Below are 273,042 nucleotides of genomic sequence, written 5' to 3' on the forward strand. Positions count from 1 at the left end.
CAAGAGTTGGGGTGGTGGTTTTTGGTCATTTGGTGGGTTGTGGATGTTTGTCATTGTTTAGGGGGTTTGGTGGTTACAAGTTGTTATTGGCCATGGTCAGGGAGAAAGCTAAACAAAGGAGATCAGATTCAGGGATCTCTTTCTGAAGGGAAAAAGGGGGATATATTATAGAAATGATGGGATAAAAGAGTGGATTGTTGAGTCTACTTTTGAACAACCACTAGTGTCAAATATTTTACATTGGTATGGATTTTTGTATATTGATACAAATTTAAGGTTATTTTTGTTATGTGCTTCTATTCATGTTTAAGATATTGTACCTAGCTGGGCAGTGGTGGTACATGCCTTTAATCCCAGCACTTGGGAGGCAGAGGCAGGCATATCTGTAGATGTAACCAACAGTCTTATTAAATAAGAAACACAGAACCAATGTAAAAGAGAAAGCCGAGAGGTCAGAGCTCAGAGCTAAAATCTCACCCTTCCTCCTGCGGTGTCCCAGCTTCCCGAAAGGAGCTATATACTGTCTGTCCGTCTTTTTATAGTATTTTGTTCTGCCTTCTCATTGGTTGTAAACCCAAACACGTGACTGCCTCGTCACTGTCTGTATGTACAGCCCCCCAGGTCTTAAAGGCATGTCTCCAATGCTGGCTGTATCCCTGAACACACAGAAATCTATGGGATTAAAGGCGTGTGCCACCACCGCCACAATCTTGCTATGTCTCTAATAGCTCTGACCCCCGGGTAACTTTATTTATTAACATACAATCAAAATCACATTTCAGTACAATTAGAATACCACCACACATATCTCTGTGAGTTCGAGGCTAGCCTGGTCTACAAAGTGAGTTCCAGGAAAGGCTCCAAAGCTACATAGAAAACCCTGTCTTGAAAAACCAAAAAAAAAAAAAAAAAAAAAAGATATTGTACCTATGGAGCTCATTTTAAAGTGTAATGTAACTTTTTAGTTCTTGAAAGCTATTTAGGATAATAAAGAAATACAGGTTAATAGTCATCTATAACAATCAAACTTACAGTCACATTAGGTATGTTTTCAAGGTCAAACAGAGGTACATTTTAAATAGATAAGTGATCTTCAAATACTTCAAAGACCTAAAGAATATGGCACTTAAAATGTTTCAATAATATAAGGCTTTTTATGACAGTGATACACATTTGCTCCTGAAAGTACCAATTTACTTCATAAAAGGATGATGGGCAACAAAGAATCTTCAATTAGAGTTTACTTTCTTTGTGGCAAAAGCTAGCCATTTGGGCAAAAAGCTGCCCTTGCTTTGACTGTTGACAGTATACTGTTCAAACTGGACAAGCAGGACACAAAAGAATGATTGCCAAACTTTGCCAAGACAGGATAGGACAGTCCTTCAAAAATTTATGCTTCACAGAAAAGTCTGCCAGATATTCTAGGCCTGTAGGTCAAAGGTGGATGCCCCAACATTACAGAGGAAACGAGTGACTGTCCAGGCAGCCAATTGTTTCTGTCATTTCCTATAGTTTTGGAAATTGCTTGCTCTGCACTTCCTTCAGGTAATATTATATCCTTCTTGGGTCTTTGATGAGGTTTAAGACTAGAGAGTTATACTTAATTTTCCTTAGTAATGATAAAATGTAAATTAGGTACAAAACTATGGACTCATCAAGAGATGATAGTTAGTGGAGTATTTTCTCTGAATTTTCTAAATGTAAATGGACTGGACATTATGACTATAACTCTTGATAATTATTCTTATTGTATATAGATTCATTTGTTAAAGTGAATACCTTTCCTTTCTATTTAGACAATACCTGATAATTGTTCTTTTTTTTTTTTTTTTTTTTTTTTTTGGTTTTTCGAGACAGGGTTTCTCTGTGTAGCTTTGCGCCTTTCCTGGAACTCACTTGGTAGCCCAGGCTGGCCTCGAACTCACAGAGATCCGCCTGCCTCTGCCTCCCGAGTGCTGGGATTAAAGGCGTGCGCCACCACCGCCCGGCTCTGATAATTGTTCTTATTGTTTATAGTTTTACTATGTTAGAGTTAAAATGTTTCCTTTTTATTTAAACAAAAAGGGAGAAATGTTGTGGAATAATCTTTTTGTACACTGTGATGATGTGTCATTCTGATTGGTTTAATAAAGAGCTGAAGGGCCAATAGCTAGATAGGATTTTGGGGCAGAGAAGATGCTGGGAAGAAGAAAGCAGAGACACCAGAAAACATAAAAAAAAAAAGTATCAAAAATTTCCCAGGGGACTGCCCTGAGAAGATTTCTCCCAGAGTCCTGGGGAAGATGCTATAGCCATCATGGAGTAATCTGAGGGGGAAGAATCTAAGTGCACCATGCTCTTATGTCCATTTGCCTTATTTCTCTAAGACAAAATTTTATCTACACAGCTTCAGTTCCATCCTCACACTCAGCTCCTCTCTGTCCTCTCGTAGCCCTGACTAAGCTCTTCTGCTATTGATCTCATCTTCATCCTCCATTCCTCCATCTCCCATCTTTCCTTCCTCTCCTACTCTCTTGGCCTGATTCAAATCCACCTACAATCTGCAGAAACTTTTCCTTGCTGCTTTTCCTCACCCTAACCCAGACTCAGGAATTCTGCCCTGTCTTCACTCCACCTGGTTATGCAAAAAAAACCAAAAACCAAAAACAAAAAAAACCCTTTGTTCTGAGTCAATAGCTCTGGGATGCCACTAGGTCTGTGAAAGAAAGGATGCTCTGAGTTTCACTTGCACAAGAAATAAAGCTATGCATTTACACATGTGCCTAGGCCTAGAAAGACAGCCATTGTCTCCATAGGGGTGTTACCTAGTACAGATCAGCAGTAAGTCTGAGAGGCTTATACTGTTTGCCATAATGACCTAGGAGTTATGGGCTCACCAGAAATTGATAGTAGGAAACAGCTGATATGTTAAAAGCCGAATAACATCAAATATTCCTTGATATTTGACTTCTTCTCTAGAAGGATTCCTTGATCCTTCAAGGCACAGCTTTATCATATCTCTATTTCATATTCCTGCAGCCTGAAGCAACAGAGCAAGCAGGATGGGCAATACAGAGATGAGGTAATGAAACCATGAGGCAGAAAGTAAATTAATAGAAATGGGTTAAGTTATAAGAGCTAGCTAGAAACAAGCCTAAGCTATCAGCTGAGCTTCCATAATTAATAGTAAGTCCCAATGTAGGTATTTGGGAGATGGCTGGTGGGACAGAGGAAGACTCACTACATTTAGTGGGCCTATCTGGATTCTGGAGACAGCACATTCTCCACTTGAGTATATTACTCCAGTCCATATACCAAGTGACTCAGAAAGTTGCTAGCTTTGTGTGGGGCCTGGAACAGGAGAAGGCTCTCCAACAGGTCCAGGCTGCTTTGCAGGCTGCTCCACCACTTGGACCATATGATCCAGCAGATCTTATGGTACCTGAGGTGTCAGTGGCTGATAGCAGGTTGCTGTTTGGTTGCTCTTTGGCAGTCCCTTGTAGGTAAACCACAGAATGGACCATTAGGATTTTGGATCAATGCTCTACCATCATCCTCAGACTACTGTTCTCCCTTTGAGAAACAGCTATTAGCCTGCTATTGGGCCTTAGTGGAAACTGAACATTTGTTGACAATGGGCCACCAAGTTACCATAAGATCTGAGCTGCCTATTATGAGCTGGGTGTTATCTGATCCACCAAGCCACAAAGTAGGATGTGCACAGCAGTAATCTATTATCAAATGGAAGTGGTTTAGACGTGATTGGGCCCGAACAAGTCCAGAATGCACAAGCAAGTTACATGAAGAATTTGCCCAAATGCCTAGGGTTTCTACTCCTGTTACAATGTCATCTGCTACCCAACATGCACCGATAGCCTCATGGGGTGTGCCTTGTGATTGATTGACTGAGGAAGAGATGATTAGGTCCTGGTTTACTGATGGCTCTGCACTATATGCAGGCAACACCCAGAAGTGGTCAGCTGCAGCATTACAACCTCTTTCTGGGACAACCCTGAAAGACAATGGCAAAGGGAAATCTTCACTGTGGGCAGAACTTCAGGCAGTACACATGGTCATAAATTTGTTTGGGAAGAGAAATGGCCAGATGTGCAATTGTTCCCTGACTCATAGGCTGTAGCCAATGGATTGGCTGGATGGTCAGGGATTTGGACAGAGAATGATTGGAAAGTTGGTGAGAAAGACATCTGGGGAAGAGGTATGTGACTAGGTCTTTCCAAATGGGCAAAGGATATGAAGATATTTGTGCCTCATGTAAATGCATATCAAAAGGTGACTTCAGCAGAAGAGTTCAGTAATCAAGTAGATAGGTTGAGCTATTGTGTGGACAGTCAGCCTCTTTTCCCAGCCATCCCTGTCATTGCCCAGTGGCCCATGAACAAAGTGGCCATGGTGGCAGAAACGGAGGTTATGCATGGGCTAGACAACATGGACTTCCAGTTACCAAGGCTGACCTGGCTACAGCTGCTGCTGAGTGCCAGATCTGCCAATAGCAGAGATCAATGCTGAGTCCCAGATACAGCACCATTCCCTTGGGTGGCCATTCAGTAATCTGGTGGCAGATTGACTACATTGGACTACTTTCCCTATGGAAAGGACAATGCTTTGTCCTTACTGGAATAGATACTTACTCTAGTTATGGATTTGCCTTTCCTGCACATAAGGCTTCTGCCAAATCCACTATCCATGGACTTACAGAATGCCTTATCCACTGCCATGGTATTCCACACAGTATTGCTTCTGACCAAGGAACTCACTTCACCCAGAGAAGTACAATAGTGGGCCCATGATCTTTGGAATCCTGGTCTTACACGTTCCCGACCATCCCAAAGCAGCTTGTCTGATAAAATGATGGAATGGCCTTTTGAAGACACAGTTACAAGTGCCAATTAGGCAATGGCCTGGAGGGCTGGGGCAGAGTTCTCCAGAAGGAGGCACATGCTTTGAATATATCTGGTATTTAGAAATAAATCTAATATATGGTGTCTTAGTTAGGGTTCCTATTGCTGTGAAGAGACACCATGACCATGGCAACTCTTATAAAGGAAAACATTTAATGGAGACTCACTTACAGTTCAGAGGTTTAGTCCATTATCCTCATGGCAGAAAGTAAGGCAGCATGCAAACATGGTTCCAGAGAAGCTGAGAGTTCTACATCTTGATCTGCAGGCAACAGGAAGGAGTCTGACTGTCACACTGAGTGACACACTACTACAACAAAGCCATACCTCCTAATAATGCCACTCCCTATGAGCTTATGAGGGCCAATTACATTCAAACTACCACATTCCACTCCCTGGCCCCCATAAGCTTATAACAATATCATAATACAAAATGCATTTAGTCCAACTTCAAAAGTCCCCATAGTCTATCACAGCCTCAACAATGTTTAAAAGTCCAAAGTCTCTCCTGAGACTCACGCAATCTCTTAACTGTAATCCTCTGTAAAATCAAAATCAAAAAGCAGATCACATACTTCCAACATATAATGGCACAGGATATACATTACCATTCCAAAACATAGGGAAGGGAACACAGTGAGGAAATATTGAACCAAAGCAAGACCGAAAACCAGCTAGGCAAACTCCAAACTCTGCATCTCCATGTCTGATGTCAAAACACTCTTCACATCTCCAACTCCTTTCTGCTTTGTTGACTGCAACACACTTCTTTCTCTTGGGCTGGTTTCACTCCCTGTTAGTAGCTCTCCTGGGCAGATATCCCATGACTCTGGCATCTCTAACATCTTGGGGTCTCCAAGGCAATCCAGGCTTCTCCTTCACAGCTTCACACAATGGCCTCTCTGGGCCTCCATTCAGGAACACCCTTGACACATGCCTGGCCTCAGCAGCTTTCCTTAGTCATGGAGAAATATTCCATAACTCCTTTCTCATATCCTTGACTCTAAAGCCAGAATCATGTGACCAAAACTGTCAAGACCTGCTGCTTGTTGGGGCTGGAACATGGCTCCCTCATTCAATTACATCTTGATCAGTTTTCTGTTTTCAATGGTTTCCTTCACTGCCTAAGTTTGGCTGTCCTGAAACTGGATCTGGAGACCAGGTTGGCCTCAAACTAAGAGATCCACCTGCCTCTGCCTCTGGAGTGCTGGGATTAAAGGTATGCACCACCATACCTGGCACTAAACTGTTCTTTAATTCCTTTTCAAGTTGGAAACTTAGCTGGGTGGGATCTTGCCAGAGGTCACCACTCCCTTTATTCCATTTCTTAATCTGTTTATCTCCTTGAACACAAGACTTATTAGCTTCATTCCACTTCCTGGTGCTTCTTTTCTCCTCAAATTGTTCACTTTGTATTTCTTCTTGTTCAGCTTGCTTCTATATATCTTCATTAGAGTTAACACTAATAACCACATGACGGAGTCTATGCTAGGCTGTGTTGAGATTTCCTCTGCCAGTGGAGTTAATCCAAAATCTCTTCACTTTAGCCTTAGGCATACTCTTCAGACAAGGTCAAAAAGCAACCACATTCTTCACCAAAATATTACAAGAATGATCTCTAGGCCACATACTAAAATTCTTCCCCTCTGAAACCTCTTGAGCCAGGTCCCCACAGTTCACATCTTCCATGCTTCTACTAGTGTGGCCTATTATGCAGTGCTTAAAGCATTTCACTGATTTTCTAACCCAAAGCACCAAAGTCCACATTCCTCCAAACAAAAACATGGTCAGGCCTATCACAGCAATACCCCATTTCTGGCACCAACTTCTGTCTTAGGGTTTCTATTGCTGCAAAGAGACACCATGATTGTGGCAATTCTTATAAAGGAAAACATTTAATGGAGACTCACTTACAGTTCAGAGGTTTAGTCCATTATCCTCATGGCAAAAAGCAGCATGCAGGCAGACATGGTGCTGAAAAAGCTGAGAGTTCTACATCTTGATCTGCAGGCAACAGGAAGGAGTCTAACTGTCACACTGAGCATAGCTTGAACAAAGAAGACCTTAAAGCTCACCTTCACAATGACACACTTCCTCCAACAAGGTCACACCTACTCCAACAAAGCCACACCTCCTAATAGTTTTACTTCTTATAAGATTATGAGGGCCAATTACATTTAAACTGCCACATATGGTATGGTTTCTTCCATAGCCAGGATCCATGGGTTCAGGAATCAAGGGATGGAAAAGAGAATAATTTCACTCACTATCACACTTAGTGACTACTAGGAAAATTTTCTTTCTGTTCCCATGACTTTAAGTTCTGCTAGCCTAGAAATTTTGATCTCACAGGAGGAAGTGCTCCTACCAGGAGCCACAACAAACATTATTGAACTGGAAGCTCAGACTTCCCCCTGGACACTTTGGGCTTCTGATACCATTAAGCTAAGAGGCTAAGAAAGGAATAAAAGTGTTAGGAGGGATGATTGATCCAGATTACCAAAGAGAAATTTGATTGCTTCAAGAAAGATTATGTCTGCAATATAGGGGATCCTTTAGAGCACTTCTTAGTGCTACCATGTCTGGTGATTAAAGTCAATTGGAAACTACAACCTAATCCAGGCAGGATGACAAAGGACACAGACCCTTCAGGAATGAAGGTATGAGTCACTCCAGGAAAAGAGCCAAGTGTGGGTTGATTTTTCTGTCCTGCCTAGCCAGCTCCCAAATAACCACACAGAGACTTATTATTAATTATAAATGATTGGCCAATAGCTTAGGCTTGTTAAAAACTAGATTTTACAATTTAAATTAACCCATATTTCTTATCTATATTTTACCATGTGGCTTGGTACCTTTCCTCAGTATGGCATGTTCATCTTGCTTCTCCCTGTGTTTCCTGGTACTCTGCCTTTCTTTATCCCAGAGCTCTCTCTGTGTCTACAAGTCCTGCCTAACCTCTTCTGCCTAGCTATTGACCATTTAGCTCTTTATTAAACCAATGAGAGCAACACATCTTCACAGTGTACAAAAAGACTATTCCACAACAGCCAACATCTGCTGAGGTGCTTGCTGAGGGTGGAGGAAATACAGAATAGGTAGTAGAGGAAGGTTATAAATACTAACTAAAGCCATGTGACCAGTTGCAGAAACAAGGATCATAATTGACATGAATGTTTCTGTCATATTTTGTTAAGCATGTGTTTGTACATATATCTGTGTTTTCTTTCCTTAATTTCTTTATAATGTGATATAACATCAATTAAGAGAGTATCAGAAGTTATTGTATTTAAGTTTGAGATTCTAAAAGACTGTTCCTCAAGGGACAATGCCATCTATTCTAAATGTTTGCAGTTGTATAAGGGATAGTTATATCATGTTAGGTGTAATTATGATCTGACTTAAATATATAATGCATTTGCAAGTGTACATGGGACAGTTTTATCATGTTAGATGTAATTATGACCTGGTTATTGTTTTCACTTAGAAATTAAGCGTGACTTAAGGAGATATGATTGTGTGTCAAGTTGATAAGGAGTGGACTGTAATGGCTATTCTTGGTTATCAACTTGACTAGATCTGGAATTAACTAAAACCCAAGCTGCTGGGTACATCTGTGAGGGAAATTTTCTTAATTAAATCATTTGAATGGGGATACCCACTTTTAATCTGGATCTTTTGAGGTGGAAGATCCACCTTTGATCTGGGCCACATCTTCCAGTGGCAGCCTATATAAAGGACATGGAAGAAGGAAGCTTGCTCTCTGTGTCTACTTGTTCTTGTTCTGTAAGTCCATTCCTTCACTAGCATTAGAGCTTACTTCTTCAGGATCCTGGCATATGCTGGAGACCAGCTGAGACATCCAGCCTCATAGACTGAACGGATACTGGATTCTTGTCTTGGACTTTCCATTGGTAGACAGCTATTGATGGACTAGCTGGACTACAGCCTGTAAGCCAGTCTAATAAATCCATTATATACATACATATATATGTACATATATATATATCTATACACACACACACACATATATATGTGTATATATATATATATATATATATATATATTCATTCTTTAAGTTCTGTTCCTCTAGAGAACCCTAATACACCGGCATACCCAGCACTTGGGAAACTGAAGTAAGTGACTGCTCAGAGACTGAGCCCAGCCTGAGATTTTATATTAATAAAATGCTGATTGGCCAGTAGCCAGGCAGGAAGTATAGGCAGGATAAGCAGAAAAGGAGAATTCTGAGAAGGGAAGGCTAAGTCAGGAGACGCCAGCCTGCCATCCAAGGAGCAGCATGTAATGGCACACAGGTAAAGCCACAGAATACATGGCAACATATAGATTAACAGAAATGGGCTGAGTTTAAGTGTAAGAGCTAGTCAGTAGTAAGCCTGAGCTAACGGCCAAGCAGTTTTAATTAATATAAGCCTCTGTGTGTTTACTTGGGTCTGAGTGGCTTCGGACCAGGTAGAACACAGGAAAACATTTAGCTACAGATACTCAGTGAAAACACTATCTCAAAACAAAACAAAACAAAACAAAACAAAATAAAAGATCTAGAGATATGGCCTACTTGGTAAAAAGTGCCTTATAAGCACAAGAACCTGAGTTCAATACCATTATGTGACAGACTTGTTCTGGAAAGGGACCGACAACAGACCACAGTACAGATCTGACCGAAGTCCAACGTGGAGAGCCAGTGAGTTCTATTAGGGTTGCTTACAGGAATATGGGTAGGGACTTTCTTATAGGCATAGAAATGACTTAAACACAGCTGTACCATCAAATCCCATCACAGCATGGGTGACAGACAGCTCACAAAAGCTCGAAACCTGGGGCACCGCACACGCTCTGCAGCAGCTCACCAGGTTGTAGTGTCCTTTCCAGGTTGGTAGCTTAGTGCGCCTGACCCTCTTCCAGGCTGCTTGGTTGGTCTTAGAGTGCTGGACTGTCTGATAGTCTTCTTTGTACCTTGGCTTGTCTGAGAATGACCCTAAGTGGTTCTTATTGCTTATATATGCTTGGAGAGGGAGGAGCCTAGTGAATCTGGTCAGTTTCAGGGACTTTCTGAAGCTATTTTGAGTTGTCCACTTCCTGTCTTAAGGAGCTTCTCTGTAGAATAGAATGTCTTCCCTTCCCTTTGAACATCCTGCCCTAAAACATCCTTTTTCACCTCCATTTCATATCTTACGTTTTAAAGAGGAAGGTTTTAACTTGAGAGGAAACTGCTATACATCAAACCGCTAGATGTAGCATGATCCTAATTGGTCTTAATACTAAAAATCCGGAGTCAGATATTGGGGTAAGTGCTGAAAGATCAGAGAAGTAAAGGAGCAGCCACAGTCAATTCTTATCTCCACAACTCCTCAGACGGAAAAGGGCTGAGCTCCTGTCTGTCTCCTGTCTGTACAGACCTCCAGACCTCTATGGTTACCTAATGGCTAGCTCCACCCTCCGATCTTGAGGCAAGCTTTATTTGTTAGAGCACAGAAAGCATCACCACACCTAGAACTCACACACAAAGGCCGAGTTTTGGTGGTGTGAACTCGGAATCACATTTCTGAGAAGGGGGGCAGGGTGGTGGTGCTTGCCCACCAGCCATTCTCGGCCTGCTCAGCACGCCAAGGCTGTTCAGAGACCCCCGTCTTCACAAAGGGGATGAGGTTGTTTGGCACTTGAGGCAGGAGGCTACCCACAGTTATCCCCTGGTCTCCACAAGCACACCGTGCAAGAGCACACTAGCTGTTAAGATTCAGAAGGTAAGCACTCAGAAATTTCAAGTCGTTTCTAAAACAAACAAGATTCACAAATACCCTCCCCAAGGTTAAAGAAGCAATAACATCTCCAACTGGCCCAACGACGCTGGTCAATAGTCCACTGTCCTCACCCACGCCTGGGTGTGTGTGTGTGTGTGTGTGTGTGTGTGTGTGTGTGTGTGTGTGTGGTACAGCTGCCTTTAACTGCTCATGGTCCTAAGAAGTAACCCCAGTAAATTCACTGGCTCACTAGGATAAGCTTCCGTAAAATTGTTGGTGTTCTATCTGATGCTGGTGTTCTATCTGATGTTCCATCTGATCTGTCTCCCCAGGAAGTCACACCTTACATGCGCACGCGCACGCGCACACACACACACACACACACACACACACACACACACACACACACACACACACACTATAGCAAAGTTCATTCATCAGCCTGTGCAGGAAAAATAGGGAAATCTGATTTTAGTAGGTCCTAAATAGATGCTTAATCAGTTTCTTTTCCCTTTTGCTAACGGAGGTGGCGAGGTAGGAACTTGGAACGGGCTCAGGTAGGCCAAGACCAAGGCAGGCAAAGGGAAAGTAGTACAGGGAAGAAAAAAAAAGCCTGCAGAGCTTCCCCAGGCAAAAAAGACAATTCCTCCTCTCCTCAGTCTCAATGCTCCTTTTTACTTCAGTCTTGGGACCTCCTGATCAGCGACAGTTACTTGAAGGGATTTAGAAACCGTGATTTCACGAAGGGGGTGTGTGTGTCATGAAAATAACATGGCCCTGGAAAGGCTTTTTGCATTGAAGGAAAAAGCAGCGCCAAACCAGACACCCAAGCTAATCCGAGGGAAGCGGAGAGGGCAGGGCCGGCCGGTGGGCGTTCGGAGGGGCGAGGGCACAGCTTAGAGAGCGCCTGGGAGCTTGGAAGGGGCCGCGACAAACGAGTGAAAAACGAGCCGGCCGAGGAGCACCGGGCAGCGGCGAGCGCGGCCGACAGAGGCGCGGCCGGCGGACACTGCGGAAACAAAGGTCGAACCTCGAGGACGGCAGCACCGGGAGCAGCTAGGCCGCGACGCGCGGGCCGGGGGCGCGCGGGGCCGCCAGAGGTTGGGCGGCGCCAGGGAGGGGCGAGCGGCCAGCCCGGGCGAGCGGAGTCCGCTGGCGGGGGCGGGGCTGGGCTGGGCGGGGCGGGGCTGGGCTGGGCGGGGCGGGGCGGGCGGCAGCGGGCCTGGCCTGAGCGAGCGCGCGCGGGGGCGGGGCCGGAAGCGCAGCGGCCGCGACGCGGACGCCGGGAGCGGCCGAGCGGGGAGGCTGTGGCTGGCGGGCGGGCGGGCGGGCACGGAGGCCGAGGCCGCGGCCCGGGCTCTCCGCGCCGCTGTGGAGGGCGCCCTGGCCCTTGCCGAGCCGCAACAATAGTGGGAGCGGGCCGCCGGACGCGATCGGCCGGCGAGGGGAGACGGGAACGACGGTCCCGGGCGCTGCGGCGTGAGAGACTTTGGGAGCCTGGACGTGCAGGAGCACACAAGCGCTGCCTGAGGAAATTGTCTCAGAAAAAGGCCGATCTGAGGCTGGGGCTGAGCACGGGACTGGGCTAGGTGGAGGAACCTGCAGGTCGAAAGGGAAAAGGGCATTTAAGATATCCTGGGGTTTTGGCCAATGCTACCATTTTGAAGGTAAAAAGCATTGCGCTTCAGGTGTTTTGTGATTTTTTTTTTTGTGTGTGTGTGTGTGTGTCTGCACAATTGGCTCATTTCAGAATTCAAAACCTTTAATGTAAAAGATCGGTGTCTTGTTTTGATTTTTAAAAAATCCACAAATTTTGCTTCCCAGAGCTCCACTGGACTTCGTGTTGTGTACATACTGCTGTATGGTTTTATTTATTTTAACTGTGCAAATCATCTGGAAGATTTTTTTTTTTTCTTTCCCCGAGTGCCATTTCGGATTTGTTCAGCCCTTTTTTGTTTTGTTTTGTTTTCCTTCCCTGGCATTTTAAGCATTTGGGAACGAGAGGTTTTTCAACCTTTGGAGCTTCAGGGTTCCCTTGTCAACAGAAGGACAGCTGGGAAAACTGGATTGAAAGGATGGTTTTTATCTGGCTACAGTTAAGACTGATATTTTGAAGTCACATTCTTTCTGTGGTTCGTTTTTTTAGCCCAGAGTGCTACCCTTAAAGAGATTTGTGGTTGACGTTTTGGTTTCTAAGAAGGTCATAGTTTTTCCTCTTTCGTTTCTTTATTTTTTATTTTTATTTTTCCATTTTCTTCTTTATTTTCTAAGACAAGGGAAGGGGAGGGTAAGGGTCCAGAAAGGAGGAGACCATGTTAAGTGGTCGAAGTAGAACCGGTCTGCAGTTACCAGGCTCCTGACAGCTGGAGGAAAAAGGATTCAGTCTTCAACTTGGGAGGCCTTCCTCCCACCTTCCTTAAAAATTGCAAGGGATTCAGGCCTGATCAAGACGCCCAAAAGAAGCTACAGGATTCCGGAACTGTGGAGACACCAAGAAACCATGAGCATAAGATTACCCCATAGTATAGACAGGTAAGTTTGCAGATAATTTGGGGTTTTTCCAACACTTAACTAAAAGGACTGGGAGGAGGTGTTGTGGTTTGACTGACTGAGCTGTGGGATACGTAAGGTAGGGACCGTGGTCTATGGGTATGTCAGTATCCGTGTTTATAGTCTCTCTGGGTGTCCATGTCCAAAACCTACCTCCTAATTCTGAGTCATTTATAACCAGTAAGCAGTGCAGTGGAGAGCAGGGGAAGTGCCCTCAGTAGCCTTTGCCTTAGACCAGGTGTAAGGCTGGCTACACCTGAGTCCCCCACTGGCCAGCCTAGGGATTCCAAGCTTGGACCCAGCCTGGTCATGGGATGACCACGGGGTGAATGGGGGCTAGCTTTAGATATTTGAGGAGGGTAGGGGTGACTGGCGGGGTTGTGGGCCTCCATCCGGCTGACTGTTGTGGATGGTGGGACACAGTGGTAGGGGTGGTTCCCATTTCAAATGAGGAAGATGCTGCTCTTGGCCTGAAATGCTGGGACAGAAATATATCCCGTATCCATATAATCAGAATTTTCACCCGTGGTTGAAAGAGCTCCAAAATGTTTAGGCCACATTAGAATTTCTTCCTCCTCAAGTTTAGAGTTTACATTGAGACCCTACCCACAGTCTGGTGCTTGAGGTTTAATTTTCCAAGCTGTTCTTAATAAGCTTGACTCTGCAAAACAGGCCTTCCCCCTGCTTGAAGCCGGAAGGAGTTGTTTTGGCTCTTGGGCCCTTGAAATCAGCTGGAGGCACATGATGCCCCTTCCCCCATGAGCCCGATCTGCTTTCCCCGTTTGCTGGTAACATTGCAGCTCGATCAGTCTGCCCTCCACAGGGCTGGTACGACTTCGGCAGGTGTCTGCCTTGTCAGTTCTTCCTTCTGCCCTTCAGCTCTTCACAATCCTCCGAGGGGGTGTGTTTGGTGGACATTCCACACACCCTGCCTGAACAGAGAGGGAGGTGGCTGGAAGAGAACAGTCAAATGAAAACATAGTTTTAGGAGGTAGGGAAGAAAACCTGTAAGTCAGCAGCTGCCCTCTCTGTCCGTTAACCTTTGGTTATACATGCTAATAGTAATTTCCTTTGGACTGCGGAACGCGGCCTAAAATGCATAATGATCTCCCCAACACTGCTGCTGTGTTTCCTCAGGGTCCCAGTCAGATCCGTTTAGTCGGTTTCGGGGAGGGAAACTGCCTTGCAGTAGGGAAAAGGAGGCAACCACGAAGGCAGTGTGGCCAGTTGGCATCTCCCTTCCCCTTCCCGTTGTGGTCTTCTGTAATTTGCCCCTGGGAAAGAATAACTGAAACTGTCAGAGCAAGGAGGTGAAGGTGATTGCATGTCTGCCCTTTTCGTCCTTTTGAAGTTGGGGGATTAGTACACCCAAATTAAGATTTGGGTGTCGAACAGTTTCTATTAATTCAGGGGTGTGAGCAGATGGCAGCCAGGTATGAAGTGGTGAGGAGGCAGTGGGGGCTTTTGGGTTAGTGTGAGATGCTCCTCTAGGAGCTTGCGTAACTTCACAGATCCAGATCCCAGGGTCCCAAGCGCTTTCATTGGAACACTTCTGTGAGGCAGGCAAGCCAGATACTATTCACGTTTTGCAGATGAGACCGAGTGGACTTGTGGTTGGTCCGGTGCCATTTAGCATTGTCTGAGGAGTGTCAGGATCTAGTCTCAAACCTCAGTCTTCTGATTCTGGATCCCTGGGCCTTTTTGTTGCCCCCCTGTCTACAGGGGTCTAGAGACTCACCATCTAAATGAGTCAGACTCCATTTTGCTCTCTCTCTTAGGCAGTTGGGTTAGGTGCTTGTCAAGTGTTCCCCTGTACTTTGGACCTATAATCTCTGGAGTTAAACACCATGTTCTTCCATGGGATAGTGCAGTTTGTAGGTGAGACTTCTTGCCTTTATCTTGCCTGATTCTCTGCCTCAGTCACAGGGTCAGTCCTGGAACTGAGATCCCCTTCTGGCTTCCTCTAGCTGACTTCTCTGATCTTGCCGCCGTACCTATGGGGTTACAGTGTTGAACTTGTTGATGTCCTAGGCGCTGTACCTTACAAATGTAAATAAGTCACAATCTTTTCTTTTTGTCACTAAAGCTGGCTTCTCAACTTGCTATGTATCTGGGATTCACAATCCTCCTGCTTCCACCTCCTACGGGAAAATTTAGTCTTCTGCTGTGCTTGTAGGGATGGATTAGATGGAAACATTCATTGCAAATTATCACGTCAGGGCTTCTGTTCTCGTCTACTTTATCAATTTATTGTGTAAGGTTACGGTATGAGTGTTTTAGAAAAGTATTATTTCTTATTGAAAACAGTCAACCTAATTGGGAAGTCGGCGTGGTGGCACATGCTTATAACCACAACCCCAGTACTCGGGAAGCTGAAGCAGGAGGAGTTACAGGATTGAAGTCATGGGCCACGGTGGATTTAAGGCCAGCCTGAGTTACACACCGAGACCCTGTCTCAAAAACACAACTCTCCCAAAGGCCACGTGGAGGTGCCACTGGTCCGAGCTCTGGAAGCAGGGGCTGTGTTGGTTTACTTGGTTTTGACCTGTCTGCTCAGGTTAGCGCCTGGCATGTAGTCAGTGCTCCATAAATACTCAACAAATGCATGTTCCGAGACGTGAACATACCAACAAGTCATGTCAGTGACTTCATCACGTAGTTAACCTAGGGTACATTAGAGAACATTTCCTTGGCGATATGTATTCTCTAGAAGATAAAGGGACAGGATGGAGGCCCTTATATTTAGAGACAATGTGGCTTCAGTAAAGAAGACTGGGCTACCTACTTGGCAGTCTTTACATCAGTTTTCTCCTAGGGCCATAGAAGGCATCAAGTGTCTTTAGATAACTTTTCTCTTCATGATCTCCAGTTGTTAATGAAGGGTGAGAAAAATTGTGGCTGCCCTGTTCTTTGCAGTTTTTGTTCATAACATCTTTTTGGCCCTTCATCTGAATTGCGTTTGTATTGCAGATAGAGAGTATGTCTGATTCCTCGGGGTAAATGGTTTCGGGGGCTGGGTAGGTTAGGAGTTTGCATCCACAGAACAGCTTTTCTCTGCACAATGGTAGCTCATTTGAAGACCAAACCAGGAAAGTATCGTTATGCCAAGAATTCTTGCTCTTCTCCATTTCCTCTTGTATAAAGCAGAAGTGCCACACTAACGTCATCTCTAGTTTACACGTTTACGATTGTGCCATTTGAAAATTGCTTATTATATCTCCCTTACAGGGCTGTTGAAAGACACAAATCAAATGAGATAAGATATTCCAAATTGCTTTTATAAATTGTGAAACATATAAATTCATGGATTTGATTTAACTTTATGTACTACTTTATGAATTAAATAACCCCAAACAAATGAAAACTGGTGTGGTGGCACACCTTTAATCCTAGCACTTGGGGGAGAGAGGCAAGTGGATCTCTGATTTCAAAGCCAACAAGGTCTACAAATCAAGCCCGAGGCCAGCCAGGGCTACATATTGAGACCCCTGTCTCAAGACAATAATAACAGTAATTTTTACAACTTAAGGAGTATCAGAAAGTTTTACTATTTTGAGAAATTTAAGAATGAATACATTTTTTGTTGCAGAAATGTACAAGGTACATGAAGTGTACAAATAATACTGATTAGGGAGTATAGCTTAGTTGGTAGCATGCTTGCTAGAATGCAGGAAGATCTGGGTTTAATCACCACTAATGCATGCCTATAATCTCAGCACTCTTGAAGTGGAGGTAGGAGGATCAAAAATCCAAGGTCATTCTTGGCTTCATAGGGAATTTGAGGCCATCCTGAGCTACAGACCCTGTCTCAAAAAGAAAAAAAGCAATACGGATAGGTGTGGTGGCCCACCCTATAATCCCAGCAGTTGGGAAATTGAGACAGGAAGATTATGAGTTCAAGGTCAGCCTGAACTACATAAAAGGTTAAGGTCAGTCCACTGAAGCCTTCTCTCAAAAGACCAAAAAGGAAGTTTTCCAGTGGATACGAGAGTATATTTGTGCTCGTGTGTGTGTGTGTGTGTGTGTGTGTGTGTGTGTGTGTGTGTGTGTACATGGTTGTGTGCACACATGTATGTGGAGTTCAGAGGTTGACATTAAGTATCTTCCTCACTCACATTCCATCTTACTTTTTAAGACAAGGTCCTCACTGAACCTGGAGCTTGCTGATTTAATGAGGTGAGGCTGGCCGGCCAGGGAGCTCCAGGAATCCAAACTCAGGTCCTCATGCATGTAGGGCTAGTACTTTCCCTACTGACAGTCTCCCCAGCTCCTCCCGAGGCGGCGTTCTGATGAATGGAAGAGACTTCTGCTTTGCCTGATTAGATGTCTCTTTGTGTGATACAGTTCAAATTTGTGGCTTTTGTTTTTTCCTCTTCTTTTTTTTCTTTCTTTTTGCATTCTAGGCAAGTACTCTACCACTAAGTTTCACTAGCAATCCCAGGAAATGTTTGATTGGTGATCCCATGCCATTGTAGAAGAATCTTTCAATAGAAATGCGGACCTTCAAACTGTTACCATCAGGGACCTCTTCCACCTGAGATTCCTGTCTCTATAGAACGCAAAAATCCCCGGATATTTAATTTAGTGTATATTCTTATTTAAAGTACTTTAGAAGACTGGTTTCCCAGCACAGCAATCCTGATCTAGAACAGCAGAGTAAGTGCCCTGAATTGCTATGGATTTTCCACACATGGAAACCCATGTTTCCATCTAGAATATGAGATAGGAGCTGACAGTGGATTTGCAGAAGAAATATTTGGTGATTAATCAGCATTATGAGCCAGCAGCAGGCTAAGCTTAATTTTGATACCCAAAATGTCCTAATAGAGCAAGCTAATACTTTTTTTCCTGGTCAGAATACTGTCCGGCAAAGAAACTGCCCTCCAGTTTAGGAGTATAAACAAAACATAAAGGTGATTGCATCCGTCAGAAGCCAAAAACCGATCTTGGTGGAGACTGTATAAGTAGCCCCTAAATGAACACATAGATAAGGGGGTTCTAGAAGCCTACAGCCTCTATGGAACAGGGTGTGGAAACTGGAGTCTGTGTCCCTGACTGCTTTAAAGATCCAGGACTTGTGTGTGTTTGAAATAGGTTGCTAGCTCTAAAATTCAGTAATTTATACTGAGTCTGCTTCACATTATCATAGTGGCATTACTATTAAAAATATTTTACTGGGAGTGGTGGTACACATCTTTAATCCCAGCACTCAGAAGGCAGAGGCAGGTGGATCTCTGATTTCAAGGCCACCCTGATCTACAGAAAAACCAAAATATAAATTAGATTTATATTTATAAATTATTTATATTATATATTAGATTTATATTTCAAAATTTAAATTAGAAATTAAAATAAATATCCAGTGAATTAAAAAAAAGAAAAAAATGGAAGACATACAGCACCCAGGGATAAGTTTCTAAGCCATATGATAAATCTTCCAATTAAAATTTTAAAATAATAAACTAGTAAAATATATTCTGGGTTTTTTTTTTTTTTTTTTTTTTTTCCCCCGAGACAGGGTTTCTCTGTGTAGCTTTGCGCTTTTCCTGGAACTCACTTGGTAGTCCAGGCTGGCCTCGAACTCACAATGATCCACCTGGCTCTGCCTCCCGAGTGCTGGGACTAAAGGCGTGCGCCACCACTGCCCGGCTGTTGTTGTTGTTTTACCAGACAGGGTTTCTCTGTGTCCTTGAACTCACAGAGATCTGCCTGCCTCTGCCTCCTGGGTGCTGGGATTAAAGGTGTGTGCCACTACCACCTGGTTGATCACTTCCCCTTTTTATAATGTATTTCTTTTTATCTTATGTATATGTGGGTTTGGTCTGCATGTATGTCTCTTTGAATCCTCTGGAACTGGAGTGACAGATGGTTGTGAGCCAGCATATGGGTGCTGGGAATGGAACTCAGGTCCTCCTCAAATCAGCAAGTACTTACTTCTAACCATGGAGCCATCTCTCCAGCCCCTTCCTTTTTATCTTAATCACTGTGTTGGGGAAAAACCCAAGCTTAGACCTGTAAATGTCTTCCATGGCCACTCCTTCACCCCATTGGTCAAACAAGATAAAAGAAGTTGCTGATTCTAGTCTCAAAAAATTAAAGACCATAAATCATATTGGAGTTTGTAGGGAAAATACCAGCTTCTTGAGTTAATAGATATGGATGCTGGAGTCAGCTTTGCTTCTAGGTACATGGAAAAAATGCTTACCTGCTCTGGATCTTCATTTCCTTAACCAAAAAAAATTAGTCCATTGGACTAGTCGGCCTCGAAAAATTTTTCCTTGAAATTATAATGATTTTAGAGCCTCTGGAAATGATGCCATGCTTTCAGTGAGCCAGGACTTTTTTGTTTAGCAATTATTATCTTGTCTCCCTGAAAAGTCATGAAAAAAAGGAGAGAAAGAGTGCCTAATGAAAAGGGAAAGAAAAATAGAAATATGGGAGTGTGGGAATGTGAAGAGGAACTGTTGTCCTTAATACAATTGGAGGCAATAGATTTAGAAGGTGTTTGAAGACACCCAGGTTAGATGGATTTGAAGGGAGAAAATCACAAAAATGAAAGAATGATATTGATAAAAAATGGTAGAGGATGGGCTGGAAAGATGACTCAATGGTTATGAGCTCTTGTTGCAGAGGACCCTGGTTCGATTACCAGCACCCACTTGGTAGCTCACAACCATCTGTAACTCCAGTTCCAAGTGATTTAACACTCTCTTCTGACTTCTGTGGGTACCAGGCATGTACATGGTGCACAAATATGCTTGCAAGTAAAATACTCATATGCATAAATAAATCTGAAGAAAAAAATTTAAATAGGCAGGAGAGGAGTAGTTAAATTTTTTTTTAGGTGAAAGGGAGAAGCCATTTTGGGCAAAGGGAACATGAACAAAGCTAGAATGGGTGTGGACTGAAATGGTATGCTTGAGTCTCTGGAGCAGAGAAAAATTAAGTTGATAATGTGTACAAGGTGGATGATAGTTCAGACTTTATGGAGGATTCTGCTGAGATTTATTATAGAATGGTTTTTAAAACAATATTTAAGGTCAGTTCAATGTTTCCGTGGGTTAAGGTGCTTGCCATCAAGTCAAGCAACCTGAGTTCAACCCCTGGAACCCACATGGTTAAAGGAACCACTTCCTGACAATTGTTCTGGCCCCCACATCATGTGTGCTATGGCAGTTATGAGTGCACATACACACAATTAATTGTAATACAAGACTTTAAAAAGTGGTGAGTAAAGTTGCAAATCCTGGTGTTGATATTTGAATTAGAAGAGTTCAAATTTGAGAAGTCTAGCTAGAAGTTTTTATAGCAGTCTCTGCAAGAGATGAGTTTCTTCTGCGTCCGAATAGATGGTGACAGTGAAAAGAAAGAAGAGGCTGGGTGCAGATGGCATTTTGGAAGCAGAATCAATGAGGTATGTTCGGGCTGAATCTAATGTGACTCCCGACTGTGAGACCAGTTGACTAGGGAAGGGACAGTGCTATTGATAGACTAGCAGCTTCATTAACAGTCACTTGTCTCCCACTGGTACCCAGCAGTTCACTGAGTACAGAGTATTGAACAAATTTGTCTTGCTAAGACTCTTGGGTTAGGCCATTTCTAACGAATAGTTTCTGAGTCCTTCAGTGCAGCCTTTCAGAGAGATGAGGAAAGGACAGTTGGTTTTGGGGTAAGCTCTTAGGAAATTGGGTCATGCTTTGAGAAGATTGGCATATATTTAATGGATCCTGATTAATCATACTCTATTCGTAAATATCAAACCATATTCAAGGGATTTAGAAACCATACTAGTAGATGGGTACAGAAAACAGAGGACTTTAAGGGCGAAGGTTGTTGTGTGAGCCCCACTCAGCCACTGACTAGCTACGATCAGGATAATATTTGTAAAGCCTTTTGTGAACTCTATAGTATAGTGGTAAGCGTTGTCAAAGAAATTGGTTGCCAAGGACCCAGATTGGCCTAAATTTAACCTCACTTATCACGGGAAGACCCATGCTTGGGTTATCCATTCTTCTGTTGAGTCAACTGAGAATTGACAGGTATGGCTCTGGGATCATGGTGAACAAAAGCAGGAGTGGCTGAAAATCAGGTAGCTAACTGGCATGGTGGCACACGCCCTTAAACCCAGCTCTCAGTAGGCAGAAGTAGGCAGATCTTTGAGAGTTTGATGCCAGACTTGTCTGTACACTGAGTTCCATGTCTCAAGATAAGGAAGGAAGGAGGATTGCTTAGTTGTCTGAGATCTCAATCCAAGGCAAGTTCTATTTTGCTTGAAACCTACTTGTTTTTCTTTTCTAGGCTTAGCTGTCTAGCTTGGAACTCATGGCTTCCTTCTTTCTTCCTTTCAGCCTACAGCTTGCTAATTGTGGTCATATTGCCATTTCCTACCATCAGGTAGACCAACCTATTTCTGAGCCCACTGCATTCATTTTAACCCTTTTGTAACAAATGTTCTGTCTCCTCCAACCCCATTAGCCTTTTATTTCCTTAGTAATTAATACCACCAAACTCTACCATACATTTCTGTTACTCCACATACATATAGCAGTTTGATTCTATTATTCTTTATTTGTGCAAAAGAAATGGTATAAAAGTTCATTTTAAAATAAACTTTAAAAAACTTGCAAATAAATAAAAACATAACACATCAAAATTAACCAGACTCAGAACCTATGAAGCTGCACATTAAATTTATGCACCATCAAAACAACAAAAAACCTACAACAGAATTAGAACTAGAAAAGCAGTTACCTGTGTGTCCTCTTTCACAACTTGGATTACTTGTGTTTCTTATCCCCTTATATTAGCTTTTCTTGTTCTCTTTTCTTAAGTTATACTGCACTCATCAGGTATTTTTGTTTATATATATTTTATTGTCTAGATCCCACATATAAGAGAGAAAAATGTGATTTTTTTTGAGATTATGTGACCTCACTTAATAGTATACTTTCTAAGTCCATCCATTTTTCTGTAATTTTTTAACTTCATTTTTTTCTCAGAGCCAAGTAGTATTCATACACACACACACCCCAAATTTTCATTATCCGTTTTTCTGTTATTGAACAACTAGGTTGATTCTAATTCTTTGCTATAGTGAATAAAGCAGCAGTAAAATAAAATCGGAATTTATGTAAAAGCTCATGCATAGCACCTAGCACATAGAAGACTTTGATTATCTTCACATGTTTTATGTCGATTGTCACATCTTGTCCTGGCAGTAAAGGTTCAAGAACAGTGTGTCTTTTTTGCATTTCTGGGTGACCTTTAGTTCCTGGTTCTTGTTATATTAGGTGTTCTTTATACATAACAAATACTATTTCTAGACTTGAACTGTAGCTCACTTTTGACATTGCTGATTTCCTAAGAAAATGGCTCTAAACACTGTGCCAGATGGGCTGGAGAGATGGCTCAGCAGCTAAGAGCACTCACTGACTGCTCTTCCAGAGGACCTAGGTTCAGTTCCCAAAAACTAACAACTGCCTGCAACTCCAGTTCCAGAGTATCCAATGCCCTCTCCTGGCCTCTCTGGCACCAGTCATGTATGTGGTGCATAGACATACGTGCAGGCAAAACACTCACGTGCACAAACACTGCCACCAGGAGCTGAGGTCAGGAATCCTTGTTCATAGCTGGGCGGTGGTGGTGCACGCTTTTAATCCCAGCACTAGGGAGACAGAGGCTGGAGGATCTCTGTGAGTTCGAGGCCAGCCTGGTACAGAGTGAGTTCCAGGACAGCCAAGGCTACACAGAGAAACCCTGTCTCAAAAAAAACCAAAGAAAGAAAGAATTCTTGTTCATGTTGGATAGTAGGCCTTGGGTACTTGGTAGTTATTGTGGGGACAGGCCAATCTTGTTGGAATTCTTGCCTTCAGCTTATCAAAGCTTTAGGGGGTTCCCCATCGGCAGCTTAGTTTCTAGGCTGCCTCTCCTCGACAGGAGTCTGAAGGCAGGATCGACCCTGCTGTTGTCTGTGCTGCCTACCCAGCGCTGGCTCAATTCATTCCACAGAGTAGAGCCCTTAGAAGCTTCTCTCCAAGAGACTGCGGCAGCAGAGAAAGGCCACTGTTGTTCTGGGAGGTGGTAACTGAAGAGAGTCTAGTGAATAGCTGTGTGAAAGGGACCTTGTGTTTGTTAGGCAAGAACTGCAGACCCTCTTTTCAGAGCCCCAGAGACAAAGGAAAACACCACTTAGGTTTCAGTGTCTTCACAGGAACAGGGGTTCAGTATTAGGAGAATTCATTCATGTTGTCCCTCACATAAGGTTAATATAACAATCCTCACATGCCATGGTGCCAAACACATGGATTCAACGTGAATAAGATGCCTACTGTCCTGTCGAGGACCGGATGGTTTTGTGGAGAGAAGATAGATGTGAGGGAGTACCTAAACTTACTTCTCTGATAACATTTGGAATAGATGGGAAGGAAACCTTGAGGTTTACAGACTTCCTGGAGGAAGAGACCTTCAACCTTCAGATTGGGACACAGAATGATAGCCAGGAAGGAGAGAGGAAAAGAAAATTAGGCAAAGAACATCTTCCTCTGAAGAGCAGTCTGAGCTTACTAGGTGGGTATTGTGGCCTTGGGGGTTGCTGGGCAGTGGTGAGGCAGGAACCACTTCATTGTGGGTTCAGGGAGAGGAGAGGATATGGGAATGGTGATAGACAGCCAGAGTTTAGTGAGAAAAGGAGACGTCTAGCTCCCTCTTTCTGACGAGAGGACTATTTTTCAAGATAGCACCGTGTGCCCAGGCCAGAGGTTGTTCATCTCCAGTGCACATCAGAATCGGCTGGAAATCGGCCTGCTTAAAATATACACTGTTGGGCCCAGGTCCCTAATTCTGGCTCAGTAAGTCTGGGGCGAAGTTCCAGTCTCGTGAGAATTTGCATTTTTAACAGCTCAGGTGATACTGATATCTGTGTTCCATGCTTTGAGAGTGTCAACAGTGCCTAGTGACATCTGGGCTGTTAATTAGCTCTTCATTTTGTGGGTGTGGGATGTGTGGGTTTCTGAAGCAGGGTCTTACTGTGTCAGCAGCCTCGGATGGCGTAGAACTCACTTTGTAGCTCAGGCTGGCCTCAGACTCAGTGCTGTTCCTGTGTCGGCTCGGAGTGTTGCCCCCGCTGCTGTTAGCTCTTGCGTTCTTACGGCAGCGCCTTCTTATTATCATCAACTGTCTGTGTCTAAACTTACACCGACATGCCTCTGCTCTCTCCTGTGAATTCCTTCAGTGGATGGTGAACACTGTGTCCTTCCATCTACCACGCTGTTAGAATCCTGTAAATACTGCTTCAATGGGTTGAACTGAACCACATACATCCCCTTCATCTGTGAAACCTTCCTCAGCCCTTTTCCTAGGGTTGTTTATAATTCCAAATTCTGCTTTAGCCCTGCGGAAGTAGAAAAAAAAAATTCTCAGAGAAATGTCAAAGCTGACTGCCTAAATCAAATACATCTAATTTCAGTTTGGGACTAAATCAAGAGAGTAAATTTCCTGACGTGATTCCCTAAACTGATGTGAGGTTCTGGCTCATTCAATAGGAAGGACCTTTGGAATATCATTGATTTCTCTTAAAATGTTGGTACAAGTTCTCAGAATATTCATTCCTCCTGACCATGCCTCCTACGCTGTTGTTCTCGACCCTCGTAGTAGCCCACACCATGACCAGGCTTCTCTTCTCAAGGCTTTGAGGTTCTGTACTAGAGCCTTGGGCACTTCTCTTGAAATGGGGCCCACAGACCACACAGTAAGGTTACCAGAGCACCCAACCTTTAGTCTCTCATTGTGTCACGGGCAAACTCCATGATAATGGGTTGTTTCTCATTATTTCTAGGTTCTCCATACCAGTGGCTCTGAGCCTGAGATGTAGGTCTAGATCAGGGTGATGGGAGATATACAAGACCTGGCAGTTCCTGGGTCAGGGGTTTTTCTAACACTTCAAACCTTAAGGTCATTTAATTAAGAAATTAGAAGCCAGAAATCCTAGTCTGTGTATGACGGCATATTCCGCCCTCCCCTGCCCCCAGCCTTAGGATAATAGCTGCTCTTCTGTGTTCCTGGAGACACACTCATAAAGTAGACCTGAACTTTAGGCCCAGCACATTGATTAAGGAATAAGCAAGACATGGCTTATATATTAAGTGTTAGGTAGTCTTCTAGGCTCCGAGAACACATAGGACATTCTGTGGAAGCAAGACCTTCCACAAGCAATTAAAGAATTACTAGTTGTAATGCAAAGACCTGGATTCATAACTCTTAGGGGAAAGGCAGGAGGAAAGATGTGACAGGATTAAAGGAAATATGAGACAAAACTTGACGTGGTTTTTTTTTTTTTTGTGTGTGTGTGTGTGTGTGTAAGTGGGTAGGACAGTAATCACCAGGGAGAAAAGGACTCAAAGGATGGGGATTTTAAACCGAACCCTCTCATGCCGCTCTGTTTCCTGTCAGTGTGCTGCTAGCTAGCCTTGGACATTGCAGAGTCCCAGGTCCTTTTAGTTTATGTTTTACGTTTATTTATTTTTCTTGTGTGTGTGTGTGGGGGGGGGCAGGGGATGCCATGGAACAAGACTGGAGATCAGAGAACCTTAATGACAGTCCATTCTCTCTTCTTACCACATGGGTCCTGGGGGTCAAACCCTTGTCATCAGGCCTGTCAGCAAGGACCTTTAGCTGCTGAGCCATCTCACCCCGCCCCCATCAGTCCCACCTTATGGATAGAGAAACAGGCTTAGAAAGCCTTGGTAACTTGCCAAATGTCCATGAGCTGAAAAGTGATGGAGCTGGGGATTTCTTGTTTCCTTTTTAATTCGGTGCTTAGCAAGTCCTGGGATGACTAGTACTGTTCCTGTTTTCCTACACTCTTGGCGAGGCTTAGGTGGCAAATAACTGCAAATCTTGTGAGGGAGCCAGACCTCACTGTTGCTGGACAGTGGTGAAGATGACCTCTAGGAATCAAGGCTCCTGAGTTGCTCCATATCTTCCAGCTAAAATGTCCTTGCCTTACAAGCTGAGGTTTGTATTTGCCATCCAGGAAGAGGGTGACTCCGCTTTTGTCTTCTGGTTGGTTAATGATGGGGAATGAGGAGTACCCTGGGGCTTATCTTCATATGTAATACACTTTAGTAGCTAAAACTGTGTAGTAAGTAAATGGTAAAATATACCGAAAAATGTATAGCGTTTTAAAATATCTTTTACTTAGTCTTTGGCAGTTTCATAAGTGTATACAGTGTGTCTTGATCCTACCCACCTCTAGGACCCCTTCCCATTCCCTCTGGACACCTCTCCCAACGTGTTCTCCTCCCCAGTGTTTTATTTTTATTTTTATTTTTATTTATTTGGTTTTTATTTTTTTTTTTGGTTTTTTGAGACAGGGTTTCTCTGTGCAGTTTTGTGCCTTTCCTGGACTCACTTGGTAGACCAGGCTGGCCTCGAACTCACAAGAGATCCGCCTGCCTCTGCCTCCCGAGTGCTGGGACTAAAGGCGTGTGCCACCACCGCCCAGCTTATTTTTATTTTTTATAACCCACGATGTCCAGTTAATACTACAGGTGGAGTGTTGACTGCTCTTAGGCAGACTCTGTGCAGGTAAATGAAGTTAGTTTCTGAGTGCAACAGCCACGTTATATCCAGAAGACAGCACTTCACATCACTCCTCCCCATCCTCAGGCTCTTAGGTTCTTTGTGCCACATCTTCTGCAATATTTCCTGAGCTTCGGGGTGAGGAGGGATGATACAGATGCCAAGTTTGGGGAGCTCCCAACAGTCAGTTATTCTCAGCACTTTGGCTAGGCATAAGTCTCTGTGTTAATTGTTGCTGCCTGCTAAAAGAAGCTTCTCTGACCAAGATTGAAAGCAGCGTTATCTAAAACATAAATATTTAGAAGGCAGATAGACAACATGTCCATTTGTAAAAATATTGGTGGGTTCTACTGGAGGGTCTATGACTTCCCAAGCCATGGGCTTTTTTTTTTTTTTTTTTTTTTTGGTTTTTTTGAGACAGGGTTTCTCTGTGTAGCTTTGCGCCTTTCCTGGAACTCACTTGGTAGCCCAGGCTGGCCTCGAACTCACAGAGATCCGCCTGGCTCTGCCTCCCGAGTGCTGGGATTAAAGGCGTGCACCACCACCGCCCGGCAAGCCATGGGCTTTTGACCAGGTTCATGTAGCAGACATGAATTCCCTCCTATGGAGTAAGCCTTACATCCGTTCACAAAACAGTTGGTTATCCCCATAACCTTCCTGTCACTGTTGCGCTAGTGGGTACCTCTTGCCTGGCAAATTGGTATTTTGGCATTTAAGATCCACTTCTGAGTAATACCACTGATGGCACTTCTCCCTGCACCAGCCTGGCTGCACCTTCGCACACTAGGAGAGTCAGTCAGCGGGGAAGAAGTTGTCAGATCGATCCCAGCTTGACTTCTCTGTCTTGTAACCAAAGTGTCTTCAGCTGTAGGGTCTTTCCACTTAGCTGTAATAGTCAAGCAAGGACAGTGACAATGGACTGTGCTGCTCACAAGGGAGAAGGGTGGCCTCCAGCTGTCCCACAGCTGGCACTGAGATTTTCATTCAGTAACCCATGTCTCCTGGGAAAAGCATTATCCACACATGCAGTATGTTCATATTCCTTTTTTTTTAATTACACTTTTAATTAGCGTACAAAGTAGTAGATTTCCATGACGTTTTTAGACATCTTTAGTTTTGATTAACCAGTCACACATCCTTTCCCTCCTTTTTCCTCACTCCAGTTCCTTCTTAAACCTTTAATCTCCAATATTTCCCCTCCTCCTAATTTTATATCGTGTGTACTTCTGTCCCCTCCCAACTAACCTAGGTCTTTTCTAGCTCTCCACCTCCACCGACACTGCCAATTAAACACAAATCTAAACAATTTGAAGCTAGGACCTACGTATGAGAAAACATGTGACAGTTGCCTTGCTGGGCCTAGTTTACCTGATTTAGTGTAATGTTTTCCAGTTCCATCCACTTTCCTGAAAACAGTTCATAATTTCATTTTTATTTACAGCTGAGTACAGTTCTACTGCATATATGTAGTGTGCTTTCATTATCCGTCAGCAGTTACTGGACCTCCAGACTGATTGCATTTTCCAGCTCTTGTGGTTAGAGCAGTATGTGCATGGATGTCCATGTCTCTGTAAAACAGGGTGGAGTCCCTGGGTGTTTGCTGAGGAATGATACAGCTAGGTTGTAGGGGTTCTGTTCTTAGAAGTTTTGGGATATCTCCCCACTGACTTCATAGTGGTTATACCAGTCTACATTCTCACTGACCGTGGTTTCCCTGTCCTCACATCCCTGGCAGCATTTGCTGTCATTGGTTTCTTGATGCTGGCCATTCTGAACGGAGTTAAGAAGAAATCTCAAAGTAGTTTTAAATTGCATTTCCCTGATGGCTAAGGATATTGGGCAGTGTTAGAAAAATGTTTATGAGCCATTTGTATGTCTTTGAGAACTCTGTTCAATTCCATGTCCCCCCCCCCTTTTTTTTAAATTGGGCTGTTGTTTTCTTGATGTTTAATTTCTTGAAATTTTCCATATATTCTAGACATGAATCCTCTCAACAATTTTTAGCTAATGACTTTATTGAGGTACAGTTTACATGCCATAAAATTTGCCATGTTAGAGTGTACAGTTCAGTAGTTTTTAGTATATTCCAAATTGTGCAATGGTCACCATTGTCTAATTCCAGAACATTTTCGTTACACACACCCTAAATCTTGGGCCTGCTAGCAGTTGCTTCCCATTACACTGTCTCCCTAATCTAAAAACCACGAATCTGCTTTCTGTCACTGTGGACTTGCCTACTGTGGATATTTCATATAGGTAGAATCATGCAATGTGTGGCTTATTGTGGCTGGCTTCCTTCACTTGGCGTGTTTTAAAGCATATTATAAAATGTAGGTTTTTATGGCCCAGTAATGTTCTATTGGATGGATAATATCATTCTTAGTTTATCCATTTGTCAACCTGTGGATATTTGGAGTTTTTCCAGTTTCAGGCTATTAGGAATAATGTAGCTACGAACATTTATGTACAAGTTATTTTTAACTTTATTTTTAGATTTATTTATTTTATTTTTGTATTTATGAGTATTTTGCATGTATGTGTATCATGTGTACCGTGTGTGTGTTTGATACCTGAGGAGGTCGGAAGAGGTCATCAAATCCCCTGGAACTGGAATTATGGATGGTTGTGAGCCACCATATACATGCTGGGAATTGAACCCTGGTCTTCTGTGAGAATAACAGTACCCTTAACCACTGAGCCAACCAACGTGTTCAAGTTTTTGTAGAGACATATTTGCATTTCTCCTGAGTATATAGTAAGAGGGGAATGGCTGATGATACAGAAATCCAAACTGATTTCTAAAGTGGTTTCACCATTTTATATTTCTACCAGCAAACTATGAGAGTGTGGTTCTGAAGAGCACACTAGTGTCTGTTATTGCCTGCCTGCCTGCCTTGCTTCCCTTTTTCTTCTCAAATTTTTTTATGTATGTTGAATGAATTTATTATTTTTATTTGTGTGTGTGTGTGTGTGTGTGTGTGTGTGTGTGTGTGTGTGTGTGTCACGTCTGTGGCACCAGATTCACTGGAGCTGGAGACAGGTGTGAGCTCTCTGAGCTGGGTGCTGGAGTCTAAGCTCAGGTTGGCTGGAGGTGCAGCAAGTACCCTCAGCTGCCATCTTTCCAGCCCGCTTTTGTTTTGTTTTGTTGGTCATTCGGTTGGTTGGTTGATTTAGTTGATTTAGACAGGGCATTGAATGTAGTGAGGGTTGCCTAAAACCCCGGCTGTCTGTCCTCCCTTAGTCTCCTGAGTGTGGGAATTACAAGCACACTCTATCCATCTCTCTTGTTTCTTTCTTTTTTCTTTTCCCTACCCCTTCCATTGTTTTTGTTTGTTTGGTTTTGGTTTTTTTTGGTTTGGTTGTTTGTTTGGTTGGTTTTGGGTTTTTGTTTTTTGTTTGTTTGTTTTTTGAGACAGGGTTTTTCCGTGTAGTTTTGGTGCCTGTCCTGGACCTCGCTCTGTAGACCAGGCTGGCCTCGAACTCACAGAGATCTGCCTACCTCTGCCTCCCGAGTGCTGGGATTAAAGGCATGCATGCCACCGCCCGGCTCCCTTCCATTGTTTTTTAAATTGAGATCTTATGGGACTAGAGAGATGTTTCAAAGATTAAGAGCACTTGCTGCTCTTCCATAAGATCTCAGCTTGATTCCTGGCACCCACATTGTGGCTCACAACTGCCTAACTTCAGTTCCGAGAGGAATCTGGCACCCCTTCCTATTTCCCCTAAACCCCTTCTTCTAAACAAGTGTCCTCCTACTTTCATATCTTTGTTGTTGTTTTAGTTTATTGTGACCTCTGGGTTTAATTAAGGTTGCTTTGTGTGAGCTTTGGAGGGCAGAGGGGCAGATACACTGGAGTGTGGGCAACTACCAGTGGCTACACTGCTGGAGAAAATGACTTGTCTCCCCCAGCAGCTTTTATCACCTGCTCAAGGAGGGCTAGGCTTCCTGATCCCTCCTCCATCCATAACGGAATGATGCTCCTAATCTTGTGTCGGTCTTATTCGGGTGGCAAGCTGCAGCTGCTGTGAGTTCATGAGTCCAGAAGTGTTTTACATTGCTCCTCCACAGCATCCCGCTCTGACATTCTTTCCTTCCCTTCTTCCCCATGTTCCTTGGAGGGGTGATATAGGTGTCACTTTAAGTCCAGAGCTCAGCTTCTTGCTGAGGAGTGGCAAGACTCTGGACAGACAGTTCACTCTTTCATCATTATTTTGTTTGTTCCTCTTCTCCTTTAAATACATGTTCAAAGTTAAAAGACTCACTCATGAAATCTTACTGGATTAATCACCTCTCCTGAATTTGGGTTTCTTCTTTCTTACGGATCTCTCCCACATAGGTCCCTGTTGATTCTTATATGACATCTGATTATTTATTTTTGTGCCTATTATTTGTAAATACTTCCAAAATATCTGCAACTGGACCCTATATTATTTTTTCCTTTTTTAAGATTTATCATTTTAATTATATATATATATGATGTTTGGCCTGTGTGTCTGTCTGTACACCACTTATGTTCCTAGTGCCAGCAGAGGCCAGAAGAGGGTGTTGGATCCTCTGGAACTGGCCGTTGTTACAGGCAGTTGTTAGTGGCCATGCGGGTGCTTTGACTCCAACCCCAGGTCCTCTGTAACAACAATTAGTGCTCTTAACCACTGAGCCACCTTCCTAGTCCGGGCTTTGTATTTTTTAAGAGGTAACAGACAGCTGCCTGAAATAAGTTACTAAAATTTCTAGTCAGGTTTTTTTCAGTAACTTCAATGGTAACTACTTTGCTCCTGGCTAAAAGTTTTCCTAGATCTTCAGATGGATCCCTTATGCTAATACAGTTGATCCTACACATTGGTGAGTCTATCTATCACAGCCTTTGTTCTCCCAGATAGATCCTCCCATTAAGACACATGAAAGGGCAGGCAGAGGGAGATCCATTTGCCTAGTACTTGCTCATTTTGGAAAGTGCTTTAACAATCTTTCTGATATATGTCTGTGACAGTTTGGTTTGTTTGATTTGTTGGTTGTTTTTCTGAAATGAGTCTCACTGTATAGCACAAGGTATCTTAAAACTCACTATGTGCCGGGCGGTGGTGGCGCACGCCTTTAATCCCAGCACTCGGGAGGCAGAGCCAGGCGGATCTCTGTGAGTTCGAGGCCAGCCTGGGCTACCAAGTGAGCTCCAGGAAAGGCGCAAAGCTACACAGAGAAACCCTGTCTCGAAAAAACCAAAAAAAAAAAAAAAAAAAAAAACTCACTATGTAGCGTAGGCTGACTTTGACCTTTAAGCAGTCCTCCCTCCTCAGACCTGAGCACTGTGATTACAGGAATGAGCCTCTGTTCTTAATGAACTGGGGTGTGGGTGTGCAGGGATTAAAGCTCAAAACTACATACAGTGAGTTTAGTGCTCAGACTGAGGAGTCAGAGCAAGTCATCTTTCCCTTCCAGGTTGGTGATCTTACCCAGAACTCCAAAGAGCCCCCAAAGGACTGACGTCAGGAATCTCTCCTACCTTCCAGTCTTTTTATTTTTAAAGATTTATTTATTTATTTGTTTGTTTGTTTGTTTGTTTGTTTATTTGTTTATTATGTATACAGAAGAGGGCGCCAGATCTCATTAGAGATGGTTGTGAGCCACCATGTGGGTTCTGGGAATTGAACTCAGGTCCTCTGGAAGAGCAGTCGGTGCTCTTAACCTCTGAGCCATCTCTCCAGCCCCTGCCTTCCAGTCTTGAAGAGCCTCTTTCCTCCACTGTAGCTAGAGTTTTCCTGCCTGGCCCACAGTCAGGACAAATCTTTGTCACCTGCCAGTCCCACAGCCACTCAGACCCAACCAAGTAAACACAGAGACTTATATTGCTTACAAACTGTATGGCCGTGGCAGGCTTCTTGCTAACTGTTCTTACAGCTTATATTAATCCATTTCCATAAATCTATACCTTGCCACGTGGCTGGTGGCTTACCGGCGTCTTTACATGCTGCTTGTCATGGTGGCGGCTGGCAGTGACTCCTTCCGCCTTCCTGTTCTTTCTTTTCTCCTCTCTGTTAGTCCCACCTATACATCCTGCCTAGCCACTGGCCAATCAGTGTTTTATTTATTGACCAATCAGAGCAGTTTGACATACAGACCATCCCCCAGCACTCCACAGTGTAGCACTCACTCCTCTAATGACCTGGGACTCTGGCCTTTGTTTCCTCCCATGTCTTGTCTTTGCTACTCTGAGATTTCTAACAAGGAGTGTGTGGCTTAGAGCCCTATCAGCCCTATCACTGCCCTGGGTTGAGTGGAATACCAAGTACAAAGCGGGCATCTCTGCCCGTGATAGCCCTGCCTCTAGACTGGCACTCCCAGCGGTGCAGTTTCATCATTGAGGGTCTGGTGCATGCCGTTTCCTGTCCTAGTGATTGGACACCTGGTATGTTTTATTAGGGTAGATACTTGGTACTTTTTATTAGGGTGCTGTTGACAGAACTAGGATGTAACCCAGGCAACGAGTAAGACCCCACTTAATAATCATTGCAGTACCACTTACCATGGGGCACTTTTATTCAAAGCAGTCTCCATCTCCTGCTGTACTTTATTCTCACCATCTATCTGCTTGTGAGGGAGAGCTTAGGGATACAGAGGAAGGATTACTTTCCAGGTAACTTTAGTTCCTGTTTTCTCCTCTCCTTGGCTACCCAGGGCACTGCTTTTGACAGCTCTTTTAGAGTTGCCTCCTTTTTGATCCAGCCTGCCCTCCCTTGAATGGAGTACCTTCCCTCCCTCTTAGTGATTAACTGGGGAGCTACTTATCTGTGTGGTCACCCAGTTTGTCCCCCAGCTCTTGGAGAGCCTTTCCTGTGCAAGCTGTAAGATTAGAAAGTGAATTAACTAGGGCAGGAGGATTACCAACTCTAAGGCTAGGAACTCTTGTCGGAAAGATGCAGGGAAGGGGTGCTGAGGAGGAAAGATGAGGTAACAGCCTACTGGCGGCATGAGCCCTGCCGGGGGGAGTCTGTGGTCCTTTTCCCTGTACCAGCCTTCTATACTGTCTTGTGTAACAACTCTCGCCTCTCCCTGGCACCTTCTCTGGCCCTGTGTTGTGTGTTCCTTGCTCTTCCACCTGCCTTGGAGAAGGTAATGAAAGCAAGTGATCTCAGCCTTTGACTAACCTAAAGGCTAACTGGGAGGCAGAAGGCCTTAGAATCTAGAAGCGATGCAGTGCTTTCTAAGAGGGCAGGTTGAAGGCCCTGGCCCTCACCAGGAATGCTCACAGTGGGGTTTGGTAAAGATAAAGAGCCTACTCTCCTTTTTTATTTTACTTTGAAGTCATAGTGGGCAGTTAATGGCTTCAAATAGAGATGTTTGTTGATCCCACGCTGATGTGCTGGCTTGGCACTTGAGGTTGTAGGGATTTAATATTGATAAGCACACGCTTAAGCTACAGTATGTGGTCAAAATATGAAAGGAATAGTCATACAGGATGCCAGGGCAGTGACATCTGACACATCTTTTCTTTTTTTTTTTTTTTTTTTTTTTGTGTGGTGAATTGTTTTTATTGAATAAATGAAGCAGTCAAACAGAAGCTGAGCCCATGCTGAGGAGCCACCAAGTCTAAGCTGTTCATATCTCTTGACCTACAACCAGAACAAATGAATCAGCTTTGTGCATTATTGACGCCTCTTTTGCATTGCATGTGTTTTGATGTGGTAGTGTGGAGCAGCCTACCTGCATTTGCCCTCCTTCTTTTTAGATGCCATCTGTGAGGGACTGTTGGGTGCAGGCTTGAAACAGCAAGCCCCTGGGTCTGGTTCCGAGTCTGTGGAGTATTGGATTCACCTCCTTTCCAGTCCTCATTTGCTTAGCTCGTATTACTTCCTTTTTCTGATTGTGCTGACACATCTTTCCAAGGGTCAGTGGGCCTAATTGCTGAATTAATGACCTCTATTTATTTAACTGTGGCACACACGGATTTCCTACACTGTGGAGAGGAATCGGTTTTTGTTTCCTTCCCCTGTGCATTTAATCTTCAGTGTTGTTGGTCAGAGATGGACTGCAAGTGAAGTAAATGTAAAACACTTAGCAGGCTGGGCACCTCCCTATCTACAGACACATTTTTCTGAGGATTAGTAAATTGGCTAGTTTAATTGCTACTTCATCTAACTTTCATGACTTCACAGTCCACAGCCACTTATTTTGAGTTATAATAGTCCCTTACATTTGTGCAACACTTTGCAGTTTTAGAGTTTTTTTTTTTTAAACATATGTTCTTTTTATAAAACAGCTTTATTGAGATATCATCACATGATGAAGTTTACCCTTCAGGGTATGCAGTTATCATTGTAACCTAATTCCAGACATTTTCATCATCCCCAAAAGAAATCTGTTAGCTATTAGCACTCACCCCCACCATACACTTACACAGACCCAACCAATAATCTACCTTTTGTTTCTATGATTTACCTATTTAGGCATTTTATATAGTATGTCATTTAGCATGGTATTTTGAAGGTTCATTGTTTTATAGCATGCTTAATTCTTTGTATCGCCAATTAATAAACTATTGTATAGTTAGTACTACCTTTTGTTTTTATCCATTCATTGGTTGGTATGTATTTGGGATTTTTTTTTCTGTTGTAATATTGCTGTAAATATTTAGGCACAGTTTTTTGGAGTCGTGTTTTTCTCTCTCTTGGGTATGTACCTTTGACAGAAATCGCTGTATCATCATATGGTAGCTCTATAGTTAGCATTTTGAGGTACTGTCAGAATGCTTTTCAGGATTGGAGAGATAGCTCAACAGGTAGAATACCTACTGTGCAAGTGAGGACTGGAGCTCAGATCCCCAGAACCCATGTAAAGGGTGGGAGAGTGTGGTGGCTGCTGGTAAACCGGTGTGAAAAGTGGAGATTGAAAATCTCTGGAGAAAACTGGCTTGTCAGAGCTATAGGTTCACTGAGAGACTCTGCCTCAACACATAAGGTAGTGTGCAATCAAGGAAGACACCGTAATCAACCTCAGGACTTCATCCACATGTGCTCTCACATACATAGCACATACATACGCCCCTCCTCCAAAAAATGTTTTCAAAGGTAGTTGTACCAATTTACATTCTATCAACAGTTTATGGGGGCTCCAGTTTCTTCAATGTGAGGGCTTCCAGTTCCCCAGAGCTTATCAGAGGTCTTTTTCCGAAGTCATCCTGTGTGTATACTGGGATTTCTGTGGTTTGGGTTTGTATTTTTGTTAATGGTGTTGGACATCTTTTCATGTGCTTAGTGGTCCTTTGTACGTTTCCTATTCAAATCCTTTGCCTTTTGTTTTTGTTTTGAGACCAAATATCACTGTGAGGCTCTGGCTGGCTTGAACTTGCTATATAGACCAAGCTAACCTCAAACTTGTGGTGATTTTTCTGCCTCTGCCTTCAGAGTGCTGGGATTCCAAGCATGGCTCATCATACTTGGCTCTTTGCCCGTTTTTAATTTGAGTTGTTTCTCCTTTCATTGTTAGTGGTAAGAGTTTTGTTTTGTTGCTGTGCTTTTGGTGTCGGATCTAAAGCCATTGCCCAACCCGAGGTCTCCCAGTATTTCTTCTAGACGTTTTACTGTTTTAGCTCTGTTCTGGTTTTGTTTCCATTGCTGTAGTAAAGACCATGACCAAGAGAAAGTTGGGGAAGGAACAGTTTATTTAATCTTACATTTCCAGGTAACATTCCATCACTGAGGGGAGTCAGAGCGGGAACTGAAGCAGAGACCATAGAGGAACACTGCCTACTTGCTTGCTCCTCATGGCTTGTTCAGGCTGTTTTCTCCTATACCACAGGACCACCCGCCCAGGGGTGACATCACTCACAGAGGGCTGAGGCCCTCCCACATCAGTTATTAATCAAGAAATAACTTATCTACAGACTTATCTACAGGCCAGTGTGATGCAGGCATTTTCTCAATTGAAGTTTCATCTTCACAGATTAAAAAAAAAATCTAGTCTATGGATCACTTGAAATAAGTTGTGTACATAGTAGAAGATAGGACTTTAATCTCATACTTCTATATGTGGCTATCTGGTTGTTCAAGGATTTTTTGTTGAAAATAATATTCTTTTTCCACGGAATTGTCTTAGTAGCCTTGTTGAAAATCAGTTAGCCCTTGGGGCTAGACAGATGGCTCAGTAGTTAAGAGTGTATACTGCTCTTCCAGAGGGCTTAAATTCAGTTCCCAGTACCACATCAGGTGACAAACAACTGCCTGTAACTCCAGCTCCAGGGCCTTCACTCACACCGCACATACCCATACACATGTACACATAAGTTAGAAAATAGTATGTCTTTTAAAAAAAAAATTACTGGAACTGGCCATGATGGTCCACACCCTTAATCCCAATACTTGGGAGGCAGAGGCCAGTGGGTCTCTGAGTTCGAGATTAGCTAGGTCTACATAGTAAGATCCTGTTTGGGGGTAGGTTATTGAACCCATAAATGTGAGTTTATTTCTAAGTCTTAATTTTAATCTGTTGGTTTATGTATGTCTGTCATTTTTGCCAGTATCACATTTGTAGCATAATGAATTTTGAAGTAAGTATATGTGTTCCAGATTTAAGTATTTTTAAGATTGTCTTGGTTATTCATTTGCATTTACATGAGAATTTTAGAATGAGCTTGTATATAAAGTTGTGGATTACTATCTTAACAATATTGAACCTCCTGATATCTTTCTACTTACTCAGGCTTCACCTGATAGGATCCCTAGTGAGTTGTAGTCTTCAGGGTACAAGTCTTAAGTCTTGGACAAATCTTTCAAATATTTTTGCTAGTCTTCCTTTTGTCTTTATAGAAAAATGTTTTCTTCATTTTTTGATATAGATAGAGTGATAGGGAAAGATTGGTAGAGTGACAGAGGTGTAGGTACAATGTCAGTGTTAACTGGATATTGATATTGTATCCTGCAACTTTGCTGAGCTTAGTAGTTTATAGATTTGTTTCTTTTCTTTCTTTTTTCCTTTCTTCTCTCTCTCTCTCTCTCTCTTTCTTTCTTTCTTTCTTTCTTTCTATTGTTGTTCTTCTTCTTTGTAGAATGCTTGGGTTTTCTAAGTCAAGATTATGTCATCTGTGAAGAGTTAAATCTTCTTTTCCAGGGCTGGAGAGATAGCTCAGCAGTTATGAGCACTGGCTGCTCTTCCAGTGGTCCTGAGTTCAATTCCCAGCAACCACATGGTGACTCACAACTACCTGTAATGGGATCAAATTCCTTCTGGTGTGCGTATAGACAGAGCATTCATATACATGAAATATATGAATAAATAAATCTTTTTAAAAAATCTTTTCCTCCTCCCTAATCTGGATGGTTTTCATTATATCTTCTTGCCTTATTGCCCTGACTAGATCCTTTACTAAAATGTTGACTAGACATGGTGATAGTTATCATTCTTTATTTTTATTCCTAATCTTAGAGTCTCCATCTTTTTAACCATTACAGATGATGCTACCTTGAAATTTTTTAGACCATCCTCATTAGGAAGAGGAAAATTTCTTCTAGCCCCACTACTATGTTACTCTGACAGCAATTGATTGTCATACATCAAACCAGCCTTGCATTCTTGAGATAAATCTATCTCACTTGGGCTGGCATCTCATCCATTTTCCATGTTGCTAGATTCAATTTGCTAATGTTTTAATGAAGAGTTTTGCATTTATTTGAGCCTTACAACAATCTGTGATTATAGTCCTCCAGAAAAACTGAAGCATAAATTAAATAGTTTGCTTGTGACTACATAATGTCAAGACTGAAACAGGAACGAAAACTTTGCCCTTGTAGCATAAATAACTCACTATTGGTTTCATTTCTTTGGACTGTTTGTTTGAGACAGGGTCTCACTATGTAGCCCAGGCTTTCCTTGAACTCACAGAAATTCATCTGTCTCTATCTTCCAAGTGCTAGGATCGAAATCCTGTGCTACCACATGCAGCCTGCTTACTTAAAAACAACTATCAATACCATCCTGGACTGGAAACTCCCAAAGAGGGCCTTTGTAATGCTCTCATCATGGCCATACATTAGGATATCACATTGATTGCATTTTGGTTGTTATTCCTGTGCTTTTCAATGTGCTCATTATGTCTCATGAGCACTAATGGGCAAAGTATGTGTATGATTCCACTTTCTTTTTTGGTACTCAGGACTAGTGATGCCTGACCAATCCCCTTGCCTCAAATCTCTTAAACAACTCTTTACCTGGTATTGTGTACTTATCCCCTTCCCCCACCTCTGTCACCATAGCAACTGCTTTACCAAAGACTATAATTGCAGAGAATTTACTGAAAGAATCTAAAGATTAAATCTTTTCTTTGTCCACCTTTTCTGTTGTGTATACAGTCAGACTGTTACACATTTCACATTGAATCTAACCACTTAGATATCTGGAAAGTTTTTTATGGCAGCTTGCAAGAGAGAGTAGAGAATACAGGGCAAACATTTGCCCATGTCCATGTTGGTGGGAGACACATGGCTCTTTTGAATTCTCAAAGTCTACATGTAACACAATTGCTTCATCAATTTCAGCATTGTAATTTATCCCTGCCACTTAGGAATTCCTGCCACTCCTTTCTAGCATACAGGTTTTTAACATTTTTTAATGTGTATGTGTGTTTTGCTTGATATATGTCTATGCAACACTTGTGTGTGTCAGATCCCCTGGAAATGGAGTTATAGATGGTTGTGAGCTGCTATGTGGGTGCTGGGAATCAAACTCAGGTTTTCTGGAAGAGTAGCCAGTGTTCTTAATTGCTGAGCCATCTCTCCAGCCCCTAGTATGCAGCTTTGAAAAGACACTTCATGGACCAGTCATGTAGCTAAGTGAGTAAAGGCACCTGCTGCCATCCTGATGGTGGAAGGAGAGCACCAACTCCCAAAAGTTGTCCTCTGCCCTCCTCTTCCAAGACACACGTACATCCACAACACACACACACACACACACACACACACACACACACACACGCATATTAAATTTCAAAACAATTGTCTTAGTATTAAATCCTTGAGAGCATATCTTCTGCAAGCCATATACTAATGTATTAGAAAGGCAATAAAATGCATTTTAAAAATTATCTGTCCTGATTATTTGTGTTGCCTCTCCACTGATTTGTGTATTTGGAACTTGCCTATGTATTAACCAATTAAATAACCATATGCATGTTTAAACATAAAATGCAAGAGTATATGTACTTACTAATTTTCTCCCATTTTAAATTCAAACAGCATTGCCTCATTTTATAATTTAATAGCATTCTGAAAAGGACTGACTTTTATTGCCAGCACAAAGAATGTGTTTCTACATCTCTGTATTTGAGGAGTACAATTTATAGTCTCTAATACAGATCCAGTGCTGTAGTGCTGTTTTTTCTTTTAATAGCTTTGTTAAGATATATTTGTTTGGCTGGGCGGTGGTGGCGCACGCCTTTAATCCCAGCACTCGGGAGGCAGAAGCAGGCGGATCTCTGTGAGTTCGAGGCCAGACTGGTCTCCAAAGCGAGTTCCAGGAAAGGCACCAAAGCTACACAGAGAAACCCTGTCTCGAAAAAACAAACAAAAAAAGATATATTTGTTTATATACATGCATAGATTTATTGAATTTAATTTGATGCATTTTGACATGTGTGTGCATATATGACACCATCTCCAAATCAGGATAAAGAACATAACCAACATTGCTCTCAAAAGTTTCCTCATGCCTCTTCTAGAATCATAATTATGTACCTTCTTATTGTTTGACTTCTTTCACTTAACACAGTTGGTTTAAAGTTAGTCTGTATTGTCATGTATATCAATAGTGTGTTCCTTTACATTGCTTAGTATTCTATTTTGTAGATAAACCTTTTATGAACACCCACTCATGTGCAGGTCTTTGTGCAGGCATGTATTTTACTTTTTGAGTTTTTTCCTTGTGTAAATATTAGAAAGATGGCTAGGTCATGTGCTAGGTATGTGTATAATGCGTTGGTCTGGGCAGTCATACTTTATTGTTATGAGTGACATAGATAAACATCTGTATGTGCCTATTTGCTATTGTCTTAGTTTTCTTTGTGTTGCTGTGATAAAACACTGACCAAAACCAACTTAAGGAGGAAAGGGAATTGTGCATCATTAAGGGAAGCCAAGGCAGGAATTGAAGTAGAAACCACAGAGCAATGCTGCTTACTGGCTTATTTCTTCTGCTCAGCCAGCTTTCTTATGCAGTCCAGGCCACCTGCCTAGAGATGGTACAGCTCCACGCACACAGTGCACTAGACCCTCCTCCAGGGTCAATTAGCAAACAAGAAGATGCCCACAGACAGGCTCATGGGCCAATCTGATGGAGGCTACTCCTCAGTTGAGGCTTCCTCTTCCCAGGTATGTCAAGTTGACAGCCAAGATCAGCCATCACAGCAATGTATATGTTCTTTGTCCTTCTTTCATGTGTTTAAGGTTTTTTTATCCGTCTTAAAGAATTTTATTTATTTATTTACTTGTGAGAAAAGGTCCTGACTGTCCTAGAACTCTGTAGACCACACTGGCCTCAAACACACAGAAATCTACCTGCCTCTGTCTCCAAATGCTGGGTAAACGGTGTGCACCACCACTCCTGGCCTAAAGAAACTTTCTTTAACACTTATTTTGTGTGTGGTTGAGGGAGGGTGATGGACATCAGAGAATGTGGTGGTTTGAATAGGTATGGCCCATAGACTCATGTGTTTGAATGCTTGGCCCATAGGGAGCACTATTAAGAGCAATAGAAACTCTAAGACAGGGAACAACTTAAGAGTTTGTCCTTTTTCACCATGTTGGCTCAAGGGATCCAACTCAGGTCGTCAGGTTTAATGACAAGTGCCTTTACTTAGCCATCTTGTCCATTTTTAAAATTGGATATATTGCAGTATTGGCCCAGTTATTACATTGTGAGAGCTCTGTGTGTTCTGGACAGCTTCTGTGTTGGATGCCCTTGCTTTGTCTCTCCTGGACTGTGGCTTGCTGTCTATATCTTTCCTCTGATCTCCCTTGGACTGTGGCTTGCTATATTTTTGCCACTGTTCTCTCATATTCTCGCTTCATTTTGTCTTAGAAAGATGTCATTAAATTTGCACACAGTGAAGTACATTGATGTTTGAAGAGCAAATGTTCTTAATTCGGATGAAATCTAGCATCAGTTTTTTTCCTAAAGTTTGTACTTTATGTGATTAATCTCTGCAACTTCAAAGTCTTAAGGTTTTCTTCTAGATTTTTTTGCTTCTGTCTTTTAACTGTGTTATGGTTTTGGTAACTTTGTACCATGTGTGACAGAGCAGTGAGGTATGTTATGCACTTATTGGAAGGTTATTCTTTGTCATTGAGTTACACTGGCCCCAATGCAGAAAACTAGTCATCAGATGTACTTAGTCTACTCTGTCATTGACATGTGCCAGTCACAAGCTTTTATGATTGTTGTAGCTTTAAACTACACCTAGAAGACAAATAACACAATTTTTCCAACATTGTTCTGCCTTCAGAATTATTTTGAGTTTTTCTGTATTGTTTTCCTTTTCATATAAATTTTAGAACCAGCTTGTCAGTTTCTACACAAAAAAAGTAAATTAAAAAATGTTGAAGCTATAACATTTGACAATCACTTTTGAGAAAATTCCATTTTAGCAATATTCAGTCTTTTGACCTATGGACATGGTATATTTCTCCAAATATTTATGTCTGTTTTTGTGATGCTGGGGTTGAACACAGGCAGTAGGTTTTTCGCCATTTCACAAGCACTTTGCACATAGTAGCTCCTTCTGTCCTAGCAACCCTAAAAGGAACTATACAGCCCAGGGTAATTAAACATGAGAGTTATGACCTTCCCCAAGGTTATGAAGCTGGTAAGTAGTAGAACTTGGTTTCAGATCCTGCCAGTTTGGCCAGCTTTCTGTTGCTGTGATAAAACTCCATAACCCAAAGGAACTTGGGGGAAGGAAGGGGTTTATTTCATTCTACATTTCCACATCACTGCTCATCAATGAAAGAAGTCAGGGAAGGAACTCAAGGCAGAAACCTGGAGGCAGGAACTGATGCAGAAGCCATGGAGGAGGACTGCTTACTGGCTTGGTCTCTGTGGCTTGCTCAACCTGCTTTCTTATACAACTCAGGACCACCGCCTGGGGAGGCACCACCCACATCAATCATTAATTAAGAAAATGCACAACGGACTTACCTATAGGTGAATATGATGGAGGCATTCTGTCCATTGAGGTTCCTCTTCCCAGATAACTAGCTTATGTCAAGTTAAGAGCCAACCAAGAAAGAGCTTTGGAATCTTGGCTCTTGATCACTATCCCGTACAGTCTCTGGAATTCCCAGAGCAGATGCAAAAATGAGAAGTAGAAACATCTTTATCGTATTGGCAGAATTATTACTTAGCTGACTGGCCATAAGAAAGATGTAAGTGGGAGACAGAGTGGAGAATGGGAAATGAAGTTTTCAGTGTATTGGACTTGAGTATCTATAGGATATCCCCCAGGAAGTTTCAGAGAGGAGTCTGAAACTTGAGAGAGTCTTAGCACTGAGAAGTATTATAAGGTTGGCTAAGGCAGGAACAGCCTGAAAAACATGAGAAACCCCAGGTAAAAGACATCAGCATTGTCGAATGAAGTGAGACATCCATCTCAGTGAGATCTGATAAATAAAACCCTTCAGATTTTTCAGTTGATGGGCTGGCTATTAATAATATTATTGAAAATAATTTCATCAAAGTTCTGGCAGAAGCCAAATTGAAATTCCTTTGAGCAGTCAGTAGAAGGTGGAGACATAGAGATGGTAAATGTGCACCACACTCTCGACGTCCAGATGAGAGGCAGGCCAGGAGACTGCTTGGTAATAGCTAGAGGGAGGGGCTGACTGTCAGGAAAATATATTTTCCTCAGGACCAAAAGGATGTGGTTGTGGTCTCAGTAGGTAGAGCCCAGAGAGAGTGATAGGGTCAGAGTCATGAGTGAGATATGAACTTGTACTAGAAGTAGAAGAGACTAGGTGAGTATTGGTGTAGTGTGAGAGGTTGAGGGAGAGGTAGAAAGTTGAAAAAAATGTATAAAGGCTCCAATTATGTTGGTACTATAAGAGTATCTTTATATTTATTATAGCCTTAAAAATGGTAGTTGAGGAGAGCCGTCAAGTTTTGGAGTAGTGGAAGAACTGGCCAAGACTAATAAAGCTGGACCATGGCCTTGAAAGCCTGACCATGGCTGCTGGCCTTGAAAGTGCTTGCTATAATGCACAGTGGTATGATTTTCCCCTAGCTGAGTGTAACTATCTAGAAGTCAGAGCAGAGCCCACAGGTGGGCTCTTTGGTTGGTCAGATCCAATGAGAAAATTGGACATGCAAAAGAATCAGGATTCCTGCAAACAAGAAATCAAGAAGCTGCTGTCACCTGAGAAAAAGCGAGACGGGTGTAGTGAGGTCTCTAGAAAGCCAGTATGCTAAGATTAAATATGTGTGGAAGAGGGGATTGAATCTGTGCATGTGTGTGTGTTTGTTTGTTTGATTGATTGATTGATTGATTGATCGAGGATATGTTTATTGGGATGTTTCCTACTCATCTTGATTCAGATACTTCCACTACCACTTCCTCCTAGAGGAACATCCTCCTGTCAGCCTTGCTTTTATGTGTGTAGGTGGACAGGACAGTGGAGCAGTCAAGTCTCAAGACAGCATTTGGGTGTGACCAAAGACCATGAGGATTTAAAGAATCTTGGGCATTTCACATCCATAGCATAGGAATTGGGGCTCTGCATCAGGCACTGCTTCTTCTGTTTTCTCTTCTGTTGGGGAAGGACGAAGGTGATCCTTTGTGAGAGGCATGTTAGGGAAGTCACCGTAGGAAGGCAAATCTGTGTTTTTGAAAGTGGTCATGTTGTGAGTAATGTCAGGATCCAAAGTGTAGTTACACAGTAAGTACTAGAAGTGAAACCATAGGAATTAAAGGAAAGTATATTTAATGAATTCAAAATGGATTGTGAGACCCCCCAGGTTTTTTGTTTTTTGTTTGTTTGTTTGTTTTTTCTTTGCTACACAGAATGAGCGGAGAGGGAAATATAAACATTTGTATCATTGATAGTATAATATTTTTATTTTGAAATAGCCCCACCCACTAGAAAAGGCTTTTGTTATGTGGGATATGGAGAGGGAAGGTTAGGAATAGACCCCAGTACAGTAACAAGATGGTAATGGAATTCAGCCCTGCAAAAAGACAGGTCTCCATAATATGGAGCAGCCTTGACCGACCTCAGTCCAAGTAGGTAGTCTGTAATTGATGTCCAGGCCCAGATGACTCCATGCCCATCCCCACCACCATGTGCCTACCCAGTAGCTCCCAAGAGCAGCACCCTTACCTAAAGACTGGAGACAGTACCAAGGAAGGGGAGTCTGACTTCTCTCTTGTCCGTTTATCCCTCAGTCTTGTAGCACTTCTTCATGTAAACTGTTAATATATGACCTAAAAACGTGAAAATGGTGATGAATGATTACTCTGTGCCAGGCATTGATCCAAATGTTATTTAGTACTTAACAATGCTGTGGGGTAGGTTCTCTTTTTATCTAGAGTCAACATAGATGACCCATTAATACCTAGACAGAGCACTAGGCATCCAGCTAGCCTGTGTGTGAAATGTGAGGAAGTTGTATGAGAGTAAGTGCCAGGAAAGACCTTTTTGACATAGCCTTACTGAGATACATTTCACACATCAAAACCTTCACTCATTTGACACTTGAGGGGTCTCTTAGAATGCCCACAGTTTTGCCATTACCACTGCTAAGTTTCAGGATTCTTTTAAGGCCACAGATGGGAATGTCATAGTCTTTCCCTTTGCTGCTGTTTTCAGCTTGGCCCTAGCTAGCCATTCTTTGTGAATTTGCCTATTCTGAATATTTCACAGACATGAAATCATGCAACATAAAGTCTTTGTGGCTGTCTTTTGCTTGGCCTGATGTTCTGAAAGCTCATCTATGTTGTAGCTCCTATCACTTCTTTGTGGTTGTTTTTACCTGCCAATTAAGATGGCATTACTTGTTCATTTGTTAACAGACATTTGGGTTGCTTCTTCATTGGGGTTTTATAAATTCTCTTGTTGGAAACATTCGTGTATATTTCAGGTGAATGTAGGTTTTGGACCTTGGGAGTTGACTGCTGAGCCATACAATGCCTGTTTATCTTTTTGAAAAGCTGCCTGTTTTCTGAAAGTGGCCACACTGGTTTGCATTCCTACCAGCAACTTGTGAGTGTTCAGCTTTCTCCATGTCTTAATCTACATTATATATTTTTGCTCTGGGCATCCTAGTGGATGTAAGGTAGTTTCTCATTATTGATTTGGCTGGAAAGTCATAGGGAACTAATAACAAATTTTACCTTTTAAGGTATTTATAGGCATGAGTGTGCACATGCATGTACATGTGGAGAGAAAGGTATATTCAAATATTTGCCTATTTCTAATCATATTTTTATTGTTGATGTCCAAGAGTTTTTACATATTTAGGTTATAAGTTCTTTATACATATGTGATTTGAAAATATTTTCTCCCATTATGTGTGTTGTTTTTTTCAATCTCTTGATGGTATGATTTGAAGCACAAAAGTTATTAATTTTGGTGAAGTTCAGTTTTTCTTTTTTCTGTGACTTACACTTTTGATCTCATATCTAAGACACCGTTGCATAACTCAAGGACACAAAGACACAGTAGATTTTTGACGTCAGGAAGTGTGAATCCTCCAGTGTTGTCCTTTACTCAATATTGTGTTACTCTTCATTCTCACATGGGTTTTATGGGTAACACTCTGTGCCAAAACAAGTCATGAAAATCTGAGGTTCCAGTAAAGCTTCATTGAATTGTAGCTTCATATTCCAAAATCTCCTTCCCTTTGAGATGCCTTGCTGCTTGATTTTTTTCAATATTTTATGAATTTCGGGGTACAGATTTTTGTATATATCTTGTCAATTTATTCTTATTGCTTTAGTCTTCTTGCTGTTCACATGGGATTGTTTTGTATGTTTGTTTGTTTGTTTGTTTGAGATAGGGTTTTACTAGGTAGCCCTGGCTGGCCTGAAACTCTTTATGTAGACCAGGCTGCCTTTAAGCTCATAGAGATTTGCCTGTCCCTTTCTTCTAGGTGCTGGGATTAAAGGCATATGCCAATATTACTTTCTTAATTTCACTTTTATATTGTTCATTGTTATATATAAAAATATACTTTTTGTTTGGCAATCTTTTGTCTTTAAATTGTTTTTGTTGTTTAATGCTTTACTTTTGGATGACTGGTGTTCAGCATATCCTGTGTATAATTGTGGATTTGGATGTAACTTTTTGCATTTGTACATTGCACAGAGTTAAGTTTGTTTTGTCTGTCTCCAGGCTTCTCAAGAACTTAAGTCTCCCAAGGACATTTTATACCTTAAGATATGTCCCAGATATCGAAATCATTTCTTTGTACCAGTCAGTACTTGTTAGCCATTGACAAAGGTGAACATGTAAAGGTGAGCCAGGCATTGTGACAGACACCTAGAATCCCAGCATTCAGGATGCTGAGGCAGAAGGATGGGGAGTTCAAGATCAACCTTGGGTGCAGAGTAAATTCTAGGCTATCTGAACTACAAAGACAAACTGGCTCAAAAATGTGATTTTAAAAAAACACAAAAGTCTAAGTTACTTAGGAAGCATATAAGTATAAATTTGTTTCATATGTGATAGCAGATTTTTCATAAAGATGAAGAAGGTCATTTGACAGTTTTGATTTTAAAGGTCTAATGGTATACAGAAATCTTGGAATTAAACTGCCTCCAGGATTTCATTAAGTCCAGTCTTATTATTTACAGGTAATTTTTTACTAGGCAGTCTGACTTTCAACTTCCAGTAGACTTAATACCAATTTGTAACTTTTTTTGTTGTTTTGTTTTGTTTTTCGAAACAGGGTTTCTCTGTGTAGCTTTGGAGCCTGTCCTGGAACTCACTCTGTAGACCAGGCTGGCCTCGAACTCACAGAGATCCACCTGGCTCTCTCTGCCTTTCGAGTGCTGAGATTAAAGTCATTCTCCACCACTGCTGGCCCAATTTGTAACTCTTAATCCTAACTGCAGCCTTGAGGCTCAGTAGTAACTAAGAAAGGGCTGTCGAGGTAGCTCTGCGGGTGAAACTCTTGCCATGGCAACCTGAGTTGATCCCTGGGGCTCATGTAGAGGTGGATGGTGAGAACAATTACACACGTGTGCTGAATGAAACACATACACATCATGTTCACGCACAATAATAATAGATTTTTTAAAATAGCTAAGTGGAAAAGCCTTTGAAGGCAAAACCATGCCTTAGTTTTTGTTCCTCTCCTTATCCTGTGAAAGAACAAGAAATGAAGCAGAGCTCGGGAGAAGCAGGTGAGAAGTTCTGGGAAGCTGAACAGAGGGAGATCTAGGATAAGCTACCCATTTTTCCAGCTTCTCTTTATGTCATCATCTTCACGATCTGGATGAGCCAACTGGCTACCCAGGGTAGACTCCTGCATTCCAGTGCTCTCTCTGTCTTGGTTACTTTTCCTGTTGCTGTGACAAAAGCAACTTCAGGGAGCAAGGGCTTGCTCTGGCTCCCAGTGTGAGGATGCAGTCCATCAGGTGGGAAGTCGTGGTGGCAGGAGCTCATCCAGTCAGGAAGGAGCACTCAGCTAGCTTTCCACCTCAGTCAACGTAATCTACATAAAGCTCAACAGACGTTCCCAGGGGCTAACCTTACCTATGCCCGAGGCTTGTCTGCCAAGTCGACAGTCAGTACTACCATAGGCTCCTATAGAATATCGAAGACTCGCAAGCTTAAATAATAGACATTTACTTTTCTCAACTCGGAAGGCTGGAGTCTGAGATCAGAGTGAGAGTGGGGTTGAATTCTGATAAGACATCACTGGCATGCAGTTGGTCGGCTTCTCACCCGTGCTGATATGGCCTTTCCCCACACTGTGCTTGTGAAAAGAAACAGCAGTCTCCCTGGTACCTGTTTTTTCAATGAGTGCTAATCCCACCATAAGTGCCACACTCTCATGACCTCATCTGACCCTAATCACCTCCTAAAGGCCTGTTGTATGACCAGACTTTTCCTGGGGAGATACAACACATGTCTACCACCCCAGATAGGGAGCCCATGACAGATACCAACTTGGTGAACCAAGAGTTTTGTTGGGGTTACTTACAGTAATATGGGTGAGGGATCACTTACAAGAGCAGAAATGACTCAAAGACAGCTGCATTACCAAAACCCACCCAGCATGGGTAACAGCTCACAAAGCTGGGAACCTGGAGCGCAGCCTACTCAGGTCAGTGGGTTGCAGAGGGACTTTTCCAGATGCCTCAGGAGAAAGCATCTTCCAGGCAGCTGGTCTAGTCTGAAAATCTTTGCAGCTTTTCTCCTCACAGAGTCTTCTTTGCAGCTCAGTTTGTCTGAGAGTCTTTGTCGCTCGACGTCCCTCTAAAGGGACTCCCTGCTTTTATTGCTTACTCTGGCAGGGAGGGACCTAGTGAATCTGGTCATTTTCAGGGACTTTCTGCAGCTGTTTTTGAGTTGTTTACCTTCCTGCTTAAGGAGCTTCCTATAGGATGAAATGTAAGCTATTACACTACAAGGCCCTGTCTCCAGATGCCATCACATTGGGGCTCAGGCCTTCAGCATATGAATTGGCTGGGTCCAGGTGATTGTGTAGGCACAATCACTCAGTACATAGCAAAGATTCATTCTGCTCCAGTTTCTCAGATGTGAAATTCTCTCTAGCTCTTAGCTTTTATATGTGTAAAGTGTTTTTGCATTGTTTTGTAGTTTGAGATGTAGGAAGTATTTTCCCCCTACATTCCCTGAAATAACAGAACTTCATAAGATTGGATTCAAATATCGATAGTCTTATCTTGTTCTTTCTTTCATTAGGTACTTTTTGAGTGCTTCTGCTGTGTTCCAGGAACTATTGCTGACAGTGAGACATTAATAGTGGACAAAATAACAAAACTTCTTGTCCACTTTGAACTTAACATTTTTAAAATTAAATTAGAGATGAATTAAAATATATGAGGTAATAATGACTAAGGAGGTAAAATGGGAAATATTAGCAATGTGGAGCTTACAATTTTAGAAAAGGTGATCAGAGAGGAGGTCACTTCAGGTAATAATTTAGTTAAAGGATAGGAACAAGTGTTGACTTCTTTATGGCCAGATTGGAAGCTGAGATGCTCCTAGGGAAAGAGCCTTAATTCAGAATCTTACACGAGCCAAACCTGCTTCTTGTTCTTAGATGCCGTCTACTCACTTCTGCCTGCACTCTGCTCTCCTCAGCACCCCTCCTGTGTTGTGTCAGACACTCTGCTCTGATGAACAGTTTTACAGCCTCTTGGTAAAACAGTCTGTAATAGGATGTCCCATTCTTACCCCAGCGCCGCCAGAGCCGAGCGCGTCTGGCTTGGCGTCTGCAGCAGCGCCTGTGGAGTGTGACATGGGACAGTTCTCTGTGCTCCTCTCCCCGCTCGGTGCTCAGTCGCGCTTGCCCTCCTCTCTGCTTTCCCCACATCTTCCTGTGTCACCCTCCGTCCAGGTCTTGACTCCCATTCCCTCACTCTAAGTCTGTCTTTGGGGCTTTCCATTTTCCTCTCGCTGTGTTTCACCACTCATCTGTGTTTCATCTCTAACCCCTACCTTCTCCCTGTCTTTTTGTTCTTTCTTGTACCTTGTGATGCGTGTGAGAACAGAGATAACCCGGGAGAGGAGTTCTGTCCATTTCTTCAGAGTAAGTCACGTGTTGGTGTCAGTAGCCTCCCCTGACTCAGCTGTCTGCACATTCAGACCTGCAGGGGAAAGAGTCCGACCTTCAGCCTGTAGTCAGTTAGGATAGAAACAGCTGCTAATCTTGGCCAGCCTGGCCTTGCAAGAGTCTGTCCTCCGACCCACGCCCGTGGCACATTCACACTTAATAAATTATGGGGATGACATTCCACATTAGTCAAGTCCTTAAAGGTTGAGTGTGATCCAGGGAAGGCGGTAGCAGCAGGTGAGGAAACCTGGGTGTCACTGTTGCTGCTGTCTTCACACTACCTCTCTGACATGAGCCTGCTGTTCCCAGGAACAGTCCTAGGTCCTCTCTATGGCAGTCTTTTGTCCATAGAATCATTCTCAGTACCTTTTCCCCCAAGTCCTGGAGAGACCCAGAGACGCAAGATTCTGCCCAGGTCTGCCCTGTTACTGCAGTGCTTTTGGTTGAATGCATCCTAGCTCCTCCCTTACCTCCTCAGTCTTCAGACCAGAGCTAGAAGGACCCTTATAATTGTCTAATTAACCAACCCTCAGATGCCTGGTCCATAAGATTGTGTGGTTCCATTGTGAATATCCCCAGTTTCTCTTTAGCCATCTGATCCCTTAGATTTGTGGCCATCCCAGTTACCCATTGTCATCTGGTTTGCCAAACAGATGGATTGAACAATGCAGAATGTGTGAGTTCTGCATCTTGTGGTAGGTGCTCTGTGTGTGCGCGCGTGTGCGTGCACTAAACTACCACTTCCTCATCCAGCTGGCCAGCAGAAAAGGGGGGAATACAGAGACCCTTGAAAAGTGGAAAGGTGTCCTCTTCCTTCGAAGAGCTGATCCCCTCCTGGGGAAGTGAGAGGTGCGGAAGTACACTGAGAACCCTTCGGCACAGGGCAGAACTTTTGAGAACCAGCTCCAGGATGAAGTGTTGGTATGTTGGTCATGCTAGATATGTCAAATGTAACTACAGTGGTGGATGGAGTGCCTGTGTATTGTGTGTTTTTCCTCTTGATCTTGGTGTAAGAAACTAAGTGATGACGTGTTTATGACAACTAAGATAAGCTAGCCTACGGGGAAGATCAGTCAAGAGGCACTAAATCAGAGAACGCTTCCTGGAGTTAACTGTTTCAGGTCAGGTTTGGATGAAATTGGGTCTGTGCTCGATTGCTCTGGAACTTTTCTCCTTCACTTGTGTCACCACAGTTCTGGGGGCTCTAGAAACTGCCCTGACAACCTTCAGCTCCAGAAACCCTTCAGCATTTTTAACACCATTGCATCCTTATTTTCTGTACCGTCACCTTTGACATCACCTCCTGAGAGTCCCTGGAGGTGATCCAGTGTTAGGTGACTTCCTAAAGGCTTTCAGCATTATCAAGCAGGGCTCAGTGGAAACCTTAGCGCCCTGAAAATTCAAGGAGCTGTAAAGGGAAGCATACACTTTCTAAATGATTTGTTTGACGCAGTCCTAGAACTAAACTAAGCAAATCTGAGAAAGAGGCGGCACTGCGGAGCGGAGAAAGGCGGCGCTGTGCAAAGTGCTGCTGTGCTGGGGTGTGAGTAAGGGGAGCATCAGTCCTGCCATTGGGGGGAAGAGCACACGTTTAGAAATGAGGGCACTGCTGCTCTTCCTTCCTGAAGCAGGCTAGGAGCAGGTTAGGAGCAGTGGTGACCCTCCAGGACCCTCTGCTAGCTGACGATCAAAGTTAGAATCCTAGACGCCTTTGACCTTCAGTATGTCATATTCCACATCCTGTTTTCAGGACTGATCCCATTCTGGAGAGTTGGAGGTTGCTTTCTTCCTTCCTTTCTTCCCCACCCCCTTCAGGTTTATTTTTATTTCTTTTGTATGTATGAGGGGTGGGGAGAGAATGTCATATGTGTGGAGGCCAGAAGAGGACGTCTGATCCCCTGGAGCTGGAGTTACAGGCAGTTGTGAGCCGCCGTGTGGGCGCTGGGAACCAAACAGTTCTCTGCAAGCAGCCGGTGCTCTTAACTGCTGAGCAGTCTCCAGCCTCAAGGTGTCCCTTTCTTGTTTCACAGATCCCCTTCCACATTTGGGAGAATAGAGGACTCTCCTCCAGGAGGCTCCTTTCCAGTGTTCTTTGTGAGGGAGAGGAGGAAGATGAAGGGGAAAGAATGTTTCTCTTTGTGTGAATGTTATTACCGTTCAGCATTATTTATATCTGAGAGTTGGGTTCTTTATTTTCTCTCTCTACTTCTTCAGTTTCCTGGAAGTGAGGTAAGGGTAGGAAGAGAGGACAAATGGAAATTTCCGTTGCATCTCTCCACTGTGCAGTGGTTGAGATGGGGTTGGGGTGAGTTGGGGGTGGGGTAGAGAGAGATGGAGTCAGCCCTGGAGGGAGAACTGCTGAGCTGATGGTATGGGTCTAATTATTCCTCTGCTTTGAGCTTGCCTGTAATTGTGGTTTCTGGGAGCCAGCACGTCCTGGAAATCTGCTGGAACAGCAGAGATTTGGGGTTTCCGCCTGGGATGGAGTTGAATTTTCCACTTGGAATAGCTTGCCCAGCACCCATTTCTGACTGGTAGCAGGATGAAGTCCTAAAGTTCAGAAGGGACAATAATCAGTATAGTTGTGTGACATAGAGCTTCCTTTGGAACTGAGTAAGAGTTATATACTCTGAAATTCTAGACATTGTTGAACATTCAGGGAGGCCGTAGATAGCTGGATCTGGTGAAGGGCAGATGCTGAAAAGTTAGATCAAACTCTGTTCCTTATCTCAGGCAGGGGATTTACATGTCAGTTCCTCCTTTTTATAGGGCTGTCCCTAAACAATAATAGGTGGGGAAATATTATACTAAGTCATCAACTTAAGTTCTCATTTCTCGTGGTAATAAGGTGTGGTAAGAGCTGGCATATTCTGAATATATATTATGTACCCTGTACCAAACACCTTAGTGAATTCCACCATTTAACTTCCTAATAATGCAGTGTCATAGTTATCTCAACATCAGATGAAGCTGAGAGGTTAAATATCTTGCCTGAGTCAAATGAGGATGCACTTCTGGGTTCACACCTGAGACCTGAGTTCAAGTGCCACCTTCAGGTCTCATGAACCCCGGAGTCTCAGCCAAGTACTTTATCTTCTACAGATGTTTTCAGAGCTGCTCTGAGTATCAAATACAATACTTTCTACTCAGCCTATGTGCCACCCAGTATTTAGTAAATGATAAAGAGTTTTTAAAAATTTCTGTAGTACTGGGTATGGGATTTAGGACCTTGTGCATGCTAGCAAGCTTTCTATCACTGATCCCTATTCACCCATCCCTCAGTTTTTTCAGACAGGATTTCACTATGTATTTCAGGCTGCTTCAAACTCAAGATCTTCCTGTCTCCACTTCCTGCATGCTGAGATCACAGGTATGTACTCTGTATGGCCATAATTTGAATGTGAATACAGAGAAAACAAGCAGCCAACATTTGCTTTCCTGAGTTTGAGATCTGAGGTTTCAAAACACTGAAGTAAGTTAGGACAGATCTGTGCTAAAGTAAAGTAGATGTTGAGAACTCCATGTTTCTCTCTAGCCAAAGAACAAAGCATTGGTGAGACATTTCCCCTGTGGTACTGGGATTTAAACCCAGGTTCTCATGCATGCTAGGCTAGTGCATTTTTACTAAGCTACGTCCCTAGCCTTTGAAAGCAGCGTTTATAGTAGATGTGCTCTTACACTGAACTGCTTGGGTTCAAATACCAGCTCTATCTTACTGGAAGGTTGTAATCAAGCCTGCCTTTCCATAGTCCTGCTTCCTCGTCTGTAAAGTAGCAAAGTTGTGTCTGCTCAGGGGAGTTGTTGCTGAATGCCAGGACCTGGCTTGAACATTTTAAAGATATGTTTTTAAATAATCCAGTCCTAGAAATCCTGTGAAGTAGTGGGTACTATGATTATCTCTGTTTTATGAATAAGGAAGCTCAGGCAAGAAATTAAGTAAACTTCTTAAGGTGACGTTGCTAATAAGAGTCTGGGGCATTAAAGACTGTAGAAGAGGCTCAGGAGCCTGTGCTTGTAAGTGTGCTTTATTTCAGTAAGTGCTTGAAAGCAGTCTGCCTCTTGCTTTTATCATTACTCTGTAAGAGCGTGCTAAGCATATGCTCAGCACTGTAGGATTGGTCAACACAGGAGATGGCAGGCAGGATTTGGACTCTTAAGTTGTTTATTATACAGTTGGAAGGAGACATGACCAGTACTGATGAAGTAATTTGAAGTAAAGTAATGCAGTATGAACTCAAAACACACTAAAAGGTAATTTCATTCTGTAAAGGTTCTTGGGGAAGTTGGACCAGTTAAGAGAACTTATTGGAGATTGTTGTATTTAAATTCAGTTGTAGGAAACTGTGCTGAAGGGCAACAGTGAACCATTTGGAGTCCTGGGGTTTGGAAAAAGTTTGAATTTCAAAGTTAGTCATTCATCATTCAACACATTTTCATTGAGTATATATTTAGACACCACACATTGAGGCTTTAATCATCCTTAGACCACATTTCTGATGATGGTTCTGTAAGATGTTATCACCCATTGATGTCATAGCCATCTTCGTTTGTCTAAGTACACTATGATGTTCAAATAGCAATTAAATCACCTAACACCCTTCTTGGGATATGTCCCTGCATTAGGCAATGCTCAGTGGAGACTGAGATCTAAGTGGATTGCTCAACTGCAATTGCTTCTCCCCATCCATCCAGATTTATCTTCTAGAGATAACATTTGCAGATTGGCATTTTTCAAGTTGAAGTACTGTTATTTCCATACTGTGGGTGGGCTCTTGTTGTCATAATAAAAAATCATTATAATGTGGCTTGTGCCTGGATAAAATCAATGTATGTCCCTGGTCCCCGGGAAAGAAGTAGAGTGTATCTGGGTCATTCATTTCTTCTATCCATTACTCCCCAGCACACCACACTTTAGAACTAAGACTGTACTCTAAATTCTCAGACCCATAGTGTACCTTATTTAAACCTCTCTGCTACCTGATAATAAACTTAGTCAAATTGCATGCTCTGAAGCAGATGTTTGTCATTTACGTTAATCTATAGAAAGTACTATAAGGCCACTTTCCTGAACCAGTAATTTTTGTCTTAATACTCTTTTTATTGTCCCCCTCAAAATAAAATTTGATTCAATAGAAGAGAGTGTGTGTGCATGTGTGTGTCACAGCAACATTGGCTGGATGTAGCAGAAGCTGTCCTACAAACCCCTTGTCTTCCACAAAATGGCCTTGGACCTCCCCCAGTAGGAGACAGCAGCTGATTTCCTCTTTGTGTGAACAGACTGGCCCTGCAGACTTGAAAGACCTGGATGGGCAAGACGACTGGAGCATTCTCTTGGTTTGTAGCCTCCCTGTTCCACCTACAGTGAGGCAGACACAATCTGAGTTTGTTGCTGTGGATTATCTTAGGCTAGTGTGGCAGACTGAATGTTATTGGCCCCTATAATCTCGTAGGCAGTGGTGCTATTAGGAGGTGTGGCTTTGTTGGAAAAAGTGTATCACTGGGGAAAGGCTTTGAGGTTCTCTGTGCTCAGGACACCTCCCAGTGTCTCAGCTGACTTCCTGTTGCCTGCACAATGTAGCATTCTCAGCTCCAGCACCACATTTGCCTGCACAGCGCCATGATGACAATGGACTGAACCTCTGAAACTGTAAGTGAGCCACCCCAATTCAATGTTTTCTTTGTAAGAGTTGCCGTGGCCATGGTGTTTCTTCACAGCAATAAAAACCTTAACTAAGACAGAAGTTGGGCCGGGCGGTGGTGGTGCATGTCTTTAATCCCAGCACTTGGGAGGCAGAGGCAGGCGGATCTCTGTGAGTTCAAGGCCAGCCTGGTCTACAGAGTGAGTTCCAGGAAAGGTGTAAAGCTACACAGAAAAACCCTGTCTCGGAAAAAAAAAAAAAGACACAAGTTGGTACCAGTAACTGGGATATTGCTGTGATAGGCCTGACCATGTTTTTGTTTGGAGTGATAAGGACCTTGGGACTGTGGATTAGAAAAGCAGTTAAGTGTTGCTTAATGGGCCATACTGGTAGTAGCATTGAAGACAGTGGTGTTGAATTGATTTGATGAACTGTGGGGGACTTGCTGAAGAAGTTACAGAGGAGAAGAATTTTAGTATGTTGCCTAGAGATCATTCTTGTGATATTTGGTGAAGAAAGTGGCTGTTTTTTGCTGTTGTTCGAAGAGTCTGCCTGAGGCTAAATTGAAGAATTTTGGATTCATTCCATTAGCAGAGGAAATCTCAAAACAGCCTAGTATAGACTGTTTTGTGGTTACTAGTGAATGAAGATATATAATGAAAAGAAGCAAGCTGATCAAGGAACAATATTTGCCATGTGGGTGCTAGGAATTGAACCCAGGTCCTCTGGAAGAGCAGCCAGTGCTCTTAACTGCTGAGCCATCTCTTCAGCCCCAACTATGGGGAGACTTTTGAAGTTGGACTAAATGCATTTTGCATTATGATATTGTTACAAGCTTCTGGGGCCAGGGAATGGAATGTGGTAGTTTGAATGTAATTGGCCCCCATAAGGTCATAGGGAGTGGCACTATTAGGAGACTGGCTTTGTTGGAGTAGGTGTGGCCTTGTTGGAGGAAGTGTGTCACTGTGGGAGGCAGGCTTTGAGGTTTCCTGTGCTCAGGATACTACCCAGTGTCTCAGCTGACTTCCTGTTGCCTATAAGATGTAGCACTCTCAGCTCCAGCACCACCTCTGCCTGCACACCGCCATGTTCTCTGTCATGACAATAATGAACTGAACCTCTGAAACTGTAAGCAGGCCACCCCAATGAAATGTCTTCCTTATAAGAGCTGCTGTGGTCCTGGTGTCTCTTCACGCAGTGAAGTCCCTAACTGAGACAGCTGGGTAGGTTTGTGCTGCAGACAGTGCCTTGTTTCTGTCTCACCAGCTCGTTCGTCAGCCTGAAGGCATGGTGAGGATCAGAAAGAACCAGAAAGATCTCTTGCTGATGGAACTGTAATGAGAGCTGCAGAATCTGGCTACAAGAGAAATTGATTCAATTTTCCCTGGTTGGCCTTCTGTCAATATCCTAACCAAATATGTGTTAAATTGGAAAATCCATGAGGGACAAAGAATTATGCAGTATTAGAACAAGAAAGGACCCATAATAATTTGTCTCAGCCTCTCACTGAAGGGAAGACAAACCAAGGAACAGAGAAGAAAGGGTGGATTGAGTTCCTACCCTATCAATTAATAGTTTTTCTCAATCTCATTACTTCCTCTGTAGAAGAAAGTAGCAGTGTTACCTCACCGTGTTATTGTCAGGATTATGTGAGTTCCTCATTCATATTAATGCTTGTTATTTACCATTTCTTCTGATTTTTCATGGGCATGCAAAAAGACAGAGTTGGTTTAGAACCCAAGTATCTCACTGAACCCTACCCGCTTGCTTCCAGGGTTTGTTCCTTCTCTCCTGTGGCAGCCTCGGTGATTTTCTTCTCTTGGGCTTTGTCTGCCTTAACCGCTCTCAGACAGATCTTAGATCTTCTGAGACTTGGTTTGCTTGTGATGTCAACTTGTACAGCTTGTAAGTGGTAGAATTGGTACCAGTGTCCCAGTCTCCTTATCTTCAGATGCTATCTTAGATACTGTTCTTTTCATCAAAGGTGATCATTTGCTGGAGGACACACAACAAAAACAAGTCAATGTTGATTAAACATGGTGGACAGTAGTGAATCATCTACATTAGAGATCTCTAAGATGGGCATATCTATGTTGGATAACTCAATTCAAGTATTTTGTTTTGCATGACAGGTTGTAATTGTTTTGGCAGCAGCAAACTAATTATATTTGTCTTCAGGCCCTATAACAAGAATAGCAGCCTTTTATAAAGTATTACTATATGCTGTGCATCCGCTAGATACTTATTAATTATGCCAGTCTTGTTTGTTTTTGAGGTGTCTCACTATGTAGCCCTGGCTGGTCTAGAACACACTGTGTAGACAAGTCGGGCATCAGAATCTCAAAGATCTACCTGTCTCTGCCTCCTGAATTCTGGGATTAAAAATATGCACCACCACACCTGGATGTGCCAGTTTTTAAATAGTGCAGTATGATGGTTAGTTAGTATTATAGTTTTGTAGATAAGAAAACTAAAGTATGCAGAAAGTAAATTATTTGCCTTAAGTCACAGATATCAAAGGTAAAACCAGGGTGCAAACCCATTCTGTTTAATTCCACAAGCCACCACACTGCTCCTTGATAATAATTTGAATTACCAGACATAGCTCAGTGACACTATGTCAGACATAGCTTTATATGAAGAATATGTAACAAATGAAGTAGAGCCCATTGGAGGAGCTAGGGAGATAGTTCAATGGTAAAGCATTTACCACACAAGGATGAAGACTGGAGTTCAGATTCCCCAGCCCCCACATGAATGTCGGCTAGGTGTAGCTCTGAAAGCCCAGAGCTCACGAGACAGAAAACAGCGAATCCTTGGACCAAGATGGCTAACTAGACTTGCCAAATCAGCAAGTTCTGGGTTCTAGTGAGAGGCCCTATCTCAATGTATATTAGGTAGGGAACAATTGAGGAAGACAATTTGACATCAACCTCTGGCCTCCACCCCCACCCCCCCCACACACACGTACTGGAGATCACACACATGAACATTCATGCATAAGCACACATAACAAACATACATACACACACAAAAGAAACCCCATAATGATACCTTGTGTGCTAGTTTTACTTTTTAAAGACTTGTTTATTTTTATTTTATATTTATTAGTGTTTTGTCTGTATGGATGTCTGTGCAGTGTGTGTGCAGTGTGTGCAGTGTGTGTGTGTGTGTGTGTGTGTGTGTGTGTGTGTGTGTGTCGTGCCCATAGAAGCCAGAAGAGGGTGTCAGATCCCCTAGAACTGGAGTTATAAACAGTTATGAGCTGGTAGGTACTAAAAATCAAACCTGGGTCCTCTAGAAAAGCAGCCAGTTCTCTTAACTGCTGAGCCATCTCTCCAGTCCCCTGTGTGCTAATTTAAAAAATTAGGAAAAAATAGTAACTGTGAGTCTGTTCTAATAAAAGCTGGTAGGGGCCAGTGTAGGGTTGGATAAAGTGTGAAGAGACGATGCACAGCCCAGAGCTATCATGATTGTTTGTTTGTTTCTTTAGATGATATTTTTCCTTTGTTTATTCATCTGTTGACAGTCATCTAGGCTGCATCCATAAATTGAATATTCTGAATAATTCTTTGGTAAACATGAATAAGCAAGTAACTCTAAGCTTTGCTGACTTACACACCTTTATAATGTTCCACAAGAGGTACAGATGGCCCAGAGGACAGTTCAAGTTTTATCAACTGAAGCAGCCATATTTGGCCCCTCACAGTGGCTGCTTTAGTTTCAACTCATACTAGAAATGTGTATAGGCTCTCTCTTCCCTCTGTACATGCTCACTGATTTTTCTTTTTTTCTCAGTTATATTGCAGCTTTTACTTTTTTTCTTTAAGAATCTATACAATGCATTTTAATCATATTTACCTCCTCCCAACCCCTCCCAGATCCATCTTCATTCCATACCCATCCAACTATATGCATTCTTTTTTTACCCCCATGATTTGAAAAGAACAGGGTTTTAAGAGATAACAACCAAACATGACAAAATAAAACATAGTAAGATCAAATAAAAACCATTACATTGAGGCTGGACAAGACAACCCAACAGAAGGAAACGAGCCCCAGGAGCAGGCACAAGAATCAGAGACCCACTTATTCACCTACTCAGGAGTTCCATAAAAATACTAAGCTGAAAGCTGTAATATATACACAGAGGTCCTGGTGCAGACCGTGTGCTTGCAGCTTCAATCTCTGATTTCATATGAGCCTTGCTCAGTTGATTTAGAGGGTCTTGTTCTCCTGGTGTTCTCCATCCCCTCTGGTTTTTACACTCTTTCCACCTCCTTTCCTCTGGGTTCTCTGAGCTCTTAGGAGAGGGATTTAATGGAGACATCCTATTTAGAGCTCTGTGTTCCATAGAGTCTCTCTCAGCATGGTGTCTAGCTGTGAGTCTCTGCATCTGTTCCCATCTCCTATAAGAGGAAGCTTCTCGGATGATGACTGAATAAGGCAGTGATCTGAGGAGAGCAGAATATCATTGGGAGTCATTGTATTGATCCCCTTTTTGTTCTTTCTTTCTTTCTTTCTTTTTTTGACCAGTAGTGTTCGGCTTTTCCCCAGGTCCCTGGGCTATCTAGTCTCTGGTTCTTGGTCACCCAAGCGGTGTCAGATATGGGTTCTATCTCAAGGTGTAGGCCTTAAGTCAAATTAGACATTGGTTCATTATTCCCACAAGTTCTGTGCCACCATTGCGCTACCTTGCAGGCAGGGCAGATTGAAAGTCAAAGGTTTTATGGCTAGGTTGGTGTTTACGTTTCTCTTTTTCTCTTTTGGTAGCCTAACCGAGTACCTTCCCCCACCAAAGACTCTAGAACATAGGGATGAAGGCTCCATGTAGGCACCAGCTCTACTTCTCCATGTTGAATGAGTTGTGTGAGGGGTGTTCTCAGCGATGGGGTCCTGCTGTCCATTTGCAGAAACAACCTATTGTCTTAGCAATGGCCTGGGTTGTTTGAGGCAGCTACTTTTGCTTCTACAACTGCAAAAAAAATAAAATAAAAACTGTAGAAGTTCAGCTGTAGAAATTCCCTGGGGTTGTTTATGTTTACTATCATATCGTCTGCAAATAAAGATACGTTGACTTCTTCCCTTCCTATTTATATCCCTTGATTTCCTTCAGTTGTCTTAATGCTCTAGCTAAGACTTCAAGTACTATATTGAATAGATATGAAGAGACAGACAGCCTTGTCTCATTCCTGATTTTAGTGGAATTGCTTTGAGTTTCTCTGCATTTAATTTTATGTTGGCTATAGGCTTGCTGTGAACTGCCTTTATTATGTTTAAGTATGTTCCTTATATCCCTAATCTCTCCAGGATTTTTATCATGAAGGGATGGTGGATTTTGTCAAAGGCCTTATCTGCATATAATGAGATGACCATGTAGGACTAAGTTTGTAGATGGATATTGTTTAAATTTGGCTTTTGCTTGGTATAGTAATCTGGGCTGGTATCTGTGGTCTTTGAGTCTGCAACACATCCATCTGTCCAGGCCCTTCTGGCTTTTAGAGTCTCCATTGAGAAGTCAGGAGATATTCTACTAGGTCTGCCTTTATATGGTACTTGGTCTTTTTCCTTTGCGGCTTTTAATATTATTTCTTTGTTTCTGTGTTTAGTGTTTTGATTATTATGTGCTGAGGGAACTTTTCTGGTCCAATCTATTTGGTTCTGTATGCTTCTTGAACCTTTATAAACATCTTCTTTAGGTTAGGAAAATTTTCTTTTATGACTTTTTTGAAAATATCCCTTGGCTGCTGGGCAGTGGTGGCGCACGCCTTCAATCCCAGCACTTGGGAGGCAGAGGCAGACGGATCTCTGTGAGTTTGAGGACCAGCCTGGGCTATAGAGTGAGATCCAGGACAGCCAGGGCTACACATGAAACCTTGTCTCAAAAAACAAAACAAACAAAAATTCCTGGGCCTTTGAGCTGTGATTCTTCTTCCTCTATTCTTAGTATTCTTAGGTTTGGTCTTTTCATCGTGTCCCAGATTTCCTGGATGTTTGTGTTGAGATTTTTTTTTTTAATTTAACATTTTCTTTGACCATTTCTTCTATCATATCTTAAGTGTCTGAAATTCTCTCTTCCATCTCTTGTATTCTCTTGGTGAAGCTTGTCTTTGTAGTTCCTATTCACATTCCTAAATTTTTCATTTCCAGAATTCCCTCAGTTTGGGTTTCCTTTATTGATTCTATTTCCATTTTTAGGTCTTGAAAAGTTTTATTCATTTCCTTTCACCGTTTGTGTTTTCCTGGATTTCTTTAAGAGGTTTATTAATTCCCTCTTTAAGGACCTCTATCTTCTCCAAACAGGCGGTGTTTCGGTGGTTTTCTTGTGCTTCAGCTGTGTTGGAATACTCAAGGCCTAACTGGGCTCTAATGGAGACATAATGCCCTGCTGTTGTGTTCTTACACTGGCATCTAGGCATCAGGGATGAGATGATTATAGGTCTAGGTGCTGGTCTCTAGGTTTCTCTTGGTTGGGTGGGTTATTTTGTTCCTTGTTTTCTGTTTCTTCCCTGGATTTTCCGAGTATGATGGCTGTATGTTGCCTGGTAGGAAATTTTCTTTGAACTTGGTAGTTGTTGTCACTGAGGGTTCCAGGTAAAATGTGTTTCTGCGTATTGAGAGCTGACACTTAGGAGTGGGGATAGGCTAGGATTCTAGGGGTTCCAGGAAGGAGGAGAGCAGAGTGTACAAACAGGGTCTGCTTATTTTGTCCCCTTAGAATTGGGGGAGACGGTGAAGAAAGGTCACCCAGAGGGTCGGCTATGGCACTGGGGATGAGACTGATACATTGGCTCTAGAGGGACAGAAGGAGAGGGCAAGATCTACAGCCTACCTGCTTTTTTGGCCGGGTGGTTTTGGTTTAGCAGCGAGTGCCTACCGGAGTCGGGGGGGGGGGGGGGGGGGGGGGCTGGGATGAAGCAACACACGAGGAGAGGAAGCTTAGGCAGGGAAGGTCTGTGGGCTCCACAGGAGATGGGGACAGAGGGGAGGGAGCTGCAGCTGGTGTTCTGTTGCAGAACTAGGGATAGGACTGGTGGGCTGGGTTTGGAGGAGAGCAGGGAGGGGGAAGGTCTTCGTTTAGCTTGTCTGTTTCCCAGTCTGGTCAGCTAGGGTTGGAGGCTGGAATACTAGAACGAGTTGAGGGAAGGGAGGTTGAGGAGGAGATCTTTGGGATCCATCCATTGGGGATGGGGTCAGAGAGGATTGGGAGACCAAAGCAAATTGTCTGCTACAGAGCTGGCCATGAGACTGGGGGGGGGGGGTTGGATCTGGAGAAGCAGGAGACCTGTGCCTACCTGTTCCCTGACAGGATCAGGATTGGGTCAGCAGGCGAGCCTGCTGGGTTAGGGGCCCAGGCAAAACAGCTAGTGGGGAGAGGGAGGTGAAGAGCTGTGGGATCCGCAGGAGATAGGAAGGGGGCCAGGGAAGGCTGCCACGCTGTTCTGCTGCAGAGCTGGCCATGAGACTGGGGGACTGGATCTAGGAGAAAGAGAGGGAAGAAAAATCTGCAGGTGGCCTACCTGGTTTTCTGGTAAGCGAGGCCTGTGGGCAATACAGGTCTTGACTGCCAGGAGTTGAAGGTGACCTTCAGGACATCTCGGGCCAACCAACACAGGAGTATAGTTAGCAGCTACATGGAAGATGCTTTGCAGAAATACCTGCTAGGTGCTGTAGGGAACAAGTTAACCGCAAGAGTTGCTCTCCCTTCCTTTAGTGTGAAGGGCTAGAGGCTCTGATTGCAGAAAAGGGCAGAGCATGGTTCATCTGTGGCCAGAGTTGACTAGACCAGGGCTGTTCAATGGAAACAACTCTGTGGTTTAAATCTTGTAGTAACCACATAAAAGTGGTAAGAGACAGGTGAAATTCATTTTGGTGGTATGCATTTCATTTAACTGATTACATTCAAAATGCTGTTATTTCAATATAAAAGGTTATCGAGACCTTTTATTTTGCAGCACATTTCTGTATGAACCAGGTACCGTTTGGCGGGTACTCTTAACATGTACTATTCAGTGCAAGACAAGGCCATAAAGAGCACCCAGCCTCAGCTCCCGGCAGCCTGCCCGCAGGGCTCTCTCCCTTGCCTCTCTGGCGTATTCTGACTGGTAGTCCTCTCCTGCAGGTGTATGTCCTCTGCCCCACTCAGTCTCTGGGCTCTGGTGGTTGTCAGGCTCACCTTTTTAAAAAACTCGATATGATCTTACTAGAGATGTGCTATGCCTTTCAGTAAAACCCACATCTCTTCCATGTAAGGATGATGTGTGTGTGACCTGCCCAGTCCTGATGTCATTCCGCTTCCCACCACTGCTGTGTTGCTTTTCAACCTGCAGGGTGGCTTTTGACATGCTAGCTCTCACTTAATTTTCATAGCTGCCATATGGGATAGGTAGGGCCGAGCAAGTAAACCATTTATCCACATTATTTAGGTGGAGAAACAGACTTGAGGAACTTAACAGGAGCTTTCCTAAGATTCTCCTAATAAGCAGCAGAACCAGGCTGAAACTCAAGTCCTTGGAGAATCTTTCCAGTTCTGTCTCTCGCTAGTTTCGTTTCCTTCTTTTTCTGTAGTGCATTGGCGCCGACAGTTCACCGGGATCGCTGTGTCTTCTACTTTTTTCTGTGCCTATAAATGTTATTCCTCCCTGTGTGTCCTTCCACAACAGAGCCACTGCCAGAATCCTATCCTTTCCTGAGTACCCTGGGTAAAATCCTGCTCTTTACACATCCCTACTTTGGCCGGTCAATTCTCAACTATAATATGTAGTTACAACACATTTAAACATGTTTTTGCTTGCTTAGCAGATGCCTCACTGATTAGTATATGGGACTGCATCCTTTTCTAGTGGAAGATGACACATTTAGGTATCCTTACAGTGGCTCATATTTCTTCCCTTCTTTCCCATGGAAAGCCTTCCTACTTCATTTAGTCTTTATTAAAACTATGAAGTTGTGAATTTAGTTCTAATTTATTTGCATAGAAGAGGTCACCCAAAGCCAGACATTCTTTTGATACCTTGATGTCTAAAATTTTGTTGCCTGTATTACCTATTACAAATGTGTCCTATATTATGTCTTCTGGGGCCACTGTGTGCTTTAGAGTGCAAGACATGGCCACTGTTGAACTGGAAGGGTAGATACTAATCGGAAAACACTCATATGACAATTTAGTTCGTGTTGAGGTTGGCACCATAGAGGGAGGGTTTGGGGAAATCCAGTGTAGCTTCCCTGAAGTAGACCTAAAGCTGAATCCTAAAGAATGAATGAGTCTCAGAGAGTTGAAAACTTGTCATGGGGGGGTGAAACAAGAGGAAGGGACTTGTAAAGTTCCTGCAAACTATGTTCAAAAAATGTCAATTAGCCAGGGCAGTGGTGGCGCACGCCTTTAATCCCAGCACTCGGGAGGCAGAGGCAGGCGGATCTCCGTGAGTTCGAGGCCAGCCTGGGCTACCAAGTGAGTTCCAGGAAAGGTGCAAAGCTACAGAGAGAAACCCTGTCTCGAAAAACCAAAAAAAAAAAAAAAAAAAAAAAAAGTCAATTAAAAAAAAAAAAAAAGGAACCTCTAGGCTGGGCATGGTGGCGCACGCCTTTAATCCCAGAACTCAGGAGGCAGAGGCAGGTAGATCTCTGAGTTTGGGCCTGGTCTACATGGTGATTTCCAGGGTAGCCAGAGCTACAGTGGGATCCTGTCTCAAGGACACAAAAACAGGGAACCCCTGAAGGGTGTTGAATGTTCTGACTCATTTCTCTAAAGGACAACTGTGAGGGACAAGCAGTAGCTCCTACAAGAGTTGAAGCTGAAAGTAGATGGAAGGAGGCCAGGTCTTCCAAGGTGAAGTCAGAGGTGCTGTAGAGGCATTGTAGAGGCCATGCTATGGAGGTGGATTCCTGGGGTGCCAGGCAGTCATGTGAGAAGGGCTCAGTTGATTCAATTACAGATCAAGGAACTTGAATTTCTGCCATGGGCCTGCATAGCACTCATAGAGAAGAGAGTGTGTGGCCAGAAGCAGGGCTGGGCTGCGGCTAGGGACATTGGCTTCAGTTTAACATTCTAGCTTTAAGGAGTTGGTGAAGGTGATCTGGTCTTTTTTTTTCCCATAGCCTTTGAGAAAGCTAGTGGTACCACATTTTGTTGTTGTTGTTGTTGGGAATCAGATTGGGGGCAGGGGGAGAGGACTGAACCTAGACTTAGGATTGTGTTTTAACTGCAGAAGCTGTGGGGGTGGAAGGGATGTTGATTTGTTGTGTTGTGGTTGTGCTGTGTGTACAAGGAGGAGTGTATGCGCCCATGCATGCATGTATGAAGGAGGCCAGGGTAAACTGCTGGTGTCATCTGTTGTTGTCCAACTTAGTTTCTGAGACAGGCTCACTGACTGGCTAGAGGCTGGCCAGTGAGCCCCTGGGTTATCCGAGCCCGTCCTCTGAGCACTGGCATTACAGATGCACAAAGTACATCTGAGTGTTTTGAGGCATCTCCCCCAGCCCCTAAAGCTGTGTTTTTAAAGCCACGTCACATTGTTCTGTGCTCTGGTGTTGGCAAGCTAACCAACCCTCAGCATACTAGTTCTGCCTGCCTCCTCCACACACACTTGTCTGTTAAGCTATTGCTCTGCTAGCCGAATCCTCCTCCTCTAATACCCTCCTGAAATTAGAAAGGAGAGCTTTCCTGGCCATGGCCTGCCTGGGGCTGGAGGCCCATGGATCTTGTTCACCTTCCATGTACAGTACCCTTGTTCATTCTAGTCCTCTTTCTCTTATCACTGACATTTGTCATGCATAGATCACTCTGATCCTGGGAGGAAAACCAAACAGTGAAACTATTGGTCTAGGATTTTCAAAGCACTTAACCGATATTCCCTCTTTCAGAGTCCTCAACAGTTCTGGAAGAAAGAAGGTGTGTCTTGCTTCATTAAGTGTACTGGGAGTGGGTGTGCCCACTCCACCATGGCATTGTGTTGGAACTTGTCCAGTAGCACAGGAATATTCTGGGGAAGGCCTCAAAGTAAAGACGAACAGGTGTTACCAGTATGTGTTCATTTCACACTTGAGAAAACTGAGGATACTTCAAAGGGATTTGGGTGTGTGTTTGTTTGGTTTTTTATTTTATTTTGTGTCTATGAATTTTTGTCTGTTTGTATATACACCATATGTATGCAGCACCCGCAGAGCCCAGAAGAGGACAGTTGTAAGCAGCAATATTGGTGATGAGAACTGAACCCAGGTCCAGTGCAAGAGCAGCAAGTGCTCTTACCCACTGAGTTCTCTCTTCGTGCTCCAATGAATTCAAAAGTTAAGGGATTTGGGGGAGGGGGTCAAAGATTTAGTGCTGTGAGCCCAGTATGAGGAGGGCACATAACTAAATCCTACCACTTGTGTATGTGGTGCAGCTCAAACGGGAAGGTATCCTGGCAGTTGGGAGCCAAGGAATACCACAAAATCCACACTCTACAGCAATCCTTACACAAGATATTTTGGGGAGGGAAACCCCCAGGAGGGTGGCTGAAGCAGTAGAGAACTGGGCAGAAGACAGGGATTATATAGGGGTTTGGGGGAGGAGGGGCAGAGAGAGGGGAGGAGCTTTCCAGGGTGGCCTAGGATTGGAGGAATTATGTGGCCTGATCTTAAGGCAAACTCAGAGATTGGTGGTATTTTTTTCTGTAGGGTGGGTCCTGGCCACTGTCCTCAGGGGACTGGAACATAGCTCTTAGGGAAAGTTAGAAAAGTCTGGGGGTGGGCCCTGGCCTTTGGAACTTCTCAGGGGCAGGGCCTAGCCATTGAAGATAGACTTAGAGTCAGGGGCGGAGCCTAAAGGGGAATCTGTACAAGGCCTGAGTCAGTGGGACTAGCCAACACTTAGAAGGTAGAGACAGGAGGCTTGCTGCAAGTCAGGGCGATCATGAACGACATAGCCAGACGTAACAAAACAACAAAAGTTTTAGACCTTTACTTAAAAATCATTTGGTCAGGGGCTGGAGAGATAGCTCAGAGGTTAAGAACACTGGCTGCTCTTTCAAAGGTCCTGAGTTCAATTCTCAACAACCACATGGTGGCTCACGACCACCTATAATGAGATCTGGCGCCCTCTTCTGTGCATGCTGGCAGAACACTGTATGCATACTAAATCTTTAAAAACAATTATTCGGTCAGCTTGATGAGTAAAAATTGATTCTGTCCCTGAAACCCACATGGTGTTTTACACACACACATACACACACACACACACACACACACACACACACACACACACACGCACGCACGCACACACACACACACACAAATAAAATATTGGTGTTTTGTTTTTTTTTTTTTAATTTTGGAGGGGGGCTGAAGAAATGGCTCACTGGGTAAAGCTGCTTGCCACCAAGCCTGATCGCCTGAGTTCATTTCTCATACTCAACACAGCAGAAGGAAATTGTCCTGACATTTTGGTGTACACTATGGCACACAGACACATTGATGTGTGTGTGTGTGTGTGTGTGTGTGTGTGTGTGTGTGTGTGTGTGTGTGTGTGTGTGTAAGGGGGAGACAGGGTTTCTCTCTGTAGCCCTGGCTGTTCTACAACTTTCTATGTAGACCAGGCTGGCCTCAAACTCAGAGATCTGCCTACCTCTGCCTCTCAAATACTGTATGCCACACCATTTGGACACAAATGAGTTCCAGGACACCCAGGGCTACAAAAAAAGACCTTGTCTAAAAACCGATGATGATGATGATGATGATGATATGCAGATTCATGAAGCATTTCATGTTTTTGAGTCTCACTGGATGTGTGAACCACTCTTAAGGGCAGGCCCCATGCAGAGCAGTAGGTGACAACACAAAATGAACTCAACAATATTTTTATAGACTTTCAGTCTCATGTTCTGCTTTGTTTGGGCATTTACTAATTTTTCTTTCTGGTTCTTTGCTTGTAGATTATGGTTTCCAATTTTGTGCTAATAAGGATTTTGTCTGTCTGTCTGTGTTTCTTGTGCTTTTTCTTTGTGTTTTTCAAATTTTTTATTCCAGTTTGTTTGTTTGGCTTTCCTGATTTTGAGAGGGAGAAAGGTGTGGAATTGGGTGGGTGGGGAGGAAGGATCTGGGAAAGGTTTGGGTAGGGGAACCCTGATCAGAATATATTATATGAAAAAAGATATTTACAGTAAATACATATATATGTATATATACATACATATATGATAGTGGGTAGAATGATAACCTGTTAATGCTGACTATATGAACACCTAGAATCACCTCCACTTCTTTTTAAAAGAGATATAAAGCAAAGAACAATCAGACTGCAACCCTCAGAACCAGGGAGGCTACATAGCAGGGGGGACCCTAGGATGACTGTGGCTTATAATAAGTTTTGGTTTTACTCAATTACTGGGCAAGCCTCAGTGAAACATTTCACTATTAGGATATGAATTTGTACTGTATCAAGCTGATAATAGAAAAATAAATAAATAAAAATGGAAAGAAAAAAAAAAAAGAACTACAATACAGCTGGGGGGGGGTGGCGCAGGCCTTTGATCCCAGCACTCAGGAGGCAGAGGCAAGTGAATCTCTCTGTGAGTTCAAGGCCAGCCTGATCTACAAACTGAATTCCAGGGCAGGCTCCAAAAGCTACACAGACAAACCTTGTCTCAGAAAACAAACAAAACAAAAAAGAACTACAATATAAATGTTCAAATGTTAACTGTCTTACTGTGCTAGTGAGTCCCAAAACCTAGTCCTTGTACCTCTCTCCCCTGGGTAAGCAGAGAGCAGTGAAGACTTTTTGAACCATTTCACCTCTTATTGGTATATTTATTAAAAATATAGGTGGCAGAACTTGCCAGGAAGTTACAGGGAGCAGGCTGTAAGCTTGATACCCTAAGTTTATTCCCTGGGAACCACATAGTAGAAGGAAAGGTCTGACTCCCAAAGTTCTCATCTGACACCCCCCCCCCAGCAGGCCAAGGCAGGAATATTGTGATGTGCATATGTACACACAAGATAAATAAATAAAATGCAGGGGCTGGGGAATGGCTCATCAGTTCACAGGGTGCACTGCTCTTGAGGAGAACCTGAGTTTGTTAGCAACTTCAGTTCCTCAGGCTGCCTCAGGCTGTGCACTCCCAAGCTCATACCCTCATCCAAATCTACATAGTTCAAAACAATAAACCCATAAAATGTAAAGAAAAAAAAAAGACGGTCTTACTATGTAGGCATGCGCTATCATAATCATCTTCTAGAATACGTTTTCAGATATATATATATACTCGCTTGCCTTTTGAGTATGAAATAATGAGAGTTCCTTTTATATAGCTTACATTAAAGCTAAAGTTATCCACAGTAGAGCCAACCTCGTTGGCGGAGGTGTGGGTGAGCCAGCCCTGAAGTTGTAAGCATGGGCGAGTTGTTCCCACTACTTGTCTGCTGTGTGGTGTGTGAGAGGGTAAGAGATGCCCCCCATTACCCCTTACCCTTTACCACCTGCAATAGAGGAGAGAGCTGACCATGCCCCTCACCAAGGCAACACAACAGAGCTGCCCAGTGGTCAAAGGTGAGGGTGATCCAGCCCCCATGTTATGAGCAAAGAAGAGCTGTCTCCATTATTCATCGGACATGTGGTAGCATGGGCCGAGGAGAACTGCCCCCCCCCACACACACACACACACACACACACACGTCCTGCCCATCAATACCTAAGACAGATGGAGGAGCTGGCCCTGGGCAACACAACGGGTAGGCAATACCTACCTTAATGATGTGGGTGTGGGAGAGCTGACCCTGAGGGTGTGAAGGCAGGAGAACTGGCCCCGCCCCTCACTCATTGCTGCAAGAGGTGAACTAGCCGGGCAATGCTGCAGAGCTCACCCTGGTGGTGAGGACGGGAGAACTGGCGGGTGGACCAATCTACAGCTGCCCGGGCCTAGAACCAGGGTTATGACTTGACCTGCCCCAACATCCACCCCATCTGTGATCATCTGGAGCACATGAAGAGACCTGACCCACAGACCCAAAGCTGCGGGATCTCCACAACACAGGGCAACAACAGAGTATCCAGGAAGAGTCCTAGTGTAATAGAAACCAGAGTTCTCAAACCAAACCAATTACTTTTTGCAGTGAACACTTGCAATTTTTTTCTCTTAAATTTTATTTTATTTGGGGGGCGGTGCAGGGACAGAGGGCAGATTTGAAGGGACAGGGAAATGAATAGGCTCAGGATACGTCATGTAAAAGACACATAGAATAAATAAAGACAAATTTAAAAAAAGCTAAAGTTGTCTTAGAACCTGGCATGGTGGAGCACTCTAGTAATCCTGGACTCTGGAGGATGAGACAAGAAGATCCAGAGTTTGAGATTAGAGTGGGCTCCGTGGTGAGACACTGCTTTAGAATAGTTAACTGGTAAGAAAGAACATTGCCCCAAACCTCTCACCTCTTCCATCTTCACCTCTATTCAAAGTCTTTATGTAAAATTGTGTCATATATAAAATGGAATGTTTCCAATGAATCTTACCATTATCAAGCATTAACATTTTTTTATTTGTTAATAATCTGGAGTAATTCATGTACTGAATCTCAGATTCAGTCTGAGGCCAAAAGAAGTGAGGAGACCATGATTCAACAGGTTTATTGTTAGTGACACTGTAGTAATTCTAGAGACCATCTTGATTGTATTATGGAAGAGAGAAACCAAGTAAATATACTGGCATTGTTCAGGAGAGGGATTCTCACTATCTGAAAAGGAAGAGGAAGTTTGGAATGGAAGGCTAGGAATGTAGCTCTGCAGTAGATTGCCTAGCATGTGTGAGTCCGAATTCAGTTCTTGACAGTGAAAAGAGAAAAAGTGTGGAATGGAGAAAGTGAGGAAGCATCCTGTCATACTGATTTCAGTTTGGAAGTTGTCACTTTGAACGTCAAGTGTGGGAAGTATGTTAGAGGACCTGGAAAGAAGGACACTGAGGAGCAGTGTCTGGCAGATCCTAGCTGCTTGTGTCAAAGTCCATTTCCTGTCCTACTTAAAGGAACCAGGGGTCCTCAGAAAAACGTTTTATTCCAGGTCGACATACGAAACAAGGTGAACGAGAGTGTCTTTCTGTGTCAGAGAACAAAGACATTGTCAGTGGCAGATGGGGACTTGTTAAACAGACACAGGGTCTTGTTTGTAGACGTTCCCATTTCCTAGTTGGGACTTTGTGTTTCCCTCTTATCTGCATTCACTTTATGCTGAATTTAAAGTTCAGCGTTACAGTCCCTTTTTTTAAAAAGATAGTATCTTTAATTATGTTTATACGTGTGTGTATAGGTTTGTGCCTGAAGTTCCTGCAGAGGCCAGGAAAGGGCATTGGGTGCCCTGGAGGTGGAGTTCCATGCGGTTGTGAGCCACCCAGCTTGAATGCTGGGAACTGGACTCAGGTCCTCTGGGTGAGCAGTCCACACTCTTACCAGGTCCTTCTTCAGCCCCAGTCTCCAGTACACACACAACCTAGGGTGTATCCATGGACAGCGTTTGGGAGTTGGCTCTCTTCCTCACCTTGTTGGGTCTGTCATGAATGTCACACTCTAGGCCAGCTGACTCTCCTGTCATTCACCACCTCCTTGTAGGAATGCTGGGATGTGCTACTACCTCTGGCTTTTCATGTGGGTTCCAGAATTGAAGCTTAGCTCGGCAGGCTTAGTTGGCACTGTCACCCACTGAACCAGGGAACAAACAACAAAAAAGCATTCGAGTCAATCCCAGCACTCTGGAGGCAGAGACAGGCAGATCTCTCTGGGTTCGAGGTAAGCCTGGTCTACATGGGGAGTTCCAGGCCAGCTAGAGCTACACAGTGAGACCCTGTCTCAAAACAACAGTAACAGAAATTCAGTCCTCCTTTTGGGCCACCAACCCTGTGTCGAGCCCCAGTGTCTGGCCTGGCACACCTCCCACCTGTGCCACCATATCAGCCAACGGTTCCTTAAAGAAATATCTTTCAGAAACCTAGTGGCTTTGTGTCACCCATACCTGTGGCATCCTAGGCAGTAGTTGCACGGGTATTCTTGAAGGAATTGTGAAGATGTGAACTTTTTTTTTTTATGCTTTTTTGGGACATTTTCACAAGTCGCCCTAGACTGCTTATGGGATGAGAAGGCAATATTTAAACATTCTTTTAAATGGTGGGAGGAGATTTCAGGTGCAGCTCTATGGTAGAGCCATGGGCTAGCATGCAGAAGGTACCAAGGGGGTAAAGGCTAATGGACTGGACTGTGCAACTTCAGGGAGGAAACATTGGTGTGATCACTTGTTATCGGCTTAAGAGAGCGATGGAAGTGTTTCAGACGAGGAGCAGTAGTAGAGAGAGCCGGCTAGAGGGATGGCTCAGCCGGGAAGAGTTCAGCTCCGTCTGTCTGTCCGTCCGTCCATCTGTTCGTCCGTCACCCACATCAGGCAGCTCACAACCAACCCCTGTTACTCCAGCTGCAGGGAGGCTGAGGCCCTCTTCTGGCTTCCATGGTCACCTTCATACACATGGCAGAATCACAGACAGCACATTAATAGAAAGAAATCTTTCTAAAAGTAAAAAAATAGTAACAGATATAAACACTTGGGTAAGTGGTTGTTAGAGAACAGAATTCTCCAAACACAGCCGATTTAAAAGGAAAGAATAGATTTATACCGATGAGAAGTCTCAGGTAATCATGATGCTCTCACGTTACCAACATCACTTACAGTGTGTCAGAATATTCAGCTTGGGTGGGCATGGTGGCCCATCCCTACAATAACAATGCTTGGCAGGCTGAGGCAAGAAGTTAACTAATTTTAGTCTAGCCTGGGCTACATAGTGAGTTCCAAGCCAGTTTGGGATACAGAGTGAGATTCTGTGCCAAGCAAACAAAAATATTTAACCTGATTTTAATCATGAGGAGACATCAGACATTTCCCCAACGTATGCCATTCATTCAACAGGACAACTGACTTGGACTTTAAAATATTGTGTGGGGGTGGTGAGATGGCTCAGTTGGTAAAGAGCTTGCTGTGCGAATGTGAAGACCTGAATTCAGAGCCACAGCATCCATGTGGAAAGCTGGAGCTGACAGATCTGTAATCCCAGTTCTGGGAAAGCAGGGACATTGGAATCCCTGGAGTCCACTGGCCAAACAGCCTAGCTGAATTGTTGAACTCCAGGTTCAGTAAGAAACCCTATCTCAAAAATAAGATGAGAATAACTGAGGAAGACGCCAAATGTTGACCTCTGACCTCCACAGTCATGTACAAACATACTCATCCATACATATATGACACAAACATGAAAAAGATGTCATTGTTATAGGAGATAAGTGGGTAGAGGACTCAGAGGTAGAGAGGAGGGAGTCTATATATGTATTTTATTAATATGTATGTGTGTATACATACATATGTATATTTAAGAGCTTTGGTTAAATCATAGATTGAGGCGGTTAAGGGACAGATGTAAAGAATATTGATAAGACAGATGGGAAACTGGAATACTACCCCATGTTAGATAATATTCTATCAAAGTTAGCTTATCGGGCATGCTGACGGCAGTTCCTGTAGAGTCTCTCAAGGTACTTAGTATGTATACACTAAAGTAATTAAAGGTAAAACGTCATGATGTCTCTATAATGATGTCTCATTTTTAAATGAGAAAAAATGTATAATGTAGAAGAAGAAGAAGAAGCAGATGTGGGCTGAGGATGCGACTCGGTTGCAGTGTTCCCTGGGCAAGCATGAGGACTGAGTTAGGATCACCAGAGCCCATGGAAAAGCCAGCACACGTTTGTTTTTTTTGTTGTAGTTGCTTTGTTTTATGTTTTTGTTTGTTTTTGTTTACTTGTTTCTTTCTTTGGTTTTTCGAGACAGGGTTTCTCTGTGTAGCCCTGGCTGTCCCGGAACTCACTCTGTAGACCAGGCTGGCCTCGAATTCACAGAGATCCTCCTGCCTCTGCCTCCCAAGTGCTGGGATTAAAGACATGCGCCACCACTGCCCAGCTAGGCCAGTGTAATTTTAATTCCACTTCTGGTGTACAGAGAACTTGCTGGCTAACCAACCCTGCCAAATTGGTAAGCTCCAGGTTCCATGATAGTTCCTATCTCCAAAACAAGGTGGAGAGCAATAGATGTCAGCCTCTGCACCACTACCCCCGCCCTGCCCGGCCCCGCCCCGCCCCATGTGTATGCACTGGCACAGGCACTTTTATGCACACCTATACCACGGGTTGCCCTTTGACATCCACATGCACCTCCCAAAAGATAAGTAAGTGTAAAGCTTGTAAAAACAGAGGGAGGGGAGGGGAAAGAAGGGAGAGGCTGGCAAACAGTGTGACACAGGTGGGTCTGGAGCAGGGTTCTCAATTTCCTAACCCTGCGACCTTTCCTCATGCTGTGCTGACCCCAACCATAAATAATCTGCCTGCTACTTCAGAACTGTAATTCTGCCCCCGTTAGGAATTGTAATGTGGATATCTAATGTGCAGGCTATCTGATGTGTCACCCTGTGGAAGGGCCATTCGATCCGAAAGGAGCGGCACCCGAGGGTTGAGAACCACGGATCTAGATGAAGAGTGTTACCCTCTTGCTCCTTCAGCTTTAGTACTGCTTGAAATTATTCAGAACTAAACATGGACCAGGGTAACTTGGTGGAGAGGAGAAGAGGTGTAAGCGATTAAAAAGGAGTATGATGGAGGATGGGTAGAGGCCATAAGTGAACATAGCATTTCTTAGGTCTGTTAAATGTAGAGCAGTAGTCAGGGATGAATTTTCAAAGGTTTTAGGGCCACCTGATGAAAGGTATCATTCACACATCTAATTGTGTATCGTAAAGGCTGAGGAATCGTGTTCTGGAAGGGCTGAGGGAATGATGTGCCAGAGTGGGAGAGTGAAATGAGGTGATTTGAGTTGGCAGTGGTAGTTTGTTGGTAGCTCGTTGGTTTGTTCCAGTATTTCAGGCTTGAGGCAATGTACCTACTGAAGGGGTCATTGATAACATATTTAAAAAAGACAGTCCCTAGTGTTAGAAATAGGGGTTCCAACTGAAGTTTCTGAACAAGGCAAACTTTACTCTCAATCAAATATGGTGAGTGAAGAGCAAACACATAGAAACAGGAAATGCATTTGTCATGCTAGAAGAAGGTTCTAAAGGACCTTGAAGTCTCTAGTTGGATAATCTGCCTCAGAAAACCTGTCTCTGGAGAGTGCATATTTGAGTGGAAATCTCTACTCTCCGGGGTGAAGCTAAATGGAACCTGACCTTTGGTGCTACATTTCTATGGAGGAAAGACCTGCAAAAGCTATGTTTTTCTTCTGACCACCTCAGTCTCATGCCAGACTACTTTATTCTCTCCTTTGCCTCCTCCCTGGTCTCTCATATTTTAACCTGAAGTCTTCCTCCCAGATCTGTACTTGGACTTGAAACCAGGATGACCCAAACTTTCTCTTTCCACCTACCAGGCCTGCCTAACAGGCCTTTCTTCCTCCTTCACTTCATCTCTCATTTTCCTTCTTTAAGCTCTTAGTTTAAAAAAAAAAAAAAAAAAAAAAGTATGTGTTCACATAGGTAAGGGTACAGTGGTACAGTGAAACCACCAAATTAGACCACTCCATGGGTAGAAAGAAAGGTTTATTGGTGATCAGACTGCCAAGGCTATTTATCAGTAACAGAGAAGAGCAAAGTGGTGGAAAAGCAGTCGGATTTTATGTGACATCCAGCAGGGTGGGGTCTTTGAGCTGATACCGGCTGTTCAGATTGATGGGAACTGGATGCCCTTATAGGAAGTAGTTGACTTTTTGGGTAGGATTAAGGGAGGTTCCTGGTGGTTTAAGGGAAGTTCCTGGTAAGCAGAAACCCACCTTTAGGTCTTTGTTTAGCCAATAACAATCCTGTTTACCAGGCCAAAATCCTTGGAGGTCCAGGGGTTGGGGGTGGGGACCTAATGTGATAATCTGCTTGTTCTCCATCATACTGGCCCTGTCGTGTATTGTTGTTTCGGTTTTTTAGTAGAGCCTATAGTGGCTGGTCATGTCAGCTGACCTTTGCCCATGCCCCCAGCAGTCTTCTTCAGTAGATAATTGACACTTGCTTTCAGTTTTGTAGCCCTGATCATGACACAGCTCAAATGCAGTCCTGCTAAGCTTGAACTCAGTGTTAGACTTCATGCTATGACTGAGTCTTCATGCTATAGACATATAGACAGAAAAGTGCTTCCAAGTTCAAATAAATCTTCTCAGTTTTGCTGGGCGGTGGTGGCACACACCTTTAATCCCAGCGCTGGGAGGCAGAGGCAGGCGGATCTCTATGAGTTCGAGGCCAGCCTGGTCTACAGAGTGAGTTCCAGGACAGGCACAAAGCTACACAGAGAAACCCTGTCTCAAAAAAAACAAAACAACAACAACAACAACAAAATCTCAGTTTCGATAGGGATATGGAAAGCCAGTTTCCTTCCAGAGTCAAGAAGAAGGTAAGAGGAGGCCCAGGGTGTACCAAGGGAAAAATGGACTTGCTCTGGAAGTCTCTGGGTAGATTCAGAGCCAGCTTGAGATTGGGAGGAGGATGTTGTGGGTACACTGCAAAAAGCAGAGGAGCAGATGGCACCAAAGACAGTCTTGACAAACCCTTTCCAAGAGGCCCTTTCTGGCAGGGGGCTGCCAACCCGATGCTATGGCTAATGGCCTGGTTAGTATTTACTTGAGTACAGGATGAGACTCTGATGAATTTTAAGTAGACAAATTGGTGAATTTGCATTATAATAAGCTCATGACTATCAACTCCTGGCTCTGCTTGGTCCTTCGTTCTATTGAGATTTTTCTTTTGAACTAACCATCTCCAGTGTCTTGTCTGTTTTATGTTGTTTTGTTTTCTTTCTCTTTCTTCCTCCTGTCCTGCATCACTCTCTCCTGGGTCCTTCTTCTTTGATGTCTTCCTCTTTCTGACCCAAAGATCAGCCAGTAAAAAGCAGTCTCACCTGTCCAGGTAAGAGGGATGCCTCTGGTGGAAAGATCCCCTGCTTGGCGTTTTTTAAATTTGTGTAGGGTGGTGGTGGTGGTGGTGGTGGTGGTGGTGGTGGTAGTGGTTGGTTGGGGAGGAGGGAATACTGTTTTGGTTTTGACACTACAGTCTCACAGTATAACCCAGGCCAGTCTGAAAAGGCCAGACTGCCTTGAACTCAGCAGTCTTCCTTCCTCAGCCTCCCCAGGGCCAGGGTTGTAGTCGTCTACCACCTCGTCTGGCTCTCTTGAAAAGTTAGTATCCTCACAGAGTTCAGAATTAAGCACAAAAAGAATATAATGAGAGGTCTCCCTCCGGTCCTGTGCCTATTCCCCAGGCAACCACTTTCCCACCTCGGAGACAACCAATGTTGTTTCTTTTATACCCGCAAAGATATGCTAGATGTTTGCATATATAGCAAATATGCAAACATACCATCTTTCCCCTTTTATCTACTGCTTGAAATGCCCACATAAATCTCTTTTTCCTTAATAGCATCATAGAGGTCATTCGTTACACACAGTTCTGTAAGGACAAGTTCTGTATTGTTATATAGATATGAGATCATTTCTGGTGCTCTCACTGTGCACAGGGATTCTGTACATAAGCTTCCACTTAGTCACTATTTACAGCTAGGATGGGAATTGTCCCTTCCTGAGAGCAGCAGCGACTGATTCTGGAGCTGTGAACTTGAACTCATTCTAAAAAGCCAAGCTACAGCAGTGTTCTAAGTTTGTTTTCTGTTCCTGTATCAGTCCTAATTAAAGAAGAGATCAATAAATAAATCTATTGGTTGGTGATATGTGGTACTTAGAGGGTTTGGGGTCTTAATTTTTAAGCAGGATACCACAGGCTAGCTGTAGGGATGGTCTGATTGTGAGGTTGGAGTACATGGTCACCAATAGACCAGACTCCTATTCTTCCATGGTATCCAGAAGGTAAATTGACTTTTCAGAGGCTCAGGCTATTGGTATGCTCCTGTTCAGGTTGCCATTTCCCTGTTCTGTTAGTTCTAAATGTCCAGGTGCCTCCTTAGAGAGGTGAGATATTCAGGGACAAAGAGATGAAGCCATTCAATGCTCTGCTGTGCTCATAGAGAGAGGCCTCTGTATGTGCCGGCCCTCCATGCCCTTCCAGTCTCCTCCTCTTTTGCAGATCATCACCTAACACTAACTAGCTGTTTGTTTTCCTTGCATTCATTTTCTCTGCTGCTCCTTTCTGTTCCATCAGCCCCATTGCAGCCTGGTAAGACCCAGCAAGCACATGGATGTTGGCACAGTCCTGCTGTTGTCTCTCTCTCTTGTCTGACTCTCTTCATACCTGCTGAGGATTAAAGAGACCATTCTAGCCCTGCCCAGCCAGGATTCCAGATAGGTGGTGTTGCCAGCAGCATAGACATGATTAATCTCCTATTGGGATGACCAGGTTACAAAGTGGGTGGGTTGGCTGTCATTGTTCAAGACTCTGGGCCTCCTTTAACAGAGCCTCTTCCACTGGTCCCTCCCTGCCCAGCTTACTGGTGTGTTTTCTTTATTTCTTCTCCAGGTTAAGTAGCCTGTCTTCTCTGGGAGACTCTACACCTGAACGCACGTCCCCATCCCACCACCGCCAGCCCTCTGACGCCTCCGAGACAACAGGTAACTAACTGCCTTATTGATATCAGCACATAGACACAGGTGTCTACCCCAACAGAGAAATCCTGTACACCCACATGGAAAACACCTACACTTTATGTTGAACACATATGTGTGTTGGGTTTTATGTTAGGAGTTTTATATCAGTTGTCTCCTTATGCCAACCTAGGAAGTGGGTTTTATATTCTTATTTTGCAGATAAGGAAACTGAAGCATGGAGAAGTTAGGAAGCTTGCCCACCCTCACACTTATTGGAGACAGACTTGAGGCTTGAAACAAGTTCTATTCTAACTCTAGAGCCAATGCCCCTATCATCACAGAGTGCTATCACATTGTACAGTGTCTGGTAAAAAGCCATGGCAAAGACAGTTTGTATCCACTACCCCTTTCTCCTTTCCTTCTCCCTTTTTAGTCTATGCATGAATATTGATATGAATAAGAGGATTTCTCCTGACATTTATCATTCCTGGACTTGGCAGGGAAACAACCCTAACTTATCTTCACAAGTTATCCAGCTCTGTAACATCAGTCAACAAGCTTTGGAGTCCCATTTGCTGTGTTCACTGGGTATAACAATGTAAAATTTCTGGTCAACCCACAGGGCTACTTATCTTTAATACTAGACTTGAGGAGTACTGCTGGACTTAGCCCTACCCCTTCCTCAATCAGTATCATTCATACAAGCCTAAAGGGACAACCATTTCAGCACCTTAGAGAAGGGTCACCTCCCTTGTAGGAAAGAAAGTCGATTACAGGTGTTTACCAGTCATTGGGGATGGTATATATTACAGCAGCGTATGTGGACAGGGTGAATCTGGGGAAATGGGTTAGTCTGGGGAGGCTACTTAAAAAAGAAACTGGCTGGCTTGGAGACACTGACCTTCCAGTGTGACTGCCTGCCCAAATCCTATCTTCCACCCCACAGGTCTTGTTCAGCGCTGTGTCATCATCCAAAAGGACCAGCATGGCTTTGGCTTCACAGTCAGTGGGGATCGAGTTGTGCTGGTACAATCTGTGCGCCCTGGTGAGTGCTGTGACCCTCCTGTCAACAATGGGCAGTTCTCAGAAGGCGTGCATGTGCGTGCGTGCGTGTGTGTGTCTGTGTAATGGTGCTGTGTGACTTGGAGACTGTTTGAATGGGGGGACCCCCAAGGGGACAGTGAATGAATTATTCTAGAACTAGCTCCCTATGGACACATGGGGAAGTCTCCATCATACTGAGAAAGTAGGTAGAATTTCTTTCAGTTGTGCCCAGCAGCTTGATTTTTGGTTGATTCCATATGTAGTCAAGTTGACAACCAAGATCAGCCATCACAGACCAAGTGGTAAAGTACATTGTGACACACACACACACACACACACACACACACACACACACACACACACAGAGAGAGAGAGAGAGAGAGAATAAATAAATCATTTTAAAATGTGCTATATATGGAAAACTACTGGCAGATAGCTTGTTAGATTTGATAGCTTGTTAGATTTTCTTTTACTCTAGCCCCACATTGGAACACTAAAATGTAGTTGGTTGGTTTTGCTCTTTTGGGGGGCCATGCCACCCAGCTTCAAATAAATCACTCATGGAGGCTTATTCTTAATTATAAATGCCTGGCCTTAGCTTGGCTTGTTTCTTGCCAGCTTTTCTTTCCTTATTTTTTTTTTTTTTGGTTTTTCGAGAAAGGGTTTCTCTGTGTAGCTTTGCGCCTTTCCTGGAGCTCACTTGGTAGCCCAGGCTGGCCTCGAACTCACAGAGATCCGCCTGGCTCTGCCTCCCGAGTGCTGGGATTAAAGGCGTGCGCCACCACCGCCCGGCAAGCTTTTCTTAACTTTAAATTATCCCATCTACCTTTTGCCTTTGGGCTTTTTCCTTTTTCTCTGTATATCTTACTTTCACTCTTACTCCGTGGGTGGCTGGGTAGCTGGCCCCTAGCATCCTCCTCTCCTTGTTCTCTTGCTCTTTCTTCTTTTCCTCCCAGATTTCTCCTTCTATTTATTCTCTCTGCCTGCTTGCCTCACTTATCCTTTTCTTGCCTCGCTATTGGCCAGCCAGCTCTTTATTAGACCAATCAGGTGTTTTTAGACAGGCAAAGAAACAGCTTCACAGGGTTAAACAAATGCAACATAAAAGAATGCAACACATCTTTGCATCATTCAACAAATGTGCCACAGCATAAACAAATGTAACACATCTTAAAATAATATTCTACAACAATAGCTTGAAATTAGAGAGGAAGTAGGTATCTTGGCTGAATATATAAACATCAGGGTACTTATAATAACTAGTAATTTAAAAAATTAATTTAAAAAAATTAAACTTGAAGCCGGGCGGTGGTGGCGCACGCCTTTAATCCCAGCACTCGGGAGGCAGAGCCAGGCGGATCTCTGTGAGTTCGAGGCCAGCCTGGGCTACCAAGTGAGCTCCAGGAAAGGCGCAAAGCTACGCAGAGAAACCCTGTCTCGAAAAACCAAAAAAAAAAAAAAAAAAAAAAAAAAAAAATTAAACTTGAGATGGGCATGGTAGCACACACTTTTGCTTTCAGTACTTGGAAGCAGTAGACAGATCTCTTTATGTGTTTAAGGTCAACCTGGTCTACATACTGAGTTCCAGCTAGCTGACACTACATAGTGGAGTAACAAATAACAAAACAGAAAAGAAAAACCTCCAGATGTTTTGGCACACACCTTTAAACCCAGCACTTGGGAGGCAGAAGCAGGCCAATATCTTGAGTTTGAGAGCAGCCAGGGCTACAGAGAGAAACCTTGTTTTAAAAAGCCAAAATAATAATAAATAATAAATAATAATATATAAACCTACCCAAAGAGGCCAGAAGAGGGCATAGGATTCCCTGAAACGGGAGTTACAGGTGGTTGTGAGTGGTTCTGGGTACCAACCCAGGTCTTCTGCAAAAGCAGTAAGTGCTATTAACCACTGAAACATCTCTCTAGCCCTAAATAGTACATTTTAGATGAGGGGAGTCTTAATTTAAAAAAAAAAAAAAAAAAAAAGCTATAATGGAGAGTAGACTTTATATACCAGAACCATCTAGATGTACTTTGTGAGGAGTTTAACAGATAAATATAACTTATAAGATTTAATGACCATCTTGGGGCAAATTCACAAAATATAATATTTATGCTCCTCATTAACTTGTTTTTGTTAAGTGTTCTTGTGCTTCTTAGGTATAAATTAAGGCTAAGAATAGAAGCTATTTAGAACTATATAGTGAGCAAAACCTCTGCACCCTCAGTTGAAAAGGGCAAGAGCATGTTCTTCTGAGTACCTCTCTTGGTCAGCCAACGTCAGAAGACCTTAATATGATCTGTCTCAAATGGTCCATCTCAAATGAAGAAACTGTCAATGGTTTAAAAGGTCATTTTAGTAGAATGTCATATCATTAGAAATAATAAGAACCCAGAGAATGTCTTTATGAACTTAAGACTTATAAGCCCCCAGTTTGAAAGCTATTGTTTTAATCCATTTCTTCAGTTCTTAATATTACTTTACTACCTATATTTAATACAGTAAACTTACCTTTCCCGTGGGATAATAACAAATAACTATCTGACCTTAAAACATTCCAGTGAAGCAAAAATACAGTCTTCTCAGATCCTAGCCGCACTTGTCTCCCACATTAGCCGGTTGTGAGAGCTAGGTGAAGAGCAGCAGGTGTGACTTTATGAAGTCTACTCTAGATTAAAAGTCACCATGTTTCACCATGTTGCTGGAGCAAAATTGGACGTCCACCCAGGATTTGAAGTTCTGATATAAAATTTCAGAGCAGGTGATCTAAGACGGACTTTGGTGTAGATCCGGTGGCTTTTAGGAGTGGTTATAGGATTTGGCTGACTGGCTCTTCTTCCTCCAGGAGGTGCAGCCATGAAAGCTGGTGTGAAAGAGGGTGACCGGATCATCAAAGTGAGTAAACTTGACCTCTCCTCCATCTTACAGTGGTAGCAGGTTCAGGGGCTGCCTAGTGATTTGGCCTATCTTGTATTTTATTTCAGTACTAACACTGGCAGCCAATAAATCAGGGTGGGATTTATTGGAGGGATGAAGACAGCTGGCTTTGAGGTTCTAGGCTCCTAACCTTTAAGTTCTCTGGAATAGCTTTTATTTATCCATACTTCACAAAATACAAAAAATAAGGTTAAGAGGAAGCAGCTGTGGCCTTCGGGTTCTTACCTTAGTCTGTCCTCACAAAGTGCTGACATGAGAGAGTCTTCTGAATGTAGGTCTGGCTTTGCAAAATGGAGTCCTGACTTAAAGAAGTCCTAGCTGCAGAGACTTCTTCTCCAGTAAGGAAGAAGCCCATAGGGCCAGTAAATACACACAGGTGTAACTGAAAAACATTCATGGATGGAGGCACGGGTCTTCTCCCTGAAAACTTAGAAGCCAGTTTGGAACAAACTGACAGTGTGAATTTGAGTAAACACATAACCAGAGGTAACTAAAAGCATTGGGAAATGACTTCCTAGAGAAATAGCATTTTAGACTTGGAAAAAGCTTTCCAGCACTGTTACTCAATATTATTTGTCCCTTCAACAGGTGAACGGCACCATGGTGACCAATAGCTCACACCTGGAGGTGGTGAAGCTTATCAAATGTGAGTTGGTTAGGGCATACCAACTAAAGAAAATAGACTTGGTGGATTCTGGGACAAATTGGCAGGTTTACTGACCTGAGAGGCTTCATTTGTAGGTAGATAATGAGGCAGCTGAAATCTTTAGTCTTAACATGAATGATCAGCTTAAACTGCTGCAGAGCCCCAGTATGATGTCAAGTAGCGGCACTATTAGTCTCCCAATAGATAGCTTCATTTTTAGCACACCATCATTGCCACCACTCCTGGCCATATTCTACTAAGACCACATTTCATTTAAATGTCATTCTGTTCCATTCACATCTTCCTTATTAACTTCCAAAGGAGGCAGAAGAGGGCCGAAAATACTCTAGCCAGGAATACCTAACAAGTGAGCCTATACAGATAATCAAATAGAAGCAACAATATTAAGGAAGCAAATAAAGCAGGTGGGAATCTTGGGAGAATGGAGTTTGAGTGGCTGTTGTGTACCAGACAGGGAGTGTGCTAGGCTTTACATTGGTTCAAAGTTCAGTGAGCTTAAGAAGGAAGCTGGGCATGGTAGTGCACCCACACAACCCCAGTGCCTAAACTGAGGGAGGAGGATCTTGAGTTTAAGGCCATTCTTGGCTACATTGAAAGACTACCTTGAGCTGGGCAGTGGTGGCACACACTAGTCCCAGCACTCAGGAGGAAGAGGCAGATGGATCTCTGAGTTCAAGGCCAGCCTGGTCTACAGAGCTAGTTCCAGGACAGCCAGAGCTATATTCAAAACAAAACAAAACTATCTTGGTGGTGGTGGGGGGGGGACAGACTACATTGAAAAAGCAAAAGGGGGGGGGGAGGGTTGGGTGAGGTGGCCATAGGGAGTGTTTCCAGAGTCATTTATGAGTGGAATTTTGGTTGAGGTCTCTGTAAAAGATTGAGAACTTGGTTGGTGCAGGGCAAGAGGGCAGAAATTAGAAAATGGCTAAAACTAAAAGGAGGAGATTTTAATCTGTAGGATTGTGGGACTTAAAGAAAGGAGAAAAATAATTTTCTTTGTGGTTTAAGTAACTCCTCTTCTTGAACAGTGGCATTCAAGTAAGCCTCTTTTTCTTTTCTTCTAGCTGGTGCTTACGTTGCACTTACCCTCCTGGGCTCTTCTCCTTCCTCCATTGGTGTCTCTGGGCTCCAGCAGAACCCATCTCTGGCAGGAATACCCAGAGTTAACCCCATGATTCCTCCACCACCTCCTCCTCCACCCTTGCCACCTCCACAACACATTACAGGACCCAAACCTCTGCAGGTAATAGTTTTCCTGATGCCTACTGATCACTCTAGGCCCTAGAGTCTGGAGACTCTTTGAAGATCTCCCTCAGTGGAACTTAAATTGAGTGGGCTGTGGTAAGCAGAGATAGGCCATAGAGACATGTGAATACCACCAAAAAGTTAAACAAAAATGAAGTCTGCATAAAAGGATGTTCATACCTTAGTGTCCTACTCCTTTGTGAATGCATATGAGGCTTTACAATAGCATCCTCACTGTGTGAAGACTCTCAGAGGGCACCTACCTGGGCCCCAGGCACGGAGAGAAGCATCCTTTAGAGATTGTTGCCAGTTGGTGTTGGGAGGGTGTGCTTGAAAGTCCAAGAGGAAGAGACTGGCTTTCCAGAGCAAAAGGGGTTCCTGGAAGAGTGAACTGTGGTGGACAATCAATAAAGGAGAGAGTCAGAAAGAAGAAAAATAGGTAGTTCTCAAGAGTAGAAAAGCCCATGTGAAGGAAGACTTGAAAGAGGGCAAGATGAAGAGATGTGTAAGGAACAGGATTCTAGGTTGAATAGAAGACTGAACCAGTTCTTTGAGAATTTAGAAAATAATTCAGTATTAAAGCTGATTACAGCCAGGGTATCTAAGAAGTTCAGTAGTTTAAAAAAAAAAAAAAGATTGCATGTTTATTGCATGCTAGCAAGGCATTGAGTTCTCCAGAATGTGCTCCTATTTGGGGTTTACTCTCAGCAGCTTTCCTCACTCCCCAGGTCTCACTGCTGTCATGTTTCCATTCCTAGGATCCTGAAGTTCAAAAGCATGCCACCCAAATCCTCAGGAATATGCTGAGACAGGAGGAGAAAGAGTTACAGGTGAGATCACTGTGAAGGATAGCCCGGCCTTTACCTTGGTGAAGGAATCTCTAGCGGTCTGCCAGTGTGTGCAACTGAATTTTGTAGACCATATCCAATTAGAGTAAAACATGTGGTAGAACACATACTTGAGACCCTAGGTTCAATCCCCAGCAAACAAAAGTACTGCCTCAAGACCATTAAAGACCAGGACAGGCACCAAAGCTACTCAGAGAAACCCTGTCTCAAAAAACAAAAAACAAAAACAAATAAACAAAAACTAAAGAGTTGCCTTTGGTCAACAGAGTTTGTTTTTTTTTTTTTTTTTTTTTTTGGTTTTTCGAGACAGGGTTTCTCTGCGTATCTTTGCGCCTTTCCTGGAGCTCACTTGGTAGCCCAGGCTGGCCTCGAACTCACAGAGATCCGCCTGGCTCTGCCTCCCGAGTGCTGGGATTAAAGGCGTGCGCCACCACCGCCCGGCGGTCAACAGAGTTTGTTAAAGCAGACCAGTGGAGTGAGTAGGATAGCAGAATCCGTGACTAATACATTAGGATGATGGCTGTGCTAACTAATGACAAATAAATAAACAGACGAAAAGGAGGGCTAGTAGAACTCAGGAAAATTGATGTTCACTGGAATAGTTCTTAAGAGGATTCCAAGGAGGAGAAAGGTAAGCATGGGAGATAGGGATGGGCAGATGAACGCTGGGCTAGACTGATGAGGGAGAGGATGAAGAGAGATTGCCAGTCTAGGAAGTGATGGGCACAGAGTCCAAGAAGATTAATTTGGCTGGAATAGGTCACTCTATAAGAACTTAATATGTATAAAACATCGTTTTAGTTCCTGTGGTATATAAAAATGGAGATGAGGTAGTTCCTCCCTTCAGTGGGCCTCAAATCTAATGGGGGAAATTTCAAATTCTAGTAAGAGGAAAGTAGGAAGAACAAAGAGTCTGTAATAAAAACGTTACCGTGGCATGTAAAAGCTTCACAGTAGAAATGGTGTTTGGTGGGGTTTGGAAGAGTGGACTTTAGATAAAAAGAAGGGGGTAGCCAGGATGATAGCACATACCTTTAATTCCAACACTTAGAAAAGAGAAGTAAGTGGACCTCTGTGAATTTGAGGCCTGCCTGGTCTACATAGAAGTTTCAGGCCAACCATGGCTGCAAAGAGGGACCCTGACTCAAAAATAAACAAAATTTAAAAGAAAAAAAATATTTGAGGGCATTGTTAGTGAAGAAACAGTTTAGGTCAAACTGGAGTTGTGAAAACACACTTAATAAGCATTGTGTTCTTGCAGTGTGCTAAGTATTCCATAGAGCAATGAGTGGGGGTGACCTTAGAGGTAGGAGTGGGATGGTTGCAGAGATAAATGAGAGATGTACCTTTCCTTTAAGAAGTTTCAGTAATACCAAAGGACATGATGGAGTAAATGAAGATATACTACATCATAAAGTGTTACTTATATACTCACATTGGATTACTAAGACACTGTCACAATATAAGGCTAGACATACAAGTCAATGGACTAGAATTCAGAGCTCTGAAATTAATCTATACATTTACAGCAGCTTGTTTTCAACAGTGGTACTAGGACTATTCAGTAGTGTTTGTCTTGTCAACAAATGGTACTAGATCAACTGGATATCTACAAACAAAGAATTAATCTGTACCCTTATGTCACATAATTAACAAAATTTAATTAAAAATAGATTAATAAAATCTCAATAAATAAGCGCATAAAACTCAAGATGGAGAAAGGGGGGCTTGATCTGAACTGAACATGCACAGATGTTTTTCTTGTCATTATTTCTTCAGTACCGTATGTACAGAGCATTTCCATTATGTTAGATATAAATAACAAAGAAAGGAAAATATTAAACTTTTAGAAGGAAACATGAGTATGAATCATCATAACCTTGGATTAACCAGTGGTTTCTTTATGGTACTAAAAGTACAAGCATTCCCCAAAAAAAGATAATTGGATATCACCAAAATTAAAACGTTTGTGTATAAAGAAATAAAATAAAAAATAAACAGAAGGGCAGCTCACAGAATAGAAGAAGTATTTCACAATCATATATCTATTAAGGGTCTTATTACCTTAGAATATGTAAAGAACTCTTCCACTTCAAGAATGAAAAGACAAATAACAGGACTGGAGAAATGGCTCAGATACTAAGAGCACTGGCTGTTCTTCCAGAGGACCCAGGTTCAACTCACAACACCCACATGGCAGCTCTCAACTGTCTAGATCTAACTCCAGCTCCAGGGGATCCAATGTTCTCTCTGACCTTAGTGGGCTCTTCATATATGTGGTACTCAGACACACATGCAGGCACAATACCCTTACACATAAAATAAAAAAAAAAAAAAAAAAAGACAACACAGTTAAAAATTTGACAAGAGGTATGATGTTTTCCAGTGGTTAGAATGTTTGCCTAGATCCCGAATTCAATTCCTACTCATCACTAGAAGCAAGCCAACAACGACCAAATTAAAAAAAAAAAAAAAAAAAAAATATGTAGGAAGCTGACTAATTCAAAATGGTATTTGAATATTTTAGATATTTTTATAAGCTTTGTTCTTTTTGAAGTGTTTTTATTATTTTTTTAAGAGTGTGTGTGTTCAGGTCCCTCAAAGTCCAGAAGAGGGTGTCAGATCCTCTCTCCGGCCCCATAAGCTTTGTTCTTATACTAAATAAAATGAGCCAAGAATTTGAATAGTTCTCTAAAGAAAACACAAGTCAGGCATTGTGACATATACCTGTAATTCCAACACTTGAAATCTGAGGCAGGATCGCAATTTGGAGGCCAGCGTAGATTATGTAGTGAAAAACAGCCCTAAAAATAACAAAGAACTACAAATGGCCGATAAGCATGTGAAAAGATGGGGAACTGCTTCTCAAAACGACAAGATACTAGGACTTTTATAGCCAGAATAATGGAAAGTTGCATGCTGTTAAGAGTTGTAGACAAACCTGAGAAGTACTTGTTTATGTTCTGTCTGCAAGCTCATTATCTAATCTATTTGCATCACTGATGGTGGGAATATAAAATATACAGTCACAGGGAAACATTACACAGTTCTTCCCGATGTTAAACACAGATACTGTGTAACCCAATAAATCCACTCCTAGATAGGGACCAAGAAGAACTGAAAATACATATTCACACAAAATTTGTACATGAACATTCATGACAACTATCTCTGTAACAGCCAAAAGGAAACAACCTAGAGTCTATCAACTGATAGAAAAATGTGGTATATTTATAACACGGTAGGATATTTAGCCATAAAAAATAATGGAGTACTGATACATGCTATAAGTGGAAGAACCCTGAAGGCATACTAAATGAAGGAGGACAGACAAACGTTCACAAATGTTGCAGTTCCATCTATATGGGATGTCCAGAATAGGCAAATGCTCAAAGACAGAGTAGTTTAAATAAGTTTTAATTATATGAATTATATCTTAATGACAAACTTGAAAATAATTTTGGGCACCGTGGAATCCTGAAAGCATGAGTGATTTATGCAGTTCCTATCAAAGCTTTCAGGAGGTGACAGTTGAGTGGCTTCAGTCCACTGTGACCAAAACACTGAAGTAACAGTGCAGGACAGTGACTGGGAAGTGATTCAGGTCACTTAAAGATCTTGGAGTTGCTGCTAAAGACTGTGGGAATTGATCAAAGATTTTCAAAGCAATCTTCTTAAGAGATGTGTGGTTTTGGAGCTGGAGAGATGATTCTGCCGTTAAGAGTACTTAAGGGGGGCCTGGAGAGATGGTCCTGAGTTTAATTCCCAGCAACCACATGGTGGCTCACAACCATCTGTAATGAGATCTGGTGCCCTCTTCTGACCTGCAGGATACATGCAGACATTACACTGTATATATAATAAATAAATAAAGAAATCTTTGGGGGGGGAAAAGAATACTTAAGGGTACTTGCCGCTCTTGCAGAGGACCAGAGCTCAGTTCCCAGCATCCACACTGGGCCACTCACAATTGCCTGTAACTCCCTTTTCAAGGTACCGGATGCCTCTTCTGGCCTTTGCAGGTACCTGCACATACATAGCACTGAGGCACGTGCACACACGCTAAAGAAATAAAAATAAGTCCGTGTTAAGTGATTGACATAAAGAAACTTTGGTGGCAACTACTGTGGTATGCAGGAGATGATGACAGATTTGACAAGAACTAGACGTTAGAACAAAAAAGAGAGAACAGGAAAGAGACGTCTCGGAAGTCACATTAGGGAAACTTACCATCTGGTAAGGAGAAAAAAAGAGTAAAGGATGGCTCTGAGTTGGGTGCCTGGGGTGCCATGGGTGGAGTCAAATAGGTCACAGGAGCAAGGCTTACAGGACAGTAATGGAGGTCAGCTTTCGGTGAATTAAGCCTGCCTGTGAGGCACTTAGGTAGATATCCTCTGGAAACGGCTCTGGAGAAAGGAGATTAGGGTGTCCTCAGCAACAGCGTAGTCATTGAAGCTAGGGTCTGGCTGAAAACAACACAGTGAGTTAGAGAGGCAATATCTAAAAATTGATTGAAGATTTGTGTGAGCTGTGGCACTGTTCCAACCTCTGATATCCGCATCGTTTGCTGCTGTTTGATCTTTTAAGGGGAGGGTAGCTGCTGAGGTGGTGAGGAAAGCAAGAAAAAATGGGCTGTGGCTTAAAAAAAAAAAAAAAACCTGGATTGATAGAAAAAATTGTATTGTGGGAGTTTGCTTTTAATTTAGGGAATGTAGATGTCTTTAAAGGGAAGGAACCACTTGAAAAAGACTTTAAGGGTATCTGAATGGTGTCTAAGAAAGACTCAAAGCAATCGGTGGTTCAGAGTGCTCAGGAATTTGACTTCTGAGTCAGGAGAACAGATGATGCAGATGTTTTGAAATGGAGTAGTGTTGGAAGAGTTCTTTTCAGATAATATGATCTGCTGAGACAGGGGATGTTTGGGGCTTGATAGGCATGGAAAAGATTAAATCTAAAATGTAAGGAATTTTAACAAGGTCGGCAGGTAGCTGGAAGCTTCAGATGAAGTCAGTTCATGTATAAACCTAACATCTTCGTTTAGTAAGTTTTACTGCTGATTCCTTTGTACAAAAGCATATCACCGCCACAGCCACTCTGGCGAGCATGTTAGACGGTGTTATTCAGATCTTAGGGTCATCTCATGATACAGATACTGTCGTCTCCATTCTTGACAGATGTAGTCAAGCTTGCCTAAGCCTACACAGCCAGAGGTGCTAAGATACAATGCCAGTCTCCTCCGCCCTGAGCTCTCGCTCTGCTGCCTGCTGTAAATGCTTTAGAGGAGGTAGAACAGACACTTCTAATGAAGCAAGGCTTCTGGCTTCTCTAATTAAGCTTTTCCTCTCCTTAGTTGACATTGTCATTATGTTAGGTTTGCCTTAACATTTTCTGTGTAGTGATCTGGATAGTCACTTCAATACTTCACACAAGTGCAAGTTGAGGAAGATCTCATGTACGATGTGGGACCTCATCCAACCCTTAAAAAATAGGTCAGACTAAGGAAGGCCTTTTGGTTTTTTGGTTTGATGTTTTTGGTTTTTTCCTTTCTTCAGCTGTTTCATATATTCTGTTTCCCACCAGTCACCCCATTTTTTTCTAATCCTAAATGATCTAATCCTAATGATCCTAAATAATCCTAAGTAGATGCAAGCATCTACTAGCAGACAGAAATCTCTTCTCTTCTCTGTTTTGTGATAGCTGCCTGTTCTTACTGCTGGTAAGTCATCTATCCTCTACTAACCACTCCTCTGCCTTTCCCCTTCCTCCTCCTCTTTCTCCTCACCCCTCCCTAGCGTATCTGTGAGGTGTATAGTCGGAACCCCGCCAGCCTGCTAGAAGAGCAAATCGAAGGTGCCCGGCGGCGAGTCACTCAGTTACAGCTGAAGATCCAGCAGGAGACTGGTGGCTCAGTGGTGAGTGAGTGGTAGTAGGCATTGCTCCAGGGACAGCACCATGCGGAGGGACCAGTATAGAAGGAGAAAGGCAGAGCAGAAGGCCTCTTGGGCCATGGCAGGATGAGCACCAAAGAAGCTGAGTCCTACTGCAGTGCTACCGGTGATACCATAGAAAGACACAGCCCTGTTTCATGCCCTGCTACTGAGAAGAAGAAATAGAAATCAACTAGTCTGCTTCCGTCTACTAATTACTCCTCCCTTCTGAGTAGTTTCCTCAAGAGTGTGTATTCCTACTCTGGCATCACTCAGCATCGTCTGGTAGCTTTCCTTTAAGGATCTCCTCAAAGGAACCCAAGTCTTTCCAAGTCAGCCTCCGTTAGTCAGTTGAGAAAGAGCCAAATGTACTTTTTAGAAAATGCCATACAGGAGGAGGTTGTTGATCTATTCTTCTCCTCGGGGACTTTACTATCTTGCTTATATCCATCAAGCCTCAGTTCTTTGGTAAGCATAAATACTGACATTAGGAAATTGTGGTATCCAAGACAGTAGTTTCCCTAACCCATAGAAATGGTTTAAGGTGGAGCTGGAGAGATGACTCGCAGTTAAGAGCACTACCTGTTCTTCCAGGGGACCCAACCCCTCCTCTGGCTTCATGGGCATAGCACACACATGGTACACCTACATGTGTGCATGCAGAATACCCGTACACATAAAATAAAAATAAATCAATCTTTTTAAAATATTTTTTGAAATTTGATTAAGGCATTTGGCTTTCTTTTTAAACTGTTCTGTTCTGAAGTTGGTAAGAACATAGGCAAATAAAACTTTAAAGATTCACGTTTCTGAAGGAACTTTCATATCATATGGTAGATGGCTTAGATTATGGACATAGACCATCTAGTTTTGATTGCCAGGTCTTGTTCCCCTCAGCTTTCAGACTCATGGCCAAGTAACCTAACCACTAAGAGCCTCTCTTCGTTTTCTCATTTATAGAAGGACACAACAATCCACCTAGTAAGATATTGCTGAACTGAAGCATGCCACCAGCACTGTGTGTGTGTGTGTGTGTGTGTGTGTGTGTGTGTGTGTGTGCGCGCGCGCGCGCGCGCGGGTGTGTGGGTGCTGCCACTGTTGGTGTCTGTGTAACAGGAACCTGAGATTCTGAGGTGAGAATCAGGACATTAGAGCTCTAGCCCTAGTTTTTTGTTTTGTTGTTTTCATTTAGAATGTGGCTTAGAAAGATCAGTAAACATCTGAGCTTCTTTCTGTCTCCTTGTTTGTATCATGGGAATAACCTCTTCTACCTGGAGTTGCTGAAAGATTGAATGCAGTTAAGGACTGAGCTCCATGCCAACACCAGTACTTCCCCACAGACATGGATTTTTTTTTTGGGGGGGGGGAGCTTTTTGAGACAGGGTTTCTCTGTGTAGCTTTGCGCCTTTCCTGGGACTCACTTGGTAGCCCAGGCTGGCCTCGAACTCACAGAGATCCGCCTGGCTCTGCCTCCCGAGTGCTGGGATTAAAGGCATGCACCACCACCGCCCAGCGACATGGATGGTTTTTAAACAAATCTTTTTATTATTTATTTTTATTTTATGTCCATTCGTGTTTTGCCATGAGTGTCCGGTCCCATGGAACTGGAGTTACAAACAGTTGTAAGCAGCCATGTGGGTGCTGGGAATTGAACCTAGGTCCTCCGGAAGAGCAGCCAGTGCTCTTAACCACTGAGCCATCTCTCTAGCCCTGACACAGATATTTAACATCTTTCCTCAGTGCAGGCTTGGGATTTTTTTTTTTTTTTATTCCTTGATGGTTAGAAAATCGTTTCCTGTATCCAGCCCAAATAAAGCCACTGAAGTCCAGGGTGAAAAGTGAAGGGAGGTTTTCGTTAATTCTTACAATGATGGTAAAGCTCCTTTCCACCATTAGGGGTCACCACCTCCTCAGGCTGCACATATAAAGCGGGGCATTTCCCAGCAGTAAAGCAGAAGTGGCCATGTGCTATAAAAGCAAGCACAGCTCTGACTGGAAGAAGGAAAGAGGAGAGGGGGAGGCTCGGAGACATTTCCCACCATCTGGTCTTCTCTTTTAGGACATTCTTCCACTCTACGGTGACACCAGCCAGAGAACATCTGAAGGTAAGTTCCCATCGTCCTCTGGTATATACGAGTTCTCTTCTGTGTTGGTCTCTCCCAATAGGGCAGATTCTAGAATAATGAGGAAAAAGCGATACCCATACACAGGGCAGTTGGATGTAGAGAAGTAAGCGATGGCTAGGTAAGAAACAGGAGCTCCTGGGGTGACAGGTCCAGACAGCAGCTTGCCTGACAGATGTGGCACTTGAGAGCTTAACAAATTCTTATGAAGAGGGCTGGTGACGGAAAGAGGGTTAGGAGTGAGCTGGAGACCAAGAGCGGCTGTAAGAGGACGCCAGGGTCTTATTTTAGGAGGTGACGGGTTCTGTGCCCAGATGCAGACGGAGGCCGAAGCTGGCTATGAGGAGAGTAAGAGAGGGCATCAGGAGCCTGCCGGTCCTGAGGTGAACGAGTGGAGGGCAGCTGATAGAGAAGGGAAGACGGCAGCTCCCCTTCCTGCCTGGTGCCCAGAATAAAGGCCTGAGGTCTTTTCTAAACCGTCTGAACTGGTTTCTTCTCAGGCCGCCTCTCTCTGGATTCCCAGGAGGCCGACAGTGGCTTGGACTCTGGGACAGAACGCTTTCCCTCTGTCAGTGAGGTGAGTGCCAGCAGGCACGGGCCCATTTAAAATGTGTGCATTCAGTTTCCCACCCCGGGGCGCGAGACGGCTCTGCTGCCCGCCGGCTGCTGAAGGCCCTGGCCCGTCATCTGGACACCTCCTCTGCAATTCCAGTTTTAGGGGTCTAGCCACTGTGCTCTGGTTCCGAAGGGCTCTGACATGCATCCTTATGCTGGATTATCACATCCGGCTTGTATTTTATCACAGGCGATTGGCTCTGTTGTGGCGTAAAGTGTAAGGTGAAGAGGTGGCCAGTGTTATCACTGGACTCATCTTTGAGAGCAAGTTAGTGAACCCCACCAAGTCAGGTGTGACGCTTACTTACTTTGCTGCACATCTTTTTCTACTTCAGCCATGAATTTTCAGATTTTTTTTTAATCTCCAAGGTTATCTCTCTTCCAGATGCTCTCAGTTGGCATATAAGATTATGAATATAAAAATGAGTGGCAGATGATGACAACAGTAAAATGTCTATTTAGCCGGACTTATTAAACATGGGAATAAGTGTTTTTAAAAAAAGCATACTCAAAATGTAATTTAGGTAACATTTGGAGTTTCCTTGTCTGAGCGCTGGTGACTGACTATTGGGGAGAGAATGATGGGTAGCTGAAAGAGAACAGATGTGTGGGAAAGTCACCAGAGAGTGGTGGGGTGTACTGTGGGCCTAGCTGACCTGTAGTTTGCATCCATGCAAGGTGATACATTTGGCAGTGAAGTGTGTGAACTGTGACCAAAACTTCCTGATTGAATATATACCACAAGCTCTTTGGCCTTCAGTGACTCTCGTGACCTTTCTGAGGCCTGGCTCCCTGGGAAAAGTGGGTTGAGTTTCCCTCATGAGCTGTCAGAAGGTTAGTGGAGTAATATATAATCAAAAATGTTGTGGCTGTCAGCGCGTTACCATTACAAAGCAAGCTGAGCCCAGAGTGTTGTCTGAACGAGGTTCCTATCACAGAATTCTCTTCCTCTAGTCTCTGATGAATCGGAACTCGGTATTGTCCGACCCTGGACTAGACAGCCCTCAGACCTCCCCTGTAGTCCTGGCGAGAGTGGCCCAGCACCACAGGCGACAGAGCTCAGATGCACCCGCGCTCCCACCGGACGACCAGGTGAGACAGGAACCACCCCAGTCTGTCTTTCTGCTGGAGGCTAGGGTTGTCACCAGTGTGTAATCTTGAAGAATCTGACTAAACTCTGCTCTGGCAACCCTCAAGGAGATAGTCACCTAGAACACAAATAGAAAAGAGGGAAGTTAAGTAGATCGGTTTCTGTGTGAAGAGTCAGTAGATGTGTCTGTCAGGACACTGAAGATAAGGGAAAGACTGCTGGTAGATCTTTTCATGTCTGGATAGAATAAAAAGTAGTGTCTGTTCAGAATGCTTCCCTTCCCTTAGCAAAACTTTGCTTCAGTCAAACTGAGGGCAAGGGGATGAATAACAGTGAAATACAGTGATATAGCTGTATGAAAATGTCATAATGAAACCCATTTTGTATATTAAATAATAAACCTTATTACTGGAATCCTAATACAGAAAACAAATAAAAGTTCAGCATGCTTGGGATCTTTCCTTGTTAAGCTGCCTTCCAAGCCCCGCCCTCAGGCTCCTCAAAGAGTGCAAAAAGTGACTTGAAAGGCCCTGCTCTCAAAGGTGGGACTAGGTCTGGGAATATTTCAGAAAGACGGATATTGGCTCAAGGCAAAATCCTTCAAAGAACCCGAGCTGTGTAGCCATGGGTGGGATTGCCTGTCATAGTACAGATAGATGCTAACAGACACTGGCTTCCTAAAACAGTATTCTGTAAAATTCACCACTGTACTAATGTTTTTCCAAATCCACATTCCAGTTGCATAGTGTTATTTTCCTTAATATATATTTTCTTCGAGCTTAATTTTTTATTTCTTTTGTTTGTTTGTTAGAGACAGTGGCTGTGTAGACCAGGCTGGTCTTAAATGCACAGAGATTTGCCTGCCCTTATCCTGGGGTGCTGGCATTAAAGGCATGTACCACAGTGCCAGGCTAAGCTTACTTTCTTAAATTCATTTTAAAGGATATTTGTCATTGCTTCAAATTAAAACCAGTATCACACACTGTAAATGCAAGGTAAGTGTAAGTAAGGCAGCACACATGTTTAGAAATTATTTTGTAAAGCCTTATCTAGAAACATACAGAATAAAGGAGAAAGAAAGCTGCCATTAATGTTAAAAGGATGCCTCCTTCATGAGCCATCTCCAGATGAATGCATGAGAAGCTGGTGGCTAGCACCTCCAGAGCCTCAGAACAGAAGAGAGACGTCATTGATTTACCCTTTGTATCATTTCGGCTCCCAAATTATGTGACTGTATCATGAATTATAAAAATACATAAAATTCAGGGCTGGAAAGATAGTTCAGCAATTGAGAGCACTGGCTGTTCTTCCAGAAGATCCAAGTTAGGTTTTTCAGCATCCACATGACAGTTCACAACTGTCTTAGTTAGGATTACTATCACTGTGATGAAACACCATGACCAAAAGCAACTTGGGGAGGAAAGGGTTTATTTGTTTACACTTCCACATCACAGTTCATCAAAGGAAGTCAGGATAGGAACTCAAGCAGAGCAAGAACGTGAAGGTAGGAGCTGATGCAGAGGCTAAGGAGGCATGCTGCTTACTGGCTTGCTTGGCCTGCTTTCTTATACAAGCCAGAACCACCAGCCCAGGGACAGCACCTCCACAATGGCCTGGAACCTCCCTCATCAATCACTGGTTAAGAAAATGCCCAGCAGCTGGCTCTTCTGGAGGCATTTTCTCTCAGTTGAGGTTCCCTCCTTTGAGGTGGCTCTAGTGTGTTATCAAGTTGATATAAAACTAATCAGAACAACAACCATCTGTAACTCCAGCTCCAGAAGATCTCCCACCCTCTTCTGGCCTCCACAGTCACTGCATGCATGAGTATATAGACATACATGCACGCAAAACACCTGTACACATAAAATAAAAATAAAGAAATTAATAAAAACACATAAAATTTATTTATTTAAATTTAACCTAAAATATTTTAATAATAACAAAATTTATCTATTTAAATTTATTATCTATGCATAAATTTTATATATTATCATATTTTCACTCTAGCTAGATTCTTTTGCTTGTTATTAAGTCTGAGGTGGAATTTCCCTTTGTAAAGATATAAAGATAGACTAACAGCAGGCTGAAGCTTTATTTGGATTAATCAAAGGGATTGAATGGGAACTGAAATTAACTCTCTTACACTTTTTTTTTTTTTTTTTTTTTTTTTTTTTTTTTTTTTTGGTTTTTTCGAGACAGGGTTTCTCTGTGTAGCATTGCGCCTTGGTAGACCAGGCAGGCTGGCCTCGAACTCACAGAGATCCACCTGGCTCTGCCTCCCGAGTGCTGGGATTAAAGGCGTGCGCCACCACCGCCCGGCAACTCTCTTACACTTTGACTACTGTTTAATGTCATGTCTAGGTACCACCTAAAATTGTTCCAGGCTCACCAAATATCACTTCACCTGAAATCACCCAATCAACCAGTGATAAATTTCTTACCCTGGAAGGCATTGGTGTGAGAAGTTCAGAGGTGTTATATCCAAACTATCACTTTTTGATGAATCATTTTAGCAGTAGTAAAGGTCAAGAACAGTGTTTATTGTAATGAGGTAGAATCTATTAGTATTTAATTGATTTTTTTCATTATAAAAAGAAATTTTATAATGTAAGCTGGGCATGGTGGTGCACAGCTTTAATTCCAGCACTTGGGAGGCAGAAGCCGGTGGATCTCTGTAAATTCAAGGCCAGCCTGGTCTACAGAGTGAGTTTCAGGACAGCCAGAGCTATGTAGGGAGACCCTGTCTCAAAAGGGGGTGGGGGGGAGAAAGGAAGGCTGTATAATAGGAGGGTTTTTGTTTTGCTTTAAAGATTTTGTTTATTTATGTGTATGAGTATTTTGCCTGGGTGTATGTCTGTACCACATACATACTTAGAGGCCAGAAGAAGGCATCAAATCCCTTCGAACTAGAGTTACACATACGCATAAGTAAAAATAAAATAAAATCTAAGTGAAAAAAGTACCTAAAGTATACAAATACTGTAAAAAAAAAAAACTAAGAGAAACTTTAAAAAACAGCAAGAAATCAAAAACTCAGTTAATAAATGGGCTAATGAAGTGAAGAAACAGTTCGCAAAATATGGGATACAGCCGGGTGGTGGTGGTGCACGCCTTTAATCCCAGCATTCAAGAGGCAGAGGCAGGTGGATCTCTGTGAGTTTGAGGCCAGCCTGGTCTACAGAGTGAGTTCCAGGACAAGCTCCAAAGCTACACAAAGAAACCTTGTCTTGAAAAACAAACAAACACACACACACACACACACACACACACACACACACACACACACACACACACACACACATATGGAATACAAATGGTCAATAAACTTGAAAAGATATTCAACTTCACTAACCATCAGGGAATGTAAGATGTTGAGATCCATCTTACCCCATACAGAATGGCAATCATTAAGAAAACAGGTAACAGGGTGGTGAAGATGTAGACTAAAGGGAACCTTTATATATTGCTGGTGGTAGTATAAACTAGTCCTGGCCACTGTAGAAGTCAATATGAAGATTTCTGAAAAACTAAAAATAGGTCTTCTGTGTGACTGTCGTGTGACACTATTTCTGGGGCAACCTGAACAAACATCTGCTTACCCCAGATAGAGAACAGACGGCAGACTAAAGTATGGATACCACCAAAGTTTAACTGGGTGAACTTGAGTTTTTATTGGTGTTACTTATGGGAGTATGGGTGAAGAGTTAGTTACAGGAGCAGAAATATTCAAAGATAGAGGCATCATCAAAAGTCCACCCTAGCATGAAAGCTGGAAACCTAGAGTATAACTTACAGTCCACTTGACAAGAGTGTCTCTTCCAGGCCTGAGGGTATTTCTCAGCAGTCTGTTTTTATATGCCTGGGGAAGGAGTGGCCTGGTGCATTTGGTCAGTCCCAGGAATTTCCTGAAGCTTCTGAGCTGTTTACTTCCTGAGTCATAAGGAGCTTCCTGCAGGATGGACTGTTTGATCTTAGAGAAAATTGCTTTATAACGAATGATGGTCTGTACCACTCCAGATTACAGACACTTGCATGTCCATTTTTACAGCAGCACAGTTCACAGTAGCTGAGTTATGGAACCAGCCTTGGTGTTGAGCAACAGAGGAATAAAGGAAATGTAGTGCATGTACACTGTGGAATTTTTCAGTCAAAATGAAGAACCAACTCTTTTCATTTGCATAAAAATTGATGCAAATGGAGCTAATTATAAGAATAAAACCAAATTAAAAGAGACAAATAGCGTATGTTTTTGTTCACCTGCTATTTTTTGGCTTTCTGTAGATATAGAAAATCATGTATTGTGTCTGTGACATGACCGTCCCCAGAGACAAAGGGGACCAATAGGAGGAAGAGGCACAGGGGAAAGCATGGAGCAGGGGAGTATGCTGGATATCCAATAGATACTTGTACAAACACTTCCTTTAAATAAATTTATTTCTAAAAAGTCTCCCCGAGCAAGCTAAAATCTGGTCTTGTTGGTGCTTCTGCCAGAGCCTAGGGATCTAGATAGCATGGGCTTCAGAGACCGGGTGATACAAGGCTGGAGGGTCTTGGACGTGTGAGAGGCTTCAGGGCCTCCCTCTTCCAGTACATTCAGGGTCTTTCAGTCATTCTGGGGTTAGAGGTAGGTGGCTGTCCAGAAAAACAAGGTCAAGGAAAGTGTTAGGGAGAGCTCCTTGAGAAAAAACACGAGTAGAGTAGGTGGTTCCAGAGCAGAGCCTTCTTAGAGAATCACTAAAGATGGGGCAGTGCAGTCAGGAGAAAAACAGTGATGATCCCAGCATTTGGGTGGCAGAGGCAAGAGGACCTTGTGAATTGGAGGCCAGCCTGGTCTACAGAGTGAGTTCCAGGACAGCCAGGGCTACGTAGTGAGACCCTGTCTCCAAAACAAAAAAACACATTTGGTAACTCGGAACCTTTAGAACAATCTGATGTATAAAGCACTTGAAAAGTTCATGTAGTATGAAGTCTCTTGGAGTCATTACTGGTATGTCAGTTAGGATTGGTATTTTATTAAAATTCATGGAAAAAGAAAAGCTGGGGTGAAGGGTTTGTGTTTTAACAGGGAATAAGGATCTACCACAGACTGTTAAGCAGACAAAGGAAACAATGCATGTTAGTTAGTGTCTGAGGAGGATCAGCCCCGTCCTTCCTCACTGAGGGAGGGCAGATCTGCTGCCCTGATGTCTCTAGCAGTTACTACTCCGTATGCTTGCTTGTCCACACTGGTCGGCAGCGCTGTGGTGGTTGCAGGATGAGATCTGGAGAGTGTCTTTAGGGAGAACGGTGGGGATTTGGTCTGTTTAGGAAACCACAAGTCTCCAGCCCAGTGGTCCATTAGGTGCTGTCAGCTAGCTGTTTGTTAAAGGACACTTGTTCCTCATCGCCTGCAAACAGAAAGAACCTTTTCCTGTTGCCCATCCTCCTGTGTCATGTGACCAAGCAGTTCTGTGTGCTGTGCCCCACCCAGAAGCGGTTGTCTTTCTGCAAGTGGAAATGGATACATCTGTGCGAACCTGGAGGTGCCGGGTAGACCCGAATGGCCTCTCTAGAGCTAGGCTCCTAAAGAGATGCCACTGAGGGAGTTGAATCCATGGCTTCTGTAATTTCTCATCTCTACGTCTCAACTCTCTCTCTCCTTCAGGGTGTAGATCAAAGCCCAAAGCCTCTGATTATTGGCCCAGAGGAAGATTATGACCCTGGTTATTTCAACAATGAGGTAACAGTTTTCTGGTTTACTCCTTTTATCTTCCTCCCTTGCTGGCCTACACTGCCCTTGACTGGAAGCAGTTTGATTGGCACCAGCTATGAAATGACCCTATGGGAAAGGAGGCTCAGCTAACAGAGCCCAGAAAGTAGAGAGTGTGAGAATAAAGTTGGCTTTCTGTCCCCTACCTCTGTGCCTCCTAGCCATTCTCAAGTTTTCTGCCTTCCAGAGCGACATCATCTTCCAAGATCTTGAGAAACTGAAGTCACATCCAGCTCACTTGGCAGTTTTTCTGCGTTACATCTTCTCTCAGGCAGACCCTGGTCCACTGGTGAGTCACAAGTGTCAGTCTTGTTTGAGTGCCTGCTTGTGACAGCAGAGAGAATCTCCGACCACTGTGTCTGAGCTTTCTATGTATCTAGTTTTTATGTCAGATCCATAGGCAAAGTCAGGCATCTCAAGGACAGACAAAACAGTAAGAAGATGACACCTGTTGTATCGTGTGGCTAGCCATTCCTGTGCCCTGAGGGATATCAAGAAGACCTAGGCCAGGAACACTGTCATTCTCCATCATTTTAGGAAGTCTTCAGAGTTTTTAAATGAAAGTAGATACAGACTGACTGAGGAGTTGAGAGAATCACCCTTGCAGATTTACAATGTGGCTATAAAGCATTTTAGCAGGACCAAAACACTAAAGAGTCTTCCATGTGAGGTGATGGCAAGAAGAAATACCAGCAGGGCTGGTGGCACCTTCCTTTAATCTCAGCACTCAGGAAAGAAAGGCAAGTGTTCTCCGAGTTCAAAGCCAGCCTAGTCTACAAATGGAGTTCCAGGCCAGGGCTGCCCAATAAGACCTTGTCTCAGGGGCGGAGGAAAGGCATTTGAGGAGATGGATGAAGTCCACGGTGCCCCAAGGTGATGCACAGAGCATCACTTACAGCCGCTCTCATTCCTCCTAGCTGCGTAGAAACAAGGGCTGATGGTGGAGGAAGGCTGGTGGTGTGTTCTCCAGAGTACATCTGTTGTCCAAGGAATGAGTTGCTGTTTTTTTTTTCTTTCTGGAAATACCACAATTAGAGTCCAGAATGAACATTGATTTGATCAAAGGGAATTCATTGAATACCTGTTTGTTAGTCCCAAATGCATGTTAGTCTCAGACTCATTCCTGAAAAAGACAAAGCACATCACCAAGAGAAACAAAACAAAAGCCCTTCAGGAACAATATATAAACAAGTGAAGACACCACTAACAATGTCAAGTGTGGAAGGAGACAGAGTAGAGGAGTGATCGACCTGAAACATGCTCATGGGCAGGAAACTGAAATTGTTTAGGTTTTCAACCTCAACATTGTTGACAGTTTAGACTGGAGAATTCTTTGTTGTAGGAGCTGATCTTAATTTGGGGATATTTAGCCACTTACTGGATCTACCCCTAGATGACAGTAGGAACCACTCCCTAGTAAATTCAGCAACTCAGAATGTCTTGAGACATTACCAGACATCATCCAGGTAACGTCAGCCTGATGAAGATCCACTGCTCTAACCCAGTTTCTCTGTCGTTCCAGCTTTTTTATTTGTGTTCAGAAGTTTATCAACAGACAAATTCCAAAGATTTCCAAAGAAATTTGGGGAAAGACATCTGGAGTATTTTCCTAGCAAAAACTGCGGTAAGGCTGTCATGGGTTGGATTACAATTCCATACTCTGCATCACAAGCAGAGGGAAAACCAAACAAAATATTCAGGCCAAGTAGAGACAGGTTGTTTTGTTTTAACAAAAATGTGTCTCTTGGGCTGGTTCCCACTCATCTTGAACCAGGTGTGTCCAGTGCTACTTCCTCCTGGAAAAGCATCCTTATGTCAGCCTTGCTTTTCCTCCTATAGGCTGACAGGACCCTGGGGCAGCCAACACACAAGACTATTTGTGCATGGCCTAAGACCACGGGGATTTGATAGCATCCTGGGCATTTCCCATCCATAAAGTAGGAATCGGGGCTCTGCACCAGGTGCTTTTTCCTCTCCTCCTCTTCTGGAGAGGGATGAGGGAGATCTTTTGCAAGAGGCATGTTCTCGTAGGGAGGTCGTCACCACCAGAAAGCTAGAGACAGGTTTTTTTAAAGACCTTTGCTCTCTAAGAAATTAAGATTCCTGTATTCTGGTCCTACCTCTCAAAGTTCTACTTCCACCAGGGCTGGAGAGGGCTCAAGGGCTAAGAGCACATGTTGCTCTTCCAGGGGACCCAGGTTTGATTCCCAACACCCACATGGGAGTTCACAGACATCTGTAACTCCAGATCCAGGGGATATGACCCCCTCTTCTGGCCTCCACAGGCACTAGCCACCCACATGTTGCACAGACATACACACAGGCAAACTCCCAAACACATAAAATAAAATATTTTTTTTAATTTAAAGGATTTCTCTCCTCTGTATGTCTCTTTATTTCCACATATAGAATGTACACTACCTTTCTTCACAATATGTAGAGATAGAACAGTGGTTCTCAACCTGTGGGTCTTTCGACCCTTTCACAGAGGTCACCTAAGACCATCGGAAAACACAGATATTTACATTACGATACATAACGGTAGCAAAATTACAGTTGTGAAGTAGTAACAAAAATAACTTTATGGTTGGGGGTCCCCACGGCATAAGGAACTGTATTGAAGGGTCGCAGTGAGGAAGGTTGAGGACCACTGAGGTAGAGGGGTCTAACCTCTTTCCAAACCTTGTCTGCCTTTCCTTTCCTGGGTGAAGACACAGGCCCAGGAGCATCAGGTGATCTGGGTCAGTGGGGCAAGGAGAGTGCAAGTTTCTGAGATTCAGCCAGACTTGCTGTCATCCCCTAAAGAAGGAGTCGAGAGGGAGAGCTTGTAGTGTCTGGGAGGAATGAGCCTCCCTGCATCTGAACTGGCTTCTCAGGGAAGTATCAGGATCCCGCCTGGAACATCTGCCTGCAGATGACATTCATTATCTCAACTTTATAATCTGATCAACTAAAACTAATTCCAAAATGATTTTATTCTTCTTGCAGTTGGCTACTATGGCTAATGCGGTTAGGGAAATTTGGTTTTTCTTGGTGTTTTGCATTTATGCCTTCAGTGGGTCTTGAGGAAGGAGGTTAAAGTGCCAAGTACTCTCTGCCATCATTTACAAAACCGCATCAACATCCAGCCACATGGCAAGAGATTTAAGGGCACATCCAGGACTAGGTGACACAGGACTAGGTGACACAGCCAGGCAGTGGTGGCGCACACCTTTAATCCCAGCACTAGGATGGTTGAGACAGGAAGTGATTTGGCTAGGCAGAAAAAGGAATATAAGGCGGGAGGAGACAGGAGCTCACTCTCTTACAGAGGTTCTGTCAGGCTGAGGAGCTGGTGAGGTAGGAGGTGGTGGCTGTGACTTGCTCTGCTTCTCTGATCTTTCAGCTTTCACCCTGCTATCTGGCTCCGGGTTTTTATTATAAGACCGATTAGGATTCGTGCAACAAGAGGGGAAGGGTAGGTGTACAAGAGAGCAGATAGCATCACCAGGTCCTGTGTACCTGTCTAGCTGCTTGGTGCTTGCAACCTCATTACTTCTGCCCCCACTCTTTGTTTTATAGCCTCTCAGAGTGAAGATCCCTGAGATGTTGCAGGCCGAAATCGGTAAGTTGACTCATGGGTCAGGTTGCCTTTTTTAGTGCCCTTCTTATACTGAACTCTCGGGAGACACCAGAGACAAAGAGACAGAGTCCCTGTCCCTGGGTAACTGTCCTGTACTAGGGGGCAGAATGCAGAAATGGTTACTCCAAAACACTTCACACTTAGAACAGGCATGATTAGACACCACCCTAGAGCTCACTCTGCCCTGTCACAGGAGGATATTGGATAGGCATTAGGAGACCTGAGCTCATTTCTGCCAGCTTTCCATGGGACCTCTGGGCCTTACCTTGTAGGCTCACTTGTATGAAGAAGAAATTAAACTTAACCAAGGATTTCTAAGCAAGGACAGATTGATAAAGGTAACTTGTAAAATTACAGAGACCAAGCCTTACTCCATCCTACCTGCTAAGTCAGAAGCTCTGGAATATTGTTTTGAGTGGTGGTCGGGTTTTAGTTTGCTAAGTTCCATAACAGTACAGATAACAGGAGTACCAGAGTCGGAGTGGGGCCCAAGGACTGGATGACAATGCTGTTCCTTCCAATTCCAGAATAAGTGAGGAAGTGTAAAGAAGATAGCAGCTTGGGGCTGAGGATGCAGCTCAGTTGGTAGAATGCTTGCCTAACATGCACTAAACCCTGGGTTTGAATCCCAGTACCCCGTAAACCAGGTATAGTGGCAAACCTCTGTAATCCAAGTATTCAGGAGGTAGAGACAGGAAGATCAGAAGTTCAAGTTCATTCTTAGCTACACAGCACATTTCCAAGGCCAGTCCGGGATATATGAGACTCTGTCTCAAAAAAGAACACCTTAAGAAGTTAGGCACAGGTAGTGTTTTATAAGCTGGAACTGGGAGTCCGCATTTGAAAAGAAACAGTTAATGGCAAAGTCACAGGGAAGACAACCTACATGTACACACAAAGCAGCTTGCTCAAAAACAGGCTGAGAGGCCCAGCATGGTGGCACATGCCTTTATTCTCAGCACTCAGAAGGCAGCAGTCAGAGCTCTGTGAATTCGAGGCCTGGTCTACATAGTCCCAGGACAGCCAGGATTATGTAGTGAGACCCTGTCTTTTGAGAGAGAGAGAGAGAGAGAGAGAGAGAGAGAGAGAGAGAGAGAGAGAGAGAGAGAGAGAGAGAGAACACACACGAACGAGGTTGCCGTTTCCAAGGCCTTGGCCCAGCTTGCACGATGCTAGATGGCAGAACAGGACGGGCACCCCTCTTGGTTCCATGAAGTGTGAGAGGCTTCTGGTTTTTTTTTTTGGTTTTTCGAGACAGGGTTTCTCTGTGTAGCTTTGCGCCTTTCCTGGGACTCACTTGGTAGCCCAGGCTGGCCTCGAACTCACAGAGATCCGCCTGGCTCTGCCTCCCGAGTGCTGGGATTAAAGGCGTGCGCCACCACCGCCCGGCCGGCTTCTGGTTTTTTAGGCCTTTGAAATGGTGTCAAGGCAGTAGGAAGAATAAGTCTATAAGAAGACTGCTTGGTGATGTCAGCAGACATTTACCCAATGAGAAGGGGCTTCCGTATTTCCTCTCATGAAGCATTAGATATCCAGAGAATAATTTTGTCCTTGACTTTGATAGGACCAGAAGAATGATTCAGTCTTAAGCCTGACAACTTAAGTTCACTTCCTGGAATCCACATAAAGGTGAGAGGGGAGAACCAACTCTACAGAGTTGTCCTCTGACCTCCACATGCACACCACAGCACATGCAATAATAAGTGAGACATGTTTTTAATTAACTAAGAAAGAAGACATTGTCTGGGTGGAATGCAGGCCTCCACTGCTTTCAGACTAATGGGCCAAAAAGCCAGTTTTTCCGCGCAGCCTCACAGGATGCAAACACCACTTAAGGTGCTCAGAAGTTATCTCCTCCTCCCCCAACCTCACCTATTCTGCCTTCCCTGCCCTCCCACTACAGACCTGCGCCTGCGGAATGGCGAGGAGCCTCGAAGTGTTCTCTGTGAAGCTCAGGAGGCAGTCATGCTGGAGATCCAGGAACAGATCAATGACTATAGGTTTGCAGAGCCCCTCAGTGTTCTCTGCGCCTCTGGAGTGTGTGTCTGACTTTCCCTTTCTGTGTACACACGTGTTCAGTATAACATGTGTTTCCCTGTTGTATCTCCGGTGTAGATCAAAGCGCACTCTGGGGCTGGGCAGCCTCTATGGTGAAAATGACCTACTGGACCTGGATGGGGACCCTCTTCGAGAACGCCAAATGGCTGAGAAGCAACTGGCTGCCCTTGGAGATATCTTGTGAGTATCCGATTTCACTGATACCTCTGAACTTCCCAGACAGGTTGGCAGATCTTGTAGGACTGTTTTCTACTTCCCTCTACATCTTGCATGATCTCTTTCACCAGAAGGCAGGAGATCCTGCTGCATTTCTTGTGCTGAGGGCCCCACTCTCATTCCTAGAGCTCTGACAGTTCACTGGTGGTTGTGACAACACAAGGTTCCAAGAATACAGTGAGCTTTCTGCTTCCCCTTCTAGCCCTGTTATGATCTTCCTCCTTCTTAGCCTCTGAGTTCATGGCTAATACTCAGATGAGACTGCAGCCTGCCAGTGGAGGGAAGTGTCTTCAGGAGTGGTCAGGACTGGCTTCAGGAAAGCGGCCAGTTTTTCACAAGCACAGCAGAAATCTAGAGCACCTTCCTGGGAGCTTCGGCACAGCTCCTCCTGCTGTGCTGTTTTCTGTTTGTTTTTCATTTGATTTCATGGATGTGAGTGTTTCGCCTGCATGTATGTCTGTGCATCATGTGCATGCAGTACCTACAAAGGCCATAAAAGGGTGTCAGATCCCCTGTAGCTACAGTTACAGACAGTTATAAGCTACCATCTGTGTGCTGGGAATCAACTCAGGTCCTCCAGAAGAGCCGCCAGTGGTCTTAACCACTGAGCCATCTCCCCAGCCCCTCGAGTCCCGTTTTCTAAAGCATGTGTTGAATCCCAGGGCAGGATTGATGACTGAACTTCTGAGCCTAGACAGCTTTTCTTCCCGGTATTGTCTCCTGCTCAGGAGTGACCCTAGTCAATCTGTTCTGTCTCTCTGGGCCTCACGTACTAAATGACAAAAGTTAGCCTGAGTGACCTTGGTAGTGTCAATAACATGAGCCTTTCCGTTTGGCAAGTATCGTACGTGTGTCCACTGCGCCAGACACTTGTGCATGCGGCATCTAGTGGACAAAGTGGCCATTTCCTTCGTGGGGATTATGTAATGATGGAAGGAGACGGCACTATGTGAGAAGTGAATGGACTGGCAGTGTGTGCGAGATGCCACTGCGGAGGAAACAGAACAGGATACAGATAGCTGGAGTACCGGAGTTTTAAGTAGGCCAGCCCAGGGGAGCTACCTGGGAAAGAGAGACTGACCAAATCACCCTTGACATCTGGGAAAGAGCATGGCAGAGAGAAGATGTCGGGTAGAATGTACTCAACATTGAGGAACAGTAAGGGGAGCAGTAGAAAGAGCAGAGAGAAAAGTAAGTGATGGAGCCAGGTCACGGGAGAGGCAGCGCGGTAGGGAAGCAAGTGAGGAGCTGTTGGAGCTGCAGGAGGCTGCACTGTGGGTACAAGAGACGGGAAGCCGAGAAGTTCAGTTGCAAGGCTCCTCCTAGAAATCCCTACAAATGATAGTAAAGCAGCAGTCATGAACGTTGTGATAGCTCTTGGTGGAGTTGAGGAACAGAACCAAAGAGAACTTTCTAAAACTTGAGTGTGGGGTATGGAAGAAAAGTCAAAGGAGAGATTCCAGGGATTTCTTACCAAAGCACTAAAAAGACCATCGGTCACTCTAGGTGCAGTTGATAACACAGGGAGCAGTTTGGGACGTGTTAAGTCTGAGGTCTCTCTGACATGTCAAACTACAGTTCTGAAGACACAGCTGCTTGTGTGACTCTGTCACGTGGTGACAGAGCTGGGCTAGCGGGGGCTAGGATTACAGCTCAGTGATGGAGCAGTTGCCTAACAAGCACAAGACCCTGGGTTCCATCTCACTAAAGAATAAAAACAGCTGAGCCTGGTGGCACACGCCTATAAACCCAGCTGTTTTGAGAGGCTGAGGTACCAGGCAGTGGTGGTGCACACCTTTAATCCCAGCACTTGGAAGTCAGAGGCAGGTGGATCTCTGAGTTCTAGAACAGCCAGGGCTACGTACACAAAGAAACTCTGTCTTGAAAAAAACCAAAAAGGAAGTGGGGGCTGAGACAAAATTCAAGGCTTCCCTGAACTACTGAGAGGTTCAAAGCCAAACTTTGTAGGATCAAGATATATAATAATAATAATAATAATAATAATAATAATAATAATAATAATAATAATAATAAAAATTAAAGGGAGGATATAAGGATATAGCTCAGAGGTAGAGTGATTGCCTAACATGTACAAGTCCTAGGTTCAACCCCTAGTACTAATGAATAATAAAGAAAGAGGAAAGAGGCGTGGAGAAGACGGGGAAGAAAGGATAGGAAATCTGGACTAGAAAGAAAGTCACACAGAAAGCATGGCCTTTGCAGTCCAGCCTCCTGGCCTTCAGTAGTGAGGTGGCATGAATTACTTCTGGGATGCAAGCAGTAGCTGACTGAGCCTGTTTGGAGAGTCTAGGGATCCAACTTACAGTAATTTCTATTTTAAAATAATGTAATTCTTTCTTACCAAATGGAAGTCTTGTGCATAATTTTTAAATTAAATGGGTTTGTATATAAATAGCTTATAAAAATGTCTGTCCCATAATAATACCCAAACATTGGTTGCTGCTGCCTAGATGAGGTCTCCAGGTTTCATCTTGTCCTTCTGATGACTTTGTACTTGACGCAGAGCCGAGGCTGGATTTGCTGTCCCCCTTTGTACTAGAAAGATACCACTGTCATTGTCATCATTGCCAGTTGAATCCTTGAGGAAGTAACTTCCACCTCCTGAGCGTCAAAGGCTCCAGAGCTATGACCTTGTGTCCCCTACCAGCTCCCCTCTTTCCTCCAGCCTCTGCCCAGAGAACAGCCTATCTCAAGGTCTGAGCCATCTGCTCTTTCATTACAGGTCCAAGTATGAGGACGACCGGAGGTGAGCAAATCCGTAGTGTGGTTCATTTGCAGCGTTCAAGGTGGGAAGAAGTGGGGCTGAGCTCCCCTGTGCCTTTTATTTCTGCTCCCCACAAGGAGGTTGTAACGTTCTAGGACATGAGTCTGGGCAGGGTCAGTCCCCAGGTAACTAGCCGTTAACATGCAGGACTGAGAAGGTCCAGATCCTTCACGCATAAGGAGTACTGCCTGGTATATGAGTCTGCTCCTTGGTGTGACAGGCTGGCCCTCAGGTCCTGGCTTCCCAGGCGTGCTTCTGTACATCTACCCACAATACCCCTGAGTCTCTCTTCCCACTTCTTTCCCTGAAGAGAGATTTCACCTCCCAAAGAAATAATGGTGTTAGAATCAGTCTGTGATGGTGGCTCCAGCAGAGAGGACAAGCATCTCCTTTATTTTTTTTAAAAATCTTACATATTGACCTTACTATTTTTTGTCAGCCTAAAATGTGTTTGCATTCCCCGCCTGCACACACTTTGTAAGGGAAGAGATGGGCCACGCAGCCCAAGTGGGAGTGTTGCTGTACTGGCTTCACAGAGCAGATAATCTGCCAAATGCATTGTGAGCACAGCACTCTGGGCAGTTTGATTTGTTTGCGGCAATTAGAGGTGCCGTGACTGCCCTTTCCTCTCTTTCTCCTTGTTCTCAGGATGGGGGCAGGCGAAGGCAGTATGCCCACTTCAGACCCCCATGTATGTGTCTGAGGGTGTTGGCTACAGACTTAACCTGTCCTCCAGGCCTTAGATTTTAGGGACTTTGTATTCCCATCCCCTGACCATCATCCCTTCAGGGGGAGAGAGTACTGCTTAGATTGCTCGTGGGAGCAATGAAGAGCTTTTGGCCAGCTTCTAACTGCTGTCACATTTGGCCATCCAGACTTCACTTTGAATATGTTAGCTCATAAGTACCCCTTTCCTTCTCCAAGAGATGGCTGTGAGGAGATTGTCCTGAGCTGGGTTTTGATCCTTCAACCTTCTATTAAGAAACATGACTTGACCTGATTCACGACACTCCTGTCTTGCAGTGTTCCCATGGACTTTGCCCTTAATACCTACATGGGCCATGCTGGGATCCGTCTTCCAGAGTGGAGACCCATCAGCACAGCAGAAAAGGCCCAGTCTGCTCCTGACAAGGACAAGTGGCTGCCCTTCTTCCCTAAGACCAAGAAGGTAACAGAGCCGCCCTAGAACACAGCTGACTTGGAGCAGTCCTCCGTGCTGAGTAGACCAGGAAAGTAGACCATTTCACAGCTTTCCCGCTACACCCCCCTCCTTTCTCTAAACCCGACCATAGGTGGAGCAAGTCCATTAGGATAGAAACCCGAGTCAGCTTTCCAGTTATTTGTTTAGGGCCGGTCTTGAACAGGGCAAGAGTGATTAGCAGTCGTATCTGAGTGTTGGAACCACCTCCAAACTGGTGTCTCCTGTCTCAGCAGAGCAGCAATGCCAAGAAAGAAAAGGACGCCTTGGAGGACAAGAAGCGGAACCCCATCCTCAGATACATTGGGAAGCCCAAAAGCTCTTCTCAGAGCAGTGAGTATTCTGGAGAGCAAAAGCCTTGGCCATCCTTTGGTAGAGAACTCAGCTCTTCGCCTACACAGGAAGTGGAGGAGGGGCTTGCTGTGTTTCTGAGAGCTAAGGCCTCAGTCACCCCTGGAGACTGTGGCTTCCTCTTAGTACTGCTGCTTTCCCCCCCTTGCCACATCTAGTGCAGTCTCAGTGAGGGAAGGTGAGTGTGCGGAGCCAGAGGGCCCGAGCTTGCCCTTGGGTCTCAGTCCGGGAACTCGGAAGCAACTGTAGCTACTGAAGAGCTCTATGGAAGAACGTCTGCCTTGGAAAGACTGCCCCGTGATCTGTAGTTCCCGGTCTCATCCCTGGGGTTCTGTGATTCTTGTGTTTTGGGCCCTTGACGAGGGGCTTGAGTGACTGTTAAGTAGAACGGGCTGGGGTGGGCCAGCTCCATGATGCCATCGGTAACTAAAGCACTGGACCCCGTTGGTTTCTCATCAGCCGCGTATCAGATGTTTAGAACTGTCAGTGTTGTCAGCCTGAGCTTCCGTGGGCATCTGTGTAGTGCTTTTGGCCAGCACTGAACTCAGTGGCATTGGGGCAGCGAGGAAGAAGGGACTCTTCCAGATCTGTTTCGGGTTTTGTTACTACCTTTTCATTTTCTAGCTTGATACAGTTTTTATTTTGACTCTTGCAACATTACATTGACTTTTCATGGTTTACTTTTGTTTTTCTTTTAGCATTTCATATCCCCTTGTCCTCTGTGGAAGGTAAAAGGACCATTTTCTTCGGGTTTATCTGCTCATTAGCATCAATTTTCCACCTCAGAAGTCTTGCTGTCCCTTTTCCATCTGGTCCTCTCCGGTCCCTCCTTCCTCCCTCCTTTTCTTCTCTTCATCTCTTGCGTGTTCCTCCTTTCTGCTACAGCTCCTCTGTGGCACAGACCGCTGGCATCTCTTCTTCCCTGTGGTGGCTGCCAGACCTTTTACCTTATTTGGTTTCTTCTGGGTGGGAACCCCCTCCCCCAGGTGGGGTTCCCTTGAGTTCTGGCAGAGACCAGCCTTGTCGGCCGCAGCTTCCCCTGGCCTAGCCTTTGCCCTTTAAGGTGTGTTAGCTTGTTGTCTCCGTAACAAAGTATCTGAGATAAACAACTTAAAAAGAGGAAGTTTTTGTCTAGGCTATTAGTTTCCAGAGTTTCAGTCCATAATCCAGGCCCTATTGCTTTGTGGTATGGTTTTAAAAAAAAAAAAAAAAAAATGCATTGTGGCTAGACAGCACACCTGTAATCCCAGCACTCAGTGCAGAGGCAGGCGGATCTCCGTGAGTTCAAGGCCAGCCAGAGCAACCCTCTCTAGAAAAACAAAACGGGGGGGGGGGGGGGGGGGGGGAGAACATTGTAGCAGCGGTGTGTGGCATGTGGCAGAGAAAATGAAGTAAGAGGAGAAGGTGCTAGAGTGCAGGTGTCTTTTTCAAGGGCATAGATCTCCTTGTGACCTCCTTCCTTCTAAGTAGACTAACACCTCCTAAAACACTACCACCTTCCAATCACATCATTAGCTGGGACCGAGCTGTAAACATGCAAGCTTTTGGGAGACTGTGTAGACCCTGTTAGACTGCAGTGTGTATTGCAGGGAGATAGAAACAGGAATGCCTCAGGGGTTCATTGACAGTTAAAATAATAGTTTTTTTTTCTAATTAAATTGCAAGTTGCTAAATTAAATTACAATTACAAAGAAAAAATTATAATTTTTCTTTTATTGTATCACCTATTCCTGCTTAGGCCCTTCAATGTAGTGAAGGGGGATGTTGAGTTGGAAGCCAGACCAGACTACTTAGTTGAGTCAGTAAAGTACTTGCCACAAAAGCATTAGAACTTGAGTTTGATCCCCTATACTCATAAGAAAGCTAGGTGTGCTGGGGCTGGAGAGATACTCGGTAGCTAAGAGCACCGCCTGCTCTCCCAGAGGACCCAGGTTTGATTGACAATGCACATGGCAGCTTAGAACCATCTGTAACTTCAGTCCCAGGGGATCTGAGGCCCTCTCTGGTCTCCAGTGGCAATAGGCACAAAAGTGGTACAGAGAGATACATGCAGGCAGAGCACCTATATACATTAAATAAATTAATTTTTAAAAAGCCAAGTAGAGTGGTGTGCATGTGTAATCCATCAGTGAGGAAGAGGCAGAGGGTTCACTGACCAGTCAGCCCAACTGAATCAGCAAACTCCACATTAGTGAGACCCTATTAGGACGGGTAGACATTTCCTGAGGAATAACTTTCAAGGTTAGGTTACACACACACACTCTCTCTCTCTTTCTCTCTCTCCAAAAACAGTAATTGATATAGGGCTATGAGGGTGGTGCAATAGAGCATATGATTAGCATGTGTAAAGTCCTGGCTTTGATCCCCAGCACAGCAAAAATAATAATAAATTACACATATTAACCCATCAGAAACTTAGAGCCTCCATCAAAATGTCACAGGATCAGGCAAGTTTCATTCAGTGAAGTCCATGTGTATACAATTAAATAATATTTTCAAATTATGCATGGTGACATAGTCCTATAACCCTAGAACTTGGGAAGTAGAAGCAGAAGGATTAGGAAATCAAGATGAGCCTCAGCTACATAGCCTGGGCTACATGAAATCCTATCTTTAAAAAAAGTACAAAAAAATGTCTTCTAGGTTCTACAGTAGTTCGTGCATAGAGAAAGAGAATGGAATACAGTCAGATTCTGTTGCTAGAATTAATTTTATATAAAAATGGCATTTTAAAACAGTATCTTTAGACTTATTTTAAGTTACTGACATATCATGCTATCTTAAGCCATAAAAATAATTCTTGAAAAAAGAACTTTACTGTGGAAAAACAAAAGAATAGCCCTGAAATCCAGGCCCATCATTGGAACCCAGCTGCTCTACCTCTGAGCTGCATTCCCAGCTCCAGGCTCATAACTGCCAAGATCAGTTCTCATTTGCCCTGCCAAGGAAAGTCTAAGGCACTCCAGGTTATACGAAGCTGAGCGGTCCCACTGAAGGAGCTTGCTTTGTCAGCTTGAGAGAGAACAGTCATGCACAAGGTTGAGTAAGGTTGCGGAGCCCAGGAGAGCAAGATAAAGATGGCAAGGGTCTACGTGCTCTCTTTTTTCAGGATTGTTTTTCTTATTTTTAATTGTGTGTATAGGTATGTGTGTGTGAATGCAGGTGATTGCAGAGGAGTTAGATACCCTGGAGCTGAAGATTCAAGCAGCTCTGAGCTGCCTGATCTGGTTGCTGACGTCGAGCTCTGTTTCCCTGGAAGAGCAGTGCACACTCCTACCATGCTGGGCCTCTTCAGCCCCATACCCCATCCGTGTGCTCCTTAATTCAGATTTTATCACTCGGATTGCTTGACTGGATTTGAGCTTCTAAAATTCCAAGAACATCAGACCCCACTGCTAGGAAGGGCTCAGTTGACACAATCATCTGCTATCACCTGTTTGTCTGGTTGCTGATAGCATAATTCATGAGCAGGGGGGCCGTGCAAGTCAGAGGTCAGCCTCAAGTGTCAGTCCTCGTGAGACATCCACCTTGTTGTTTTGTGATGATCTCTCTCACTAGGACCTGGGGTTCACCAATCTGCTAGGCAGGCTGTCTCCATCTTCCTAGTACTGGGATTATAAGCACTTGCCACCACGCTGGCTTTATGTAGGTGCTGAGGGTTCAGCTCTGGTCCTCACACTCATGCAGCAAGCACGTCAGTGAGTGAGCGATCACTCCAGCCCACACAATTCACTTTTTCTTAGTTCCGTTGTCATTCAGGGACTGGAGGAAGGGGAGCAGAGTCTACTAGTGAAACTTGGCTGGATAAAAATGTACTCCTTTCTGTTCCCCCTTGTTACACTGTGCTACTTAGCCATACCAGATCTCAGGGTTACACCTGCTTTTTGCCACAGCCACACTCTGCACAGAGCATGCCTAGACATTTTTCAGGTAGCCCATGAGATAAGAATAGGAGATTCTGCCTCATGCTGTCAGTTTAGGCTATCCCTAGGTTCTTACCTAATCACCCAGACAAGGCCATCGTGGCTACACAACAGACCGTTGAGTCCAGTGACCCCCAGGCCAGATGCACATTCAGTCTAGGACAGGTCCTAGACAAAAGCAAGTGATAGTAACAGCCCTGCTAAACATACACCCAGCCACTTACTTAGAAAGTGTGAGAAAGGGGCCACCCTAGCCATCTGCCTCAAGGGTGGGGCTGTAAGTGTAGAAGAGAATAGACAGAAGTTTTTTGTTCTCTCGGGCTTGGGAATCTTCCTGTAAAAGTCAGATTTTTGCAACAAGGAGGTCTGTTTCAGACAAGGAGTTTAAACTGTACATGTAGAATCTCTAAAGTCAGTCTTGATGTCCCCAGTTCCCTGGGATACTTTCCCAAGCCCTGCTCTAACCTCACATGACTCAGTTTTGACTTGAAGAAGAACTCTCTATCGCCTCTCTGGCCCCATTTGCAGGGTTTCCAAGTGTTATGTCTTAGTGTCTCCTCCCTCTCTGTCCCTTGCTTGTTCTTGAACAGGACTGGCTTCCTAAGCTGTTAGCTTGGGAAAAGAGCTAGAATTCAAATACCAGAAGAGAGTAAAGTGTTACGTCTGCTCCTAAGAGGTCATCTCTCATCGATTCTTGAATGATGGAGCTCAAAGCTGGCAGGAGGAATGGGATGGAGACTTGTGGGCAGGGAGGGGAGCCTGTAAAAGGGATAGAAATTTGAAAAGGGCCCGAGATTTGGCAGCATGGACAGACTCCATGTAACTGTGTTTTTGGTCTTCCTGGGTTTCTTTTTTTTAAGACCTGCTGTGTGACTTCAGGAAAGCCTAGTCATTGTGTTCAGGTAGAGTGTGAAGAGAAGACCTAGGAAGGGAGAGTGTCCATCCAGGAGCACAGGGCATGCTCAGAGAGGAGCCAGGACTAGGCCACGTTCCCTGTCTTCTGGTGCCATGCTTCTCATCTGTGCTCGTTCACTGCTCTGTCTTCTGGGCTAGAGGGAGTGAGGGCCCTGGGACAGAAAGCATAGTACCCTTCCTTCTCTTTTTGCCTGCAGTTAAGCCAGGCAGTGTGAGGAACATCATTCAGCACTTTGAGAACAGCCATCAGTATGATGCCCCAGAGCCGGGGACACAACGACTCTCAACAGGAAGCTTTCCTGAGGACCTGCTGGAGAGTGACAGGTAGCTGTAGCTGGACGGGGCCCACCAGCTGCCCAAGACATAGGGCATGGGCAGGCTTCCGCACTAGGGTTTAATTCCCACTGCCTTGCTCCTCTCCACGAGACTATGAGGTCGCAACTAGAGCCTGCCCACCCTAAGTAGCTGCAGAAAGCATAATGTGTTGACAATTAGGCCCGTGGAAGGTCAGGAAGGCAGCCTTCAGGTTGACCCCCTAACTACTGAGCAGCTCCATCCCAAAATGGAGCTGCTGGATTACATTATCCGGCAGCCAATCAGGAAGCACTGGGTAATATGAATAAAAGACTTTGGAGGGGACAGAGGGAAGTCTTGGAAAATAAAAGGTCCAGAGAGGCACAAGAGTCTTTGCCTATTAAGAAGAAAGTTTAAGCTAGGTGAGATGTTGCACACCTTTAATCCCACCCTGCACTAGAGAGGCAGAGGCAGGAGGATCTCTGTGAGTTCCAGGCCATCCTGGTCTATGTTGTCTCTGAAAAAATAATAATAATTTTTAAAAATGCTTAAAAAGGCGTTTCTGCTGACACTTTTAAAGACAAGCAATAACTGGGAATGAGTCGTCTGTCTCAGCAGACCATAGCATCAGTTGGCTCAAGACAGATGATTCTTCCCTTGGAAAAGAAAAGGAGGACAGGTTTGGTGACACGTGTCTGATCTCAGCACTCCAGAGACTGAGACAGGAGGATCACTAGGAGTTCAGTGCGAGGCTAGGCTACAAAATAAGACCCTGTCTCACAGAGGGTGGGTCGGGATTGGGCTGTCTTGTTTCTGCATCTCCGTCAGGTATCAGATTCTAAACAAGGATGTGTGTGTGGTTTTAACACATGCTCTGAGATTGCCTTGCCCCTGACTGCCATGCAGCTGTCAAGTCATGGCTACAGCCAGCTTTAAAATGAAGACTGCCTCTAGTCAGAAATGTCTGAGATTCCTCAAGTTGTCCTTAGTGCAGTACTGTAGCCTTTTGTATAGGAAAATAATCCTGTTGTACAGTCAAGCCACTGAGGAACAGAGGTAGACAGAGAGGCAAGTTCGAAGGCAGCAGTGTAGATATTCGAGCCATTTTGCCTTTAAAATAGCCGTCTAAGTCAGAATTCTTGCTTGAATGCAAGTTTATTCTCTGTTTTATATTAGCCCTTCATAAAACTTAGTGCAGGATTTAGGCATAGTAAGAGTTGACAAAGATTTTGGAACAGTAACCTTTAGATTTGTACTGTGGAGAGAGGTTGAATTCTAACATTTGTAGGTAAATTAGATATGAATTACAGAATTGCTGTGACAGATGTGATCATTTAAATATGTCAGATATTTAAGTTTGGGAAATGTCAATACCTTGAGAAAACATTTGGAAACACAAACTTGCACTCTTGCCCTTGCTAGGTAAATCTGCTCTACCTGAGACAGTCACCAAAATCTTAAAAAATAAAAATGAAATCCAAAGCAGAAGCCTTTGGATTTTACTGTAAATTCCTTGGCAATCTTGGGAGATAGTGAAGACAGTTTAGATTGCTGTAGATACTTGGCAAGTGTTGAGTGCCCAAAGGTTCTTCTAGGAAGTTCCAAGGCTTTGCAGCCCTCTAACCCTACTGGAAGAGGTTTGTAGTGCTGACTGAAGACCCAGGAAACAATGTGAGTTGATATGGAGTAGAATTGTTCTCGTAGCTTTCAGAGGGGTACGTTCAGTAGGACATCAGTGGTCAAGATGTTTGCAGTCCTGAAGACAAATTCAGACCCTCACGAGGTGAGCTCTGTGCTGACTCCTCTGGCCTTTTAGAGAAAGTGTAAATGAAAATTCAAGGTACCCGGCTCCTTGTTGCAGCAGCCTGCTTTACTACCAAGTGCTCTCCAGACATCTCAAGGCCTTGTGTGGTTCCAGGCACAGAGCAGGATATAGATTAGTAACAAAGGACCAGCCCAGCAGGGCCTGGTGATGCATCCAGGGGCATCTAGGGGTCAGAGATGCCCACTGTGTTGAGGCCGATGCACTGCAGGACTCAACAAAAATCAGTTCTCAGTTGTCAGCGTCTCACCAAGCCCCAAGGATGCTTGTTAGCCAAGCAGGACATCCAGAGATGAGGCCCTGCCTGTCTATAACCCAGCCCTGGAAGCATTCTCCCAGCCATTCCTCCCTGGGAAGGAAATAGAAGCACCTTTAGGAAGGGTGCTGTCAGAGGAGGGAAAGGAGAAATCTACGTCACAGCTAGAGATAGAGTGCCTCAGCAGACAACATCTTCTGACACACAGCCTGGGGAATTACAGAACCAAGCTGTAGGAACCGTAACTATACCTCCCACAAAGAGGATCAGAGTCAGAGAAGAGAGTAGCTGGTCCAGAACAGGCCATGGGATGGCCTCCAGGGCAGTGGACCTTATGGCTCCTGATGAAGGACTGTAGTATCCATGGATCTTCTGAAAGGATCATGGTGTCCTAGGCATCTGGACACACCACAAGACTGATTCTCTTAGCCTCGCGCTTCTCAGCCTGAGTGGCAACCCCTCTGGGAGTTGAACAATGGCCCTTTCACAGGTGTTGCCTATCAGATACTTAGGATTCATAACAGTAAAAAATTGCAGTTATGAAGTAGCAATGGAAATAATTTTGTGGTTGGGGATCACCGCAACATGAGGAACTATATTAAAGGATCGCAGCATTAGGAAGGCTGAGAACCACTGTCTTAGCTCCTGTCTTCACCTTGCTCATAGCTCAAGGTGAAGAAGAGAAACTGTCCAGTAAGCCCACCGAGGAGAGCAGAGAGTCTGTAGAGCAGCCAGAGTGGCTTGTCACTGTGCAGCTTCTGGACCCTAATGTTTGGGCCTTTCAGGGCCAGGTGGAAAACCTGTGGTATTGAGGCACCTTTGAAGTGGGATGACAAAGTAAAAGCTAGCCATAGTGTCAGGTCTCAGTTTCCTGTCCCTCTCTGGCAGTTCACGCTCAGAGATTCGCCTGGGCCGCTCTGAGAGCCTCAAGGGACGGGAAGAGATGAAGCGATCTCGGAAAGCAGAGAACGTGCCCCGATCTCGAAGTGATGTTGACATGGATGCTGCTGCTGAGGCCACTCGTCTTCATCAGTCAGCCTCGTCCTCTGCCTCCAGCCTCTCCACCAGGTGAGTAACCTCCAGTGACTCTATTGCTGGTTAGTGTGGTTAGATGTTTTATTATCATCATCATCATCATCATATATTCAGAGCTGGTATTTTCTCCTCAGGTCTCTTGAGAACCCAACCCCTCCCTTCACACCCAAAATGGGCCGCAGGTGAGTGGTGAGCATTGTGGTACCTCTGTTTGGTATCTCTGGGGCACATCTGTGTTCAACCACCTTCACACATCTAGGGATGGCTAGATGTGCGTCTCTTCTCCATAGGCTTGGTTGGTAAAAGCAGATGGGGGTGGGGAGCCAGGCTGGAGAGATGGCTCAGCAGTTAAGAGTACTGGCTGCTCTTCCAGAGGTCCTGAGTTCAATTTCCAGCAACCACATGGTGGCTCACAGCCATCTCTAGTGAAATCTGATGCCCTCTTCTGGTATAAAGTCGTAAATGCAGATAGAGCACTCATATACATAAAATAAATAATTTTTTTTTTTTAGAAGAAGCAGGTTGGGTAGGAAAGTGACAGACTCCTTGAATGTAAGTTACCTACAAGTGAAGCTGAGCTCCCCATTTTCTCCAGGAGCATCGAGTCCCCCAATCTGGGGTTCTGTACAGATGTCCTTCCCCACCTTCTGGAGGATGATCTGGGCCAGCTGTCTGACCTGGAGCCAGAGCCAGATGTCCAAAACTGGCAGCATACCGTGGGCAAGGACGTGGTGGCAGGGCTGACGCAGAGGGAGATCGACCGGCAGGAGGTCATCAATGGTGAGGAGAACATGCCGTCCCCCTCATCTCCACGCTCGCCTGTGGGTAGAGAGTCTCCAAGGTCACCTCACTCTGGCCTTAGCCCAAGGGGAGAGAAACCAGCACTCCACTTCCCCAAAGAGAAGTGTGATGTGGGGACCAGACCAATGGTTCAGTCTGTGGGTCTCATCCCCCCCCAGGGGGCCGCACATCAGATATTTACACCACAGTTCCTAACAGTAGAAAAATTACAGTTATGAAATAGTAACGAAATAATTCTATGGTGGGGCTCACCACAACACGGGGAGCTGTATTAATGGTTGCAACATTAAGAAGGTTGGAAACCCCTGCTCTAGACACTTGCTAATCTTTCCCCGCCTCTCTTTGTCACAACCCCTGCTCAGAGCTGTTTGTGACAGAAGCATCCCACCTGCGCACACTGCGGGTCCTGGACCTCATCTTCTACCAGCGCATGAAAAAGGAGAACCTGATGCCTCGGGACGAGCTGGCGAGGCTCTTCCCTAACCTGCCTGAGCTCATAGAGATTCACAGTAAGGAGCCTGCGTCCCCCAGTCTGTTCTCCCGCCTTCCACTCCGTTCCAGCTTGAACCCCATCTTGATCCTCCTAAGTAAATAACCCCACTACTCACTACTCCTGCCAGGAGAAGCTGATGGATAGCAGTAAAGGTTCCCAGACTTCTCCATGGCCCTACTGTCAAAAATGCCTTTTCTCCTAGTCATAAAGTGTCTAGCAGTGTGGCTCAACCCCAGGCATTTCTGCTTCTCCCTTCTTACCACAGATTCCTGGTGTGAAGCCATGAAGAAGCTCCGGGAGGAGGGTCCCATTATCCGAGACATCAGTGACCTCATGCTGGCTCGGGTATGGCAGGGAGGAGGTTGGAGGAAGCAAGATCCCTTTACCTAAGACTAAGGAATTTGACAGAGAAGAGGATAGCCTGGGGCGGGAGGGGTGCTGCTCCCTGGCAGGAGTGTGATACCTGGACCATGTCCTTTCTGCCTCTTCAGTTTGATGGCCCTGCCCGAGAGGAACTCCAGCAAGTAGCTGCACAATTCTGTTCCTATCAGTCCATAGCCCTAGAGCTAATCAAGACTAAACAGCGTAAAGAGAGCCGGTTCCAGCTCTTCATGCAGGTATCCTGGGCTGTGTCTTAACCCTCCCTCAGCTCTGTCATGCTCACCAAAAATCTCCTAACCTCTCCTGGCCCCAACCTTGTCTCCTCTGCTGAGGAGAGCAGCTAGCAGTGACCTCTGACTACCCACATCACTACACCAGTACTGTAAAGCATGGCCTCTAGAGCCAAAGACGCCTTTGGTTGAGAAGTACTCTGGACCAGCAGGCAGAAGGCCTGGCTTGCCTACCGGAACTAGTGTGTACTTTTCTGTAAAGTGGGAATGATTCTGCCCTTCTGTTCTGACCGTCAAAAGACAACAACCTGGCAACCTCAACCCCTCCCTAAATGTTGAAGGGAAAAACTGCCGCCATTTTCAAGTGGCCCATCTGGGGTTAGGACATTTCTGCTCATCCTTGGCATTTTCACAGCCACCTTAGCCCGGAACCCTACAGGCAGCTCCCCCTCACTCGTTGACCCTTTCCTCTATCTGCTTCTTGCTGTCCAGGAGGCTGAGAGCCACCCCCAGTGCCGGCGGCTGCAGCTTCGAGACCTGATCATCTCTGAAATGCAGAGGCTCACCAAGTACCCGCTGCTGCTAGAGAGCATCATCAAGCACACAGAGGGTAGGGCACGGGGAGGGCTGGTGCCGTGTGGCCTCGGATGTCCTTGCTTTGTCACAGTTTTGTGATCTTGGCAAGCCTAGACCTTGAGGTCCTTGGTGTCTTCTTCCTTGTCCTGGTACAGGAAGTCTCAGAGAGAATGATTGTAAATGTGGTTTGGAAATACGAAGCCCTGCACAGCAGGGAGAGCAAGGCCACTCCTGGTTTCTGGGGCCTGTGGGAGCCCAGCTGGGAGACCGGCTCCCACATTTTACAACAGGGTACTCTTGAGGAATAAGGGATAAGAGATATTAGATAGAAGGACAGAGGGGAGAGAAACAGAAACACAGGACAGCCTCGGGAGGGCCTGGATCCTTATCCACCGGCCCCTCCTGACTCTTCTAAAGGGCTATTTATAGGAATGCCAAGGGGTGGAGCAAAAGACCTCCCCCTAGCTCAACTAAGTGTAGACCCTTCTGATCACCAGAAACCATGCATATGGTCAAGCAATCCTCTAATGTATCTCTGCTGGGTAAAGCAAGCTCAGATCTCACTAGAAAACTTTTGTGGGCCTCCACAGGGGCCTTTATAGTAACCAGGAAGCATGGACCCAGGGGCTGGCCCTTGAGGGCGTCTTGGCCCCTCTGGGCAACTGTGAGCTCCTACCAGGGCTATACTGGATTTTAGACCCATTAATACCTCTCCTGCGTGCCTCTGTAATGGACAAAAGCTATAACCAGGGGACTAGCAAGATGACTCAACAGAAATCCACAGAAAAGGATAGAAGAAGAGAAAGAACCAACATGACAGAGGTGTCCTCTGATCTTAACATAGGCACTGTGGCATGGGTGCCCACACATACACATACACCACAATATTAAATAAGCAAATAATGCTAGACCGTATGTAACACAGAGTGATGAGCGTATGCACTTGGCAGGCAGAAGCACTAACTATCGGACATTTCCCCCCTGTTTGGTAGGTGGCACATCTGAGCATGAAAAGCTTTGCCGTGCCCGGGACCAGTGCCGAGAGATTCTCAAGTTTGTAAATGAAGCAGTGAAGCAGACAGAGAACCGTCACCGATTAGAGAGCTACCAGAAACGCCTGGATGCCACTGCCCTAGAGCGGGCCAGCAACCCCTTAGCAGCAGAGTTCAAGGTAGGAGGTGGAGGCTACAACACTGGCAGCCCCTCACACATCCTTCCTGGGCTCCCTTAGGAGCAGAACTCGAGTCAGGGCCCAGAGAGTCTCAGAGGACAGAGACATGGACTGCCTGTGATAGGGTGGCATGGTCAGGCCCGGGGAGACACGCCCTATTAATGTCACTCACCCCTAGGTGAAGAAGAATGGACAGCCTCACCAAGTAAAGACTAGATGTTGGGACTCAGCCTAAGGAAATAGAATGGGGTGGGATGTGAGGTGCGGTGTGATAATGTAAAGGGAATAAAGCTGAAGAGAAGGTCAGGAAAGCAACACTGTCTCTCTCCTTGGGACAGCACGTAGTAGGCCACATGAGATCCCAAGTCAAAGCCCTTGGTGTGTGCCCCAGAGCACCACAGGCGCAGGGCTTCATAGCACACACCACTTCTCTCCATCCCTGCCAGAGCAGGGTTACGGTAACAGTCGTTTCCTGCCCATTGATTCCCCTACACAGTGGTCTCTTAAATACTCGTGTGAATGCAGTGATGGTGTCTGCTTTACAGAGCCTGGATCTTACGACAAGGAAGATGATCCATGAGGGGCCCCTGACCTGGAGGATCAGCAAAGACAAGACCCTGGGTATGTGCCAGGGACTAGAAATGGGAGGGGACCTGTGGTAAGTGTGCTTCCCCAGGGTTCGTTCTTGTCTGCTGCCCTAACGGGATAGTGGGGTACTGGGGAGGCGTACGCAGTGCAGCCAGCATGGCATCATGCACCGTGTGGGAAGGGAGGACATAGAGGCAAAAGAGCCTCCTAGTCCTGGGCATGGGCATCTAATAGCCTCTGGGTGAGTGAGCAACAGGGATTGTCTTCATTCCCAGACCTCCAGGTGCTGTTACTGGAGGACCTGCTGGTGCTGCTGCAGAGACAAGAGGAGAGGCTGCTGCTGAAGTGCCACAGCAAGACAGCTGTGGGCTCCTCAGACAGCAAGCAGACCTTCAGCCCTGTGCTAAAGCTCAACGCTGTGCTCGTCCGCTCCGTGGCCACAGGTACCCGTGAGGAGATGAGCCAGCGAGCCTGGGGCTCTACAAGACTCAATGTCCTGTGTTCCTTTCCTATCCTGACCAGTCTAAGCAGGGGGTGGTCAACCTTAAAGGACCATGATGGATGGGATGGGTGCACTGGGTGGGGCTGACGACAAAAGCAAGATTGGAAGAAATGGGAGTCAGCGTAAAGAATAGGACAATAGATCTTGTTGCAGGAATGCCTTGGGCTGGGCAGAGTTTGGAAAGAAACCACACCACTGCACAGGCCCAAGTCCAGGAGTTTGAGGTTGCAGGGCAAAGTATGATACAGTGAGAAAGGGCAGGAGTCAGCAACCACATTCTCTGGGGTCACCTTCTTCTATGACACCTGACCTCCCTAAGCAGCTCAAAAAGGATGGGGTAGACATGGAAAGATTCGGTAAGCCCTGAGCATGGTATGCACATCAGCCCTCAGTTAGTAGAGAAAGAGGGAAGTAGGACTGACCCTGACAGATGTCACTGGGGACCCATACTTGCCAGTATCTTTTGTGGGTGAGTACCAATTGATGCTGATGATCCAGCTATATCTCACAGTGTTTTCTTCAGGTTGGGGCCCATGTCTGCCATGCCCAGTGTAGACTCTCTGCCTTCCTTTCCTCACACAGATAAACGAGCCTTCTTCATCATCTGCACCTCTGAACTGGGCCCTCCCCAGATCTATGAGCTGGTTGCATTGACATCATCAGACAAGAATATGTGAGAATTGATTGTGGGGTCCCATGTAACTTCTGTCCTCTTGGAACCAGAGTGGTGTGTAGAAGAATTTGAACAGCGAGGCCAGGGCTGGGCCCCAGAGCAGTTCCTGGATGGAGGACCAAGGAGAGAAGTTAGGAGACGACATAGGCCATCAGCCCAGGGTATAACCAGGCCTTATAACCCAGGCCCTGGCTCCTCCCAACACTGACTGCCAGAGGTGGCCTGCCACAAGGGGCAGAGACAGGTTAAACCAGACACGTTCTTCCCCCTGGGTTTTCATCTGTGTAGTGTTATTTTGGGAGCGGGGAATGGGGTCTATCAATGTGTTGTGGTAGCTATGAGTCATACAAACCCAGGGGAAGAGCCAGTGGGAAGTGTTGATGGACATAGAGGCCGGCTAGCAAAGGTCCTTGAGACAGGATGTGGAGAGGGCTTTGAAGGTTTTGGCAGTGGGGTCCACAGAGGACAGGGGCTGTTCCTGGCCTTATTCTCACCACTGTTCTTGTGTTTCTGCCGAGCAACAGATGGATGGAGCTCTTAGAAGAGGCTGTGCAGAATGCCACCAAGCACCCTGGAGCTGCCCCAACAGCCCTCCATCCCTCACCACCAGGATCCCAGGAGCCAATCTACCAGGGCTCCCCCACTAGCAGGTGTGTGCTTAGCTCTCCCACTCCCAGCACCATCCCCATCCAACCTGGCTCTTTCTTGGTGCTCCTCAGCCTTTCGTCACTCGGGCAGATAGCCTCCACTGTCTGGGAAATCCCACTGGGAAGCAGCCCCGGGCTCTGACAGATAGGGGAACATGCCTCTGCTGCTTGGCCTCCTGACCTCCCTGCCCTCACCCACTACCTCCGACTATATAACGCCGACTGCCCCTGAAGCAGGGTGTGGTGTAGAATGCAGCCAGGGAAGCTAGGCCAACGCCACCTGCTGCTTTGCCAGCCTGCGCTGCCCATTCAGGTGATGAGGCCCAGCTCCTTCCTTGCCTGTGAACGATGTGAGGGCACCAGTCTGGGTCTCATGACACCTTGACCAGGCTGGCAGAGCTAGAAATTAACACCAGGTGGGTTTCTTCCCTCAGGGTAGAAATAAATGACTCGGACGTTTACCATACTGAACCAGAACCCAAGGAACTGTCTGGAGGTAAGGCCACTCGCCTTCTCGTGGGAGACCAGCATAGTCCATTTTTTTCTTGTAGGTATGGGTCAGATTAGGGTGTCAGGTGATGGGAGAGTCCGTCAGGGCCAGAGACACGAGAAGTACCATTTGATGAAACGTAGGGGAGAAACGGGAAATTGGGGTCCAGGAGAGACTGACAGCTTGACCAACCCCGCTGCCTCCGTGGGTAACGGGTCAGCAGGAGAAAGGCCCTGCCTGCTGAGGACAGAGTCAGAGGAGTGGGTAACAGGGAGCTAAGATAGCATTTTGGGATGGGATGTAGAAGCACAGTTTTCAGGTAACTTCTCTTTGAGGTTGTTTGTTTTTAAATCACTTCAGCTCTTGCGTGTGAAGAAAAATGTAGAGTTCCCAGCCTGTGTCACTCACTCTGTTTCCTTCCACGTAGAGTGTCTTCCTCTGTCCCACATGTCCTTCACAGCTCTGTCCAGCAGCTATTGTTATGTGTGTCAATTCATAGTATAACCAGCACTGCTGATGCCCATGCCCTGTCTTCTCTCCATAATACTCGCCACCTTCTAACAAATGGCCCATTTCCTAGTTTATTTTGATTCCGAGTCCCTCCACTAAGACCTTAAGGCTCCACCCCAGACACAAGTCTTTATTTGTCTGCTGGTATGTGACAGGGGTCTGGTGTGGTGGTGGCCACAGGAGGTGCTCCATGAATTTCCATAGAGCTTACCAACCAGTGTCCCCAAGCCCTGGGTCCACAGCTGGACATGGGGCCACCTCATTCTTCTCTCCCACGCCCTAACACACTCATCCAACACAGGCCCTGGGCCCCCGCAGAGACTTCAAGAAGAGCCTGAGCTGGTAGCACAAGAAGAGCCTGAGCAGGAGGAGGATGCAGAGGAGCTGAGAGCCCTGCCTCACCCTTCCCCCTCCCTGGATGGCGAAAACAGAGGCATCAGGACAAGGGACCCTGTCCTTCTGGCCCTCGCAGGCCCTCTCCTCATGGAGGGACTTGCTGATGCTGCCCTGGAGGATGGTGAGTAGATCCTGTCATTGGCCCTGGTACCCCAGTAGCATAGCCTGTACGAATTTCACCTTCTACCTACTCAAAGGTTCTCACTAGTTATACTCGAGGGGAGCTGGATGCAAGAACACCAGCTAGTTGGCCAGAAACCCACCAGCTCCACCCTTAGACTGCAGCAGATGGACTGAGCAGAGATAGACCGGAGCAATGTCCCCTCATCTCCCCTGAGCTTCCCCATTCCTGGGCTGTGTGCAGTCCTTCACTAGGAGGCCATCACTGTCGTTCCTGCAGTGGAGAACTTGCGGCACCTGATCCTGTGGAGCCTGCTGCCCGGCCACACTGTGAAGACTCAGGCTGCTGGCGAGCCTGAGGATGACCTCACTCCCACCCCTTCCGTCACCAGCATCACCTCTCACCCCTGGGACCCAGGGTCCCCAGGGCAGGCGCTCACTATAGGTGACAACACCCAGCTTCTGAGGCCAGAGGAGGAGGAGGAGGAGGATGTGGCTCTCTGGTCTCTGGCACACCTGCCCCCAAGGACCAGAAATTCTGGCATCTGGGACTCTCCTGAGCTGGCTAGGAATCCAGCTGAAGAGGCTTCAAGCACAGGACCAGCAGGAAATTACAAAGTTGTAAGAAAAGGTAAAATACGTTGTGTCCATTGTGTTCACACTTGTGCTGGGGTGGAGATGAGTGTCGCAGGCAGACACCTCTTTTCCCATCTTTCTCCTGGATCCTGTGTGAGCAGACTGGCATTAGGACCTGGGGGAAGAAGACATGTTGATGTGAAGAGACTTTGGAGTCAGACAGGCGAGGCTCAAAGCAGATCTCATTTTCCTTCTGTAATATAGAACATTTTCTACCTCCCTCCGCAGCCAGCACGGATCAACTTCCAGGAAAGGCTTTTTGCTATTCTTCACTGAAGATGTAGTCTAAAGAAAAAAATGTCACTTTTCTTCCCATGAGACTCGGGCTTAGAAAGATGAGGCCAAATGTCTGTAGCCTGTTATTCCAGAAAGTGGCTGAGCACACAGGGCTCAAGACAAAAGTGGGAAGACCTTTGGGGCTGCTCTGGGAGCAAGTGCACAGAGTGGTAGAGGCTGTCCCAAGCTGGGGACACTGTGGGCAGCTGTGACAACCCCAGCCAGGTTTGAATAGACCAGTAAGGCTGTGGAGGAGGGAGGCTCCCTGAGGAGTGTGACCAGAACGGTGACACCAAGCCTGGGCCACTGGAGGCTGAGAGGATTGTCTGACATCGGCCCCTGTGCCTTTGCTGCCCCCTGCCCTGTTGGCCAAAGGCTGCCTCTCCTGGGCTTCTGGGGACTGACCGGCCTGCTTCTGCTCTCCCAAGGTGACTTGGTGGAATGTTCTCTGCAGCTCCTGGGACATGGCCATGTATGATCTTGTACTCACTTTGTTCTTTTCTTCCTTTATTCTCGCTATCCCCCGACATGTCCACTTCTTCCTCCCTCTCCTTCACGCTCTCTCCCTCCTTCCCTACCTTGTCTCTCAGTCTCTCTTCCCACTGGTGGTGGTGGTGTCGGTGCGGCCAAGGTGGCGGGCAGCAAAGTTACCCCTGCACTACCAGAGAGTGGCCAGTCAGAGTCTGAGCTATCTGAAGTGGAAGGCGGAGCACAGGCTACGGGTAATCAACGACTTCTCCTTGAAGCCCAGGCCAGGCCAGGCCATAGCAGGGGTCCCATGGGTTCTTTACCCACAAACGTCCTCTGTGCTCCCTGAGCTGAGACGGTGGGAAGTAGCTCGTGAGCCCGAGACAGGAAGGAGACCTGCACCTCCAGCTCGGAGAAACCACTCACTGGGAGACAGAAGCCCATTTCAGAGCTTTCAGCCTATGCTCAGGTCTGGAAGAAAGCAAGAAACTGGCCAATGCCCACACTCCAGTGTACCCACCCTGACATCCTGAGCAACCACTTCCCAACCCTGTCCACTACTCTAGCACTGCGATGAGAGAAGCTTCGCATGGCTTTGCAGGTTCCTTGTGTTTCTCCATGGTGGGGCTCTCCAGGGACCCTTGACATACTTCTGCCAGCTGTCTCTGAGCTCCCCCATCGGTGATGTTTCTAGGGGATGGTGACCTGTAGGGCAGTGCTGACATGCATCAGGAGACTATGAACTGAGACCATGGAAATACTGCTGTCTGCTGCTTTCCAGGGGGCCTAAACCTCTTGCCCCTTCCTTTCATGGATGGGGGCCGCTCTGCGTCTCCCTCAGCATAACACCTCCATCTAGCCCCTTCTCCACTCTCATCACTGAGCATCTTCCCCGGCAGGTGGCCAGCCTGCAAGCCCTTGCCATCTAAAGAGAACAGGGCCTCTGGGAGCTGGTGGGCAGCATGGGCCTGCATGCACCAGGTTGTCTGTAGAAGCCTCCCTGGCCTGTTCTGCCACAGGGCACACTGAGGGAGTGGGAGAAGGACTTAGGCATCTCTGCTTGTCTAATTTCTTTCTCTTGCCCTTGGTACAGGGAACTGTTTTTATGTCAGCATGCCAGCAGGACCTCTGGACTCCAGCACTGAACCTACCGGGACACCCCTGAGTCCCTCCCAGCCTCAGCACCAGAGGAGGGGCGTTGGCAATCAGATGGGTTCCAGCTCTTCTCCCCACAGCCTGGTCCCCAGGGATGTGGGTGTTATCTTCCATACCATTGAGCAGCTTACCATCAAGCTCCACAGGCTCAAGGTAAGGAGCTTGGCCTTGGGTCAGAAAGCCTTCCGTCCATCACCTGGGACACTTACATTCACATAGTAAATGTTTTGGGTGTGTAGCTGTGCATATACACATAAATGTGTATGGAGCTGAGCCTGGGGCTTCACATATGCCAAACAAACGCCATTAAGCTACATCCCCAACTCCGGAAGTGTGTGTCTTCACTGGACTCCTAGGCCACCTTCATCTTCAGCTCACCCTGCCACACCCTCTGAGCCTTAGCCCTGGGACTCAGACACTCTCTTCCTACAACTCTTCCAGGACATGGAGCTGGCCCATCGGGAGCTTCTCAAGTCCCTTGGAGGAGAGTCATCTGGTGGGACCACTCCTGTGGGCAGTTTTCACACAGAGACAGCCAGGTGGACAGACCACTGTCTCTCTCCTCCAGCCAAGGAAGCCCTGGCCTCTGACTCCCAAACCAGTCAGGAACAGGGGTCCTGCCCTGAAGAAGGTGAGTGAAGCCAATTCCTGCGTGTGCCACCTTGAGAGAATGCATAACCAAGCAGTGAAGGGTGGTCCCATGACTCTTTCCCCTCGAGGTGTAACCAACACGTTCCCTCAGCTTCAGAAAGGGATCTTTGCCAGACATAGTGGCACACACCTTTAATCCCTGCACTCGGGAAGCAGAGGCAGCTGGATTTCCGTGAGTTGAAGGCCAGCCAGGACTACATAGTGAGAAAAGGTGTGTCAGAGAACCACCTCAGCTGTCCGCTCTTGCCTTCCACCCTGAGGCAGGGTCTGTGTTCACCGCTGGGTAAGCCAGGCTCGCTGGCCTGTAAGTTTCTTGGGGGTTCTCCTGTCCACTGTCCCTATGGCCAGAGACCTGGGGCTACAGATCTGCACCCCCACATCCAGGTTTACGTAGATCCTGGGGATCCGATCTCCAGCCCTCAGGTGTGCATGGCAGTGCCTCTCCACCGAACTCTCTCGAGCCCCAGAAAGGGATCTTTTTAGGGAAGCCACACAGAAGCTCCCTCCAAATAGGGACCAGAACAGAACCCCCTTCTTAAAATCCTTTAAGTGTATGTGGATACTTGGTCTGCGTGTCAATCTGTACACCACATACATGCAGTGCCTAAAAAGGCCAGTGATGACTTTAGTCCCATGGAGCTGGAGTTACAGCTGCTTGTGAGCTGCCCTGTGGGTGATGGGAATTGAACCTGGGTCTTCTAAAAGAGCAGCAAGGCTTCTTAACTGCTGAGCCACCCCTCCATCCCCCAGAACCCTCTTTTTATGTTGAGGTGTTCATGCACCAGGAGGGCCTGATTTTACCTCTGCTGCAGGTTCTCAGTGGCTCAGATCTGGATTAGGAGGGAAGGCCACTGCCATGGCCTGACTTAAAACCCTGACCTGTCTTGGTTTGGGAGGCCATACAGAAGTGGAGTTCTCATGGACCTGCTAAAGTCCCACAAGAAACAAGGATCGGACTGACAAGGTGGCTCAGTGTTTAAAGGCATTTGCCACCCAGGCTGACCATGAGTTCAAGCCCCAGGACTCACACGGTGGAAGGAGAGGACTGACTCCTGGAGGTAGTCCAGCCTCCACACACACTCCATACACCTAAGCAAAATTATTTTCATACAAGTAAAGGAGGGTTTCTGGAGAAGAAAGCTTTGTCACCGACAGCTGGTGCTGAAGAGTAAGCCAGGGACTTGAAACAGCATCACAAACCTAGCCAGCTTCTGAACGCTCGCCTTCCTCCCACAGGCTCCGACAGTGCCACAGATACAGCTGCATCACCAGGACCATAGCCATCCAGACAACCAGAGCCTCGGCTTCTCCACTCTGCCAGAGTCTGGCCTGAGCCAGAGTGCAACACTAGGAGAGCCAAGCCTCCCCTGGAAAGATGCTGCAGAGGCCAGGGAGAGACTTGCATGTTGCTTGGTCTGTTCACATTGGACAGAGTCCAGTTTCAGTGTCTCTCCCTATTAGCCAAGTCTCCATGGTTCTCATCTCCTAAGCATGCTGAGCACCACAGAACGGCCTCCTGCAGTGATCGACCCCTTTACCCCACATAGCTCCCTGCATGTGTGGGGTGTGCCGTGTGCATAGTACCCTCAGGTGTGCAAGTCAGAGGAGGAGGAGGCTCTTGTGTAAATGCACTTTTTTCCTCTCCTCCTTCCGAGGCCCGAGGCCGCTGCGTGCCTGGCTCTCCTCTCGTCCCTTTGCTTTCCTTTAAATGTGTCTATTGTATGTGCGTTTTTTGCCGTTGTAAATAACTTAGCCGTTTTTCTGTCCCTGGCATGCTCACCAGTCAGAGACAGCTAAGAGGAGAGCCAGTCAGCAGCCCAGCAGGGGTGGGGACTGTCTGTGTCCCAGACTCCAGCCCTGCCTGTCAAGCTCCAGGCCCTCCTCTGAAGCCGAGGCCTTCTCATGTCAGATGAGCCTGTGGGGAGCGGCTTGCCTGACCCACGCCCACCCCTTCCCTCCCTGCCCCCTAGAAACAAGTACAGCAGGTAGGGAACTCAAAACAGACCCTAAGAGAGCAGAATCCCTGCGTTACTTCAGGACCCTTCCCCAGGGGTTCTCCATGTCCTCACTCCACTCCCCACTGGTGAACATACACACTGTGCTAGGTGTATATATACATATATATAAATATATATAATATATAAAATAGAGATATGGAAATGACTGTTTTGCTGTTAAAATAATGTATACTCTTATTTTCCTCCTTTCATGGTTAAGATTTTTTTAAAGAAAAGTTAAATATTCTTCCATTGTGGTTGTATGATTCTTAGACTGATACAGGATGTTGGTTGTGACTGGTCAAGAATGGATAGAGGGAGCCAGGAGAGCCCCTGCCACGCCATCCCACACCAGGTCTTCCCACCTCTCCCGAAGTTTCATGTGTGTACCTTCTCAGAAGAGGTTGGGCAAGTGACCCTGGCCCAAAAAAGATATTGTGGTTACTTCACACAAAGGAACAGAGATCTCAAGACCTACCCTCAGCTGTAAAACGTGAAGAAAGGTCACCTCACTGCCCCCATACCTCTCCTTCCCATAGATCAGGATTAGCCATGGCTGTTGATCAAGTGTAGGGCTGAAGACAGAGCTTTAGAGGACCTGGCAGACGTAACTGGAGAAGCCATAATGGATGATCATGATGCACCTTGACAGTGCTGGGACTCAGAGCAGTGGGAAATACCCCTCCAGCCAGTGCTGAGGCAGCCAGTGCAGAAGATGGAGCTCTGGTAGGCAGAGGGGCTAGAGATGAGGGAGGTGTCCTCTTTACCTTGGTTGGAGATTCCCTATAGGTTGACATGGGCTCTCCAAAATTTAGTGGAGACAGCCTGGCAGCCCTGACTCTAGCTGTCCATGATTTCAAGTTGCTGACCAACCTGCCGAGTCTAATGTTTGGCCTTTGCTATGCGAATATGAATACAGCACCCTCTCCCTAGCCTCTCACAAGCCAGGCAACATGGGTTGGAGAGAAGCAGCAGGGACTGCTGGGAGATGATGGTTCCAAGCCTAGTCCCTCCATCAGTTGTGGTGACGGACCGCCATCATCCTAAGGCTGTGTGTGCTGGCAGAGGTGGTCTGGGGGGTGCTGCTGGGGCACTCGGGAGATAGAGCAAGGGCCCTGGCTTTGAGCCAGGAGCCAGGAGCTCAGTTCATCCCCCAAACAGAGACATGGTGTAATTCAGGCCACTGCTCTGCCACGTCCAGCCAGGCAGTATGAACAGACACAAGAGCCCAAATGTTCCAAACAGTTCTGGAGTGATTTTCAAAGAATAGCACAGCAACAGACTATGTTACTGGTCCGTGGTATCTCCCAAGGAGATAGGGCTGCCCATGGAGGCCTAGGTAGCCGCGGCCTCCTCTTCCCTGACCTTGGCCTTCACAGGGTCCCTTGGCATCATCAGTTCCTGAATCATGGTGTATGTTGGACACTGCGGGTCAAAGCAGTTTTTCTGAAAGGAAAAAAAGAACATTAGCAAGATTGAAGATTTGGCTTCGGGAGAGAACAATGCCCTGAACAGTGTTAGGGCTGGTGAGCAGAGGAAGGCAGTCATGCCATTGCTAACTACAGAAAACAAGGGTTGCTGCATTGAAAGAGAGGATCAGGACAAGGAGACCTTCTGGAGATGGGCTAGGCACTCACCGCCAGGGACAGCCACAGCAGCCCCAAGGGGCCCTTGGACGAAGAAGTCCTGGACTTGGAGACCTGGACCTGGTACTGCACAGCGGTGAGGAAGCCTTCCAGCCCCACCTCTGTGATTCGGTTCCCTGGGAGGAAGCATGGAAGTGGCATCTGGCGTCACATCTGGCAGCCTGGCCCCCCATCCCCAAGTTCTCCGGGCAGGACTGACTTTAAGTGGCCCTCTACCCCATTCTTCCTGCTTCCCGCCCAGCTGTCTTGATCCTGTCACTGCTGCCCTGGACCCCCTGAGCCCGCACTGCCTCTCAGCTCCAGCCCCGAGGGTCTGACAAAGCGAGGCTCGGCTATTGGAGGACCGAGCACACTCCATGCTGTGGCGGCGCTCCTTAGCAGGACGGGGCCTGGGGGGTCCCGCGGTAAGGGCGGGTAAGGCTCGAAAACATACGGAGGAGGTTGAGGTGCAAAAGGACCTTGTTCCCGGGCATGAAAACCTTCCCATCTCGGTGCTCCACGGGCTCCAGGAGAGGGTTAACCATCTCTGTAGCTTCAACCACCAGCTGCTAAAGCAGAAGACTAATTGCAGCAGAGGAGAAGGGAGCCGGTCAACGGGCCATTCATTCATTCATTCATTCATTCAACATACAGTTTTTGAGTGCTGTCATAATTCAGGCTGTGTCCTAGGTGCTGGAGAAACAGATAAATAAGCCCATACCCTCAAAGAGTTCCTTGATGTGGGGAGGCAGAGGGTTGAACAAGAGTGTGGTGTGCCAGGGCCCTTGAGAGCAGAGGACTGTGGGAGTGTAGGCCTTGAAAGAGGCAGCCTGAGAGAGAAAGCTGAAGTGTACAGACATTCAGATGCAGAGGGGAGGTTCCCCCAAGCAAGGAGCACAGCAGATACAAAGACCCTGGAGCCCTGAGTCCACATGGAACTGGGGTTTAAAATAGGATTTGTAACCCTTCCATTAAAGAGCAGTTGGGAAATGGATGGTCCTGTTGAGAAGGAACAGTTTGCCCAAGACAAAGGCAAAGACTATAATGTGGGGTGTAGAAAGCCATCCTCCTTCCATCTGACTTGTTCTTCTGCCAGAACTTGGCTTGGGTGCCAGGAAAGACTCAAAAGGACAGGGCTGTCCCTTTCAGAAGTATGTGACAAGGTTGTGGAGTCTCCTCGTGGAGAGAACAGAGATAACAGGATGACAGAGAACTGGGAATCAGGAAGGAGGTGGCCCAGGGAGGTTTCCTAAGGAAGGCAGAGTCACACAAAGCATGAAAGGGGATCCAGCAGCAAAAAAAAAAACAAAAAACGGGGGGAGGGGGGGGGAGTCTGAAGGAGAGTCCTGCATGGGGCAGTGTAGTGACAAGTGCCTTAGGGGGCACCTGAGGGGCAAAAGCATCCTTTGTCCCTTTGCAGTGTTGGAGGGGCTGGTGGTGAGCTGAGGCCCTCAGAGAACAGAGCCTCGGTTTTGCAGCAGACCCCAAGTGGGGCTTCTAGACGTGGAGGTAAAGGGGCCTGCCACCTGGGAAGGGGAACGGGGAGTTGTGAGCATCATCTAGAGACAGCCACCAAAGCAGTGAGATTGGGGTGACACGAACCTCTGACTCCAGGAGGATGCTGCGCTTCTCTTTGCTCCCTGTCTTCATCCCTTTCCCCTTGCTCATCTTCTGCTCGGGGATGGTTACCTCTGGGACCAGAAGGGGAGCCAGAATGCACAGTGCAGACCCCCCTGACACCACCCAAACTCCCCAGAGAAAGGAGCTTGGTAAGGCAGAGTCCCTGAACTTGGGGGGAACATGGGAACGTCAGCAGTGAGCTCCCGTCGAGCTGGATGGATTCCTTTTCTGAGGACAGCCATAGAGGCCTAGTCCTGAAAGATGGGGTAGTGGGTCACCCATCACTTCAAGGTGAGGAATAAACAAGGCCTGGGGAGAGATGTGAAAGAACAGCTGGCAGATACAGCCAGGCCAAAACCAGGCGCCTGCACGCTGCCCAAGGCTCTTCTGTGTGGGGAACATTCCCATAGAAGGGTGGGTGCTCAGACTTACTCCCCTTGCCTGCCTTTGTGGCATCTTCTTTCTTAGGGGTTCCTTGTGTAGGGGACTGCCCGGGGCCTGACTTCTCTTCCTTCTTTACAACTTCCTACGAAGGATGTGAGAAGACGTAATGGATATCCACCCTGCCTCCCACAGGGAGAGTATACGAAGGCTGAGCCTGAGAGACACCTTCAAAGGCCAAATCCACTTGCCCGTCTTTCTCCCACCCTGTGTACCATGGAAACTCCTCCCCTGCCCATTCAGGGCCAAGGTTCCCTTTCGCCCAGCACACCTACCCCTGACTTCTCCTTTTTCTTGCCCAGACCCTTGGGTGCTTTTAATGTCTGCATCTTTTCTGGCTTGTCCACCAAAGTAACATTGCTGATGCCCGCTGTCTGAGACTTCTCACGTTCCGTTTTGGAGTCTCCATGTCGGGAGGAGGAAGGCTGTACTCACAAATGGGGGTGGGGGGGTGCAGAGAAGTAACTACATCCTTTCCCTTCCCTACCTCCCTGCCTATCAGTTGGTCTGGGACAGAGTGGCTGTTGGCAAGAAGGAGCCCAGAAATGGGTGAGAATGAGCTGGAGGCTCAGGTTTTCATCAGAGGAGGGGAAATAGCTCACTTTGAATTTATTTATTTTTGTTGTTATCTGTTTCGGGACTGGGGATCAAACCCAGTGCCTGTGTGTGGTAGGCAAGCACTCTGTACTATACTCTACCTCCAGACCTTGGTTTTATTGAGCCAGGGTCTTACTCTGTGGCTCAGGCTGTCCTTGAACTCATCTTTCATCTCCTCCTTGCTGACAAGGTTTACATTACGCCCAGCAGCTTTTGTTGAGCCAAGTTCTAAGCAATATTCCAAATGCTTTATAGTAACTCATTTAAACATCTCACTTCTGTGAAGAAAGTAACAGTTACCCCGCCTAGTGGAGAAAAGTCAGGCTCAGGTTAAGCAGTGAATTCAAGATCAGAAACTGGTGACGTGGTAGGGAGGATTTCAAGCCCAAGTGGTCTGAATAGTCTCTTTTAACTGCACTCCTTAACTGCCAGAGTGGCTGTGTAGTTAGAGCGCCAAGTTGGGCTTGGTAGGCACGGGGGTCTCCAGAATCCAGAAGGGCAAGAAGATGGAGGGAATTTGAGTCATGGGCAGTGGGCAGAAAAGCACCCTTCCCGGGACCAGGCCGCTCCTCACCGATCGCGACGACCGCTCCTGCGTTCCTTTCTCCAAGAGCAGGCGCCGCCGCTCCACCACCTCCGTGTGGGTCAGCTCGAAGGGGCGCAGAACCTGAGGCAAGGCCAGCTCCCCACGTCAGACGCCTGCGTCAGAGCCCCTGCCCCTCCCAGCGTGCAAACCTACCTCAGCCAGCTTCAGTGCGCCCTTGTCTTGAATACGGTTGTGCGCCAGGGACAACCAGAGAAGAGAGCGATTCAGTCTCAGGCCCTGGAGAACGGAGGGCCCTGTAAGCCAAGGGCAAGCCAGCATCCCCAAGCCGTCCTGCCACACAGCACGCACATCTGCAATGTAGCCCGCTCCCTCGTCCCCGATGTGGTTGAATCCCAGGTTCAGCGAAACCAGGGTCCGGTTGCTGTTGTTCAGTGTGGACAGTGCCTGGCCCAGGAGCTGCGCCCCGTGGTCGTCGATGCTGTTGTTCCTCAGAGATAAGTGAGAGATCCTGGGGCGGGGAGAGAGGGCCCGCGGTACTGGGCTTGCTTCTATCTGATCTGTAGGTGGAGGGGCAGGGATGGGATCAAAGGTGCCTGGGGACCAGGAGAGGGAAGGACTAAAGATAACCTCACGTGGGGGTAAGCCAAGAAAGGAGAGTGAAGCCCAGGAGTCTCACGTGCTGTCCAGTCCCATGAGCTTGTAATAGGACTGCTCCGGTAGTGGGTTCCCCTCCAGAGACACCTTCCTGAGAGTGAGAGCGATCAGGGGCCTAGGGATCACCACTGAGGCCATGCAAGGCGGAGGGGAGCAGAGTGGAAGTGTGGACCTTTGGGGAGCATCTAGAAAACAGAGCCTAAGGATATCCCCCAAAATAGGAAGTATATCTATGACAACTCCCCAGACTCAAATTCCAGAGCATGACCATGTCAGGGGCCAGTTCCCCTGAGCTGACCTGTAGTACAAGTCTCTAAGATGGCCTTCACTGAGTCCTACTTCTGGGTGCTCAGGCCCTGTGCCATGGAATCCTGTCCTCTGCCGTGTAGCTAGAACTAGTGACAGTTCTTTGTGTGTGCAGGCAGGTGCGGGTCCCTCCCCCAACCCCCCAGAGATCCACCTGCCTCTGCCTCCCCAATGCTGGGACCAAAGGCGTGCGCCGCCACCTGTCTCTCCTGGTTGTTTTAAACCACTACATTTTGGAGTTACTTTGTTACATAGTAATAAATCACTACAGCGCCCTCTATGAGACGATAGCTTCTCTCACAGTCCTAAGAAAACAGAACCAATGGGTGGAAACTTCTCTACTATTTCACATTGTACACAATTCTTGCCCAGCCTTTTGGGCTGCCTTGTTTCATATGAACGATTCATTTCCCATCATCTTACGCTGACGTAGCTGGTTCTTACATTAATGAATTCACAGTTCTTTTTCTGTTAGCTCGTCTGTCTCTACTTTCCCAGCTAAAGATCCAGCCCCTACGCTCAGGGAGCATCCATCCCATACCCGGAAGGAAAGCCCACATGGGGAGCACTGAGGGCCACTAATCATGAAGCAAGAGTGTTGACTCTAGGGGCCGGGAGGAACCTGAAAAGGGGCAGACAGCTCGGGTGGCTTTGTCCTTTGTACAGCAAGCTGCAGTTGTAGCAGGCTATCTTAAACCTGGCTCTGCCTCCTACCCATCCACCCCACCATTCCTAGGAGGCTAGCTTAGCGCAGGTCTTCCTGCACGGACTCGTGTGCTGGGCCGCACGCCCAGCCAATCCCCCACACCCACACCCACACTGCTGCAAAGCCGTGTCCGCTCCTGGGCCCAGGCCCTTCGCTCCCTGCTCGCTGCCCTGGGTCACATTAAACAGGGCCAATGGGGCGGAAAGAGGGTTAGACCTCAGAGGGCTCTGTGGACGCCGCGTGGGCTAAAACCGTGGTCTCGGGTGTGAATCCCACCACCCAACAGACACGGGCTGAGCCCCATCTCCACACAGATGCCGGCCTAGGCCTACACATGGGACTTGCTAACTCTGCAGGCAACGGCTTCCCCCTCACACAGCCCAGCCAGGCCGCTTAGACACTGGGGCCTGACCACAACTGACCTGAGTGTGGAGGAACAGAGAGGCAGAAGGGCGATGAAGGTGGTCAGGGTCTTATCCGTCAGCCCCACCTTCCACAAGCTGGTTTTAGAAACAGAGGCAGCTGGGCACCACCTCGTTAGGAAGCCCCCTTCCCGCAGTCCCCCAGGCACACCCTCCACCACCACCACCCCCAGCTGAACTCTCTCTCTCTCCCTCCCTCCCTCCCTCCCTCTCTCTTTCTCTCTCTCCCCCCCTCCCCCAGAGGCTGACCTCCCACAGTGTCCCTCACTTGATAGCTTGCAGCTGGCTGAGGGAGGGCAGACATTTGGAGAAAATACCCAGAATCCGATCCTCAAGTTTCCAACCTAAGGAAAGGCCAAAGGCATCTCAGGCCTGGGAAGGGCCTGATGTGAACTGCTGTGAGCCAAGTAGTGGGAGGTGATTGATGCTCAAGGGGGATGGGTAGGGCTGAGGGAGGGTGGGGTGGGCGGGCGGGGGTGGGGTGGGGTGTGCAGCACTCGCCTCGGATGTAGATCTCTTTCACGGCCTTGCTGTCCTCCTGCTCTACCTCCACCTGAATGGTGGGCCGGAAGAACACGTATTTGCTCTCCAGGCTGTTCTGGCTGCAGGATGCTGAGAGCCGCTGGTCGTCTAGAAGACAGGGTAGAGTGTGAAGGCGTCCACAGCCGTGGCTGGCCCCGCCCAGTGAGCGAGTTGGGCGGGCTATGGCTCACCTTGGGTGGGTTTTTCTGACATGGAGGCGGAAAGGACAAAGTTCTGGTTGGGCCGAGGCCGGGTGACAACTTTGGGAAAGTCGGTGTAGCCTGACCGTATGCAGAGCTCGGCGAAGTCTGTCTCCAGGACCCCAGAGCACTGGTACTCCTCTGCGGGGGGTGGCAGCAGAGTGAGCCCGCGCCCAGCGCACCAGGAACCTCCATGCTCAGGGCAGCCCCCAGTGGGAGCTACTTGGCTAAGACCCATGCTGAGAACCCTGGAGGAAGGCAAGAGCTCACGGCAGAGGGCGCCCGCCGCCCAGCCAGCAGGGCTGCTGACCTGTCAACACTTTCTTTCACATCGTATTTGCTAGACAGTGTCCCAGGGTTTGTAAAGGCTCCGGAAATACTCATTGCCTTGATAAGTTGTGAATTCAGTCTTGCCCACCGCCTACTATCCTGAGGCTCTGCAAAGCTGGTGTCTGACACCCCCAAGAGACCCCCTGCTCTTCTCAGTTCTCTCCGAGGTAGCCCAGGGAGGGTTCCTGGAAATGGGAAAATCCTGCCAACCACCACCAACCCTACAGCAGCACCAGGGCCACCAGCAGGGGGCACTGTCAGCTGCGCCTGGCCTTCTGTGTCTGCACAGTGGGGAGCCTGGTCCCAGGTCCCCCGGAGAGTCCATGACACAGAACGCCCTTTGAGGAACAGGGTGAGAGGAGCTTTGCTCCTATACCCAACTGCCCTTGGGAACTCGGGCACACGGGAAATGTTCAACCAGTTAGCCCAGTTTCCCGAGTTAACGGTAGGAGACCCCGGGAAGTTGGGTGGCCTCTGCACAGCCCTGTGCATGCTCAGGCTGGCTCTCCTCTGTTGGGTGTGCCCCTCACCCTTCTTGGCATCACTCACCTCTCAAGAGCAAAGCCCCTCAAACTTTAACATCCCTAGACATCTCCTGAAGTCTTAAAGCACCCTCCCGGGCCCATGCCCAGGCTCTCCCAGTTCTCTTCCCTGTGGGGAGTATCTAAAGGAACGTACTCCATCCTCCACTTCCACACCAATGCTAAATGGCCCCACTCACACTTTGAGAAATGGGCCACCAGATGGAGTTTCCTCTAAATCTACACACCTATCAGGCATCTCTGCCCTATGTGAGACCCACGTCCGCCCCTGCCAAGCCATACACTGGCAACCATAAAAGCCTCTGTGCCCTCCACATTGCCCACATTGTCTAGGGTCCCTTGAGTTCTCCCCTGCAGCTGCCAAGGCTGCCTAGGCCGTCCTTGCCAGAGCCGTCTTTACATCTCTTCAGGCAGACTTCTGACCCATCTCGGGGAGTCTCGGGTTTGCACATCCCAACGCCCTCGCAGTCCCCGACGCCATTTCGCCCTGCCCTTCCTCGTTACTGCTGAGTCTCACTCCTCCAGGCCCACCCTTGCAGAGTCCTCCTTCCAGCTTTCTTCCTGTCCGTCTCCACCCAGCTAGCATCCCAGGCTAGAAACCTGGGACTCGGTCAATGCTGCGCACCTCACCGCTCTCTCTCTCCAGTCCTTCACCAACTCACTGTCCGGTGCCAACTACCCCCGTCCCTGGACTAGGCTACTCAGTCACAGCTCCGCTCCCTGCTCCCTGTCTCTCCTCTTCCTCAATTCTCCGTGCACTGCCAGTGTTCTTCTTCCCCGTCACCCCCTGGAGATGCAGTCTTACTTTGTATACAGCCCAAGTTTTCCGAGGAATCCTGCCTCAGCATCCCAAGTGCTGGGGTTACAAGTGTGCACCCTTTATGTGCCCAGGGAACTCAACCCTATCTTCTCTTCCCTGGGAAAGATGCTTTTTGTCCAGGTCTTCTTAATCCACCTGTCCCTGGCCACTAGTAGGGACAGGGGAATGGCACCTGGCAAAGGGTGGACCATCAGAGTCTTCCCTCAGGTGGTTTTATCTCCATTCCAGGGACAGCAGGGTCCTGACCCTCTTTGGTAACAAAAGCATCAAGTTAGTATCAAGACACCCTCTGACAAATTCCCTTTTGTGCTTCATTGGTGAAAATTGGGTTCTGGCACTTGCAACAAGAAAAGCCATGGCCCTATTCATCTAACTTTAAAGGTTTTCTTTAAATATGCCAAAGCAGAACTGTGTCCATGGCCACAGGGCAGATACTCAAAAAGTAACTGTCGTCTAAATGAGTATCTAGAGAGCTCTGTTCAAGACCCCTCTCACAGCACCATGGGATCTTCCCACCCCTACCCCGGTCTTCTTTGACATCAATTTTTTTAAACTTTTTTTTTATTTTATAATTTAATTTAATTTTACATATCAGCCACGGATTCCCTTGTTCTCCCCCCTCCCACCCACCTCCCTTCTTTGGCATATCTTATCCCATCTTACTGTGTATGTCAGCATCCCCAGGGAAATGTGTATTCTTTAAAGCCAAGCCCTGAGGAGATCCACCTTTGATCTCAGCGGAGATGGAATTCTGAGTTCTGGACCAACCTAATCTATATAGCAAGTTCCAGACCAGATTTGATTTAATAATAATAATAATAATAATAATAATAATAATAATAATGCCAAGCTCTGGGGCTCTGATTAACCCGACCCTAGCCCTGCCAGCAAGCATACCGGGATTTTTCGGCTCCTCCTCGCCCAACGGAGGCAGGGCAGTTGCTGGCTTCTCCTTAGCGGCCCGGTCCCCCTTCTTGGTTATCGCACCGGATGACTTCTGGGCCCCAGGACGCGGTGTCCTAGGTGAGGTCCCGGGAGCGCTCGGCTCAGTTGACATACTGGTGGTTCTGGACCCCTCAAGTGAGCGGGAAGGTGAGACAGGGCTCGGCGGGCCTCACACCACAGATCCAACTGGCCGGAAACCGCGGGATCTGCGAGTCCCTCTCCAGGACAACCGAGCTCGGTTGGGTGGCGCTGCTGCGGCCCCAGCAACGGCAAAGAGTGCACGTGATGGGCGCCTGATGGCCCCGGCCCGGAGCGAGTGGGCGTGGTTTGGTACTGCTGGGGTCCGTGTGAACAGAAGGGCTCAGGCAGCCTAGGATCGTGTGGAGCCCTGACAAGGTGGGCAGGCACCCAACAGTCCCTACTCACGGAGCTGTGGGCAGTGGGGATGACCCTGAGCAGGGAGGTGGTAATGGTTGGAGAACGTTCAGAAGGGGAGCTCAGGTTCATTCTCTAGAGAGCGTCCCTAGTGGTAAGGGCCCAAGCAAGCTGTTCAGGCTGACACTGAGCCTACTGGAGGACTGGGGGCCCAGTCTGATGCTGATTTGATCCAGGAGGTCCCCCTCCTTACCATTTTGCTATCCCGAGCCCCTTTGAGTTGCTTTGCTTCCTCTAGCCTGGCACCCCATTCAGTGCCGGCCGCTTCATGGCCCCCAGCACTGAATTCAAGCACTGATGGGCTGCTCCCTGCAGAGAAGCTACTTCTGAGATCTCCAAACGAGGCTCCGAGGGGCACTGCGAACGCAGGAACTGGTATTTACCGCAGTTATCATTGGTACTATATCACTCAGCCACTCAGCTTTGAAAGGAACATTTATTGACTGCCATGTGCCAAGGGAAACCAACAGTGAGCATAAACACAGAGTCCTGCATCCAAGGAGCTTGCAGTCCACCTCCCTGCTAGGGGGAGGCGGAGGGGCTGATCTAGGACCGTGGAGATCACGTCAGGGTGCAGCCTGAGCTAGCACACCTTTCAACCCAGCACTCCGGAGGCTGAGGCAGGCAGACCTCTGAGTTCAAGACCCGCCTGATCTACAAAGTGAGCTCCAGGAGAGCCCGGGCTGCATAGTGAGACAATGTTTCAAAAACAAACTGAAAAAAAAAAAAAAAAAAACAAATCCAAGTCCTGCCTGGTACCACCCCTGCCTGGCACCACCCCCTGCAGGTGCACGGGGAAGAAACAGTAGCTACAGAGGAAGAGATGTGGGGTGGGGTGGGGTGGGGATTCTGTGGGGTGCGTGAAGGACAAGCGGGAGTCAGCAGGTAACCCAGGAAGGCTGAACTCAGATGTGGCCGTCCCTGGGGGAGGAAGAAGGATGGCAGATAGCCTTCTCTCCAGAAAAAGAGTAGAACGGGACAGAAGAGGTAGACTGCAGGGCCACTGAGGCCTGGGAAATTTGACTGTGTGTGGCCCAAGGAGTACCAGGAGGATGGACCACACAGGCAGGGAGCAACCCTCTGAGCAAAAACATGGAGGATTACCACGGGAAGGGTGGCAGGTAGTAAGGGCCTGCTGTTGGAGCTAAGTTAAGCTTGGAGGCTGGCCGCCTGGGAAGTGCGCAAGGCAGAACCTGTGCCTGGCACCTTCTGAAGTCCACTAGACACACACACACACACACACACACACACACACACACACACACACACACAGCCCCGCCTAGGTATATACACAGGAAAGGTACCCAACACATACTTTTAAAATCCATCTAAAATCAGACTTATATACATCAACACTCAGCCCAGCAAACTATGTCCACAGAGCCTCAGGGCCTCGAATGGTGGGTTGGAGAAAGGGAGTTGGACATTTGGCCAACTAGTGTCTCCCTTGGTGGAAGCGTCTCTCTCTCCGTTCACTCCGTCAAACGTGCTTCCTCACGGCCTGCTGGTCCAGTCCCTGCTCCCGGCAGGGTCCACGGGCACTATCCCATCCCCTGCTGGCTCCTCAGCGGTCCTGGCGCCGAGGTGGAGGTGATGGAGGATGCCGTACCGGAGGCAAGTCATAGTGTGCAGGGATGTGGCTGTTCTTGGGCGAGTCATAGTGGCCAGGAGGCAGGCCTGGAGGAAGAGGGGGCGTAGAGCCCACAGACTCTTGATCTGAAGACAGAGAGGACAGGATGAGGTGACTCCTCCCCCCCCCCCCCCCCCGGCTTCCCCTCCTACTCCGGGCTCTTTCTACCCACAGAGAAGTCAATGGCAATGCACATACGTGGGCTGGCTGGACCAAGCGCCTGCATGGACGGCTCTGAGCAAAGCCCTCTGCCTCCCAGCCACCCCCGCCTGTCCACCTCAAAGGATGTGAGGATGCTGTCCCACAACTTGGTCTCCACTTCTCTGGATGCTAATTCTACCCCTCTGGTGCTATACAAGCACCATCTCAAATGCCCAACCTTCGGGTGAGGAACAGACCCGAAGAAGCAGGGCAACGCCCCCAGTGTCCTGCCTGGTTTGAGACCAAACCGCCCAAAGGCCTTGCCCTTGCCATATCATGCCACTGTTTCCGTCTCTTCCCCTGCCCTTCTCCTTCCCATATGCCAGGGCCCTGCAGCCCCTGCTGGGGGCAGGGGGGGCTCACTATGGCTCAAGGGGGTGGGCTGCTCATAGGTGCCACTGTCCCTCTGTGGCTGCCGTTGGCGCCGCTGGCTGTCCCGGAGATGAAGAGGCTGCCTGGGAGGAGACACTGATGGAGGGCCCTTCATCTCCACATAGCTGCTCTCCCGAGGTTCCCCAGGCAGGCCCGGCAGATCTCTGATGGTAGCATAGGGGTTCTCGGTGCTCAGGGACAGAACGCTTGCCCCCAGCCCCTCTCCAGAGGTGGGACCTGCGGGTCAAGGAAGGAAATCAGGCTCCTTGGAGGCACTGGCTCCCTGACCCAGCTTCCCTACCCATCCCTGGCTCTCTGCTCATACCTTTATGACAGAATGGTCCCGGGCCATTCCTGTGGCCATAGCTGCAGCTGTAACTTCGGTCCAGGTGGCCGGAGCCTGAGGGAAGGCAGAGAGGACAGACCTCAGGTCCCTTCTCAGGCCTCTTCTGGAACTAGGCTCTTCCCCCCATCCCAACCCCATCAAGACGACCCAGCAGGGGAAGCTGCACCCGTTCACGCCCTCAGCCTCTGCCTCCAAGCGCCTACCTCTGTCATGGGGTTCTCGTCTGTGCTTCCAGTCAGCGGGCAGAGTAGCATGGTTATCACGCCCATGGGCTCTGCCTGGCCGCTCGGGTGCCTGGGAGCCGACAAAGAGCTGACCGCCTGGAACCTGACGGGGGACGATGGGGGCCCAGGCGCAGGGTCGAGGCTTTCCTGAGCAATGAGTCGCCCCCACCCACATGCAGAGCACACCCCCCTCGATGCACTGACCTTGTTAGGGGGTGGGGGATTGGGGGAGCACTGAGACAGAGTGTGGTAGCTAGGGTTGGAGTAGTAGTGGCTGTAGCTCGGAGAGACATCTGCAGGACAAACACGGGTACCAAGTAGCTCAGAGACAGGCGGAAGCCAGGACCATAGCCGCCTGGCCTCCCTGACTCCTCCCATTTCCACCCCACATTCCGGGGGGGGGGGGAGCGTCGGCCACACCCCACTGCCCATCACTCACCTCAGCCCCGCCCCCGCTCACCTGGCATGACGTAATCCGAGCCATCCAGCCGCCCAGAGCTGTAAGCCACTGCCAAGTGCTCGTGCTCTTTGCCCTTTTGCCAATGGCGGTAGCCAATGAACAGCGCCACCAGGGCCACCACAAGGGCGCCCAGTACTGCAATGCCAATCACGGCACCCAGTGAGTTATGGGCCACAGGAGAGGTGGGCATTATGGTGGAGGACTCCTGGCTTCCTGTGAGATGAAAGTGGGCACTGAGATTGGCAATTTAGTTCTGCTAGTAGACGTGGGTGCACTTCAAGGAAGACAGAGGTGGTGTGGGGGCCCCTGGGTCACAGAACCTTGGAGGGTCAAAGCATCCAAGAACTCACCTATCTTGCAGGGTGCACCACTGTGTCCTGGGGGACAGACACAGGCCCCAGTCTCTGGGTGGCACCTCTCTCCAGGACCACACTGGCATACCTGGGAGCAGTTGACACCAAACACTCCTGGTGGGCAGCCTGGATAGAGCCAAGGAGGCAAGTAGGGGTCACAGAGCCTGCAAACTGCAGCCCCCTCCTGGATAAGGGCTGTGGTGTACTCAGGGACTTAGCTCTCCATCCGTACCTTCCAAGCAGTAAGGTCCAGTCCAGCCTGGGGTGCAGGCACAGCTCCCGTCCTGGGGGTGGCAGGTCCCTCCATGATGACACTGGCAGGCTTGGGAGCATTTGAGTCCCCAGTGGCCTGGGGGACACGCTACAGGAGACAAGGGGCTGTCACCCCCTCTGCATGAACTCTCAGCCCTCAGTACCTCTGAAGTCTTCAGCTTAGCCTTTTCTTGGGGACACCCAGGCTCTGAGGGGCATCTACACTCTGATGACTCAGATGTTCATTTCCAGCCATCTTGACCCACCCTGACCCACCCACTTGACATCTGCTCTCGACTCCCAACAGCCATTTCAAAATAATGTACCCAGTGCTGGGGAGCCAGAAACTTCCCAACAGTCCCTGGGGGGGGGGGGCGCTCAGCACGGGGCTTGTTTTTTTCTTTTTTCAAATATCTGTCTCCTACCTGGGTACTGGGATTACAGCCTAATACGTTATCTCTGTGTGTGATCCTAGCAAATAATCTAATAGTAGACACTACCGAATTCTATGCAGAAAACAAACAAACAAACAAACAAAAACAAACAAAAACAAAACAAAACAAAAAAACCCACTGCCCCAGAGCTCCTTTACGCCCTGACTGCAGAAGTGCAGTCTCTGGGCAGCCACTTCTCCCTTCAAAACATGCTTCTGCTGCCTGGACGAGTCGCTCCTTTATCATCGTATAGTTATGTGGGAGATGACACACAATCTAAATAATGTGAGACAGATAGAAAGCAGCCATGGCTGCTGGGGGAGGGAGACCCACGTTCCCGTCAATGGCCCCACACCCGCACAGGCCAACAAACTGGACTCGGTGAGTTACAGAAAAGGAATGGGCATTGGGTAGGAGAAAGACATATTAGGAGTTATGAGGGGGAGTGGGATTTGGTCAAGACACACAGTATATGTGTATGAACTCTCCAAAGAATAAAAGTAATAGGTTTTTGTTGTTGTTGTTGTTGTTCTTGTTTTTGGGTTTTGGTTTCTCAAGACAGGGTTTCTCTGTGTAGCTTTGGAGCCTGTCCTGGAACTCGCTCTGTAGATCAGGCTGGCCTCAAACTCACAGAGATCCGCCTGCCTCTGCCTCTCAAGTGCTGGGATTAAAGGTGTGTGCTACCACCGCCTGGCTACATAGTTTAAAATATATATGTATATATATTTTATATTTAAATATATATATATATATATTTAAAGGAAGAGAAAATAATATGTTCAAGAGGTAAGTTTTGGGGATTTGCTGTTCCATAAACACCCTGCTCTTCCCAGGTTCTAGAAAGGCAGAAAATTTCTCCCTCTGACATGTTCGCTGCTGCATCCTCCACTAAAACCAGTTCCCAGCACGAAGGCGATGGCAGGATTTTTCCTATTGTACAGATAACCAACTAAGGTGGGGGCGGGGGGCGTCTGCCCAGAGCCCGGACCGGGCAGGCAGCAGGCACACCTGCTCCCGCACAAGCTGCTACGCACGTTCAGAGCAGTCCGGGCCTGTCCATCCTGCCAGACAGTAGCAGGTCCCGTCCGAAGGATGGCAGGAAGAGTGGTTGTTGCACTTGCAGGGCACGCAGCGTTTGCCGTAGCGACCAGGCTGGCAGGCTGGGGAAGGGGAGGCATGGTGACTAGGGGGGGGGGGCGCGTGACCGGGGTCTCCCTTCCCACCTCCCCCTGGATTAACTCTCCCGGAGATGGGAGGCAGAGGCAGAACCCAAGCGGGGCTCCTGCATCTGAACTGCTAACAGAAGGGAGTGGAGCGTGCTCACGCCTCTGGCAGGACGGGCCTCGGAACCCCGGCGTGCACACACAGTTGCCGTTCTCGGGTACACAGGTACCCCCATTTCTGCAGGCGCAAGTGTTGCTGCAGTTGGCCCCCCAAAAGCCCTCGGGACAAGGCAGGTGGCAGCGTGAGCCTGTGGGAGACAGCTAAGGGTCATCTCCTGTGGCGTACGCTCCCGACTCCACCGCAGACCGGAGACCTAGACACCCGGAACGCTCACCCATCCAGCCAGCCTGGCATCGGCAGCGTCCATGAACAGGGTCACAGCCATCAGAGTGGTCACAGTCACAGACACTGGCGCAACCTTCACCGAACTGCCCCTCCTTGGAGAGGGCGAGGAGGGGAGAGCAGGCTAGTCAGCCCGAGGGGTGCTACGCCCTCCCCTCCCCCAGGCAGGCGGGCTGTGGTCACTCACCGGGCAGGGAAGCTGGCAGTGAGCTCCGTGCCACCCAGGGGTACAAGTGCAGGCTCCAGTTTGGGGGCTGCAGGCTCCCTCGTGGGCACACTGGCAACTGGCATTGCAGCTGAAGCCCCAGGTGCCAGGGGGACAGGGCACGGAGCAGTTACCACGCTGCCAACCTAGAGAAGGCAAGCAGGTAAGGGCTGTGCCAGCTTTATGCTGTGAGCTGGGCATGAGTGGAAAAGCACATGAGCAAGCCATTGTCTGGGCCTCCTATGGCTGCCACCCGGCCTGGGCCCCCTCTTTTCCACCCCACCCAGGGCCTCCTCTGTCTCTCCTACAGAACACAGGAGGCTGACAACAAACCCAAGCTCAGAGTGGAGCTCCACGGGCCCTCTGTGGGATGACAGGGAAAAATGGGGGCTGAAGACCCCATGCTTGGTTGAGTCTATACCACAGGATCTGAGCAGGCGGAGGAGGGGTCCACTTGCTTTCCCCACCTGCTGATGTCGGGGTGTCCTTGCCATTTACCTGCCCCAGAGGACAGCCCCTGGGAGAGCTCCCCGGTACAGTCCTGGGACATTTCTATGGACCTGAGGGTGGGAATGTCCATTATAGAGGTATCTTTTGGTCTACACCTTGTAAGGACAAGTATGGCGTTTGTAGCCTAGAGAAAAGCAAAATGACTAGGGCGTTTGGGCTCCGCCTGTGATCCCAGCACTCGAGGCTGAGCCAGGATGGGTGCTTGGACTCTGAGTCTATCCTGGGCTATATAGTGGGACCTCGTCTGAAAATAAATAAATAAATAAATAAATAAATAAATAAATAAATAAATAAATAAATAAATAAAAGCAGGACGGGAAAGAGAGGATGAGAGAGGACAAAGAAATAAAGTGTTCTAGCAGGAACCAGCCCGGATCCGTTCCCACAGGCCCACTTCCAGTAGGTTTTGCCCTGGTGCCCTCCTCACCCCCATCCCGCCCCCTCCCAAAGACCCTGGTCCATTACCTTCCTTGCAAACGCACGTGCCGTCGATGGGGGAGCAGGCGATGGCATTTTCGCAGGAGCAGCGGGAGGAGCAGTTGATCCCGTACGTGTCGGGTGGGCAGAGGTTAGCGCAGTGAGGTCCCTGGAAGCAGAGGGCGCACGAGTGAGGGGCCGTCCAGGCTCCACCCCGCTCCTCCTATCCCTAGGGCGGGACGCAGCCTCACCGTGTAGCCGGGTGCGCACCGGCAGAGGCCGCTGTCGGCAAGGCAGACGCCACCGTGCAGACACAGGCAGTGCTCCTGGCAGCCGGGCCCGTGCGTGTCCTGTGGGCAGCTCTCGTTGCAGTGCAGGCCGGCCCAGCCCGGCTGGCAGGCGCACTCGCCGTGCATAGGGTGGCAGCTGTGGGCACAGGAGGGGAGCCGTATGACAGGAGTCCCTTCCTCTACAGAGCCCGAGTAGGGAGCCAAGGGGCTCCGTGAGAGCCTCCGGAGAGCCGGGCTGGGCCAGGAGCAACGCCCAAACCGCTCCCACCCCGCCCCGTCCCTAGACCCCTCCTCGATCCTTCTGTGCCACTGATACCACCCTTAGCTATCCCCTGGTGCTTTCTGTTCCTCTGTCTCCCTTGACCGTGTTTCCCGCAGCCCACCTGAGACTATGTTCTAGATCGCAGGTGCAGGGCTCCTGGCAGCTGAGACCGTAGAGGCCGTCTGGACAGAGGCGGTCCGTGCAGCGGTCGCCTGTGAAGCCGTGTTCACACAGACACGCGCCATTGGCAGGAAAACAACGGGCACCAGGGGCGCAGTCGCAGGTCTCAGCACAGTCTTGCCCGAAGCGGCCCACGGGGCACTCTTCATGGCACCTGGGTACCGGGTTAAGCACTTCTGTATAAACTGGGCTCCACCTCCTCCTGGTCCACCCCAGCTCCCTAGAGCCACAAGCTCACCGGTCCCCGATATAGCCAGGAGCGCAGTGGCACTGCCCAGTAAACCGGTCACAGAGGCCACGGTTGTGGCAGCGACATTCCTGGGTACAGTTGGGTCCATAGAAACCCTCTGGGCAGGGCAGGGAACAGATGACACCCTGTGGGTGGGTGAAAAGTCACTTAATCCCCTTCTCATGGCCACAGGCTGTTGGACACCCCCATATACTCAAAGCCCTCCAACCTCGCTGGGGTGCTGAGGGCCCATCTCATGAAACCACTGGCCCCTAGCCCTGTCCAGAGCCACCCTCAGAGTTCTCCTGGGAATCCCAACCCCATGCACACAGCCCCCCCCCTTCATACCATCCAGCCCGGTGGGCAGCTGCAGGAGCCTTGGGGGACCTGGAAGACACCTCCATTTTGGCAAGGATAGGTTCTGGGGCAGAAGAAGCTAGCAGTGCCCTGTGAACAGGGCACATTACAGCTGTGGAACAGGGGTGAGGTCAGAGTGTCATCAGGAAGAACCTTCAGCTGGCCCTCTGTTCTCCCCAAGGCTGGCTACCCGCACAGCAGGAGCCTCTGGGGCAGGTAAATGGCAAGGACACCCCGACATCAGCAGGTGGGGAGAGCAAGTGGGCCCCTCCTCCGCCTGCTCAGAGGGTCCCCTCTTCGCATCTGCTCCTGCTACAGTCTTTCTACCCTGGAGAGGTCAGCACCCCAACTCTCTCCTTGCAACCAGTTCTGCCTAAGTCCTCAAGTCAGCCTCGCTTGACGACAGGCACTCTCTCCATCTCTCTCTCTCTCTCTCTCTCTCTCTCTCTCTCTCTCTCTCTCACACACACACACACACACACACACACACACACACACACCACTCACACACTCCCTCACGCTGTGATTGTGGCAATTGTTCTAGGGAACAGCTCACAAGGAGTTGATGGCTGCTTGAGGCGGCTTGGCTGGGACCCAGCAGAGCCGGACTAAGATCCTGGCCTCTCAACTCCATCATTTCCCCATGCACGGTCCCGTGTCTATGGCCCCGTCACACACCTGGGTCCTGTTCTCCCGGGGGGACAGAAGCAGGCTCCGTTCTGGGGGTCACAGGATGCCCCGTGGCAATGACAACCAAGCCGGCAGGCCGGACCATAGTGGCCAGGAGGGCAAGGCTGGAGGCAGCTGGGAGGCTGCAGGCCAGAGGGGCAAAAGCACTCCCCACTCTTGGGATCACAGGAACTGCTGTTGCCACAGGGGCAGAACCTGTCACACCTGGGCCCCCACTGTCCTGGGGCACACTCTGTGGAACAGAATGAAAGGGAGTCACCGGGCACTTAGCCTCCAGCTGGACCCAGTCTTACCGCCCCCACACCCATACCCTCTACCCCATCTCCAGAAAGGGCAGCTAACAGCAGCGGACGCCAATAAAAAGCTGTCCGAGTCACTAACAACTCACCGCTGGAACAGTCGTCACCCCGCCAGCCCGGTGCACACTGGCACCGATTAGGCGCCACACAGCGACCGTGGACACACTCCTGGGCACAGAGTGCTGGCCAGAGATGGGATGAATGAGAAGAAGCCTCCATCCCGCCCAGAGCCATCCCTCCCATGCCAGGGACCTGCAGGTCCCCAGTCCCCAGCTCCATCTCAGATGAAGACGTGGGGAGCGACCCCCAGGGGTCCAGGCTCCCTGGCCCCTCTCTGTGAACATGTCTAAACATCTTGTTAGGAAATGGGGGGATCCTCAAGTGGGTAGTTGGATAGAGGTATGGTCAGAATGGGTAGGGCTGAGGTGAGGGCTAAGTCGGGCTAGGAAGCCGGCCTGCAGAGCCTGGTGACAGAGCCGAATAAAGGGTCAGGGGACGGCAGGGGCCCGTCCTGAGACAGGCTCACAGGAGGCTAGGGGACAAGAGACTGGACAATAGGGAAGTAGGTCCGGCCTCCACTCCCAGCCCTGTGACCCCAACCCCAGCTACTGCCGAAGGGGGGGATCTAAAGGAGCAGACAGCAGCACCCCACCCACCATACCCCTTACTAGGGCAGGGAAAAGTTCCGACGGATGGGTCCCTCCCATCCCATTCCCACCCTGGCCCAACTCAAGACTTACGGACGCAGGCCCCGCCGCTCTCATAGTAACCCCCACAGCACTGCAGACGTGGGCGGGATTCAGTCTTCACCACCTGACGGTACACGGTCCGGTAGACGACCCTGCAGTGGCCCAGGAGGTGGCCATCAGTGCTCTTCGCGGAGGCCCTGGCCACCCCACCTCTCCCCCTCCCACACCCATCACACCTCAGTGAGGCACTGGAGGGCTCGGAGGCAGGCGTCCCTTCTCTGCCCCACGTCAGCTACACACACACACACACACACACACACACACACACACACACACACACGGAACCAGACACACCTTCACAGGCCGCCTGGGTGCCCACACTGGACAGCCGAATGCCTTGAGGTCAGAGTGTCCTCTGAGCAGCACAGGCCGCCTGGGTGCCCACTACGGACAGGTCAGAGTGTCCTCTGAGGTCAGAGTGTCCTCTGAGGTCAGAGTGTCCTCTGAGCACCAAAGGTTCCGAGCGGGGTCAGGGCCCGGCCAGCCCCGGGTTCATAGAAGGATAAAGCACTCACGTGGGCCGCGGACAGCTGTGGGGGTCCTCCCAGGGCCTGTCACAGGACTCGGCTGGCAGCAGGCTGAAGGGACGTAAGTGGGACTCCTTCGTGGTGGTGGTGAAGCTGTGGGATGAGAACAGTCAGGCCCGAGGAGAGCCCTGGCCTGCGTGGGCAGGGTGCCGCAGAGAGCCAAGGCCAGGCTTCATCATGCACAAAACCAGGACCCCAGTCTCTGGGCTTCCCCATCCAACTCCCCACCCGTCTTGTCTAGGGGCTCCTTCTAGAACTGGAATGTTCTAGGACTCCTCCCACCATAGCTGTTTCTCATCCTAAGGGCCGAAGCCACACACGCACGCACATTTGCACACCTCCCGATATGGGAAGCTTGAACCTGACTGCTCAATCTTGACCCAGCCATGGACTAAAGCACTTTTGGCTAACCCTGGGCCCTGTTTTCCAGTCCCGTCCCTACCTTCTCCCCATCCCCACCCCCACCCCAGCCAGCCCCTCTGCTTGGGCTACACTACATGGCTCCCTCCCACAGGGATCCAGGGACAAGGACAGGTAAAAATCAGGGTCAGAGATAGGACAGAGGCGGGAAAGGTCAAAGGCCATGGAGGGGCACGAAGAGACCAGAAACAGATTCCTAGGAGGAGCCGCTCGTCCGGGACAAGCATCCAGCTCGGGGCCCTTCTCACCTTTCCCAAAAGGTACAGACATTGGGATCGTTGGAGTTGAGCGTTCTGGCCAGACCCAGGCCGAGGGCCAGGAGAAGCAGGGGCCGCAGAAGAGGCCGCATCGCAGAGGCCCGCAGCAGGGCACACAGCCACTGAACAGCGCAGCCAGCAGCCGGAAGGACGCATCTGCAGAGAGGCAAGCAGCAGGCATGCTGAAGAGACCAGCCCACGGCCTCCGTGGTCCTCTGGTCCACGGGGCGGGACTCCAGCTCCCCCAGGACCCCAGGACAGTGACCCTAGCACACTTCCGTGGCTCCGGATCTCGGCTCAGTTTGAACATTCTGACTCCAGCCCTCATTATTCCTGGAACTCTGCGCCACCTTGCTTTTCTGTCTGTTCCCTGACAGCTCCCCCCACCACCACCCCACCACCTCCAAACACACACACACACACACACACACACACACACACACACACACACACACACACACACACACACAGGCTGGCGGCATGCTCATCTCTTTTAGAGCCTCCTGGTACCGTTCACTACATCACTTGACCACCCCCTGGCCTAGCAAATAAATACTAAGGACACTGAAAGGTGTGCCACGGTGTGAACTGCCACGGTGTGAACCTGGGACCGATGAAGGAGGTTCTAAGGGAAGCCAACTTGGGCTCAGTCCGAGAGAACTTTCGAATGGCCAGGACAGTTCACTACCGGATGCCACAGACAGCAAGTTTCCATCACTGTATGTGGGCAGCCGGGAGCCAACGCCACGCTAATGAAGTATTGTCAGGAGGCTCTTGCCACGGGATGGCAGTGTGGCTGTGGCTGGACGACCACACAGCCACTGGTGTACTCCAAGGGGCAATTTCCATCTTTCTCTGATAGCTCAAGGAACCTGGCTCCTCCTCATCTCCACACCGAGGCCTCACCCCCGAGGGTGGGAAGAGTCAGGACCCCGGATGGGATGGGTTTTTCTCTGACCTCCCAGGCTGAGGAAAAGCTGACAGCTATTGCCCGCCTCCCTGCTCTACTCTCCAGAGATACCCACATCTGCTTGTAATTTTTTTCTTCCGGAGGAGAGAGGTCGCAGTTACTGGCCCCTTACACCCCTGAGTATCTCTGGAATGTTGTTGCAGCCCCATCCCTGGCCCCCCACCCCCACCCACATATTCTCCAGGTCATGATTCTCTCAGCTCAGCCAGGGCACCTTCTTCTCAGATTAACATAGGCTCCCTGACTAAGCCCAATTCCCTACTGTGGCCCACCCCCAACTTTAACCCCCTAATAGCTGAATTCCCCCACACACACCCGTCATCCCCTTTGCTCCATGCTACTGCTGCCCAGAGCAAACTCCCAGCTCCATCAATGGGCCAGAGACACTACACCCCACACATCCCCTGGGGCCCAGCTGCACCTCTAGCCAAGTCTCAGTTGACCAAATATCTCACCAGTGATGCCAGCACGGGCCTGGGAAAGCCAGATGATGTCCTGGGGACCCCAGTGCTCAGGGTCTAAATCCTTAAAAGAGGAAACCCAGCTGGCTCCCCACTCCCATACCACCCTGTCAGGTGTGAAGGGCTCCCATTTGGCTGGCTTGGCTACTGGGCTGGCATCGTGGCCTCGGGAGACGGGGACGTGCCCAGGGAGCCACACCATGGTCAGAGGTACCCACTGCTACTCACAACCTGATCCAGCAAAAAAGTCCCCAGCCTACAAAGCCAGTTCCTTCTCTCAAGGGTCCCAGACTGTCTCCTCCAACCTTGCCCTACACACTGCCCACCACAGGGTTGGCTCGAACTGGTCCAAGCTACTCTTCCCCACCTCCCCGAGGGTGTTCCACAGCCAGGGCCATGGGCAGAACCCAGAGCTCTCCACATCTCTGCCCCTGCTCTGAGTCTGTTCCACATGCCGTTCTTCCAGAATCTTGGGCTCTAGTCAGGATGCAGTCTCACCTACGAAGTCACCCATGGGTCTCAGGGCGCTGCCCTGTCCTGTCTGTTCCTAGAGTCCCTAGCGGGAAGATTGAATAAGGTAAAAGAAGGTTGGGTTGGGGCGGCATAAAGCCCTCCCAGGCTCACCTGCCCTTACCCCCAGGCCACAAGTATCAAGTGTTGCCCCATCTCCCCCTTCAGTTCAGCTGGGGGCTCAGGATAGCCCTGCACAGAACAGGGGGTACCGTATTACGGGAGATGACCAACTGGAACTCTGCTAGGCGGCTAGCTGCCTGAAGAAGGGCTATACCTTCCCTCTTCCCAGAGGCCTTCAGGGTGGGGCTGCACTGTGGAGGAGATTTCAGCTACTCTGTTGTCCAGGGCGAGAAGCCAAGGTGGAGCCAGCAGAGACCAGTGGGTGGACAATAGGGAGGGGAGATGGGGGGGGGTCCCTAGCTGAAAGCAGAAGGATTTTACCTGACCATTCCCAGCCTGAGAAATAAACACAGGCCTGATGAGGACCCCAAAGCCTCCAAAGCTGGCTTCCCCCGGGGCGGGGGGGGGGGGGGGGGGAGCTGGTGCAGCTGATGCCTGTCCCATGAGCCTCCAGCTACTCTCCAGTCCCAGTAGCACCCAGCCTCTATGACTACATACCCATCAAGGTGCTTAGTCCTTCGTTCCTGGCTCCCTGCCCCAGGAGACCCCTCTCGGGCCCCTTCTGCTCGGCCTCCATCTCCCAGGAAGCTTCTGTTCTGACCAAGGGCTTCCCCTCACAACAGTTAGAATGTGGCCCTGTACTGTTCTGAGATGGGTCAGGCAGGCAGGGAGAGACTCCCATAGGCCACCTCTCCATCAGCCCTCGTGGAAAGTGCTACTCTCCGGTCCACAGAGGAAGAAGCAGACTCAGTAAATAGAGGAGTCTGCCCCGGAGCCACAGCCAGTGGTGTCAGAAGAGGGATCCAAACTCCAGCAGCAGCAGAGGCCTCCCAATAGTTTTATTTCTGGACGGACGGGGATTAGGAAACCCAGGGGCTTGATATCTTTACAGCCCAGTTATAGGAGTAGGGAGCAGGCCAAGGGCTGGACGAGGGGAGGGAAGGGGAGGGGAGGCGGCCACTAGAACATGATCAGAGGCGTGGGAACCGCGCTGAAGGCAGTCAAAACGAACAACTTTTCTCTCCCACCTCCACATGCAAATTGCTGGGCTCTTGGCCAGGCTCAGCTCCATTTCCTGCCTGCAAGGCTGCGAGCTACATTCCTGCCTCTCAGCCTCCAAGTCCCACAGGGCCCGGGCCTGTTCCCTCTCCAAGAGCCCCCCTACCCTCCCTGCACCCCAGCCTCTGGGAGGAGGAAGTGAGTCTAGGGCCTCTGGGAGATGAGAGAAGAGGGGTCCTTAACCAGAAAAGGGCAAACGGGAACGGTGGAAGACGACGCCGGAACTTCTGCAGGCCTTTCCCAGCTCCCTCACCCTCTGAGGACTGGTGTAGCGTGGGATAACCCCTGCACTCTGGCCCTTCTATCCCAGTTCCGGAGAATGGTAGCATACCCTGCCACAAGGTTACCGTAAAGATTAACCGGGGTGGTACACTTGGGGCCGATCTGTAACATGCACTGCTCCATCCACAGTAGCTGTACCCAACATCCACAGGACCCCTGTGTTCCCCTGGCATGCATTCCAGGAAAAACTGGGGTGGTTTTTTTTTTATTTTTCAAGAACCCCCACGATGATCCGGGAATAAACAGGGTTGAAAATGCTGACAGGCAGAAAGGAAGTATAGGGGGTGGGAGGAGGCCAGAACCTGATCCCCCAGAATGACGGGCTGCCTGCCAGGTGCATCTTCGAGCTAGAGCCAGTAACAGGGCAGGATCCCTGGATTTCCTCTCCTCCCTCCCCTGCAGTACCAACCCCAACTCTCTGATCCCGCCCCCCCCACACCCATTTTGTAGTCCAAGGACTCTAGTTCCGTCCCTGTCACAAGCTGTGTGACTTTGGTTAAATCCCTTGGGCCCTCTGAGCCGCCATCCACACATCAGCCTCCCTCATAACGGACTGTTTAAGCCTGGCACGTTCCTCACACACCTTCTCCTGGTTTTCCTCGGCACCCTTCCCTTCCATCGCTGGCTGGTGGGTGAGTCTCCCATTCTCCTTTTTCTGTCAAGGCCGTCACGGACGGTTGAGTGGTATGTTCCCCCCACCCCCCACAACATCTTTTGCCTCCCAAAGAGGGGAGGACAAAGGGACACCCATGCTGCCCTGCAGCTTAGCTTGGTGCTGAGGTGGGCATTTGAGTCCCTGTCTCTCTCTGCCCTTTCCTGAGCCGTCTTTGCCGCCGAGACTTGTCGATGTAGTCCTCCCCAACCAGGAGTGAGACCCCATCCCAGGCCTCCACGTCCTCCCCCAAAAGAGAACTCTGCCAGCATTGACTGCCCAGTGGCACCTCACACCATGGTCTCCCCAAGCACACAGGGCCCCTCCTACATCCAGCCTAGCCGGGCTCGGCACGCCAGGCATGTCTGCCGGATGGAGGAACAGGAAGCCTGAGAGAGGCAGACTGGAGGCCGGGGCAGCAGGAGCAGGGCAGGGGTGAGCGGCTGGCCTGCCACTGCCTCAGGAAACGGAGGCTGGAGGGTCTACCACGGACCTTGTTTACTCATCAGGAAACAGAGAACCAGCAGGGAATCTGACTCACAATCCCAACCAGTCCCCGCCCCAGCCCTGGCTACCACCTGGAGAGGGGCGGCTCTTTTCACCCATGGAGGCTGGAGACATGGAGGGTCTTCCTCTCACCCAAGGGCTGTCTGGCCACCAGACTGGGACACGCCTGGAGGGCAGCTTCCCCACTGGCCTGCCTTCCTTACCACCACGCAGAGATGCCCTCCAGAAATTCTAATTCTGGCGGGGCAAGATGGCTTTTACCTATAACCCCAACACTCCGGAGGTGGAGGTAGGAGGGTAATTTATTCCAGGTCAGCCTGGGCTACACACAGAGTGAGCTGGAGTTCAAAACAAACAAACAAAACAAAACAAAGCAAAGCACATAGGGCCCCGTTCTGACCACTGCCCCCTTCTACCACCTTCTGTGGCTCTCGATTACAATAAGGCCAGCTACACCAGGCATCTAGCCTTGTGACAGCCACTGAAGTCAACAGCCCCACACGCCTCTCACCATGCAGCCGCCTCTGCGCAAGCCTCCTCAGGATGTCCAGTTGCCCCCAGCCTTCAAGAGCAGCCTCCACCAAGAAGTGCCTCGGTGTTCACGCCTCCCCGTCCCTCCCTGCCCTGTGGACTGAACGGGCATGGCTCCCATGGCCCAACAGTTCTGGCTGCTTTCCCTGAGTCTGCTTGTACCTCCTGGCTCCAAGTGGGACGCTCCCCCTGACACAGGGGGATGACCCAGCCAAAGTCAGTACCTGTGTCCCTCCTCTGGGAGCAGGTAGAGCAAACCCAGACCACTCTAGGGGCTGACAGAACACTGTAGTCTAGGGAGGGACTAAGGGACAACCCTCTGGGGCAGCTACATCCACCAGCCTCCTCTCAGTCTCCCCTCCCCATGTACAACACACTCCAACACTGGCATGGACCCATGTTTCCTCCGAACTCAGCCCAGGGCCACAGTGGGCTCTTTCACTGGTCTGGGCTTGCTTGGGGGTGCTGGAAGTGGAACCCTGGTCCTTGAGCATGTTAGACAAATGCTACACCAGTGAGCTGTAACCTAGCCTGCCCACAATGCTTACCCACAGCTGTCTGCCACTGTGTCAGAGTTGGCTTGGACAGGGCCCTTCTCCCACACACCTGGGTGCCTAACCCCAGCAGGTGGACACCCCAAACTGAGTACCGAGCACTGCAGCTTTCCTTCTGAGGCCTACCAGAGAGGCTGTGGCCTCCCCTCGGCTCCCCTCAGGCCTCCCAGAGCCCCAGACATGGTGCTGTGTGACTGGGAAGAGAAAAAGCAGAGGCAGAAAAGACTAACACCGTGGGGTGAAAGCTGGCCCCGCCTCTGCCATACCGGCCTGGGTCAGGAACTCCTCAGGGTTGGCATCCAAGTTCCCCGGTGCTGAGGGGGACGAGGATACAGAAATGCAAGGCTCTGAGTCACCTAGCATGTAGGGAATATGCACTAGATAGGAGTCCTCATCCTGGATCTGGGGGCCACGGACTCTTCCAAACACAGGGACTGAGTCCCGGATGCCCCTCTGTGGGTGGGGGCAGCCACAGGAAGATGCCCACACTCAGGATCCTGCTTCCAGGCTGTGTGCAGGTGTGTGACACTAGTTATCTATCACCCTGGGGAGACACAGTGAGGACTAACCTCTTCCTCCTCTTAGCTCTTACGCCTCCTATTTCAGAGATGAAGAACCGGGAAGGGGGCACTTTGTGCCCCTCACCACACAAGCCTCCAGAGCACAGCAGCGGGCTGGACCAGGCCTGCCCACCGTGAGTGCCCTCCCTCCCTTCCATCTCTGCGTCTTCTCCTCAGCCTGTGATCTTTGTCCTCAGCCTCTCTCCTACATCCACAGTCCTCCCCCTGGGGCTCGTCCCCCCCCCCCGTCTGTGTGTCTGGTGTGGCCTGTGTCTGTGTTTACGTCTGTCTACCCCCTCTCCTCCTGTCCTGCCCGTCCGCTAGCGTCCCCCACAGAGCAGGTACCAGGAGTCACCGCCACCTGCACCAGGCTGGAGACGAGGCCACAGGGCGCTTCTTCAGAGGAGTCAAGATATTGTAGAGCCTCTTACCTACCTATCTGTCTTCCTCTAGGTCTCCCGCTGCCGGAGCGGCGTGCCTGGGGAGGGTTTCCTCTTCTGGGAAAGTCTGATAGGGCCCGTCGGTGTGGAGCGGAGAAGCAAAAGCCAACCCTCTCTCTTCACCCCGCAGCAGGGACACGGTGGCAGGCTTTGGAAGAGGTCGTCTGTTGGAGAGCAGCCGGGGACAGACTGGGAGGGTGGGAGGCCTGTCCACACCCACCTCACCCATCCCCACACAAAGAGAGATGCTATGGGGTGGAGCTGGGTTTGGAGATCAGCCTCCATCCCTCTAGGCCCAGCACAGGCAGGGGTTGAGAACTGACCCCTGATCCTGCCCTGCCCGGAGCCGAGGCCTGGCTGAGCCTGGGAGTCTCAGCCAGCACATGCTGTTCCCATCTCTTGGGACTAGGGTCACAGTCCCCAGCTGGGGCAGGGAGCTCCAAACCAGGGAGTCACGAGTTCACGGCTAGAGGCTGGAAATGGGGATGGGAAGCGAGAGAGGCCTTGCTGGAGCCTGGGCTCCTGGGCTCCAGGGCCTGGCAAGGGGCCCACATCCCCCAGGCCGAGAGCCTTCAGAGGCTCTGGGTGCCCGTGGCTGACCTCTCTCCCACAAGGTGGGAAGGGACTTGCAAGTCTACACTGAACAGAGAGACCTTTTCCAGGAGACATGCTTTCCCTCCACCACAGAAGGAAACAGGCACAGTGTTTTGTTAGCGCCTCCAGAAAGAAGAAATTGAGGGATGGAGGAAGACAAGGATTAGGGTTTCTTTTCAGGGTTTCAGCACCGCCAAGGTTCCAGCAACCTGCACACTGGAACCCGGGAGGCGAGCCTTCCAGGCTGCCTTCCCCTGGGCGAAGAGAACACTCCCCCAGGCTGGCCCTGGGTTCCTAATCCTCACAACCACAGTAGCTTTTCTTCCCACTTAGGTGGGTCTCTCTCTCTCTCTCTCTCTCTCTCTCTCTCTTCCCCCCCCCCCCCGGTCTGCTCGCTCTCTCCGCAGATCTTTCTCTCCACTCTCTCTCCTATTTATTATCTTTCTCTCCTTTCTCTTTCCACTTAGACGGCTCGAGCGCTCCCTCCACCCCCATCTCGTCTTTCCACTCAGCGCTATGCTGGGTTCCATCCCAGCAGTCTCAGGCTCCAGAGCCCAGGGCTGGGCTGGTCACTCACCTGCCTCGGAGCTCGGAGGTCGGCTGCGCGGCGGCGCGGCGTATGCACCGCCGACGGGTCCCGCTAGCCGACAGAGCTGGCTGCACGGGCAGGAAGGGGGTGGGCCTCCGCCCGCGCCCAGGCAGGAAGTCCGCGCAGGGAGGCTGGAGCCGGGCCGGGTGGGGTCAGGCCTCCGCACGCCTGTCTGCGAAAGTGGACGAGGAGAGCCGCCCAGCCTGACAGCCTTGCGATCACGATCAGCGCCCGCTCCCGGCGTCGCTGTCCACCCGACGCCCCTCTTTCCTGCCCGGCGGCGCCCTCTGGCGGCCCTCGGCGGAGGGGCGCCCCCGCCTGTCCAGTCAGGTCATTGCGACCTTTTTTGGCGTGGGTTGAAGCAGGATGCTGCGATATCCAGAGGCCAAGGCAAGATCTGAGCCGCTGTCCATCCATGATGATTGCTCCGAAGCACTCAGCGACCCACCCTAGTCAGGGTGTAAAGCAAAGACAACTTGGGACTGTGGATGTGGCTCATGCTGCGGGTCCTGGGTTGAATTCTCAGGGGCAGGGCTACCTTTATTTAGCCGTGGTGGATATATAATAAAAACGAGCCCACTTGGTTTGATAAGTAGTGTCCTAAAATTTTTTTTTGTGGCAAAATATAAGGTTTTATCCTTTCAACAAATGTTAAGCGAACAGTTCAGTGACGTCAAGTACTTCACACGTGTGCAACCTTTGGTACTATCAGTTTCCAGAGATTTTCTCTCATCCCAAACTGAAACTTAGTCTACATCCCCTGGCCCTGCTAACCATCATGAAGTCAGCCGGTGATACCCCAGCTCAGTCTTAGTCCCTCCACGTCTAGCTTGTTCCACTTAGCATGGTGTTTCATTGGTTTGGACAAATGTGCTCGTCAGTATAACTACCATCCCAACAAGAGCATGGCTTAAAATGTCCATCTCTGGCCGGGTGTGGTGGCGCAAGCCTTTAATCTCAGCACAGAGGCAGGTGGATCTTTGTGAGTTTGAGGCTAACTAGGTCTACAAAGCAAGTTCCAAGACGGCTAGGGCTGTTGTTACACAGAGAAACCCTGTCTCAAAATAAAAAAAAAACAAAAACAAAAAAACACATCTCTGGGGTGGTGAGAGGACTCCATTGGTAAAGGCGCTTGCCACCAGACCTGATGACCTGAGTTTGATCCCAGGAACCCACGTGACAGAAGGTGAGACTCTCAAAAGTTCTCTGAGCCCACAGGGATCCCATAGCACAATCCCCTCCCGCTTAGAACATACATATAATATTTTAAGTGACCATTCCCCTCCTCCCCCAGTTTACCTAATCCACTCTGTAATAATGACCCGGATTCCATTCTCACCCCTAAACCAAGCTCATGAAAATTTTGATTTGTTTTCTGTCGCTAGATTTTTTTTTTTTTCTGGAACGTCTGTGTAAATGCAATCATACAGTATGTACTCACTTATGTCTGTCCCAGGCTTTTTCTTTGGGGCCACCAGCCAGCTCCCAAATCATGACACAGAGACTTACCATGAGTTCTGAATGCTAGGCCTTAGCTTAGCTCTTTTCTTGCTAGCTCTTATAACTTAACCTGTTTCCCTTCATCTACGATTTGCCTCAGGGCTTTTTACCTTGTCTTACTTTCTTGCTGTCTGGCTGGCTGACTGATGGCTACATGGCTTCTGGCCTCTGGCATGTCCCATGTTCTCTCCCCTTCTCTTGTTCTTCCCTCTCGAGCCTAGATTTCTCCTCCTATTCATTCTCCTGCCCGCCAGCCCCACTTATCCTTTCTCCTGCCTAGCTGTTGGCCATTCAGCTTTTTGTTTTGTTTTGGTTTTGGTTTTCGAGACAGAGTTTCTCTGTGTAACAGTCCTGGGTGTCCTGGAAATCACTCTGTAGCCCAGGCTGGCCTCGAACTCACTGAGATCTGCCTGCCTCTGCCTCCTGAGTGCTGGGATTAAAGGCCTACGCCACCACTGCCCAGCTGACCATTCAGCTTTTTACTAGACCAATCAGGTACCTTAGGCAGGCAAGGTGAAACAGATGCAACACATCTTGTCATAATTAAACACACACCCTTACATCATTAAACAAATGCAGCATATACAAAAGTAACACACCTTTACGCAGTTATATTCTGCAGCATAAACAAATGTAACACATCTTCGTCCAGTTAAAATAATATTCCACAACATATGTCTATCTTCTTTCCCTCACCATAAGGTTTCTGCATCACTGGGTGTCCTCTATTAGCAGGTGATAACACTAGGCCTTTTACAGTTGGGACTGCTACAGCTAGGTGCTGTGAGCCTGTGTGCACAGGTCCTGTGTGGCCTCCATAGTCTCTGCTCCTGGTAGCTATTAAAGAATAGGATTGCTGTGTCCTGACAGTTACTAATTCTTGGGTATTGTGGTTTCAAGTCCTTTGTGTATAATATTTGCTGAGATTATTTCTATGTGGAGAATCAAGTAAGAGACAGGCAATGCTGGTTAATAATTGTTTTTTGTTGTTTTGTGGTAAGTTTTTGTTTTTTGGGTTTTTTGTTTGTTTGTTTGTTTGTTTGTTTGGGTTTTTGTTGGTTTTGTTTGTTTTTTTGTTTTGGTTGGTTTTGGTTTTGGTTTTTCCTGACGAGGTTTCTCTGTGTAGCCCTGGCAGTTCTAGAACTTGCTCTGTAGACCAAGCTGGCCTCAAACTCAGAGCTGCACCTGCCTCTACCTCCCGAATGCTGTGATTAAAGGCGTGCGCCACCACCCGAGATAATTGCTGTTTTGAGCTCAGGTGCACTGGATGGGACCAACGCTTTGGGAAGGAAATACAAAGTTGGACTTTGATGCCTGTAGCTGTCCAGCAGGGGGCAGTAGAAACCGTCGTATCACTCAAGGGCAGGCAGCAGAAAACCCACGTTCTGTAGTAGGAAGCTGGTGGCTTTGGAAGTTAACCGATCCTGCTCATTTAAAGCAACCAAGGGGGAGGCTGCGGTGCAGAGAGAAAGTGAGGCATGCACGTGGTTCAACTCGCACTCAGGCATTCAGCTCCACGCTCTTGCTCTGGGAGCCACACTCTGCCCCCACATCCCATTCCTGCAAAAAAGTTTAACACTCGGGCCCCACAGATGAAGCTGCTTCTACTGTTTAAACAGTCGCACGAGACTGCCTAGTTCTAAACACCCACATTTACATTTAGAGCTTCGTCCACCCTTCATCAGAAACACTTAGTGCGGGCGGCAGCGGGCAGTGGTGAATGCAGACACACGGAACCAGCCAAAGTGCCTACGTGAAGTATGGGCCCCAACTGCAACTGCCCTAACACCCGCCCAGAGGGCACTGCAGAAGGAGGGCGGAGAGAATCAACAGGAAAAAGATGTCTGCTGGACACGACGTGACTGCGGCACACACAGCTCAACATTCCCTGAGGGGCATGAGGCCCCACGCCTCCCGGGGGACAGTGGAAGGTGAGCACTTACTGGAGGGGGAGTGTCGCTATCTCCAGTGGTGTGGACACTGGCGGGTTACCCTTGCCCTGAGGAACTGCCCACCCACACTCAGGCAAACCACTCTAGCTGAACTCAGTGGGCCATGTACAAGAAGACATTGCGTGGGTCGGACGGAGAGGGGGGGGACCAGGGAGGGGCCTAGGCAGTGAAAACGACTAAATTTATTATGTGTGTGAAACGGAACACTTTCACCTCTCCATCCCCACTCTTGACTGCAGACCCTTCAGCCCTCGATCAAACAGGGTGGAAGATGAGGGTTGATATCTGAAGGTGTTCTCTGTACACCCACACTGACACTAGCATATGTCACACACACACACACACACACACACACACACACCACTAACCCTCTGCACACAGCGGCTTACGGTACGCGGTGAGGATGGTGAGGGTGGATATTAAAGACAGGGGTGTCAGAGCCAAGCCTCCAGGAACCTCTTAGGCCACAGGCCAGCTCCTGGAGTTTGCTCTGTGTGGGATGAGAAGCCATTGGGATAGCTTGACCAGAGGCAGGGATGACCCTCACAGGAATATTGCTGTGCTGAGAACAGGCTGTAGGGAGAGGTGGAGCCCTCGAGCCTGGGGAAGCAGCTGCTGTGCTGATCCACATGAGCTCAGGGATAGATAGACCAGAAGAGCTGCCAAGGAGCCAGGGCTGGAAGCCTCCCCCACCCTCCGTGGGGATGACCTTACAAGGAGTCGTCAGGAACTTTGCTCAAAGCATCCCAAACTCCCAGAGAAGGCTCCCTGACAGAGCTCCGAGAGGACGCCGTGAGTGGAGACCAGGCTGTCTCACTGTCTTCTCACTCAGCTCAGCTCCCAGGGATGAATGACCACCCTCCTAGCACACAGCTGTGTTCTCAGAGATGTGACAGCAAACACAAAGGAGAGGACCTCTGATACCCAGCTTGCATCGCGTAGGTCCTGACCAGCCTGGCCTTACAAGGAGCAGAGGGGCCTCTCAGGAAGGAAGCCTGCTGCTGCCCACTCTCCTTCCCAGCCTGTCCCTCATGAACACCTGGTTACAACTGCTGACGGGCAGAGTAAGCTTCACCCTTGCAGAGGAGTGCCAGCCGATCCCCCGAACCCTCCTGAGATCAAATGCCCACTTCTCAGTCTGCCCCCCACCCCGACACACGCACTTTAGACTTCCAGATTCATGCCCCCAAGATGGCCACTGTTCTGCGTCTGCCCCCAGGTTCCAGCCCCTCCTGTCCCTGCTCTGCCTCTGCCTCCCGCCAGCTTGCCTGGCACTCAGATCAGATCTCCGTCTTCGCCCCCCACCCACTCCAGCTGCAATCACAGCTCAGCCCAGCACACCCCCTGCATGAATAATTGGGGCTGATTTAGGGGCTATGGGGAAGGGGGGGCTAATGGAGCTTGTGGGGGGGCACCCTGGTGATGAGGGGGAGGTTGAAAGGCAATTAGCTGGACAGGCAGCCTGGGAGTCACCTAATGTGCCTGTCTGCAGGAAGGGCTAGTGAGGGGCCATGGAAGGAAGGATGGCCTGCTTCACCCCCACCTACATCCAGAGACAGACTTGAACTTGAGGAGAAATTGGCCACTTCCTCAACAGGAGGGTCAGGATACACCAGGAGGGAGTTCCAGGAAAGTCGTGGCAAGGAGTAGGAGGGTTAAGGGTTAAGTGGAAGCACTGTGGAGGGGACCGGAAACTGAGGAAGGAGTCAGGAGTTCCTGCTACCCCACCGCGGCACACACACACACACACACACACACACACACACACACGCACACACACACACACACACATGCACACATGCACACACACACACACACACACACACACACGCACGCACGCACGCACGCACGCACGCACACGTACAGGCCCAGCTGAACCTGATCCTTCACTGGGGACTGGGGACCAGCTCCTGATTAATACCAACATTAGCCCTGAACATTCACTGTCCAGCCTCCCGTCATTAATTACCTCCTCTCCCACCCCAGAAGAGGGGAAGCCAGCTCCTCTGGGAAGGAGAAGTGAGCCTCGGGGTCCCTGAGCAGAGGAGCACCAGGCCCTTCTCATCCGGGTTAAAGGGAGGCTGGGAGGGAAAAGTTTGCTTCTGTGGCCGCCATCTTACCCTCGGTACCTCCCTCTCTCTCAGCCTCCAGCGGACACCCAACAGGGGGGCCTGCCGATCCCTAAGCCCTTCTGGCCCACATCCATCTCACAGGGCGTCCCATGCAGACAGGAAGCTGGACACACAAGGCCAAAGTTACTCCCCCATCCCATGGGAAGAGCCTGTTCAATAGCTGTCTGGGGGCAGGTAAGGGCTCAGGACGGACCAGGAATCCCCCCCCCCCCCAGATCTCTTCAGCAGCTCTAAGTGTGCTCACACTCTCTCTCGCATGCACACAAAACAGTCCAAGAGCACCAAGACCTGAGCCCTTCCCTCAGCTTTCCTATGTCCCCATCTCCCCGAGTTCTCACTCACAAATCCTTCCTCTACTGTCATCCTTGGACCAGACCTTGTGTGGCCGCCATCCCAGAAGGAGGGGTGGGGGCTACGTGGGATCTTTCTGTGCCCCTCCCAACACCTCCATGCACCCCATTATAAGACCAAATGGGCCTGGAGACCCAGCAATCAATATCCCTCAAAGATGAAGACACTAATAACTTTATCCTTCTTGTCCTCCACTTCTCGCTTGCATTAGCCCTGACCACAGGCCCCAGGCAGCTGAGACCTGCCGTGGGCAGGCCCGGAGCTGAGTAACCCCTTCAAATCCAAGTGAGAGGCACAAAGGTAGACTGCAAGAAGGGCTTCCGGACACTTGGAACAGCAAGATACAGGGAAAGGGAGCAAAGTCTTAGTACATTTTCCAGTCCGACATCTCTAGTGACTGCCAGAGACCTGACCCGGCCAGTAAGGGGCCATAACCCAGAATCGCCTGTCACAAGGTACCAAGGTCCCTATCCTGTCCCCCAGGTCGCCCAAACAGACAAGTCAGGAGAGACATCCCTGCTAGGACAGTCAGGGAGTTTGAGGGTTGGGGCTAAGAAGACAGCGGGCATGGGCCTTGGCCTGTCCTCCACACAGCAAGAGAGGGACATTAGAGGAGGGCCACAGCCCTCCACGCCTCACACACTCCACTCTGAAGCGATTGCAGGTGGGGGGGGTTGGGACTGGGGTCAAAGCATCCCTCTCAAATCCTGCAGTCCCCAGGATACCTGCTCACACTCAGGATGGGACAGATTACCATCCTGAGTTAGCAGGATAGGATAGATTACTATCCTGAGTATTAGCAGGATAGGATAGATTACCATCCTGAATACTAGTAGGGCCCCACCTGGGTCCCCAAGGCCTGAGACAGGCTAGAGAGAGGAAGGAAGAGAGAAGAAATGAGCAGGAAAGAACACTGACCTAAGAACAGTCTCTACTGGGCACCGGCTGGAGGCCGGGCCCCCTCGGGAGAGCTTTACATGTGGGTCTCAGCCTCCCGGCATCCCGGTGGGGGGGGGGGGGCGCTCTGCTGTTATTGTCTATCTCCACTTAGCAGAAGACACTAAGGTACAGAAATGCCGGGTGACATCACACTAGTCAATGGCAGAACTAAGCTCCAGAGTCTAGAAGTTTACCTACCAGGGCACATAACCCAGTAAGGAGCGGAAGGGCTCAGCTTAGTGGGCCATGGGTGACAAGCACTCTGATCGGGGCCTGGATTCCAGGCAAAGAAACACAGACTATCTCAGGGACTCTGCCCTGCCGGGTCCCGGGGTTCCTGGCTGCTGCCTCTTCCCCTCCTGGCCTCTACTGGCTGGTTCCTGCCGCTATGGCCTCGGCCTTGTCTGTCTCTCCCCACTCCAGCCCTCACTGCTGGCAACTCTCCATTTTTTACAGCTCGGAGGGGGCAGAAAGACGGTCTGGGGAAATTCAGAACACGCGGAAATTCAGAACACACAGCCAATGCACACCCTGCTGGAGGCGCCTGGGTAGCCTGGCACATCAGCGGCACAGGAGGCTAGAACCCAGGGTCCCCGAGTCCTGGCTTCTCTAGCGACTGCCCTGCTTCTGCCAGCACTGAGCAGCCAGTCCAGGGCCACACAGGAACATGGCAAGCTCCCTCCAGCCGCTACTTTCAGCCCCAGGGCCTGGGCAGTCAGCTAGGACCTGTCCTCAGCCTGAGGGGACTCAGGCAAGGTGGGGTACCCTCCCAAGCAGCCCGAGAAACCCATCTGCAGGGTCCTGGAAATCTGACAGCTATCCTAGCCTCCTTCTGAGAATCCAGATCTGAGGGAGCAGGAGAACCCCACGTTCCTCAGAGGCCTGTCCCGGGGCAGGAGACCCGAGACGCTCACTTCCTTGACCAACACTCGGTCCTCCTCTCGAGAGCGAGAGTGACTGAGGAGAGTCTGGTTCCTGTGCTCAGTGCTCCACAGCACCCCAGCCTCTCAGAGCCTCCTTCCAGCCAGCAAGGCTCTGGTCTGAAAAGGGAGTTGAGGGGGGGGATAACACTATCCTATGGACCCAGGTTGCTGTCTCAATCTCAAGCCCCCCAAAATCCCCAGGGCCCCATTCCACCCATCTCCTTATAGCTATCCATCTCAACTGGTGCTCAGCCCCTGGGACTGAGGGCAGCTAATGGACTTGGCACAGCCAGGAGGTAATTAACAGAGAGGGGGCAGGGGCCACAGTGGGACAAGGACAGCGTTAATGGCAGTGGGACCCGGCGGCAGCGGAAGGAGTGCTATTTGTATGTGCTTCCCATGCACAAGCCTCCATTCGGGCCAGCTATGTGCCCTAGGTAGTCGGGGTGCTGTGGGCAAGTGTCTGGATATCCACTGAGGAGGAGGCCACTAGCAGACCAAGGGTACAGTCCCTTCTTGCCCCAGGGTGGGAGCCCACAGAGACTATCTAGTGAGACCTTACTCTGGGTCAGAGAATCTGAGCTTGCTGTACCCAGCAGGGCAGCATAAGGAGATGATTTGACCACGTGCGTGGGTACTAGGTGTTTGGAAGGGTCTGCACTTGGCTGTATGGTGTGCTTTGATCTAGCAACGGGGAGGTCTTTTGCCTCTCCCCTTGGCTTATTATAAAAAGCTCTTCTGAATAAAGGACGATGCTGTTGGGTATTGACCCAAGCCCTCCCGAAGCTATCCTGTGTCTGTCTTTCTTCTCATCATCTAGGTCTCCCTATCATTTCTTAATTCCTCTCTCCTCCACCTAAGAACCCTTCAAAAGGTGGGAGCAGGTCAGAGCTGGGCTCCCACAGACTCCCACATCCCAGTGCAAAGCTTCAAGCTCTGTTACCTGAAGGACTGGTACTCATCTCTATTCCCAGATCTCTCTGCCACTTTCCCAGAAGGTTCCCCTTGCCCAAGCCACACTCCCAGAACTCTGTACCCCTTCTGTTCAGCTTCTCCAGTAATCCTCCAGTGGGGTTTAGGCATCTCCCATGCCACATAATCAACACTGGAAATAGCTCATAGGCTTTTCAGGTCTTTTCTGCTCTCTGGCCTCCGAGCCCTACCCAATCCTGCTCACTGCAGCAAACCTCAGAGCCCTGTGTCCCCAGCAGGGCCTCCAGGTCTGCTAGTACCCACTCCTCGCCCGCCACCAGCCCACACAGGATCAAACAGGAGTGAGAGAAAGGACCAGGCAAAGCCTGTAGGAGTCCTGGGCTCTTAGGACTCTGCTGGCTGCCGCTCCTGTGCCTGTGTGCTCCTGCCACCCTGGGCTCTTAGGACTCTGCCGGCCGCCGCCCTTCTGTGCCCGTGTGCTCCTGCCACCCTGTCCCTTTGTGTCCCCGTCTCTCTGTCTCTCTGTCTTTGTTCCTTCCTCTGTACTCTCTTAGCTGCAATATCTGTAGCTCTCGTCCACGGCTTCACCTGCCAGATCTGATGCCTCCACTCTGTCCCCCTTCTAGGGTGAAACAGCACTGCCTATCCCAAGGCAGGAAAGGAAAGCCTGCCAACGAGGGCCCTGGGGACCAGACCCCCCCCATCAATCAGCCTGCCGCCCTGGGCTAGCCCTCCATTAGCTGGAACCAGCCTGGACAAGAGGCAGACACACTGCAGGGCCCGGCCCAGGGCGATAAGAACAGATTGAATCACGGGGACAAGGCAGGGAACTGGTCACCCAGGGACAGGAGACAGCCATCACTCGCCCCAGGAGCTGTGATATTGCAGGAGCCCAGCAGGTGATGGGAAGTGATGGCTGGTGGCTGAAACGCAGTGGCCGCTGCTCCAGCTCCAGGGCAGAGGCAAGTCTCTGCAGAGACAAGGAGAGTACCTGGCTCTGCTCCCCGGATGTGGTAGAGTTTGGGGATGTGAATGTGACAGAAGCCTCAGGCCCTGCAGCTAAGGTCACAAAGGAAGGTAGACCCCCATCTGCCCCAGAAGTGGGACAGGACAGCACCAGAAGTCTATTCTCAGGAAGTCTCCTTGCCCAAGCCCCCCCTCCAAGTATTAATCTCGAAGCAGCAGTACCAAGAAGGGAAACGGAAGGGAAGGAATGGGGTCCCGACCCTCCATCTCCAGGCTCTCCCCATCCCCACCCTCCCCACACAGTACCGGGATTTGAACCCAGGACCTCACACACACCAGGCAAGGGGGTCTACCACTGAGCTATTTCCCAGCCCTCTTTTTACTTCTTGTTTTGAGACTGGGTCTCCCTAAGTTGCCCAGGCCGTCCTTGAACTGACTCCGAAGCCCAGGGAGACCCCTGAATGTGAGATTTTCCTGTTGCACTCAGTCTCCTGAGTTAAAGGTGTGTGCCATGGCTCTGCTCCTTTAATCCTTACCCCTGTGGCTATAGCCACATTTACACACACACACACACACACACACACACACACACACACACACACACACGAGAGAGAGAGAGAGAGAGAGAGAGAGAGAGAGAGAGAGAGAGAGAGAGAGAGAGAGAGAGAGATGTCTTTCTGTCTTGTTCATGTGTTCTAATGTGTGCCTGCTCTCTCTACCCCCAGCAGCGGATACCATCCCCAGGGGCCCAACCCCCCATCCCCAGCATCAGCCTTCCCGAAATCCAGACACAGTGAGCGTGCGGAGAGACCGCCGCCAGGTGAGGGGTGAAGATAAAGCGGAAGGACAGCCACGCAGACCAGGGCGGCAAGCAACCAAAGGGACCAGCACAAGAACGGACCCCAGAGACAGAGCCCAGCCTCTACCGAGCCCCCAAAGCCCTTCTCCCCAAGAACGGGCAAGAAACACAGCCAGGGATAATAAATATAATTGCTATTATGGTGGATGCTGGCTGGCCGTGAAGCGCGGCTACCCGCCACGCCCAGCCTGCCAGTCCCCTCCACATGCTGAGGGTGAGAGGCCTGAGTGTGGTAGCTGCTGGGTGCTGAGGGACCTGAGGGTGGCCTGACAGCCAGGCTCGGCTCCTAGCCCAGGACATCCAGATAACTGGGGGGTGCCTGCGCCAGGGCCTGCAGACGGGCGTGCACATCCTTCATGCTGTGGCGTTGCTGCGGTTCACGCTGCCAGCAGCCGCGCATGATGGCGTAGACGTCAGGAGGGCAGGCCCGAGGCCGCTCCAGCTCCCGACCCTGCGTGATGCACTCGATCGCCTGTGCCACAGGAGAGACAGAGAGGAGAGTGAGCTGGGGGCTCCAGGGCGTGGAGGTCACAGGCTCTCCCACAGATGGGTCCTGGCTGGCTGCCTCTACCATACCCCGCAAACTCTGTGGCTCCTTCCTGCTCCGACTCTTCTGAAAACACTAGGAATGATTAAGGATTGCCTCCAGAAGGCTAGTGTCACACCCAAAGACCACTTGCCGGGCGGGGAGGTCATGACATGGCCAAGACCGTCAACCTCGGCCTCAGCCTCCACCTCCCAGCTGCACAAGAAAAAAGCAGTGTGGGACCACAGCCATAGCCTTTGGAGGCGGCAGGGTGTGTGTGTGTGTGTGTATGTGTGTGTGTGGCTGTTTCGGCTTAAGGCAGAGGCAACCCTTGCTTCTCCCTTTGTGGGCACCGCTCTGAGGGGATGTAGTGGAAAGAGACTGTAGCCATGAAGATCACAGCCAGACTCCAGGAAGGGCTGCTGGGGTGGCTACAGGATCTAACAGAGACGGTGACAGCGAGATGGTTGGAGGGGCCGCCTGGAGCCTCTCCCCGCTTCTCCCCATCCCCATTAGAGGACTTAGATTATGGGCAGCGCTAATTCCATTCCTTCTCTCAGTGCTTGAGAAAATTAAAATCTATAACCCTCTCCCCCACCCCACCGGCCTCGGGGGAACAGACTGCATTAGCCGGAGAAATGGAAACTGACAGCTGAGAGCCAAGGAGGAGGCTTGGGGAGCCGCTGGGAGACAGAACACCTGGGGTCTGCTCTGTGGCCAGCCAGAGGGCAGGGGAGGCAGGGGCGTCCTTCCCCATCCAACCTCCAGCCTCCCTGCTGCTCTAGATAGATCAGGACCGCTCTCCCACCCTCTGCTCTGCCCTGTGACTGCCCGCTGTGACCGATAAAGCACACACAGGCACGGCCTGGACTCTAGCCACCACGATCTCTAAGGGCCCACCAGGAGCCGGCTGGGCTTGGGTTTGAGAGACTGAGCAAGAGAAGGACCAAGGGAGGGAGAGAGGAAGCGGGGAGGGGGCTGAGGGGGAAGCACAGGGGGTGGGGGGGACCCCAGGATTCCTGGCAGGGCTGACCTCGGTGTTGGAGAGCTGGTACCAGGGCTGCTTTCCGTAGGTGAAGATCTCCCAGAGCACCACCCCAAAGCTCCACACATCGCTCTCGGTGCTGAACTTGCGGTAGAGGATGCTCTCGGGTGGCATCCAGCGGATGGGCAGCATGGTCCGACCCCCCACCTGCCGAGATGCGGTGCATTCACCTCCAGCGGGGGCAACCACAGAGCCATCCCACCACATTAAACAGACAGAAGGTGTGCAGGACCAGGGCTGAGGGACCAGACGATAAGACAGTTCCCCACCCAGGGCTGGGGTGCTGGGAGGGATGGGAGGCCTGAGGCCAGAGGCCACGCTACTGGAGGAAGAAGAGGGCAAGCTGGCCAGTGAAGGATCTTACGCCCCAAGTCAGGGCGTGCACAGTATGGATGCCGGGGGAGGGCTTAGGGACCCTTACGCGGTAATAGTCTGTGCTGTAGATGTCCCTGCTCATGCCAAAGTCTCCGATCTTGACCACTAGCCCCTGACCCACCAGACAGTTGCGTGTGGCCAGGTCCCGGTGCACAAAGTGCAGGCTGGCCAGGTACACCATACCTGCAGCCACCTGGCTAGCCACAGCCAGGAGCTGCCCAAGGCCCAGTGGACCAGGAGCCACATCCTCACCACCAGCCAGCAGCTTTGCATCAGGTCCATGGGACCTGAGAAAGACAGGGAGAGGGAGAAGCTAAGAGAGAGGAGGAGAGGGGTGGGGGGAGCCTGGAGGACAGGGGCCCAGGAGCTGTGGAGGGATTCCTGGAACTGGGTGTAATGAAGGGAGAGACCAGGGGCAAACATGGAGGAAAGGAAGGAGGAGACAGCTGTCTCGAGAGTCAGGGTAAGGGGAGAACAGAGTTGTCTTTCTCCATGACCAAGCCCCCCCCCCCCCCAAGGATACTAACTCCACAATCCCTGGAGGAACTCAGTCCCAGCCTCCAGCTGCCCCTAGTTCCCATTATTGCTGTCAGCGCCCAGGCACAGCCTTGCCAAGCTGAGCTGTTTCTGCCCCCATCCCGCTCTGCCCCACGAAGGGAGCCTCCCCAGCTCCAGGCCAGCCACTTGAGTCCCCTCTGAATCTCCCGTCAGCGTCGCCCACTTTTGTCCTTAGTGCCCAGCTGTTCCTTGGATGGTTTTCCTTTGCAAAGGTTTCCAGGGTGCCCCACCGCCCCCAAGTCCCGGCTGTCCTGATCACTTGGTGCCACTGCCCAAATACTTCCCCTTCCTCGCCTTTCTTCCTACTGGTTGCTTTGCTAGCAATGCCTTTTCCAACTTGCCAAGTGTTTGCTGAACCCTCTGAGACCAAGGCATGGAGTAGAGAGTGGAGTATGAGTAAGCACATGCCAGGGGAGGGAGACCGAGAAGGCTTCCTGGAAGAAGGGGCATTAAAACTGTGACTCCAGTCGGGAGGCTGGGCCAGGAGGCAGCGTAGCTGGGAGGGAGGTCCCGTGTGTCATCAGAGAAAGCTGGAAACACAAAGGCCCCAGCCCCCTGCCCAAGGCCTTCCAGGCTCGCCTCAGATTCTCTCCTTCCTGCCCGGTGCTTCAAGGAGGATCACCAGCTGCTCCTCACACAGCCTGGGCCCCATCTGATGACATCTCTCTGGCTCTCCGTGGCCTTCCCTGGACGCTGGCTCCAAAGCCAGTCCACCTCCATGCATCTTAGGGCTGGCTCGCCTGAGCCACCCAGTGCCCCTACAGGGCTACACTGTCTCGGGGTACACTCCTCCTCAGGGTCTCTCGTAGCTAAGTCGTATCGACGGCACACATGTGCCTTCTTCACTCCCTAGAGCTGCCGGGACATCATCAGCATGAGCATCAGCTGCACAGTGCTTTCTCATCCAGGACCACGGCTTCCTCCGACCGACACATGGGACCTCCCTCCCAGCTACGCTGCCTCCTGGCCCAGCCTCCTTTCCCTGGCTTACTCCTCTGCCTCTTGAATGGAGTCTTGGTTTTAATGCCCCTTCTTCCAGGAAGCCTTCTCGATCTTCATCCCCCTGGTGTGTGTGTGCTCTTGGCCAGAAAGGAAGGTTCACAGACATGGTGGCTGATTCTGGACCCTGAAGCTCCCACTATCTAACTCTGCCTGGTCCTTCACTTCCTGTGTGCCCCCGGGCGGGTCTGGTCACCCCCTAAGCCTTCTTGTGAAGTCACACATTTCTCAAAGTGACTGCAACTATCCACTACTGAGCATCAGAGTTGTTCGACCCAAAGCCGAAGAAGTGCGTTTTGTGGGACCCCCTTCAAGTATACATCGCTTATATGCTTGGAGACTGAAAAATACAGCACTAGACAAGCACACAGAACACAGAAGGGTCCTGGTGGCTGCTTGGGGTCACCATCCTTCATGCCACATCTCCCTGCAGGCCTGGCCCCTACGCATACAAATGCACATGCACTCTTACAGAACCATGGGCCCAAAGCTCAGAGCTCCGGCCTCTAGCGGCTGTCCTACAGACAGGCCCACCTTCACTCACCTGCCCCCTCTACTTCCCTGGGGGTGGGAACTGTGCCTTCCTGACCCCTTCCTGGTGCCGCCCCCCCTTAACCAGGCAGACAAGCAAAGGTATTCTGCAGGGAAGGGACCACGGACTGAGCCGGGGGGGGGGGGGGGGGCTGGGTCCTCGTACCGGAGGAAACGGTTGAGATCCCCGTGACGCATGTACTCAAAGACCATGAGCAACGGGCGGCCCTCGGTGCAGACTCCGAAGAAGCGTACAATGTGCTGGTGCTGTAGCATGGTGAGCAGCTCGGCCTCACGCTGGAAGTCCTGCCGAGCACTCTCGGATGCCTCCTTCAGGGCCTAGGGGAAGGGATGGGGACGGAACTGGAGATGACCCCAATCCCATCTCAAGTCTTACTCCATTCAAATCCCCCCCCCATCCTGACACGATGGTCCTCTGAGGGACACGGGCCAGCAATCCCTCCCAGGCCCCTGGTCTCACCTTGACAGCCACCAGCATCTTGTCCTGCTCATTCAGAAGGTTGTAGCACTCAGCAAGGAAGACCTTTCCAAAGGCCCCCTCTCCTAGCTCCCACTTGAGTACGATGTCCCGGCGCTTGATGTGATGGACACCTGGGAGGGGCTTGCAAAGTCAGAAGGCGGCCCTGGCGTGGGCAGGATGGGGCAGTGGTAAAGGGCAGTACAGCCATAGGAAATGGGGTGTGGGTGGGTGTGGGTGGATCTGGCCAGGGAGAGTCCAGTATGGGAGATAAGGCCCTAAACAGGGTTGGGGCCAGGAGTCAGGCTAGACTTTGAGGTAGGTGGGGAGCGTCCTGGGTCAGCACAGTGATAGCCCAGGGACTTTACATAGACACACACACACACACACACACACACACACCACCTCACACTCGCCTACTGTAAACACAGTTCCTCACAGGCATCACTGAAGTACTGTGGGTTCTCCATGATGTGGCCCTGGAGTCCGGAGACTTTGCCCTCGGTAGGGGAAAGAGAGCTGCCACCCAGTGTCATGAAATGTAGGGACATGGCCAGCCCATCCTCTGGGGCCAGCACAGCAGGGCCTGGGGAAAAGACACACCAACATGGACCATCACAGCCAAGGTACCATCTCCATCGTCCAGACTAGCCTGAAGAGTGCCAGGCTCTTCCCTGGCTCTTTCCCTGGCGGGAGGGAAAGAGTAGTGCCAGAGCAAGACAGTGGGCAAGGGAAGGGAGGCACCAGGAACTCTGTGGACTGGCTCCTGGCACCAAAGCACTCCCCGGGCTCCTGACAGAGCCGAGTCCCGCAGACCCACTCAGTGTCCGACAACAGCCACCATCAAATAGCCGCTCCTCTAAAAAACGATCCCGCAGACCCAGCCCAGCACGCAGCCAGCCTGAGCCGCACAGACAACCCCTCAACAATACGCCGCACACAGGGCATAGATGGGAAGAGCCAGTGGAAAAACCAAGCCAGTGGGACTGACGGACAGACGAACAGACAGCCCTCTGCTGCCAACTCACGGTTGATCCCAAATTTGCTTCTCTGTCCACATTTATTGAGCACGAGGAGCAGGGCAGAAAGGAAGAGGGCCGCGGAGACGGCTAGACCCACAGCCACAGAGACCTAGAAGCAGGGTCAGTCCTAAGGGCTTCTGCACTCTTGACTGTTCCACCCTACAGACGAGCCCAGAGCCAGGCCGCCAGTCCTGGGCCCTGCTCCCCTCGGGACCTCAGCCTGGCTGGGAAAGCATCTAACCAAGCTCGGGACACAACAGACTGCCCTGCTCTAGCTCCAGACGGCAGCCGAAGGAGCCACGCCGGCCACCCCATTCCACGTCCTGACCATCAGCTTCCACAGCCCCCACTCACCCCAAAAGGTGTTTCATCTTTCTTCTCCACTGGGTCTCTTGATGTGCTGTTGGTGTCTGTGGGGACACAGGGCACAAAGGGTGGGCCTTGGCCGGGCCTGCCATGTCTCCTCCAGGAGCTCCCCACCCTGGCCCGAGTTCAGGGTCCCAGCTAAGCTGTCCCCCTGTCAGCTCTGAGACAACACAGCTGCCCTCCAGCCCACGCAACTCACCCACTGGCGAGAAGGAGACTGCGGCAGGAAGGAGGAGAGAAGGCGGTCAGAGGGGAGAACGGTGAGGCCCTGCCCGCCCTCCAGGATGTTCTTTCTGAGGTGGGGTAGGCTGCCGGGCCTCAGGAAAAGAGGGAACTGGAGGGCACAAGCCTCTCCTCAGCCTGGACAGACGGAACAGCTCAGGGCCTCAGCAGGCCTGGCTTGGGAGAGGGGCAAGGGGGAAGTGTAGAGCTGGCCACCAGCTCTTTTGTCCAGGACAGAGCACTCTAGCTCTGGGAACCAGGGTCATGGCAGACAAGAGGCCAGACCTCCCTGCATGGCTAGATCTCTACCCAGGCGCCTCCCAGGAGCAGGGCGGGGTTCGGGGCAGCTCTCACACCAGGGATGGGGTCCTCGGGGTTGAACTCAAAAGGGTTGTCCATAAAGGCAGCCATGACGGAGGCCGCGGCCTGGCCGTAGGGGTTGGCCGCCAGCAGCGTGTAGTTGCCGTTGTTGACGTGGGTGGGCTGGTTGAGGCGAAGACAGCCATGCCGCACGGTCTCGTTCGTCAGCGCCGACTCCAAGAACTGGGTGAAGATGAAGCTGGTCTCGTTGAGTACGGAGCCGTTGAAGAACCAGCGCAGGGAGGGCGCCGGCTGCCCGTCCACAGAGAAGGGTATACACCAGTGATGCTGCTCCACTGCCGTGCCCAGGTGCACGCTGGCTGGGACTGTGGGAAGAGGGCACGTGACAGGAAGTGGGCAAGAGGCTGGAAGGACGCCAGGGGAGGGGGAAGTCAGGGGTGGGGTCCGGAAAAACAAGTCGTCGGATCCCAAGAACTAACTTCTCTAGGAAACATATCTGGGAGGAAGTCACAGCGGATACCAAACGTGGCAGCACACAGGCAAAATTCAGAGGCTTAAGGGGCACACATGGAGCCCGGTCCAGGCCTGGTGGGGATGGCCTGCCAGCCAAGCTACTTGGGAGGCAGAAGGGTGCACGTTCAAGGCCTGAGTAACTCAGAAAGACCTCGTGTCTCTAAGCACATAGAGAAGAGCGCTAGGGGGTGGCTCCGTAAGAGAACACTTGGTAGGCTAGGACTCAGCAGGTCCTGGGTTCCGTCCCAGGACATTTATAGCACTGAAGGAGAAAAAAGAAAAGAAGAGAAAGAATGAAAAATAATCAAGAAACATGGCTTTGAGACAGTCACAATCCTGAAAAACAGAAAGCCCCTCAATAATAGAAAAAAGTATGTATGTGTAACATGTGTGTATAAACACATACAAATTTATGGGAAATCTCAGCAGCATTCATACCATGAAACATGTGGTGTACACGAAGGAATTATAGTTACTTCTGTTGCCACAGATGGATTTCACAACTATGAGGGTTGTACAAAAGAAAATAGATAAAAATAATAGAGTAAGTTTTCATTTATATAATGTGTAAAAAGAAACAAAATTCTTCTAATAGGGAAGCAGGCATGCAGAAAAGTATTATTATTGTTGTTGTTGTTATTATTATTACTCTTTTTTTTGTTTGGTTTTTACAAGACAAGGTTTCTCTGTGTAGCTCTAGCTGTCCTGGAACTCACTCTGTAGACCAGGCTGGCCTCGAACTCACAGAGAGCTACCTGCCTCTGCCTTTAAAATGCTGGGATTAAAGGTGTGCACCACCCCACACCCAGCTTGAAAACTGTTATTTTTAATATTTACTTTTATTTTATGTTTATCAGTGTTTTGCCGCATGTAGGTACGTGTACCACATGTGCACCTGGTGACCTTGGAGGCCAGAAGAGGACATCAGATTCCTTGGAACTGGAGTTACAGATGGCTGTGAGCCACCGTGTCAGGTGCTGGGAACCCAATCTGGGCCCTCTGGAAGAGCAATCAGTGCCTTTAAACAATAGAAAATGCTCCTAACTGCTCAACTTCCAGCCCCTGTGGAAAATTACTCCCACAAGGAAGTGTTGAACATAAAAATCAGGATGGAAAGATAGAGTTGGGACTGGGGGAGGGTGTCTTCTCAAGTCCTGGCAAGAGTAATTCTTGCTTAAAGTACATATGCCAGCTGGGTGTGGCAATTCTGTAATCCCAGCCCTTGGCTGAGGCAGGAGGATCATGAGTTCCAGGGCTGCCTGGGTTTCATGGCCAGACCCCGTCTCTAAATAAATAAGCAAATAAATGATGGGTATGCTTGATGTGCGTGACTGTGTGTATTTCACAATAAAAGAGGAACGGTGTTGGAACACAGATTAAAGATAATTCGTTGGCAAAGCCGGAGAAATTAGGCAACAAGCATAAAAAGGAACTGCAGAGAGGAATTCCCCTCTTTAGGGATGCTTATCTACGGCTGTACCCCCTCCATTAAACCAAAGCTTGTCCAGGAACAGGATGCAGAACTGACGTAAGCCTCCTTCGCTAGAAGTGCAGCCCTGAGCTCATTCTCCCCACAACGCTCAATTTGCACAAATGTCAGCCTAGGCTGGAGGTTCACTCCTGGGCTAGAGGAGGCTTCCCCATGTGTAAAGCAGTTCTCCCAAACCTAGACAGCAATCCTAAGGGGCGCAAACGAATAAGGTGGGAAGACAAAAGCCTTCACAGAGGACCAGGCAGTGGGGCCAGGCCGCAGCTGGTGCCCAGGGCCTCAGGTAGCAAGCTTGGGCAGCATGCCAGAAAGAAATCCATCTCTAACCCTCCGGCCTCGAGGAGCCTCCAGGACTTCCCAAGCAGGATCAGGTTTTCGTGGGAATCTGGAAACAGCTGGGAGGGGGCAGCTGTAGAGACGCCCACTCGCCCTCCTCCCATCTACGCCCCCCCTCTTTTCAGGGAAGAGGAGATGAGTGGGGGTGGGTGCAGGGGCCGTCACATGAGCTTACAGGAGACGCTGACTTGGGCAGAGACCTCAGCCCGGCCCACATCATTCTCTGCCCAGCACGTCACATTCTTCTTGTTGAGGTCACTGGTGACATTGACCAGGGTTAGCCCCAGGGATGGCAGATCTCCAGATTTCTGGACCAGGGAAGAAAGAGACATCAGAAGGGTTTCAGCAGACAGAGGCAAGAGGCAGGGGGGTAGAGCTGATGTGTTTGGGAGCCCTGTGAACCCACATGGAAGGAGGCAGGGCTGGGGCGGCGAAGGGAAGGGGGAGCAGATCTGTGACAGAGAATGGTCTCCTTTGCAGTTTGCAGAGGAGCTCCTGGGTCAGAGAAATCTAAAGTACAAACAACGCCCTCAAGATAGGTAGTGCTCTAAAAGGGAGGCCGCATCCAAGGAGCCAGATAGCAGCCACGGAGCTCCAGCCACCATATCCCCATCAGCTCCTCAGAGCGCCAAGCAGAACCTTGCCAACTCATTCCTGGCTCGCAAAGTTCTACTAAACCCAGTCTCAGTCCAAGGAAGGTCAGAAACGAAGGGACTGTGAACAGGTCGTAGCAGCTACGGAAGCAGCTTTGGCAACAGCATCACTTCCTTCGGCAAAGGAAAAGGATGCCGCTGAGTGACATCAGAATCGCCACCAAAAGATCAAATCCAGCTCAGATTATCTTCCTAAGAAACCTTGGCTGCACCACATGTAAGTTAGATGACCTTTCAAGAATTCTCAATCTTGATGAGTTCAGCGATTGTTTAGTAAGTTGGAGTAGGCAGAATGTTCCGATTTCCTACTCCCCGCCCCCCGGAAACTGAGTCTCACCATGTAGCCCTAGCTGGTCTAGAACTCACTCTGTAGACCAGGCTGGCCTCAAACTCAGAGATCCACCTGCCTCTGCCTCCCCACTGCTGGGATTAAAGGCGTGCGCTACCACCACCACCCATCGACTTTAGAGGTTTGGTCACAATTTTTACTGGGCTCTGACAGTGGGCTGTGTCTATTCAGAAATTAGGAAGTAGACCTATGAGATGAGGGACCCCCCACTGTAAAAGGAGAGTCAGCTCCAATTGCTGGAGACCCCTGGGGCAGTGCTGCTGGGCGGCCCTCCCACTCAGAGGGCAGAGTTGCTGAATGTGAGTCAGGGAAAGGGGACAGGTAGAGGAGAGTCGGATGCCCGCGTGTGGAGACATCTTCAGACAACTTCGGGAAGTCCCGGTTTGTGGTATCTCTTTGAGGATTTGACCTGTTACTCACACCTGTAATCTGTTTCCTAAAAACTTCCATAGAAAAGCCCCGCCCTAACTGGGGTGTGTTAAGGGGGAGAGAGGAGCCAGTTCCAGGACAGGCAGAGCTACACACAGAACCCGGGGGGGGGGGGGGGGGGGGGCGGCGGCGCGCAGGGACCTCCGAAGTCCGCTGCAGCTTCGTCAGTGGCCTGTGGCCAGCTTGAGAAAAGATTCAAGGCCTGGGGAGATGCTCAGGTAAGAGAGACAGAGGCCAAACAACGCCTAGAGGCAGGGAGGATGTCAGAGGGCCACCATGGCTACCTCAGTTTACAGATAAGAGGACCAAAAGGCAGGTAGAAATAGGGAGAGAGAGTGTGTGTGTGTGTGTGTGTGTGTGTGTGTGTGTGTGTGTGTCAAAGTTATTCCAAGAATTAGTGGGGACTAAGGGACAGCTTATGGGTAAGGCACTTGCCATACAAGCATGAGGGCCAGAGTTTGGATCCCCAGAACCCACATAGAGCTGGACTCAGCATCACGGTCCTATCATTCCCGTGATCTTACAAGTGGGACGGGAGGCAGAAACAGGAGAGCCCCTGGGAGCTCACGGACAAACAGCAAAGAAAAGGAAAGAAGATGGAGGTGAGGACCGACATCCAAGCTTGCCCTGACTCCACGTGTGTGCCAATGCACGTGTGTGCCAACGCACATGTACGCACAGGTTTTAAAAACATGTATGCACCGTGGGAGCTGGAACCAGCTGCCCTTCACTAATGTGTTCGCAACATACCCAAGAGAACACTGCTTCCTGAGTGTCCAGGAGCTGCCAGAAGCCCTAGTAATTGCCTCTGGGTATGGAACACAGATCCTGTCCTGTCCCCAGGCCTCAGTTTCCTAAGCTAGAAAAGGAATATATGGGAGGAATGGCCTGTTAGGTCCCTCCTGGGTCTCGCATGTGAGATCCAGCCCCCTCTCTTGCAGCCAGCATTGTGCTCAAAGACGGAGCCCCAGACCTGAGGTGGGGGTGTCCAGTAGACCTGTCCTGAGGACCTGCTGCTCCCCACGGTTGTTCCCCGCCAGCACGAGGTCTGAGCCATCCCCGTCCTTCCAGCCTCCCTGGGTGCCCCTTGGTTGCTTTTGCCGTCTCCCATGGCCTGATCTTCATCTCCTTTGGGGGGCTGCACAGCTCCTCACCTTCACTGTGGCCGTCCCTTCCAGCTCTGTGAGGATCCAGCCAGCCTGCTGCAGGGTCTGCCCCTCCACCTGGCACTGGAGAAATACGTCATCCCCCACCTCCACAGAGTCGTTGGGCATCTGGATCTTCACTGTGGGTACACCTGCCACCCGGGGGATGGAGGGACATTATTAGCACCTAACGGTGGGCTTGTGCGTCCCACCCTGCTCATGACCCCAAACCTGAGCAGTAAGTACGCCCGGCCTCCAGAGTCCATAGCCCCTGCCAATGCTGTCCCGAGTCCCTCCAGGCGGACCCCAGGCTTTCCCATCTAACACCAGCACCTACCACAACTGGTGTTGTGTGTGAGTGGGAGGAACTGGTCCCCAGGCCCAGATCCCTGTAGCTCCTGTGTGTGCACACCACACAGCCCCTCCTGCTCCCAGCGCTGGAGCCAGGACAGGGCACAGGAACAGTGCAGTGGATTCCCCGACAAGGTCCTGTTGGGTAGGGGGCGTCAGGAGAAAGAGGGTGCAACAGGTCTGAGGAGCCGAGAGGCAGTGCTCTGGAGATGGCTGGCTACAGGGAGGTCTAAGCAGAAGGGGGCCAGGCCCATAACCAGCACAGGAACAAGACTTTGTTACTAAAACAAATAGGGCAGACTGCTGTAGATGCCAGCTGAGGGCTGCATGGCATCCCTTTACCCCAGCTCTAAAGGGAGAAGCCAAGCCTGGTAACAAAGAAAGGTGTCTGGCCAGGCCCCACAGGCTTTAGGTACCCATCGCACACACACGTGGACTCTTATATGTAACTCCCTTCCAGTGCGTGCACTGAGAATCGGGCTGCCATCCTCAAGCGTCCAGGTGGGCCTGTGGTCTGTTCAACACAGCTCTGAGCCTAGTCTCTGAACACACACAGCTGCTCCTCCACCCTGGCTTCTGAGACCAGCCCAGCCCAGCCCAGCCCAGACCAGGACAGTCCCACAGTCTCTGGCTTGATGCAGGGGAGTGGATGACAGGCATGCACATAATCCCCAGAGCAAGCTCACAGACACAACACTGTCTCCTACCCCTCCCCTGTTCCACACAGACACAGTAACGCAGAGTCCGGCAGACATGCGCGTGCACACACACAGCCCCATATCACACGCACTGGCCCCTGGCCCTGCCCCTGCCCACACACTTACAGGTCCTGTAGGGAGAGGCCCTGCACAGTTTTCCAGGAAAGGGACTCCAAAGCATTGGAGGACAAATTCCTGAGGGAGGACAGATGCCCTGAGCCAGTGACCTCACTCTGACCCAGTCTGAGGCAGGAGCATGAAGGAGGCTGCTGCCCCCCACCCACCCCCAACCCTCAGCCCAGGCAACTGGAACGGCCCGGAGAAGTAGCGTGCTGTGCCTGTGGACATGTGGGAATGTAGGGACTCCTTTCTGAGTATCATCTTCTCCTTGGGACAACAAGGGTTAATCCCACTTAACCCCCTCCCTGACTGACCCCGGGGAGAGGGATCCGAGGGAACAGCCGGCTACCCTCCCCCCACACCTCAGCCCCAGCTGGCGAAGTGCTGAGGCCACAGCTGGGGTAAGGGGCTCCATCTGTGCTCCCCACCGCGGAGGGGAGGAGGACCGCAGCCCTCACCACCCCCTCCCTGCCTAACCTCAAGACAGGGATGTCAGAGGACTTCCTCAGGCCCCCTCCCCTTCCTTCCTGTTCCTCCAAAGGCACTTCAAGCAGCAGGAAGAGATGAGGGACCTAGGGTCATAGCTCCCCAGGTAAAGGAGAGAGCACCCAGCCAGGGCTCTGGGCCTTGTGTCTAGAACACACTGCCACTGCCAGGACCCTAGGCTTTGAGGGGCATGCCCTAACCACTCGCCTTGCCTCGCCACCCTTGACTTAATGGAGACTGGGTTGAATAGGACCCTTACACAAGGCCCCAGAACACCACCACCTTGGAGATAGAAGTGGGTGGGTGGGTGTCGCACTGTCCCGCCACGTACAGCCAGGCGACCTGGGTCAAGAAACAACTTAATTCCCAGGATCTTCATCCATCAAATGGGGACCATACCATCTCTGTCCCCAGGCTGACTACAGGCAGTCACTGCCACGGGCGTCATGAACTGCCGCCAAATACACATTTAAAATTTCTTTTTAAGGTTTTTGTTTTGCGGAGACAAAAGGCTGGCCTGGAACTTGCTGTGTAGCCGTGTATGACCTGGAACTTCTGATCCTCCTGTCTCCCCTCCCCAGTGTCAGGACTATAGGCCTGTATCACCACACCTGGCTTATGGGGAGGGGATCAAACCCAGGGCCTTGTGAATAGTAGGCAAATACTCTACCAACCGAGCCGCATCTCCAACCCTAAGTGCACATTTTAAGCCAGTAGATACACTAGGTAACACAACATCACTCTTGCGGTTAAATCCCCGGACCCATCTGAGAGTTTAGAGGACCCAGCCCAACTCTGTGAATGATACCGGCCCCCAACCCAGGGAGGGACTGCCAGGGACCGAACTTCTACCCACTCCATGCCCCTCTTTGTCCTCTGAAGCTGTAACTCTCAGGAAGGAGGAGGGTGAGGAGTAGCGGGCAGAACATGCCATCCCCCAGGGGGGCCAGGACAGCACGCCCCACAGGAGAGGAGATGAAATTCTGACCAGAACTCAGAATCCTGCCCCTCAGGCACTATGAACCCCAGGCAGAGAGCCTGGGTGGGCGCTTATGAGCAGTGTTGTCTCTGAGGCACAGACCCTGGAAGGAAGGCTACAAGGCTTCTAGTCTGATTGGATGAGAATCAGAGCACCGCCCTCCCTGAAGCAGTTTCCTGGGGAGCACAAAGCCTATCAGCACCCCAAGTCTGGAGGTCCCCCTCAGCCCCACCCCCTCCCGCCCAGCCTGACCACTCACAGGTGACTGAGCCGAGGAGTGAAATGGAAGGCATTTGGGGCCACGAAGCGGAGGCCACTCTTCACGATGGTTCTAGGGAAGGGGTGAGGGGAATTTAAGCTCTGCCCTCTGCCCACCCAGGCCAGATACCCCTGTGGAGCCGCACACCCCTCTCCACCCCTTACTTTCCACAGTTACCTGGACCCCCTCAAATCCCTGAGCCTCCACAGCTCTCCCAGACTCTCAGGTCTTTCCGAGACCCCAATATACGTGGGCACCCACCACCCTGCGCCCAGTCCCACCCACCACCCTGCGCCCAGTCCCGCCCTGTCAACCCTTAGTCCTCACAGGCTTCTCAGCTCCCCCAGGCCCTGCAAGTCCCCGAATTCCAGGCGCTGCAGCCGCTGCTGGTTCTCCACGTAGCTGCAGGGAGAGGGGTGGGTCAGCAGAGGAGGGGGGGGCGGATCAGCTGGGTCAGGACCTCAAAGGAGTTACCCCATGCCCACCACCCACTCGCCTCCCTCACACAAGCACATGCACCATTCACACACAGACCCATTTCCCAGACCCATTCATGCACATGTCCCTGCATGCTGACCTGACTCACAAGTTACACACGGGCCTACATGCACACATGCCCCCTCACCTTTACGTACATGCAGACTCTCACATGCCTCCTGCAACACATATGCAAGTGTCCAGAAGCACATGGGGGCATCCTCATAACCCTCACCCAAGGACACACACGAACAAAGCTCACGTAAGCTTCTCCCATGCACACACAGATGTGAAGGTGTGAAGACACGTTAGTCAATGCACACTGCCACTGTTCTCAGCTTGGGGCTCCACCTCTCCAGCACACACACACACACACACACACACACACACACACACACACACTCAACAACAGGGGGTCGGTCGTGCTGGGACTCACTTTCACAAAGGGCAAGGCTCCACCCAGTGCCCCAATTATCATGCCAATGTGTGCTCCCAAACACAGCTTAGTGCCTACTATCTGGGTCCATTGACACCAAACACACACACACACACACACACACACACACACACACACCACATATACCCCACCCCCTCTGTCCCCTCAAAACCTTTGGTTGTCCCCCACAGCAACCTCTACTCTCCCGCTCTCCAGCACCCCTGCAAAGCCAGCCAAAAGCACAGAGCTGTTGGGGAGCCCCCAGCCCCTCCTTAATCCGTGAAGGGCTCAGGAAGGGAGAGAGGAGCATGGACCTGATGGAGTCTGAGTGTGTGGCTGGAGAGAGATGGAGATGCGGGGTGAGACAGGGAGGCTGAGTGAGGTGGAGGAGGAGGAGGAGGAGGGAGGGAAAACAGAGTCAAAACTGAGAAAAGGCTGACAGCAGAAACGCCTGGGTAGTGCTGGTGGGAAGGACAGACAGATAAGGACGCGGAGCCACGGAGACAGAGATAAGGGAGAATTGAGAACCAGGGAGAACTGAGAGCCAGGGAGGCTGAAATCAAAGGGGGGGAGCAAGCAGCACTGGGGGGTGGGTGGGTGGGGTGGCTGTGGCTACGGCCCTATCTTGTGGATCTGGGAGTTCCTGTGAACTCACTCCCCTGTAGTGGCATGTCCGCATTTTCCTCTCCTCTCTCCACCCCCCCCCCCCCCCCGTGTGTGGCAGGGGCCCCTGACTCACTAACAGTTCTCAGAACTCTTCCCCTCTCTTTTGGACCTCTGCTTAGTAAAAAAGCAGCAAGGAACAGATTCAGTCCAAGCCCAGCACCCCGCCCCCGCCCCATGCTTCCCTGATCCCAGCCTTGACCCCAATAGGACGTGTCAATCCTCACTCTGGAAGTCTAGGGAGACGCAGCTAGCCACTTTGACCCCAATAGGATGGTCCGTGTCCATCCTCACCCTGGACGTCTAGGGAGACGCAGCTAGCCACTTTGGGGGAGGCCAGATCCCTGTTGTGTGCCCCAAGGGTTTCAAGCTACAGAGACCCAGGGAGTTGGTAAGATGTGAAGAGCTGGGTAAGTATGGGCTGTCAGGCAGTGTGTTCCACGCCGCCTCATTTGTTCGGATTCATAATCAATCTGTCTATTCGAGTCCATTAGCTCCTTGTTAGCTATGCGGGTGAGGGAGGAGGGAGAGGGCCAGGCAGGAGGCGGCGGGAGGATCGGGCCCCACCCAGGGGGACATCTCCGCTCACCACCCCGCCAACCTCCTCTTCTACTGCCCGGGCTCGCCCACTGCCCCCGTCCTGGACTGCCCTGGAGCCCGGGGAGTCACTGGGGAATGAGAAGGCTGAGGGGAACGGTCGGGAGCCTGGACTCTGGTTTGAATGGACAGGCCTGGGAGCAACCATCTAGACCTCATGCCCCATCCCATGATGCAGGAGCCTAGGCCAGACCAAGACAAGGCCATCTCCTCTCCTCCTGGTCTCCCTGGGGGCATTAGAAAGAGATGGAGTATCTCCGTTAATTACCACAAGATGCCCGAGTAACTCGGTGCCAATCACGGCAGGCTGCTGGCTCCACCAGCATGCAGAATACTCAAGTATTTGCAGCCATCACGGTGACGCTGAGTCCCTTCGAGTCAATAATACTCTCAGAGGTGTCACCAGCTGCTAAAAAGTACTTGAGCATTTTGTAACCAATTATTGCAGAATGTCAGAGTACTGCGGAGCTGAAGGTTCCTCCCAGCTCCGGACCTGGAAGCGGGGAGAATCTCAGCAGCAGCCCTGATGCCCCGATACAGGTAGGGAGGCGTCGGTGAAAGGGGAGATGGGAGAGAAGCAAAGAGCTTTCATTTCCCACATCCAAATTAAGAAGTCTTGGGGTCAGTGGGAAGGAGGGGAAGCCCAGACACCAAGCTGGTTCCTCGCCGTCTCCCATCCACTCCGGCTCCATCACAAATCCAGAGAAGACCTGATACCCTGGTCATGACGAGGAAGAGGTTGGGGGCTGGCGTCCCCCTAAGAAGGGGACATGACAAAAGTACAACGTGCCGAATTCTCCACACTAACCTCTCCTCCACGGGGCCGGACTTGGCCCTTGAATAAACCCCACAAAGAGCTCCTAGAACGCGGGATCAAGCCCAGGTCTACCGAGTTCCCCTCTTGCTCTGCCCCAAGCCAAGCACCCCAACTACCCTTAATCCTGGGCGACATCCAGACAGTGACTGCGCGGCTTTGCCAGGGTGGTGGCAGCAGCAGCAGCAGCAGCCTCTGCAGCTCAGCCAAGGGCTACACGTGCCAGCCTCCTAGAGCCGCCAAGCCTGGCCCCTCCAGCCAGAGGTGAGTGCGCGCCCTCGGGGAAGGGCTGTGCCCCCCTGACCCCGCGCCCCTCCCCCGCCACACACTCACAGCTCTGTCAGGTTCCCGGCGCCCCGCAGGCCGCGGAGGGTATCCAGGGTCCCTGCCCTGGTGCAGCGCAGCCCCGAGGGGCCCACGGGGCAGCAGGCCTCCCGACAGGACGCGGCGCAGGCAGAGGCCAGCATCAGCGAAGCCAGCAGGCCTCCCAGCCCCGCGGCCCGGCGATGCCAGCCCAGCTGCCCGCGCCGCTGGCCTCGCAGCATCGCGGCGGCGCCCGCCAAGCTCGGGCCGCGCAGCCGTCCGTGCGCTCTTCGCCGCCGCCGCCGCCGCCCGGCCGGCCTCGCGCGACACGTGCGCGGGGCGGTGTTAAAGAGCAGCCGGCAGGAGAGGGCGGCACCCGCAGCCCCGCCCCGCCCCGCCCCGCCTGCCGATGCCCCCAGTGCCCCCTCCCTAATGCCAGCCAGCCTCTTTAATGTCCCTCGCGGCTGCAGGAGACCTGGGGCGGGGGACTGCCACAGAACGCCTCACAAGTGTCTTCTGAGCCTGGGGGTGGAGGGAGCGGGGGTGGGGGGTCGTGCTAGGAAGCTGATATGTTATTTCTCCCAGTAAAACAGCTGCACTTTCAGATTTGCGGGGACAGGGAGAGACTGAGCAAGGAAGAGGTTGCAGTCCAGGTCATCCCGGCCAGCTTCACGGTGCACTTGCCTAAGAGAGTGTGCATGTCACTTGGAATAAGTTTGATGAACGCTCTCCAGACGCTAGCAAGGGAAGGGAGAGGGCCCCGGAAGGGAAGGGTTCGGCTGGACGCAGAACCTGGGGAGGAAAACAGAAGGTGCAGAGACGAGTTCTCTGAACACAGCGGGAGGGAGAGTGGAAAGTGGAGAGCTCCCGGTCCGCAAGAGGCCACAGGGTGGCGCTAGAAGCCCTTGCGCCGCGGCGTTTGCTCCCGGCCTGGGTCTTCGAGGGTCCGGGAGCGCGGTTCGCAACCCTGCGAGGATGCGCCTGCCTTCGGTCTTAAGGTCCCCAACCCTAGCCAGCCAGCTGGGGCACCAGAGCCGGGTAGGGCCAAACAGAGCAGGACTGGCATCGATCGCCGCCCTGACAAGTGCATCGATTTCTAAGAGGAGAAATTAATAGGTCTCTTAGCCCTTCGGACGCGGGAGTTGCCCGCGGGTAGAGCTGGGAACCTTCGGCCCTTGGTATTTGTGAACATGGGGAGTCCCAGGATCCCAGCATTCAGGCCATCAAAGAAAGGGCAGGTCTCGCTCATTGGCCTTCCAGGCTGCAAGTCCGTAAGTCCCACGCTTAAGAGAGGGAGCAGGTCGGTACTGGGAGTGACTGGAAGTGAGTAGGACCCAGCTACCCAGTGAAGGACTCCTAGTAGCAGGTACCTTTCTGCGCCAGGCCCCAGCGTAAATAGTCCCCCAAGTGCTCCGAAAGAGTATACATGCAGAGACCCACCAACCATCCCGAGTAACCAAACGAAGGCGGAATCTCTTCTCATAGGGATCTGAGCCAGAACCAAGGGACTTGGCAGGGACACCCCGCACCGAGGGGTTATGGTCAAAGTGGCCTCGGGAGGCTGGGAAGGGCTGTGAGAGGCGAAGGTCTGAGACCTTCAGGTTCCACAAGGGAGTCCGACCTGTCCAGGCTGCGGGCTGTTACCCTCTAGGGTGTCAAAACACCTGTTGGACTCCAGAACCTCCGCTGCTCAGACCAGGGCGCCCAGTCACTGCTCCAGGTCTGCAGCCCGTGGAGGCGGTGCCAGGGGAAGGAGAGAGACGCCGCCAAGATTTGGGAGCCCAGTTCTTGGCCCCCAACCCCTTCGGTATTTTGGCCTTATTTCCCCCAACACATCTGTCCCCCACCTCCCTCAGTTGACAGGCTAAATATTTTTACATGACTTTGTGGGAGGGGCGGAGAGAACAGAGAAGTCGGCACAAACCAATCCGTTTCTGGAAAGGGCGGGAGCTGGGCGAGGTCCCTGCCGTTCCTGCGACCGGAGGCTGGAAGTCTGTATGCCCAGGAGGTCCGCGGAGTCTCGGGGTGGAGTCCTGCGCGCCTCCGGGAGGGGACCCTCCCGGGGCTTCCGCTCCGCCTCCCTCGGGACTGTCCAGCCCCTGGACCCTTGTGTTCTGAATCCTGGGTCAATTTCTCCTTCTGGAGGCCTCTCTGAGGCTCTCCTGCTCCTGACTTCATCTCTCCCTGTCCCAGCCCTTGTCTGTGGATCACACCCGAAGCTGTGTCCAGCTGCCTGGCACAGGCTTTGTTTCCTCTGGTCCGACATTCTTTTCTATCTCCTGCTGTTTCTACTTGAGATTTCCAATCCCTTTGCCCCTGTGCCTCACCCCCCACCCCACCCACCCCCGACTTCGGATCCTGGGTCTGCATCCCATGAGACCCTTTCCCCCTGGAGGACACCTGGAGGACACTCAGGGCAGAGATGGTGGCCGTGCCTGCTCTGTGGCCCTGGGGAGTACACTTGCTTATGAGCCTGCTGTCCTTGGGATCTGGCCTGGACACACTAGAGGGTGAGTCCCCAGCAACGTCTTTCCAACCCCCATCTCCCTCCAAGAACACATCTACTTGGTCTTAGTTTGTTTGTTTTGGTTTTTTCCAGACAGGGTTATATCTGTGTAGCCCTGGCTGTCCTGGAACTTGCTCTGTAGACTAGGCTGGCCTTTAGAGATCCACCTGCCCCTGCTGGGACTAAAGGCGTGTGCCACCACCTCTGACTTCTATTTAGTCTTTATTGGAACTTGAAGACTAGGATTAGCCCTCAAAAGGACTTTTCACCAGAAAAAAAAAAAAAAACTGTTAGATGAAGCTTTTTTTCCCTCTCTCAGCTCCCTAAGAGTTAAGGCGTTAGAAAGGGAATGAACAGATGTTCTCCAACCCATCGTTGTTTGTGAAACTGCGATCCTGGTCAAGTCTGAGTTTGAACAGAAATGAGACTGTGAGAATTAAGGGTCTTTTCTAGGACCACTGAATGATAAGGGGCAGGCTGGGACCAACAGCTGAACACCAGGCATCATTAAGCAACTTGACCTATTGTGCGGATAGGAGGCTGAGGCTGGAGAGGGAGCCCCAGGGCAGGTCTTGAACTCTAGCACCCCAGGCTTTGGTCCTGTTCCCCACCCTGGGGGTTCACCCACTGTGGGCAGAAGGGCTGCCTGAGAGAGGACTCTGTCCTGTGTCTCAGTGCTGTTCCCCACACACATTTCCCACCAAGGGCATCCAGGAAGTGTGAGGGGGACCACGTAGCCCAAACTACCCTCAGAGGCTTGCCAGGAAACAGAAGCAGCCCAAGAGGAACGATTAAGTGTACCCCTCCCTCATCTAGCCTGCCTTTGTCCTCCACACAAGGAGAGCTTGGGAACTCTGCACTCTGGAAGTGTGAAGGGTCTTAAGATGCTCTTCTGAGTGGGGCTTCCAAAACCAAGGCAGGGTTCCCTTTCCTATACAGACAATACAGACGGACCCGGGCAAGGCGCCCTCTGAAAGGGGCCAGACACAGAAGATTTGCAGTGCATGCTGATCCACCTGAGCACCCTACCCCTGCCCCTTCTGTCCCAGGACACTGCACAGCAGACGCCAGGCAAGAGCACGGTTGTCAAAATAAAGCGGCAAGCCCGGGACTTAGTGTTTAGTCCCCCGGCACAGCTGTTGGTTCCCAGTGAAGCTCGCTCTGCCTGGAGCTGGTCCCGAGGAAAGGCAGGAGTTAACCTGCAGAGGTCTCGGATTTGTTTTTCCAATGTCTCGCATTAGGGGAGCTCTGGAGAGGCTAAGGCATGATGGGAAGTGGGCGCCTGAGGGAACCCCCCCACCTGCCTCAAAGAGCCTAATTGGCTTTCACGGAGGGAAGAGAAGTGTTTTTCCTTCTCGTCCTTTTTGTGTATGTACCTGCCTTTGCCTAGTGTGTGCACAAGCATGTGGGGGTGGGGGCGAGTGCACACACCCAAGAGCTAGACAGCCAAGCACAGACCACAGAGAGAAGGCACAGGGAGCTAGGCTTTCCTGTCCCCCAACCCATCCCAGCTGTCCCTGACAAGCCCTGAGCTGGGGACAGGGCTGGCCTGTGTGGGAGAATGTGGGGTGTGGTGCCAGGGTGTGATGTTTCTAGAGGGCCAGATGAGGAGAGAGGAAACAGACCTGGGTGTTAAACGGAAGCATTCAGATGCGTGTCTTCTATGAAGACCTACCTGCAAGCTCTCCCTGGGAGCAAGTGGAGCCTAGCATCCAGCCCCTATAGGGAAATTAGCCTGACGGCCTTGAGAACAGAAAGGCGAATGGACTGGGTCCCAAAGGAAAGGGTAGGTTTGGGATCCAGATGTTCACGGCCCATAGTCCCTGGGTGCCCAGAAGTTCCAGTCCTGAGCCAGGTACCATGGTAGGTGCACACTTAGAATAACCAGGACTTTGAAGAGCGTGGTGGAAATGTAAGCAGCCCTGCTGGACAGCACCACTGGGATGTATGTATTCCCACGACTCGCTGCTGAACTCAGGGTATTTTCTCCTACAGGGGTAGTGGTGCAGGGCCAGAGAGCTATGGAAAGAACACCAGACTCCAGGACTGTAGGTCAAAGACCTAAGGAGCCTTTCTGGGTTTGAGGCTGGAGAAACGAATGGGGACTAGCTTGTCTACACCCCAGAATATCTGGGTGAGGTAGTCAGATGAGGACCTTTGACAAAGAGGAACTATGGAATGTCCCTTCAAAAGCAAAAAAGAGTTAGGTACCAGGGCGGCTGGCTCCCTGAGGACAGAGACGCTCAGTGCTCAGTACTCACTCACTCAGTACTCAGTCAATACTCACTCACTCAGTACTCAGTACTCACTCAATACTCACTCACTCAGTACTCACTTCTTCCTGGGCACAGTGTACATTCACACTCCAAACACTCACTGAGCACCAATTTTGCAGCAGGCCCTGTACGTGAACTAGGATATAGCAGTGAGTTAAACAAAAATTCCTGCCCTCATGAGGCTTGCAATAAGCAAAATAAATAAGCGAATTACACGTAGGTTAATTGGGCGTTAAAGGGAAACTGGGTGTGGTATACAGACTCAGGAGACGGAGGCAGAAGGACAGAGTTCCAGGCTCCCGCAGCTACACAGTAAGCTCCTGTCTCAAAACACCATGGACTGGGGATGTTAGTTCAACGATATGGTGTTTGCCTAACCAGCACTGAGCCCAGGAAAAGGGCTGGGGGAGAGCGGATTAGCAAGACAGTGGGAGAAGTCTTCACTGAGGTGACTTTAGAAGGTGGGGAGTCGGGGCCATGTAAGGGCAAGTGTTCCACTTACAGGAATGAAAGGCACAAAGACGCTAAGCCAGGAGTCTGGCCGGCATGTTTGGGAGGAGGCAGCTCTTCATTAGAGCCCAGCTTGGTACCGTCCATGCTGTGCCCTCCTGCCAGTGTGGTGCCGGGACAGGGTTCTTTGGTCTGCACTGCACTCATTTTCCTGCCCACGTGTGCCTACAGTGTGCCCTAGCCTGGATATCCGCTCTGAGGTGACCGAGCTTCGTCGGCTGGAGAACTGCAGCGTGGTGGAGGGCCACCTGCAGATCCTCCTCATGTTTGCTGCCACTGGAGAGGACTTCAGAGGCCTCAGCTTCCCACGCCTTACGCAGGTCACGGACTACCTGCTGTTGTTCCGCGTCTACGGCCTGGAGAGCCTCCGAGACCTCTTCCCCAACCTTGCTGTGATCCGAGGGGCACGCCTCTTCCTGGGCTATGCCCTCATCATCTTTGAGATGCCCCACCTACGGGACGTCGGGCTGCCGTCGCTCGGGGCCGTGCTGCGTGGGGCTGTGCGCGTGGAGAAGAACCAGGAACTCTGCCACCTCTCCACCATCGACTGGGGCCTGCTGCAGCCTGCGCCTGGCGCCAACCACATTGTGGGTAACAAGCTGGGCGACGAGTGTGCTGACGTGTGTCCTGGTGTGCTGGGAGCTGCTGGTGAACCCTGTGCAAGAACCACCTTCAGTGGGCACACTGACTACAGGTGCTGGACTTCCAGCCACTGCCAGAGAGGTGGGCATTTGCACAGAACATGGCTGTAGCCACAGGGAGGCTGGGCTGTCCCGCCTGATAATTGTTTGGTATTGGAGCCAACATATAATGTAGCCCAAGCTGGCCTGAAACTTGACACGTGGCTGAGGTTGGCCTTGAACACCTAATTCTTCTGTCTCTGTTTCCTAAGTGCTGGGATTACAGGTCTATGCCTGGCTTGCTGCCATTGTTTTTTAAATCGTTACCCTTCCTATGGGACAGGTACCTCATTATCCCATCTTACAGGAAAGGAAACTGAAGTTCAGAGAAATTAAATAATTGATGTGGCATCAGGCAGGCATAGAGTAGGTGAGGAGGGGGTTTGGGAAGAGGGGGTAGACACAGGTGGATAGAAGTCAGCCCAAGAAACTGTCCTCTGGGGCAGCAGCCAAGGATGCAGCCCGGCGACCTGGGTTGACCTCTGATCACTAACCAGGCTCACCTGGCGTCTCGGCCTCTGTCTCCTCTGAGCAATGAGAGGGCGTGGGTAGGAGCCTGCAGAGCATCAGAACAGAGCCAGGGTCATGGTATCAGTTCTGCGCTCCCAGGAAAAGTGGTCTCAGCCCCTGTGATTAAGCGGGGAGCTGGGAGCAGTGCAACAGAGAGATGAGGTGTTGAGGGCAGAAAGGAGGGGGAAGGGATGGAAAGACTTGGGCAGGCAAGGCAAGCATGTGACCTCGGAAGTACCCTCACAGAGGCAGAAAGAATGCAGAAGAGAAAATGGGGAAGTAAGACCTTCCAGAGGCCAGGAGCAGATCTGGGGGTCCCTAGCCCAGCCAGGAGCCTTTCTCATACTGCTCAAGGTCTGTGCCCTCACCTCTAGCCTCAACTCCGGGCAGGAGAATAACCAGATCCCTGCTGTATCAGCAGTGAGCTGCCTCCCTGTTGCCTGTAAACACAGCTGCTACATGTCCTCTCAATTTGTGTACCATGTCAACAGGCCCTGGCTGGACCCACCTTGCCCTGGCCTAGCTGATCAGGAGTGGCCAGCTGGTTCCCCTTGGCACCGTACCAAGTCACCACGGGACAGCCTAGACAGGACAGCAGGCTGCAGAGCAGCAAGCCTGATGGATAAGGTCACTGCTCCATCCTGAGTTCCGAGACTCTCTCTCTTTTTTCTTTTTTCCTGGGAGAGGGTCTCTCCGTGTAGCTTGGGCTGGACTGGAATGCACTTTGTAGACCAGGCTAGCCTCAGGCTCACAGAGATCCATCAGCTTCTGCCTCCCAAGTGCTGGGATTGCAACACAGGCCAGCTTGAGTTCTGATATACTCTCAAGGTGGAGCACAGAGAGAGGCCTCCTGCTGGCCTTCCAGCATCCGTGATGGAAGGAAACAGTAGTGTAATCTGAATCCAGAGATACCTAGGGCCGAGAAGGTCATCTCAAGATGGGGTGGGCCAGGGTGGGAAAAGGGCATCACTGAGGGGTTGTGGAGGGGCAGGTAAGGTCTTACAGCCCTCTGCCCGCAGTGTGCCCCTGCCCCGGTGGGCTGGCCTGCACAGCAGACGGTGAGTGCTGCCACAGTGAATGTCTGGGGGGCTGCAGCCAGCCTGAAGACTCGCGTGCCTGTGTGGCTTGCCGCCACCTCTACTTCCAAGGAGCCTGCCTCCGGGCCTGCCCTCTGGGCACCTACCAGTATGAGTCCTGGCGCTGCGTCACCGCTGAGGTCTGTGCTCATCTGCGGGAGGTGCCGGGCCGCACCGCCACCTTCGGCATCTACCAGGGCAGCTGCCTGGCTCAGTGCCCTCCAGGCTTCACCCGTAATGGCAGCAGGTGAGGGGGACACCCTTGGGGTTGTCGGGGGAGCCCCCCCCCCAACAGTTTCATCGGACCGCGGCTTAGGCTCTCTGCTTGTCCCGCCAGCATTTTCTGCCGCAAATGTGAGGGACTGTGTCCCAAAGAGTGCAAGGTTGGCACCAAGACCATTGACTCTGTCCAAGCCACACAGGACCTGGTGGGCTGCACCCACGTGGAGGGGAGCCTCATCCTCAACCTTCGCCAAGGCTGTCAGTACTCTTCCTGAGCACACCCTCCCTCCTAACTGTAGTCCATTGCATGTGGCTTCCCCTCATCCAGGGTCCTGTCCCTCTGTCCCTCCAGCTCCCTACCCTGTGGACCTGTCACCTTCCCTGGCCCTGCTCCAGTCCTATATTCCTCATCCCCAGACAACCTGGAGCCAGAGCTTCAACGCAACCTGGGGCTGGTGGAGACCATCACCGGCTTCCTCAAAATCAAGCACTCGTTTGCACTCGTGTCCCTGGGCTTTTTCAAGAACCTCAAACTAATCCGGGGAGATTCCATGGTGGATGGGTAAGGGGTCAGAATCAGGCTGACCAGCCCCCTTTTCCTCAGCCTTCCTGGAACAATGGGGAAGGGAATTGGGTTCTGAAATTAGTTTGCTAGTAACTAGCTGTGTGAGTTTGGGGAGGTTCCTTGACTTCTCTGGCCCTTGGGATTTCCATCTGTAAAATGAAGCGTGTGCTCCAGGATTGTGGTTGCTGCCTCTGCCGTTGTGTGTGGAGTGTTGTCAACAGTGACTCGAACACAGTACATGCGGCCCTAGTTCCCTGCTGTTCCCCAGCGGAGGGCCATGATTGCATCACCTGATCAGTTTGGTGGCCGAGTGAACCTGATGGGGGGTGTATAAACCATTCTTACCACCTAGGAACCAAGGCCTGCTCACAAAGTAGCCAGTGTTCTTCAAAATGAAAAGAAGTTTCAATTGCCATCAGTCGAGAGGTTCCCCGTGGCTTCCTCTGTCTCCTGGCATACTATCCCGTCCCCCTAGGGGTACCCATACCCAAACTGGCCAGGCGTAGCTTCTGTGTCCCCACAGCCAGTGCTTTTAAATGTGAGATGAAGGAGGGAAGAGACAGACAAACTGCTGGCCTGGCGTCAGTGGCCAGTTCGGCAGAGGGAGGGTGGGTGAATTTCAGGATGTCACATTCCTGGCCAGTGGCACAGAGCGGGTGCTCCTGAACACCCTCGTGGATGTGATACCCGTGCCCAGAGCAGCCTCTGCAGGGGAGCCCATGAGCCAGCCCCTCTCCTGCCCCAGCCCCTGCCACTTGGCAGAGCGAGGCACCTGGCTTTCTCCAGGAACTACACTCTCTACGTGCTGGACAACCAGAACCTGCAACAGCTGGGGTCCTGGGTGGCCGTGGGGCTCACCATTCCTGTGGGCAAAATGTACTTCGCCTTCAATCCACGCCTCTGCTTGGAGCACATATACCAACTGGAGGAGGTGACGGGGACCAGAGGACGACAGAGCAAAGCGGAGATCAACCCCCGCACCAATGGAGATCGAGCTGCCTGTAAGACCCCGCCCAACCCAAAGAGTGTACGCGGGGCAGCAGAGGCGCGCGCACACACGCACACACGCACTGAAACACTGAGGGGGTCACCCAAGGGGGTGAGCAGCCGTGGGATCAGCATCAGCAGGAGCCTGTCCAGGCGTGCTTAGAGCGGATGCTTTCCCTTGCCCTGCCCAGGCCAGACTCGCACTCTGCGCTTTGTGTTCAACCTGACTGAGGCCGACCGCATCCTGCTGCGCTGGGAACGCTATGAGCCGCTGGAGGCCCGGGACCTGCTCAGCTTCATCGTCTATTACAAGGAGTCGTGAGTAGAGAGCGGTGCCAGACGGAGGACCCTAATTTTTTTCTTTCTTTTTTCTTTTTTCCTTTGAGATAGGGTCTCACTATGTAAACTAGCTTCCAACTCTCAAAGATTCTCCTGCCTGGATCCCAGCCTCCAAGAATGCTGGGGCTCCAGGCCTGTGTGCTATGTAGAGTCCAATTATTTTCAAGACCAAAAGAGGACAGCCTGAAAGCTAGGACCCCCGAGGCAGATCCAGCCAGATATGCCTCACCTTCTCTTGTCCTCCATGCCTCAGTTTCCCCTCAACAAGTGAAATGACGAGGACTGCCAGGGTTTCCAAGAGCCCAGAAGATCATTTTGCTAGAAAAGCTTGGCTAATTAAGCTTCAATTCACTGTGCTAACGTTTTCTGCTGACCACATACTCTTGCCCCAGCGGTTTGGGAAGTACCCACTAATCTGGCCACTTTTATGAGCATTTTTACCAGCATTTCATTAAAGCCTGAAGCAGGAGAAGAGCAGGGACCAACCTTCCTTCCTTCCTTCCTTCCTTCCTTCCTTCCTTCCTTCCTTCCTTCCTTCCTTCCTTCCTCCTCCTCCTCCTCCTCCTCCTCCTCCTCCTCCTCCTCCTCCTTCTTCTCTCTCTCTCTCTCTCTCTCTCTCTCTCTCTCTCTCTCTCTCTCAAAATAAGACACTGTCTCATGATGTAGCCCCAGCTGTCCCAGAACTTTCTATAGACCAGGCTGGCCTTGAACTCACAGAGATCCACCTGCCTCTGCCTCCAAGTGCTGGGATTAAAGGCGTGCGCCACCAGTGCCCAGCCCTTTCTTTCTCTGAACAGGGTCTTATATATCCTGGCTGGTCTCAAACTCTTTGAATTTCTCTTCCCGCTTTCAACCCCCAAGTACTGCAGTTACAGAAGTACACACCACACCCTGCTTACATGGTGCCGAGGATCAACCTCAGGGCGTTGTGAATGTTAGTCAAACACTGTACCAACTAAGCAACACTCCAGCCCAGAATGGGCCATTTCTTTGGGGAGAGTGGATTGATTTTAGCAAGAGAGGTACCACAAGAAGGACTTCTCTCAAAATGAGTCTAAGATTCAGCAGGAGGTGTCCCAGCCAAGCTTTTAGCACAATCATATGATCAGAATGAAGGAGGCTAAGACAATAGAATCCTAAATTCAAGGCCTGTATGGTCTGCCTAGTAAGATCTTGTCTCAAAACAAAAAATAGAAGGACTGGATATGGAGCTTAGGGGCGGGATGCTTGCCTAGCATGAGAGGCCCTGGTTCCATCCCCAGAACCAAGGAAGAGAGTCCCTTAGAAGAGAGAAATGGATTTTTGATGGGTGGGAGCAGGGAGTAAGAAGTGCTTGCCTTGGTAGACAGGGTCTGGACCACCCATGCTGGAGGGACTTCCTGCAAATTCAAATTGAGAGGGTTTTTGTTTTTGTTTTTGTTTTGTTTTTTTGGTTTTTTTTGTTTGTTTGTTTTTGGTTTTTGGTTTTTCGAGACAGGGTTTCTCTGTGTAGCTTTGCGCCTTTCCTGGGACTCACTTGGTAGCCCAGGCTGGCCTTGAACTCACAGAGATCCGCCTGGCTCTGCCTCCCGAGTGCTGGGATTAAAGGCGTGCGCCACCACCGCCCAGCAAATTGAGAGGTTTTATTGCAGCACCAGCTCAGGCTCTGGCTGGAATCAGGTAGAGAGCCCACAGAAGCAGCGCGCTCAACTGGCCCAGGCTCTCCTAGGTCTCACTAGCAGGAGAATGTCTAATGTGGGGGGAATGGAGAGTGTGTTATATACAAATCCCTGTGCTTCACCCTGGCAGTCTGAAGGTTAATGTCAGGCAAGGTCTAAGAACTGTAGCTGGTGTTTTTACTCTTTTTTTTTTTTAGAAGAATATTCTTTCTTTTTTTAATTTAATTTTATTTTATGTGCATTAGAGTGAAGGTGTCAGATCCCCTGAGACTGGAGTTACAGATGATTGTAAAGCACCATGTGGGTGCTGGGAATTGAACCTGGGTCCTCTGGAAGGGTGTTTTTACTCTTTAGGGGCCCACCACCCAGCTCCCAACTAAATACACAGAGACTTATTCTTGCTTATGAATGCCTGACCTTAGCTTGGCTTGTTTCTAGCCAGCTTTTCCAACTTAAATTATCCTGTTTCTCTTTAACTACATTTTGCCTCTGGGCTTTTTACCTTTCTTTATTCTAAATATCTTTCTTCCCTTCATACTCCATGGCTGGCTGTGTGGCTGTGTGGCTTTGTGGCTGGCCCCTGGCATCCTCCTCTCCTTCTCCTTGTCTTGCTCCTGGCTCACTTCCCTAGATTTCTCCCCCTGTTTATTCTCTCTGCCCACCAGCCCCACCTACTTCTCTCTCCTGCCTTGCTATTGGCTGTTCAGCTCTTTGTTAGACCAATCAGGTGTTTTAGACAGGCACAGTAACACAGCCTCCCAGAGTTAAACAAATGCAACAGAAAAGAATGCAACACATCTTTGCATCATTAAACAAATGTTCCACAGCACAAACAAATGTAACACACCTTTAGCTAATATTCCACAGCAGCGAACCTGCATTTCTAACAAGGTCCCAACTGAAGTTGAGACTGACGACTCATGGGACACACTCCAAGGAGTTACTGACGTGGGCAGCAGTGGGAATTCCTCCCCACCTACGTTCATGCAGTTCACGACCTGCACAACGATGCACAGCTGCCTCTAGGCGATAAGAGCAGAGGATCTTAGGGTTCTTAGGAAGCCCCCCCCCACCAACAGCATCACTACTTCATTGTGTGACTATCATGTGCTCCCTCAGGGGCAGGCATTGAGAATCCCGGTCCAGTTCTGGTTTTGACCCCAGACCTCCTTAGTGTGTCCTATCTCATGAGGCACCTGCCCTCATGGTACCCACTCTGTAACCCTATACCTGCTCCTGGACCATCCTGCCTCTGAGTTCCAGCAAGAACAGGCCCTTTGAGCTGGGCCCCAAGCGTCTCCTCATCTCCCTCGACTTACCTCGTCTCTGTCCGTGGGGCCAGCGAGATGGCTCAGTGGCTAGGGTGGGGTTTGCTGCACAAGCTTGAGGAACTTGAGGTTATGTCCCTAGAACTCACATAAAAGCCAGGTGTGCCTCTGTAACACCAGCACTGGCGGGCAGAGATGGTGAGCCTGGGGGCTCGCTGGCCAGGCAGCTTAGCACAGAGAGAGAGCACCAGGTTCAGTGAGAGACCCCATCTCAAAACATAAGGTAGAAGTGATTGGGGAAGACATTTCAGTCTCCACACATCTGCACCAGTGCACCAGTGAGGAGGACATGCCCACATATACACCATCACACACACACACACACACACACACAGAGTTTTTGTCCCTGGCTCAGCATAATTCCACCCCTCTGCCTCGCATCAAAGAAACAACAGATATGAACATGGATGTGATGCCTCATGGTACCCCAAAACCTGCTGATGTCCTCCACCCAGTCCTGATTCTCTTTGATCAGGAGCCAGCCCTCCTTGTATCCCTAAAACCTATGGCATCTCTCCAAGGCCTCCCTCTGGTCCAGCCCCCAAAGTCTGCCCCAATTATTCCCTTAAGGCAGTGGGTGCTGACTTTGGAGATCTACTTTTAAGATGTGAGAGCTAGCCTGGTGTGGTGGCACATGTCTTTAATCCCAACACTCAGGAGGCACAGGCAGGTGGATCTCTGAGTTCAAGGCTTACCTTGAACTCTACATAGGTCTACATAGGAAGTTCTAGGACAGAATGAAAGTCAGAAACCCTCCGCTAGAAAGGTGTTTCTAGAAACACAAACACATGCAGAGCTGTGTCGTCTGAGAGGCTCACAGACTTCCAGAGTCAGTTCAGGGACCTTGGCTAAGACACTCTGCTCATTGGAATGGTGGTGCAGGCCTATTATCGTGGCAAACACCCATGAGGCCAAAGCAGAAGAGGGCTGGTTCAAGACTAGACTGGGTTACTTGGAAATACTCTCTAAAACAGAACAAAACAAAACAAAAGCAGATTGTTCCGCCCTTAGCAAGAGAGTGCTCTCCCAGTCCTGGCTCTACGGAAACTCCCTAGAGATGAGAATGAGCTGCTTGTGTGCCCGCACCCACTTTCTAGGTTTTGTTTTAATACAGTTCAAACCTTTTTTTGGCTATTCTCATTAGGACAAAAGCTCAATAATTCCTGCTAAGGATGAGGGGTATTTCCTTACAGTTTGTAAGGTGTGGCAGGATCATAAGCCCCACCGGGTAGGTGTGTTCACATGCAGAGTGGGGAAATGTCCATGACAGTCCTGTGTAGTGGGGGAGGGTTGGTTAGAACCCAGAGATGTCCCAGCCCTGGGGATGGGGTGTCCAGTCCATTCCAGAATGCCACAGAACACGTGGGTCCAGATGCATGTGGAACCCAGAGCTGGAACCTGTTGGATGTGGAACTACCCCTCAGCCGCACCCAGGAGCCAGGAGTGACCCTAGCCCCCCTCAAGCCCTGGACACAGTACGCCGTGTTTGTGCGGGCCATCACCCTGACCACCGCCGAGGACAGCCCCCATCAAGGAGCCCAGAGCCCCATTGTCTACCTTCGAACATTGCCTGCGGGTGAGCTGAGGGCTCCAGAACGAGATGCCTGATTCCTCTTGAGGAAGATAAAGGCACAACACAGGTGCCAGACACAGAGAGGCTGGGGAACCCTAGAGGACAGGCAGTCAGATTCTTCGGCACTACAAAGAATTCTCTGAGCCTTGGGGGAGGCTGGGGTTGGACTTGCAATAGCTGAGTGAACTCAAAGGCCTGTGAAGGATTTAGAGAACCAAAACCTGACTTCTACTCTCCTGTATAACATTATTGCCTCCCCAGGGTTCGGGCCACGGCACAGTTGGGAGAGTGCTTGCCTCCCCCGAATGAAGCCCTCAGATTCATCTATATCCTAGTTTCTGGAACAGGGAAAGGACAGAATGATTTCTAGGGAAGGAGGGCTGAAAGTCACAGATAGATTCCTCTGGAAAAGGAGAGTGGATCCAAAGAGCGGGGTTCATTATCACGCCGTGTTTGGAAGGGGCCCCACCTCTGAGCGTCCCCCTCTTCCCAATCATAGCACCCACCGTGCCCCAGGATGTCATCTCCACGTCCAACTCCTCTTCACACCTACTGGTGCGCTGGAAGCCGCCGGTCCAGCGCAACGGAAATATCACCTACTACCTGGTGCTGTGGCAGCGGCTCGCGGAGGACGGGGACCTCTACATCAATGACTACTGCCACCGCGGTGCGCTGGGGGTGCCTCGGGCCGGGGGTACTCAGCAGTGGCGGGCGGACCCCTGTCCTGACCTCTCTCTTCTCCATCACGGCCACAGGTCTGCGGCTGCCCACCAGCAGCCACGACGCACGCTTCGATCGCGAAGACCCGGCGCTGGAGGCTGAGCCTGAGCAAGGCTGCTGTCCTTGCCAGCACTCACCCCCTGGGCAGGCCCTGCCCGCACTGGAGGCGCAAGAGGTCACGTTCCAGAAAAAGTTTGAAAACTTCCTACACCATGCCATCACCATCCCGAAGTGCGGACCTGGTGGGGAGAGCCTGGGTGGGGGGGGTGGGGGGGGCGGTAGCTGGAGAGGGTGGGGCTTTGTGGGCGGGGCCTGTTCTGGTGTGGGCCTGGCCTTGGTACGGTGGGCGGATTTGGAGGCGGGGCGCGGTGGCAGAGCGCGCAGGAGCTGAGAGGTCCCCTGGCTTCCCCAGGTCCCCATGGAAAGTAACATCCATTAACAAGAGCGCCCAAAGGTGAGCTGGGACGGGAGCGGGGAGCCCCCAAAGGTGAGCTGGGAAGGGAGCGGGGGCGCGGGGGCGGCGGACGAGGCTCTGGGAACAGGCCTGCCGGCTCTGACCCATCCCATTTCCAGGGACCGCCGGGAAGCTGGGCCTCTCAGACTAGGGAACAACAGTTCGGATTTTGAGATCCAAGAGGACAAGGTTCCCCGGGAGCGAGCGGTGCTGAGCGGCTTGAGGCACTTCACAGAATACAGGATTGACATCCACGCCTGCAACCACGCGGCGCACACGGTGGGCTGTAGTGCCGCCACCTTCGTCTTTGCCCGCACCATGCCACATAGTAGGTGCCCCCTCACACCGTGCACCCCCACTACTGACTCCAAGAACTGCCCAGTCAGTGCTCTGTAACCAGCAGGTTTACCCTCCCACAAATCTCAGAGCCTTGCTCTGTTCACCGTTCCCAGTTCCCATGATTGTGGGACTTCTCCAAACTTCCCAACGTGGCCCCAGTTTAGCCTGGGTTCGAAGGTGAACAAGAGGAACTGCTTGTGGCCTATTTGCCAGATGCCTCCTCCTGCAGGAGAGGCCGATGGCATCCCAGGGAAGGTGGCCTGGAAGGCAGCTGGCAGGAGCAGCGTCATCTTGCATTGGCTTGAGCCACCCGACCCCAATGGGCTCATCCTCAAGTATGAAATCAAGTACCGCCGCCTGGGAGAGGTATGTACCCAGGCACCCTATCCCAGGCTGGGTCCGCACCTCCACTCCCTTCCCAGCCTGCTGTCTGTGCTGTCTGCAGGAGGCCACAGTGCTTTGTGTGTCCCGGCTCCGATATGCCAAAGTTGGTGGGGTCCAGTTGGCTCTGCTGCCCCCGGGAAACTACTCTGCTAAAGTCCGGGCCACCTCACTGGCTGGCAATGGCTCCTGGACAGACGGTGTTGCCTTCTATATCACTGGTCCGGGTAAGACAGACTTGCTTCCCAGTCTGCCCAAGCGGCCTCTGCATACCGTTAGCCCCGCCCATCAACTTTCTCCGTGTTGCCAGAGAAGCAGCTTCCACCCTAACCTGTCCGTTCTTCTTCCCACCCTCCACCACCAGAGGAAGAGGATGCTGGGGGGCTGCGCATCCTCCTCACCGCCACCCCTGTGGGGTTCATGCTGCTCCTCATGCTTGCTGCCCTGGGTTTCTTCTACAGCAAGAAGAGGTGATGACGAGTCCCACATATCTCCACCCGCTTCTCCCCCTTAGTGGTCTCACTGGGACAGCACACTCGGAGGGTAATAGTTCAGACAACAGAAAGGACTTCCTTAAAGGCAATAACTCTTTCCCTGAAGGCATAGAGGAGACGTACCTCTTAGCCAGGGTGACAATTCATCTTTGTTCACCTGGAAATGTTTTGTATCCTGAGAAACGCCTTGGTGTGGGCACACGGGGACTACTGGTCACCATACCATTAGCTCAAGCTGAGAAAAAAAAAAAAAAAAAAGTGAAGTTGGTTCTTCTATGACAAGAGGAAACAACCCTAAGATGTGCCTCTACAGACGTCACCAAATCCCTCTGGGGCTGAGCACAGGAGGGTCCACTGAGAGAGGACCCCCCCCCCCCGCCCATTTACCCCTGGCTCCACCTATTCCAGGACTAGGACCACAGGCAGCTTGGAAATGCTGGTGCGTTCATTTCCCCTTATCTACTGCAATTTCCCATTGCAGAAACCGCACACTGTACACGTCTGTGAACCCGGAGTATTTCAGTGCTTCCCACAGTAAGACCAGGGGCACGGTGGCATGGGAAAGCGGGCAGAAGCAGGAGAGCAGAGCTCCGGGGGCCTTCTTGGAGAAGGTGGTTCTGAGAACAGAGCACTTCAGAAGAGACGTCCAAGGGCTCTGTGTCTGTATTCCAGAAGGGCACCTGAAATGACCTTGTAGCCCTCGGTGAAGAAACATTACCTTAGTTTGCTGGTCTGGGGGTGATGGATTCGAAGACGGTTCAGTGGGTAAAGGTGCTTGCTCCCAAGCATGAGTACCCGAGTCGGAATACCCAGCACCCACATAAAAAGTTTGGCATCACTGTGCATGCCTGCAACCCCAGCATTGGTTGTAGAGACAGGCAAGGATCCCCTAGGACTTGTTGGCCCCCCAAGTCTAGTCAAAGCATAAAGCTTCCAGTTTCATGGGAGACCTAGTTATTGTACCAGTGCAATAACTCAGCAGATACACATACATATCACACACACACACACACACACACACACACACACACACACACACACAATTAAACGCAAGAACAACTGAAAGCTGAGGAGGTGATTCACTATTAAAATGTTTGCCACAGCAGTTAAAAGCGCCAGTTGCTCTTGCAGAGGACCTGGGTCCTGTTCCTAGCACCCACAGGGCGGCTCACAGCTGCCTGTAATTATGGTTTCAAAAATCCTATGCCTTCTTCTGGCTTCAAGGACACCAGGCACACATGTGGCACATGGACATATATGCAGACAAAAAAAAACATACATTTAGAAATAATGTATAAGAATATAATAATTAAAATGTTCTCTGCACAAGGGTGAGGCCTTCAGATTGTTCGGATCCTCAGAAATCTTCATAAATGCTACATGGGCATAGTGACCCACAGGTAATTCCGGCCTCAGAAGGTGGAGACAGGGATCCCCAGAGCAAACCAGCTGGGACTAGGCATATTGGTGAGCTCTGGTTTTGGTTAAGAGTCCCTGCCTCAGTGAACAAGGTAGAACAGCGATGATTTCTGACATCAACCTGTGGTCTCCACAGGTCCTTACCTGTATATGCACAACACACACACACACACGTACACATACACATACACACACACACACCATGCACACATGAAAAAAGAACAACTGCCCTCATTTGAACAAGAGTTCACCATTTTTTTTCTTCCGAGGAAGCCGGCATAAAGTTGACACTGATACGAATGTGTAGTGACCTAAATGTTGAAGCGTGAACGATCTTTGGAAAAGTCGTCCTCTTTTCACATTAAAGTTGGGTAATAGCTTTAAGGGGGGAAGAAAGAGTCAAGAAGCAGGTGAAGGCAGGACAGAGAGAGGAGCTCCTCCCTCCTGACACGCGTCTCCTCTCAGTGTATGTCCCTGATGAGTGGGAGGTGCCTCGGGAGCAAATATCCATCATCCGGGAGCTGGGCCAAGGCTCTTTCGGGATGGTCTACGAGGGGCTGGCCCGAGGCCTTGAAGGTGGAAAGGAGTCTACACCTGTAGCCCTGAAGACAGTTAATGAGCTGGCCAGCGCCCGGGAGCGAGTGGAATTCCTGAAGGAAGCATCTGTCATGAAGGCGTTCAAGTGCCACCACGTGGTAAGAACACAACGAGGGTAAAGGTTATGTGGGAAGAGGAAAGGGTCTGAAATGAGGTCAGGGTTGGGACTGTAGTTAAAGTTCTAACAGGAACAGAGTCAAATCTAGAGCTGACATCAGTCAAGGTCGGGGCACAGTATTGGGTGTGCAGAGAGTTATTAGGGTCTTGATTGGAACCAAGATCCGAGCTGGGCCACGTTCACGATTGTGATGATAACCAGATGTGATCAGGGTTAAGCGTTAAAGTCAGGGTAACTTTTAAGGTCAGGATTAGGACTGCCGTTGTGGCAGGGATGAGGGTTAGGATAGGTGTCTGAGTCAGGTTATCATCACAGAGAGATCTGTGACAAAGCTCTTTGTCATCCCAGGTCCGTCTCCTGGGTGTGGTGTCTCAGGGCCAGCCAGCTTTGGTCATCATGGAGTTAATGACCCGTGGGGACCTCAAGAGCCATCTCCGATCTCTGAGACCCGAGGCAGAGGTTGGAGCAAGGAAGATCCTGAGCCATATGAGGTCGGGGAATTCGGAAGCTGGGCCTCGTGTGGGTGGGGGGCAGCCCTTCACCAGCCCCTCTCTTGCCCTCAGAACAACCCCGGCCTCCCGGAGCCAGCACTCAGTGACATGATACAGATGGCCGGCGAGATCGCAGACGGCATGGCCTACCTTGCTGCCAACAAGTTTGTGCACCGGGACCTGGCAGCCCGCAACTGCATGGTGTCCCAGGACTTCACCGTCAAAATTGGTGGTACAGCGGGACCCCGGGGGGGACGAGGGAAGCCTGAAGGTAGAGAGTCTCCCCTGACGCTAGCCACAGGAGACCAGGCCTGACTTACAGGCTTGACAGGCAAGGTCGCCAGTCCCGATCTCCTCCTCCATGTCCAAGAGCAGGGATGATCTCCGGGATCCCTTGAGCTCACATATTCCAGGACGCTTAGAGACTAGCGTGGCTAAGTTTGGGGACTGTCTTCCAGGGGAGCTGGTGCATGACTCCCATGCCCCTAAACTCTTACTTTGCAGACTTTGGGATGACCCGGGATGTGTATGAGACAGACTATTACCGCAAGGGTGGAAAGGGACTACTGCCCGTGCGCTGGATGGCCCCCGAGTCCCTCAAAGATGGAATCTTCACCACTCACTCAGATGTCTGGTAGGGCCTGGCAGGAGCAGAGGGTTCCAGGGATGTGCCGGTGGCATCTGGGAAGGGCCTGGGACACTTCCTGGCTGGGGGTGCTGAGCAGCCGGAAGGGTGCTGGATTTAGGCTGTCCGTCATGTGCTCCAGGTCCTTCGGGGTGGTGCTCTGGGAGATCGTGACCTTGGCTGAACAACCTTACCAGGGTCTGTCAAATGAGCAGGTGCTCAAGTTTGTCATGGACGGCGGCGTGCTAGAGGAACTGGAGGACTGTCCACCTCAGCTGTGAGTGGTCCCTGCTGCCCCACCCTTCTTCATCTCTGCTCTGTGCTCACCACCCTGGATTCCGACCCAACGCTCCCGAAGCTTCTACTCACTGACTCCCGGTTCTCTAGTTGGTTGTTTGTTTTTGTTTTTTGGTAGCCCAGGCTGGCCTCAAACTCAGAGATTCTCCTGCCTGTCTCCTGGATGCTAGAATTAAAAGTGTGTGCCACCACAGGGCGGTGGTGGCGCACACCTTTAATCCCAGCACTCGGGAGGCAGAGCCAGGCGGATCTCTGTGAGTTCAAGGCCAGCCTGGGCTACCAAGTGAGTTTCAGGAAAGGCGCAAAGCTACACAGAGAAACCCTGTCTTGAAAAACCAAAAAAAAAAAAAAAAAAAAAAAAAAAAGTGTGTGCCACCACTGCCCAGCTACTCCCAGTTTTTGTTTTTTTGTGTTTTGTTGTTGTTATTTTGTTTCTCAATACAGGGTTTTTCTGTGTAGCCCTGGCTGTCCTGGATCTCACTCTGTAGACCAGGCTGGCCTCGAACTCACAGAGATCCGCTTAAAGGCATGCTCTGCTGCCACTGCCGCCCAGCTTTACTCCTCATTCTTTTTTTTTTTTAAGATTTATTTATTTATTATGTATACAGCATATGTGACTGCAGGCCAGAAGAGGGCACCAGATCTCATTACAGATGGTTGTGAGCCACCATGTGGTTGCTGGGAATTGAACTCAGGTCCTCTGGAAGAGTAGTCAGTGCTCTTAACCTCTGAGCCATCTCTCCAGCCCCTACTCCCCATTCTTAACTCACCTCCGTCCCTCACGTATTCATTCCCCTCTGGTCCCTTCCTTCCACCAACGGATACTCCCGGCGTGGGAGGCAGAGCCGCATCTAACCCCACCTCACCCTCACCAGACAGGAGCTGATGAGGCTTTGCTGGCAGCGCAGTCCACGCCTGCGTCCCACCTTCGTCCACATCCTGGATCGCATACGGGATGAGCTTCGGCCCTCCTTCCGACTCTGCTCCTTCTACTACAGCCCAGAGTGCCAGCGGGGCCAGGCCTCCTTGCTGCCTACTGAGATGGAGCCTGACCCCCCACCAACCTCAAACGGAGCTCCAGACTGCAGGCCCCCAAATGGGGACCCAGGACACTGAGCGTTACCCATCCCCACCTGACTGGCCTCCCGTGGGCAGAGGAGACAGAACCCACCCCTCATAGCCATGTGTTCACCTCTCACCCTGAGTCCCCCTCAGGCAGGTCAAGAATTCGCCCGGCCAGAGAGGGAGGCTCCTGAACGGACTCATAGAGCGAGCCTGTGGGAAAACATGAGGACCCACAGCAGGAGAGATCTGCTCAGACCAGAGCAGGAGTCCTGCCCGCAGAGTGAGACACTGTCCAGACTGAGGAAGCTAGTCCACCGGAGGCAGAGACACACCCCCTCCAACTTTGGGGGTTTCACCTACAGTTTGAAAGCAAATGAGTGGCCAGAGGCAGGCCTGGAGATCGCTCTACTCACTTTGGGGCCTGGAGACAAGTATCCATATCACTGCCTCCTCTTCCCTCTGTGTCCATCACCCTCCTCTGCCGCACAGACCAGGACAAAGCTGGAACCCTAGGACCCTGAGCAAGTGGGTTCCCACTGGTCCTCACTTTTCCCCCAACACCCCCCCCCCTGCTCTGCCCAGGGACCCCAAGCTTGGTGCCCCTTGCTCTCTTGCCTCAAGGGCATCCATCCCTTGATGCACAGTCTCCCCCCCCTTTCCAGTTGTCTCCTGGATTGCTAGCCCAGGATACTAAGGCCACGCAAGCCTCACCTTCCTCTCTCCCGTCTCCCACCCCAGCCCTCCAGGAAAGACCGGGAGACACAATAAATACTGAGGTCTGTTTGTACTCTGGCCCCAGACAACCCAGTATCTCTCCATCGACAGTGTCAACTCTGGTAGACTTCCTCTCTCCTTCTGAAGGTGGCAATACAGGATAAACATACTGCTGTGATACATTACCTCCATGAGGACCCTAGCAGCCAGGATTGCCACCACAGTCACACAGAACAACCTTGTCATTATGGGACTCTCATGGTCAGAAGTGGCCGAGGCCCTAGGGAACCCTCTGTATCCCGCCTCTCAGAATGAACCAGTCCTCACCCCTTCCCCCTAACCTACATTTTGTCCACCGCTGTATCTGACCAATGGGCAGGCTTCCAGAAGCTCACAGGATGGACTTTGCATGGCCAGAACATGGAGTGGAGAGAGGCCCTGATGACACTCCCTGTCCCTACTAGTGCCCTAGCCAAGGCAGGGGACACACACCTGAGCAGGGTCTGGGGCAGGCTCCCTGGCTTCTGGGAGCAGGCTCCCTCCCTCCTTCTGGGAGCCCAGCATGTCAGCTTCTGTCCTGTATGCCTTTGAAGGATGCTAAAGTTGCACAGGGAGTCAGTCCAGGCTTGTAGGTCAAAACCGGGGCCTCAAAGCTTTTTAGCACCCTGCACCCAGGCTGATGCACTGCATCCCATTCACTGAGCAGGCTTGCACACAGTCCTGCAGCATCTAGGGAAACCACAGAACCATCAGGACAGGACCTGAGTGGGGCAGGTGATGAGCTGTGTGAAGCCGTATCTGGTTCCATAAATATCCTGTATCCTTGAGACTCTCGGTCCCCGGGATACGGAGTGAGGGGTGCCGACTCCCAACCCTTGCCTGGCATTGTGACTGAAGCAACACTGCCTCCTAATGGTTGCTACCAGAACTGCATCTATCTTGGTTTTCTAGTGAGCTCTGGTTCCAGCCTGAGCTGCCTGAACAAGCCTGCTTGTCTTACAAACAACGAAACAAACAAATAAGTAAATAGCCAACCAACCTGGACCCGGAACCTGCACACTCACACAGCACACAGATACATAGCATATCCATCAGTCCCCTCCCACCCACGCTCCCAACCTCCTGTGCTGGACAGCACATGCTCAGGATGCCATGGCGACCTGGAAGCGGGGCAAGTGCAGGAAAACAGTAGAAAAATAGATGCTGGTCTGCACGTTGGGGCTCCGCCTACGATGAAAGATGATAGCCCGGAGGGACAAGCTCTGTTGTTCAAGTCCTGAAAAGCAGTGAATTTTTTGTTTTGTTTTGTTTTTCGAGACAGGGTTTCTCTGTGTAGCTTTGCGCCTTTCCTGGAACTCACTCTGTAGCCCAGGCTTGCCTCGAACTCACAGAGATTCGCCTGCCTCTGCCTCCCGAGTGCTGGGATTAAAGGCGTGTGCCACCACTGCCCGGCTGAAAAGCAGTAAATTTAACAGGTAGGAAGAGCTGAAGATCGAACTCCAGTGGGGATTCCTCAACTATGCAGGAGGCTTTATGGAAGGAAAGCATGCCTTCTTTCTCAGAGACAACAGGAGACCTGATAGGTGGGCCTTGGAGGGAGGGGTAGATACCTACCACAGAGAAAGAAGGGTAGACAGATCTAAATAGAATAAAAAGGCAACTTCTTGGCTCTCTACCAGCTTTCAGATTCAGACAACTCACAAGTAAGTGACCAGCTGCTAGCCAGCAAAATAGTAGCAGACATGGTGGAGACAGAGACATGCCCTCTAGATTGTCTCTGTGGCTTTGCCACGGGTCCCCAACTTGTCCAGAAGTGTGCTGGCCATGTGTCTTTTCAGGGGTAGGGAGAGGAGACTAGAGTCCTCCAGGGAGAAAACTCGGGGACCCAGGGAAACAGTAGAGGCACTTGGGTGGTCCTCGGTGGAGTAGTGGTCCTCGGTGGGGTAGTGGTCCTCGGTGGAGTAGTGGTCCTCGGTGGGGTAGTGGTCCTCGGTGGGGTAGTGGTCCTCGGTGGGGTAGTGGTCCTCGGTGGGGTAGTGGTCCTCGGTGGGGTAGTGGTCCTCGGTGGGGTAGTGGTCCTCGGTGGGGTAGTGGTCCTAGGCAGAAGCAGAACCAAGACGTACCCTGGCACAGGCAGGTGCAAGGCACCTGCAGACCCCAGAATGTTTAAGGAAGCGAGCTTGGAGATCATTAGAATACTTTTTAGTGGGAGTCTGGCCTTCAGTGGTGCCCATTAGCAAGAACAGTGAGACCTTTGGCCTACTCATGTCCAGAGATATGGGGAGCAGAGGGCCCATCCAGACCTGTCCTCTCAGGGTGTGTTAGGCCTGTGTCCTAAAGCAAAATGAGACCAGAGGAAGGTCAGGTTAGAGCTGAAGGCAGAGAGAACAGAGACGGCTGACTCAAAAATTAGAGTGACAGATGAGAAGAAATCCAGGGGCTTGGGGCCAGAGAGATGACTCAGCAGTTAAAAGCACTTGTTTCTCTTCCGGAGGACCTGGGTTCAATTCCCAGCACTCACACCAGACAGTTCACAACCACCTGTAACTCTAGTAATCCAGGTAATCTAATTAACTCCAGGTAATCCGACATCCTCTTCGGGCCTCAGCAGGCACCTGCCCATATGTGGTACACATAAAAGACACTCAGGCACATACAATACACATAAAATAAAATTAAGAAACTCTAGCAGGCTCTCTCGGGCGCCAGCTCCCAAATCATGACAGAGACTTACTATTAGCTGTGAATGCTCAGCCCTAGTTTATGCTCATCTCTAGCTAGCTTTTATAACTTATTTTAACCTGTTTCTCTGCGTCTCCACTGTGCCTCGGGGCTTTTTACCTTTCTTCCATTCTGTATGTCCTACTTTCCTGCTTTCCCCATGTCTGGCTGGCTAGCGGCTGCCCGGCCGGCCCCTGGAGTCTCCTTCTCTTTTTTCCTCATAGATTTCTCCTCCTACTTATTTTCTCTGCCCACCAGTACTGCCTATCACTCTGCTGCCTAGCTGTTGGCTGTTCAGCTTTTTATTAGACCAATCAGGTCCCTTAGGCAGGCAAGGTTAAACAAATGTAACACATCTTTACATAGTTAAGCTGATATTCCACAACAATAATTTTTTTTTAAATCCAGAAGCCATGAAGAAGCGTCCAGAAAGGTTGAAACGAAAGGAGCAGACCTGACCACAGGGTCAGACAGGAAGTGAAGCTGGTGGAGGTTCCACCCTCCAAAAGTCATCCTGTTATGGAAGCAGGAGGGCTGAGGCCGCACTGTGGTGATTTCACAGGGCGGGAAGCCCAGGCCTGACATGAGATCATGGATGACATGTGCTTTGTAAGCTCGGGAGCACCACGGCCGTCATTTGCTCACTGTGGCGTCCTTTGAAAAGATGCCGCAGAGGTGCACACAGAGGCGTGAAACATGGCCACAGTGAGCTGCAAAATGAGTTTTCTGCATTTACAGGTGCAAACTCAGGAAGCGCCTGTGAGTGTGAATACATGTCTGCGTAATAGGTCTCTCCGTGAATTACATCTTCTCTCTACTGGCCTGTGTTCTCTCTCTCTCTCTCTCTCTCTCTCTCTCTCTCTCTCTCTCTCTCTCTCTCTTTAAGAATATGCATCATTTATAGAGTGAAAAGCAGAGTTTGTTTTTAAATGAACACTCTTCAGAGGCTCACATGGGCAATGGCAGGGCTACTGGACTGACTTTGCTCTCCTTACCTGCTTTCCTACCATGTACTACGGGGTTGGCTCACACTCTTTCTCCAAGGACATTTTTTTTCTTCCTGTGACATGGGCAAAAGTAGATTTTCTTGGATTCAGGAGTAGCAGTGTGACTTTGTAACCCTGTGATGTCTTCCAGCTGGAGAGAGAGAGTGAGAGGTGGAAGGAGGCAGAGCAAAGAAGACAGTTTCTAGGGGTTCCCAGCTGTGAGCTGACAGCCCTCTGCTTATAGCATCTTTGGGGTCACACATAGTGGGGGAGGGCGCCTCCAGTGCCGTGGGATCTGCTTCCACCAGAGCCACCAGATGCCAGATATGGCTTCCCACTCCTCATTACACACGCCCTACCCATGCCCGGTCTAGTCTCCTTTTCCATCCCTTCCGTGGCCCTCTGCTCACCCTCTCCGCACATGCACGAATGGACGTTATACCCCTCGAAGCTCCCATCCAAATTCTCCCCACTGTGGCCCCACTCAGAACCACACCCACACCCCAGATGCTCCTCTCCACCTACCCACAGTATCTTACACTAGCCAACAACATTCTGTGTCCAAAGTGTATCTGTTTGTACTTATTTTCAGAAAGACTGCATCAGTGGTCTGAGAACCAGAAGGACTAGCCTGAGATCACACAGCAGATAATGGAAGATCCAGCCCACTCTGCCCTTGAGATCTGAGAGGGAGAGGCATTGCCCTCTCTGCTTCCTCACTCCCCAGCCTTGTCTCTAAACTGTACCTCTAGACTCTGGCATTGAAACTTCCCCCCACCCCACTGCAATGGGCCCTTCCAGGGTAAGGCGATGCCCTGCTTCATACAGATGCTGCCTTCAACCCAGCCAAGAGCTTCCTGTCTCCACTTTGCACAGTGCTGGCCATCACCAGGGCTGGCTCGCATCCCGTGAGACTTCCTCCACACCTGACCCTTCCCTCCCCCCAGCATTGGTCTTCAATAAATCTCCGAACCGAACCGCCTGCAGGGTGCTTAGAACCTGCTCTGCAGTGTCCTGTGTGACCGTGAGGAGTCCCCTTAGGGAAACAGAAGCCGCCCTAGGCGATTCCCTGGGGCGGAGTGAATATGAAGGATTGGCTTTAGGGCTGTGACGCTGAGAAAGCAAAAAAAAAACCGTTGTGGGAAGACTCTTCTAGCTCAGGCTGGGTGGTGGAAGGGAGGACGGGACTGTCAGGGAAGGGGAGGGATGCTCACGGGTTGGAGCAGGAAGCAGCTCGAAGCAAGTATCCATCCCTACAGCTCCCCCTGTTGGTGGAACTTAAGAGAGACCCAGAGGGCCAAAGAGTCTTGACGTCGTTGCTCACGTTTTACGGATGGGGAACTGGACCTAAGGGGATCGAAATCGACTTGCTCAGAGACCACAGCTGTCACTCATAAGTCTGCTGACACCTGTCCCACCCTATCCCTTGCCTATGAGGTGCGGGCAGAGTGCTGTGGGACAGGTGGGCATGAGTCTGCGGGAATGGGTGTCGTCTGTACTGTCCCAGGACCAAACAGCCTCGAGCACCTGGTGCCATGCTGAACTTCAGCCTCCAGCAGATCCTGAAAAAAAATCACAGAGATGGGACAGGGCCAGCCCTGCCCCAGGAGCCCACTGTCTCCTAGGAGAGACGTGGGGACAAATAATGGGGGGGGGCGTGTGCATGGTGTGGCTATAGACGAGCCAAGTGTTGCAGGAGGGAAAGAGAAGAGCAGAATTCAATGTCCAGCGTGCCGCTAGCCGGCCGCTACAGCTCCCCGGCGCCAAGGAGAGAATGGGCAGCGGCTGCAGCTTCCGGTCCAGAGCCTCCTGACTCAAAGGCAGGCGGTCTCTTGGAGGCCGTAACTGTGAGGACTCTCGGCCCCCCTCAGGTGTCAGGACACCCATCTCCGCCTGCTGCTGGCTGTGAGGGCTACTGCACCCCTGTAAGTCACCCCTCAACTGTGGCCTCCTCTCTGAAACCTGTCTTGACTTCCACCCATCTAGTCATTTCATCCCTGGGCAAATCACTACTCCTTGGACCCCTTTGACCTTCCCCCCATGCTTCTAGCTCAGATGTCACCCTAAAATATCTGTATTTATTGACCATTGTACACACCTCTGCCCTCATGTGTCTCCTGTATCTTTTATCCCTCATGATCAGCATTTTATAGGCGCTGGATGAATTCATGGAAAAAAAAAATTTAAAAACAGCTGAGGCCAACTTAAGCCAAATCTTAAACATACGCACCAGAATACCAGAACAATTCATGGTCACTTACTGTGCCATTCAGCACATCTTCCAATTGAAAGTCTACCTTACAACTCACAGAGAGGTATGGGACCCAAGACGTCTTCAGGGCTTCCTGTGGCGGCATCTTTGAGGTCAGCCCCTGGGCTGCGGCAGAGAATCTGCAGGTGATTGCTACGATTTAGAACCAAGTTTACACTCCGGGTCGTGCTAGAGAGAAAGCAGGAGCCTTGAGTCTCTCATCCTCCTGGCCTTCAAGCTCTGCCCTGGGTCTTGCGAACGCTGGCTGCCCTGGCCACCAGATTCTTCTATGGACTTAGCACCAGAGTCCCTCAGACTATATAGAAGTTCCTCGCATTCTCCGAGGAACCTGCCAGGCTCTTCTGTATGTCTCTACTGGTCTCCCATCACCTCTAGGTCACTCTCAAGGAACAAAGAATCTCTCTGTCACTCTCTCCAGACTCGGAATTCTTGGCTCTCTTTTTGATTGCTCTCCACCCCTCCAGACACGATGGCTCCAGCAGCATCCATGCCGGCCTCCAGGCACAGGAGTTCCAGCTGCTCCAGCCTCTGGCAGGACATCCCCTTCGTTCCTACCCTAGGCCCAGACCCCACCTTCCCGTGGCTTCCAGCAGATCAGGTCTATGGGAACTTCCAGCAGCAAAGCCTCTCGGAAGGGAGAAGAAGGAAAGGGGAGTGGCTTAACGGTTAAGAGCACTGGTGGCTCTTCTGGAAGCCCCGGGTTCAATTCCCAGCACCCACATGGCAGCTCACAACCTCTGTAAATCCAGTTCCAGGGGATCCGACACCCTCACACAGACACACAGGCAGGCAAAACACCAGTACACATAAAATAAAAATAAAAACTTTTAAAAAGAAGGAAAAGGAGAGGAAGAACTGAAGTGCTGGTGCCGTGGATGAAAACGACCACCTGCCTTCCGGCCCACGCACGGACAGACCCCAAGCCAGCACTGAGCCCTCAGGCCATCTCTGCTCATGACTTTTTCTTCGTTTTGTTTTTCCAGACAGGTATCACTGTGTAACTCTGGCTGACCTGGAACTTACTGTGTAGTTCAGGTTGTCCTGGATCCTGGGGTGACCCTCCTGCACCAGCCTCCCAAGTACTGGGATGACAAACAGACACTAATTATGGTTGTCAGCTTGACGACATCTGGAGTCAACTAAAACCCAAGCAGCTGGGCACCTGCGAAGGGGTTTGTCTTGCTTGGACCATCTGCGGTGGGAAGACCCGCGCTAACCCTGGGCCATACTTTCTGGTGGCAGCCTATGTAGAAGGCCATGGAAGAAGGAAGGCTCTGACGTTTGCCTGCCTGCTCTTGCTGTCACTGACAAGTTCCTCCAACCTGCTGCTGACGCATCCCTTCACTGGCGTTGGAACCCAGTTCTTCGGGATTCTGATGTATACTGAGGACCAGCTGAGACACTCAGCCTCATGGAGTGAATGACTACGGCATTCCTGGCCTGTCAGGAGACTGCCGGTGTTGGACTAGCCAGATCACAGATCACAGTGGCTTGGGAGCCACTCTAATAAACACCCTTTGTATATGTTCATTCTATCGGTTCTGTTCCTCTAGAGAACCCTGAGTAATGCAGCCACCATGCCCAGCTACCCATGACTTCTTATTAGGAGTTTTCCTAGATTTCAAGGTCAAGCCCGATGCCTAAGAGTGGTCCTCTCCTCCAAGTCCACGTACCTTCACTGTCCAAGTTGGAGAGTTCTCTCTGTTCCCCTGGCCTTTAGATTGAACCCCTGGAAGGGAATGGCAAGCTCTGACATTTGGGATCCCTTCCCATCCACCCATCCCAGCCAGAGGGAAAACCTGAGGCCTGACCCTCAACCTACCTGTCAAGGGTAAGCCATTGTATGTCCCCATCATGATGTTAGGAGCTGGCAGAAGAGAGGGGACAAAACAGGGCACTCTTAGCTGTAGTCCCAATTACTCAGAATGCTGAGGCAGGAGGATCACTTCAGACCATGAATTCAAGGCCTGCCTGGACAATGCAGTGAGACCAGTCTCAACAAGATAAAAACAAGGGACCAAGATGTCTGAACTTCTCCCAAGGCTAGACCCCTGTATGGCTAGCCCCATTTAAAATTCACAGCCAGCCTTCCTCTCCTGCCCACGTCCCACACAGACGGCTGGGCTTGGAGAGGAGAAGGAGCACCCCATATTCACCTGGGCGCAGTGGGTAGAAGACAACCCTAGGCTAGGACTCTGTCAAGCTGACTCTACCTGGGTGACAAGTTGAGCCCTGTGCTGGATTGTTCTATGTCAACTTAACCCAAGCTAAAGTCATCTGAGAAGAGGGAGCCTCCATTAAAAAAATATCTTGGTCTGTGTATCCTGCATAATGGGCGTTAACAGCTTAGATGCAAGATTGTAAAACATGGGTAGCGAACTTCTGCCCTCCGGGGTTCTCCCATTGTTCTGTAAGCCTGTATTTAAGACCTCCTCCCTCCTTCAATAAAAGGCATTTGGCGGACATTCAGGCCCGGCGGCAGCCGGCAGAGACATTCAGGCCCAGCGGCGACCCACAGAGGTAGACAGGCCCGGCGGCAGAGACAAGCAGACTCAGGTAGGCCTGCGGCGGGGGCCCGTGGAGGTAGACGGGCCCAGCGGCGGCAGCCGACAGGGATATTCAGACCCGGCGGCAGCTGGCAGAGACTTTCAGGCCCAGCGGCGGCCCACAGAGGTAGACGGACCCAGCGGCGGCCCGCTGAGGTAAACGGGCCCGGTGGCAGCGGCCAACAGGGACATTCAGGCCCGGCGGCAGCCGGCAGAGACATTCAGGCCCAGCGGCGGCCCACAGAGGTAGACAGGCCCGGCGGCAGAGACAAGCAGACGCAGGTAGGCCTGCGGCGGCGGCCCGCGGAGGTAGACGGGCCCAGCAACAGCCCGCTGAGGTAGACGTGCCCAGCAGCAGCAGCCGACAGGGATATTCAGGCCCGGAGGCAGCCGGCAGAGACATTCAGGCCCAGCGGCAGCCCACAGAGGTAGACAGGCCCGGCGGCAGAGACAAGCAGACGCAGGTAGGCCTGCGGTGGGGACCCGTGGAGGTAGACGGGCCCAGCGGCGGCAGCCGACAGGGATATTCAGACCTGGCGGCAGCCGGCAGAGACATTCAGGCCCAGCGGCGGCCCACAGAGGTAGACAGGCCCAGAGGCGGCCCGCTGAGGTAAACGGGCCCGGCGGCAGCGGCCGACAGGGACATTCAGGCCCGGCGGCAGCCGGCAGAGACATTCAGGCCCAGCGGCGGTCCACAGAGGTAGACAGGCCCAGCGGTGGAGACAAGCAGACGCAGGTAGGCCTGTGGCGGCGGCCCGCGGAGGTAGACGGGCCCAGCGGCAGCCCGCTGAGGTAGACGTGCCCGGCGGCAGCGGCCGACAGGGACATTCAGGCCCTGCGGCAGCCGGCAGAGACATTCAGGCCCAGCGGCAGCCCACAGAGGTAGACAGGCCCGGCGGCAGAGACAAGCAGACGCAGGTAGGCCTGCGGCGGGGACCCGTGGAGGTAGACGGGCCCAGCGGCGGCAGCCGACAGGGATATTCAGACCCGGCGGCAGCCGGCAGAGACATTCAGGCCCAGCGGCGGTCCACAGAGGTAGACAGGCCCAGCGGTGGAGACAAGCAGACGCAGGTAGGCCTGTGGCGGCGGCCCACAGAGGTAGACGGGCCCAGCGGCGGCCCGCTGAGGTAAACGGGCCCGGTGGCAGCGGCCAACAGGGACATTCAGGCCCGGTGGCGGCCCCCAGAGGCAGACAGACCCAGCAGCAGCTGATAGGGACATACAGGCCTGGCGGCGGACCGCAGAGGTAAACAGACCAGGGACGGAGACAAGCAGACGCAGCTTGGAACAGGGACGCCCCTAACCCCAACATCTGGGGAAGAAGCTATCTCCGTGGGTCAGAATCAGAACGAATCTGAACACTCCATCTGAGGACAACCCAGGGCCCAGCTGCTGATCCTGTGAAACCCAACAACTTGGAGGTGTTGGTGAGACTACCCTGCTCAGCTGAAACCCATCTGGGAGAGGATTCAGATGCCTACAATTTAAAGTCTGAAGAAACAAGATCAGCTGAGGAGTTGACAAATGAACAAAAAGTGACCTGAGAACACAGAAGAAGGCGCTACCCAGACACCAAACCAGATCACCAGAATCATAAGTATATAATTCACCGATCGAAATCAGCTGCCCCTGAAGAAATAGCCCAATAGCACCAATTTAACCAAGAACCACTACTAAACCAAGACTAAAAATTAGAACAAGAGAGGCACTCTCAGACACAGGCACCACCTGCACCTCACAGAGGAAAAGATGAGTAGACGCCAGTGCAAAAATACAGGCAACAACATAAAGACCTATATGGCAACATCAGAACCTAGTGATTCTACACCTGCAAGACCTAAACATACCATGACAGAAGAAACAGAAGAAATCAACCCTAAAAATGACATTAAGAAGATGATAGAGGCCCTTAAAGAAGAAATAAAACATTCCCTCAATGAGGAAATAAAAACTTTCCTTAAAGAGGAATTGAAAAACTACCTTAAAGAGGAAATAAAAACTTTCCTTAAAGAGGAAATAAAAAACTCCCTTAAAGAGGAAATAAAAACTTCCCTTAAAGAGGAAATGAAAAACTCCATTAAAGAGGAAATAAAAAACTCCCTTAAAGAAATGGAAGAAAAAACGAACAAAAAATGGGAAGAAATCAAAGAAAGCCAAGAAAAAGCAATTAAACAGATGAAAGAAACATTCCAAGATCTGAAAAATGAATTTGAGACAATAAAGAAAACACATGCTGAGGGAATGCTGGAAATAGAAATCCTGACTAAACGAACAGGAACTACAGAAACAAGCATAACCAACCGATTGCAAGAGATGGAACAGAGAATCTCTGACACTGAAGACACGATAGAGAAAATAGATTCGTCAGTCAAAGAAAACAATAAAGACAAAAAAGTCCTAACACAAAACGTACAGGAAATTTGGGACACCATGAAAAGACCAAACCTAAGAATAATAGGGATAGAAGAAGGAGAAGAATACCAACTCAAAGGCACAGAAAATATATTCAACAAAATCATAGAAGAAAACTTTCCTAACCTAAAGAAAGAAATACCTATGAAGATACAAGAAGCTTACAGAACACCGAATAGGCTGGATCCAAAAAAAAAGTCCCCTCGCCACATAATAATCAAAACACTAAACACACAGAATAAAGAAAAAATATTAAGAGCTGCAAAGGAAAAGGACCAAGTAACATATAAAGGCAAACCCATCAGAATAACACCAGACTACTCAATAGAGACTATGAAAGATAGAAGATCATGGACAAACCTCATGCAGACACTAAGAGACCATGGATGCCAACCCAGACTATTATACCCAGCAAAACTCTTAATCACCATAGGCGGAGTAAACAAAATATTCCAGGATAAAACCAGATTTAATCAATACCTGTCCACAAACCCAGCCCTACAGAAAGCACTAGAAGGGAAAATCCAACCCAAAGAAGCTAAACACATCCATGAAAAATCAAGCAATAGATAATCCTACACCAACATACACCACAGAAGGACAACACAACAAAACCAAAAAAATAACAGGAATTAACAATCACTGGTCATTAATATCCATCAATATCAATGATCTCAACTCACCTATAAAAAGACACAGGCTAACAGAATGGATTAGAAAACAGGACCCATCCATATGCTGCATACAAGAAACACACCTTAACTCCAAAGACAGACACTACCTCCGAGTAAAGGGCTGGGAAAAGGTTTTCCAAGCAAATGGACCTAAGAAACAAGCTGGTGTAGCTATCCTAATATCTAATAAAATAGACTTCAAACTAAAATCAATCAAAAGAGACCAGGATGGACATTACATATTCATCACAGGAAAAATCCACCAAGATGAAGTCTCGATTCTAAACATTTATGCTCCAAATACAAAAGCACCCACATTCATAAAAGAAACACTACTAAAGTTTAAAACGCACATCAAACCCCACACATTAGTAGTGGGAGATTTTAACACACCACTCTCACCAAAAGATAGATCTACCAGACTGAAACTTAACAAAGAAATAAAGGACCTAACAGATGTTATGACTCAAATGGACCTAACAGATATCTACAGAATATTCCATCCTAACACAAAAGAATATACCTTCTTCTCAGCACCCCATGGAACCTTCTCAAAAATTGACCACATGCTTGGACACAAAACAAATCTCAACAGATACAAAAAAATTGGAATAACCTCCTGTATTTTATCAGACCACCATGCCTTAAATTTAGAACTCAATAACAACAAAAATTATAGAAAACCCACAAACTCATGGAAACTGAATAATACCCACCTGAAACATCAATGGGTCAAGGAAGAAATAAAGACAGAAATTAAAGAGTTCCTAGAATTCAATGAAAATGAAAGTACAACATACCCAAACTTATGGGACACTATGAAAGCAGTGCTAAGAGGAAAATTCATAGCTCTAAATGCACACATAAAGAAGATGGAGCAATCCCATACCAATGAATTAACAGCACAACTGAAAGCTCTAGAACAAAAAGAAACAAACTCACCCAGGAGAAATAGACGCCAGGAAATAATCAAATTGAGGGCTGAAATCAACGAAATAGAAAACAAGAGGACAATACAAAAAATCAATGAAACAAAGAGTTGGTTCTTTGAAAAAATCAACAAGATAGACAAACCACTAGCCAAATTAACCAAAAGGCAAAGAGAGAACACCCAAATTCACAAAATCAGAAATGAAAAGGGAGACATAACAACAGACAATGAGGAAATCCAGAGAATCATCAGATCATACTTCAAAAACCTGTACTCCACAAAAATGGAAAACCAGGAAGAAATGGACAATTTTCTGGATAAATACCAAATACCAAAATTAAACCAAGACCAGATAAACCATTTAAATACACTCGGGAGGCAGAGCCAGGCGGATCGCTGTGAGTTCGAGGCCAACCTGGGCTACCAAGTGAGCTCCAGGAAAGGCGCAAAACTACGCAGAGAAACCCTGTCTCGAAAAACCAAAAAAAAAAAAAAAAAAACCATTTAAATAGACCAATAACCCCTAAAGAAATAGAAACAGTCATCAAAAGTCTCCCAACTAAAAAAAGCCCAGGACCAGATGGTTTCAGTGCAGAATTCTACCTGACTTTCAAAGAAGAACTAATACCAATCCTCTTCAAAGTGTTCCACACAATAGAAACAGAAGGAACACTACCAAACTCTTTTTATGAGGCTACAATTACCCTGATACCCAAACCACACAAAGATGCAACAAAGAAAGAGAACTACAGACCAATCTCCCTCATGAACATTGATGCAAAAATACTCAACAAAATATTGGCAAACCGAATCCAAGAATACATCAAAACAATCATCCATCACGACCAAGTAGGATTCATCCCAGGGATGCAAGGATGGTTCAACATACGGAAATCAGTCAATGTAATACACCATATAAACAAACTGAAAGAAAAAAACCACATGATCATCTCCCTAGATGCTGAAAAAGCCTTTGACAAAATCCAACACCCCTTCATGATAAAGGTCTTAGAAAGAATAGGAATACAAGGAACATTTCTAAACATAATAAAAGCAATTTATAGCAAGCCAACAGCAAACATCAAATTAAATGGAGAGAAACTCAAAGCGATACCACTAAATTCAGGAACAAGACAAGGCTGTCCACTCTCCCCATATTTATTCAATATAGTACTAGAAGTTCTAGCTAGAGCAATAAGACAACAAAAGGAGATCAAAGGGATACAAATTGGCAAGGAAGAAGTCAAACTTTCACTATTTGCAGATGATATGATAGTATACATAAGTGACCCCAAAAACTCTACCAGGGAACTTCTACAGCTGATAAACTCCTTCAGTAAAGTGGCAGGATACAAGATCAACTCAAAAAAATCAGTAGCCCTCCTATACACAAATGATAAAAGGGCTGAGAAAGAAGTCAGAGAAACATCACCCTTTACAATAGCCACAAATAATATAAAATACCTTGGGATAACACTAACTAAACAAGTGAAAGACCTTTTTGATAAGAACTTTAAATCTCTAAAGAAAGAAATTGAAGAAGATATCAGAAAATGGAAGGATCTCCCATGCTCATGGATAGGTAGGATTAACATAGTAAAAATGGCAATCTTACCAAAAGCAATCTACAGATTCAATGCAATCCCCATCAAAATCCCAACACAATTCTTCACAGACTTGGAAAGAAAAATACTCAACTTTATATGGAAAAACAAAAGAGCCAGGATAGCTAAAAGAATCCTATACGATAAAGCAACCCTTGGAGGCATCACCATCCCTGACCTCAAACTCTACTATAGAGCTATAGTAATAAAAACAGCTTGGTACTGGTATAAAAACCGACATACGGACCAATGGAATCGAATTGAAGACCCTGACATTAATCCATGCACATATGAACACCTGGTTTTTGACAAAGGAGCCAAAACTATACAATGGAACAAAGAAAGTATCTTCAACAAATGGTGCTGGCATAACTGGGTGTCAATATGTAAAAGATTACAAATAGATCCATATCTGTCACCATGCACAAAACTCAAGTCCAAGTGGATCAAAGACCTAAACATAAATCCAGTTACACTAAACTTAATAGAAAAGAAGATAGGAAGCACTCTTGAACGCATTGGCACTGGAGACCATTTCCTAAATAAAACACCGACAGCACAGACCCTGAGCACAACCATTAATAAATGGGACCTCTCAAAACTGAGAAGCTTTTGCAGGGCAAAAGACACAGTCAATAAGACAAAAAGACAGCCAACAGATTGGGAAAAGATCTTCACCAACCCCACATCTGACAGAGGATTGATCTCCACAATATATAAAGAACTCAAGAAACTAGACATCAAAGCACTGAACAGTCCAATTAAAAAATGGGCTAAAGAGCTAAACAGAGAATTCACAAAACAAGAACTACAAATGGCTGAAAGACATTTAAAGAAATGCTCAACATCCTTAATCATCAGAGAAATGCAAATCAAAACGACTCTGAGATACCATCTTACACCTGTTAGAATGGCTAAGATCAAAAACACCAATGACAACCAATGTTGGAGAGGATGTGGAGCAAAGGGAACACTCCTCCACTGTTGGTGGGAATGTAAACTTGTACAACCACTGTGGAAATCAGTATGGCGGTTTCTCAGAAAATTAGGAATCGAACTACCTCAAGACCCAGCCATCCCACTCTTGGGCATATACCCAAAGAATGCTGATACATACCATAAAGATACATGCTCAGCTATGTTCATAGCAGCACTATTTGTAATAGCCAGAACCTGGAAACAACCTAGATGCCCATCAACGGAAGAATGGATGAAAAAAATGTGGTACATATACACAATGGAGTACTACTCAGCAGAGAAAAACAATGAAAGCATGAAATTTGCAGGCAAATGGATGGAACTAGAAAAAATCATCCTGAGTGAGGTAACCCAAACCCAGAAAGACAGTTATGGTATGTACTCACTCATTGGTGGATTCTAGATATAAAATGAACAATCAGACCACAACCCATAGAACCATAGAGGCTATATATATAGCATGGAGGTCCCTAGGACGACTGTGGCATATAATAAATTTCAGTTTTACTCAATTATTGAAAAAAAATAGCCAAATGAATGGAAACACATGAACTATGAACCAAAGGCTGAGGGGCTCCCAGCTGGATCAGGCCCTCTGAATAGGTGAGACAGTTGATTGGCTTGATCAGTTTGGGAGGCATCTAGGCAGTGGGACCAAGTCCTGTGCTCATTCCATGAGTTGGCTGTTTGAAACCAGGAACTTATGCAGGGACACTTGGCTTAGTCTGGGAGGAAGGGACTGGACCTCCCTGGACTGAGTCTACCAAGTTGATCACAGTCCTCGGGGGAGGACTTGTCCTGGAGGAGGTGGGAATGGAGGGTGGGCTGGGGGTAAGGGGAGGGCGTGGGAGGGGGAGAATAGGGGAACCCATGGCTGATATGTAGAACTGAATGGTATTGTAAAATAAAAAATATATATCACAAAAAAAAAAGGCATTTGGCACTAAAATAAACAAACAAATAAATAAATAAAACATACCAAAATATTAAAAAAGAAAGAAAAGAAAAAAAAAAATCTTGGCTGCCAGGTGGCGCATGCCTTTAATCTCAGCACTCAAGAGGCAGAGGCAGGAGGATCTCTGTGAGTTAAAGGTCAGCCTGGCTACAGTGTAAGATCCAGGACTGGCACCAAAGCTACACAGAGAAACCCTGTCTCAAAAAACAAAATAAGAAAGAAAAAGAAAAGAAAAGAAAATGTCTTGGGGCTGGAGAGATGGTTCAGTAGTTAAGACCACTGGCTGATCTTCCAGAAGTCCTGAGTTTAATTCCCAGCAACCACATGGTGGCTCACAACCATCTATAATGAGATCTGGTGCCCTCTTCTGGCCTGCAGGCATACATGCAGACAGAGCACTGTATACATAATAAGAGAGAGAGAGAGAGAGAGAGAGAGACAGAGAGAGAGAGAGAGAGAGAGAGAGAGAGAGAGAGAGAGAGAGAGAGAGAGAGAGAGAAGAAAGAAAGAAAGAAAGAAAGAAAGAAAGAAAGAAAGAAAGAAAGAAAGAAAGAAAGAAAGAAAATAAATAAAATGTCTCCATAAGATCAGGTTGTAGGCAAGCCTGTAGGACATTTTCTTAATTAGTGATTGATGGGGAATGGCCCAGCCCATTATGGTTGGTGCCACTCCCGGACCTGGGTATATAACAAGCAGGCTGTGCAAACTATGAAGAACAAGCCAGTAAACAGCATCCCTCCATGTCCTCTGCATTAGCTCCTGCCTCCAGGTTCCTGCCCTGCTTGAGTTCCTGTCCTGACTTCCTTTGATAATAACAGTAATATGGAAGTGTGAGCCAAATAAACCCTTTCCTCCCCAAGTTGCTTTGGTAATGGTGTTTCAATCAATAGAAACCCTAACTAAGATGGGTACACACACATTCCCATACTCTGGTCTCTGTGCAGACCACCCTGTAGATGAAAATTAGCCACCCTTGGATCTATGGGAGCCCTTAGTAGCCATGCTCAGGCTTCCCAGAAAGAAAGCACGCTGTCTTTTTGAAAGGTAAAAATGTTCCTGTTGTGTGCGTCAGGTGGACACAGATTCCAGAAGCAGGCTGCCCGGGGTAGCATTCCATCCTCTCCCCAAGGGCAGAGCAGAGGGCTGGGCTGGGACTCTGCTGCCTGGTAAGGGAAGTTTAGACTTCTGATTTGGGGGCGGGGGTCACAAGCAGACGTCTGAAGTATAAAAAGTAGACTTGCTACTCTTTTATAAACGGAAAGCAACCATGCATTTGAGGGGAGAGTGGGAGGTGGACATTGAAGACCAGGCAGCCCCAGTACTGAGTCCTAATGTGGAGACAGGCCAACAGGGGTCTGAAACTCCTGGCCGACTTATGGGCCAAGGAGTCCGTACGTTCATCTACGTTTCTCCCCTCCGCGTGCCTTCCGGGTTACCTTCCAGCTTTCGCTACTCCCATCACCCCAGCCCTGTCTTGGAGAGACAGCAGCGGAAGGCTGGGAGAGAAACCAGGGCTGGCAGAGCTGGGGGGGGGGGGGGTGTGTCCTTGAGCCGCTCAACGAGGCCCCCTGTGGGTAGGCTGGGGAAACTGAGGACTGCTCTAGACCGTGGTCACCAGACCCTTAGAGGCTAGTTGCCACTCACGCGGCCTCCTCGTCCCGAGGCCTTCCAGATGTATTATCAACCCCGAAGCACCTGGCTCCACCATCCTCATCATTCCAATTGTGAGAAAAGTACCTCTCTCTTTTGCTCTTGGACTCCCTCTACTTCCCAGAAAGAAGGCTCACAGAGGGTATGGCCAGCACATCTCACCTCCCGATGGACACCCCACCCCACCCCCACCTATGTGTGCATCCCCACGGGCTCCACTCTGGGAGGGCCCAGCTGTGCTGGATGAGTGGCTGGCACAGGCCTCCATTTCTTAGTATTTACTGATATCATGAATGTAAAGATGATGTAAACCAGCATGCAGCAGCCTCGTGGGGTTGGCAGAGCTTTGCAATGAGTCACTGCTCAGTTCCTCCACATGCTTATAAGGGTGGCTTATTCCCTTTTCCAGGAGTGGACGCTGAGACTCAGGACCACAGCATGTGCCTAGACCACAGGGCTGTACTGCTATAATGGTTACAGTTCATCAGAACCTGACTCCTATCCTCTCTCTCTCTCCTCCTCCTCTTCCCTCCCCTCCACACAACACACACACACCACACACACACACACACACACACACACACACACACACACACACACACACACACAGAGTCCTTCTTCCTTGGTGACCTTGGGGTGGCCTCTGAAGGACAAGCATGAAGGGAGGTGGAAGTCACCTTGAAGCTGCCTTGCCTACAAGGGCTATTTGTTAAAATTGTCCCTGCTTCCCTTAGAATGTCATTGTACAGTTAGTGAGCATGCCCTATATGCCAGCAGTTTGCACAACACAGGGAATTCCACAGAAATCAGAGAAAATTTCTACCTCAAACAGCACTCAAGAGGCTCAGGCAGACAGATCACAAGTTCCAGCACAGCCTTAACTAGAGAGTGAGAACCCCCATCTCCAAAATTAATAAACAAATGACGTGATCCATGCGGGAAAGGGTTTTTCTGATTTATTGAAGAAGTTGAATGTTTAATGACGACAGATAGTGATACAATTTCCCCCATTCCAGAAAGCGCTAGAATTGCAAAGTGAAGAAAGAACCCAGGCGAGGAACCCAGGAGACACCTTCAGTGATCGATGTGAACGTCATTAACAATGGGTATCTAATTATAGTCACACTGTAGGCCGCAGTGAGAAGAGTCAGAGTCCCTTCTGTGATGCTCTGGCTAAAAACAAACAGTCCAGACACCGCAATAATGATGCATCAGAAAATCCCAATGAAAGGCATTCTACATTAAAATTTTTAACTCAAGGAGTCCAAAAAGACTGAGAAATGTTCCAATTCTTTCAAATTCTGAGTGTCATGTAGTAGTTACATGCAATGTTCCAACTTAATCAGGAGATAATAGCATACATTACCAACCACAAATGGTTTAGAGGGGAAGGTTTTTTGTATTAGAGCTTGGAACTTGTCTATAACCTAAATAAGACTATTTTTTTTTTAAAGTTAATCAAAGGTGAATTTTTTGTTTTGTTTTTTGAGACAGGGTTTTTTTGTGTACCCTTGGTTTTCCTGGACCAGGCTGGCCTTGAACTCAGAGATCTTCCTGCCTCTGCCTCCCTAAGTCCTGGGGTTAAAGGCGTGCGCCACCAATACCTGTCCAGCCAAAGGTGAATTTTTATGGAGAGAGAGAGAGAGAGAGAGAGAGAGAGAGAGAGAGAGAGAGAGAGAGAGAGAGAGAATGGCTCAGTGGATAAAATTGTCTGAGCGTGAGGATTCAAATTCAATCCTTAGGACCCAAATAAAAAGCCAGGCCAGCAATGGGAAGTGGAGACAGGAGCATTCCAGGAACTCGCTGGCCAATCAAGTCATCTGTGTCATGTGAGATTTGGGTCCAGTAAGAGACACTATCTTAAAACATAAAGAGGAGAGCCAGGCAAGGTGGCACACATCTTTAGTCCCAGCACTCTAGAGGCAGAGGCAAGTGTGTCTGTGTGGGTTGGAGGCCAGCCTGGTCTACAAAGCGAGTTCCAGGACAGCCAGGGCTGTTACACAGAGAAACCCTGTCTCAAAAAACCAAAATAAATAAATAGGAAAGTGATATAAGAAGACACCTATAGTGATTTCTGGCCCCCACATGAGTATATACATACAAATAAATAAGTAAAAATTTAAAAAAATTAAAACCAGAAAATATGAGCAGGGTGTGGTGGTGCACATCTTTAATCCCAGCACTCAGGAGGCAGAGGCAGGTGCATCTCTAGAAGTTCAAGCCCAGCCTGGTCTACAGAGTGAGTTCCAGCCAGCTAGGGCTACATAGTGAGACCCTGTCTCAAAACAGAAGTACCATAAAAAGTGAAAAGCCTTGGGAAAGTATCTCTTCATGAAAAAACTATAAAGTACTGCTTAACATGACAAGGCTAAGGAAATAAAAATGTTTGAGAGCACTATGACAGCCGAGCGATGATGGAACATTGATGATGGCCAAAGGAGTATCACCAAGATCTTTAAGTAGGTCCAGCCTGTGTTTCTACATGCCCAGGGCAAAGGGATTGTAAGTTTATGGCCATTCTGGGCAACCACATCTCAGAATCACTAGGTGGGGGTCGGAGAGATGGCTCAGCAGTTAGAGCACCTGTTTCTGCACAGGAGTCCTTGTCAGATTCCCAGCACCCACAAGGTGGCTCATGAGTGTCTCTAACTCCAGTGTCAGGAGATCCAGTGTGCTTGAGCACCAAGCATGCACACACTGCAAATACATACACACAGGCAAAATACACCTAAGATGAATCTAATGTTTAAATTTTTATAGAGCATACTTGGGCCTATATAGAGCAATAAAATTTGGAAAATATAAATCAGTCCCCACTAAATCAATGTTCAACTCCACCAGACTATTAATAGCACGGTGGTTGTTTAGGTGTTAGTTAAGTACCTAGAATTTGGAACATTTGGGGACATAAAAACTCTTAACATGGGTTTTCATTTTCCAAAACTACTTAAAATTAGTTTAGATCTTGAGAGAGAGTCATTTACTTTTCTTTTTTTTTCTTTTCTTTTCTTTTTTTTTTGGTTTTTTGAGACAGGGTTTCTCTGTGTAGCTTTCGTGCCTTTCCTGGAACTCGCTCTGTAGCCCAGGCTGGCCTCGAACTCACAGAGATCCGCCTGCCTCTGCCTCCCGAGTGCTGGGACTAAAGGCGTGCGCCACCACCGCCCGGTGAGAGTCATTTTCTTTAGGGTTATAGCCACTGGTAAGTTGCTCACAGCCTGGTGAGTAGTTCCTACCCAAGCTCATACAGGCAACCCTAATTAAACTTAGTGAGTCAGAAAAGAGGGAGAAGGTGAGACGGTCCGTGAGTAAAGACACCTGCTGCAAGCATGAGGACCTGAGTTCAAGCCCTGGGAACTCCTGCAAGCTCTCCCCTGGCCTCCACACACCCACCTGAGCACACACGTGTGCATACATGTACCCAAAACGCACAAACGTAAAACTGTTAAAAAGACAGAGAGGAGAGGGACTAGTTGGGAACAAAAAGAGGTCAGCAGATAAGAGAGGGTAATAGAGGATGAATATGGCCATAATACTTTGTATTCCTGTACAAAACTGTCAAAAGTAAAAAAAAAATGTTAAAAATTAGTTTGGATGCCATGAAACATTATATGACACAAATATAAATTATAACCATTATATGATACTGATACGGAGTCTTTAACAGGATACGAGATTATTTTCAGAGGTCACGGAGATGGTCCGGTGGGTTAAATGTACTGGCTCCACAAGTCTGACAACCTCCTTTGACACTGGAACCCATGCAGAGAGCTGACCTGACCGGCAGCAGGGAGTGGGCTGGGGCTGTACTTCCTGACAGCCTGCGGGCCAGCTGGCCCGGGAGACACCCGGGCAACAGCAGAAACAAAAGAGAAACTCTGCTTCAAGACCTTCTCCAACTCCTGAAAGTTGTCCTCCGGCCTCTGTGTGTAAATAAAAATTTTACAAACATGTTTTTCTTCGATAAAAGTTTCCAGTCATAATAGGAAACAAAGTGTCGTATTGACATTGTACTAGTCACCTCTGTGGTTGTTGTAAAAAGTGTCTTGCAAAAGCTACTTAAGGAAAGAGACTTGAAATGTGTACCTGTGTGCATTCTGTGAGCCTGAGGTGTGAATCGCCGGGAGCTGCATTTCCAGACAGTTGTGAGTTGTCGGACACTGGTGCTAGGAACCAAACCTGAGTGCTCTAGAAGAAGGTGCTCTTAGCTGCTGAGCAATCGCTCCAGCCCCAGGAAATCGCAGCATGAGGAGCAGGAGGTAGCTGCTCACGTTGCTTCCAGTCAGGAGGCAGAGCGGGGATAGTGCTGAACCCACTTCTTTCAGCCTGGGACTCCAAACCGGGTAATGGAGGAGATGGCACCACTCACATTTAGGGTGGGATTTTCTGCTCAGTCAAACCTTTCTAGAAAACCAGAAGCGTGTTTCCACAGTGATCCTAAATCTCATCCAATCAAATTGACAAAGCAACCTAACCATCTAAATGTCCAAAAAGTAAAAATTCCTCTAGAATGTTTACTTTGTCTGCATTTCTATACATCTTGATTTGTTTCAGAAGGTAGGTGTTGACTCATCTTAGTAGATACCAAAACGAAACATCTAAAAACATCCGGATATGCATTCATCAGCAACTTCTGTACTTTTTTTTTTTTTTTTTCTTGGTTTGGTTTGGTTTTTTGAGACAGGGTTTCTCTTTGTAGTTGTGGTGCCTGCCCTGGATCTTGCTCTGTAGACCAGGTTGGCCTCGAACTCACAGAGATCCGCCTGCCTCTGCTTCCCGAGTGCTGGGATTAAAGGCGTGCACCACCACTGCCCAGCGTACTTCTTCTTTTTCCACTTATTTTGCAACTCCAGATGCCTCTGCTTTGCTTTCCGACTGTTGTTACTGCTGTCTGTCTTCCAGGAGGCAATAGGCATGCTAACCCCAGAGAGGGCTGCCCCCAAGAAGACCCCAACCATACTGCTAGATTCCAGACGCCAGTCTCTTACAGTAACATGATTGTGCACCTTAAATCCCAGCACTCAGGAGGCAGAGACAGGCAGATCTCTGTGAGTTCCAGGCCAGCCTGGTCTACATTGGGAGTTTCAAGACAGCCTGGCCTTCACAGTGAGACCCTATATCAAAAATAAATAAATGAATGAATGAATGAATGAATGAATGACGGAGCACTGCCCCGCTGGAAGACACCCAAGCACCACCTGGGGGTCCTTCTGCCCAGGGCAGGCAGGTACCACAGCAATAAACAAGTATGTGATGGAGAGATGGGAAAGACAGAAAAGTGGAACAGTGAGTGCACTATGGAGAGAGGCAGAACTGGAGATGTGATGGAGGTGACAGGTGAGACAGAGGGCTGAGGTCCACATGCTGTCATTGCCCAGTAGGGACTGCCGGATGATGTACAACAGCCTAGAGCTTATGCAGATGCAGACTCAGCCTTTGAACCTGCTGCCTGGCCACGGGATCCTCTCTGGCCCTGGGCAACGATGGAGGCCTAAGATGAGGAAAGTTTCGCTGTCGGGACTGGACCTCCTCAAAGGACTACCGTGGTCTGAGATGACACCAGAGACCATGTCAGTGTCTGTGGTCCATGCTCCTGCCCCAGGCTGTGATTAAGACTGAGATCCAGAGCCCATGCGGATGTAAGCAGTCTGTGCCGCGGCCTGATGCCTTGGTGATGTCCTCGGGCTATTCTGCCTGGGAGAGAGAGGGCACCCTGATGGGAGTGGCCTATGTAGCCCCCTGGGACCATATTGAGACCTATGGCCCATGCAGCATCCTGATACAGCCAAGGGCCATGCCGATGTCTGCAGCCTGAGTTACCACCGAAGCACAAGCAGATGTCTGTGGTCTGGGCTGCCTCCTGAACCCATATTAATGTCCCAGGGCCTCGGAGAGCTGGCCCCGCCCCTCTCCGGCCACGCATGGCTTCTAGCAGAGATGAGATGCAGGCGGAAAGAGACTCATCCTTCTTTGGGGGGCTGGCCACTAGGAATTTGCTCAATTTGAATCATGCTCCACTGAGTATATGGACTTGTGCTGGGTGTTGGTGGCGCACGCCTTCAATCCCAGCACTTGGGAAGCAGAGCCAGGCGGGTCTCTGAGTTCAAGCCCAGCCTGGTCTACAGAGCGAGATTCAGGACAGGCACCAAAACTACACAGAGAAATCCTGCCTCAAAAAAAAGGGGGGGAGGGGGCTTGTTTTTGTTTTCTCTTTTTTTTTTCTTTTTTCTTTTTCTTTTGGTGGGGTGGAGGTCATGGGGGAGGGGTGGCGGACATGGGAAGTCTGGGAGCTGAGCATGATCCGGGTGCATGATGTAAGATTCCCAAATAACCAATAAAAATAAGTAAATAATTGTGTAATAATCGCCATCAATATGCTCCAGCACTGGTCTCACGTAAAGTGACAAGTCTCCCACGGAGAGTCCACAGTGGCATTGTGCTGGCTTCCTCTGAACCCGCTCCTCTCCTTCCATGATCCTGCTCTTCTCCTCTCCTTCCATGATCCTGCTCTTCACTGGCTCTTTTTGTGGTGGTTCCTGTCAACCACGACTACGTGGCTTCTGGGGAAGAAAACCTCAGAAGCAGAGTGTTACCACTGTGAGCCGGGTTGTCCTTGCCCAGACCTTCACCCAAGTCCACGGGCTCCATCTGTCTATCCGTTGGCTTTTGAAAATGGAGGCCGGCACCTAGCCATCTCAGGCTCATGACCCCTTTCTGCTCATTCCTTTCTTTTGTCACTGTTCCCTTTTCATATGAAATTTAGGCATTCAAAAATTAACATGTGGGACTAAATAAATAGTTCTGTGGTTACTTCCTGCTCTCAGAGGACCAGCATCAGTTTCTGGACACCACCATGATGGATGTTCCCTTGCTCTAGTGCATCCTCCTGGTGGTGGTCTGAAACATCAACCAACATATAGCATTCCTCCTTTCAAATTATTTTCTCAGGGATTTTTCACAGTGACAAAGCATAGAAAATTGGTGCCTGAAAGAGGTGTTGTCATGTACCCCTGTGACCCCAGCAGTTGGGAAGGTGAGGCAGGAGGCCATCCTGAGCTCCTTAGGGAGCTGCAGGCCATGCTGGGATACTCAGTCTCCAAAACAAAAAAGGAATGAAGGAAGAGAGGAAGGGATGGAGGGAGGAAATTGGTATTAGAGAATTGGGGTCATTGCTGTGACTAAACTTGACCTTGTACTTCAGAAGGCTTTGGGATTTTTTATTTGTGGGGACCCCAGAATCCCATCAAGGGCAGTGATTCCTAGCTCCAGAGAATACTGCAGGCTGGGAGGCCCAGGAGCAGCAGCCTCCCTCCAAGTGGGGTTGTGGTAACAATCTTGCTGGGGCCTCCAGAAATGTTTCGGGAAGAAGCACTTTCTTTCTGGTATAAGCGCTTCAAAGCCCTTCAGGAGCTCTCCTGGCTTTGGTCCACTGGTGATGTCTCCTCTCTTCTACTCACACTGGTGTCAGAGTGCTGATTCCAGAAGGAGTCTCACAACAGTGCTGATTCCAGAAGGAGTCTCACAACAGTGCTGATTCCAGAAGGAGTCTCACAACAGTGCTGATTCCAGAAGGAGTCTCACAACAGTGCTGATTCCAGGAGTCTCACAGCATTTGGAACTTGTCTGTAAGAGGAATTTGGAAAAATGTGGAGGAAAAGGAATAAGAAAACCTAGAACGCAGAGGCTGGGGAGACGGCTTCACACTTGATGGGATCTGTAACGGCCAGTCTTGTCACCTTGACTATATCTGCAATTAGCTAAAACCCAAGCAGTTGGACACAACTGTAAGGGATTTTGCTCGAATGGATTATTTGAGATGGGAAGACCCACCGTAAATCTGGGCCACACCTTCCGGTGCCAGGCTCTATTAAAAGACATGGAGGAAGCAAGCGTTTGCTTTTTGCCTACTCACTCTCACTGGTAAGTTTATCATCGATCCTGCTGCTGAGGGATTCCTACACTGATGCCGGAACCTGCTTCTTCAGGATTCCACCATAAACCTATGAGAAATATCAAGTATGAGTCTTTCCTATCAAATAATATAAAACTTGTGTTTGGGATAAGGAATTCAAATATTTCATTTCCCCCACCTTGTAAGACTTTTATGAAAATGTTTTAATCCTCCCCTCCCAGGAAAACCTCTGTTTACATAAAGACCCAGTGCTCTCTGCTCTAGGAATGTGATGACCCGGGGCAGGGACCATTTCCCCTTCTTCCTTCATTTACTGTGTGCCAATTCTTTTCAGACTAGCTAATGGAATAGGATTGTGAGGTCCAACCCTAGGCAATGGAAAAAAAAGACACAGCCACCACCTGAGTTAGAATAAAAACCAACTGAACTTCCTGTCTGGGGGTATTTGCTTTTCTGAGCATGCTCTCTTGATTAGGGGTAAAGTTTGCCTTGTTCAGACACTTCAGCTGGAATGGTGGTCTCTTTCTTTGCAACCTTGAACTTATTTCTAAGAGACCAAAGACCAGCTGAGACATCCATCCTCCTGAACTGAACAACTACTGAATTCTTGGCCTTTCTGTTGGTAGACAGGCCCTGGGAACCAGCTGGACCACAGCCTGTGAACCACTCTAACAAATTCCCTTTTAATATAGATTCATCCTGTCAGTTCTGTTCCTCTAGAGAACCCTGACTAATACAGACTATGGTCCGGGAGTGGTTCTAGAGAGACACAATCATAAGAATAAATATTTTAAAGTATCTGGAACAGGCTTTAAAATTTGCTGACACCTACCGTGACCAAAGCCTCTCCTAGAAGCACAGAGAGCATTAAAACGCCATGGTGTGAACTATTTAATCAATTTTTTCAAATAAATGCATTTGATTATCCTGATTCACCTAGTGTGAGGAGCAAGGAATTTAGTGAAATAATGAAGCTGGCTGATTGCTTTTAGCATCACTAGATAAGTTGACAAAGAAAAAGAATGAGCTCCATGATAAAATTGAACAGCTCCAGATTCACATACACAGCATAAAGGTTTCTAAGTGTGCCCTGGAAGGGAATCATCTGTCTGGCAGCCACAGAGCTCAAGTGGCAGAAGCCCTGATTTTAAGATTAGCTGAATTACGATGAAAATTCAAGTCCTGGCGGTGGAAGTGTTGGTGTTGAAGTAAGGGTACTGATTAGTAAACAATGGGATCCTGTCACTCGGGATGGAAATGTGTGTGCGCACCCTAACGAGGCTGAAGATTTTGAACACTCAAATTCTGAAGAAGTCTCTCCACCCTTAGCAGAAGATACACCCCCAATCCCCACCTTCGGAATATTGCCTTCTCTGCCTTTGCCTAGGGGAATTAATCCTTCACTGTCTGCTGAACCAAAGGTAACCTTCCCTAAAGAAGAGGCCAGGTAAGGGAATACTGGTGTTCCGCAAGGTCCACCAATAGTTTCCTCCAACCTATCACCAGACTCACGGCAAAGCAGGCTCCTAGAGGGGAGGGAGAAAGTGTGGTCCGTGAGGAGATGAGCCTCATGACTAAAGAGCTTAATGAGTTTGCTAATTCATTCAAGCAAAAATCTGGGGAATGTGTGTGGGAACAGATTTTTAAGAGTGGGATAACTGTAGGAGGAACATAAGCCTGGGTCAGGCTGAGTTTGCTACGGAGCCACGGAGGGGAAAGTCTAGGCTTGACACAGTTTATTGAGGAAAAAAAAAGTGTCAAAGGTTTGTTTGAATGGTTGGCTGAAGCATGTGTCAAAAGCTGACCTATTGAAAGGGAGTTGAAGATGCCTGATACCCCTTAGCTTAGCGTTGATGACAGGATTTTAAGACTCAGGGAGATCACAGTGTTAGAGGGGGTACACTGTGTAAAACCCAATCCTCCACAATGGGAAGGCCCTGAAGACACGCCCTTCACCAAAATCCCATAAAATACAAACTGGTGACAGGGCACCAGCACATTTGAAGGGCTTTATTGTTGTTTTTTTTCCTCGTGCCAGGCCTTAGGTTTGGAGATGGGGTCGCCTAAGACCATCGAAAAACACAGGTATTTACATTATGATTCATAACAGTAGCAAAGTTACAGTTATGAAGTAGCAATGAAAATAATTTTTAAAATTTATTTATTTTTATTTTATGTGCATTGGTGTCTTGCCTGCATGTATGTCTGTGTGAGGGTGCCAGATCCCCTGGAACTAGAGTTACAGAGAGTTGTGAGCTGCCATGTGGTTGCTGGGAGTTGAATTGAACCTGGATCCTTTGGAAGAGCAGCCAGTGCTCTTAACCTCTGAGCCATCTCTCCAGCCCCATCAACAAAAATAATTTTATAGTTGGGGGTCACCATAACATACAACAGGAGCTGTAGTAAAGGATTGTGTAGCTGGAGTTTTCTCCAGTCCTGCCTGGCCCACGGTCAGGACAAATCTCTCTCACCCGCCAGTCCAGCAGCCGCTCAGACCCAACAGAGTAAACACACAGAGACTTATATTGCTTACAAACTATATGGCCACAGCAGGCTTCTTGTTATCTAGTTCTTCTATCTTAAATTAACCCATTTCTATAAATCTATACCTTGCCACAATGGCTCGTGGCTTACCAGTATCTTACATGTTGGTACTCATGGTGGCGGCTGGCAGTGTCTCTTTCCGCAGCCTTCCACCTCCCAGAATTCTTTTCCTCCTTGTCCTGCCTACCCTTATCCTTTCTGCCTGGCTACTGGCCAATCAGAGTTTTATTTATTTACAACATACAGGACATCCCACAGCAGGATTGTAACATTATGAAGGTTGAGAATTGTTGCTCTAGAGTAATAGAATTGATAGAATAAATCTCTCTTCTCTCTCTCTCTCTCTCTCTCTCTCTCTCTCTCTCTCTCTCTGTAGATATAGATGTATGTAAAGTGAACTTATTAGAATGACTTACAAGCTTCAGTACGGCTAATCCAACAATGGCTGGCTATGAACAGAAAATCTAAGAGTCCAGTAGTTGCTCAGTCCACAAGGCTGAATGTCTCAGCTGGTCTTCAGTATACTCTGGTATTCTGAAGAAGTAGGCTCTAATGCCAATGTAGGAATAGACTTGCTAGCAAGAGCAGAACAAGTAAGCAAAAAGCAAAAGCTTCCTTCTCCCATGTTCTTATCAGGCTTCCAGCAGAAGATGTGGCCCAGACTACAGGAATATGTCTTCCCTCTTCAAGATCCAGATTAAAAGTATGTTTTTTCCAAGATCAAAAGATCTGGATTAGGGGCTGGAGAGATGGCTCAGTGGTTAAGAGCATTGACTGCTCTTCCAGAGGACCCAGGTTTAATTCCCAGCACCCACATGGCAGCTCACAACTGTCTGTAACTCCAAGATCTCACACCCTCACACAGACATACAAGCAGGCAAAACACCAATGCACATAAAAATAAAATAAAAGATCTGCATTAAAGGCATGTCTTCTACCTCAAAGGGCTCAATTAGAAGTGGATCTTCCTACTTCAAATTAAGCAAAAATCCCTCACAGGTATGCCCTCCAATTTTGGGTTTTAGTTAATTCCAGAAAATAAAGGCTACATTGGATCATGGCAAAAGGGAACCTCGGAGCTGGGCGGTGGTGGCACACACTTTTAATCCCAGCACTCGGGAGGCAGAGCCAGGTGGATCTCTGTGAGTTCGAGGCCAGCCTGGGCTACCAAGTGAGTTCCAGGAAAGGCACAAAGCTGCACAAAGAAACCCTGTCTCAAAAAACAAAAAAAAAAAAAAAAGGAACCTCGGCCCGAGACCAATTTCCAGATGTGAGCCAGTTTGTAGACCCAGACCCCCTTAAATGAAGGGATGGATGGTCATGCCCCTCTGAGGAAGGACCTCGATAAATACCCTAGAGTTTTACTGTTAGCCTTTCCCTTCCATAGTTAGTCTTCCACAGAGACATACAGTCTTTTACGAAGGCAACTACACTGGGGAAAGGAACAGTCGACTGTCCAGGGTCTGTTGGATACTGGTTTCTGAACTGACACTAATTCCGGGAGATCCCAAGATACTTTGGCCCTCCAGTTAAAGTAGGGGCTTATGGAGGTCAGATGATTAACGGAGTTTTATCTGATGTCTAACTCACAGTGGGTCCTGCGGGTCCCCGAACTCATCCTATAGTTATTAGATACACTTAGAAGTAGGCAGAACTCAAAAGAAGAAGAAGAAGGAGAAGGAGAAGGAGGAGGAGGAGGAGGAGAAGGAGGAGAAGAAGGAGAAGAAGGAGAAGAAGGAGAAAAGGAGAAGAAGGAGAAGTTGGCAGAATTCTCACATTGGTTCCCTGACCTGTGGAGTGAGGGCTGCTATGGTTGGAGAGGCAAAAATGGAAGCCTTTGGAGTTGCCTCTGCCAGGGAAAATAGTGAATCAAAGACAATATCTCATCCCAGGAGAAACTGCAGAAATTAGTGCCACCATCAAGGACTTGAAAGATGCTGGGATGGTGGTTCCCACCGCATCCCCCTCTAACTCTCCTACCTGGCCTGTGCAGATAACAGAGGGGCTGTGGAGAACGACAGTACTGCAAACTTAACAGAGCAGTGACTGATTTGCAGCTACTGTGCCGGATATGTGGTGTGCTTGAACAGATTAACACATCGCTTGGTATGTGGTGATATTTCATTTGTGCTCTCACAAATAAAGCTTATCTGGAGATCAGAGTGCAGAGCTAGCCACTAGAGGCCAGGCAGTGGTGGCACACACCTTTAATGCCAGCACTTGGGAGGAGGAAACAGGAAGCGATATGGCTGGGCAGAGAGAGGAAGTGATAAGGCAGGGTGGAGACAAGAGCTCAGCCCTTTCAGTCTGAGGATTCCTAGAGGTAAGAACTCTTTCTAGTGGCCGGCTGCTCTGCTTCTCTGATCTTTCAGCTTTCACCCTGGTATCTGACTCTGGGTTTTTATTACTATGACCCATTAGAATTCACCCTATATCTGGTATCCAACTTTTGGGGCACAAATCCACGAAAAAGCCACTTGCCTGTGGCTTTGCAGCCACCAGCATAGGCCGGAGCTGCACGTGGCCGGAGTCACTACCCTACCAGCTAGGTTTTCCTTTCTTTTGGGATTTTTCTGTTGCTGCCTCTCTGCAGCAAACGACGCAGGAGTCAGCCACTTTTGCATGTTCACCGTGCAGACGGCTGGCTCTTTGGCTTCTTTCCTCCCAGTGGGTTGTGGGTTTTCCCTGGACCCCCTCCTTGGGCTGCAGTCACACTATGTAACTGCCTTGAAAACGCACTCGGGCTTCTACTGTTGTACACAAAAGCATACAACATCTTTATCATCAGCAGCAGCAGATTTGATGAGACAATTGGGAATTCTTTTTTTTTCTTTTTTTTCCTTTTATAATTTAATTTAATTTTACATATCAGCCATGGATTCCCTTGTTCTCCTCCCTCCCGCCCCCTCCCACCTTCCCCCCAGCCCACCCCCCATTCCCATCTCCTCCAGGGCAAAGACTCCCCTGAGGATTGAGTTCAACCTGGTAAATTCAGTCCAGGCAGATCCAGTCCCCTTCTCCCAGGCTGAGCCAACTGTTCCTGCATAAGACCCAGGTTCCAAACAGCCAACTCATGCACTGAGTACAGGACCCAGTCCCACTGCCTGGATGCCTCCCAAACAGATCAAGCCAATCAACTGTCTCACTTATTCAGAGGGCCTGATGCAGTTGGGGGCTCCTCAGCTATTGGTTCATAGTTCATGTGTTTCCATTCGTTTGGCTATTTGTCCCTGTGCTTTATCCAACCTTGGTCTCAACAATTCTCGCTCATACAAACCCTCCTGACAATTGAGAATTCTTAAAGGGAGGAATTAGTAAAAAGAGAGGTTCCCCCACACACACATTAAAAAAAAAAGGGAAACACTGTTACAATGGAGGGAATTAGGTCTCTGTATGATAATACATTGGACGATTTGAATGTAGAACAATTAAATGAAGGGATAATCAGTTTTACCAGGACTGACATAATGTTAGTTATCATTTTGATAATCCTTATTGTCGGTTTGATAATTCTTGGTTTAATCTAAAAAAGTTGGCTGATATGAGTGCCAAGATACAAGTTTTAGAAAAACTTATTAAAACAGGTCATAAAGATATTCAGACCCAGACAGAGGAATTTAAAGGAGAACCAATCTCAGCATTGCATTATAAGGTTAGAGAGGAACAGCCTAAGGTTTTCAAACAACCAACTTAAATTTATCCAGTAACCGATATCCAGGAATTGCCAAATGATAGATATCCCCAAGGCTGTGTAAGAGCTGAATAGACTCCTGTGCAAATGTTAGATTTAAGGAGACTGAAGGAAGTGACAGTCTCACAAGGCATGCATTCACCTTTTGTGAAGCAGATATTAAACTCGTGGTCAACTTGTAAAAGAATTATCCCTTGGTTACAGCAGTCTTGGAGCCTGGTCCCCAGTTACAATGGAGGACCTGGTGGAAAGATGAGGCTAAGACCATTGAACAACGAAGTAGGGTGAAAGGTATAGAAATCTCCCAAGACCAACTTCTTGGAGAGGGCGATTATGCTGATGTACAAAGACAGTCTACATATGATGACCACGTCCTAACTCTATGCCATGCAGCAGCTTTGAATGCTTGAAACAGAATTGAAGAAGTAAGAAAGAAAACTGAGTCATTTACAGGGCCCAAAAGAAACCTTCACTGATTTCTTATAAAGATTGACTTCAGCAGTAAATAGAATGATACCAAATTCAGAAGCAGGCAAATAATAATTGAATCTCTGGCTTTTAAAAATGCTAGTGCACAATGTAAAAGGGTAATTAGGCTGTTAAAGGCAAGAGCAGCACCCTTGGAGGAATGGATCCAAGATACAATCAATATTGAATCTCATGACCATGATGGTGCTTGGATAGGAGAGGTGATTTCCAGAGGTTTGAAGAAAAATTGAAGTGTCAGGTGTTTCAATTGCAGAAAACAAGGTCACTATAAACAGGGCATTCCTAGAAACAATGTTTTTCCTAAGCATAATCCAAACAGAACGCCCCTCCCTTCTGGATTATGCAGTAAGTGTGGCAAATGCTGGCATTTGAATGTAGATCAACAAGGGACAGACAAGGTAACCCTTTGCCTTAGAGAAATGCCTTGAGGGGCCTCTGGCAGACCCCAATGTCAAATTCAGTTCAGTGCTTTCCTGTCATCATGGAGGAAACTCCTTCCCAGAGCAATTAAAGAACCTAATGCCTACTGTAAAAAAAAAAAAAAAAAACAAAAAAAAAACAAAAAAACAAAAAAAACATACTGTTCTGTATGATAAAACAGTTTAGAAGATAAAACAAAAATTTCAGGAGAAACCATGAATCAAAATTGATAAAGGTTAGATTTGAACAAGAGAAACCTCTCGATTAGAAGAGGTGATAGTTCATCAAATAGTGTGACCATCCAATTTAAACTAACTTTATACCACTAACAAATGCTTTTCATTTGATCAGATATAATGCCCCAAAGTTAGGGTTGGGGCAGGGATTTGTTTTTGTCTTTTCAGAAGAATGAAGGCATCCAGCTAAGGAATCTGAAGATCACTGATTCACATGAGATATGTGAAGAAAAAGGACAAATCATCCAAAAAAAAGTCCCAAGAAAAACAGTAAATTGGTGTGCTGATATATCACATTTCCAACAGGATAAAATTTCATGAATCTTCACAAACGTTTGTTTCTGCTCTTCTCTACAGACACTAATGCAAATGGTCTTTTGTAGTCCCAGTTCAATTAAAAATTAAAGCTGGCTTTGGAGTTGGAGTGTGACTGTCTCCTTCTCTAAACCCAAGCATGCTTGTTAAAGTGAAATCCAAAATCTCTGCCTCATGTCAGAAGACCCACCTGATACGGTACAGAAGAAAAACCAAATTTAGGGACTATTCTATTGCTACTAATCTCATGATCCTTTGGTTTTATTTTGACTCTTTAAAACTCTTTAATAAGGTATGAATATATCCCAAAATTTATAAAATTAATATATATTTTTGTAAACTTTTTTCACAGTATTAGTAGTCATATAGAGTATTAACTAATTCTAGAAAAAGGCTTCATCTAGCTTCCTGTACATGATTTCAGGTTTGAGTCTCTATCAGGTAACTGGGAATTAAGATTTTGTACTCTGGATGTACATAACAAATATTGATTCTTTAACTTGAGATTTGCTGCATATAACATTTAAAATGTTTAAGTTTTCTGCAGTGAACCATGACCATGCCTAGCAGTGACCTTTGAAATGTCCAAAAGGAGGATGGGACCCCACAATGACTATTCCATATGAACTATGATAACACCACTAAGCTGAAAAACACCACCAAAAGATTGGCTTTGAACTACAAACTGCTCAGGACCATTTCAAGGTGGCTGGCTGAGATGATCCAGTCTTACAGACTGCTCTAGCCAGGACTTGAGACAAGCCCTGCACTTTCCCATTACACAGAGACTGGACAACAAATGATACAGCTACCTCCCCCAGGACTTGACAATGAACCCACGTTTTTCTTTTCAGGATCCCCTAAAGATGCTGTCATCCCCAGACAACAGGAAGTAAATTTAAGAACATAATGCCCATATTCCCAAGAGGTGGGTGGGTGGTTTTTGGTCATTCAGTGGGTTATGGATATTTGTCATTGTTTTCTGTGGTTGGTTACAAGTTGTTATTGGTAATGGTAAAAAAAAAAAAAAATAGAAAAAAAGCCTTTAATCCCAGAACTCAAGAGGCAGAAGCAGGCGAATCTCTGTGAGTTCAAGGCCAGCCTGGGCTACAGAGTGAGTTCCAGGAAAGGCTCCAAAGCCAAACAGAGAAAGCCTGTCTCGGGAGGGGGGGGGGACAGAAAAAAAATTGCTGAACAAAGGAGATTAGATTCAGGGTTTTTGTTGTAAAGAAAAAAGAAAAAGAGAGGATATAGAAATGATAGGATAAAAGGGTAGATTACTGAATCTACTCTGAAAAAAAGGGGGGGATGTAGATATGATAGGATAAGGGTAGATTATTGAATCTACTTTTAAACCAAAAAAGCAACTAATAGTCTTAAATATTTTACATTAATGTGGATCTTTGTATATTGATACAAAGTTGAGATTATTTGTTAGAACATACTGTACATACATTTCTAATCTTGTTCAAGGTATTACATCTATACAGTTCATTTAACAATGTAATGAAAATTGCTAGTCCTTGAAAGTTATTATTACAAACTATTTAGGATAAGAAAGAAGCCGGGCGGTGGTGGCGCACGCCTTTAATCCCAGTACTTGGGAGGCAGAGGTAGGCGGATCTCTGTGAGTTCGAGGCCAGCCTGGGCTACCAAGTGAGTTCCAGGACATGCTCTAAAGCTACACAGAGAAACCCTGTCTCGAAAAACCAAAAACAAAAAAAGAAAGAAAGAAAGAAACACAGGCTAGGCAGTGGTGACACATGACTTTAATCCCAGCACTCGGGAGGCAGAGCCAGGTGGATCTCTGTGAGTTTGAGGCCAGCCTGGTTGGTCTACAGAGTGAGTTCCAGGACAGGCACCAAAACTACACAGAGAAACCCTGTCTTGGGGGAAAAAGAAAGAAAGAGAAAGGAAGGAAGGAAGGAAGGAAGGAAGGAAGGAAGGAAGGAAGGAAGGAAGGAAGGAAGGAAGGAAGGAAGGAAGGAAGGAAGGAAGAAAAAGAAAGAAAAAGAAAGAAAGAGGGGCTGGTGAGGTGGCTCAGAGTTTAAGAGCACTGACTGTTCTTCCAGAGGTCCTGAGTTCAATTCCCAGCAACCATGTGGTGGCTCATAACCATCTGTAATGATATCTGGCGCCCTCTTCTGGCCTGCAGGGATATGTGCAGACAGAACACTGTATACTTGATAAATAAATCTTTAAAAAAAAAAAAAGAAAGAAAGAAACACAGGTTAGTAGTTAGTCACCTATTACAATTAAACTTGTAGTCATGTTAGGTATGTTTTCAAGGTCCAACAGATATATTTTAGGTAGACAGGTGGTCTTCAAACATTTCAGAGATCTACAGAATATGGCATTGAGGATGTTTTAATAACATAGATTCTTTTTTTATTATGACAATGAGACATGTCTGCTCTCTTTTTTTTTTTCAGAGAAGATGATGGGCATCAAAGAAACTCCATATGGTGTTTACTTTCCTTGTAGAAAAAGTTAGCCAGTGGACAAGAAAATGCCCTTGCCTTGACTGCTAACAGTATGCTGTCCAAAATGGACACGCAGGACCCAAAAGAAAGGACTGTTGAACTTTGCCAAGGCAAGGTGGGACAGACCTTCCGAAAATCCTGCCAGATATGTCTGTCATACATCCTAGGTCTGTAGGCTGAAGATGGATGCCCCAACACTGCAGAGGAACCTTGGGTGACTGTCCAAGCAGCCAGCTGTTTCTGTCATTCCTCACATATTTTGGAAGTCACTTAGTTGCACTTCTCGCTTACTCGAGTAATATTATTTCCTTCTCGGGTCTCTGATGGAGTTGAAGACTTTACAGTTATAACTTTTCTTGTTGCCAGATCCAGAAAAGCAATTCATTAAAGAGGTGCAAAGTATATATAGTTGAGAGACATTAAAAGATAATTTTGGGGTAGGCGGTGGTCCATGCACTTAATCCCAACACTTGGGAGACAGAGGCAGGCAGGTCTCTGTGAGTTCGAGGCCAGCCTGGGCTACCAAGTGAGTTCCAGGACATGCTCTAAAGCTACACAGAGAAACCCTGTCTTGAAAAACCAAAAAAAAAAAAAAAAAAAAAAAAAAAAAGTAATTTTGGTAATGCAAGTTAGAATAGAAAGAAAGTGAATTAGGTACAATCTTCTGGACTCACCAAGATAGGATAGATACAGAGTATTTTCCCTGAATTTGTCAATTGTTAATGGACTAGACATTGTTTAATTATTTATTGCCTGTATATATTATATAAAGTTATTGTACTTATTATATATAGTTTTTCTTATATTAGTTATAACATTCTTTTTTTATTTTAGACAAAAAAAGAAGTGTGATGATATTTTGTTTGTCCTTTAACAAATAAAGCTTATCTGGAGATCAGAGTGCAGAGCTAGCCACTAGAGGCCAGGCAGTGGTGGCACACACTTTTAATCCCAGCACTTGGGAGGAGGAAACAGGAAGTAATATGGCTGGGAAGAGGAAGTGATAAGGCAGGGTGGAGACAGGAGCTCAACTCTTTCAGTCTGAGGATTCCTAGAGGTAAGACATCTCTCTAGTGGCTGGCTGCTCTGTTTCTCTGATCTTTCAGCTTTCACCCTGATATCTGACTCCAGGTTTTTATTATTAAGACCAATTAAAGGGCTGGAGAGATGGCTCAGCAGTTTAGAGCACTGTCTTCTCTTCCAGAGGACCAGGGTTCAATTCCCAGCACCTACATGGCAGCTCATAATTGTCTGTAACTCCAGTTCCAGGGGATTCAACACCTTCATACCAATGCACATAAAATAAAGTTAAAAAAAAAAAAGACCAATTAGAATTTGCGCTACAGTGGTACATGGCCTGGATTGTAAGCAGCTATTGATATAGAAAGGCTTTTTTCTAAAATAGCCAAACGAATGGAAACACATGAACTATGAACCAAAGGCTGAGGGGCCCCCAGCTGGATCAGGCCCTCTGAATAGGTGAGACAGTTGATTGGCTTGATCTGTTTAGGAGGCAACTAGGCATTGGGACCGAGTCCTGTGCTCATTGAATGAGTTGGCTGTTTGAAACCTGGAGCTTATGCAGGGACACTTGGCTCAGTCTGGGAGGAAGGGACTGGACCTGCCTGGACTGAGTCTACCAGGTTGATTGCAGTCCCCAGGGGAGGCTTTGCCCTGGAGGAGGTGGGAATGGGGGATGGGCTGGGGGTAAGGGGAGGGGGTGGGAGTGGGGAGAACAGGGGAACCTGTGGCTGATATGTAGAACTGAATGGTATTGTAAAATAAAATAAAAGGAAAAAAAAAAAAAAGAAATGCTTTTTTCTAACTTGTCCATAAGGCCACCAGAAGCAATTTCCCTTTAGTTGGCAAGGCCAGCAGTGTACCTTTAGTTTTACCTCAATGGTACATTAACTCTCCAGCCTTGTATCCTAATTAAGTTTGAAGGGATCTTTTTATTTTTTTTTTTTAGATTTATTTATTTATTATGTATACAGCATGTATGACTACAGGCCAGAAGAGGGAGCCAAATCTCATTACAGATGGTTGTGAGCCACCATGTGGTTGCTGGGAATTGAACTCAGGACCTCTGGAAGAACAGTCAGTGCTCTTAACCTCTGAGCCATCTCTCCAGCCCTCCTTGAAGGGATCTTGATTGTCTTTTCCACAAAATCTCACACAGGTCCACAATATCGACAACATTATGCTGATTGGACCAAGTCAGTGTACGGTTGAAACCATTTTGGACTCGTTGGTATCAGAGGATGGGGAATAAATCCAACCAAAATTCAAGGACCTTCTACCTCAGTGACATTCTCAGGAGTCCAGTGGCATGGGGCAGGCAGAGACATCCCTTCTAAGGTGAAGGATGAGTTATTGCACCTGGCCCCTCCCACCACCAAGAAAGAAGCACAAGGCTCAGTGGGTCTTTGTGGATTCTGGAGACAGCACATTCCTCACTTGAGCGTGTTACTCTGACCCACATACCAAGTGACTCAGAAAGCTGCCAGCTTTGTGTGGAGCCTAGATCAGAAGGCTCTTCAACAGGTCCAAGGTGCTGTGCAGGCTGCTCTACTGCTTGGACCATATGGTCCAGCAGATCCAATGATACTTGAGATATCAGTGACAGATCAGGATGCTGTTTTAAGGTGAATCACTGAGGAGACCTTTAGGATTTGGGTACAAGGCTCTACCATCATCTGAAGAAACTGTTCTCCCTTTGAGAGACAACTCTTGGCCTGCTGTTGGACCTTAGAGGAAACTGAACTTTGACAAGGGGACCTGGGCTGCCCATCATTGAGCTGGATGTTATGTGACCCACTGAGTCACAAAGTAGGCCGTGTGCAGCAGCAATCCATTATCAGCTGGAAATGCTGTATACGTGAACAAGACCTAACTAACACTGAGTCCTCTGGCCTCTACATGCAAACAGACACACACGAGAAAGCCTAGAAAACAGTAAGCAGAGATTAATAGACAATTCTGGTGGCCTCTCAGAAAACCAAAATGGCTGCAGGGTGCCTGTGGCTTCTCACAGGAACAAGAGTTCTATTGGGAATTGAATTAGAGCCCATTCATGTTACATTATAGCAGAAAACCTGGTTATATTTTCCCCAAGCCTTGTAGCTAGAGTTTTCCTGGTCTTGCCTGGCCCACGGTCAGGACAAATCTCTCACCCGCCAGTCCCGCAGCTGCTCAAACCCAACAGAGTAAACACACAGAGACTTATATTGCTTACAAACTGTATGGCTGTGGCAGGCTTCTTGCTATCTGGTTCTTACATCTTAAATTAACCCACTTCTATTAATCTATAAGTTGCCACATGGCTCGTGGCTTACCGGTACCTTAACATCTTCTCATGGCGGCAGCTGGCAGCATCTCTCTGCCTCAGCCTTCCACTTCCCAGAATTCTCTTCTCTGCTTGTCCTGCCTATACTTCCTGCCTGGCTACTGGCCAATCAGTGTTTTATTTATTAACCAATCAGAGCAACACATTTAACATACAAAACATCCCACAGCAAAGCCTGAAACTTTGTGCAAGGCTATTTAAAAGTGGCAGACATAATTAATGCAGCAGAGACAAGGAGTTTCAATATACTCAAATACCTTTAAAATAATACTGTTGGTAAATAACAGCGCTAAATGGAGTCTTGAGCAAGCCCTAATAAGGTCGAAAGCATGTGTCCTGAACAGGGTCCTGTCTCTTTTCTTACTTGAATTAAACTCTCAAAACCAGATACAGTTATGCTGTTGGATCCTAGCACATACTACATGCCTGGCCAATACACAGTAAGTGACCTCAGGAGGCTGAGGCAGGGAGATGGCTATAAGCAAGGCCCGCTTGGCCTACACAGTGAGTCTGAGCCTAGCCTGGGCTACATAAGGATACCTTGTTACAAAACAAACAAGCAACTAAGCTAACAAACAGTTGGACATGTATATTAGTAATCTACTAATTAGTATATTAGTATGTGATGAAAATGATAAATGTGCACCAGGCTTGAGCTGGTCTGGAACACATAAGTATATTCCATGAGCAGCTGGTAGCACAAAGAACTTGCCTTTATTGCATTATTGATTCTTTTCCAAATCACCTTTTTTGGCCTCACTTTGGGTGGGAGGGCTCTATATAATAAACTGACAGAATCACCAATATGGCATGTTGGTACTACCCAAACGTATAACTCCACTCAGGTGCCCTGAAGGACAGTGGGAAAGGGGCAAGCATTGTCATGCACTTTGTGTATGGAGACTGACAGTCCAGAGTAAAGACAGATACGCATGCTTGGAAAGTGGGAAATCAGCCAACTATTAGTCAGGGCCCTAGAAGAAATGAAAGGGGAAAGTTGGGGAAAAGAGATAAGTGTGTGGCAGGGTCATGACTAGGGGGCATTTTCAGGACCCCCGAGACTGTGTACCTCAAGCTTATGGTCCAGGCACCTCACTTGCCTCACTCAATGCCAGCCCTGACAGGGCAACTGATGGAACCTGCACCCAGGATTCAGATCTTTGGGCCTCAGCACCAAGGAGCATCCGTCCTGGAGGCCATGAACAATGTGGATATGATAACTCAGCCTGTGCGGGTTAGCCAACCTTTCACTTCAGACTCCAGTCAACCAGGACAGTGAGCCGACAGTCACACCAGACTTCCTGGCAAAGTGGAAGCTCTGCCTAGGCCCAGGATCCAGCTGTCTTTTCACCATTGCTGAGAGCGAATGCCGAGTATCGAACTTCTTCAATGCAGAGGTTAGCGTGAGCTCTCTGCCTGGCACTATGCTTTAGCCGGAGGAGAAATATCTGCCCATGGGGCAGCAGGAGGGATTACATCAGATTGCTTCCTCTTTGAGGGGACAGCAATTTGTATAACTCGAGCATCATCAACCGCATGCAGACAGAATGCCAGAACTCCTCCATGTGGCCCTGCACGTGGCTGTCCCAGACCAAGGGAGCACTTTGTGACAGAAGCACAACTTGCTATATAGCCCAGAGTTTTCTGGTCTTATTCCACTACCCAGGATCACTCAGCGTATGAACTGATGGAATGACCTGCCAAAGACTCAGACAAGCACCACTGGAGGACAGCGCTGCATGAAGCTGACACTCTCTCAGCAGAGAGGAAGTGTGCTTTATGCCGATGCTCCCAAGATGGTCCTATGCCTCCTATAACCAGAATACACAGATCTGGAGACAGAGGGCAGGAACTCAAAACAGTTTCTCTCAGTATCAGGATGTGTGAACTTCCTCTCACCATAATACTAGGGTTTTCCAGGATACAAGGTTTTCCTAATTGCCCATAGGAAAATATTGCTACCAGTTGGTGGAATAATAATTCCATTAAGCTGGCAGCCATGCCAGGTGTGGATAACACCGTGATTCCAGCACTCAAGAACCTAAGCAGTAGGATTGACACAAGTTTGAGGCCAGGCTTGACTACACTGTGAGTTCTAGGCCAGTCTGGACCCCAGAACGAGATGCTGACTTACAAAACTACCCACTTCCCCAAAAAGGAGAGTTGGAAACTACAAGTACCACCCACTCATCGGTATCCTCATGCAGTGAACAAACAGCCCAAAGGAGGAGTTTCCAACACCTGCTAAGACAGTCAAGTCAGGGGCCTGGAGAGATGGCTCAGTGGTTAAGAACATGGGCTGCTCTTCCAGAGGACCTGAGTTCATTTCCACATGGCAGCTCACAACTGTCTGTTACTCCAGTTCCAGGGGATCTGACACCTTCATTCCAATGCACGTAAAGTAAATTAAAAAAAAAAAACTGTTAAAAACTATGCCTTTGGTCATAGCACTCAAAAGGCAGAAACAGGCAAATCTCTGTGAGTTAGACCCTAACCTGGTCTACAGAGCAAGTTCCAGGCCACATAGACTCTGTCTCAAAAAAAAATAAAAATAAATAAATAGAAAGAAAGACAGACAGACAAGAAAGTCAGTCAAGATGGCCACGAGGAGTTGGGGTGGCTGCTAAACAGTGGGGCAGGAGGAGAATGTCCTACAGGCAGACACTCCCTGAGGTATCTTTTAATACCACATCAACTGATGAGTGTTAGCAGATAACTACATTAACCAACAGGGCCAGGACAGCTTAGGATGTAGACATTGGAGAAATGAAGCTCTGGACTCTCCCACTGGGAAAAGCTCGGACCTAAGTGCTCCTGGAGATGGGCGTGAGGAGGAACACCGTGACTGTTGAAGCTTCTGGACTAGTCCTGATCAGAGACTACATCTTCGTTACTGTCTAAGGAAACTGTCTCAGCCACCATTCCAAAGGGAATGTTGTGATTGGCTGGGTCTCTAGCTCCCTTCTTGGAGGGGATAAGGAGTTAAAAATATAAAAAATAAAATAAAAATAAAACCCTTTCTGAAACAGGGTTTCTCTATGTAGCCCTGGCAGTGTGTAGATCAGGTTAGCCTCAAACACACAGAGATCCTCCTGCCTCTGGGACTAAAAATGTGTACCATAATGCTGGGTAAGAATGTCTTCTATTTTTTTAACAGGAAAAAATTAAATAGAAAACCATAGAAAAGGTCAAAGGATTGACTGTATTGAACATAAAGCTTATATTCAGCTTTAGAATGCTTTCTTCTTTTTTGGGGGGAGGGGGTGCTTGTTGAAGCTCACAGGTTATAAGAATTCTTTAGAAAGGCAGGGTCTCAGATATCCCAGGACAGCCTGCAACTTGTCAGGTAGCCCAAGGATGACCTTGAATTTCTGATCCCCTGCTTCCACCTCCTGAGTGCTGGGATGTCCTGCTCAGCGTTCCCTTTACATCATGCCTGGTTTATGTGGTGCTGGGGATGGTAAGCAAGCACTCTACCAACTGAGACACACACACACACACACACACACACACACACACACACACACACACACACACAAACTGTCAATATTTTTTGACTCATTATTTCCAAAGCGGATGCCTGGCCCTAGAATCTCTACGCCACTTGTCAAAGCCTCATTCCTCACACCTTTTTTTTTTCTCATAGCCACAACTGGAGTTCAAGTTGAAGTCCTCAGAATGCAGTCTTCACACCCCATTTACAAAGCTGATCTCTCTCTCTCTCTCACCTTCCTTTCTCGTTTGTTTGTCTTGGTTTTGGTTTTTCAAAACAGAGTCTCTCTGTGTAGCCTTGGTTGTCCTGGAACTCACTCTGTAGACCAGGCTGGCCTTGAACTCACAGAGATCCTCCTGCCTCTGCCTCCCAAGTGCTGGGATTAAAGGCCTGCGCCACCACTGCCTGGCTCAGCTTTCTATGTTTTTTTTTTTTTTTAATTAAAAATCACTGTTTTGCAATGAACTCACAAACAAAAACACCACACAGCTAAATTAAAGTAGCCACTCAAACGCTTGTCCAATCTCAAACTCTGTCCACCCCAACGATCTTCTACACCGTTAGAATGGCCATTCTGAAACTGTGGGCTTTGCTCACGATTTTATACATTGGCTGTCAATCACGTTTTTATGCATTTAACCACTACCAAAAAAGGACCTTGGCAGGGTTGAAACTAGAAAAGCAATTAGCTTTGTATGCTCTTTCACTGTTCATGCATCCTTTGTCTAGGTTCCGTCCTCCCTTGTCACCCTTTCTCAGTGTCCTTTCTTTTCTTTTTTTCTTTTTCTTTTTTGTTTTGCTTTATTTGTTTTTTCAAGACAGGGTTTCTCTGGGTCCCAGTCCTGGCCATCCAGGAACTCGCTCTGTAGACCAGGCTAGTCTCATGCTCATAGAGACTGGCCTGCCTCTGCCTCCTGAGTGCTGGGATTAAAGGCAATCACTGCCTGGCTCCTTTTTTTTTTTTTTTAATTAAAAAAAATCTGTAGGATATATCTTGATCATATTTTCCCCTCCTCCAATTCCTCCCAGACAGAGCACCCCCACCTTCCTACCTACCCAAATTTATGTTCTTTTTTCTTTCTCTTTCAAAAACAAACCAAAAATAAAAAAATAAAACCAAAAAAAAAAAAACCTAAAATCAAAACAAGCAAAAGACCAATACGAAGGAAAAAAGCCAAAACAAAGCAAAATGAAACAAAAATGTCCTCAAAAATACCACTGAGTTCATTTTGTGTTCGCCAACTACCCACTCTTGGGCATGGGACCTACCATTGTACTTAATAGACCAGTAACATTGCATTGGAGAAAACTGATTTTTCCCTTTGTCAGAAGTATCAGTTGCAGATAGCTTCTTGGTTAGGGAACCCATGTCCACTTCCCCATCTTACTGGGACCTAACGGGTCCTGTGCATGATGCTGCCACGGCCTCTGTGCGTTCACATGTGCATCAGTGCTGTAGTGTCAGGAAGACGCTGTTTCCTTGGAGACATCCATTGCCTCTGTCTGGCTCTTAGAGTCTTTCCGTTGCCCCATCTAAATAGATCCAGAGCCTTGAGGGGAGGGGTTTGATGAAGACATCCCATTTAGTACTGAGTACTACAAAGTCTCTCACTCTTTACACATTGTCCAGTTGTGAGTCTCCATGTTAATTTCCATCTACTACAAGAAGCAGCTTCTCTGATGTGGGTTGATCCAGGCACTGACCTGTGGAGACAGCAGTGTGTTATTAGGAGTCTTTTTTAAATTTTGTTTAGTTTTGTTTTTGTTTTGTGAGACAGGGTTTCTCTGTGTCATCCTGGAACTCACCCTGTAAACCAGGCTGGCCTCAAACTCAAGAGTTCCACCTGCTTCTATCTCCTGAGTGCTGGGATTAAAGATGTGCACCACCATGCCCAGCATGGGGGGTCATTTTATTGCTATGTTCCTTTAGTAGAATAAGGAGAGTAAGTTTTCCCCTAGACCATGATCTATCTAGTTGCAGGTTCTTGGCCACTTTAACAGTGTCGGGTATGAGTTCCATGTCATAGAGTGGGCCTTAAATCCAACCAGAAAATGGTCCGTTATTCCCATAACATTTGTGCCACTATTATACCAGTATATCTTTCAGGCAGGTCACTGTTGAAGGTCACAGGGTTTGTAGCTGGGTGATGTTGATGACAAGCTTTCTCCTCCAGTAACACGCAGAGTACATTCTAGTATTATGTGTGCTAGTGGAGAGGGGTGAAGCGTCTACCTGAACATCAGTCAACTTCTCCATGTTTGATGGCATACGTAAGTATTGTCTTAAGTAATAGAGCCTTGCCATCAAGTTGTGAAGAACAACCAATAGCTTTGACAATAGCCTGTGATGTTTGGAGGTTTCCATGGGGCCAACATTTATCACCGTTCTAAATGTTATACCATACCCACACTTGCAGTTGTTACGTGTGTGTGTGTGTGTGTGTGTGTGTGTGTGCTTTATAGTCATATGAGGGAGAACATGCTGCTTTCTTTTCTTCACTTAATATTGTACATTCTAAGTCTATCTAATGTCCTAAAAATTTTGTGATTTCATTTCTCTTTGTCACTGAATAATATTACATTTTATATACATACAAGATTTTCATTATCCATTCATCTGCTGATGACATCTAGGTTGGTTCCACTTCCTTGATGATGTGAATAAAGCAGCAATAAACATGGGGTGCTAATATCTGCGTAGTGAGGTAGGGAGCTCTCAAGGTGCGTGCCCAGGAGTGAATAGCTGGGTCATATGGCAGTTCTGGTTTTCCTTTTTTTGAGGAATCTCCAAACTGATTTCCACAATGGCTGTATTAATCTGTACTCCCACCAATGGTGGATCAGCGTTCCTTTCTCTCCAATGTTTGCTGACACAGAGAATTTGTTGATGATAGCCATTCTGACTGGGGCCAGGAGGTAGGTATCTCAGAACAGTTTTAAATTGCATTTCCCTGATGATAGGGATGTTGAACACCTTTTAAAACACAAATGACCATTTGTATTTCTTCTTTTGATAATGTCTAGTCAATTCGTCTGCCATTTGTTGATTGGCAGTTTCCTTGGTATTTAATTTCTGAAATTCAATATAAATTCTAGATATTAACTCCTTCTTTGGGGGGTTTTGTTTTGGTCCTGGGTTTTTTGGTTTTTGTTTGTTTGTTTGTTTGTTTGTTTTTGACACAAGGTCTATATATGTAAGCCAGGCTGGCCTTGAACTCACAGAGGTCTGCATGCCTCTCAAGTGCTGCGTGCAACCATGCCCAGCTTCTAATAGTTTCTTTTGCTGTGCAGAAACTTTTATTTATGTGTTGTGCCATCTTTAATACTCAGGACCAGTTCCTGTCACACTGGTATTCTGTTCAGAAAGCTCTTACCTACCCCAGTGTCCTGCAGAGCATTCCTTATGTTTTCTTCTAGAAGTTTCCATGTTTAAATTAAGGTCTTGGATCCATTTTTAACTGATTTTTGTTCAAGATGAACGATGAGAATCCGGTTTCGTTATTTTTCATGTGAATATCCAACTTTGCTGGCACCGTTTCTTGACGAGGCTTTTCCCACTGGATGCTTTTGTCTCCTTTGTCAAAAATTCGGGGGACACAGCTTTGTGCGTTTGCTTCCATGATCTCTGAGCCGCTGCACCGGTCCAGTCTTCTGCTTCTGTGCCAGTTCCAGGCGGCTTTGATCATAGCTCCGCCTGAAGCTGGCTGTTGCGATGTTCCAGCTGTTGTGATATTCCAGCTGTGTTCTTAGTCTTTGGGATGCTTTGCTATTTGTGGTCATCTGTGGTTCCAGATGAATTCTTGGATTGTTTTTTCTGGATCTGTAAAATACGACATTGGGATTTTATAGGTATCGCATTAAATCTGTCGATTAGTTTTGGCTGTACAACAGTCTCACATGACTAACTCCGCCAGTCTAGCGCCATCTAGAACCTTCTTTGATTTCCTTTTTGACGTCTCAAAGTTCTCCTTGTAGAGGCCTTGCTCTTCTTTGGTTAGGTGTGTGCCTCCTACTTAACTTTTTGGAGCTATTACAAATAGGATATTTTTCTCTCAGAGAGTACATTGTTGGTATATATAAAGGCTACTGTTTGGTATTGATTTTGTATCCGGCAACGGTGTTATTAGAGCTAAGAGTTTTCTAGTAAATTCTATAGGGTCTTTTCCTTTTTTTTTTTTTTTTTTTTTTGGTTTTTGTTGTTGTTGTTTTGTTTTTTTGTGGTTTTTTTTTTTTTTGTTTTGTTTTGTTTTGGTTTTTTTTTTTTGGTTTTTCGAGACAGGGTTTCTCTGTGTAGCCCTGGCTGTCCTAAAACTTTCTCTGTAGACCAGGCTGGCCTCAAACTCAAAAATTTGACTGCCACTGCCTCAGAGTGCTGGGATTAAAGGCCTCCTGCACCACCACTGCCTGGCAAGTCTTTTCCATTTCTAAGTAATGTTAAATACCACGTTGTGAGTCACAGGATCTGGTCTCCTGGGTTGACACCAAAAGATGCAGAGGATGCCGCCTGCTCCATGTGACCTGCTTCTGGTACCCGGTTCTATCTCTTAAAAGGCCCACAGCTTCCCAGGACAGCACTCACTGCCTGCTTGGAATCATATGCTCAAAGCACAAACCTGTGGGGACAGTTCAGAGTGAACCACACCTGCCAATCCTGCCGTTTCTAACAGTGACCTGTGTAGTTAGAGAATCCCCTGAGGTGGCTTAGTGTTTCCCTAATCCATTATCTGCTCAAGGACGGATGTCAGGCTCCTTTTCTTGAACTCAGTGTCTCACAGATCTCATTTGGCTAAAAATAAGTCCCCCCCAGCCTCCGGAACAATGGCTCCATGGGTAAAGCCCCTGCTGTACAGGTTTGTGGACCCGCGTTGGGAGCTTCAGTGTGCACATAAAAACTGGGCACATGTCTGAAACCCCAATGCTGGTTTAAGGGGAGATACGTGGATCCCAAGGGGTTAACTGACCAGTCAGTCCAGCTGAAATTATAAGCTCAAGGCTCACTGAAAGACCCTGTCTCAAACTATAAGGCCGAGAGTGGATGAGGAAGATCTCGCTTCACCCTTTAGTTTCCATGTACACACATGGGTAAGTGCACCTGTGGTATAACACATACATCACATAAACACAGACACATACACACAGCAAAATTCTTCCAGCAGTCTAACCCACATCCTTCCTGTGGCTGCCCTGCCCCTCCGTCCTCACGTCTCTCCTCAAAGCAAAAGTTCTATGAATCTCTGAGAACTGGTAGAAAGCTTTCAGAGAAGGGAGAACGGTCAGAGAGCAAGACCTCCTCAACACTTAGTAGAGTAAGCCCCCAGCACCCCGTTGCCGGCCTTCCAGGGCCAGGACTGTCTGTCGTCTTACTGGGCTTTCCATGACGTGGGTCCGCTTCATGACCGAGGAGGTGGGTAAAGCGACGACGTTTCCTGTCCCTGGGGGTAGGAGTGAGAGGAGAGATGAGCTGCTGCCGAGTGTGCACCTCTTTTGAGAGCACCCACACCTGCCTCTATGGAGTTCTGCTTGGCTCAGACATGCCCCCAAGGTACGTGTGAAGTTCAAGACTCTCCTACCCCTTCGGCCTTCCAGGGCCTGAGCTCCCACATCCCAGTTACAGCAGCTGACCCAAGCCAGAGTGGCCATAGTGTCCACAACGCCTGCTCCATCTTGGGGGGCTCCCTACTATGCATCCCTGTGGGCAAGGGACAGGGTCTTCTGAGATTTTTAGGAGACTGAAACAAAAAGGTAAAAGAAGATAACAGGCGGAAGAACCTGGACAGGAGAGGGCCTGGCCTGAAGGGATTCACCTCTCCACACAGCTTCCAGGCTATCAGAAGGCCAGCCTCGTTCCCAGGGTTTCTTCTTTATTGACGAGTCTTCTTTGGCCGTCAGGCCCTCTGGACCCGCTTGACTCTTTACTCCCGTCCCTGAGATTCCCACCCACTTCCCCGGCACACGCTTACACTTACGCTGTCGCCATGACTACCCCTGTCAGGAAAAGCCCCTTCAGGGATGTTTGAGAGACACTCTAAGCCTGGGGTACAGGAGAGAGGGAGGGGCACACACACACACACCCCAGAAACCCCGGCAACCCCCTTCGTTCCCACAGGGAATCATGAAGCCCCCTGCCCCACCTTCAGCACCTTCCAGCCCATGAACTTGACCCAGGGGAGATGCCAGGGCCTGAATTTGGGGAGCAAGCCCAGCATGCAGGCTCTGAAGGAACAGGAGGTTCAGCTCAGCCCCAGGGCCACACACACTGCGGTAAGTAGAAACATGGAGGGGTACAGTTGCCTCATCCACTCCCACCCCCTCAAGGATGAGGGCAAGCACATGGAGACAGGGACAAGAAGGAAGGCAGCAGGGATGAGTGGCAGGCTGCGGACAGGGACGGGTGCAGAGGAGGAGGAAGTGGGGGTGCCTCCTTCCCGTGCACAGCCACCCACCTGCCCTCAGTTTCTGTGGCCCTGGAAAGCTCAGGCCCAGTCAGCAGGTGACCGGGATCAGGTCAGGCACTGATCCTGGCCAGATGCTGCTGTCTGCATTCTGGGTTAGCACCTCCGTGAAATGCCCAAAGCACGTAAGATCCTGTTTCTGTCCCTTGCCCTCCCAGCCACCAGCTCAATGTCCTTTACCAGAGAAGAGACCCCCCTCTCCTGCCTGGGGCGACTTCCTATACCATCCCCTGCCCTCTGGGGCCCGTATGGAAGGCCATCAGAAGGCCAGAAGAAATCTACGTCAGTGGCCTTGGGAAGGACTTTCTGGACAATCTGACCCTAAAATAGGTGGAGGGACCCATATGAAGATAAAAAGGAGGCAGCTTGGGGTCAGAAGTCCTCTAATCATGGCTGCTTCTGTCCCTGACGTCTCTCATGTCCAGGCTTCTGCCTCAGCCCCAGGAGCCGCCTGGGTCCTAGGGAATGCTCACAAGGAGGAAGAGGTACCTGGGAAAGGAGACCTGTCGCTGCAAGCTGAGACCAGAGCATGGGTCCAGAAGACCCAGGCCCACTGGCTCTTGCTCAGGACCGCCCCTGTTTGGTTCCACGGCTTCATCACCAGGAGGTGAGTCACAGGGGACGAAACCCCCAGAAGGCACAGGGGCTGTGGATCTGAGTCAGTCCGGAAATCATGACAGCTAGGACTCCAGCTTCCCAGGCCTTTCGCTGTGGGGGAGCTCTGGTTCAGTCCGCTCTGTGCCTCAGTTTCTCTCCCGAGGCTCGTTTACCCTACTGGCTCTAGGCCTCCTATTTTCAGCCCCTCTCCCTCCATCTCCGTCAGCTCCGTCCAGCCCTCTCCTCTTTCTTCCTACCCTTGCCGACCCTCCATTTCTCAACCCCACTTTTCCTTCATCTCCGCAGTCCAGGTTCCGACTTCCTGCCATGCCTGTTGAGGCTGCGGCTCCCCCTCCAGACGGTCCTGCAGGATGAACCCCAGGGCCCTTCGAGCAGGACCCCTCATCTCCACCCAGCCGTGATATACTTGCTTGGTGGGGGTGAGGGTCCCCTCAGGAGAGCCTGAGAGACAGAAAGGAGGTCGCAAGGGTCAGAACTGACCCCACACTTCTCTCCAACTCTACAGGGAAGCGGAGAGGCTGCTGCAGCCCCAGCCTCAAGGATGCTATCTGGTGCGCTTCAGCGAGAGCACGGTGACCTTCGTGCTATCTTACAGGTAAGGGGCCGTCCTCGACCACCCGGATGTGGGGCTTTGTGCTAACCAAGGGGCAGGCTCCTGTGCTGACCCGCACTCTCCAAGGAGGGTTCGGGGCTCTCCCCTCAGCGTGGCAGGGGGAGAAACGGTGTGTCTGACTCAAAGTGGCCCCTCCAGGAGCCGGACCTGCTGCCGTCACTTCCTCCTTGCCCAGCTCGGGGATGGGCGTCACGTGGTGCTGGGCGAAGACAGTGCCCATGCGCAGCTTCAGGACCTGCTTCAACACTACACCGAGTTTCCCCTCAGCCCCTATGGGGAGACGCTCACCCAGCCCCTTGCCCGCCAGGTGAGCCCTTACCCTAAACCCACAACTGAGGCCAATGTTGTCGTTGCCGCCCCCTCCAGGATCACAGTCAGGTCCAGGCTACTGGCATCTGCCTTTCTCATCCCAACCCATGACCGGGCACACTTGCCTACCCACGCCTCTTCCAGAAAGGCCCATGACCAGACCAGCAGGGCAAAGGGAGGCAAGCGAGGCAATCAGGTTAAATTAAGCTAGGTTTACTGAGTCTCCGGAGCGAGGGTGAGGAGGAGAGGTCCTGTCAACAGAACTATGGCCATGACAAGTGGGCACCTCACTCATAAACCTTACTTACCGTAGCAACGACAGACAGTCCAATGATGGCGTCAAGTGCAGAGACTGTGGCAGAAGCCAGGGGATGCAAGGCCCACCACTTCGCTTGGCAGGAATTGTCAAGGGGCCCCCACCTTCAAAAAGTGCGGGTGCCTCTGACCACTGAGTGTTAGGAGTGGCTCCAAACACTGAGGAAATAAACAGTGACCCAAAGCTATCCTGGGCTTCACCAGGCAGCCATTCTAGGACAAGACTGACTCCATGAGCAACACAGAGCACAAACCGATCGCAGAAGCAGTGAGGGTTAGGAAGAGGGCCACGCGGCGAACGGAGAGTCCCAGGGTTGGCACTGTCTCACACAGGGGCAGCAGAGAAGCTGGGGACATCGAAACAGAGACCTGAATGAGTGGAAGAGGGAGGTTTGAAGGCAGCTGGAGGCAGAGCATTTGGAGCGAAAGTAACAGCCACAGAGGCCCCGGAGTGGGAGGTTGTTTGAGGTGTTGGAGAATGATGAGCAGTGAGGGAAATGCCGGGGGTGGATCAGGGTGGCTGATGGACGGAGAGCCGGAAACGGGGTCAGAAGAGTGGGGTAAAGGGCCTGCCGCTCTTCCAAGGGTCTGAGGTGCTATTCCAGGTCGGATTACACTGGGCAGTTAGAAGCAAAGGCCTGACCAGACAAGTTCATGAGGGCCAGGCAGGGCCGCTGGAGAGGGAGCCGGCTGCGGTATTTCAGAAGGTGAGGGGGTGGGCTAGTGCAGGGGAGCAGCCTGCTCCTCCAAAAGGGCCTGCTGGCTGGTGAGAAGGTGGAGCTGACAGCGTCTTTGCAGAACTAGATGAGGAAGCAGGGAGATGCTGGGATGAAAATGAGAAGAGGAGCATGTCTTACCCAGAGAGAAACGTGTGTCAAGTAGGAGGCTGGGGGTCGGGGTGTAGCTAGAGGGCCTTGTCTGGCTCCGGGCCCTGGGTTCAATCCCCAGATCCACAGGAGAAAAGCAACTGGAGGCCACAGAGCTGGATCCAGTCTGGGACAAAGGTCAGAATGGGAACTGGGCCCAACACTAACCGAGCTTGAAGGTGTGGGTCCTTCTAGAGCAGGAAGCCTGTGTGTGGATGGAGAGACGGACAAAGAGGCTGCAGAGAGTGGAAGGATTCCGTGCGGGGTGGCGGGTGGCGGGGGGAGTCACGCACCTAACGACGGTGCTGTGTGAGAGCCTGGAGAAGATGTGCAGAAGTGAGAGACCGGCAGTGGGCAGAGCTGACCTTCGGTTGGGTTTGAGGTCGGAGGCGGTGAGGAACTGAGGCTGATTTTCCTGCCGATTGGGCAGCAGGGTGAATATACGGCTTCCTGGGGGACGGGCAGGGAAGTACAGGATGAACACCAGGAGGAAGAGTGCTCATTTGGATCTAGAAAGCCTTGAGTGGATTGTAGGAGCCTGAGGATGGCTGTGGCATCCGGAAGCAGGGGGCACATGGAACCCTTCATAAGGCTAGCCTTAATGCTGAACTAAAAGCTTAACTACTCAGGGGTAGTTACCAGGGAGTAACTACCTAGGTAGGAGTAGTTACCAGGGAATAACTACCTAGGGGTAGTTACCAGGGAAGGCTCATCTCTCCCGAGGTGGTCTCTGCCCCTACACATTTAGTTTCTGTCTTCACATATTAACTTCTTGAGCCTGAAGAAATAAGGCCCAGATGTCATGGAGGTCTGTCCCCCATAAAGATTCTTTTGAAGGTAAATTCTCCTAAAGCCTCCTGTTTCTGCAGCCACGAGCATAAAGACTGTCTGGGCCCTGTATTCTAGATGAAGTTCAGTGCTCGGCCCGCCTGTGACCAGAGTTCACTTCCATCCACAGTCCGCAGGGCTCCTCAACACCTTCTCTCCTCTTCCTCACACAGAGAACTTGACCCACGCCACACTTCTCTCCTCTTCCTCACACAGAGAACTTGACCCACGCCACACTTCTCTCTTCAGTTCTCCCTGCCTCGCAGCCCTGTCTTTCCTCCACTGCCCGTCATCCCCACCCCACCTCAGTCCTTCAGACCTCCTTCTCTCCCTGCAGACGGCCCAGCCGGCTGGACTTTCCCTGAGGACCGAATCAGACTCTGGAAGCAAAAGACAGGACGATCCAGACAGCCAGAGCAGCCTGCTCATCCAACAGGGGCAGGCCCAGGCCCCAGCACACAAAGAGGAAGTGTGGGCCTCCCAAGCCAAGGAGGTACGAGATGAGATGAGTGGGGACCAGCCTCTGGAGAGGGGACCAGCCTCTGGAGAGGGGGTCAGCCTCTGGAGAGGAGAGGGGATCAGCCTCTGGAGAGGGGATCAGCCTCTGGAGAGGGGATCAGCCTCTGGAGAGGGGACCAGCCTCTGGAGAGGGGACCAGCCTCTGGAGAGGGGGTCAGCCTCTGGAGAGGGGGTCAGCCTCTGGAGAGGGGATCAGCCTCTGGAGAGGGGGTCAGCCTCTGGAGAGGGGACCAGCCTCTGGAGGGGGGTCAGCCTCTGGAGAGGGGGTCAGCCTCTGGAGAGGGGACCAGCCTCTGGAGGGGGGTCAGCCTCTGGAGAGGGGATCAGCCTCTGGAGAGGAGAGGGGATCAGCATCTGGAGAGGGGACCAGCCTCTGGAGAGGAGAGGGGATCAGCATCTGGAGAGGGGATCAGCCTCTGGAGAGGAGAGGGGATCAGTCTCTGGAGAGGGGACCAGCCTCTGGAGAGGGGGGTCAGCATCTGGAGAGGGGGTCAGCCTCTGGAGAGGAGATCAGCATCTGGAGAGGGGGTCAGCATCTGGAGAGGGGATCAGCCTCTTGAGAGGGGACACAGGACAGAGGGAGAGGCCAGGAAGGTAGGGACCGCATGGGTGGAGGCTCAGGCTGAGACAGGCCTGAGCTTAGACGGTGTCTCTATGGTTCTCATCACTTCTCTTCCCTGGCCTTGCCTTTTCTCCTAGACTTCACAGGGATCCAGACCCAGGCCTCCCATCCCAGCCAAGCCTCAGCTTCCTCTTGAAGTCTATACGCGTCCTACTTCCCGACCCCATCGGGCTCTACCCGTTCACCCCATCTACCAGGAGCCTGATGAACCCATAGCCTTCTACGCCATGGGACGGGGCAGCCCCGGAGAAGCCTCCAGTAATATCTATGCTGAGGTAGAGGGGCCATCGGGAGTGGCACCCACTGGGCACCCCATCCTCCAGAAGTGCTGGTCCAGGCCTGTCTCAGGAGGCCAGGCAAAGGCGGTACCGGGGAAGAAAAGTTCAAGAAAGCCAGCAGAAAGAGGGAGCCCCTCCTGAACAGCAGGGCAAGGTGAAGTCGGCGGGCTGAAGCGGAATGGAGTGGTCCACGCAGCCGGAAACCTTGGCCCAGCTCCAGGCCTGAGACTGCTCTGTCTGTTCTCCTGGACATTCCCACGGGCTCACCTTTGCCAAGCCCTACCTGCCCCTACTTCAGAAAAAAAAAATTAAGGGAGACAGGGTTCCCTCAACCTTCCTCCTCCCAGCCTGCCTCATGACTGTCAGGCCTTCCTCAAACAGAGGACACTTGGAATCCCACTTGTCACCCCCAGGGGACTCAGAAAGTGGCCACTGCACCCCTGTGCTCACCCCTTTCAGGCTCCCCACTGAGAGTTTCAGTCACATCTGAAAGTGGTATTGAGATGCCATGAGTCAGACTCCCCATACTTCAGGTCCTTCCTCAGACTTCCTCTCTGCGGGCACCGAAGTTCCCTGCTCTGCCTGTGCCCGCTGAGCTCACCTGGGCCCCCTGCCACCTTCTGCCTTTACAGTCCTGTCTCCATCCAGGCTCCCCATGTAGTTAGTGTTGTCTTTGGGTTGCCAACCAGCTCCCAAATAAAGACATGAAGAGTTATTATCAATCATGAAGGCTCAGGCTTAGCTTAGGCTTGTTCCACTAACTCTTTTAACTTAATTTAACCTCTCTCTATTCATCTACCTTTTGCCTTGGGGCCTTTTACTTTTCTTTCATTCTGTACGTCCTACTTTCCTGCTTCCTCCATGTCTGGCTGACTGGGCCCTGGCATCTCCCTGGCGTCTTTTTCTTTCTCCCTCAAGCCTAAATTCCTCCTCCTGCTTATTCTCCCTGCCCAAAATCCCACTTATACCTCCTCCCTCACTATTGGCTGAATTCAGCTTTTTTAAAAAATGTATTTATATTTTATGTGCATTGGTGTTTTGCCTGAATGTATGTCTGTGTGAGGGTGTGGGATCCCCTGAAACAGGAGTTAGACAGTTGTGAGCTGCCATGTGGGTGCTGGGAATTGAACCTGGGTCCTGTGGAAGAGCAGTCAGTGCTCTTAACCACTGAGCCATCTCTCCAGCCCTGTCATTCAGCTTTTTATTAGACCAATCAGGTGCCGTAGGCAGGCAAGGTAAAACAGCAACACATCTTTACATAGTTAAACAAATATTCCACAACATAAACAAATGAAACACATCTTTACGTAGTTAAATATTTCACAACAAACAAATGCAACACATCTTTACATAAACAAATATTCCACAACATCCCCCTAGTTCTAAAGCCACTCAGATGTCATTCAGGCCAATACCCCCCCCCTCTCTCTCTCTCACACACACACACACACACACACACACACACACACACACACACACACACTCAAGTGTCCTCCTGTGTTCCACATCCTTACCTCCCAGAACCTAGCTCTCCAACCAGAGATGTGGGGACCCTAAACATCTCCACCCTTCACTTTAATCTCTGTAGGTCAATAACATCCGCCCTCTCCCCCAGTTCCAGCCCCTGCCATCTTCTCATCAAGACTTTTCCAGGAACTATATTTTTGTTGGTGTTATTTTTGAGACAGGGGCTCACTGGCGGGCCTGGAAGTCACTATGTAGACCAGACTGGCCTGGCACTTACAGAGAGCTGCTTGTTCCAGCCTTCCAAAGGATGCTGGGATGATGCGTGTGCATCAAGCTTCCGTCTTACTACGAAGCCGATAGACCTTGAACTTCTGACCCTACAGCATCTACTTCCTGCATGCTGGGATTACAAGTGTGTGCTCCCGAGCGGCTCGTACAGCACCAGGGATCAAGCTCGGGGCCTGTGAAGCTAGACAACCTCTTCACCCTCTGAGCTCTACCCCAGTCTCTCTAAGAGCTTCTCAACTGGTCTCCTTCGAACCAAGCCTGTCACTTCTGACCTATTCTTCCCCGAGGAAGCCAGAATGGGCTTTCTGAAGCAGCCCCCCCCCCCCCGCCCCCAGGTCCTCCGTACTGAGGTGAGATCCCACGTCACCAGCCTCACTTTGAGCACTCCGTTTCTCCAAACTCACCAAGAGCTACCAAGTCTCTTCTAGCTTACACACACCTGTTCTGCCTGTAGCAGCTCCTACAAGCTTATCTACCTGCTGCCTGGCAACCCTTCACCCCACCTCGAGGCCGTTTGCCCTTCTCCCTGGAAAGCCTTCCCTGGCCTGACCTCCTAACACACTTGCTGGGCCCCTGGCCGGCTGGGACACCCCTTCTTCCTCTTTATCTTCTGTCTTCCCCTCTCCCCACCGAGCATGACTCACTCGGGGCAGCCCTGGGGAATACTCAGCTATCTCTAAAGTACCAGCCCAGTGCTGGGCACAAAGCAGGTGCTTAGGAAGGGAGAGGGACTGGAGAGGAGGAGAGACAGAGGGAATGAATGGACATGGGCGGGAGTCTACATGCCCTCTCTGGAGGCCAAAGGGTTAAGACCAGATACCTTTTCCTGGAGACAGCATATCAGCCAAAGAGGCAGACGGTGTGAGCCAGGGCTGTCCTTCTGTCTGCAGAAGACAGGTGCTCCAGAGCTGCATTCTGAGAACTCTGTGACAGAGCAAGGTCCTCTCCCTCCTCATCAGCCCTCCCCTGGAAGCATACCCTGTGTAGACAGGTGCTTCAGAACAGAGAACAGGCCTGGCTCCTCTCCGGCCTCATCACCGGGTAGTGTGTCTGATCTGAGAGAGGCTAGCTTGGGGTATTTTGTGCCCCGAGACCTTCATATTCACCTGGTCCTTTCTTAGGAAAGGCAGGTGGAGAGACTACAGGTGAGCTGCTCCTTCATCTACCGCAAGGATGGCAAGGAGGTGTCATGCCGCATGCCAACTCCAATCCATTGGTCTCGGCTGCCTAGAGCGCGGCATTGGAAAGGATATTAAGGTCACGTCCAAGCTCAGCAGAAAAGAGCACCGTGACTGATGAGTGATGTCTGCTGTGGGTGCAGGAACGGCATTTCTTTTGCCTGTATCAATTACGTTCAATTCCCTCATTGTGCAAATAACGAAACGAAGCCAGGGAGGGAGAATGCCTGGGCCAAGGTCAAGGATTAAAACCTCTGTTCAGGGTTCTCTGTCCTCAGCCTGAATCCTCTCTTCTCCACAAGAGACAGAAGAGATTTCCTCAACTAACAAGCCTGCTTGCTTTCCAGAGTTCTGTACTGGGGCCTCTCTGCACCCCAGCTTCTCCTGTCCCCTTAACAAGCCTGCCCTCCTACTCCAAAGCAGCCTGGAGGTCACAGGAACAAATGTGGGGTCTTCATCACAGCAGCACACACCCTGGCTCTCCTGAGAGTCACCACAAACCCAACGCAAGGAAGTGTACTAGGGAAGCCATCCTGCCTCCCAGACCCTGGCTGGGTTTTCCTCCTCAAGAAATTGGCAACCTTTAGGCAACCTTGGCCCTCCGAGCCTTCAAATCTGGGCCCTAGTCCAATGCTACTGTTGTCTGAGGGATGGTTTGGTGAGAACAGATGTGAGAATTTGTTTGTTGGTTCTTGTCTGGCTAATAAATCATCACCAACAATCTCCCTCCGCAGAAATCTGTCCTTTCAGCTCCTCCACCCTTTCCTCTCTCCCACTGTGGTTCCCAGGGGTCTAGGGGTTCAAAGACACTTAGGCAAAGTTACAGATCTTTGGGCTGGAAGTTGAGAATCACTAGGGCAAGGCTCCTTTGCCAAGCGCTTCTCCCCTAGCTGGGGTGGGCTGGATGGGCAGCCAGGGGCCTGGGAGTGAATGCTATAGAGACGGGGGTGGGGGGGTGGGTGGAGGGGTGGTGATGATGTAAAACTCAGAAGGAGGGCACCTTAAGAGTTTGTGAACCCTCGGAAGATGCAAACTCCTGAAACAGCTCCGTGATTCTCTTGGGACTTCTGAAACTCCTGGGCTTAGGCCCTTGCCTCACTCAGGAGCCCATTCTCTGCCCAGCCCCACCCTGGGGTATCTTCTCCCTGCCCCACCCTGGGGTATCTTCTCCCTGCCCCACCCTGGGGTATCTTCTCCCTGCCCTGCCCAGACTCCCTTTAGGACTGACCTTCCACCCCAGAGCAAAACTCCCCTCCGGGGTTGTGGCCAGGGAGAGAGCTACCTTAGGTCTCACTTCCCTCTCTCTGGAGGCTTTCCGAGGCTGGCCACGCATGGTCCTGCTGGCTCCAGACAGAGTCCCCTGAGTCCCTGGACGTGACCTTTGCTGCTGCTCCCTAGCTGGCTGGCATCCTGATTCTGCTAACGCTCATTTAAGGCAACCCGTGCCCTTTGGGTCGCAGGCTCTGCCCTCCAGTTTGTTCCAGACAGCAGGGTGCTGCCACCCTCGCAGCTCCCCCAGCCTGGCACCAGCCCCAGCGCAGGTGACGAGCCAGCTTTCCCTTCTCCACTCCTGGGCTGAGGCTGAAGAGCCGGAGGTGCTGAGTCATCAGTTAGGGTTCCTTGTCTGCTGAAGATCTAAGGCCTGGAAGATGAGAGCGGGGAACACGTGCCTCCACCCCAGAATCAGAGAGGAGGCCGAAAGCACAAGAAAGGTCTCACCGGACGCTTGTGTAGTCACTTCAGGGTAGGTTCCGAGCAGGCAGAAAAGAGGAACTGAGGCAGCAGGGGATGAGAGCAGGAAGCCAGAGAGCAAAGAGCTTCGCTAAGCTTCCAGATAGCGCGTGGTGGGCAGGTGTATCTCCTTGGGGCATTCTACTGTTCAACAGTGCAGCCTTTGGGCTCACACCAAAGGTAGCCCCCAAAGACGAAGTGGGACTGAGGCCTCACCAGCATATATGGGCCTCACATGAACAGCTTTGACTACTGAGGGGCTTTGGAGATCCTTAATGACATCTAAAGAGGGTTGTGGGGTCAGAGAGGGAGGTGACAGCGTCTTGATACCAAGGGGTCCCACAAATATGAGGATAAGGTCCCTGCCCTGCCAAGGCTCTCAGAGGTAGCCCAGGCCTGAAGATGGAATCAGGATGGGTATAACTCAGAAGTAGGGCACCTGCCTTGCACCCATAAGGCCCTGGGCTCAGTCCCCAGCTTATGCCTACAGATCCAAGGTGCTGACTCTCCCTGCCCTGCTGGCTTCACTACAGACCTGAGGTCTAGGGCTGCAATGCGGCCCCAAGATGAAAGGCAGAATCACCTGAAGACGGAAAGGGAGTTGTAGGGAGCAGGCCCCTCTCCTCCCCAGCCAGGCTCCTCACATGGGAGGTGGGGACCGGCTCAGTCTTCTCTGGCCATTCCATCTGCTGCGGCTAGTGTCAACCGGATGGAAGCCAGTCATCCAAGGACAAGCCTCCAGGCACACCTGTGCTGTGGGGCAGTGTCTAGATTAAGGCCAGCTTCTAAGAATGTCTGTGAGGGACTACTGCTCATCAGTGTGGGAAGATGCACCTTAATTATGGATGAAACCTGTTCCTTCGGTTCCTGGGGATCCTGGACTGAGAGGAGAAAGGAAGCTAAGCAGCACGCACTCACTGCTGTTTCCTGGAAAGGCAGAAGCAGCGGCTTCAGGATCCTATTGCCTTGGCTCCCCTGCCATGACATGTTTGCAGTGTGCGCCGGGATAAACCCTCTCCTCTCTGATGTTTCTGTCAGAATACCGTATCACATCAATAGGAAAAGAAACTAAGCCACCAACCCTTCTGCCCCTTCCGGGCACTCGGGCCCAGACTGCTCCACATCTGCCAACAGTCTGCTCCCCGGTGGAAAGCCTTGCCAAGTGCAGGCAGTTCCCAATGCAGACCCAGCAGGCCTCAGACCCAGCCTTTGGCCATAGTGACTGATCCTCACGACTGC

At 48.7% G+C, this 273,042-nt stretch overlaps 6 protein-coding genes and 1 pseudogene across 45 annotated transcripts; 3 read left to right on the plus strand and 4 right to left on the minus strand.

Annotated features, from left to right (window-relative positions):
- Positions 1 to 12,219: 12,219 nt before the first annotated feature.
- Arhgef11 (Rho guanine nucleotide exchange factor 11) lies at positions 12,220 to 132,981 on the plus strand. Of its 13 annotated transcripts, none has more exons than XM_015995306.3 (42): positions 12,998 to 13,192; positions 78,109 to 78,141; positions 79,702 to 79,793; positions 80,716 to 80,814; positions 83,660 to 83,709; positions 84,340 to 84,397; positions 85,483 to 85,661; positions 86,422 to 86,493; positions 92,304 to 92,423; positions 94,498 to 94,543; positions 95,062 to 95,138; positions 96,131 to 96,268; positions 101,911 to 101,985; positions 102,203 to 102,304; positions 103,538 to 103,639; positions 105,577 to 105,619; positions 107,541 to 107,637; positions 107,753 to 107,875; positions 110,655 to 110,678; positions 111,720 to 111,864; positions 112,128 to 112,227; positions 112,944 to 112,973; positions 117,281 to 117,407; positions 120,344 to 120,523; positions 120,625 to 120,672; positions 121,086 to 121,270; positions 121,654 to 121,800; positions 122,050 to 122,129; positions 122,276 to 122,401; positions 122,888 to 123,005; positions 123,964 to 124,142; positions 124,688 to 124,763; positions 125,006 to 125,173; positions 125,815 to 125,905; positions 126,430 to 126,555; positions 126,987 to 127,048; positions 127,854 to 128,069; positions 128,349 to 128,699; positions 129,571 to 129,702; positions 130,542 to 130,756; positions 131,045 to 131,234; positions 132,491 to 132,974. In XM_015995306.3, exons 1-42 carry the CDS (start codon positions 13,161 to 13,163, stop codon positions 132,532 to 132,534), a joined length of 4,698 nt encoding a protein of 1,565 aa, XP_015850792.1. In that variant the 5' UTR covers positions 12,998 to 13,160; the 3' UTR covers positions 132,535 to 132,974. The 13 variants fall into 13 exon arrangements, with proteins under 13 accessions (XP_015850795.1, XP_076430484.1, XP_015850792.1 ...); XM_042279247.2 differs by having other exon boundaries at positions 13,013 to 13,192; positions 112,131 to 112,227; XM_076574368.1 differs by lacking the exon at positions 78,109 to 78,141 and adding an exon at positions 20,560 to 20,624 and having other exon boundaries at positions 13,060 to 13,192.
- LOC107401154 (small ribosomal subunit protein eS27 pseudogene) lies at positions 103,802 to 104,113 on the minus strand (annotated as a pseudogene).
- Positions 132,982 to 133,446: 465 nt separating the features above from the next.
- Lrrc71 (leucine rich repeat containing 71) lies at positions 133,447 to 143,832 on the minus strand. 23 transcript variants are annotated; one of them, XM_076574376.1, is made up of 16 exons: positions 143,481 to 143,620; positions 142,756 to 142,832; positions 140,883 to 141,032; positions 140,671 to 140,799; positions 140,438 to 140,513; positions 140,170 to 140,247; positions 138,758 to 138,826; positions 138,430 to 138,638; positions 138,274 to 138,374; positions 138,109 to 138,201; positions 137,213 to 137,362; positions 136,929 to 137,022; positions 136,479 to 136,567; positions 135,331 to 135,445; positions 134,889 to 135,013; positions 133,447 to 134,697 (listed from the first exon to the last, which is right to left on the minus strand). In XM_076574376.1, the coding sequence occupies exons 2-16, from the start codon at positions 142,772 to 142,774 to the stop codon at positions 134,587 to 134,589; spliced, it is 1,608 nt and encodes a 535-aa protein (XP_076430491.1). In that variant the 5' UTR covers positions 142,775 to 142,832; positions 143,481 to 143,620; the 3' UTR covers positions 133,447 to 134,586. The 23 variants fall into 23 exon arrangements, 21 of the variants coding, with proteins under 21 accessions (XP_076430491.1, XP_006976481.1, XP_006976482.1 ...); XR_006073206.2 differs by lacking the exon at positions 142,756 to 142,832 and having other exon boundaries at positions 135,356 to 135,458; positions 143,481 to 143,799; XR_006073205.2 differs by lacking the exon at positions 142,756 to 142,832 and having other exon boundaries at positions 135,331 to 135,458; positions 143,481 to 143,799.
- Positions 143,833 to 144,380: 548 nt separating this feature from the next.
- Pear1 (platelet endothelial aggregation receptor 1) lies at positions 144,381 to 163,155 on the minus strand. 5 transcript variants are annotated; one of them, XM_042279255.2, is made up of 24 exons: positions 163,014 to 163,155; positions 161,838 to 162,006; positions 155,185 to 155,349; positions 154,505 to 154,609; positions 153,981 to 154,081; positions 153,330 to 153,422; positions 152,930 to 153,173; positions 152,243 to 152,363; positions 151,904 to 152,040; positions 151,607 to 151,819; positions 151,185 to 151,359; positions 150,982 to 151,102; positions 149,989 to 150,152; positions 149,794 to 149,896; positions 149,560 to 149,706; positions 149,270 to 149,395; positions 147,782 to 147,910; positions 147,547 to 147,675; positions 147,197 to 147,409; positions 146,941 to 147,029; positions 146,716 to 146,806; positions 146,492 to 146,566; positions 146,158 to 146,403; positions 144,381 to 145,679 (listed from the first exon to the last, which is right to left on the minus strand). In XM_042279255.2, exons 3-24 carry the CDS (start codon positions 155,283 to 155,285, stop codon positions 145,528 to 145,530), a joined length of 3,075 nt encoding a protein of 1,024 aa, XP_042135189.1. In that variant the 5' UTR covers positions 155,286 to 155,349; positions 161,838 to 162,006; positions 163,014 to 163,155; the 3' UTR covers positions 144,381 to 145,527. The 5 variants fall into 5 exon arrangements, with proteins under 5 accessions (XP_042135189.1, XP_015850801.1, XP_076430487.1 ...); XM_015995315.3 differs by having other exon boundaries at positions 146,716 to 146,839; positions 163,014 to 163,112; XM_076574372.1 differs by lacking the exon at positions 161,838 to 162,006 and having other exon boundaries at positions 145,276 to 145,679; positions 146,716 to 146,839; positions 163,014 to 163,100.
- Positions 163,156 to 173,693: 10,538 nt separating this feature from the next.
- Positions 173,694 to 191,418, minus strand: Ntrk1 (neurotrophic receptor tyrosine kinase 1). 2 transcript variants are annotated; one of them, XM_006976416.3, is made up of 17 exons: positions 191,151 to 191,418; positions 188,158 to 188,232; positions 187,831 to 187,902; positions 186,113 to 186,181; positions 185,275 to 185,426; positions 184,947 to 185,089; positions 182,537 to 182,669; positions 180,059 to 180,388; positions 179,680 to 179,697; positions 179,469 to 179,524; positions 179,121 to 179,223; positions 178,532 to 178,678; positions 178,096 to 178,226; positions 177,781 to 177,953; positions 175,573 to 175,813; positions 175,140 to 175,298; positions 173,694 to 174,052 (listed from the first exon to the last, which is right to left on the minus strand). In XM_006976416.3, exons 1-17 carry the CDS (start codon positions 191,360 to 191,362, stop codon positions 173,867 to 173,869), a joined length of 2,400 nt encoding a protein of 799 aa, XP_006976478.2. In that variant the 5' UTR covers positions 191,363 to 191,418; the 3' UTR covers positions 173,694 to 173,866. The 2 variants fall into 2 exon arrangements, with proteins under 2 accessions (XP_006976478.2, XP_076430499.1); XM_076574384.1 differs by lacking the exon at positions 179,680 to 179,697 and having other exon boundaries at positions 191,151 to 191,410.
- Positions 191,419 to 193,133: 1,715 nt separating this feature from the next.
- On the plus strand, positions 193,134 to 213,163 carry Insrr (insulin receptor related receptor). Its single transcript, XM_006976417.4, has 22 exons — positions 193,134 to 193,630; positions 196,584 to 197,135; positions 198,622 to 198,925; positions 199,016 to 199,158; positions 199,318 to 199,462; positions 200,252 to 200,466; positions 200,644 to 200,770; positions 205,115 to 205,353; positions 205,850 to 206,017; positions 206,106 to 206,301; positions 206,483 to 206,524; positions 206,644 to 206,852; positions 207,093 to 207,229; positions 207,309 to 207,471; positions 207,609 to 207,714; positions 208,220 to 208,272; positions 209,623 to 209,852; positions 210,221 to 210,331; positions 210,436 to 210,595; positions 210,868 to 210,997; positions 211,131 to 211,265; positions 212,161 to 213,163. The coding sequence occupies exons 1-22, from the start codon at positions 193,543 to 193,545 to the stop codon at positions 212,399 to 212,401; spliced, it is 3,894 nt and encodes a 1,297-aa protein (XP_006976479.1). The 5' UTR covers positions 193,134 to 193,542; the 3' UTR covers positions 212,402 to 213,163.
- A 47,777-nt stretch (positions 213,164 to 260,940) lies between these two features.
- Positions 260,941 to 268,163, plus strand: Sh2d2a (SH2 domain containing 2A). The gene is made up of 7 exons (XM_006976414.4): positions 260,941 to 261,261; positions 261,826 to 261,980; positions 262,597 to 262,778; positions 263,295 to 263,384; positions 263,541 to 263,709; positions 266,058 to 266,213; positions 266,939 to 268,163. The coding sequence occupies exons 1-7, from the start codon at positions 261,228 to 261,230 to the stop codon at positions 267,278 to 267,280; spliced, it is 1,128 nt and encodes a 375-aa protein (XP_006976476.3). The 5' UTR covers positions 260,941 to 261,227; the 3' UTR covers positions 267,281 to 268,163.
- Positions 268,164 to 273,042: the final 4,879 nt, after the last annotated feature.

The sequence above is a fragment of the Peromyscus maniculatus genome, chromosome 6 (genome assembly GCF_049852395.1).
Source record: "Peromyscus maniculatus bairdii isolate BWxNUB_F1_BW_parent chromosome 6, HU_Pman_BW_mat_3.1, whole genome shotgun sequence".
NCBI lineage: Eukaryota > Metazoa > Chordata > Mammalia > Rodentia > Cricetidae > Peromyscus > Peromyscus maniculatus.

Excerpts from the sequence above, each read along its gene's own strand:
- Arhgef11 (XM_015995306.3), top strand. The coding sequence starts at position 13,161 with ATGAGCATAAGATTACCCCATAGTATAGACAG. Across the intron at positions 103,640-105,576 it reads TTTTCCTAGCAAAAACTGCG|CCTCTCAGAGTGAAGATCCC; the intron begins GTAAGGCTGTCA and ends TTTGTTTTATAG. Across the intron at positions 128,070-128,348 it reads TGATGCTGCCCTGGAGGATG|TGGAGAACTTGCGGCACCTG; the intron begins GTGAGTAGATCC and ends TCGTTCCTGCAG.
- Lrrc71 (XM_042279256.2), bottom strand. The coding sequence starts at position 143,640 with ATGTCAACTGAGCCGAGCGCTCCCGGGACCTCACCTAGGACACCGCGT. Across the intron at positions 140,800-140,882 it reads GTCAGAAAAACCCACCCAAG|ACGACCAGCGGCTCTCAGCA; the intron begins GTGAGCCATAGC and ends CCTGTCTTCTAG. Across the intron at positions 134,698-134,888 it reads TGCTGTGGCTGTCCCTGGCG|AAAAACTGCTTTGACCCGCA; the intron begins GTGAGTGCCTAG and ends TTTTCCTTTCAG.
- Pear1 (XM_015995315.3), bottom strand. The coding sequence starts at position 155,285 with ATGCGGCCTCTTCTGCGGCCCCTGCTTCTCCTGGCCCTCGGCCTGGGT. Across the intron at positions 149,707-149,793 it reads ATGCCAGGCTGGCTGGATGG|GCTCACGCTGCCACCTGCCT; the intron begins GTGAGCGTTCCG and ends TGTCTCCCACAG. Across the intron at positions 146,567-146,715 it reads ACGAGAACCCCATGACAGAG|GCTCCGGCCACCTGGACCGA; the intron begins GTAGGCGCTTGG and ends GCCTTCCCTCAG.
- Ntrk1 (XM_006976416.3), bottom strand. The coding sequence starts at position 191,362 with ATGCTGCGAGGCCAGCGGCGCGGGCAGCTGGGCTGGCATCGCCGGGCC. Across the intron at positions 188,233-191,150 it reads GCCGGGAACCTGACAGAGCT|CTACGTGGAGAACCAGCAGC; the intron begins GTGAGTGTGTGG and ends CTCTCCCTGCAG. Across the intron at positions 179,224-179,468 it reads AAGATGAAACACCTTTTGGG|GTCTCTGTGGCTGTGGGTCT; the intron begins GTGAGTGGGGGC and ends CCCTGCTTCTAG.
- Insrr (XM_006976417.4), top strand. The coding sequence starts at position 193,543 with ATGGTGGCCGTGCCTGCTCTGTGGCCCTGGGGAGTACACTTGCTTATG. Across the intron at positions 200,467-200,643 it reads CAATGGAGATCGAGCTGCCT|GCCAGACTCGCACTCTGCGC; the intron begins GTAAGACCCCGC and ends TGCCCTGCCCAG. Across the intron at positions 211,266-212,160 it reads GAGGACTGTCCACCTCAGCT|ACAGGAGCTGATGAGGCTTT; the intron begins GTGAGTGGTCCC and ends CACCCTCACCAG.
- Sh2d2a (XM_006976414.4), top strand. The coding sequence starts at position 261,228 with ATGGAGTTCTGCTTGGCTCAGACATGCCCCCAAG. Across the intron at positions 261,262-261,825 it reads GGCTCAGACATGCCCCCAAG|GGAATCATGAAGCCCCCTGC; the intron begins GTACGTGTGAAG and ends TCGTTCCCACAG. Across the intron at positions 263,385-263,540 it reads ACCTTCGTGCTATCTTACAG|GAGCCGGACCTGCTGCCGTC; the intron begins GTAAGGGGCCGT and ends TGGCCCCTCCAG.